General features: G+C 40.4%; 4 protein-coding genes and 2 long non-coding RNA genes across 8 annotated transcripts in view; 4 read left to right on the forward strand and 2 right to left on the reverse strand.

The window, feature by feature from the left end:
• The first annotated feature begins 4,423 nt into the window (after window positions 1–4,423).
• Window positions 4,424–33,680, forward strand: VAPA (VAMP associated protein A). Of its 2 annotated transcripts, XM_081873872.1 has the most exons (7): window positions 4,424–5,024; window positions 20,177–20,329; window positions 21,728–21,831; window positions 23,179–23,259; window positions 25,808–26,047; window positions 28,669–28,845; window positions 32,056–33,680. In XM_081873872.1, exons 1-7 carry the CDS (start codon window positions 4,949–4,951, stop codon window positions 32,209–32,211), a joined length of 987 nt encoding a protein of 328 aa, XP_081729998.1. In that variant the 5' UTR covers window positions 4,424–4,948; the 3' UTR covers window positions 32,212–33,680. The 2 variants fall into 2 exon arrangements, with proteins under 2 accessions (XP_081729998.1, XP_081729999.1); XM_081873873.1 differs by lacking the exon at window positions 25,808–26,047 and having other exon boundaries at window positions 4,451–5,024.
• A 6,095-nt stretch (window positions 33,681–39,775) lies between these two features.
• On the reverse strand, window positions 39,776–76,494 carry APCDD1 (APC down-regulated 1). Its single transcript, XM_081873869.1, has 5 exons — window positions 75,628–76,494; window positions 66,230–66,413; window positions 63,312–63,843; window positions 48,738–49,059; window positions 39,776–44,415 (listed from the first exon to the last, which is right to left on the reverse strand). Exons 1-5 carry the CDS (start codon window positions 75,683–75,685, stop codon window positions 43,964–43,966), a joined length of 1,548 nt encoding a protein of 515 aa, XP_081729995.1. The 5' UTR covers window positions 75,686–76,494; the 3' UTR covers window positions 39,776–43,963.
• Window positions 76,495–76,807: 313 nt separating this feature from the next.
• LOC309348275 lies at window positions 76,808–235,179 on the forward strand. Of its 2 annotated transcripts, XR_014159321.1 has the most exons (5): window positions 76,808–77,904; window positions 161,222–161,301; window positions 194,871–194,932; window positions 227,275–227,400; window positions 234,113–235,179. It is a non-coding gene; the product is annotated as an uncharacterized lncRNA (long non-coding RNA). The 2 variants fall into 2 exon arrangements; XR_014159322.1 differs by lacking the exon at window positions 227,275–227,400.
• On the reverse strand, window positions 98,547–99,817 carry LOC309349221 (chromosome-associated kinesin KIF4-like; the record flags this gene model as incomplete). The annotated part of the gene is given in 4 exon segments (XM_081874969.1): window positions 98,547–99,208; window positions 99,211–99,626; window positions 99,628–99,742; window positions 99,745–99,817. Coding segments are annotated over 4 exon segments (1,266 nt in total).
• Window positions 124,156–129,352, forward strand: LOC309348276. The gene is made up of 3 exons (XR_014159323.1): window positions 124,156–124,238; window positions 127,947–128,121; window positions 129,085–129,352. It is a non-coding gene; the product is annotated as an uncharacterized lncRNA (long non-coding RNA).
• Window positions 235,180–240,130: 4,951 nt separating the features above from the next.
• Window positions 240,131–245,188, forward strand: part of NAPG (NSF attachment protein gamma) — an 11,666-nt gene continuing 6,608 nt past the window's right edge. Inside the window, exons 1-6 of the mRNA XM_081873322.1 lie at window positions 240,131–240,289; window positions 241,183–241,250; window positions 242,148–242,232; window positions 242,728–242,745; window positions 243,943–243,973; window positions 245,013–245,122. Coding sequence (XP_081729448.1) covers window positions 240,234–240,289; window positions 241,183–241,250; window positions 242,148–242,232; window positions 242,728–242,745; window positions 243,943–243,973; window positions 245,013–245,122 — 368 coding nt within the window. The 5' untranslated portion in view covers window positions 240,131–240,233. The remainder of the gene's footprint in view (window positions 240,290–241,182; window positions 241,251–242,147; window positions 242,233–242,727; window positions 242,746–243,942; window positions 243,974–245,012; window positions 245,123–245,188) is intronic.

The raw sequence follows: 245,188 nt of genomic DNA on the forward strand, positions 1-245,188 counted from the left end.
TTAACTTTCCCATAAATGTAAGCAGGTGCCATATTTAAGATGCCTCTGGCTATTCACACATCCTCAAAACTATTTTTTTCTGGAGGCTTTAACTTATATTGAGCTCTGCTATTGGGTGGGAGTTATAAAATCACAAATACACCTGGAAAGACATTGCTGTAGTTTGTTTATTATATTTTTTAAGAACATTTCTATACTACCTGCCACCAAGGTCTTGAGGTGGTGAACACGAAAAAAAGAAAAACAAGTACATCGTAAAATGCAGCTGCAATCAGGCAGAAATTTAAAAGCCAGCTAAAACCAGAATTATGCATCAGCAAAAGCTTGGTCGAATAACTACATTTTAAGGAGGTGCAGGGATGCCATCATGGATGGTGCTTGCCTAAGTTTAGAAGATGTGGGTCTGCAAAAAAGGAGTGCCACTACAGAAAAGGCTTACCCTCAGTGGCTGCCAGTCAAATCTCCAGTAGTTGTAGCATCCCCAGGAGGTGCTTATCAGATGAATGTAAGGCTCACATCAGGCAGTAGGGAAGATGAGGCTCTTGTACGTGTCCTGGTCTCAAGTTGTTTATGGCATCATCATCACCACCACCACTTAACTGCCCTTCATCATACACTCCCTAGAAGGGTTACAACATCACAACACAGTATCAATACCAGTTTACAACAACTTAAGTCACAGAAATAAGGTGGGCCTCTCTCCCAGGTTGCCACCTCTAAACTTCTGAAGGTGCAGGAACTACCAAGAGTGCTCCCTCCACTGTTCTCGGTACCCAGTAACAGTTGAAAAATGCAGAATCTTCGAATCGGAATAATAACTCCCAACCCAGCTGCAAGGCAGGAATGGATCTGAGATACGTTGATTATTTATTAAAATGCCACAATAAGTAGAAATAATACAAGAAAGATAGAAGAAAGAAAGGTACTATGGTAGGTTCTGGTTGCGTATAGAAAGAAAACACAAAATTATTTACATGCATTAAATATCAAATGTTTAACAGTCCGTCTTACAACGAATTATTAATGCTAAAACTGAATGACCAACAATGGGAGTATTGTAGTGCTCAGGGCTTTTTGGTCTGGTAGGAAGTATAAGGGAAGCTTGATAGATGTAAAAGATAAGGACAGATAATTTTATATCATATTGAACCAGTGCTTTCATCTGTAAAAGCAATGTCCACTCTTCTGGGGCTGGTACACAGATCCGTTTTTCCTGAATGAGTTGGCTTGTGCTATTCTATAGTTTGTAACAGATATGTAATAACAGTAGTTTGATCTAAAGATCAGTTAGTAGACAGAAGCTTGTAAAAGAGACTAAATATGATTGCAAAATACTATGGTGACACATCATGTGTGGATCCATCTCCTATGGAGCGACAGAAACAGAACTGCCCATTAAAAAGTTAATCACTTTGCTATCAATGCAAGATCACTGCCAAATAAGGTAGTGCATAATAATTTATTTTTGTTTCTTTATATTAGAAGGTACAATTTTCTTTTTCAGTTCTAAAGGTCTTAGAGGGGTGTGTGTGTGTGTGTGTAAATAGATATTTCATACTTCAAAAAATAAATATCAAAGCGAAGTGGAACTTTATCAAGGAGTGTCACTTTAAATACACCTGTGATTTCTCAAAGACCTGTTGCGGCTTCTGGTAATATATCTGATAAAATACTGTATGTACTTTAAACCTCCACTTGCTCATTCAAGTCTGTTAAATAGATTCCCTGAAATTAAACAGCAAGCTCAGCTTCAAAAGCTTTTTCCTCCTTATTCACATATCAGCTCAGTCACTCTCTATGTACCGTAATTATGGGTAGGCTTGGGGTAGTTGCATGGTGCCCACTGCATGTAAATCTAGTCTGTTCCAAAGATAAACCACTTACCTGCCATTTATATTTTCAAGTTAGCTCTACATCTATTACTATGCATCAATGAATTATGACTTTGGGGTGTGTTGGGGGGAGGGAAGCAGCACAAATCATTGAGCACTTTCAGGAAAGAACACCAGTGCAGATTGCAGAAGATGAGAAAATGGATGTACTGAGTCAAGGCTCTGAGAGAGGTTCTGTAGCTTTAAGAATTCCATAATATGGCCTAATACTGCTGTCCTCATTACAATATTAGTACTGTAATGGAAAAGCGCTGCAATTGGCAGAAAATTTCATGTTATGCAGCTCTTAAAGGTACCAGTGTCTGGACATGGCAACCCAAACCATGGCAAGATGCATAAAGCAGCAGAAACAGCTACTCGCAAGCTTTGTCTACTATTAAAGCTTAATATTACTTTATCATGATTCTATGAATACAAGTCACACAAGATCTGGAGGAGTAGGAAAAGATTCTTCCCCTCTTTCTCCCTCTCACACACAAAATGCAGAGACACGTACATTATATCGGTTGCAAGCTCCAATCTAGCAAGTACTCATTAGTATCACCCATACCATGGCCTTATGAATAATTCAACAGGAGACTGTCAAAGATTCCGTCTATAAAACTATACAAGCTGACTGAAAAGAAATAAATGTTTTATAAATCACCTCAGATAAAAATGCAAGAATAGTACTTCATGATATGGAACTAGTTGCATGTAATTACGTAAGATATTTGCAATAAACTGAATGTGGACTAAAAGTAAGAACAGAAGTAGGTTAATTACATTAAAAATTCAGTATTATTTAAAAAAATTGTATCCTCCCAATTTTTGGATTATGAAAACAATGAAAGTCATACTGACATTTCAGAAAAAATAGCCCTAACAAAAGTCCTATTATTATTATTTTTTAACTCGGGTGAGCTATGTTGGAGATTTGGGCTGCAAGCCAATGCCTTACCTTCAAATGAATAAAATAAGAGCCCTGCTGGATTCCTGTCCCGTTCTTGATAAATATCCATCAGGGCAACCAAATCTCACTCAATCCCACTGCAAGGCCTTTTCTGCATCCCTTATTGCCTGTTTGCACTTTAAAGGCAAATTCGTGTTCCTTTTTGCTCTATTTTTTTCCTGAAGAAAACACCCTTGCCTCTGGTAGCTGCCTTGTGTCTGCACATAACCACACCAGCAGTCTCTATGATTTGGTGATATGTTTCCTGTTCTGCTGTATACATTCTAGTGGAGCTTTCCATTGAGCACTACAGCAAGACTTTATTTTAAGTAAACAAGCATAGGACTGTGGTTAACATGTCATGCATCCTGAGCAAGACTCATAATTCCTGTACCGAAACAAATATTGGCACAATTGTCTTTTGAGTTCAGTTGCTTGTAACTGAACAATTTCTGGTCAGTTGCTACATTTTAGTGGCTGCTCTAAGATCTGTTCTTTTCTCTCTTCTTTTCCGGGGTTCCCTGTACAATTGGGTACGTCAACATCTATATTTTGTTCTCATTGTGACAACATATATTCATTTTAAATGTGATACATTGATTGTAATTCTACTATGTCTGCAATGGGTGTGCCAATGCTTTTATTATTCCTTATACAGTATATTTTTATTACCACTGCAGTTTAATTCTGATGTGCTCCCCACCATATATTCCAAGTGATAGCTGCTTATCAAAAAAAATATGTGCAATTGCTTGGAATTTTATATATTTTCAGATAATTCTGTTATCAGTATTTCCACACCCACACCCCTGTGCAACCTCAGTTACAGGGTCAAGGTGCAAAAAACACACTTTGCCAAGGAAAACTGGGCAAAGAGAGCGAGTAGGCTTATTCTGCTAAACAGACTGTGCGATCTTTGCGAATTTATAACCAGCCCAGCATATTTACGGTGGTAAAAATAACAAAGCAAGCGTTATTGAAAGAACTCAAGTGAAAAATAAATCCAGTTTTCCTTCCTTTTTGATCCTCAGCGCAAAACATGTTATCTGTTTCGAATTTAACATTAAGCATTTAACCTGGCCACTCCTGCCACACGGGGGCAATTACGATAAGTGTCCCCAGCACTGAATGTTCAGAGGGAACAGAGACCCGGACGGGCTACCTTTCTAACCCAAGTCAACTCCGTTTCTCCTTTGCTTGGCGACTACAACTCCCAGCATGCAACGTCCAGCGAACTAGAAAGCGATGCATGCTGGGAACCAACTGTTCCCAGCCCGCCTCCTTTTCCGCTGTTGGGAGACTCTCGATGCTTTAACCCTTTGGTGTCATTTTCTCCTTCCGGTTTGCCCCGAGTACCACACAGCATCCCCCCACCCACCTCCTCCGGAGGGGAGAATTCCTTTCTGACTGCCAAAAACCCAAACCCGTGGCGCCTTCAGGGCGCGCGTGACAGCTTCCCCCCCTTTCCCGGCCCACGTGAGAGGAGGAGGAGGAGGCCCACGTCTAGCGACCAGACCTGTCAACCGACCAGGGGGCGGGGGATGGGGAGGAGGGACGAGCAGGCGGAGACTCGAAGCGGCGTTGGTGTTATGTGTCTTCGCGCGTGGCCGTGCGTGCGCGCGCGCGCACACGGGCCTGCCTGCCTGCCTTTCTCCCCATAGGCTGACGTGCGGGTGCCAGAGCTTGAGGCGGCCGCTGCCCTCGCGCCCGTGCCGTAGTCGGCGTCGAACGCAGTGCGCTGGGCAGCCGCGCGGGGGGTTCCTCACAGAGCGAGCCAAGTCCTTAACGGGAGAAGAAGGGGGAAAGGAAAGCGGGCAAGAAGAAAGCTGAGGCGGCGGAGAGAGAGAGAGAGAGAGAGAGAGAGAGGAGGAAGGAAGGAAGGAAGGCGGCGCGCGCGCCTGCCTCTCTGTCCGCGCGCGCCTCTAGAGGGAGCAAGGAGGAGGAGGCGGCGGCGGGCGCTGCTGCTGCTGCTGCTACGACTGCTACTCCTCGGTCGGCGTCCCTTCCCTTCTCTCCTTCCTCCCTCCCTCCCTCCCTCCCTCCCCGACCGGAGTGTCCTCCCTTTACCTACCCACCCACCCTCCCTCTCCTCCGCCTCCCGGACTGAGCGAGCGAGGGAGCAGCGATGGCGGCCGCCGGGGCTCTCTCCAAGCACGAACAGATCCTGGTCCTCGATCCGCCCACCGACCTCAAATTCAAAGGTACGAGAGAGCGAGAGCGGGCGGAGGAGCAGGAATCCTTCCCAGTGGGTGGGGGAGGGCGGCGGCGGCGGCGGCGGCGATGCCCAAAAGGGTGGACGGGCAAAGGCAACTCTTTCCTCCCCCGCCCGGCGCCGTGTTGAGCGGTGGGGCTGAGAGATGTGGGGCGGGCGGCAAGAAGGCCTGGCCCAGCCGCCCTCCTTCCGCGGAGATTCGGGTGGGAGGTTTGAATCGGGAGGGACGGGACGAGGCGTCGCCGTCGCCATCTTGCTCTCTCCTCCTGTCTTCTCCCGCCCCGGCTGGCCGTCGGTGTGCGGTGCTGAGGCGGGAGCCTCTCTTCCCTCCCCCGCTTCCCCGACCTCCCCGCGTCATCCAGGCCGGCCCCAGCTACGGCTCCATCCGCCGGCGGAGGGCGAGAGAGGGGAGCCGGCCTTAGGCGCTGCCAGCTCCTCCGCCCCTCCCCGGGCTCCTCTTCCGCAGCGCAGCCCGGGCCAGGCCCTGCTTGGGCCAAATCTCCTCTGGGCCGGCCCCCCGCTCGCCGCTGTCAGAGGAGTGCGGGGACGGCTTTCGCGCCGCCCGTGTTTCCAGGAGAGGCTCAAGATGCGGCTGGGCAGCCCTTGAATAAGATGGGGGAGGGGGAAACTCTGCACGTTTCCCACATTTCCAGGCGGCGCCTTCCCTTCCCCCGATTTCGTTGCCACCTCGATTCTTCCATTCTGATATACCTGTAGTCGAGTGGTGGTATCTTGCACCAACGCCCTCTGACGTGTCATGTAAGGAGCTCGGTAATGGGCGTTTTCCATAGCAACGACACTCTTGATATTGGACACCTCGGGTTTAGTGAACGACACGTTTTTGTCGTTGTTGTTGGCAGAAATAAAAGCTTCCCCTCCCCCAGCCCCGCAGGTGTGTTTCCTGAGACCGTGCATCGAATATAAGAATCATGTACAAAGTACAGGATAAGTTTCTGTGCTTTGAGTATTCGTTGCTTCGGTATTCGGTGTGTTCTTATTTGCAGAATGTTTCTAATGCAATATATACAGAATGTTAATTTTTTTTTTAGTTATCCGCCATTATAGCAGTGATATAGATGGTGATGAAATTGTAATGCCATTCGGAAAAGAGCCAAGATTCTTGGAGGGTAATTGCCAAAACACAGTAAACATACTCTGTTAGTCGTAAAATTGTACTCTGTCTCTGATTAGCACTAGGTTGAATGGATGGCTTTGGAAACATCACAATCTAGGTCTCAGTTGTCTGCTTATAAGAGGAATTAATATTACTTAAGTTACTGAGTTAGGTATAGGGAGGACTATAGTAATACTATAACCTACCTTGAGCTAGATTGTAACTCTAACTGAAAAATACATCATTTTGAGCAAATTTGTAATATTCAAAGGTTGATTAATGGGAGTTTAGGGGAGCAGGCAGTTAAAATGACATATTGGTGTTTTTTGGACACTTGGGGTGATAAAATCTTGTTGCTCAAAGAAGGAAGTTGTGAATTCAGGTATCATTTTATAATTTAATTTCTTTATTTTATTTTTTATCTTTTAAATAACATTTCAGAATCTCCAAGCTGCGTTGCAACTTGACAGTCATAAATCAGTTTTAGTTTAAAACCTCAAGCTAAACTCATTGCTTGGGAATCTCACTATTTTTTTGTGAAATTTACAGATAATGTGTTCAGGAGGAAGATATGAAAATGCAAAAATGTAGACTTAATTGATAAAAGTTACTCATTATGAGCTTTTTTGTGGTGGAGGTGGGATGAAGGGTAAGATAGAATGTTGTGGAAACATCTGTGGAATTCTTATAGACTCTGGCCATTGAAAGTTTGCCTGACATACAGCCTGAGCTGATGTGTGTTTACTCAGAAGTAATTCCCAGTAAGCTTTATTAGATTTACTCCCAGGTAAGTATACATGGGTCTGCAGCAGGCCTTCAGCTTTGCTTCTTGCATTACCTAGGGAAGTCATCTAGTTGAATCAGTTAAGGTTTACTTCAGAGGAATTTTTGAAGCATCTACCTGTTGGGAGGCATGCTACTTTTTAAATCAGTTTTTTAACATTCCTGATATCATGTTTGCATTTTTAGAATAATCTGTAGCATAAAACCAGATAGTAGTTTCATTATAGTACCTGAACACAACTCAAAAGTAACTTAAAAGAAGAACATTTGCTTTGTTTGTATAAAGCCCAGTCAATGGCATTTTCAGCTTAAAAAACAACAACAACTTGGATGGCAAAGCTGAAGGTGTACAGTCCTTAGCTAGATAGAATACATAGAGGCACCTTACCCTTGGTATGCTGGACTAGCCTGTCTGTTTATTCAAAAGTAAGTTGTCCTGAATTCAAGTTAGTGTGTTTAGTACTGTTGCCTCAGTTAAATTTAAATCTGAAATGAATATACTTGTAAGCCTGTTTACTCTGATAAAACTTCTAAGCAAGTTTGCTTAGAGTAGCAACCACAATGTGGTAATGTACAGTCCATGTAAACCAAGTGTAGGCCTATTGAGTCTTGCCCTTGAGTCTCACTGGCATATATAGACATTTGTATAAGTAAATATACAAATATTTACAAACACCAGCTCCCTTGGCCTGAAAGTGAAACCCATAGTCACGTTTGACTGGATTTAACCATCCAGGGATCCTTTACCTTTACCTTATAAGTAAAATGGTTGTCATTGCCAAATGTATTGAAACAATTAAGTAATGGTATTTCAGTTTGTTTCAGAATACAAAAGGATCTGGACACATTCTCATCCAGAGCTCTGATAAACTGGATTTCTGCCACAATCTTAAAACAGGTTTCCCTAGCAAATAAAGGCTTAGGACAGAATATATGGAGTGCTGTGCCAGTGCAATATCACAAGTGTGACCTTATACTGATATTGCAGGCAGACAATTCAGTGCAAATGTTTCAGATCAGGATGTAAGTGCTACAGGAATCCACATAATTTCAGTAGTTATGATAACCTGACTTTTAGACATACTGCAGCTTGTAAAAAATTGTTTAAAGTTACACCAAGAATTGTGATAATACAAAATAATTGAAAGTTTATGACACAGTTCCAATGATGTTTTGACATTGCTGACAATGTCATATTTAGAAGAAGGGTAGTAGTTACATTGGATTCATATTTAAACCCCAGAAAAGCTTATAATATAAACACTTTTAAAAAATTGTAATATTATGCTGAAACAGGCTAAAACTCTTTACATCATAATTCAGAATAAAAGATTTTGCTGCAGTTCACCGTTTGAGTAGTACAAACAAATGGGTCACTTTCATTGCCTTTGTATGTTGCTGATAATGCAAGTGTGCTTAAGTGGTAAACAAGACAAAAGTATTTCACGTTCTTAAAAGTTACAGTTGAGCAGTCAATGCCAGGCTGTCTTTCTCTGGTCAGGACACATTGATTTCGAGTTAATAGCTTATTGCATTGCCATAAAATTTATTTTAAAATGTTTCCTTTGTAAAAAAAAAAAAGTGTTTCTTAATAAAAAAGTCTCTTAAATCCAGTAATGATGAAACATTCTTAATAACAATGCATAACTGCATGTGGTTAAATTAAAGTTGAAATAGATGGGGTCAATCATGAATAGCAATGTTAAATCCCTCAGATATCCGATTTAAATTTTATCATATAGTAGGGCTGAAAGAGATGTCTGCCTTGGAAAGGAATTGCCAGCTGAAATACTTGGCTAGGTGGTCAATAGCTTGACCCAATAGAAGACACCTTATTGTAACTATGTGCTATATCCTTAAGGGTGAGATCCATTGTAGCTTGAATGGGTGTCCACTCGTGTAATGGGGCTTCCCCTTCCAGGGGACCCCTTGAAACAAATTTGGGGGGCAGATGGAGGTTAGAGAAGAGCAGTGTTAGAAATTAGTTGTGTTTTGCTACTGGCATGAGTCCAGTTGTGACCACATGCAGATCTCCATCTGGCTGGCTTCTCCAGCTTTCTTAAGCAGGTAAGCAGAAGAACTTGTTTACTGCATTTATATCCCACCTTTTTCTCCAAGGAGTACATGGTTCACTCCCTCCCTCCTCTCTCCCTACCTCAGCAACCCTGTGAGGTAGGTTAAGAGGCGGTGACAGGCCCAAGGTCACCCAGTGAGTTTCATGACTGAGTGGAGATTTGAACCCTGGCCTTCCAGGTCCTAGTCTAATACTCTAACCACTACACCACACTGCCTTTCTAGATTACTTCAGCTGTGGGGCAGCTATATAAATTAAGTAGGTAAATAAATAAACAGGGGAAAGCAAAATGTCACTTACGGAAGAATCTGAAATATTTTCCTTAAAGCTTGCATTTGTTTTACTCTGGATTGTTTTATTTGATGTTTTAATGTGTTGTAAACACATTATATCTTTAAAATATAAAGCAGTATAGAAATGAAATAAAAAATCATAATAATAAAAATAAATTTCATTGTTAAAAAATGGTGTCTAGACATTCTGTTGTGGTGACCACAACCTTGGTTTAAGGTGCCATTTGGCGATTAGCTTATATATCGTGAGTTTCTCACACTGGAAAAGAGAAACCAGAAGTTCCATTACACAAGCAGTTTAAATAATTGTATTTCACCCAGTGGATTTAAGGTGCCACACATAACTATTCTCTGTCGGTTACAAGTTTACACTAGCCATTGTTAACACTGCCCATATTAAAGAACAACATTTCATGCTTAGTTATTACATTTAAAGTACAGGTAGTTTAGTTACTGATGGAATTTCACCATGGTGAAGTCATGATGACATATTTTGTAATATTGTATTGGTGCATCAAAAGGTTTAAGCATTTTTGGAAATCTCTGCAAATAGAGCACAGAGGCTGTAGAATACTTTAGGCTTAACTAAAAACTGCAGAATGTTGGAGACTTGGTGGATAATTGTTAAAACTGATCTGATAACAGAAGTATAGTTCACCATTGCATAGCTGCTGGTATTGCAAAGGATATACACTTACTGCAAAATGAGACGCTTGCACTTAAGAGTAAAAATAGCTCACCATTAAACCCATCCCTCTGCCTTTAAGATCAGTTGCCAAAATTGGTCATTGGTATGTCTTTCATGTAGGCAGGGTTGGAACATTTTAAATATGTATCTGTCATATATCGGTATGTCTTTTTAAACTTAGTTTATGTTTTTCTCAAACTTAAGACACTGAAGGAAAATAATTGAGAATTTTCATGATCTGGCTAATGTAATAGCTGTTTCTTGCATCACAGTTTGATATACACACATCTTTCATTTAATTTTTAAGATACCTGTTAGGGGCAAATTGGTATTTGGCTTCTGCGTGTCTAATGTGGAGTATGAAAATAGATCTGCATACATGTAATATGAAACAGCCCTCATATTGATTAGACATTTGCATTGCTGTTTCAGAAGTCCATTAAGTGAGATAGTAAATTGGCTTCCTGGGTGCAAAAACTTCTGTGTTGATACATTTTAATTATTTGCAATATCAAATTGTGGGGAGTGCTGTGATGAATGGCACCTACCTTATTCTAAGGTGGAAATATACTGCAAAATATATTAGGTTAGAAATAGAATTATAGGACTGAAAACAGTGATGAGAGCCTTTTAGAAAAAAATCCAATGCAAGTTAGTTTGCATATGGAAATTTGCATGAGAAGTTTTTTTTTTATGTGCTAGAGAATGATCTAATTTAGCATCTTTATTTTACTTGTATTTAGTAAGCAATGCTAAAAACATTGAAACTGCCAAGTTCGCCTAATATATTTTACATTTATATCCATGCATTGTTGTTAATTAAGTTATGAAGTGGAAAAATAAAGCACTGGAAAATGTTCTGTCCCACATCACTGGCCAAAACAAACTTGGTTTCATTCATTCTAAGTACAAAACGCTTTTTAATTCTGCAATCTTAATGCATGTTTTCTTGGACATAAATTCTACTCAGTTCTTAAAGTTGCGGTTGGGCAGGTGGGTATTGATTTCACCTTTAATTTTTCAGGTTGCCTTCTTGCATAAACAAAGCTACTGATATTTAGGCTGTAATACTATGCACTCTTAATAGGAAAGAAGTCCCATTGAAATTGCTGAGACTTCTCAATAAAGATGCATGGCATTTCATTGTTGAATCTAATTTCTGTAATTACTGTTTTAGTAATCTAAGATGATTGTCTAATATTTCCAGAAATTATTGTTTAAATCTTACCAGTATTTCACATAAAATGCACTGGATTATATCAGACCGAATCATATTGCCCATGGAAGGACCCTTCTGCTCATGGAATGATCATAGCACTAAAACAATTTTGTAACAAATTTATGGCTTCCTGTATAGCCGTTGGAAGTCTTTATTTATATTTTATCTTTGCAAATCAATATAGAGCACAACAGTATAGACGATTTGGTTAATAACATTGCTAGGGAGTTCTAGGGAGGTTGTAGCATGAAGTATGGTTACAGAAGTATAAAACTGGGAATAAAAATTCTGCCTGTTATAGCTCTGTGGCCACCTGTGCAGCAGTGGTTGAATACAAAGCCAGTTAAAGCAGATTGTTTGGGCTACTTAAAGCTGGGGAGCAGAGGAGTTTGTCAGAAATGTCTTTAGTAGATTTGAGTCAGTTGAGCATGATATCACTCCAGTATTGTGTGTAACTTCTAACCAGAAAGTAGTAAATGTCTAGAATAGTTAAGGAATGGTAGGTGGGAATTAATGCTCTTCATTTTTGTATAATGGTTGCTCATATTTGTCCACCAGACTGCAGTTTAATAAATGCAATGTCATTAGGATTTCTACTGGATGAAATTCTTTTGGATGAACTATATAGGGTCATGTATGTCATGCATTGATAATTAAGGAGCTGTAATGAACAACGCTGTGGGTTAAACCACAGAGCCTAGGACTTGCCGATCAGAAGGTCGGTGGTTCGAATCCCCATGACGGGGTGAGCTCCCATTGCTTGGTCCCTGCTCCTGCCAACCTAGCAGTTCGAAAGCTCGTCAAAGTGCAAGTAGATAAATAGGTACCGCTCCGGCGGGAAGGTAAACGGCGTTTCCGTGCACTGCTCTGGTTCACCAGAAGTGGGTTAGTCATGCTGGCCACATGACCCAGAAGCTGTATAGTGAGATGAGCGCCGCAACCCCAGAGTCGGTCACGACTGGACCTAATGGTCAGGGGTACCTTTACCTTTACCTTTACCTTTACCTTTACCTTTACCTTTACCTTTACCTTTAATGAACAACTAGATCATATTGTGAGATGTTAGTCAATCTAGGCTAATAAAAGGATTCATGATGCTCTACTACCTTAGGTGGTACTTCATTCCAGAATAATTTGTCTAATGCGGCTCAGCACATCATACCATTATATTGTTGCACAAAAGCCTTGATAATATTAATGAATGCAACATAAAAATCTCCATAGGACACAGACAAGAGCCCAACCTCTCTCAGACCAAAGGTAGCCTTTCATGAGGAGAATTCTGTGTATCTAGAAGCACCATACCATATTTATATAATTTTGACTTAAAATGCATAGGGTTCTTTTTCTGTCAGTCAACTTATTGCAGTATCCATCTGCCGACTTTTTGTGCTGTGTTTGCTTTGGAACCTTCATTTTTGTTGGTCTGCTAAAATGATAAGCTGGTTGTTGAAGTAAGGCCTGACATATTTGTTGCAAACATTAGGTGTATAATGGGTTTGATCTTGGCTGGGTGTGTATTAACTGGGGCTTACATAATATTATTTGCTTAGTTCATCATATCCTAGAGTATCAGTATGTTGCATTTCCTGTAGTTGCTTATCTCATTTGGTATACTGCTCTAAATTATTAATGTGATTTTTAGTGTGCTGAAAATGAAGACAAGGTAAGTTGACTTTAAAGGAATGTTGTAGATTCCTTTGAAAAAAATCATTTTAATTTTAAAGAGTCTGTGAAAAGTGCAATTAAATAACTTCACGTAGGAGAAAACATTTTATTGTACCTGTTTATTATCTCTTCTTATCTTTTTCTTGCTTACAAAGTGATTTAAAGCTGGACAAGTAGTAGTATTATTATTTGAAAGTATGACTTTTAAATATATGAGTTACTGTTCTATGTAACATGCAAACTAACAACAAAAATAAATTTAGTTATCCAATTTCCATTTGTATGAGGTAATATGTTGGCAGATTATTATTATGTATAATGTGTGAGATTCTTTACTAAGTAATATAATCAAGATAAATCCTGAAGAACTTTAAATTTGGGTACTTACCGAGGGATGGGAGACAAACAAAAGGGTTAAGCCAGATGCTTCATGGAATAGGTGATCATTGATGAGGAACTTGAAGGGAAATGGTGCCACCACTTGGGTGTTCGGGGCTTAAATGGGAGAGGAAGTGGGATCATTCTTAGATGAGGTGGCCAACATGGGCCCTTCCACATGTTAAGATCAGCTTTTGAAACTACCATTGTTCTAGGCACATTTAGGAACAGGGAATTTCATTAAAGTGAGCAGTTTCTGAGCTCTGGGTACAGTACTGCTCCTAAGATTTCAGATTAAAACTGGCACTGCTGGCGCTGAGGGTGTGGGAGGAGAAATTCCTCCCCACTAGACTTCCAATAGATCTAGCGGTCATCTTATACATGGAAAAATAGCAAGTCTTAGGTTTGCGAACTGGACACTCAAGGTGGGTGTCTCTGCCATCAGTTGTATAGGCCAGTGTTTCCCAACCTTGGGCCTCCAGCTGTTTTTGGACTACAACTCCCATCATCCCTAGCTAGCAAGACCAGTGGTCAGGGATGATGGGAATTGTAGTTCAAAAACAGCTGGAGGCCCAAGGTTGGGAAACACTGGTATAGGCCTTTAACATGTGTCAGTTGTGGTGCCAAAAAAGATACATTTATCTGAAGGAAAGGGTGTGTAGGGCTTGTCTGCAGAGCGGAAGGAAACAAGGACCTTTTTCTGCTTCCCCGCTTCCAACCATTCTCTGAAGACTGGAGAAGAGATTCTCTTAAGAATACAGTGGTACCTCAGGTTACAGACTCTTCAGGTTACAGACGCTTCAGGTTACAGACTCCGCTAACCCAGAAATAGTACCTTGGGTTAAGAACTTTGCTTCAGAATGAGAACAGAAATTGTGCCGCCGCGGCAGCGGGAAGCCCCATTAGCTAAAGTGGTACCTCAGGTTAAGAACAGTTTCAGGTTAAGAACAGACCTCCAGAACAAATTAAGTTCTTATCCTGAGGTACCACTGTATTAGGGAGGTGGGCAGGGGAAGCATGGCTTTCTTTTTTGCAGTCTTCAGATGAGGTCTAGACTAGATTTTAGCAGCAGTTCATTCACCTACAGCTTTGTACAGTGGTGCCTCGCAAGACGAAATTAATCCGTTCCGTGAGACTCTTCGTATAGCGGTTTTTTCGTCTTGCGAAGCAAGCCCATTGACAGCTTAGCGGATTAGCGCTATTAGCGGTTTTTAGCGATCAGCTGTTAAGCGGCTTATCAGCGGAACAGCTGATAAGCAGCTTAGCGGCATAGGAAAGGGCGAAAAAAAGCAAAAAAACCCCGTGGGAACTCGCAAGATTTTTTCGTCTTGCGAAGTAACCCCATAGAGAAATTCGTTTAGCGAAGCGCCTCCAAAACAGAAAACCCTTTCGTCTAGCGGGTTTTCCGTCTTGCGAGGCGTTCGTCTTGCGGGGCACCACTGTATTCTTGTTATTAAAAAGTGTGCCTAGACATTCCGTTGTTGCGCCTATAACCTAGGTTTAAGGTGCCATTCAGCTCCTAGCTTTCATATTTCAGTTTCTAATATTGGTTAAGATTACAGCTCAACCATTCCCGCCCATTGGCAATGCTGGTTAAGGCTATTGGAAGCTGCAGTCAAACAGCATTTGGAGGGCACCATGTTGGATACCCCTGCTCTAAGAGTATAAGACTTTTGGACAGGCTGAGGATGATAGTCGTTGAATGACTAAAGGTCATGGACAATGGAGGTATTTATGGAGGAAATGATATAGCATGAAGGAAGGAAGAGCTGCATGATTTTGACAGGATAGTTCTGGACAGAGGTGAGAGGATCTAAGTGTTTAAAGGGAAAGGCCAGAGAAAAGGTTTTCTCGTCAAGAACAAATAACAGTGTTCCTCTGGATATTCTCACTGGGGTATAAGGACTCAGGTGGCCTTTAAGGTATCCAGGACCCTAGTTGTTCAGGGCTTTGTATGAACCTTGAACCTCCCCAGTAGCATTTGGGCAGCCAGTGCAGATGCTTTAGCAGAGATGTCACATACAGTCAGCCCTCCTCCCACAAGCAGTAGGCCCACTGTATTATACACTAGCTGGATCTTTTGGACCAGGCCGAAGGGCAGCCCCACATGGAGCTCCACACAGAAAATCTCTAGTTATAGGTAAGGCAAAAATTTCTTGGGTTGTTCTGAATGCCAAATCACTTTATTAGGATTTATCTAAAGAAGAAAATGTTTACATGCCATTCATTATACTCTTGTGCAAGTACTAGCGGAAGGTTACTTGCCGCACAGTACTAAGGTATATCAGGGTTTGCATTGCAGTTTGAGAAACATGTTGAATAAGTAGTGCATGAACTACTTTTTATGGGTCATAAAGTCTTTGAAAGAGCATGTGCCAAATCTTGGGCTGGAGCTTGCACAAGTAGAATAACTTTTTTGGATAGGGAATCACTTTTCTAATACAGTGCTCTCCCAGTAGGTCAGATACAACTAATTTCTGGTAGCAGAAAGGCATATTTGAGCCAACCCAATATCATAAAATTTAGAAGCCATTTAAAATGGTGTAATATGCAGCCCCTGTTGGTAATGGAATATATTCTGTGCTTTTTTGTTACATTTAATGGAGAAATATGTGTAACATTTATACTAGCATAGTGAACATCATTGGCACACCTCATAAACAGCTGCTGGCACTCCTGGTTTGGCACTGTAGTGTACAACCGGAAGCATAGACAGTATGATTGAAAAGTTCAGTTACCTAGAAGACATTTGTGCCAAGAACAGGAAACAGGCTGTACAGCTGACATAGTTTGCTATGCCATGGGTGGGTGAACTGGGGTGGTTTAAGGCAGTGTTTCCCAACCTTGGTTCTCTAGCTGTTTTTGGACTACAATTCCCATCATCACTGGTCTTGCTAGGTAGGGATGATGGGAGATGTAGTTCAAAAACAGCTGGAGACCCAAGGTTGGGAAACACTGGTTTAAGGAAGCCCTTGGAATCTTACGTGTTGTAAAGCACTGTGGCCATTAAATATGGGGTCGGGAGAATTGAGTTGCAACCCAATTTGTACATGCTTACTCAGAAGTAAGGTTCACTCAGACTTACTCTGATTGCAGTCTCAGGGTGGAATCCTGTACATATGTATCTGAGGTATTTACTTCTGAATAGACATGGTCAAAACAAAATAAAAAAATTCCTTCCAGTAGCACCTTAAAGACCAACTGAGTTAGTTCTAGGTATGAGCTTTCGTGTGCATGCACACTTCTTCAGATACAGTGTGCATCTGTGTGCATGCACACGAAAGCTCATACCTAGAACTAACTCAGTTGGTCTTTAAGGTGCTACTGGAAGGAATTTTTTTATTTTGTTTTGACCATGGCAGACCAACACGGCTACCTATCTGTAACTGAATAGACATGCATAGTCTTGTGCTGTTAGTCTCAAATAATCATGTAGTTTGGGAAGTCAATGAGGTGGTGTGTGTTTTGTTGTTGTTTTTTGTTTAAGAAAACATCAATCCCTCATTATTATTTTTATTGATTTAAGTTATATCCTGCCTTTCTTTTGGGATAGGATCCAAGGCGGCTCAGAGCTTGAATTTCAACAAACGCAACTAGAAACACAGTATCAGTATAAATACTAACAATTAAATAAGTAACCCTATTAAAAACAACACTAAAACCAATTAAAAGCACAGAAGAAAGAAAAGAATGTACAAAATCCATATACTGCTTCAATTTAAAGCTGATCAAGGAATGCTAGGTAATACATAAATGTAAAGTCGATAAGCAGAGATTAGGGCTGCATAAGAATACCTGATGCCTAGCTCTGCTTAAAAGGTAGCTAAAATTTCAGACCCCAGTCTCAATACTAAGTGCAATGTGACATATTCATTTCTTTATGAGAAAATGTTAAGAGGAAAATTGTAGTGCTGTACTTTCATCCTTAGCTTTGGCAATATGTAGCACAATACCAGGAGGACCCTTCTTTAATTTTAAAAGTGTAGCACACTGAATGCATTTTCTAGCCAGTCTGGTGAAGGCTAGTTTCTCTACAGTATAGTCAAACATAGCCCGACAAGCAGTGCTCTAAAAAGCATTCACACCAAGGCCCTTGGTGGTAATGAGATTTTGTTGAAGTAATTCAAAAAGATGTCTGTTGACCAGTTTCTGGCTATATTGAAGCTGAAGTCTTTTATTTTTAAAAGACTCCTAATTATTTAGCTGCATGCATAATTTTCTTCAGTTTCATAATGTTTATATTATTAACAATGGCCAGCTAACAATAATTCTTTGTACTTTACCCTGTGATAGAAATTTAGAAAATGACTTTGAAAATAACTGTGCATCAAGGAAAAGTCTGTCAGTTTTAGTTAAGTTCTTTTTTGTTCTACAGTTAATAACAGTCAAATTCTGTTTTTGGAGCAGAGCCTTTTCAGCATGTGATTTGCTTTTATTCACTTCTGGGGGATACCCCTGGAAGTTCAGTGCTAATTCTGTTAATTGCTTTGAATGGTTCCTAGATGAATAACATTAGAAAGGGATTGTATGTAAACCCATCTTGGCTAGTGGTGTTAACAATCATTTTTGGTTGTATAGTCAGATGTGGCTTCTTTTAGTCAGGTGGCACATGTAAGACCTGTGTTTTATTTATATACCGTATTGGCCCGAATATAAGCCGCACCTTTAAAATTCATGGGGGGGGGGAGACAATACCCAAATATAAGTTGCTCCCTTAAAATTCTGCAGGCACTCACACTGTTTAATTTCTTCATAGAAGTAATATCTCTCACTGTCATTTAAGAGCAAAACAGCTTTTAGAAAGCTTTCTGTGCTAAGAATTTCTCTTGTATAAGTTGACATATGTTCAGGAATACACTGATACTATTAATTTGATACCATGTTGACAGTCTAGCATGTATGTGTTATAAACATGAGCTGTTTTCTACTTTTCGTATTTTGTTTACAGAAGAATAATGGTTGCATGTAGCATAAGGGCTACTAAGATGCCACCTGATCTGACAGTTGTTCTCCATCATAATTGTTTTGCTACATCAGACTTGAATTCAGTGTAGTCCAGCGCTCTGTCACCAACAGCAGCCAGTAAAATGATCCTGGAAAACACACAGGTAGTGATAGAAGAGAGGGCCTATAGAATTTGGTAATCAGATAGATGTTGTCTCTGAGTATGGAGGATCCAGGTTTTTTTTATTTGTTTTAAGTTGAAGAGGATTTAGAGAGCTCTTGGGATAAGATGGTTAAAGTCAAATAATAATTTCTTTCCAAATGGGGGCTGCATAGGAGAAATTCCAACATGCTTGTGCAAGGGTAACATGATCTTCCATGTTGAAAGATCCATTTTTGGCTTTTATGGTTAAACCTATTGCCAGGTCATTCATTTTTTAAATTTCCTGGCCAGTGCATTTATATGTTGAATAAATATCTCATTTTATTGGTCCTGGACCAGTTGTTAATTTCACTGTACTACCCAAGAACTTAAGAGCTCAGAGAGAGGAAATACTTTTCTTCATTCCTTGCACATCCTGATTTTACAAGCTTTATTATGTTCCATCTTGGCTTCCATTTTCTGAACTAAAATATTCTAATTTCTTCCATCTTTCTCTTTATGCAAGATGCTTGGCTTATTTTGGTAATTAGCTACTCAGTGATCATCCAGCTGCAGGGAGTATTCAAATGCACGTGCACCATAGATCTATGTAATGACATAATGACACAAATGTATAGTTCTGTTTTCAGCTAATAGGATCTCCACCAAATGATGGGAATTTTTGTAGCAATATGGTCATAGCAGGGCACGTCTTTTTACAGCTGATTTTTCTCCACTGTTTCTTTTCTTGGCCACTGTTCCCTTCTTTTTGTCCTTTGAGACCTCTGCCTCTATCTGCTGCCTCATTGGCATGCTTGCCTCTGGCTGTTTACGTGCCTTCTCTTTTTCATTCTTTTTCAGCTGTGGCTTATCCTTGTGGCTGTTAGTGAGATGCCAGCCTCAATAAAATAAAATAATAATAATAAAAGCATTCAAATGGATTATCCTTGCTGGTTTTTATTGACAGTCATGAAAATAGGTTGGCGTAGTGCAGGGTGCTGAGCCATGGGCCAGATGAGGCCCACCAATCTCTGTAAATTGGTTTACAAGGCTTCTTCCTCCACATTGGAGTTCTGAGCTAGAAGTAGACGAACCTCCCAGCCCAGTCTTGCAATGGGGGGGAATTATGCTGTCTTTTCAGAGACCATTCTTGGCAGTTCAGAAGTAGGTCTCTGAAGAACAGAAACCGCTACCGTTCTGGTATGTCTGTGTGATGCATGTTCCTTTTCCAGTCTTTCTCTTCCATGAGGTTGTTTTCCAGAATAAATGTTGCAGATTCCCTAAACAATATTTTTCCTTCCCTATCAGCTTGGACATGATATTCCTGTGATAGCAGAGTAGTTTAGGCAAAGGCGGGAGAGGTTTTGGACCGTATTGCACAGAGGATCCTTTTTCTAATTATTTCCAATTTTTATTTTGGTGTTTTCACTGCCATAGCACCAATGGCTACGTGAATGGAAGGCTGCTCTTACAACTTATTTTCCACTCTGCCCTCTGAAAGGTATCTCCAGGGGGTTTGAATAGTATGGGCTGTGTCATGGGGACTATAGGAGGAAAAGGGAATTGTCAAAAACCAGCCAGAGAAACATTGCCTGAGCAGAGCAGAGCAGAGCACAAAAAGAGTATTAATTGAGGCAGGGACTTCCTAGTAGGCTTTTCTAAACTGCAAGATATTGGGAGAAAGGATGGAAGACAATAATAACTTGCTGGTCACCATTGACCACATTGTCTGTGGATATGTCTTGATTTGGACCATTGGTTTGCTTGTGATGCCTGTTTTTGGAGATCACATCTAACAAATAGACTAATTACTAAACATAAACCTTTAACAATTTCAGGTCCCTTCACAGATGTAGTCACTACAAATCTTAAATTACGAAATCCATCGGACAGAAAAGTATGTTTTAAAGTGAAGACTACAGCACCTCGTCGATACTGTGTGAGGCCAAACAGTGGAATTATTGACCCAGGTTCTTCTGTAACTGTATCAGGTAAAAATGTTTGGTTGTTTTTCTTTCTTTTATTAGCAGTGTGGAACCTTTTTCCTCTCTAATGGCCACATTCCTTTGATGGCCCATATAAGATCAGCGTACACTGTTGGGCCTGATGAGCATTTACTGTTCCCAACCCAAATCATGCAGAAAGCCATCTAATTCAGATTTTAATTTTATTCTGACTTCTTTTTAAGAGGTGACTTGATTACTGTTTGATTTTATATCAATGTTTATATTTGATGTTAGCCGCCCTGAGCCCAGTCTTGGCCGGGGAGGGCAGGATAGAAATAAAAGTATTATTATTATTATTATTATTAATGAAAGTTGTCTAGGTCCACATATGAGCAGTGAGCAGGGCAAATTCCAAAATGGACAGGGCCAAAGCACGCATACACTGACTCTAGTCACACATCCACACTAATACGTAAAGTTTTCTTGACTTCCATTTTGCATACTAAGAAAGGAGCTCCCTTTCTCATCATGCAGCATGGAAACACAGCAAAATGCCCATGCAGAGAACAATCTCTTACTCCACAAACAGCTTTGCAGCAGGGCTCCTTGACTGTATGTGTGCCTGCCTGTCTTCCATTAAGCACCTCTGTCTCTTGGTCAGCATCCCTCTGTCTCCTGTGAAAGTGACAGAGATACTGTCTGGGAGGCAGACAGACATATGAAAAAGAGCACTGAGCTAGATCATCTATTGATCATCTATAAATGATCAAAGTGCCATCTATGGTAGGCTTCCCAAGCTCCCATGCTTGACTTCCTCCAGTCTCTCTCCCATCCTTACCTTCAATCTGATGATGAGACTGGAAGAAGTCAACTCTCTCAACTCTCTTCTCTTTTAGAGCTTGGATCCAAGGAGTGTATCTTTGGATCCAAATTATATATGCAAAGTATTAGGGCAAGAAGAATTCTCTGCAAACTCTCTTTCTCTGGTGATCATATCATTCCTGTTTGAAGGAGTGTGGCAGATCTCTTCTGTCCTCCTTTGCTAACATTCAAGGTCTTGGGCATCTCTTACCCAATATTTGTATACATCACAGTGGTAATGGGTGGCCCTTTAATAAATTCTTCCCACCATTTTCAGATGTTTCAAACTTCTGCCTGCTTTAACTTAATTACATACTTACGTCAAATTTGGAAGCTCAGGTTGTTATGTGGAAATAAAAATCCTGATTTTGCAAGTGAACTTGTTTTCATAATATCGGGGCATAACAGATAACCATAAAAGGCAAATTTGCAATAAATGATAGAACTTGATTCTCGCAAGAGATCTTGTTTATTATCTGTTCCAAATGATTGCACAATTCTTTTATGCTGTTTAGAATTTTGAAATTGACAGGAAAAGTAGGTTGCATGCCTCTAGTAATTCATACTCTGTCTATTATACAGTGATGTTACAGCCTTTTGACTATGATCCAAATGAGAAGAGTAAACATAAGTTTATGGTACAGACAATCTTTGCCCCCTCAAACATTACAGATATGGAAGCAGTGGTAAGTAAATAGATGTAATTTCAGTATTGTAAGCTAACAAGATGAATTCTTACTTTTTGCCTTTTGCCATATTTTATCCATTAGGGTTCTTGTATTATGTTCAACATATATTTTGAGTCTGTCCAACTTCTCCTCCTCTGTTGCTTTGCTGGCACAAGCTGGAAGAATACTGTTGCGAGAGACCTCAAAATGTACATTCCACTTAGGAACTAAGCCTTGAGCTGCTTTCTTCATCTTCAGAGGAAAAAGTGTATTTGCCATCAGTCGTTGTTACACCAATACTTACTTGGAACTAGTTGCATAAACTAGCCATTTTAATGCATTAGACATTAATGTTGGTCACACTTTTTTTTAAAAGTGTGCTTAATGTTACCACTTCTATTTTGAAGAAAAAATGGCCTTGTTCTCTCAGTCAGGATCTCAAAGATGATACTGTTTTAAGAAACAAGGATGTTCTGTGTGCTTCTTTTCTGACAAAATTTCAGTAGAATATAAGATGGTTGTACAGTATTAAGAGCAGGAAGTAGTATCTACAAGGATTATCCTTGTTTTCTGCCTTTAAATTTCATAAATGCTGTTGCAAAGTGGTGCACATCTTTCCTTGTTACTGGTAATTTATTGGATTGCTGTTTCACTTCCCCTGATAAGATCTATAATCTGAAGAGTTTTGTGTTTATCAATTTTGTGGCAAATACAACTTCAGAGTTTCTAATTCTAGAAAGTAGGGGGAATCTCTTCTTTCAGGGAATATGCCATTCAAATTTCCTTCCTGATAGCCTGATCCAAACAAAAAATAAAATAAAATAATTCCCCCCCCTATCTTTGAACATGACATGTTTTAGTTTCCCCTCCTATTTGATATCTACCAAAGCACTGAAGATTAGGTTGAGAGATAGTATCATTTCTTTGTTTATTAAGCAGAGAGGTGCACAAGCCCCATACCTGTGTATGTTATATTTTCTGTTACATCTAAAATGGAAGCCTATGCTTGCCAGAAATGGAACAAACCATGGTTTCAGATCCTGGTAACCATAGCCTCCTAATTTGGGGAGTGTAGTGGAATATAGTGGGAGTGTAGTGGGATATAGTGGGAATGTATGGCTAATTAAACCAGGAAAACTTATAGTGGCATACCCCAGTGTGCTCAGACACAAGACTTGTACATATTTTTGCTTAATATCTTCCCAGACTTGGTTTGCCTAAGAGCTTCATGTCTAAGTAATTATTTGAAACATGATTTCCCACTTCTAAGCCTATTCAGTCTTAAAGTACTGTGTATTTGACAAAGTTTGCATATTATGACTTACTAAAAAGCAGCTAAAATTTAATTTATTTTCATTGTCCTAGTGGAAGGATGCAAAGTCTGATGACTTAATGGACTCCAAATTGAGATGTGTATTTGAAATGCCTAATGAAAATGATAAGCTGGTAAGTAAATAAACAAAAATGAAACAACTTCAAGTAGTGATTTTATAACAATGTATCCTAAGCTAAGAATGTGCTCCGTAGTTGCTTTGTGTCTGAACAGTTTATGTAATTGTATTTAATAAATTAAAATATGGGGCAGTGTAACCAGTGATTCAGTAGCACACAAAAAGCTTTGTATTTTTACATTTCTTTTTAGCATACAGTATAAGTGCACTATTTTCTGTAACCTCTCTTATCAGTCTATTTCTGCATCATTGTGTGCCATATGAAATTTTGCATGCATATCCCTAGCTCATTTTGTCAAAGTGAAAGCTGCCTTGGTTCCACCTCTTGAAAACTGTGTTGCTTACACAGTGAGTGCAATCTAGTCAGTTGGGAAGATGGGGTGTGTTTCAAAGAGGTGCAATGACCTTGTCACTGGGAACTGAGCAACAAAACTTCAAGACTCCCATGTATGATCACATAAAAATCTTTGAAGAAGGGTAGCAGTTCGAAAGATAAAGCAGTATGGTAATATATTCTAAGAGCTCTCTGTTTTTATGACACAATGAGCTACGGGCAATCCTACAATACTCTCCTGTTAAGGAGGATGAAACAAGTTGGAAGCATGAGTGAAAGGGGTTATTAGCATAGGAACTTCTATATTTTTTATTTCAGTGCTGTAGCTAAAAGCTACAAGTGTGAGATCTGAGAAAAGGAAGCTGACAGTATGCATCCAATTCCTTCTTTGCCAATTTAGGCTGCACCATCTTATCTGGTACCTGTTGTTAAGTTGCACATGCTGTATAGGCACGTAGGAAATTGTCCTGGGCAGCAGAACATGGTTGTCATACTATTTGCAAGGATGTGCTTTTTGTTGATTCCTGCATGAAGATGCACCATTGCTCAGTGTTGACCCAAGACATTTGCTGCCTAAAATAGAGCTCCAGTGCCCTCTTCCGTTCAGGGACAACAGTTTTCAAAACGCTTGCTGCAGCATTCAGACAACAATTCCTGCCCTTACCGCCTGCCATCTCATAGTGTTTCCTAAAGCAGGGCTAGCCTTGCCACTGGTGTAACTGTAGTTAGGGTATCTAGAAATTGATATGGCCAAGATCATGCTATGAAGCACAGAACTCTTAGATTTAATGAAAAAGCTGCTAAACCCTAAGGCCCTGAGATCTGTAATGTTCTTAAAACTGTCTTCTAATTTTCATTATTGAGAGATTTAAATGGGCAAATGTTTTGCAAAATATTTAAAAACTTCAGATAGCCACAGTAATGGCACGATGATAACCTTGGTACAACTTAAGAATTCCTGCCTGTGATTCTTAAATCCTTGTTCTTTTGCCTCTACAAATCTGTTGCCCTCCAATATCCTTTATGCTTTCCTCTTCTCCCCCTGCCCCGCATCAATGGCCCAAGCTACTGCCACTTAGTTATTGCGGTCATTGTCACAAAGGTAAATAAATGTATGGCCTCGAATTCCATTTGCAATATTTTGAGCAGTGTACCTAAGGAAGAGGTTGCTGTGGGAAAGTTGAGGGCCAGCTCTCACATGATTATACATGGTTGAGTTGTGGGGAAAAGTAAAACCTATATCCAGACAAGGATGTAGGAACTTTTAAATCTAGTAGGTTGGAGTAATTTACTAGTCCATAATTGATAGAGGCAGGGAAGACCATGCTTTAATCTCTAGGGTTGGGGTAGAAAGTTATATACTATATCATCCACCTTAAGAAGAAAGACAATTTTAAGCTTTTCAGAAGTATTATTCACTTTGTCCACCATGCACTGATGTTTGATATTTGCTAGCTTAGTTTTCCATTTATTAAACCAGAAGATTATTTGCAGATGTTTTTGTATTTCAAGCATGTTTCCTTGATACAACTAGTTATGTAGAGCTGCTATTTTTTATAGAAAGTGCTGCTTTACAGAAAATAGGAGAGAGGAAACAGTGAACTTAACTGAGCTGGAGGATATACTATAATCCAGCCAGAAATCTGTTTGCTATGGTTTTGCCGTTGAAGTTCTGCTGTCAAGCTGCTTTTAAAATTTCTTGTCAGAAGTTGGAAGTGCTGTGGAAACCCCAACAAAAGTAGCCTTAGCTTCTATATGTGGTTCTGTATATAGTTTACAGTATACAGTGGAACCTTGGTTCCCAAACAGCATAGCTTCCAAACAAATCGGCTCCCGAACGCCGCAAACCCAGAAGTAAGTGTTCTGGTTTGTGAACATTTTTCAGAAGCTGAACGTCTGGCGCAGGTTCCGCTTGACTGCAGGAAGCTCCTGCAGCCAATCGGAAGCTCTGCCTTGATTTTCGAATGGGCTCCCAGAATGGATTAAGTTCGAGAACCAAGGTACCACTGTATTGTGTTTAGCACAATCATATACATATTTAGCCAGAAGTAAGTCCTGCTGTTTTCAGTGAGGCTTACTCTCTTCTAAATGATTAGATTAGCACCCTTAGTCAACAAAATCAATAAAAGAAGCTAGCTTTTTTGCCTATTCCTGTCTTGTAAGCTGTTACTTGACTGCTTGTGCATAACATTTATGTTTTTCTAAGTAGCAGAGAGGGGTTGCAGAGCCTAATCCTTTAGCCGTTGGTTTAGTCACTCCCCTCAGTCTTGCAATGAGAGATCTGCTGAGTGCTGAGGGCATGTCTCAGCTTCCACCTCAGACTTTATCTTCATCAGGATCCGTACACATAACTTCATCCAACAGCAAGAATCTTCAGATACCTGCAAGTTATAGCCAGAAGATTGACATGATGGAGCAAGGCAGTGAGGTCAAACACAAGATGAATCAGGTTTGTTTTAGGGAGCTGAAAGCACTCAAACTCTTCTAGTGCCTCAGTGGTTAATTAAATTTATTGTAGTTAGCTAAGAAAATATCAATAGGCTTAAATTGGAAGAGAGCATTATTTCAGAAAGACCTCAACTATGAAAATGGGTAAAATAGCATTACTTTTGTAGTGTATCCTGCTCTCAAATTTTGCTTTATTAATTTTTGTTGCTAGGATTGAGATATATGGCAAGGGGAAGAAGTGAAAGGCCTCAGTTGGAAGGGACCAAAAAGGGTCAGTAAGGCAGTTGAAACAGTCTTAGGGCAGGAGCCCAAATTCTCCTTCGCAACTGGAAACAAATCTTTGGATTTGTTCTGATATTACACCAAGCCATGGTTTGGTTCTGAGAACTGCCTCAAAAGAGTCCATTCACTCCATCCTCCCCTTGTACATGTGGTTATTTTCTGGTTTTCACAAATCATAGTTTTTCACTATTTCTGAACCAGCAAACCATGGTTTGCTGTTTTCCTGCAAAAAAGGAATGTGCATAAGGTAGAATTATTTGCCATAGCTGAAAGCAATATGTGTCAATAATATTTAACGGAGATAACAGTTGATATTAAGGGGGTTATTAGTTTACAAAATACAGTGGTGCACCGCAAGACGAACGCCTCGCAAGATGGAAAACCCGCTAGACGAAAGGGTTTTCCGTTTTGGAGGCACTTCGCTAAATGAATTTCTCTATGGGGTTGCTTCGCAAGACGAAAAAATCTTGCGAGTTCCCGCGGGTTTTTTCGCGCTCCCCCCCCTTTCCTAAGCCACTAAGCCGCTTATCAGCTGTTCCGCTGATAAGCCGCTTAACAGCTGATCGCTAAAAGCCGCTAGACCGCTAATAGCGCTAATCCGCTAAGCTGTCAATGGGCTTGCTTCGCAAGACGAAAAAACCGCTAGACGAAGAGAATCGCGGAACGGATTCTTTTCGTCTTGCGAGGCACCACTGTATACTTATCTGAAATGTTACAGTTATTTTAATTCCAAACCTTGCACTGGCCTAGATACTATGCATAATAAATGTTTCTTATTAAAACTCTTTTAAAAAATGAAAAATTTAGGAAGCCAAATTTTGTGCTTGATTCAGCCTTGTATGTGTCAAATGCATACAGCATACAAAATGACGTCTTACTGTACTTTGCAAGTCTGTGACTATTGCCATATCATTTATTCAAGCCTATACTGTTTGTATTATAATCAAATACAGTAAAAATGTTTGCTAAATATTTGACGTTTCTTGAGTCGTATTGCAGATTGGCCACTGTGCTTAGTGACTGCCACATGAAATACATAGTTTTTCAGTTCTTTATGTCCTAACTTCTTTCTCTGCCATGCTCTAATTTATTCCTCAACATTATAACAACTAATCGTAAGGCAGCATTACCTTTTGCAGTGATGTTAATGCTAATCCTGGTTAGCTCAAAATCACAGTTGGCAAACACATTAAGAAAGGGGAGCATAAGGAGTGTGCAAGCCCAGGAACATTCCTAATCTCCCAACCATAATTGGGTCACCAGGAACATTGTGTGGACTTGATTACTGTCTGTCTTACACCCAGGGCTAAGATGTTTATTTCTGTTGAGTTTTTCTCATCTTAGAATCAGGTGGGTACGAATTGTTTCTCTAATTTTAATCCACTTGATTTTTTTAAAAAAAATTGATGTTGGAAAATCTAGGGTTTTCCCAAGATATGCCAGTGGACAACAGCTTTAAGTGAAAAATTAGGCCTCTATTAATACTTTGATCCTCTAGGCCTTATCTTTTATACACGTTCAGCTACACAGGCAATTACCACTTCAGACAATTACAGCAATTACAGAATCACACTTACAGCACACTGTCATTATTCTTAAACCACTTGGAGATCCTTTGGCTCTTCTTACTAGCCCACCCCAACTTTCTCATGTGCATACACATAGCCAAAGGGTGTGTGCATGTGTATTTTTTTTTTGTTTTTGGTTATTATGTTACGTATTATATGTTTTTATACTGTAAACTGTCCTGTGATCTTTGGATAAGGGGCAGTATATGAATTTTATAAATAATAACCATCTTTCTTCATTGTCTTCTGATTAATTGCTCATTGTATTAGAGGTCTGCCAATGTCTGCTTTCAGGTATCTATGCTGATATTTTTGTTCTCTTCTTTACCTAGGATTTAGTGTAATAACTATACTATACATCTCCTAGTGTTTTGTTCTCTATCGTCATACCTCATCTGTTTACATTTTGTTCCTTTCAGTTGTGCTAGGAACTGTAAGAGAACACAGGCTTGTGCATACTTCTATTTTAAAACAATTTGTTCTTTGGGAAAGATTTAGTAAAGCTCATATGCAGATTTCAGACTGCAAAGCTCTAAGTGAGCAAAATGAATTCAGAGATGACATAAAATGGGGAAATGGTCCTGCAACATATCTTTATCAATCATCTCTAACAATGGTTATTCTCTGGTTGTTTTTTCAGCTTTGTCATCTTTGTAACTAACTTGGTATTCCCTCCCCCCCCTCCCCCCCGTGGTACTAAAACTTAAAAAATGCTTAATGCTAGCTTTGATTAAAGAAAATCCCGTTCTGAAACCATTTTTAATATTTGCAGAATGACATAGATGCAAGCAAATCTGCTCCAATACTGAATACAGCTAAGCAGGATGGTCCAATGCCAAAACCACACAGTGTTTCGCTTAATGACACCGAAACAAGGAAGCTAGTGGAAGAATGCAAAAGACTTCAGGCGGATGTGGTGAAACTATCAGAGGAAAACAGACATCTGAGAGTAAGTTCATAAGAGCAGATTCATAAAAGTTGTTTTTAAAAAACCACCCTGTTTAAACGGAAGTATTTATCATAGTACCCTTATTATACATCCCATATCATTTTCTTCCAAGAACAAAGAATTGGTAGGCAATAGGCAACATCACAGTAGCAGACATGATGGGATTTCACAGGGCTCTCCTCCCCACCCACCTCACACTTGAGCAGATTTTGGGGGAGCGTAAGGAACTGCAGGGGGGAGGAAAGGATGTCACCCACAGGATTTAGCAAACCTACAGCAAATTTCCCGGCCAGATTATTTTTAATTCTTCAAATTTTTAATGTCAGAGATAAAGTTTAATTTTTTAATAACGCACAGTAAAATAATTTGACGCTGGTTTCAACTTAAGCAACTTTTCTTAACTGATAGTCATGTTAGCACCAAGCCTTCTCTGTTCAATGTTCATGTGCCTGTTGTTAAGCACTACCTCCAGACCAGAATATCAAACCAGAATCTGACTAATCAGATTTGTTGATGAAAATAAAATTATTCTTAAAACTTAGTTCACATTTTAAACTAGGATTTAGACTCTAAGATCCTTCCTGGGTCACCTAGATGCCTGTGGGAAACCGACAAGCAGGACTCAAGGACAAGAGCACTCTCCCCTCCTGTAGTTTCTAGCTTCTTATTCAAAAACATACTGCTTCCAACTGCTGAGGCAGTATATAGCTGTCTTAGCTAGCAGCCATTGACAGACCCATGAATTTGTTCAATCCTCTTTTAAAGTCACCCAAGTTGGTGACTATCACTGGCATTCCATCGTGTGGGAACAAGTTCCATAGTTTAACTGTGCTATTTGAAGAAGTACTTTCTTTTCTATGAAAGTATTTTCCTTTATATGTGAGTTTACTGTGAGGTTCTCTTGGTTTGAATCCAAGAGATGTCATCCTGTAATTGTCATCAAGAGTATGTCCTGTATTCTAGTGTCTGTGAAAACTACACACTTTGCAGAGAAGAGGTAGCTGGAGGGTATAAAATAGGAGTGAGGGATCACCCACTTTTAAATCATGAATATTTATGACTAGGGACGTGGGTGGCGCTGTGGGTTAAACCACAGAGCCTAGGACTTGCCGATCAGAAGGTCGGCGGTTCGAATCCCCGTGACGGGGTGAGCTCCCGTTGCTCGGTCCCTGTTCCTGCCAACCTAGCAGTTCGAAAGCACGTCAAAGTGCAAGTAGATAAATAGATAAATAGTAGATAAGTAGATAAATAGTAGATAAATCTGGCGGGAAGGGAAACAGTGTTTCCATGCGCTGCTCTGTTTCACCAGAAGCGGCTTAGTCATGCTGACCACATGACCCAGAAGCTGTACGCCGGCTCCCTCGGCCAATAAAGCGAGATGAGCACCGCAACCCCAGAGTCGGTCACGACTGGACCTAATGATCAGGGGTTCCTTTACCTATTTATGACTATAAACAAAAGAACATAACACTTTTTCTGCATCTTATGAACCAACACTGACTTGGATCCAATTTGCGTGTGTATGTAGACGATTTCTCACTCCCCCTTCTCAAAAGAGCCACTCCCACCCCAAGGTACTATAGAGGGTCCAAGTACCTGAAAGTGTATGATTTCCGTCCAAGAGTTGCAGTTCTGCAGCTGGAATTACCAACCTCATATACCATGTGCGAGTAGAAGTTCTTTCTGCTCATGCACAAAGCTCTGGGATTCCAAACAGTCTTCTTTGCCTAGTAACTATTAGCTTTGCTCCTAGAAAGTTTCAGTTTATTTACAGCCTGATATATGAAGTTTTAATCAGAAGTAAGTCCAAATTCAGTAGAGCTTAATTTCTAGATAAACATTTGTAGTAGTGCAGCTGTTAGCCTTCAAGTAAGTGATCTTGATTAGTATGCTTGCATTTCTACAGAGACCCAAACAGCCAAACAGAAACCTGTCCCTTATCTTTAGGCATATATAATTATGCACAGTGTAAAATGTATGTGGTATGCATGATTTAAAATTTTGGATTATGCTCCTAGCTCTTTGTCTGCAGCCTTGTCTCACTCTTTTAGTCCTTGTTTCTCATTACGTCCTTGCCCGTGACATCAGTTCTCTTGGCTTTTATCACAGTTGACTGAAGGTCCCTTCCTCTGTTACATGACTGACTATTTTCCCTTGCTGCTCCTTATGCATCACTTCCAACATGGCCTATAAAATATCTGCCCACGTTCTTTCTTCCCTACCCTTGGCATTCTCTGCCTGTCCCTGTAGCTTCCCCCACTCACTGCCCCATCTTAAATGGGAAGACCCTTGGGGTCAGGGACCTATCTGATTTATTCTGTTCTGCAAAGTACCATGGACTGATGGCATAACATAGGAATAATAATTAGTTGTGAACATGTCTTTTATTTGTTTTAAGATATTTGAGTGTATTTTTATTATTCCTAAAGGGGATCAGTTTTCAGTTACTTAAATTGATCCTTTTTTCTTGGTAATTTTAAAAATCTCCTTGATTTAAAACCAACCCACCCTTGAAATAATACTATAACAGCCTAATAATCATAGTCAGTCGCTTCCACTGACAGAAGGGGTTTGGCCTCTCCCGAGAATCAGGGGACTGTTCTAAATAAAGTCAGTTGTTGAACAGGGGGTTGAGAGATAGGATTTGCCCCAGTTTTCAGCTTTTACACTTCCTTGCATCCAAGGCAGTGTAAGCTTTCCCTTGGTGTTGTTTGTTTGTTTGTTTGTTTGTTTGTTTGTTTGTTTGTTTGTTTGTTTTTGCTGGTCTTTACGTTTCATTTCTGAGCATTACACAAAGCCATACAAATCTTGTGGTCACTGAAAATCTAGAAGGTGCAGTGTTATGCTGTTTGATTAATTTGCAATCCTGAGCTAATAGTGGTGTTCTGGGATAAATTACCATCATCAGTGGAACAGTTCAAATAGTTGGGTCTTTTGTTTCCCTGGTTTTCTAAACAGGCTATTATTGATAGTAAATAAGTAGAAGGATTAATATATTTTGCTCTTGTTACTAATTTATACACAACATGCTACGTTTTATTTTGTGCTACATTTTGACATCTTTTAAAGTCAGATAGTGTGCACACACACACAAATAAATTTGTATCTCATCTAAACCTGTCTTACGTTTTAAAATGTTTTGGTTAAATTCATATCTGAAACAATCTCTTTTATGATTTTTGATTGATTATTTTCCCCATGTGTTTTCAGGATGAAGGTTTGAGGCTGAGAAAGGTGGCACACTTGGATAAACCTGGAACATCAGGCTTGGCTCTCCGAGATAATGTCTCCAATCCTCTTCCCTCACTTCTTGTTGTAATTGCAGCCATTTTCATTGGATTCTTTTTAGGGAAATTCATCTTGTAGAGAGGGGAAAAAGAGAGAGAAGCATGCAGAATGCAGCTTCCTTTTTTTTCTTGGCCAGAAAAAAATGTATTTACCTACCACTTCATTGGTAGTATGGCCCCAAGTGACCATTATTGTGTACAGCATCATACAGGCTTTGCCTCTAATGATCTTGCACGGTTAGACAACACAATAAAAAGACAAACTGGTCGGCTGCTGGACAAATTGTATATTAATTCATCAATAGCAGGTGTCAGTTGCACATTCAGTCCTTTATGAAAAGTCATACATAAATAAAGAATTGTTCTTTCTTTCTGTGGTTTTAATAAGAGTTCAAAAATTGTTCAGAGTCTTGTAAATGTTATTTTAATAATCCTTTAAAAAAATTATCTGTTGCTCTTGCCTCTTGGAAAATGATTATTAGAATGTTAATCCCACTTGTTCAGGAATATGATGAGGCATTCTGCGGGGAAATGATTCCTCTTAGTGTGTAAATTTTATCCTTTACCTTACTTTGCTAATATCATGGCAGAATTTCTTACCCCTTGTGAGGCAGTTGTTAAAGTTTTCATCCTTACAGCCCTGTCCCATGGTATTTAACATACAAAAAAATAAAACTGTTAACATACTTTATGCTGGGTAGCTTGTTTCTGTGAATTCCACTCTGAGAAAAGTTTTCCTTCAAGTTTTACACATAACCTTGTCACAGATGAATGTTCAGTTCACTAGCTGTGGCTTGAACTGGTGCCAGCGAAGCTTTGGAAGAAACATAGCTGTTTCCATACTATTTAACAGCGGCAGAAAAGGTTTCTGGCTTTTTAAGCAAAATGAAGGGTTAGAATTAGTTCTGTTTTGGGACATGGGACTAATTATGAGAGGCAGGTATTTTAAACTTGTCTTTTAAAATAGTGATGGACTTTGCAGGTATCAAATAGGTATATTTCTGTTGATTTATTGATGCTCCCTTATCTGGAGTCCCCAGTAGTCCTTTAATGATCAATAATTTTACATTCAGGCTGACTAGTCCAGATGTTTTCTGGAAATACATTCTGTGTGACCTTTCCAAATAATTTTTCCTTAAGTACCTTAGGTTGATTCCAGCTGAGCAATCTTTTATCGTTTAGTTTTATGAAAGGAAAATAAAGTTTTGTCCAGCAAATATGTCTTGGCACACTTGCCCATTAGCTATGCATACCTCCTATGTTCTAGAAAGTTTATTTTGTTGGGTCTGAACTGCTTCTCCTCACTTAACCTCGTGGCTTGTTTCATTTCTGATCTCTATGTCATTAAGTAGATAATTTTGAAAGCACAATACTTAGCTATTTTTAACTGTTAGCCACCATAGGGAGTTATTTCAGAACTGACATTCTTGAAAGGCTTATTCCTGTAGGCAGAATTTTGTATATTCTTGGATATGGATGCAGCTAACTGTTCGATCTTATGTAGCTGAGAAATGTTCTAGCAAAAATATACATATTGGTTGCCTTTGATTTCTAGTGCTTTTTTATTGGAAAATATACATCATGTACTGTCACTGCTGTCTCTGGCAAACTTTTATAACACATGCAATTTGCAAAGAAGAAGATGATCAAACCATTGCATGATGTTTCACTTTAAAAGCATGCAAATACAGACGTTTCCTTTTTATGTGTTCTGGTATCTGCATTCAAGTCTTCTCTGACCATGGTGACTGGAAAAAGTATGCTCAAGTCTGATTCTCATTTCATCAGTTCTGAAACCATAAGACTCTCCATACTGTGGTGTATAAATGGTACGTCAGAAGAAATCATTTATTCCTTAAAGGAACTTGACCATGGGAAGATTACAGGGGGAGGGGGGGGCTAATGTACAGGCTGTAACTTCTGGATGCATTTGGATATTTCTATATGGAAGGAGAAAATTTAAAAGTTACATTTACTGTTAAAGGAGTGTATACAAAGGTTTGTAGTAATAGCTACACATTTTAGGGTTAGAGATTAGAGAATAATTCATCAAAGGCAAACTGAACTTAGAAGCTTAATATTGAGAAGTATCCTGATGTCAGAAAATAATGACGATCCAGAGACTACCATCTGATTATCATAAATATTGAATAAGTGATAAATTAAGTAGTGAGAGCCTGTTGGACCATGTAGTTGGATTATATGTTTTAAGGAGAACTATTATTGAACAAGTCGAGGTGCATTTGGGCATCATGTCCAGTATACGTAAAGTGCGGTGCTCCTTAAATGGATGCGCTTCTGGTTTCTAATAATCCTTTCATAATTGTATACAAAATGTAATGCTAAACTATTTTTTTGCTCTCAGGAGTGATTTTGGATGATATCAACTGTATTCAGTGAAATTATGTAACATGGATTAAATTGTCTGTTCCTGAAATGGTTAGAACTTTGCCTGCTTGCTTGTGTACATAAATGTGAGGAAAATCTGTCCCTGTTACTAATAAGCGTCAAAAAACTGTGTGTGTGAGAACCTTCTGTCCCCTTAACATTAGATTTCATGTATGTTGTGAATTACTTGATCCTGCAGCCTGGATAGTCATAAGCCTTTGTAACATGTCTTAGTGTACATTACAGCCGAATACAAATTATGATAGAAAACATTGTGTATTTCAAATTATATAGGCAGCCTAAAAGAAGCAGATGAATGAACAGATAATAAACTATGTATTCCTTCTTTTGCTCAGTAAGTATAAAGTGGCAGAGAAGCACTGTTGAAGCTCTGTTTAATCAGTTTAAAAAGGAAGCCTCTGATAACATAATATTAAATGAAGTTCTGAGGTGTACATCCCAATGCACATATCTTTGTTGTCTACATGTAGACTGATACACTACCGCAGCCCAATACTTTAAGTGGGTGCTATTAGTTTAATTGTAAAAAATGAATTATTTTGAAAATTTGTAAAGGTGTTGAAGTCTTTCCAACTAAGCCTTAAGATTGGTGGTATTGTGCACAATAGGATTATGATAAAACTTCATAGTTGCTGCTTTGGACTATTAATACATGGTCTGAAGAATCAGGCCAACTCTTTAAAATCTGTTAGCATGTTCAGCAAATACATCTAGTTTGGAGAAATGTTTTTATATTTGTGCATGGAGAAATCATTGCACATTTTCTTTTGGTGTTTTTTTTTTGTTTTGTTTTTTGTTTCTAAGCATGCTGGGAGAAGGCTGGAAGTTTCAAGTAATTTTGGAATGGGTGGTTGAGGATGTGCACGCATACTGTTCCTACAACGTTGCCTGTAGGATAAATTACTGACCTTTAAAGCCCTAAATGGCCTCAGCCCAATATACCTGAAGGAGTGTCTCCACCTCCATTGCTCAGCCTGGACACTGAGGTCCAGTGCCGAGGGCCTTCTGGCGGTTCCCTTGCTGCAAGAAGCCAAGTTACAGGGAACTAAGCAGAGGGCCTTCTTGGTAGTAGCACCCACCCTGTGGAACGCCCTCCCATCAGATGTCAAGGAAATAAACAACAATCTGACTTTTTGAAGACATCTGAAGGCAGCTCTGTTTAGGGAAGTTTTTAATGTTTGAAGTTTTATTCTGTTTAATATTCTGTTGGAAGCTGCCCAGAGTGGCTGAGGAAACCCAGCCAGATGAGCGGGCTATAAATAATAATAATAATAATAATAATAATAATAATAATAATAATAATAGAAGACCCTGGTTGTATTAGCAATTTCTCAGGTGGTTATCAAATGATACCTTGCTGCAAAAATTCTGGACTGGTACCTAATATTGTAAGTGTGTAAGATGAATAGGTGGTGTCTTTCAAGAATGTTTGTTTTCTAATAGTTTTATTTCTTACACAAGAAAGGCTTTGATGGAAGTTGCTGTCCATCATAGTGTATAGATTGCCCCCCCCCCAAAAGGAGAAAAACCTGATCACTATATTTTAGTTTATGGTTATCACAAAATGTTTTCAGACAATTGAGTTAATATCCCCAAATCAGTGAAATTGTTTCTAGAAGGGACATAATGATTTCAAATTCAACATGCTCACATAAAAGTATTTTTACTAGTAAACATTCTCATAAAATATTTTGCCTTTAAGGTTATGTTAGCATAAACTCTGAACTTCAGAAATCTTAGCCATGGAGAGAAAATTGACGTTAGTGGTTGATTTTTGTCTTAAGCGTCAAACTGGGATACTGAACAGTTTGCTTACCTGAGATATGGATGTCTACTTGTTCATAAACAATGGAAGCAATTTCTTTGTATTTGGTGGAATTCAGATGCATCAAGTATTACATATATCAGGTGTCTTGGGTACCGGTAATATGAAAAATCCATATTCATGGTGGATTTGGAACTACCAAATCCAGGTAGTTATTAATGAGAATATTAATATTTTGTCACAGCTGCTACAGTTGGGGGAACAAAGGAGGGGGAAAGGGAGAGGTTAGGATAACCAGGTTAATAGGCACAAATGCCTTGATAGATATTTTGGATTTTCTGTTTGGGATGAGACCTGAGTTGGGACTTTCTCTTTTGCACTTCTACCACCTTATTAGTCTGCTTTGCTGCCACCTGCTGTTTGTTGGGCTTGGAAATTGAAATCTTGACATAAGGACAAATAATGTAAACTGAAGAATGCTTACTTTCTGTTTATATTCATTTGCATATTTTTAAACTTTCAATTTGTAAACTAAAATATACTTTGGATCCCATCATGGCCCTATATATTCTTAGGCCCCTTGTTCATAATAGTTTTGATTTTTACTGTAGCGTATCTAAGTAGGTTGTTTGAAGTTGACCCATGAAATTGCTGAGGGAGGAAATTGTTATACTTCAAATAAAAGTGGTCTTCAATAGCCAGCGTAATGTGGTTATCCCAGATTCAGCTCCTTTTGCCTGCTGTTTGCTAGTTGCCGAGGAATGCTATCTGCTGGGTACTTCAGCACTGCAAATTGTGTGCATGCATTCCTTTGACCACACAATCTATCTGCTAGTCTCACTCTTGAGACTAAGCATTTTCTTAAAGTATAGGCTCGTACTCTTCTAAGTGTTGTAACGCACCTTGAACATAGGGAAAACAGCAGGAAAGGTATTGAAATTTAAGGCTTCGACTTAGAAAATTGTACAAGATAATGCAGAAGCTTAGTGGTAGAGCCACGAATATGCCGACACTACATTCCACTGAAAAGTGCTTTTTATATTTGATATTTGGTCTGACAGCTGCTGAAATTGGCTCTTCTTTCTACTGTACTCTCTTAGGATCACTGGATTAAATGAAGTGAACTAATATAGGCAGTTCTGCATGGTACTGAGGCCCTGTTGGAGGGATCCTTATCAACAATAGTTGTTTTCATAGTATAAGTTTTATTTGTGATACATAAAAAGCTTCATTAGTTGGATTATATGATAAATTTGGCTGTGTGAATCACCCGACCCGAAGCAGTGAAATTATCAATAAAATTATCAACTGCTTCTTGACTTGGCTTTCCATCACCGTAATTAAGTTCTGAATATAACAAACTGTTTCTACTCTGTAATGGAAAAAAGTACTTTATTTAAGCATTCTAGTGGTTTGCAGACCATTTGTCTGAAAGTTCAGGGCACCATCAACATGCTGTCCTTGATGTTAAGCTCCAAACCTTTCAAGTGTTGGTAGCAAAGTGGCTTATGAAAAGCATTTATGGGAGTCAACGGAGCAATTACGAAACTGTATTCTGGCTTTCAAGACTTGTTGATACACTGAAGAGCTGAATTACATTTTAATGCTAGGCAATTGAATTACTTTAACTTTTTATTGTGTGTTCTGTTTTGGTTTAAATCACTGAAAGTGTTGGCTTTGAAAGTAGTTTCAGTGCAGATGAGAAGACGTCAGAATGTCTGTGTTAGTCATCTACACTGCCAAGAACTGTTTTGGGTTCCCTTAATTGAAAGTTGGAAAGCAGAAAGTGCTGTTGATTAGCTATTCTTTCCGAGACCTGGAAATTTTCCTAATTGCTGAAGTTTGTATATATGTATGCCAGCTTGAAAGAGTTGATAGAAGTTGCTTTAATTCTCTTTTACACTGTACCAGAATGGCTAGTTTAAAAAGTTAATACTGCTTGACTAGGATGTAGATTACATGAAACGTTAAAGTATATCCCACATTTTCAGATGTAATTTAATTGTTCATAGCATTCTTATCTTAACCCACTTTGCGCTGCATTGCATTCCTGAATTAAAAGTTTTTATGAGAAAGAGAACATGTACAAAGGTAAACAGTAGATGTACTTTTATTATGAGGTTTTGAAAAGAACATGAGAATACCTAATTCACTTGATTTCTTCAAAATGTGATCCCCCCACAGCAGCAGAGTTTTCTATTTGCAGTCAGTTTTAAACAGAACATCTCAGAACTAGCTAGCTTATAACAATGTTTGAGAGACTTAATATTAAAATAGTAGTTCCTTAGTCTCATAAAACCTGCTTGACTTTTTCCATGGAGCAGGGTTTCATACCCCATCCCCCAAAAATAACAATTCTCCATTTGTGTTTGCGGGCAAAGAGCTCTTAACTTTTGAAGTCTTCTTCAGAGTTGAGACAAGATGTTACCACTAGGTGGCAATGTTTTATTATACATCATGTTTATTGCAGGCCTTTCAGCAACCTCCAATCTCAATTAATTTTTGTGAGCGGTTTTGGATTCTTAACAGGGACTTGTGCTTGTCTCCCACATCCCAACTATTTTAGGCAAATGCATACTATATTTGCATTTCTAAAATTTGCTTCTATTATCTGCCCTGATGACTTGAGAAGGGTTAACTTAAAAATGCAAATAAATGGGTAAGCATTAAGTAATGGCTAAGTATGTTCATTACAGTGGGCGCTCGGGTTGTGAACGTGATCCGTGCGGGATGCACGTTCGCAACCCACAGCGTTCGAAACCTGCAGTGGCGCGTCTGCGCATGCGCAGGTTGCAATTTGGCGCTTCTGCGCAAAGCATGATTTAGGTACTTCCCAAAAAAACTCAACCTGAAGCTTCTGTTACCCAAGGTATGTCTGTACTTGATTAAACCACTATGGACAGTTTAGGGGTTTGGGCAGTAGTTGCTGAATGGTGTAAATGTGGGAAAACTTTTTCTCTGTGTGCCTACAACTTGCTGCACTGTGTGACCCATAACTAATGTGGCTTCAGATTTTCAGAAGCCAAGTGGAATACTTGTGATTACTGATGTTGAAGGGAAGCTTTTTAAAAGTATTGGGCTCCATTTAGTTAGGGATGAAAGCTTACATGGCAGGATTGTGTTGTTGTCTTTGATTGTTGATGCCAAGGGAAATTAAAGATCAGTTTGGAAATTTTGGGAAAAAAATCTCTCAGAAAAAGAATGAATGCTTACCCCCCAGCTATATGTTTATAATATATAAGCTTAATGGTGTATGAACCATTTAACTCATATTAAATTGCTACTTGCTATCAAACAAGATTTATATTTAACTTTATATGGCCTGATATGCAGCTGTAGATAATAGTTACTCAATATAAAATATAAACTTTGTGCACATGGACACAGGAAGAGCTTATAGTTAAAATTCTTCAGCTTGGTGGATACAACTATTGAATACAGAAAAAACTACTGAGAAGACTTTCAAGAATTTTGGTTTCATTTACTCTTTATTTAATCAACATTTTCAACAAGTACTGAAACTTCCCTGGCACTTTAAACTAGAGAAGAAAACTGGGAAGGAAAAATAGTTTTTTAATGTTACAAAAATAAAATATCTTTTAAAAAAAACACACACCCTTGGTTTTATGCAAATATACAACCACCTTAAAATCTCAAACTTGCTCCCAGCTCTACTCTGTTCCAACTTCCCAATCAAACATGCCTTCAAACCTGAATGGTGCCTTCCTAGAGCACTTTACCAAACTATTGAAAAGAAGTGGTATACTCACAGGAGACATCCAGCTATTTCAGTATCTGTTGGAACTCAAACTCTGCCAATAATGTAACATCCAACAAATTCTTCACTTCCCTCACTTCCCAGAAAGTGGAAGCAGCAGCAAGGGGACCTGGTACTAACCAACAGGGAGGAACTGATCAACAAAGTGAAAGTACAGGGAACCTTGGGAGGAACTGATCATGTCCTCAGAGGCAAGAGAAAACCGAATGTAGTCCGACATGCATTCAGGACTTTAAGATGGCTGATTTCAAAAATCTTAAGGAACTACTGTAGTCAGAAATACTCAGAAGAGAATGGAGCCCAGTACGTGATTCTTAAAGGTGAAATATTGAAGGCACAAATGCAGGCAATTTGCAACAAGAAAAGTGGGAGGCACCTAAACGGGTGTGGCTGCATAAGGAGCTTACAGATGAGCTGAGGTGTAGGAAGGGAATGTATAAGAAATGGAAGGAAGGTGAAATCAGGAAGGAAGAGTATACAGTTGCAGGGAGAAGGTCAGGCAGCCCAAAGCTCAGAATGAACTCAGGCTTGCAAGAGAGGTTTAAAATAATAAGAAGTTTCTTTGGTTGTGTTTGAAGCAAGAGGAAGAACAAGCAAGTAGTAGATCTCTTGCGTGGAGAAGATAGAGAAATGCTATTGGGTGACAGAAGGCGGAACTGATCAACACCTATTTTCCTCTGCCTTCACCCAAAAGGAAAGCCAGTGCCTAACCTGATGAAAGCATAACAAACAATGCAAGGAGGGAGCTGCAGCTCAGCATAGTAAACCAGGTGTTAAGGAGTTCAGATCTCCAGGGCCTGATGAGCTGCACCCAAGAGTAGTAAAGGAGCTTGCACATTTGATATCAGAGCCTGTGTCTATAATCTTTGAGAATTCTTGGAGAACAGATGAAGTCTTTGCAGAAGGCAGAAATATTTCACCTGTTCTCCAGGCAGGCAAATGTCCCCATCTTCAAAAGGGTGGGGAGAAGACCCAGGTTACTATTGACCAATCAGCTTAACATTTTACCAGGAAATGCCCTAGAACAGATAATTAAAAGATGCTTTGATTACAAAGACCCAGCATGTGTATCTCAAAAGCAAGTCATGCCAGAAGAGTCATTAACAAGCATGGTAGATCAGGGGAATGCTGTGGACATAGTGTATCTTGGTTTCAGTAAGGCTTTTGACAAAGTCCCTCATATTCTTGCAGAGAAGCTGGCAAAATGTGGACTGGAAGAGGTAACTGTTAGGTGTATTTGCAGCTTGTTGACTGCCCAAACCAAAAGAGTACTCACTAATGGTTTCTTGTCATCCTGGAAAAGACGTGACAAATGGGATGCCACAGGGTTCTGTCCTGGGCCTGTTGTTGTTCAACATCTTTATAAATGACTTGGATGAAAGTATTCGGGGGCATCGGAATCGGGATTCAAGATGACCTTAACAAGATTGGAAAACGGCCAAAATGGATTTCAGTAAGGACAATTGTAAGGTTCTATACTTAGGCATGAACAACTGCACAATTATAAAATGGGGGACATCTGGTTTGTCAATAGTACATGTGGAAAGGACCCCCAAGCTTAACATGACTCATCAGTGCTATGCAGGAGCAAATTAAGGGAAGTAAGTACTGCTCTATTCTGCCTTGGTCAGGCCACACCTGGAGTATTGTGTCCAGTTCTGAGGACCACAATTTAAGGAGGATATTTTAAAGTAGATGTTGGGCAGCCATATGCCATGTATGATTTAGTTGATATTCCTGAACTAGATGACCCTTGGGGTCCCTTCGAATTCTACAATTCTGAGATTCTATTATTCTAGGTGGCAGGGAGGGCTGATGGACAGGTGAAGCTTTGTAGCAGATTCCCAATTCAGGAATCATAATCTACCCTGTGGCAGAACAGTCAAAGAATCTGCAGCCCAGAGCCAAATATATGCATAGGTTTCTCATATCTAGTTATGGCAGATGTGGAAATACAGGTGTTGCACATGGTGCTTTTCACTGTCATTGTCAAAAGTACAAGATCTCTCTCTCTGAATTGTATCTCTGCTTACTTCAGCATAAATGAGTTCCCCTTTCACTTCTGCAGATGATAAAAAATAAGTGGAGAAAGCAAGCCCATGGCAGCAGCTTCCAGTGAATGTTTATACATTAGAACTATAATTCTGCTGGTAAGAATGGTCCCTTTTCCGAGATTTTGTAGACTCAGTTGCATCCTTCACTTTCTGTTTGTTGTGCCTTACCACAGGTTGTATATACCTAGTTGTGTCCCTTTGTTGATAGAAGACTCTGATCTTATGCTTCTATGTACAGAAGGGAGAAAAGTTTCTTTATGCCACCTTCCCTCTGCAGCTTCTTATTGCTCCTTTCCTTCTTATCATGCGTCCCAATTTGTAAGTTTGTATTTTATCACAGAACACTTCCTATTATACTAAGGGACTCAACACCGTGGCTTGGTTTACCCATTGCTATTTTTCACCAGTGGATTTGAAACTTGTCCCCCTTGTACATGTCAATAAATTATATGTGAATACACATGCATGAAAGAGAAGATATAATTTGTTCTTCAAACTGCTGGTTTTAAATAAGATGGTATTTAGGGAGAGTATCTTTTGATTCTGTGTTTCCTGGCCTTGTCATTGTGGCATTATGCAAAGAGGCTACTGTGAATTTAAAGCAGGAGTGGGGAATCTGTTCCTACAGATGTAGCTGGACTAAACTCCCATCATCAATGACCAAGCTGGCTGGGGTTCTGTCCAATAATGTGAAAGCGATAGGTTTGCCTGTCCCTGATTTAAAGCAATGGAGTTTACATGATCCCCTGTCCCATTCCCAGTGAAAAAAGGAATCATTTAATATTCAGTTTGTCTACTTCACTAATAAAAGGAAACGGACTTGGCTAACATCCTGCTCCTCGTTAAACTCCATTTTTTGCCACAACCTATTATGAATTCTTTTTAAAAAAGTCTTGCAAAAATAAATATATCAAGATTAAGCCTTGCTTGCTTTATTGAATTGCCCAGTCTAATAAAATGAATGTCAAGTGCATTGCATTTGGCAAACTGTCCACTATCCTGAATTTCTTATAAGATATGGTGTAATTCACCTTGGTTTCCATATTTGAGAGATCTTGTTGCTTTCTTCCCTTTGTCTTTGCTTTTTCAAAGTTGGTGGAAATTGGTTGGTGGACCCCTGAAATTGCTTTGAACTGTGATAAGTTGGGCAACTTATTAAAGAACATTGGCGCCATATGTCACTCTAAATCTCCGATTATTCTTAAATTCACCACCTATATATACAATCATTTAAATTATGTGTGCAGGTTTAATTTGAGATTTTCCATTCAGCATTCTTGATCCTAAAGATCATGTAATATTTTATGTAAACTCTATAAAAGTGTATTTAAGATACATCTTTAGTTGGATTTTTTATATATACATATATACACTGTAACATAAGAACAATGCAGTTTATCAGTATTGACACAATACGATAAAAGCATAATTCTAGATAATCAAATTCAAAGATGAAACTGATTTGGGGAGTAGGAGCAACTGCAACAGCACAGTTGGTAGATGAAAAGTTGTGTAAGATAGTTCAGCCCAATAAGTTTTTCTTCCAAAGAACAAACTGAAGGCAGGGTTGAAGGGTGAAGAACTGCAGTTTTAAAGTGCAATTACTGTTGTGCAGTCATGTCAGGCCATGGATCAGATTGGATGAAGTTCAAAGCAGAAGCAAACTGGTGCTATTCATGATTCAAGGAGGATAAAAGGAACAACAGTTCTTCAGGCATCAAGAAAATGTCCTTTTTTTTGTCTGTTAAGATGCTTTATGACATCTTCTCCCCATGTAGCCTAAGTCCTACACTTGCCCTGATAGGAGTCATTTGAAAATGCAATTCTAGCTGTAAATGCCCAATGTTGGCACAGTACTAACAGCCAGCATCATAACCAAAACAAGAGCACAGGGATTTTTTGCTGGTGCTCCACTGCTGTACCATCCTAGTTTGTTTTCTTCTAAAGTTTCATCTACTCTTGGTGCGGATGAAGTACATTGAATTAAGGGCATTTGGTATGAGGTGGCTCTCTTTTCTGGTCTGTCGGGACTGGATCCATCACTAGGTCTCTGGCCATTATACAACAAGTATCTCCCTCTGGCATCCTGCTCCATTTTGAAGATCTCGTACTCTGTATGCGGCAGGCGAATTCCCAAAGCAATGCAGCCGTTGGTGTGAGTAACATCTTGCTGCACCCCAACTTGCCAGGATCCTTCTGCCCCACACTCATTTCCATTGAAGACATTCAGTAGAGAGGCAGTAGCTATGTCCATGGGTGTAACCTTCATATGATTCACTGCAAAAAAACAAAGAAGGGACTGTTAATTGTGCCTTGAGGTAATATGATTTTGTCAACAGCCAGATTTCTATTTCAGGAAGAGTTTGATTCTCTTCTGTAGAAGTTTCTAAACCCATTGACCTTGAAAGACACAGCATTTGCTTCTGAACTAAGCCTTTATAAATGTGAAGAGTAACTCAAGTGTATGGAAAGAAAGAAAAAAGGGGTTTAAAATCAAAACCAGTAAGATTTGCAAGTGAAGTAATAAGAAGAGCCCTGCTCATTAGTTCCTGGGCCCTTCTAGTTCAGCCTCCTGTTCTAGCGGTGCCTAGCCAGATACTTTAAGAAAAGTACAAGCGACAGCCATTCCCGTTGTTTGCCCACAGCAACTGCTTTTTCACAGGTAAGCTTCCTGTAAACCATTTAGCTATCATAACTGATCACTATTAACACATCTATCCTCTTCTGAATGTGTCTCAATCCCCTTTTAAATTTATCTAAGCTAGTGGCTCTTAGAACAATGTCCACAAGTTAGTGAGTTGAATAAATATGCTCTCAGATCTAGTATTTAGTAGTGGAACACTAGTAAGGTACATAGTTGGCTTATTGTGGGAATTTCTTGTAGCAGTGCTCTGTTTTGACTAGATGAAAATAATCATAAGTCATTTTAAGAGTGAGCAAAATGTAAATCAGATACAGTTGTACCTCAGAAGTTGAACGGAATCCGTTCCAGAAGTCTGTTTGACTTCCAAAATGTTCAGAAACTAAGGTGCAGCTTCTGATTGGCTGCAGAAACTCCTGCAGCCAATCGGAACCCACGGAACCCACATTTGATGTTTGGGTTCCAAAGAACTTCCGCAAACCTAAACACACACTTCCGGGTTTGTGACATTTGGGAGCCAAAATGTTAGACTCACAAGGCGTTTGACTTTCGAGGTACAACTGTACATAGATTTAATGACACTGCTGAATTCTCAGTGTGGTAACAATGCTCAATAATTTGAGCATTACCAGAAAACAAGCTCTCAAGGTAGCCATTTTGTTTTTGCAAATCACCCATTTTATCTTTATGGTCACTTTGTATGCCTGTACGTTGCCGTTCATTTCTCCTCTCTTCCTATTGAATCAGGGATAATGTATGAATGTGGTGACATCATGGAAAACAAAGCTGATCTGAGAGTGAGGACAGGGCTTCCTGAACTGCTGAGATAGGTGACCTCAGCCAAGAGAACCATTCTCCCTGCCCCACAATGAGCAAACACTTTTTTGCTCACTCCCTGAGTAACAAAATTGTCTAGTGTGGTGGTGGTTTGCTTTCTGTTCCTGTTGGGAGACTTGCAAAAAGTGTCATTTCTTGCAGCTCAGCCTCGACAGCGTTCAAAGGAATTAGTCCTTGGGCATGACCTAGATTTAATATGCTACTCTACCTTATGATATACAAAACAGGTTGCATCACCTCCTCTTCTATAGTAACCATTGCTGGTCTGTATGGTATATGTATTCCTCCTTGGCACGCTTCACTTCTCATTGTCACTGGACTATCACATGACTGCTTTACAGCTATTGGACAATGTTAAGAAAAGGTTTAAATTTCCTTAAAATATGAAATCATGCAACTGCTGTGTAACACGTATGTGCGTGGAAAGGCTACACCAAGGAAGACGGCAAACCGCCAATCTTGATTGATTTACTGACCCTTGGCCATGAACAAATATTTCAGCAAGGCATGAACATATCCTCATTTTTTCTTGTTTTAATGAGCATGACCAATGCAAGCATTTAATTTTGTTAGCGGTGTTTACATCTCTTTGACATTCATTTCAACGGAGGACTTGAATCAAAGCTTATGCACTCACATATTTATAAGCAAGAGAGTTCTGAGCTAAAATGGAGTTCCTGTACCCGTAAGCAGCCTCTGGATTGGAGGGTTGTCTATTATTGCCCTAACTTCCTTATGCACATGCTAGATAAAATAGCATCAAAGGTGAGGACATGTTGCAATCTTTGATTTAGGAACAATAACAATTACTTTATACCTTTACTCATTAGATTAGATCATGTGATTACTAGAGTGGTTCTGATCTCTCATCTAAATATAACATAAAACTACATTTAACATTCTTCTTTTTTTAAAAAAAAAAGCGCGCTTAATTCTGATAGTTATTTTACAGGGAAAACAGCCACAGGGTGCTGATCCAGTACTTTGCTCTCAATCCAAGCTTTAAACATACATTCATAGAAATTTGTTTCCATACACATATACCCCCAGCTATACAGTTGCTCAATAAAGCTTCATTAAAGTAAGCACAAAAATTAATACACTTTTTAAAATAAGGTGCAAATTTATTTGAAATTAATTATAAATCATTTTTCCAGTTTGATGCTCTTGATTTCTTTTTAAGCCTCTAAATGTCATCAAACATTTTAATACGCCTATTTTTCAAAGTGTAAAACTCAAATGTATTTATATAATGAGCTGGGGACAATAAATTGGGTCAGTTACTTGTTCAATTTTCACAAACATTTTTAGCTTCTGTGTTGTGGGCATACTAAGCAAATGAACTAACATTGGTTCACATAATTAAGTCTTCAAGGAGAGGGGAAAGCAAGTTCCACCAAAAAAGACAAGAAAAAAAAGACTGATGTCTAGATAGGAAAGGCAAGAGATTAAACAGTTTCTATTTCACAACCCTGCTGCCCCAGGCAAGCCTACAAATAAAACCAAGTTGGTTTTCATGAGAGAGGACGCTATAAAACTGCACTCAAATTTCATTTAAAAATTGTTCTGTAGCCAGGATATAAAGCTATGTCTTTTAACATATACTTGCTCAGAAAGCTAATGAAGTAACCAGTTCCAAATGGAAACCAAAAACCTCAGAAAATGTCAGCTCCATTACCATCATATATTATCCACACTTTTAAAGCTTCATGTGTGCAACATCTTGAGGAATGGATAATCTATAAACTTCAGAGCTTTAAAAAAACCAACCTTGATTTATATCAGCCAAGTTCTCCTAATCCTGAAAAGACTGACTAGATTAAATTTAAAAGTAATTTAAACAATTTTGTTTTGAGTTCCAGCTGAACTGAAAGGGCCTCAAGAAAGGGAATTCCAAACAAACTTAAGTTGGTCCTGTTTCAAGTTTGGGTGGCATATTTTAATAAATTTATATGAACAATTCAACAAATCCTAACAAAAATCCAGGCCCCCTTGCATGTCATTTTAACACAGAAGCAGCCCTGTTTAGATTTGTTATGTTTGACTTCATCCTTTGACTTCATAGGTTAGCTTTTATGGTCTATGCTTAAGACTGGAATGCCCACCAATTGATCACAAACCCAGGAATGCCTTTATAAAAGTGATGGGCAAGGTCTCCAAGTTTGTCATGGATGTTAGGAGTGAAGGCTTTTTGTTCCTCAACTCTGCAGGAGTTTGGTGTGTTCTCTTACCATTTCGGAAAAAGAACTCGCAGCCTTACTCTTTCAGCACAACCACCTTTCATTTTATAGTTGCCATGTGTCTTTTTCATTTGATTCTTTTAAGAACTGTTTGTAGCTCAGCTATCCCTGGGGTTCTATTTAAAAGCCAAGGAGAACTGCTTGCTCTCTTTAAGGTGACTGATACACGTTTTATATTTATTTAACACAGTTGGCTGTGATTACAACACTTTAGAATTTAATTCCATTGTTTCATAACAGGTATCTTAACTTGATTTTTTGGTAATTAGTTCATGTCTGTCTTACACTACTTCCAAGCTTTAAGTACTTGCCCTTTATTTGACACTATTTGACCTTGCTGCTTTGCAGCAAGTTTCTTTCTTTCTTTAGAAGGAAGGAAGATCTTTATTTTCGTTTGCAACAGAGCTTCCACCCCTGCAAGACGGTGAGGACCCAGAACAAAGATGTGTAACAGCTTTTAAAGGCTTTAGAAACTGCCCAACCCCTCTTCCAAAGACCACCCAAAAGCATCATACAAGCGTCACAGAAAGAGGTGGTCTATTACAGAAATCTGAGAGTCTGGCTCCTATCTGTCAAAATACCCGATAATGCTTACTGATTCCCCTTCCCTGGCCAGTCTGGGCCATTCAACTTAGTGCAGCAGCACAAGGCAGGAATCATGAGAACTACGGGAATATAGTCCTACTTGAAGGCAGCAGGAAACTTAAATAAAGCATTGCATGGCTACAAGAAACTGAGCTGGTCTACTGTGAGATGGATATCCAAGAACATGTGGGGCAATTTGGTATGATATTAATCCCTCCACATATGTGTTTTGCTACGTGCTATAAAAATTATGCTGTACTTTGGAAAGAGCTTTGGTTGAAAACTAATGATCTTACCTTTAAACACGAATTCTGTTCCGCCCATCACTCTGGATGAATGTACTCCCCGGCTGTAACGACCCTTGGCATAGATGGTGAAAGTGGGGTGCTTGCAGATTGGGTCAGAATAATGATAGTAATGACCTTCCCAGGTATTGTTGTTGTCATGGAAGATGAAGTGCCTGGTGAGAAAGAGCACTTCAGGACGCACTTCACAGCGTTGGCTCGCCCATTCCCCATGTAATCCAATAGTCAAATCAGCCTTCGGAGGTAAAATTGGTGGGTGGTGTTCATCTGACCGATAGATGATCCTGCATGCTATACATGAATGGTCATGGTTCTGAAACAAAACCAACAGAAACCTTGTAAAACTGATAGAAACTTTGTAAGACACATAGTCAGTTGCTAGCAAATCAAATTTCCTTATAGGTTCAGTACTTAGAGTGCCTAAGAGATGGGTGGGCCATCAGACGCATATTTTTGAAACTGGAAACTTTCAAAAGCAGGGGAAAGGGCAGGGTACAAATAAATAAAAATAATCATTTTGTAATATGAAATGGAAGGGGAAGCTCCCCCCCCCCCACTTAATTGTACTGGGCATATTCAAACACTTGAGCATATTTACATCACTTTGGGATGTTTTATGGGAAGCAATTTCTAAATAAATAAGTAAGTAATTTGGTGAATTCCAGTCTACAGATAGTACTTAAGAGTAGGTGAAAGTGAAACACTTTTTTCCTTATGTGTCAACAGCAAGAGTTACCACCTTCCCTTGACTGATCATGGCCACAGAATTTAAAGTTCCCCCTTTTTGTTATCTTGGGCTCTTTCATGCCATTTCATAAATTAACAAAAAAATTTAGCTTCTGCTTTTATGCATGCTAACATTTGTAGAATTCTAAAATTCGGATCCCGTTCGCATCCAGAGGTACCACTGTAGTGCTAAAAAGTCCCCAGTCTAGAAGCTCCTAGAGGCATGTTCTCTTACTGGTTCTATAGCATGCGGGGGGAAAATAATGGCATAATTTCTGTGTGTTCCACTTACACTGCATAAAAGTTTAACAAGTAGATTCTTTTACAGAACCAAAATTTGGCAAGCAACCTTAGCCATTGTAATAGCCCTTGGGATGCAAGTGTGACCTTATGCCACTGATGAGGAGTCTGTGATCCTCCAGAGGCTGTTGGATTCCAAATTTCATCAGCCCCCACTACAGGTTCTCATCTCTGACTTGTGCTGTAATATTTACCGTATTTTTCGCCCTATAGGACGCACTTTTTTCCCTCCAAAAATGAAGGGGAAATGCGTGTGCGTCCTATGGGGCGAATGCAGGCTTTCGCTGAAGCCTGGAGAGCGAGAGGGGTCGGTGCGCACCAACCCCTCTCGCTCTCCAGGCTTCAGGAGAGCCGCAGCGCCAGTCCCACAAGGTCGGGGGACAGCGGGGAGGCGGAACGCCGCCATCCCGCTGTCTCCCGATGTGGTTTGGAGGCTGACGGCGGGGAGACACGTGCTTCTCCCAGCCGCCAGTCCCGCAAGCTCCGGGGACAGCGGGGAGGCACAGCGCGTCTTCCCGCTGTCCCCGGACCTGGTCTGCAGGTGGGCGGCGGGGAGAAGAGCGCTTCTCCCCGCTGCCTGCCCCGCAAACTCCAGGGACAGCTGGGAGGCGCAGCGCGTCCTCCCGCTGTCCCCGGACCTGATCTGCAGGCGGGCGGCGGGGAGAAGAGCGCTTCTCCCCGCTGCCTGCCCCGCAAGCTCCGGGGACAGTTGGGAGGCGCAGCGCGTCCTCCCGCTGTCCCCGGACCTGGTCTGCAGACGGGCGGCGGGCAAAAGAGCGCTTCTCCCCGCTGCCGGCCCCACAAGTGCCTGGGGGGGGGGGAAATAAATTTTTTTTCTTTATTTCCCCCCCAAAAAGCTTGGTGCGTCCTATGGGCCGGTGCATCCTATGGGGCGAAAAATACGGTACTTCCAAGGTTTGCTAAGGCAAACAAGGCAGACTCTGGGGCTTCTGTGCTGTGCAAAATGGAAGTCTTTTCCTTCTCGTTGCAGCTTCTACACAGTTACAACCACATTTGATACATGGCCAGATTTGTAATGTATTTCCATACCTCTTTTCACCTTTTGCACTAATAATGCTTTTCAGTATAACCATATTCATTTATTCCAGTGAATGATTTACTATCCTACAGCGTTCTTGGAAAAACAAACCGTATAATATGTCGTGCCATTTCTATTTGAACACACACTTGTTCTTTTGTGACCCAAGCCTTGCTGTTCAGTCCCAGGCAAGCAGCTGCCTATTTCAGTATACCTTTGATATATATTTTTTAGTCTTTAGAAGAGCTCTGGGTATTTTAACAGGAAGCAGTTGCCATGTGTTGTCTCCACCTCCCAGATACTAAATGTTAATTGCGAAATGAACAAAAGAGGGAAATGCAAGACTGAGTAGTTGAGAATGTGGATCATTATGCACAGTATCTGCATAATATTTATATTTTTAGAAGAATAAGGAACTTTCTTAAAAGGGAATAGAAGAATTTGAAGTACTGAAGTGTGCCTAAAACTGTATCTTAGCACAAAGCATTTAAGCAACACTATTGATTAAAATCTTCAGCCCCTCGTGGGGATCTCCACTGTGGCTCTGCAACAATGAAAACATTGAAGACTAAACAAAAAAGCGATTACGAGAAGCCCCTGTGTAACTCCGGTCAGTTTTAGTTTTGCTGAAACTTCCCTTGCAAGTCTGGCTTTTCTTGTTCTTTCCTGAGTTAATGCAGGCTGCATCTTCTATCAAGTGCTGTAATCCAGACTGCAGGTTAATCCTGGAGAGTGATGGTAGATGGGAAAGCTTCCTTTTATTGGAGGGAGTTAAGACCATTCTAGTTCCAATCACTCTATGGGAATGGGCTTGCCTCCAGAATATGTGGTTTAAGAAGGCTTATAGAGGGTTGGAAATACAGCATAACCAAACCTAGCAGTTGCTTGAAGTGGCAAGTTTTGTGGAGTTTGGCTGAAGCACCACATGACCCAAGAGTTGTACCTCAGCATTATCTGTAGTGGAATTTCAGATTTTAAAGTGGAGTTGTTAAGAGTAGCAAAAAATCTTAGGCAAGCCATACATGGTGGCCATATATTAATAATGGTTCCTATGCCCAGAATGGACACTGTGCACATTTGTTGTATTGCATATGGATTTTCTATGGCAATTTCTGTGTAGAAAAAAACGTGAAACAGCCCTACCTCCAGAATAAACACAGGAAATAGACAACTGTATAAGACATGCATACTTCCACCAAGGGAAAATGACACCACTCCTCAAGAGATATTTGTACTAGATATAGTGCCCTTTTAAAGAACAACAGATGAATTGGCCCCCGGTACCGTTTTTTGCAAGATAATGTTAATTGTCCTTACTATGCAATGCTGCAATAAAATCTGATTGAGATAGAGCATGTAAAATTGAACTGTTTTTTTATTGGTTACCACGCTCCAATCTGCCTCAGTACAGCTGTAAGACAGGAGAAGACTTGCAAATTCATTGCATGCCCAAGGGAAAACCATCTCTAAAACAGTGGCAGAAGTTTGTGGCCCAGTCAATATAGCTTGTGGCAGTAAGAGCCTGTGCCAGTGTGTTCCAGACCCTGAGTTTTAAGGTGAACATAACTGGCTTGCTTCAGGCAAGGAGAGATGGAATCCAGGAATGCATGAGACAATTTGCTTTGCTATAAAGTCCTATTAAGCAAAATAGACATGCAATATATTTCCTTGGATGAAAGCCAACAAACCATCTTGAATGTCTTGGAATACTCTACATTACTTTCCAGTCACTGAACCTCATATTTATTAATCACTTTCATGTTCTCATCCCACAGATGAAAATAATAAAATTCTTCATGCTACACTCACTTCAGGTGACTGATCTTCTTTTCTTTGTGTTTAATCAACCCCAAAGCTCAAACATTCTTTTTCCTTCTATGCATTTTAATGAAATACCATGTTAACTCCCAGAATCTCCTGCCCAAATTCAATATAACTTAATATAAAAAATACAAAAAATGTATGAGGTGTACAGATTTTAAAGTGACATATTAATCCTTAGGTAAAACAAGCATTAAAAATCTGAATCTTAATGAGTGGAAATAGAGAACAGTTTGGAAAAACGTTCCTCTCTCTTCCTTATATGTTGCATGTACCTTTGATGCCTCCTTTATCTGGAGCTGCAACGTGCTAAATGTATCCTTTCCCAAATGATAAAAGCAGTAAGATGAAACAATTGAGCTTTTCATAATGGGAGCAAAAGGAAAGCAAATGATTGTTCTTATCCTGGCCTTGAAGCCTTCCTTATCCTACTCCTTCCTCTTTTTGTGATGCCACAGAGAAAAAGAAATCAACCCACAAATGGTATGCAGAACGATTGCATTTTTGGGCGATATCTCACTTGGCCTCTGGGAACCAATTACTTCTAGCTTTCATTTTAGCATGCTTTGGATGTATTATATAAACACCACACACATTTCTGTTCTCTTCCTTAACTTATCTGAGACCATTCTTTTTTCCCTGGTTAATGCACCATAATTTTTTAATACGAACTTTGTAATTTTAAAGTAAAAATTATTTCAGGATTTCTCTTCCTGTTGCCTCTTTTTTCTTTTCAGCCTGGCACAATTCAAACTAAAATGTCCAGATTCTCATCAGGTGTAAATAACCTTCGATCCAAAAACTTTAAAGGAACTGTGTTGATTTATACCAGATGATGTTTGTAGACCAAGAACTGTTTTAAAAGTTGAGAGTATTGGAAAGAGTTAAGAACAACCAGTTTTAGCCTATTAGACATGTCGACTAAGAGAACCGTTTCATTCAGCTGACTTTGGTTAGCCTTAAAAGATGTACTTAGCAGCAAGCCATTAAGCCCATAAAATTGTTGAGTTACAGGCACAGCCAACTAATGGCAGAGAAGGGCATGTTAGGTCAGGATTATTATACTCAGTATTTTAAAGGCTCTTGAATCGGTGTCTAGGTCTTCTGGGTAAGATTTCCCATGAAGAGCCCAAGGGAAAACTCTTGAGGTGTTTGATTCCAAAATGGATCTGAAAATAACTTAAAACAAATGGAAAAGTCTGGGATTTTTTGCCCTCTGTTGCCGTGGAGCTTATGCCATGTAAAAATACTTTCATAGATATTTAGCACAATTTCCCACTAGTGTTCCACAACTCTGCTATCTCAGTCCCAAGAGAACACATTACTGAATGGCTAGCATCTCTCCCCCACAAAGTGATAAGTAGCAGGCTTTCCATGACCTCATAGATGAGGCTAACATGGATAAGGCAACTCATGGGGGCAGGGGAGGACCTGAAAAATGCAATTATAACTCAAGCTTACAAATGGTCCACATTTATTAAGACTGCAAAATAATTATATGGGAATGATACTGGAAAGTCCTTTTTTTTTAAGGACTCAAGAGTTCAGGTATCTAGAACTAGGAAGAAATCAACTGCATCTCACTTTGTGACCCTTTGAAACCATTCTGTACCAATAAATGTAAAATGCTGAAGCCGTCTGGCTTGTCTGCTTCCATTCAATTTTATAACTCTTTGAAGGCAAAATATAGCTCATTTTCCTTTGAATTTAAACATTAGCATTTTTGTGAAATATGAGAAATGAGGCAAACAGTGTCTTTCTCAGATGCATGCTTGCATCTGTCACCTATTCTACCGAAGCAATACTAATTTGCAATGACAAATGTATATATTTTGGAAAAGAGTTTTGCAAATTCTTAGAAGATGCAGGGGATAGAATGTGAAGGAAAGGCCATCACAACAACCCCCCACCACATTTTAATATCAAAGTGATTGACTGATAAGCTCTCTTCAGACAATGCTTATCCAAGATGCTGAAGAGGCCTTAATTAGTTGAGGGGTATGTGGAACACAATACCAAAGTAAGTGTATCTTTGCCAAGCTAACAAATGTGAAGTCATACATACATACATACATACATACATACTGTTGAACAGCACTAGTCTATTTTGCCCCCAAAACACAAAATTCAAAAACTGTAAGAGCCAATTTTTGAAAGCTACCTCATTTAATTAATTCATTTACTAATTCAATATAACAACTGATATTTATTCTGCTATTCAGCTGTTTTAGAATATGCACTGCCAACATAATGTTCAGGCAAATTTTATGAGAATCCCATATGACTCTTGCTAAAACACTATAGACACTGCTCAGGCAAATGAAATGCCAGAAATACTGTACATTTCCAGTAAATTGAGAAAGGGAGCCCCACTAAAGAAACTGAAACTGTGCATGTGCTCCAGAAACATTCCAACAAGAAGCAGCTAACATATTCTCAAAGTAAAAAACGGACCATCATTTTGCTTAATTTTCAGACTATACTGGATTCAAACACTGAAACGTTGCACTTTTTGGCCACAAGCAAATGGGCAGGTTGAGAGGTTTATAGGGACATTCAGAAGTTCTATATATTGCTACCGCAGATGGAAGCAATATAAAACAAGAATTTGCACCAATGAGATACGGCATATATTGCAACGAAGCAGAGTAAGAGAGCTACAGAAACGCCATTCAAAGTGGGATGCCCTTTGTGTCCACACAATATACTCTCAATACAATCTCAAGCCATGCGATATACTCTCAATACAATCTCAAGCCATGTGATATACTCAGTGCTCTTCTATTCTGTGCCATATCAAATCACAGCACGTGGCACAATGGTCACGGCACAAGGGGTCCCCCAAAATTAACAAGAAATGTTTCTATCATTAACCTACTTCACAGCACCGCTCAGAACTCATAGGCATGATGGCAACTTCATAAAAAGCGTACTCCTGCTGTACCAAGTCCAGCAACTCCTTTCCGTGTGGTCAAAGGTACCCAGTGAGGGCCAACCATTGTGTTCCATTGTGAACCATACAGCAATTATTTGGTTTTGTTCTATGGCTTTAGCTGTATAATATTGTTATAGTTGTAGTTTTTGTAACACAGTTGTAGAAGTGTTTTCAAGTGTTCTGTGTTTTCAATTATATTTGTGGTTTGATAGTTAGGGGGAAAGGAGAGATGTAATGTTTATGACCAATTCATTCCTTTATCAAGACCAGGATTTCAGAATGCTCTGAGCTAAGCATGAGATAGTCCACCTTAGGAAATGGGGCAAAGGGAATTCTGGAAGGAAGAACACTGGTCTGCATAACTGTAAGCAAGGAACTATAAAATAAACATGCCCTATCTAATTAGCATTGTCTGAGTCCAGATTCTTATTTCTAAGAGCCCCAGGCCCCTGAACACACATTTGCATCCCTGAGTATTTTTTTTTTTGGGGGGGGGAGGCATAATAAGACAGACACAGAGTGAGAGAAACTGGGGAGGTGTTATGTGAAATTGTGTACTGTTCCTCTATTTCTCTCTGGTCACTGTATAGAAACTGAAAACGCCAGTTTCAGGAAACAGCATTAACATCAAAGATAGCTGCAATCCTCTCCGATTCTGATAAAGCCTGTCTCCTTCTCATGTTCTGAATGACTGCTTTGTGCAGTTGAAAGACTTTCATAAATGATCCAAACCTTGTACTTGGTCTTTAAATATTTTGTTTAAGGAGCAGATCTAAATGCTATAAAAGTGCTAATTGTCCCTGGATTGCCTGCCATTGCCTTCTAGGTCTTCTCTGAAATAGTTGTGTCAACTGGATTTGACTTTCTTAAATGCTTTGTTTCCTGCTCATCTGTACCTCAAGTCTACAATTTTTTGCACTCTATGATTTTTTTTTTTAATGTGGTGCATTCGCTATCATTTGATTGTAATTTATTTTCCAATGGCTGAAGTCCGCTGTAAAGTTACAGGAGCGAGACATTCATTTTCTGGATGTTCTGACATATTTTAAGAAAGCAACTTGACATCCCATAGAAAATACTGACATGAGGATTGAGCCTGGATGTGGCAAGTTGCAAAATTGGAGCATTATTTCAAAAATAAAAATAAAATCACACTAAAATAATCTGAGAACATCCACTGGCAGTGGCTGTGAATGTGTGTGTGGGATATAACGCACATTCCTGTGGATTGAGGATTCATCAACTGTTTCTGGTGCTCTCTGTGGCATCTTATTAATCTAGACTGAATGCTTCCTGTTTTATTCTCTGAAATCAGTTCTTAAGAGGCTGTTCTCCCTCACCTCTCTCTTAAGCCATTTATCTTGTCTTGAATAGTTCAAGCAGGTTCTCTCTAATCTTTTATTTTTAATCTTCTCTTTCCATATTTTACTTCATTTTTTGGATCAAATTACCATTCTGATTTGTCAAATTGTGTAGGACACAAATTATCTGAACATAAAGAATGAGCTGATGTTATAACCCAGAAATGATCTAGAATTCATGTTTCAACCTCAGTCTATTTCACACTTCCTGGTCTTCGCTAGCTTCCATATCAGCCCTGCTTGAAATTCCTGGCCCAGGCTGCAGACATTTCCAAGATCCTGGCACTGAATTTCTGTTAAGCACAAGTGCCAGGTACCAAAAAAGAAAGGGAAATATTTCTATGTAGTGTCTGCATATATGCATCAATATAGTACTTGCCATTTTTATTCATGAGTACATTTTACAAGTTTAAGGGAGTTGTTTTTTAAAAAAACAAATTCAGGCCAGTATTTAAAAAACATATTCTAATTCGCCTGTAAAAGGAATACATTCTCATAGTTTTAGCAAACATTTCCGAGAAAGGTTTATATTTATTTATTTATTTATTTATTACCCATCCACCCCAAACTTTCCCCCCGAAAAGGCTGCTTAGAGATATTAAAAAAACACATAAAAACCAGCTAAAAACGGAGAGGGGGATTAAAAACAATTAAAAATTTATAGAATTAAAACTATATACATAAATTATATTAAAACCATACAAATAATTACAATAAAAACAGCATGGCACCAGCCCTTTCATTTAAAGCAGCCGGTTCCCAAAAGCCTGCTGGAACAATAAAGTCTCCACCTGCTGGCAGGAGGACAACAACGAGGAAGCCAGCCTAACTTCTCTAGGGAGGCAATTCCAAAGTCTGGGAGCAACTACTGAGAAGAAGAACAACTGCATCCCACCTACTCCTATGCTTCTGAAAGGCCTTATTTAATTGATCACTTTTCCAAGTCAACCATTTAACTTGCTTTGAACTATTCTAAATGATCAGAAACAGAAGAAGCAATCAAGACTCCAGCCCCGCAGAACTTGGCTGGGTCATTGCTGCTTCTGCAGCTCCTGCCACACATGCAGGGTGCAAAGTGAGGCGCAGACAGGCTGCTACTGCAGCAACAGCCTGGATCTGGAATGACTGGGCCTGAAGCCATCATATTCCAGGGCTTTTCACTGACTGACAACAGTAAGGATCCATTTCTTTCCCTATCATTTGATGGGTGGAATTAGAGGGCTGATGTCACTGCAGGAGGTAGCTGGCCACAAGCTGCAACGTGTGTGTTACAGAAGGGGAGAATTCAACACAGCAGCTCCATCTGTCATAATGTGTAATTCTACTTTCTTTTGTCATTTCTATCTGGATAAATTGATTTTGAAAACACTATTTCAGTATGCAAAAGCAGAGTTCTCTCTCTCACACACACACACTGATCCAAAAATGGTAAGACATAGCTGTTTCTCATACATCTAGGAGTTTCCTGGTCAACACGGTCAAGTTTGTAATATCTACTCTGAATTATATTTGTCTAAATCAGTCTCCTTGATCCCTAAAAGTATGTGCCAGCTGTGAGTCACTGAATATTGTGCAGCATTCCCCAGTGTGTGTAAAATAATGCTTTGTAATTGTAGCCTTGGCTATTGGAAATCTAGAAAAAGACAGACCACACGCAGAACCTCTTCACAATTAAATTGTGTTAAGAGTGCATATTCTTAATAACTGTCCTGTTAATGAATCACAAATAACAAAGTGTCCTGTTATTGAATCACTCCAGGATCTATCTAATTTACCGTTATTTGTGTGAATTCCAACAAAGAATGCAAATTGAAGCAAGTAAGATATATGATTTGGTAAAGGCATAATTTGTTTGTTAATTGCTGTAGATTGTCATATTAAATAGCTTAACATATTCATAAATATTAATAAAATATATTGGTTCTGGTGGCACAAGAGCAGAACATGATGAATGTGTCCTCAAATCAATTGATTATATAAACATACCACTATTTTTTGGCTCATTTTGTTTTTGTGTTTCTTTAACAGCTAGAATTGGCCTGGATCTCCCTAGAGACTTCTGAAGGGGCCTGACTGCAACAACCAGAAGGCGCTGCCAACTGATCTGTTTGTGGGCCGTTTCCACCCACCCCTGGCATGCCCAAAGTAAATAAATTATCTAGGCTGCAACTGCACGTGGCCTATACTGCATACTCATTTACCCTACTGTACTCATATCTTTTCTTCACAAAACCACCTGATATTTGGAAATACAGTGGTACCTGTAAATGTTTTGCATGAGAGCGTGTGGCGCTGTGGGTTAAACCACAGAACCTAGGACTTGCCAATCATAAGGTCAGCGGTTTGAATCCCTGTGACGGGGTGAGCGCCTGTTGCTCGGTCCCTGCTCCTTCCAACATAGCAGTTCGAAAGCACTTCAAAGTGCAAGTAGATAAATAGGTACCACTCAGGCAGGAAGGTAAACGGCGTTTCCGTGCACTACTCTGGTTTGCCAGAAGCGGCTTAGTCATGCTGACCACATGACCCGGAAGCTGTACACCAGCTCCCTCGGCCAATAAAGCGAGATGAGCACTGCAACCCCAGAGTCGGCCACGACTGGACCTAATGGTCAGGGAAGGGTCCCTTTACCTTTACTCATTTCTTTTCTTCACAAAACCACCTGATACTTGGAAATAAATGTTTTGCATGAGAGCAATCAAAATGCTGCACTGAACAGCTGCTATTACCCCACTAGGAAGTGCTGCTTTAACTAATGCAGCTACACTATTTAATAACAGTAATAATAATAATTTATACCCCACCCATCTGGCTGGGATTCCCCTGCCACACATGCATTTGGGATCATATTGTTGAAGGGTATGAAGTTTATATGAATTTATGAATAAAGACAGTCTTTATATTTAATTGTGAATAAGTGCTATTTACTTAAGGACCACAAAGAAGGCATTTTAGCAGGGAAAGTCTGCTATATTCTGTGTGCTTGAACAAACTTTTGAGTCTTTGGAAATGTGCTCAAATTAGCAGCTTGGCTTAGATCTGTCTGGTTTTCACTTTGGGTCTTTGATTTATCATCCTGCCGCTAAACTGCTGTAAAGAATTTGGAATAAGATCAATTCTGTTCAGCTTTAGCATTCCTAACATATCCAGGAATCATTTGCTTTTAATTACCACTCAGTTCAACCATATTAGTAGTATAAATGTGGCTTCCACATCCAATTCTACAGCTTTATCAACTTAAAAATCTTCAAGGTTCTCTTATTTTTCATAGATGCCTTAATTATTTTAGCTGTGTTTTTATTTTTTAAAATAATAATAAAGAGGAAATGAAACAAGCCTTGCCAGACAGATTCTGTACAATACACCTGATTCACTTCAGAGGTGATTTCCTCACCCAGCACACTATGTGACCATAAAAGCCTTAAAAAAAACAAGTTGATTTAATGTTTCTGTTTATGCACGGTGTCCAGTTTCCAGAAGAGTTTGAGACTAGTGGTTTTGAACTCAATTAAGCATTTAAGCTCATTTTCAGCTGAGTCCCCGTGGACTGACAATTAGAAAAGGAAAGAAGTTCAAAGGAGAAAGGTTATAACCTCATAGCTCTATATTTTGTGTGGTCTCAAAATGCATCCTATGCTTTCATCCTTCATATATTTAGGAAAGCCATTACGACCTATAGCTAAGTTACACAAGGGGTCAAACTGCACATGATGTTCAGATGTGTAAATGTTTCTTTGAGAGTTGTTGATGCTTTACCCAACGCAGTTGTGAGAAGCTGTAAACTGATGTGGAAGTTTGCATTGGAGGACATCTCTTTCCATAGTAGATATTTTTCCTTTCCAAATTGTTCTGTGCAAGCTCTTTGACACCCAAGAGGGGAATATACAAATTTTTTTGGGCACCCCCGCCCCCCAAAAAAACCACTTGGGGCAAATTATTATTATTACAACAATTTAAAAATAAATTACAGTAACATGACTAGGGCGGGTAATAAAAAGATGTCTTCAGCATAAAAGAGAAACTATATAATGAAGGTGTCAGACACACTTCTGTAGGGAAGAAATTCTGTAATTTAGGATCTGCCACAGAGAATGCCCTCTGCTGGATCACACCCACCCCCCAAATTTCTGAGGGTGGCCCATGCCCACTGATCTACACATCCAAAATGTTCTGTAGGGAATGAAGTAGTCTTTCAAATATTTAGAACATACATTATTAAACACTCTAAATACTAATGTATTTAGGCCCCAAAACTAACTGGTGACTAATGAAGCTGCTTTAAACATGAGTTTAAACATGATATCGGTTCTAAACAGAACTCCAGCCAGTAATCTGGGTGCTACATAATGGACCAGCTGAAGCTTGAGAAGATTAGACTGCTGTGGAAGTGATATGCTCCCCACTTGGTTTTGGGTTAAATAAAGCTCCCCCCACAAAAAACCCACAGGGGAAACATGTAGTTTTGACCCAAAATATTATAGTCATGCATATTCATGTCTGCATTAAAATCAGTATCTGCATTGGGCCCCTACTGGAAACAGAATGCTTGTCAAGATGGACCTGGTCTGACCAGCCAGGAGCTTCTTCTGCTTGTTTCTCATGAAAACATAGCCATTGTGACTTTGAATAGAAGAATACAAAATGTAAAACATATTTAAAAGTATTCTGTTGAAAAATAGATTGCATTTCTCTTGCTGACATTCTTTCCTAACTGACAGAAGAAATCTATTTCACCACAGATACGTAAATATTTTGCATGTCCATTCAATGGTGCTTTATTAAGTAATTATGCAAAGCTGGTTACAAGCACGGTCACTTCTGCAAAAATAATGGAAAAATAAAGAAGAATTCTTAAGCTAGAATTAACCCAAAACTTTTCTTCTGGAACTAATTGATGACAGTTAAAGTCTTGAATGTGGTTCCAATTGCTATAGGCATTCCTTTGAGATGCCATCAGAAAAGATGTGCAGACAGCCCCACTGCAAAACTGCAGCACTCTGCTTCAATCCCTCTTTCTCTCTCTCAATTCCTCAGATTTACACATGCTTTGCTAATGACTTGTTTCTCTCCTAATGCTCTAAACTATAACCCCTGGTCTTCATCACTATGCAGATGATTCCCAGGTCTATTTCTCCTTACCATCTGAATCAGGTAAAACTGCGCAGGTGTTTAACAGATGCCTGAAAGTTGTAATGGGGTGAATGAATCCCAGCAAGATGGACATTCTGTTGGTGGGTGATTGTGTCCAGGAATTGTGTTCTAGATAGGGTTGCACTCTCTCTGAAGGAAAGGTATGTAGCATAGGGATACTGAGCATAGGCTCAGGTAGCATGGAGTGCCTTTTTCCAGTTCCCCCTTGTTTGCAAGCTAGAACCATTCCCAGATTGGAATAAACTGGCCACAATAATCCATGCCCTGGCAACCTCTTGATTAGATTATTGTAATGCATTCCAGGTGGGGCTATCTTTAAAGATGGTCCACAGGCTGCCAGAGTTCTGAATGAAGCAGTTTACTGGATTTTAAATGAACAGGTAAATAATACACTATGAATTTGGTAGCATAAAATATGAAGAATATTAATTAGTAAAAATCTTAGTGGATGTGCACTGAATCTGCAAGTGCTCAAAAGCAATGAATTAGGTAAAGTTTTATTTGCTTCTTTTTATCAGGATTTTAATGAGCGTCTGTAGACCACACAACTGTGTTGTGACCTTAAGCTACTTTTACCTGACCTGCAGATATACAAGATTTCTAGTAAAACATAAAAGCAAAGCAAAATAGCCTCTGAGATGGTTGGCTGGTCGGCTGGAATAGTTTCCAGACATTCAAGAAAAACTGAATATATTCTATTATTATCAGGAACATTTCAAAGTGCATGGAAGCTTGGAAGGGCCCAGGCTAAGGGAAAAGATGGGAACCTTATTACTTAAGAATCTGTTTGCCACAACAATACTTAGAAACATATCAAAGTGTTAACAACAAGAAACTATAGTTTGGTTAAAGGAGGAAGTACAGCTTAGAATGACAAAAGACGTAATACAGGGGTTGGGAAGCTCTGGCCCTTGAGCCCTAGGCAAGCTAATGTAGCCTGTTGGGCAGTTTTGCCATGCCCACCTGTCACTCACATGACATTGTATGATGTCAGGTGCAGGTCATGTAAAGCTGCAGCTCTCAAAAAAAATTGGGATGCAAGTCATAAAGAAGCAGCAGTAATAAGGGATGTGAGAGGGCACTGGGCAAAAGCTGTGGAGGAAATAAGACTCATGCTTGTGGCATATGAAGATCTTTGCATGAGAGTTTTTGGCTTAGGTATTTGGGGCATTTCCTGCAATAAAGGGATACTCTTTGCACGTGCCTTGGAACTGAAAACCGAAATGTTCACATACCTTAGCATTTTGAAGAGGGGGCTGGTAACTAGATGGACGATAATACATCCTCTGAGCAGGATCAGTGTGTATGTCTCCAAGAAATAGCTCCTCGACCAAGTGATCTAAATTATGGTGAAGGTACTGTTTCTCTACACGGATTAGTTGAAGCTCATGCATAGCAAAATTCAGTGCTCTGGTGCATTCGTAGCCATTCTCTTCTCTCCATAAATCGTAGCTCACATTCTGTTCCCAGGCTTTATCTTCTGGTACAAATCCAGGGCATGTGCGGTTCACCAACTGACTTAGTCTCTCAGCCACTGCCTCACTATGGCAGATTATCTGTATGTTGTGCAGCTGGTAATCTGCTTCAGTCCCTCCTCGAATGATCCAGGATGCTTGGCGAAGGCGAATTTTGCCACGGATAACTAAGGTATAGATTGGGTTTGTGCATCGGTTACCTCTGTAGTAAAACTGATAGGCCTTGAATGTATTATTGTGGTAGAATCTGTAGGATCTAGTGATGAATTCTGGGCCCGACCTTACTTCACAACTGAAACCAAATTGCAAATAAAAGCATAAGCTTAATGAGGTGTGAAATGAAGTATATCAAAGTAGTCAATAAGAAGATGACAGCACTAATAACACATTTAATTAACACCACAATATTCACAATAGTGAACCAAAATAGTAATTTTTCTCATCTTCCTTTACTTAACATTAAGTTTCTGGTTTCATTTTTTAAAAGACGTTTTAAAAGGTATATTAGTTCTATGCTGCATTTGATACTTTTATTTTCATTTTATTGCTGACTTCCTCTTTTCTCCACATTTAGTGCACCAAGTACTTAGAATTGCAAAGGTAAAGGGAGCCCTGACCATTAGGTCCAGTCACGGACGACTCTGGGGTTGTGGCGCTCATCTTGCTCTACTGGCCGAGGGAGCCGGCGTACAGCTTCCGGGTCATGTGGCCAGCATGACTAAGCCACTTCTGGCGAACCAGAACAGCGCATGGAAACGCTGCTTACCTTCCCACCGGAGCGGTACCTATTTATCTACTTGCACTTTGACGTGCTTTTGAACTGCTAGGTTGGCAGGAGCAGGGATCGAGCAACAGCTGTGGATTCAAACCGCCAACCTTCTGATTGGCAAGCCCTAGGCTCTGTGGTTTAGACCACAGCGCCACCTGCATCCCTACTTAGAATTGTGGCAACTCTATTCCAAGTGCTGTCAAGGAAGACAAAGATTTCCCCCTACAATACCATTATCTGTTCACTTTTGCCACCAGGCAGGCAGTGGTGGATCAAATGCTACTGCTGGCAGTGGCCAGAGTAAGGCCCTGAAATAGAGCATTATGGGTGTGAGGCAGTGAAGGGTTAGCCATGGAGCTGCTGAGCCCCAGGCTGTTCCAGGCCCCCCACATGCACCAGCCTGGAGCTGCCACAACAGAAAATAATGGCTGGCATGAGCTGGCAGTGCTTCAGATATGACAGCTGTTTTGATGCTCCTGGCCAGGGTTTAGAATTGCTTTGCCTATCATGCTTAGAGTAAACCCATTGAAATCAATGGAACTTCAGGTGACATCAGTGACTCTACCCTAAGCGTGAACATGTCTGGATCCAACTTAACATCTTTTTTTCCTTCTTCAGTTTTTCTTAAATATGTATATATAACATGAATAAGCTTCTGTCAAAGCCTCTAGACCTGAAGATAAATATTCTCATAAGCTCAATAGCTTTTCAATGAGCCCCTTCCTGTTTTATTTCTGTGTGACAATGTGGTTATGTTTCTTAAGAGATAGGCAACACTTTTAATATATTTCTACTTCCATGGTGATAAAATCAACAAGGAAAAGGAATGACCATACCTGCCTGGCTTCAGGCAAGCAAAGTAATAAACATGCTTTAATGTGTTTATAAAATAAACCCAAACTAGAACGTCTGAAATATTTGTGTAAGGCTTATAGTTGAAAAAAAAAAAAAGGTTTTTAAGCTGAGCTCTTCCTAATCAGCTTGCTTTCTGCAAGTACAACTGATCCCTCCTAAGTGATGGGAGCCCAACATCTTCTCCCTGACTTTCCAGTGGTATCTGTGGTGGATTTGAGTGAGGATTACTGCTTACTCAAACACTATTTTTATTAACTTCAGTGATGGGTTTGCCTGAATAAGGACTGCAGGACTGGGCTTGAAGGGAATCTTATATCCCAAGGAGCCTTCCTAAGAAAATAATTGCGAGTACACAGCTGTATATTTGCAAGCTGAGACTACAAAATAAATACCTCTGTCTAACTGAATGTTTGTGATCTCAGATAAGCACTTGTGCATGCTTGGGCTCGTCAGCTAAAGCTTCATAATTTCATTTTGTTAATGAACTTTGTTTTATACACATGTCACATGATACAGCAATAAAGGCAAGGATTTATTCACTCGCCCTTGCAAGCGGTCTGAATAAGCAGATGACATATGAACATCCTATGAATAGGCTGGCAATTTTCAACAACACTGTGGTTTCCAAAGTAAGGAAGACTGAAACGCCTTACTGTTTAATATACGGACAATAGCCACAAAATTCTGAAGGCTCACTTTTGTGGCCAGAAAAGCTTCTGTGTCCATAGGAGAAGTTTTCAGCTTTCCTCTCAATAGCAGACCCCCCCCCCCGCCCCGCCCCCACAATGTAAACTGCTTTAGAAGCATTTTTTTGTTTAGGGAGGCTGCTATATTGAAAGAGAAAGAAAAGACAAAAGCTCACTGTGTACATTAAACTAGCTGTGAGTTTAAGTGGATTATAGCCTACCAAAATATAGTTAGTAACAAATCTGTACAGTATGGTGTCCTACTTTTCTATGTCTCTAAAGTACTTGCCTCCTGACATTAATGTCTACCAAAGCATTGTAGCATGTTTTCTATATAGTATCATCATCATGTTTGTCGGCAGTCTTACCCGGTGGAGACCCAGTGTCCCTCGATAGTAGGAGGCATTTGCACAGTAATTCGGGCTCCATTATGAAGATGTTTCAACATGTGAGGGCACTGTGACTCCTTGAAAGTTCTCCATGCGCTCTTCTCTAATGATCGAGGGTGTGACCTGCTGTCTGGATGAAGAAGTGCAGAACCTTCTCCCAGCCCTGTGAGAAATCAGAGATGGCATATGAAATAAATTCTGGTGAATTTGGAGAACTAAAACTGTTTGCATATAATGACTATAATAAATAGCTTTGCTTGCTAGTAATCTTCAGATGTGAAAGACTCCTTTCATGAATGGGCTTTGTACATTTGATGTATTTAGCGTAGAGTCCCACATTATGTTCCTGTGCATAAGCACTCAAGTAGGAGGATCAGTGTATTTTATTATATAAAAATGGGCATGGAAATTGAAAGCATGTAGAATAGCTTCCTCCTCACAGTGGAATAGATACAACCATATATCTAAGAGACAACTTCATGCAAGGGAAAATGCTTTATTTGTTGCCACAGATACTTACTTTATTTTTTTAACAGTTGTATTTTTTAAAAAACAACAACAACAACACACCCACACTCTAGGATTATCAATAACAGCATTCTGTTTATCATTTCAGAAGGCGTCAAACTCCCCCTGCCCTTTCTCTTCAAACTTCTTTACTAAACAAAGTCCCCAACTGACCACAACTGACCAGAAATTTACTGAAACAGCCAGGCCATACATCTTTCTATACCATTTCTTTAGTTTCAGAATTTGTTCCATGTTCTAATAGTTAACATGGCCCCATAGATTTGCATGTCATGAGCTGCTATTCTGGTGCCCCACAGACCTGCTAAGTCTGTTAAATGAGGACTGAGGTAACATCAACCAGTCGTGCACATGTGTATGTGCGCATGTACACAATGCTCACTTTAGAAAATAGATAAATTTGGAAAATATACACATACATGTAGTGCATTTCTAAGTAAGTTTACTCAGAAGTATGTCCCACTAAGCTTAACGATGCTTACAACAAAATATATTTAGGATTCTACTCTTAATTGTGCAGTAGAAAAGCTATTTACCAGCATCATAACTTGTATATTTGGACAAACTGTACAATATGTTGACTGCTATGTGGAATGGAAAGATATGTTAAAAAGTGAAAATAATATTGAATCCATCAGTTCTTGAAACTTTCCTTAGATGCTGTATGCATATAGCAGTCATGCAGAAACATAATTCTTGGCATGCACCAGTTCCTTTATTCTGATGTTGCGTTGGACAACTAGTTTGCCACTGTGATTCAGTGAATAAAGATTAGGATTGAGACTTGGGTTCCAATTCCAGCTCAGTCACCAGTGTACTGTAATGATTAAAACAACTTCCAGATCTGAAATGTCATTTTTAAAGCTGCAGAACTGCCATCTTAAAATTGTTGGAAATCTAATTTATTATGCAAGATTTAATGTATACATATGTGTCAGGTCTGCCTCTAGGTCCCAGCTCACAGAGGACCAACGCCCGGTGGATATAATATACAAAGTCTTTATTGAAGTTTAGTTTCCATTTCAAAGCTCTGGGCGCGCAGACCCACGTCTCGACGCTAGACCGGCTAAGTCCCCTCTGACTCACTGCTCCTCCCACACCAGTTTAAGATCCTAGCCCGGCTCCACCTCCTACGCTGTTCTTTCCTTCGCTGGGTCCTTCTGCCCTCTGGGGTTTCCTCCTTCCTGGACTCCTCTGACGCTGACCCCCCTTGGTCTTCCCCTTCCTTCCGGCGGGCTTTAGGACCTGGCTCCCTACCCGGGCTCCCTGCTGTGCCGCTCGCCTGTACATTTGAACTTGGCGCGCGCGCCCAGCCGGTAACCTTCCTCCTGACCGTTTCCCCGCTTCCTGATGTGGGCGTGACCAAACCTGACTCCTCTCCTCCCGCTGGTGGTGAGAGCACTGGTCCCGATTCCTGGGACTCCCCCTCCCCACTGCGCTCTGGTGGGGAAGCTGGTCCTGATTTCCAACTGCTGCTCAGGGACTCCCCGCTGGCCCCTTCCTCCTGGGGCTTCCCTCCTGGAACCCCCCTCGCTCTGGCCATCGGCGCTCCCTTCTGCGAGTCCTCCGATTCGCTGGAGAGGCTTGTGGAATAACTCTTTCCACTGTCACTGCCTGCGCCCCCCTCGGACTCCTCCTCCTCACTCTCCATTTGCTCCCCCTCCTGTGTCTCTCCTTCTGAACCCCTGACAATATGGTTTTTAATACATGAAAGAATCAGAGAAAGACATGGTATTTGCATATAGGTGAATTTCTGCATTAAATATACTGAGGCTGCAATCCTGAATGCACCCACTAGTGAATAGGTCTCACTGAACACACTGGTCATGTTCAGACACTGCACTAAACCGTAGCTTAGCATAACATCAGTGAGCCATGGGTTCACGTGCTTCTTTCCTCTCCTGCACCACCAGGGAACCATATGCTGTTTTGTCCAAATTAGCATTAATAAACATTAACTACGATTTGTTCAAAACAATGTTAATGTTAACCAGCTTATCAGTTCAAAGCCAGAAGCAAATACTTCCTTACTTCTCCTTCCAACTGTGTCAGAGAAGGATAGCAGAGAGCACATGAGCACAATGATTGCTGTGGCTTGTTTACATCACACTAAACTATAACATCTGCACTGGGCTCTAGACCTTACTTCTGAGTAACCATGCATAGGATGCCTCTGTAAGGCTGTTAGTTAATATTTCCACGAGGGTGAATTAAGACTTGCTCCATTTGGTACAAAGGCTCAATAAACTGAGTTCTTGTGAAACCTGTAAACATTAACTCTGTTATTACAATATAAATACAATTCATTTTGTCTAGCAAATGTTTCAAGTGAAACTTATCAGCTTTTGAAAGTTTCCAGCAAATAAAACACAATTTATTTAAAGGAGAAGCCTTTGTTTATCTAATCAATTCCCCTAAACAAATATATAGATATATATTGATGTGGGAAACAGCTAGATAAGCTCACCACTACCAATCCTAATACACTGCAAAAAAAAAGAAAAAAAAGAAAAAAAGATTACATTGGAGATTATTATTTCTCACTGCCAAGCAGATGTTTCTGTTAGTAGCTCTGCTTTAGTCACTCTGGACATCAAAAGGATTAAAGTCTTGAAAAATCGCCAAATTCATTAAGCAGGAAAGTCTAGGCCTCAGCAGAATACTGGCAGCACTGTAAAAGGTAATGATTATATATGCTTGTACAACCAGTGTCTATAATCACATTGGGGTGCTGTAGCACACTGCTGCAAACTCAGTGTGACAGAGAAGATAATTAAGCTTGGGGCACAGTTTGCCATTTCCCCTAACAATGGGGTCTCCAGGAATCAGATGGCAGGATTTGTCCCTTTAACTGTGTCTCTGACTTTTCTGTGTCTTTCAGCAGGAGCCATTCACTTTTATGAAAGAAAGATGGCTCCCATTCAAGTCTGCACTTCTGGTTCTTGATGGTGGACTGGCAGCCAGGCACACAGCATGTACTTCATTGTTGGCAAAGATCAGGTACAAATGCACATCCAGATGTGTGCTTTTTGCATGTGATTCCCCAAAGGTGCTGTAAATCACTGGGTCTTTTAATACTGGTGAGAACATACCTATTATTTGAAGCACTGCAAGCAATTTTTATTATCCATGAATCCATTGCCAATGATATGCAGCATCGCGATGTGCTCAACTTTGGATTTGGCCCAAGCTGGTCAACAGCATTCAGTACTGCATACACACATGCAATATTAATGTGAGAATTATATTTAGATCTACCTAGGCTAGAAAAGTAATTGACTGAATTTATGGAGGGAAATCAATCAACTTTATTTATTGGATTTCTTACCTGTCCTTAACCAAAAGGCCCCAGGGCAAGTTATAATATAAAAATATAATATTAAAATCAGTTAAAACAATTTGCAATCAGAAGTAGATCCTTAAAATTCTTAGGCGTAAATGTTTAATTGGGTAAAAATATCGTCCCAAGATTTAAACAGTGTGTGTGGAAATATTTTAAATACATGTATGTATCAAAACTTTTTCAAGACCTACACTCCCAGCACTTAATTAATGAGAACATACATTCTGAAAGAGGGGGTTAAAATTGTTTAGTTAATAAGGAGGCAGGTTTATAATAACTAAAGTTATTAACTCATCAAAAGGAATATTTTTTGTGCCTGCAATTATGCCTTTTAATCTAATCTACCACAGATTTCCATTTTCAAAATTAACAGATGGAAAGAAAAAATATCAAACTACGGTTCAAGTGGGATCCCTAGTTTAATAAATGCATGTGATAAATGTAGAACAGTATTGGTCCAAGTCCTAATTCTTAATATTGGCTACATTTTTCACCTATTAGGGAAAGGAGTGGAGTCCTGTTGCTAATTAAATCACATAGAGAACTTTTTGTGATAGAGCAACCTATAAATGCTGTAAATTAAATATTAAGAAAATCATATAGTAAAACAGGAACACTATCACACAAACACATTCCAAGAAATTATAAGGTGTAATATATATTTTTATGTACAAATTTTGTACATTATGTATTTGAAATGTTCAATATGGCTGCAACAAGTACTACCTTGAAGAATTAAACCAAAGATAAGCAAATGTGAATTTACCGAACAACAACAAAAATATAAATACTGCAAGGCTGGTATGTCTCTTCAAATAATTTGTGATATTTTAAAACTGAATTAGCTAAACTGTTTTGAATCCACCTTTGCTGCCCATCTTGTTAATCAGAGTTGCTAGAGCAGAATGATTTTAGCATTTGACATCTGAAACATTTGTGGCTTTTTGTATAAGCAGAGCAAACCACGATAATGGACAAGTTCCAGCTGCAAACCTCTTTTGACATTCAACAGGTTTTATTTTGATTAATGAACACAAGGAGGATTTTTTAAAAAGGCTATTCCTGTGTTGTTGAGATACATTTATGAAGCAATATTAGCATGGATCTGAATCTTGAATTGCATTTTACTTTTATATTTCCATTTGATAAGCAACCAAACTTGACTTCAAAAAGGTGTGTTAGAATTTTATTGCCTATTTATGTAAACACATTTAATATACCTCTGGATTGCCAGATGCTGTCCAGCTGGCTGAGATACAGCTATGTGATATTTTGGCAGGATTTCTTTTCAGTTATTGTTTGGCTAGCTGCTGATGAATGTTAAGGGGTGGTTAAGGGGTTAGTGTGGTTAAACTGAGTAAGAGTCAATACACAACAGTGTGGCCCAAAAGGCCAATTCCATTTCAGCTTGTTTTAGCAGAAGCAATATATCAAATAGTGGAAAATAATATTAGCATTATACATCAGTGATATATTAAATCTGTCTGGGACATTCTATTCAGTTTTTGAGCACTGGTTTTCATGGATGCTGATGAATTGTAAAGGGGTGGGAAACCTGTGGCCTTCCAGATGTTACTGGACATCAAATCCCACAAGCTCCAGCCAGCATGGTCAACAAACAGGTATGGTGGGAGATGTGATCCAGGAACACCTAGAGGGCTTCAAGTTCCCTACCCTGCCATCAAGGATTCAGAAGAGAACAGAGGAAGAAATATACAAAAGAAGTCATAAAAGGAAAGGACAATGGGGTACATGCTTAGAACTGAGATAAGACTATCTAGATAGGTCTATCTAGGCCACTAACTTATTTTTAATAGCAGCCAGCTTAATGCTATCAAAAAATCCCACATGCAGAGTAGAAGAGCAATAACTCTTCCTGGTGTTTTTGCTGGCAAGCAGCTGTTATTCAAAGATGAATTGCCTTTGGGCACAAACGTTCCATGTAGCAAGGTGGCTAACACCCATTGATAGACCTACCTTCCTTGAATTCATCTATTCGTCTTGAAAACCATTTAAGCCAGTGGCCATCACTACATCCCATGACAGTGACTTCCAAAAGTTAATTTATACATCATGTGAAGTACTTTCTCTTCACTATCCTGAATAAATTTTACTGGGTAGCCACGAGTTCTAGAATTACACAGGAAAATTTAAAAAGTTGTGCTTGTGCTTGTTTAATTTATAGCCCATCTATCCAACAAAGTCTGTAGTAGTCGTAATATATATAAAAAAAACACCAACCCCAGTATAAAGTATTACACAAATCTGTACCACAATCATAATCGTTGCTGAATCCTACAGATTCTTATTCATGAACAAGTTCCTGATAGGAACAGAACATTTTCATTAAGCATGTTTAGGAGTTAAGATGCACTGAAAAAAGCTACAAGTCCAAGTATTGCATCCAACTGTCTATCCATATGGTTTTTCCACATCAGCTCTCCATCCCTGTGTTGTTAATCAGTGACTATGGCCTGAACAAGTTAATTTTCTCTCTTCTCCTTTTTCTTTTTAATCTTCCCATCTGATGACACTAGTGTGTGTGTGCATGCAGACAAGGCTCCCCATTTCAACTTCTCTTGGCAGCGGCTTGTTTGATCTGACTATTGGCCTTGATTTGTTTCATATTTCAGCCAAAGTTTAAAACAGCTGGGTAATTCCAAGCAGATGAGCCTGAGAGTCTAACCCTATAATTATACCTTCTCTCCTTACTTAGCCTCTAACTTCAAACCTTCCGTTTTGACTTCTAGACGCCCAGATCACAGAATTTTAAAGTGCACCTTGGCGTCCATGCAGGTCTGTCTCAACCAGACATATTTATACAGTCTATATATTTTGTAGTTTGAGTTGAAGGGGAGGAATAAAAAACCCTTTGATGAGAAAGTCTTCTGTCTATAAAAGCAAAAGATACACAGAATGCTCATGATCTTTATTATTTACTATGTGGCATTTATGTACTTTGCGTTGTCCGAATAAAGGGGAAGATGTGATTCCTGTGTTCCAAAAACTATAGCAATGACCATTTGGGATTTTAGATATCAATAGTGCATAAAATTAGGCATGTAACTTAGTAAGGTATCTAAATAATGCAGAGTTTGCTTTTCAGATATGCTTACTCTCCACAGCTGCCACTGATGATTGCTTAGCATGTTTGAAAATTCAGCAATGGAGTTCAGTGCTGGGGTCATATCTGCCTAAGTGTCACTTCATCTCCTACTGGATGGTTATCCAGCAGTGAAGAGTAAGTATCCCAATAAACATTTTTGAAGTGTTCAAAGACCACTTAGAAGGAAATGCTACATACTTTATAGTAGCTCTGGACTAGGTATTATTAAAACTTGAATATTGTGTCTATGGAAGAACACGTTTTTCTAGGAAAGAGCATGTTTCCTACAAAAGGAAGTCTTGCCTCATCAGTGTTTTATAATTCATTGGATGTGGGGGCTGTCAACAAACATGGGTCAGGGTAATCTGGAAGATATTATATAGTTGAGCTTTCAACAAAATCTTTACCAGAATCTCTTGAGTAAACTTAGAAGTCCTGGGATAAGGGGGGGCTATCCTCTTACAGATCAGTAGCTGGCTGAAGAACAGAAAGCAGAGGGTAGCAATAAATGAGCAATTTTCAAAATGGAGGGAACTAAGAAGTCCCCCTATGCCAAAGATCTATATTGGGGCTATTTCATTATGATCAGGGAGGAATATGCTTCAAGTTTTCTAAGTTTGCAAATGATGTCAAATTATTCAGATTGCGGAAATGCAAAGGCAGATTACTAAGGATTATTCAGAGAGCTCTCCACATATTGGATTAGGGCAGCAAAATGGCAAACAGGTTTCAACAGAGCAAGTAAAGAGTGGTGCACACTTAACCTCAACCCAACTATATATACCCTTATATGATTTGAAACATTGTGATTATGCAAGATATGATGTGGTTGTGGTAGATAGTTCAATGAAAGCATTAACAAATTCCGCATTAGAGGAAAAAAGGCAGAATTATTAGGAAAGGACAGAAAGCAAGACTGCCAGTGTCATAATAACTTTATATAATTGTATGATGTTGTTGCATTTAGAATCTATTATACAATTCTAGTCTTGTATATGATTAAAAATATACAGATTTATGCAGAAGTGGGCCAGGTGCATAAAAGGGTAAGCAAATGATCGAGGATGTTGAGAGACCTTCTGTATGAAGCGTTGGGACTTTTTAGTTTAGATAACAAGGCAACTAAAAATGAGCATAAAAGAGTTTTAAGATTATGGACACTGTGAGGAAAGCAGAAAAAGTTTTTTTCTTCTTCCTCTCACAATACTAGAACGCAGGGTCAGCTGATGAAATTAATTCACAGCAAATTCAGGACACACCAAGGAAAATACTTCCTCATAATCAACTTATGGAACTCATTGCCATAAGATGTGATGGTGACCAGTTGGCTTAGCCTGCTTTAAAAGAGAATGAAACAGATTAAGGGAGGGTATGTCTATAAATGACTAAGGGGACCTTACATGTTAAGAAATAACTCTTGAAAAGCGGTTGCTGGGCAGAGGTTATTGCTCTCTACCCATCTTGTGGACTTTCCAGCTGACTACTGTTGGAAGCAAGATGCTAGATGAGATGGTCCCTTGGTCTGAATCTGCTAGTGTCCTAGTAGTGTAACTGAAGTCAATGAAATAAAGAGTTTGGGCCTGTGGCCTGAAACTCTTTCCATGTGATCAAGCATGCAGAATCCAAGTTATGCTCTAAACATTTTGCCCATGGATACAATTAAGAAAACAGAGACAGAGGAAAAATCACGCCATATAGCCCCCAAATGGGACAAGCTAATAAAGATCAAATGTATCCTGTTCAAAGCTTTATAGGCAAAAACCTACTTTTTCATTACAGACGGCTTTTATATTGTGTCTTTCAGAACCATAAAAAATCACCCAGCCGACCACAAGTAATATACAAGACATTTCTGCATGTGGAAGGGGCACTTTCTGACTCTAGAAAACACACCACACAATTTTTGCCTATTCCAACTAGTTAGCTTTTCTGGAGAACCGAGAGCTCTTGCTTCCAAGCACTGATGTTTGTGGCAACATTTATATCTAAAACTAAAACAGGTAAAATACAGCTTTTCACTGCGGATAGCCCTTAGCCTAAAGTGACACGAGAAAGGGGAAACCATACATAAAGAATAATTATTATTATCCACAAGTGCAGCACTACCAACGTGTGAGGCTGCTCATTACTACGATAAAATATTCAGGTTGCCACTTCGAAGAAAGATCCGCCTAAATAACAATAATAACTAATAAATTTATTATTTATATCCCACCCATCTGACTGGGTTTCCCCCAGCCACTCTGGGCAGCTTCCAGCAAAATATAAAAACAAAATAAAACGTCAAAAACTTCCCAAGTTTTTAAAGTTGCCTAAGAGAGGAAAAGCAATAAACATTTCTCGCAGATATAACGACAGTATAAGAGAAACATTGCAAATGCGTTTATCTGCAGTACTCACCATGCAAGAGCAGGGCTAGGAACAGGTATCTCAGCAGGCTGCAGCAGAGACAGGACATTTCCAGCTCTCCAGCGGCTTCCCCCGTCCAAGCCTCTCACTTTTCCTTCCGCCTCTTTCTTCCTTTTATCCTCCGGCGCTTTCTTCCTCTCCCTCAACACTTTCTTCTCCGGGAAGCTTTGTGCCTCCCTTGCAATGCCAATAATCCCCCGACCCCCGCCACACACGCACACAAAACCCTTGTGCGGGAAGAAGATGAAGGGGCGGGCTGGAGAGCCTCTTCTGGGCACCCACCTGGCGGAATCAGGATCCCCGCTCTCTCTTCGGGGCCAGCGGCACGAGCAGAAGGAGGAGGCAGCCAAGTCCCAGCTCCTCGCGCGGCGGCGGGCGGCTTCTGCCCGAGGCTGAACTCCACGCGCTCCCCCTCCTGCGCGGAGGGCTTTCAATACAAGGCGGTGCGCCCCATGCCGGGCGCCCCGAAGCACTCTGGGCGCGCGCAGAGAGGCGTCTGGGGCTCCTCAGGCGCCTTCCCTGCCCTCTGCAACCTCTCTGGTCGTCCCTGTTTCCCTACCGGCTTCTCCTCCGCGGCTTATTCTCCTCCTCACTGAGCTGCTGCTGCCGCTGCAGAAACTCCCCTTCATATTTCCCCTTCCAGCGGGCAGAGGAGGAGGAGGGGTCGGGGAGGGGCGCTGCTCGCCTCCGGATCCCGAAATCGGACACCCTCGACTTGAAAGGAGACTACAAAGGGCTGGGAGATGATATGCGGAGGGGGAGGATTGCGCCGTTCCCGCCCAGGGCGCGGTCCCCGCCTCTGCCCTTCCCCTCAGTCATGGGTACCAAGCGAGTCAGATGGCCCGGGCTGAGGGGGGAAATGTCGGGACTCATCAAAGAGCTTCGTTTATCAGGCGCCTCAGCAGAGGCGGCCCGGGCAGATCAAAGAGCGGGAAATCCCAAAGAGCGGCGGTTGTGTCAGTCGCTGTTGTCGGCTTCTTTTGGCAGGGAAGGAGCTTCTCATAAGTGTGGAGAAGCCTGCCGTGCTCCACGCACATCAGTCCCTGGGTTCTAGAGATTTCCCACTCAGTCGGGTTGCACAGATGATTTGTGGTTTAAGGGGCTATTCATTAAAAGGGCGGGGCATCCTTATAAGGCCTCTTCACCTAAGGAAAACTCGTGCGTGTGTGCATGTGTGCTCCCCTCATAATGATGCATGCAGTACCTACCACAGGTAACCACAACCAATTAAGGATTTATTTGCTTTCATTTGTATAATACAAGCAGTGTTCATTCCAGCACAGGGTTGACTCTATAAGACACCAGCTATCCCCACCTGCTACGTTGGATATGCTTCAGAATACAAACTGTTGGTTATTTCTGAAAATCTGTTTCTGGTAGTTTCATTAGGCAAGGACAGGGCAGCCCATGGGTGAGTAGAGGTTTTATTTAAAAAGTGATGGACCCCTGGATGGTTAAGTTCAGTCAAAGGTGACTATGGGGTTGCTGCACTCATCTCACTTCAGGCTGAGGGAGCCAGTGTTTGTTCACAGGCAGCTTTCTGGGTCATGTGGCCAGCATGACTAAACCACTTCTGGCACAACTGAACACCGTGACGGAAGCCACAGCGCATGGAAACATTGTTTACCATCCAGCCGCAGTGGTAACTATTTATCTACTTGCACTGGCGTTGCTTTCAAACTGCTAGGTTGGCAGAAGCTGGGACAGATCAACGGGATCTCACCCCATCGAGGGGATTTGAACCGCCAACCTTCTGATCAGCAAGCCGAAGAGGGTCAGCAGTTTAGACCGCAGCGCCACCCTCTCCCCTCAGCGCATCTCCGCAAGGTGAGGAATTTCTTTCTAGAGCAGTGGGCTGTGCTGGAACAGTGATGGGGAAGGGTGGTGGAGCAAAAGGAATAAGGACAGTAGTTGTAAACTAAACCTCAAACTCTGATTTGGCAGTGGATGGTACAGTGTACAGAACAATTTCTGCCACTCCCCAGAGGAGGAAGAGACGTGTTTGTGGTAGGTGACTCTCTACTGAGCGGAACAGAGGCAGCAGTGTGTGGAGGTAACAATATGAAAAGGTTTCTTCAGCAATGTTTGAAGCAAGAAGAGGACAAGCAAGTAGTAAGCCCTCTGTGTGGAGAAGACAGAAATGCTACGGAGTGACAGAAGGAGGAACTGCTCAACACCTACTTTGCCTCTTGTCTTCACCCAAAAGGAAGCAGTGCCCAACCTGGTGATAGCAGAATAAGTGATGCAAGGTGGGAGCTACAACCCAAGGTAGGAAAAGAGATAGTAAGGGAACACCTAGCTACTTTGAATTAATTCTAAACTCCAAGGCCTGCGCCCAAGGGTAGTAAAGGAGCTTGCGGGTGTAATCTCAGAGTTTCTGACTATAATCTTAGAGAATTCATATACAGTGGTACCTCTGGTTACGTACTTAATTTGTTCTGGAGGTCCGTTCTTAACCTGAAGCACCACTTTAGCTAATGGGGCCTCCTGCTGCTGCTGTGCTGCTGCCACACGATTTCTGTTCTCATCCTGAAGCAAAGTTCTTAACTCAAGGTATTATTTCTGGGTTAGCGGAGTCTGTAACCTGAAGTGTATGTAACCTGAAATGTATGTAACCTGAGGTACCCCTGTATATTTTATATATATATGGAAGTTTTCAGTAGAAAAATAAACTGGAAAAGGTGGAGAGAATTCAAAACAAAATAAAGTGCTTGAAACTGGTACAGTACAATATGTGGGTATATAGGTAGCATGATTATTCTAATGAGTATAAAATTATCAACAGGTCATTATGCTTTATATAAATACACACTAAATATCATTATATTTGTCCATACACAACCTACAACTTAAAGCAATCCATTGGTATGTTGCAAGAGTAGTCATATCTTCTATCCATTGTTCAAAGGGGGCCAAGGTATTGATGTATCAATATCAGTCTTTTTGCAGGAGTAAGCGCACAAACTGTCCATTTATGTTGACCCGTTATCAAACCACATATAGTTGGTATGTGGTGTAGGATAATATTATCATCTGGCAATTTTAAATCCCCCCAAGTAATATTTATACATGTAAATGCTGCAGACATAATGTATCTTGATTTTAGTGAGGCTTTTGACAAACTGCACCATTATATTCTTACAGAGAAGCTGGTAAAATTGGGCTGGACAAGGTAACTCTTAGGTGGATTTGTAGCTGGTTGACTGACTGAACTCAAAGGGTGCTTCCTTCTCATGCTGGAAAAAAGTGACAAGTGGGGTGCTGGGCGCATTGTTGTTCAGTGTCTTTAAAAATGATTTGGATGAAGGAATTGATGGAGTGTCCATCAAATTTTCAGATGACACCAAACTGGGAGAGGTAGCTAATCTGCAGAAGACAAAATTAGAATTCAAGGTGCCCTTAACAGATGGGAGAATTGGGGCCAAACTAAACAAAATTGAATTTTAATAGGAACAAACATAAGGTTCTAAAGTTAAGCAAGAAGAATCAATTATAAGATGGGGGACACCTGGTTTGTCAATAGTACAGGTGAAAAGGATTGAGGGTATACATGAGTCAACAGTGTGATGCAGCAGCAGGAAAAAGCTAAGGGTACTGGGAGATTACATATGCTAAAGCTATTTTTGGTCATCTGCATACTATTCATTGCTTTTTCCTGTAGGAGTAATTGCAGTCGTTAACAGTCATCAACAGGTTTACCATACCCATTTAGTCAATCACCCATCTCTTACTACCCTTCTGAGAAAAACCCCACCCCACCCTCCCACTATATATAAGGGTCTGGTGACTTCTTTTTCAGTGTATCTGAAGAAGTGTGCATGCACATGAAAGCTTATAACCAGAACAAACTTAGTTGGTCTCTAAGGTGCTACTGGACTATTTATTATTATTATTATTATTTATTTCGACTGCATCAGATCAACACAGCTACCTACCTGAATCTATCTCCCCAGTACTTAGCCATGTAGAATAGGTAACAAACAGGTTCCACAGTCTAGAGAAAAATTCCTACAGAAATAGGAAGCAGTGGAACACAACGTGAGTGAAAGCCTCTGCCACCACCAGTCCAAACTGCTGACCACTTTGAAGTTCAGCACTGCATTCTTTGTTTCACCCAGCATAGAATTGTATCTTAGAGTTCAAGACGCATTCAGTCTGGAAACTTAATGTATAGACTTGGGAACAAATAACCATTAAATTTAATAAAAGTCTCACTAAGGAATCTTTTTAATTAAAACCAAATGACCAAATGACATAACTGTGCAAAACAAGACTGAGCAGATAAATCAACAGCCTAAATCTGTTTCATCCCACAAAGACACAAGCAGCCTGGTCCACAAGCAAGTTGGACTACTTGGATTTAGTTGAACTAAACTGGTGCTTGGCGATCAGAAGGTCGGCGGTTCAAATCCTTGCGACGGGGTGAGCTCCTGTTTGTTTGGTCCCTGCTCCTGCCAGCCTAGCAGTTTGAAAGCACATCAAAGTGCAAGTAGATAAATAGGTACCACTCCGGCGGGAAGGTAAATGGCGTTTCTGTGCGCTGCTTTGGTTTGCCAGAAGTGGCTTAGTCATGCTGGCCACATGACCCGGGAAGCTGTACGCCGGCTCCCTTGGCCAATAAAGCAAGATGAGCACCACAACCCCAGAGTTGGTCACGACTGGACCTAATGGTCAGGGGTCCCTTTACCTATAACTTTAATTTAAATCCAGATATTCTGAACTTCAATGTGACTCTTGTCTTAAATCTGAGTAGTTCACTTTACAGTACTGCTTCATGGATCCCTGTCACTCATTCTTGGGGGACTATGTCCCGCAAAATTGGAATTACCAATAGCTCACTGTATTGTCATGTGTAGAAAGGAAAACAATGACTTTATTACTGCTGTGGCCAGCTGTGTAAATGAGGCTCTCTTTGTGATTTCCTATCAGTGCCATTTCAAATGTGGTAATGCAATCACAACCCAATGAATGAGCTTAAACTTCATATAACATTCCAAAACCAACACAGACTATGCCTTGCCTTTTATATTCCCATATGGTTATTACGGTACTTTCTTATGAGAAATTGGGGAGGCAGGGAGTGCAACAAACCTCCCTAGATATTAGCTGTTAGCTTTTCCACCAATGGCCATAATGATTGGGAAGAGAAAATCACAGCTATAATTTCTAGTTTAAACTGGGGCAAAATATATCAAAACCTAGCTATAAAAGGGAGTTATAGAAAGTACAAAGTATCTGTGGTGTGTCATTAGTTAATAAGAATTCAGATAAGGAAATAAGGATGATAGCTATAGTAATAATAATAATTAATAATTATACCCTGCCTATCTGATTGGGTTGCCCCAGCCACTCTGGGTGGCTTTCAACAGAATATAAAAAATATAATGAAACATCAAACATTGAAAACTTCCTGATTGAGGGTTGCTGTATAAAATATTTATAAAGCAGTTAGCAAACTTTTGAGTTCCCAATAACTTTTCTTGTTGGAAGAATTTCTATACTTCATGTATTAAACAAAAAAGTAGAGGAAAGGGAACAAATCTGGGCATAATAGAATCATCTCAAAACTTTGTGATATTACTTGGCTTTCTCTGATAAACATACACAGTTATGTAGAGAGATGCAAAGGAAAAAATAGTTTATACTGACTTAATTTATTAATTAAATTAATTACATCTCTCACAGAGGAACCTAGACCCCATGTGACTCATACATCTTCTTGGCTGGGTTATTCAACTTGCTGCTATTATTTCCTCCACTATACGTGTCCTGATTGAATTTTGCTTTGTACCTGGTAACTGATACCCATTAGTGTTTCATGTTATTCTTGATAAAAATTATATTATAAAAAGTAATGATATTTTAGCGGGTCTTAATAAGCAAATTACCCTTCTGGGTTTGGGGGGATTTTTTTCTAGTGGGCTAATATGGCTACTTTTAGGAATACTTTGTTATTTCATCTGCCTATTCTTGATATACTGTTTTGTGGGCATCTGAACCCTAATGCATCAAATCTACACAAACATATAATAAATTTAAATATCTTTTGTGACTTTGTCTAAATGCATGTAAAATATGTTTTTTGTGATATATTATTCTCCTGGATATATTGATAAAAACACATTTAACTTTGTACAAGAGGTCAAAAGTATAAGAAATAGCTTCAGTTGTTGTAATGTATGGCAATACAGAATAATCAACTGGCCACAGTCAATCCTTAGAGGGCAAGTACAGTGCACTGCATTGTGTGGGTTTTCTTGTATGTGAGACACTTTATTCTGAAGTTGAAAAGAGTTCAAGAACAAACATCACATACAGGCTCTCAAAGGAATGTTAGCATATTTTCTCTGTCAGATAATTTTTTTCAAAAGGAGAGAAAATTATAGCGTTCTGTGTGTGTGGCTTACTATTAGCAGATAAATGAGTGATCAGAAAGCTATCATGTTACAAAAAGTGTCCACTGCAGCCCATTGTACTGTTATTGAACATTTCCCACAATTCAGTAGACATAGAACTATTCCACGTGAAACAAAAAGCAAAATTAACACGTTGTTTCTCTTATACTAAAGTGGACCAATGTGTCTCTCCATATTTTTAACTTGTTCTTTAAAGTGCTTTTGTTGTTGTTGTTGTTACTGTGACATTTCTAGGCCAGAAATCTCTGCTACAAGCAGCTCTCAAAGTGGCATGCAAAATAAAACATCTCTATAAACCAGTCCAAATAAAACAGCCATAATTAAAACATATGACATAACAGCAAAACACAGCCCAGCAGCAAAATGAAATTGCTAAATATGCTTGGAATATATCATTTTATGATTACATCAGCCTGCCAGGAACATCTTCTATGCTCTCACTAATGTTCTGTGAAACATAGCTGAGCCTTCCCAACAGACATAAGCCCATTAGGATATGGATGTAGAAGGAAGTGTTCTCTCAGGTATGTAGCACATCACATTGGGTCTGAAGCTAATAGGTAACCAGTGCAAATGAATCGGAATAAGAATATTAAGTTCTCTGCAAAGTGACCTCATTTTCAAAGGCAGCCCCCCCCCCAACATTCCAATAAGCTATAACCCTAAAACAATAAGTATTTGGAAATGGGAGAGTATATTTTAAGGTCAGCAAGCTTGCAGTAGTTTAAGGTCTTGGAGTGTGAAACACAACCTTGTTTCATTTAAAACCATGGAGAGACCTGATCTGAATAGAGACACTGGATTCTTATCTCATTATACATGATAAAGCTAGTTTTGGCCATCTCATCCCTTGCTTTTTCCTGTAAGACCAATTGCAGTCATTAACAGTCGTCAACAGGTTTACCACACCCATTCCCACCACCCTTCTGAGTAATACCCTTCCCCATCCTCTCACTATATACAATGGTCTGGTGACTTCTGTTTCAGTGTATCTGAAGAAGTGTGTATGCACACAAAAGCTCATACCAAGCACAAACTTGGTCTCTAAGTTTGGACAAATATATATATCAATATATCTATATATATATGGGGAGCCAAGACTCAGCAAACTCCAAGCACTACTGAGTTAGGAGATTATGACTTGGTTTGTATGACGTGGTAAGACAAAATGAGATTGCCCAAATGTACACACTTCAAGAGAACACCTTGCAGCTGCGCTAAGACAAACTTTATATTAGCATGACATGACAGTAAAAAGGCCCAGGGAGGAGCAAAGTGGCTTTAATCTTTCCAGGAGGCACCAGATTTGTGAGACCACAGTGAACTATAGTCTGGCTTACAGTGCCATGTGAACCAGCCCAGGGTATGACCCATTGGCCTTGCAATAACCCCCAATGTTACTGCAATTAATCAGAACAGTAGCAGCATCTCCTGGCCATAGCTGCACTAGGTCATGGGAGAAATGGGGGTGCAATGGGCTTGCATTTGATACAGAGCTACAGCAAATGCTCCAGTCAATTAAGCAATTCTGGCTATAACACAACTGTTGGGCAATACCCAAGCTTTGCCTAGTTTTGTCAGATATCAACTGCTTGCAACAGGCCAGAGCTCAGCTCAGTGCAGCAAGTTGGTGGATCATGTCCATCTATACAGTGGATCAAACCTGAGTTTTAAATGCAGCCTTTTGGATTGGGATACATAGTTGTCATGAAAATGACTGAAGTAGGTAAATAAAAATGAGATAAGATTTGCATGTTGGAGCCTGCATGGCATGCATGCCTCCAAATGTCCTGCCCCCTTTGAAGATAAGATCACTCTTGGCTGGACATCAGTGGTTAGCATGTACAGTACTGTATATAGTAAAGCTACAACTTACACACATTTAACTTGTGCACATTCAGCTTTATGTGCTTGGCGAAATAAAAAATAGAAAGGAGGTGGGCATCAGGGAAAGAAGACATTGGGAATCCCACCCACTATTGCACCCAAAGTGTTATGACTATTCGCGATTTTGGCTTTAAGTGTGCAATCCCCAGAACGTAACCCCTGTGTAAGTTGCATGCTTACTGTAGGATCAGTCTATGCTGTAGGTGAATTACATCTCTAGACTTTCTTTTTGAGCCACTCAGCAAAACTGATTCGCAGTAGCATAATAAAGATGAAGGGAAATATTTCTTTCAGGTTGGCGCCCAAGCCTTTTTGTTGCATGAGGCAATACGTGAGATGCCACTCCCTGAGACCAATTCCATGTACTGGCAGCTGACTGGGCTGGAAGTTGAACTTTGCTTCAACAAATTGCTACAGCATCGTGTCAATGGATCTTACTCCTCAGGGTACAATGCATAGGATTGCAGCCATGTTGATATTAAGAAGCTGGTACTATTGTGTACATTTGTGCTTTTAATGGATCAACACAGTTGTCTGCATTTTTTATTTCTCTTTGGGTGTGTGGCTATGAACTCTCCTTACGGGCACAGCTATAGGCAGCATCAGTAAGTGGGGCAGGGGCAGCAATTACCTGATCTTTTGTCACTGGCGTTGTGGCTTACTGGGAGGGAGGGGGGAGCAGCAAGAAGCAAATGCAGCAGTAGAGCCAATCTAGACCTCCTGTGAACAAGTTTGCACTGTGCTGACCTCACTGCTGCTTCACCTTCTCCCTCCCAGTAATCTGCAACAACACTAGTTGTTTGTAAATCACCCTTGGATCTTTGGATGAAGGGTTGTATACAAATTTAATAAAGAATAATAAACAACACTGCTGCCACACCTTGCAAATCCATACTGGCTCCTGGTGCTATTTACTGAATCCAGCAAAATATAGAAGACAGTTACTAAATACATAAAGCTAAATTGCTTCCCAGTCATGCATATACACTACTTTAATCTTATTATCCATTGCTGTCTATTCAAAACTGTAGCTTGCATTTTTAATGCTAATTGTTTGGTCCAGATGTTTAAAAGTCCCTTTCTTGCTTCCCAAACTCAACCATATATAAAAGGACAGTTTAAACAAAAGTTTGGTTTTTTTTAGTTTCAGTTCTTCACATTTCCCATAAGCCCCAGCCAACATGGCTAAAGTTCAGGGATGATGGGAGTTGTAGTTGAGTTACATCTGGAGGCCTATAGGATTCCATGTCCTGATCTATGAATACAGAATCTCTATGCTGTATGACATAAATTTTACTCTAGTCTCTCGTTCCTCCATCTTTTGCAACATTTTCTGGATTAAGTTGGAATACCACCCTGAATTTAATGGATCTTATTCTCCAATTAATCTGTATAAGACTGCAGCCTAAATTTAGCATTTTGAACTTGCTAGATAGAACAGACAAATGAAAAAGAAATAAACAGACAATTTAAAGTAAATAGAGTTAAGAAATGTTTCTTCTTGATACAGTAAAGGGACAGTTGTCAAAACATGTTAAGAATTAAAGGGTCCCGTCCCCCCGCAGGATTTATGCTAATAAGCATATATATATATATATATATATATATATATATATATATGCACAGAAAAATATTTATCTGCTGATGTGTGACAGATGGTAAATTGTTTCAGCTGGAGAAAAACAATAACAAACTGGGTGTAATTTACAGTGCCATCTAAATTATATTTTCCTTTGCATGTTTTAGGAGAAGAGACAGTTAAACTATATACCGTTTCTGTGTTTCCTTCCCTCCCTCACCCCATATGTGTAAGAGCCAAATCCCTTTTATGCATAAACCATAGATTGTGTCACAAGATTAGACAGCAGGCTTTTTATGAAACTAAAACAAACCATCTGTTTTGAAAGACCCGTTCAGAAAGTTTTCTGGATTTAATGAACATTAGTTGCAGTCTCTCAACATTATTTTAATTCAAAGATGGTCTTATAGGAATTAGTAAAATGGAGAATTAAAGAAATGCATGTGGCGTGAATGAGTGCTTGTCTTAACTTGCCAAAATGAAGGTTGCCTAACACTTTTCTATGTAAACCCATTTTCAGTCTATTTCTGAAGTGTTTGGAACTGAAATGTCCATGACTGTTCCATATATAAACCCTCACATGTATGATGACATATTTGCTATAATAGATATTGTCAAGATGGTTGGTACCCTGTGCATCAACCAGAGTGCATAGTTAATGTGAACACACCCTTGGCCATTCAGCAGTTGGATTTGAACCATAAACAGCTATGGGGCTGGCAAGAAAAGAGGCGAAAAACACCCCTGCCTATACCCACACCATGCAGTTAAAACTTGGTTATGTCACATTAACAGCCATGGAGAATCTTGGGAGTTGTAGTTTGTTAAGGGTGCTAGGAATTGTAGATATGTGAGGTCAGCAACCTTAACAAACTGCAATTCCCAGGATTCGGGGGGGGGGGGGACGACGACAGGGACCATGACTTGTAAAGTGATAAGGAATGCTTTAAATGTATGGTGTGCATGTGAGAAAATTAGGGTTTCTAGCATGCATCGGGGCACAGCTGGGACACCCATGAGGCAAAGTGAGGTAAACGCTTTGGGCAGCAGGATCCACAGGGGCAGCAGATCCAGTCTCCGAGGAATTCATCACCCACTGCTTGCTGCTGCTGTAGTTGGAGCGACAACTGTGGAACACTCCTCAGAGGCTGAATTTGCCACCTCCCCGATGCCCTAGAGGTGGGAGAAGACATTTAGTGCCTTCTATTTGCCAAGAGCCCCTTGTCGTGGCGAAGGGGCTTGAATAACTCAGAGAAGCTATGAGCTATGCTGTGGAGGGCCACCCAAGACAGGCAGGTCATAGCTGAGAGTTTAGACTAAATGTGATGCACCTGGAGAAGGAACTGGCAAACCACTCCAGTATTTTCCCAAGAAAACTTCATGGACATAAAAAAAGGAGAAGCTTTGAGAAGAAAGTGAGAGTTTCCAAGGCATGCTCTGGTTCATGGGGTCACGGAGAGTCGAAAACGACTAAGACAACTAAACAACAACATTTGCCAAGAGACCACTGTGCAATGTTGCCTCCATAGTGGTCTCTCGGTGAATAGGGGGCTCTGGTCTCCTACTTCAGGGGAGGAAATTGTGAGGAGTGCCCCCTGGGGTCTCCTGAGCTCTGCACTGGTCCAGCATGATTCAGAGTGGGCCCCACAACTGCCTTCGATTCACACTTCAGCCATTGGGTAAGGTTGATTTGATTCCCCCTCCTTGTTCCTGATGTAGATGTTTACTGACCCCCTTCTTCCCTGTTGGGGAGCACATGCCATTTTGTGGATTGCCTCAGATGCCAAAATGTCTTGGGCTTGTCCTGCATTGAGTGGCGAGGGATTCCTTCAACCTACCTTCTGGGTAGTATTCGACTAAACACATGCACAAGTCAAATAACTTCCAGTTGCTCAATGGGGCTTTCCATCCTTCTCATCCTCACCGTGTGCCTCCTGGTTATCCCAAATCTGATCCAGAGGCATGGAAAAACCACCAGAACAGATTTAGGCTGCACATGGGTGGGGGGGAGGGGAGAATGGGGGAAAGTCCAGTTATCCAAGGAGAAGTTGTTCTGCTCATGCAAAGCACCACTGAGTGTTTTGTCAAATATAACCCTCTGTCCTGTAGATACCATACTGGTAGGGACCTTTATGTAAAGTTTTCCCCAAGATGCAGGAAAGCCTTTTGCTTTTCCTCTGTTTTTCAGCAGAAAAGAAGGGGAGGACTCCTTCTTTTAGCTATGTATTCTGGAACAGAAGAGCAGGCATGGGGAAGTTTTGGCTCTCTAGATGTTGTTAAACTACAAGTCGCATCCATGTTCCATGTTTGTGAGCAACACAATGTGCATGGCATAAAAGATTGCTGGTTATCTGACCAATAGGTTGCAATTAGTATTATTAATCTTTTGGTGCTATTTAACTCCTGTCTGCCCAGCTTAAGATATTAAATTCCTGCAATAATGATGTGAAAGTGCTTACTTGAGCAGCCTTCCCTCCCTCCTGAAATAATACCAGTACTATTCCCTTAACACCTGTGGTATTTGATCCCGTAAATGAAACCTGGGGGTAAAGCTTGCAAAGTTGCAAATGTTGAGCAAAAAACCCCAAGCCATACAACCTTATCATAAAATAAATCCTTGTGCCCTTTTCTGCAAACAGCCCTACAACTGTTAGCTCAGGGTTGAAAATTTGCATTCCGAGACATAAATATCCTTCGGAGTGAAGCAGTGGTTTTCCACACTCCAGAATAACTTCATATGGCTCAGTAGAGGTATTCACATTTCACAATAAATACTATGCTCACCGACTTGTAGATTTAGCACTAGGTTTTTGACACTTCTGGGGAAATCAGTGGGCCTTTGTGTATATGTCAGGGACTCTAAGCATGCTCATGGGCACCCAGGGACATACATGTATGCGTGCTCATATGGACACACAAGGAAGCCTACTACATCCCTCCAAAAGGTAATTAGTTTTTATTGTCTCATTATCTTCTGAGCAATATGCTGGGCCCTGGGGGTGCCAGTGCTCATTTTATTCCACTTGAACCTCTGCACCTTAGTTTCCAAGAAACTCCTGCTTTCTGTTCTGCTGCAGTGCAGACAGGAGATGGAAAACATAAGGAGCGTAGTGGTACCCAGATGTCAGGTCACAACCTTCTTAGCCTTCATCTGGAAGGCAGGATGACTATGGCTTTACCATCACTCCAATGAAATGTTAGTTCTCTAGCTTCAAGGATTTTGCCCATCTCCCTGATTTTATTTATTTATTGCATTTATATCTTTTTCTCTAAGGAGCACAAATTGGCTTACATGGTTCTCCTTCTCCTCAGCTAATCCCCACAACAACTCTGTGAGGTAGTTTAGGCTGAGTGACTAGCCCAAGATCACTCAGTGAACTTCATGGCCAAGCAGGGATGTGACCCCTGGTCTCCCAGGTCCTAGTCTCTAACCATCACACGCCACTGGCTCTCAGATGATAGCAACACATTCAGACAAATTGTATAGTTCAGCTCTCTTGGAATTGTGCACCACTTCAACATCTAGATATGGGAATCATGTTGTATGCTGCCTTGCAAAAAACAAAACAAAAGCAAAATAATTCCTTGCTCATGTAAAACATCTCCTTGTCATACTAGTTTTTTTACGAGCATAGAAAGGTGTTTTGTTTTTAACATGAAATGGTTGCAGCCCTTTGCATTCTTACTTGAGTAAGTTCCATGAACTCAACAGAATTTAGAAATAAGTTCAATGGAAATCCTTCAGGTAGGCATGAATGCAACTGAATTCTATGTACATGTGCCCAGAACCGAGCTGCATTTATATCCACATGAAAAATGGCTTTGGACTTGCATTTACTATTTCAGCAGAATGGAGAGTTCTGGCAGCTCTTTCTGCTAGGCTTTGCCGCCTTCCCTAGCCAGGTGTCTTCCAGATGTTGTTGGGCTATGATTCTCATCACCTTCAGACAGCATGGCCAATGGCCAGAGATTATGGAAGTTGTATTCCGAAGTATCTGGAGGGCTCCCGATTGAGGAAGGCTGGCTCAGTCAGCTCCTTCAGACTCTGTCCTCCATTAAAAAAAAAAAAGTTCCCTTGGCTTTTGGGACAAAATGATAACACTATTTTTAGGGGCAAATCTACACATGCTGTGATTTGTTCTGAATTTTTTTTTAGATAGGGTAGAAGGAGATTTCAGGGGATTTAAAATAGGATATGGATAAAAAGCACAAATATTTTTCTAAACTTTCTACTGTAAAATCTCTCCATAAAGGAGAAGCCTAGTTGTCAAAAATTGTTGCCAGTATTATTCTTGAAGTGAATGAGACTTGCCCAGGCAGAGAACTTTGAGGACTGGAGTCTGAATCATCAAAGTGAATGCAAGCTAGGCTTATTTTTCATATGTTTTGTATTGTGGTTAAACAACTGTTTAAGACTTTAGAAGCAGCTTGTTAGTGTCCATGTGGATATAATTTAACTGTCTTTTTTCCTCACTCATATTTGCATTTTGACATTTTAAAAGACAGTGGTAAAGTATGAAAATAAACAAAAGAGAGGAATGAGACCATAAAACAAAGTGCTATTGTTTTCCGAAAAGCCAGATGTAATACTGGAGATTGCAGTGTGATACTTCAGTATATTTATTTTAAAAAAAGAGAACAATACAAAGAAGTAAGAAGACTGCATATGAACAATAACAGCAAGAAATGGTTAGAAATCAGGAGCACTGAAGCTCAATTATTCTGCAAATACACCAGCATAATTCTCTGCACAGAAATTAATTTAAAAAAAGAATAACTGAAATGAGAAGGGGCAAAAACATTTTCAGACTGCATTTGTCCAGAAGCTATTTGTTTTGTGGGAACTAAAAGTTGCTATCATTTCTATTATTTTATTATTAAAAGCCAATGTGGCCTATAAGGAATAGCATGTTTTTACCATGGAATCATTGTGCAGTCCTAGGCAAGATCCATATGTAATCCAGCCTGGCCCATAAGATTGGCTGGCCATGGCTTGCTGTGAGAGCAAATAAATTGACAAGACTGGATGCACAAACCTTAGTCCAAACCTAGCTAGATTGTCTGGGGCTGTTGTGAGGATAAAATGGATGGTTGTTAAAACCATTTCTAGTACCTTGAGCTCCTTGGATTGAAGGTTGTGATAAAAAAGTAATTTTTTAAGACTTCTAATTTCAGTGGTTTAAGTATACCTAGCAATGGATGTGTCTAGATGTAATGCTGAAGCATGGTTTAGTGTTACGAGAGCAAGCTGCAGTGAGCCTCAAGTCTTATGTTCCTCCTCCCCTATGCTCCTTTAGTATAGCTGTAAAGAGGAGATTTGAAGCTGCTTCTTCTCATTTAGCCGTTACCATGCCATCTGGACCTAAACTGTGTGGAACTAGGGGCTCTAGTCTATATGTGTCAATTACTACCCATCTGTACAGAAAGAATATGTGTTCAAGTCCAACCAAAAGTTGCAGTGCATTGCAGCAGTAATTTGGGCACCCTAGGAACTTGGATTATAAGGTTTATCACAGAAATAGAAAGGCTGATATAAACAGGGTTCAAATGAGATAGGCAATTGCCTGGTTGAATCCATAGAGAGGGTTTGGCGTGGACAAAACGTCCAAATGAGACGAAGCAATGTGCAAGTATTTTGGAGACACTGCGGAGGGCTGGTGATACTTAAGAGATGGTAAGGTGATAGGTGACTGATAGGCCTACTTGAGCTTCAGATAGAGACCAAAATGTAAATAGATTGGCCTGCAGAGACATGGGTAGCTGTTCCAAAATAAGAGAGGGGAGAAGGAAAGGTCAGAAATGGAGTGAGAGACAGAGAAGTGCAGATATTATCCATCATGCAGCAAAGGGCTAGAGAGGTGTTGCTGTGAGTTGCAATACTGTAGTATCAACAATGTCCTTCAATAAATCAGCTAGATCTTTTCTTCCACACATACCGTATCTTCTCCTGTAATGGAACCTGTTGAAGGACCTTCTTCCCTTCCTCTTATTAGGTCTTCCGAGCACAGGTTCCTGGCAAGAAAGGAGGAGGTCAGCAAACTTTCATCTCCCTTGGGCCCAAACTAGTGTGGCTTGCCATTTATTGAGACATCCTGCCCAGACTCCGAAGAACAAATATAACACCTAAAATGCTATAACTGGCTGGGTATGCCTCTTTGCACTACATGATATTCTTTTGGCAACCTTTGTTGGTATTTTGGAAACTTTGGGGTGACAATGGTGATACAATGTCATCAGATAATACGTAATGTTCAAGTTTATTGCTGCCCGGTTCAATGTTTGAGATGACTGCTTTTAGTTTAATTTTTATAATGTTTTTATTGTGTTTGTTTTTTGATATGCACTGTTGTGAAGTTACTGTAAGTGTTCTATGAGCAGGGTACAAATAATAAACTGATTGATTGACTGAATTGGAACAGGGCTGGGGACAGCTGCTGTAATGCGATGTAATAATAGTATCACAGCTGGCAAAAAACATAACAGGCTACACTTATCCAAAATAGCACCCTGAAGTAACTTAAGGGAGCCACTGCATGTTCTGTTGCATTGATACATATCCATCAGGATGAAGTGACTGGCTTTTTTTATGCATCAACTCCTCCTGACAATCACATGTTTCTTGCCTGTTCTGTTTGCCACAAATCTTATTCATCCATTCACTTAATATGTACGCCACTTTTCCACACACAAAAATCAATGGTCAAAGCAGCTCACAACAAAGAAACGGATTCATTTCAAGCAAATACTACAAAAACAAATTCATAATACAACTATATCTAATCTAATTATCTTCTATCTATCTATCTCTCTATAATACAAAAAACCACATTTCAATACTATAAATATATCAAGAAACATGCAGCATCCAATAGCAAAAATATCAAGGAAGCTTCACAGTTTCATCTTAGTCCTAGCAGCAGCCTGCCCATGATGTTATTCGTAGGCCCTCTCCCCTCAGCAACTTAGGTTTCCAAGGGCAAAGCGTGGGCTGGTTGGAAACACCCCTCCCCTGATGTTGCTTATCTCTTTGAATCTGACTTCTTTAAATATTTCCTGGCCTACTTGAACCACTCCTTACAATTGATTCTCCTCTGCTACTTCATTAATATTAAACAGAAATTCTGTGCAGTTGAAGAAAACATTTACAATACAAATATTCTACAAATGTCAGATGATTCACAAGTAAAAGCTATGACACCCACAAGTAAAATCCTTAAGATATGCTTAATGGATGCTGCTTTTGGTATATGATCCTTACAAATCTGTCACATGGATAAAACATGGTGCTGTTCTATTAACACAATCACTAGGGCCTTATACTGCCTTCTGAAAGCCCATTTTCTGACCATCTATAAGGGTTCATGAATGGTCTTGCACACTGCATTGGTTGTATGGAAAAGTCTGGTTTCCACCAGCTCTATGGATAAATTATTGATCTGGCAGTTCAATCAGTAACATATTGCAAGTTTTTTGTTCTTGACATATTTGTCCAGCTAACTCTAGAGATGCAGAGCATCTCCATGCTTTTATTTCAAGCTGAGATTCTATATTCCCTTACCTGAGAGTAACCTTAATTGAACTCAGTGGGATTTACTTCTGAGTTGACTCTAACCACTACATCACAATGGCTCTCTTTACATCAGGGGTAGACAACATGGTGCCCTCCAGAAGTTGTTGAACTAACTAACAGCCATCAGCCCCGGAGGGCATGGCCAGTGGTCAGAGATTATGGGAGTTGTAGTTCAGCAACAGCTAGATGACATTACATTGTCTATCCCTGCTTTACTTGGGAGAAGATTAATTACCTCAGAAAACAACTCTCCCCTTTAATTACTTCCTCTTCACAGGTTTGGAAACTGATGGCCAGGTTGCTTGAAGGCCTGTTCTAGGATAGCTTGAAGAATGTGGATGGCTCCTTGCTATCTTTAATATATCAAAACTTGTTTTAAGTACTGTTGCACGTCACTCCAATCTCCAAGCAATGTGAGATTTCAGGAGTACACAGGGCACTTTTCAGGGTTTGTGTTGCCTTGTGGACAATGAGGCACAGCGGAGAATAGTGTATGATATATGGTTATTTACACATATATACAACCTGAGTCTAGATGGGAGAAAGAATGCCTAGAATTACACTCCAAGAGGGCCTCTTGCTTCTCTCATAGGCACAGCAACACCTTTCCTGTTCTTCTCATGGCTTCCTGGTTGGATCCAAAACTGCCATCACATTCTGGTTTTCTCCCTTTCCTGCTTGCCAAACTGCTTGCAAAAACACAGCTATTTTTCCTTCTACCTACCTCATTGCCCACTGCAGTTTTGCCCCTCCCTCCTGAAACTATGGCCTTTTGTATTTGCTGTCTCTGGACCATAAAGAAGGCTGATCGCCGAATAATTGATACTTTTGAATTATGGTGCTGGAGGAGACTCTTGAGAGTCACATGGACTGCAAGAAGATCAAACTCATCCATTCTTAAGGAACTTACCCCTGAGTGCTCACTGGAAGGACAGATCGTGAAGCTGAGGCTCCAATACTTTGGCCACCTCATGAGAAGAGAAGACTCCCTGGAAAAGACCCTGATGCTGGGAAAGATGGAGGGCACAAGGAGAAGGGGACGACAGAGGACGAGATGGTTGGACAGTGTTCTCGAAGCTACAAACATGAGTCTGACCAAACTGCGGGAGGCAGTGGAAGACAGGAGTGCCTGATGTGCTCTGGTCCATGGGGTCACGAAGAGTCGGACACGACTAAACGACTAAACAACAACAATCAATCTGCTGTCTCTACCTCACTTAAGGGAGGGGTTTCCCCCATTTTCTGTGTGGCCTAAAGTGTCTGTTAATGGCCTTCTTAATGGGCCAATACCCATTTCTTTGTACTCTTTTTAGTGACCCATTTTTCTGATGGTAAGAGCTGTTTGACGGTGGAACAGACTTCCACAATTGGTGGTGGACTCTCCTTCCTTGTGGGCTTTTAAGCAGAGGTTAGATGGCCGCCTTTCATGGATGATCTACTTGAAATTCCTGCATTGCAGGCGGTTGGACTACATGACCACGGAATCCCTTCCAACTCTATAATTCTGTGATTCTCTCCAGGCGATTACTTCATCAGGAGGCCAGCCTAGCTTTTTTTTTAAAAAAAAAACATGGCGTACATTTTAACAATGTCTGGTAGCCCAGAATTAGAAGGAGGGATCAGAATTAGAAGGGGAATCCAGGTACCCTACAAACTTATGACAGTACTATACTGAGAATAATCTGATGACTGAATTTTGCTTAGTGTTCACTTCTATCAACACAACAAACCATCCTATTCTGAGCAATTATTTCAGTGCTTGGTTATGTTTTATCCCAGGGTGTAGGGCTTTTTCTTGGGGGGGGGGTGTTGCTAAGAAAAAGAAAGAAAGAATATTTGCCATATACAGAAGATAATCTTTTGATTTTCTATGCATTGCACATGATATAGGTAAGTCCTTGCTTCTACCCCCTTTGCAATTTAGTGACTGGCTACAGCTAGGGAAGACCTGCTTGTGGGATAGGTACTTTCCCCACTGCACACTATATGTGAAAAGGCAAGTTGCTAAACTCTAATAACCAAGATTCTGATTTATAGACTTCATTAGCAATGATTTTACACCTTCTTGCCAATCTCTTATTCTTTTTTTGAAATCCAGAACATCAAATGTTTTTGTTCTCAGGCTTTGAACTATATCTTGCCTTTTGAATTTTGACAGACTTTTTCTTTTGTGTCTTTTATTTCGCAGTTGCTCAGTTTCTTACTGACTCTGTGTAAGTTGTCACAGATGTAGACTTCAGCTTGCATGCTTGCAAAGTGAATCAGTGGCAACATCTGTTCCCCCAGAGGCATGGGTGCATCAATCCCAAACCACCCACATAGTTCTTCTACCTATGAGCGTTGGTATTTCCTGATCCAGCACTCTTTGAAGCGTATTCATTAAAAGATGCAGGGTGGGGTGGGGGAAGTTGCTGAGTTTCTGAAAGACTGTGTTTTAGATTCATGTTATTCACAAAAACTATCAAATTATATTACACTAGAGCTGCTTCATGCATAACTCTGTTCTTCACGTACATGTAGAAAACACGTGAAGATGCCCTTTTTTAGAAGCCAGCGTGTACTATGACTTTCTAACCCCTGTAACTGAGGCAACAAGGTCAAACTGCACATGATGCAGGAGTTCTGATGTTCTTTTCCTTTCACAAAATACCAACCATGCTTTCTTCCTCTGCCTCCCACTCCCTTTCAGGGCTACATTGCAGAGCAAGGGGTTCTAACCTTTTGCCTACGTGCTGATTCCCCTATTTAAATTCCCTCTGCCCCAAGCTGCTATTAGCTAGATGAGAGCCAACAGCTATGGGCCTGTACCCATAAGTATGTTTCTCTGACCCATTGCAACAAATAGCAGCTTTAAGGGGAGGGGAGGGATTTAGATTTGAAACACATTGCAAGGGATGAACGGTCGTTGTCCCCCCCCCCCCCCGGCTGAAGCCCCAGTTCAAACTGGGGCCTGCTTTTGCAAAATAAAAAATAAGTTGGAAGTTCCAGTCACAAAACTCCAGGGTCCTCTGTTGTTTGACCTCTTAAAACAGACATAGGCAAACTTGGCCCTCCAGATATTTTGAGACTACCATTCCCATCATCCCTGACCACTAGTCCTGTTAGCTAGGGGTGATGGGAGTTGTAGTCCCAACACATCTGGAGGGACGAGTTTGCCTATGCCTGTCTTAAAACATTTGCAATTTCTCACACAATAGTGTGGGTGCGGGTGTATACATTTTCGCCTAAAGAGAGAGTATCTCAACTCTCAACATGTTTTAAATGTGAAGAAACCCTCCTTGTAAGCACATAGCTGGAAGTTCATACGAATTTCGGTCCTTCACTCCTTTTTCGGTTAAAAAATAATTCATACCCATGAATTAAATATTTGCCATGCAGGCTCTCTCATTCTGGCGAAAGCATTTATTTTACTGGTCAAATTCCTTATTTTTATTTTACTTTGCTGCCTAGATCTTTGTATTTAATAAAAAACAAAACCCACCATAAACTGTAGTGCTGACCATGTTTATGTGTGCATTTTAAGCCTTCGCATTTAAAGCAGATATTTTGAGTTTTGCTACCAGCCTTTGGTGGCATCTGACATCTGGCAAATAAAACAAGGGGCTTGGGAGATGAAAGTGGAGGGGGGAGGAATCACACCATAAAAGGGGTGCTAGGAGGAAGCAGGGGGTAAGATGCTGGTGTGTAAGCAATGCTTGCAGTTGTATATTCGGGTGGGGGCAGAAAAGAAGCGCCATTAGTGCTTCAGATTGTCATTACTTTCAAAACTGGAGGTAGAGTAGACATTGTTTGTTTGCTTGTTTCATATAGTTTCGACACCACGTGAGTATTCAGGACCAGCTAGTTGGCTTGCATGCAACCCCTATAGAGGCTAAAAAAACTCTGAAGAGAAATGTGCTATTGTGATTAGAGTTTCGCATTGGATGTGGGAGGGCTAGTGTCAAGTAAAGTTCATTTGATATATTTATTTAGCAAGATGTATACATTACTTAGTAAAATTAATTATTTAATTAATACATCTCGAAGCAGTTTGCATAAAATGAACCTTATAGGGTCTTATGCAGATAAGTCCTCCTCAATGCTCATTAGATAAAGGGCAGGACAGAAAGATATCAAATGTTGTTGTTTAGTCGTTTAGTCGTGTCCGACTCTTCGTGACCCCATGGACCAGAGCACGCCAGGCACTCCTATCTTCCACTACCTCCCGCAGTTTGGTCAGACTCATGTTTGTAGCTTCGAGAACACTGTCCAACCATCTCGTCCTCTGTCGTCCCCTTCTCCTTGTGCCCTCCATCTTTCCCAGCATCAGGGTCTTTTCCAGGGAGTCTTCTCATGAGGTGGCCAAAATATTGGAGCCTCAGCTTCACGATCTGTCCTTCCAGTGAGCACTCAGGGCTGATTTCCTTAAGAATGGATACATTTGATCTTCTTGCAGTCCATGGGACTCTCAAGAGTCTCCTCCAGCACCATAATTCAAAAGCATCAAAAGATATCAAATACACAGTGCTTAAATAAGTTGAGCTCTTTGCATCTACAGTTAGGAATTTGCATATGGCAAGAATCATAGATTTAATAGTAGAGGTGACATGATACTTCACTATCAGTTTCCGCCATCAGTATCATAATGGCATAGAATTAGACGTGAGACAGGAGTGCTAGCTTGGCCCTTTCGACCATGGGTGCCCAGAGCCATGGGTGCCACGTAGCAAACATGGCCCTGGCATTGAAATTGCCTGGCCCCTTCATGGGGAATTTTGTTGGTGCTCAGGCACCCATGGCCCCAGGGAGTCAGCACCTGAAGTTATCTATACTTTCTGATACCACTGTTGTCCCATGTGGCAACTGAGCAAACCTTCTTAGTGCAATGGTAGATATTTTCCATCAGCTGGCATTCTTTCCACTTTATAAATGAGAAAATGAGTCCAGAGATGTTGACTCACTCAGGGGCGCCCCAAGACGTTAAGGTTCAGTATAATTTTTTGTAATAATGTTTTTTATTTCAACAAGGTATAAAAATAACAAAATATTTATAAAAATACATAAAATTTTATATAAAATAAGCAATCAATGATTAAAAGGCCAGGCTTCATTTTTGATGTCTACTTAGAAGATTTTTAACAGTCTTCTTTAGCCCATGTATAATTGAAGTGCTCTTGTGGGTACTGACCTCTTGCTCCAACGCCTGGGACTCTCTTGTAGGTGGTGTTCTGGAAGAAGTCTCTTCTCTGATTATTGAAGTAGGATCTTCAGGGTCCTTCAGATCTACTTGTTCTTCCCCAACTTCCCTTCGACTAGATTTTCTGAGGATTATCTCCCACACCAACTCAGATGATGAGTCTTCCTCATCTGTGATCTTAGATTGATTGGAGTCATAGGGGGACTCCAGGCTGTCTGGTACAGGGGCCTTCTGGCCACTGGCAGTCTGAACAGATGTTAATCTCTGTCTGAGGGTTTGGAGCTATTTGCAGAGCTCCTGGTTCTCCTTCAAAACCTCTCTTACGGTGTTCCTATCTTCTTCCACAATTATTTCTTGTATCTGGGTCATCTGGCCTGCTGTTTCAGTGACGTTACAGCTTGGTTTCTCCATCAGAGATTGTAAGTTTTCTGAGAGCTCACCACCAATAGACACTGGAAGGGTCTCTCCGCAAACCTGCAGCAGTGAGACCTGCAGCTGTTGGACCTGCTGCTTTAGCCTGGCAATCTCTGCTGCCCAAGGGTCCATATTCACTATCAACTTGTTCTTTATTTTTCTGACCCTATCAGCATAGCGAAGAGTATTCAAAGTGTATTTGAGGTTCAAATCTGTTGGGCTCACACATGCTTTTGCCTTCCAAGGAATTTGCAAAAGGCGTGTTAACTTGCAGTCTCTATAAGGGACAAAATTGCCCTTCCTCGTTTCCTCCCCAAGAGCGCAGATGACGTTCCGTAGGCAGAGGAGTGTTTTGTTGATGCTGATCCCTTCCCGCAGTCTAACACCTTCTGCTTTTGTATTGCTTTGCCTTTCTGAACCAGTAAGGTCTACGAAGTGCAGCTTGGAATGCAAAATGGTGTTCTTATCACTCTTGCTTTTCTGTCCAATGGTCATGGTGAAGATGGTGTGAGAGCATGATGACTGGGTTTCATGGCCATGGAAGCCACCGTTTGGCAGTTGTTTCCCCGCTCCAGGCATTGGATGATCTCTTCAGCAGACTTCACCATGTGCTCGGTTAGCCCCTCAACCTTGATGCCTCCCCTGGGATCTTCACAGATGCTGATTGAAGGTTTCTTCCTTTCCAATGGTGCCAAGAGATCTAAGATGTCGTCATTGTAGATCTCCAAATAAGAGACTTTCAGGGAAGACTGCCACTCTGACCACTCTTTCATTTCTTGGAAGAGAAGCTTTATTGCCCGAGAGATGATTCTGACAGTGGGATCGTTCTCTTTGTCAGCTGTGTAAGCCACTCCCATGGAGTATGTTTTCCCAGATCCTGCCTCACCATAAGCCAAAACCGTGGCATTATACCCTTCCAAGATGCCCATTATAAGGGGAGAAACACAGGTTCTCTTGCTCAGTAGATGGGTCAAAGACATAATCATATGTGAATGCTTTGTCAGTACCTAGAACCACCTGCTGTTCTCCAGGGACAAAAGTCAAACACATCTGGCAATTCTTAAAATGTTATTTAGAAATAAGGGGCGGCACTTCAGTGCTACCTGCACAGGGATGATCCTGGCCTCTTCCTTCAACATTTTATAATGTTATATTCCAGAGCTCACCCACACCCTCCCGTGCTGAAGAAAGTTCCAAGGTGAGCTCGCAGGATGGCGGAGGCCAGCTCTCCCCCTTGCAAAGTCCCCCATCCAGCCTGCTGGTGCGCCCTCTGGAACTCACACCCTGGTTCATCATAATTTATAAATAATTATTTTCTAGTGAAAATAAGATGATTCATCTTATTGTGTGACATCTTGAAAAATGATTATGTAACATACAACCATGCCTATTTGAATTTTTAAAAATTGTACTTTCACAGATACATAGCAGTAAAGGTGTTAGGCTATAGAAATATTCACCCAAATCCCATTTCCCAAGAACAGTCCAAACTTCTTGCTGCAGGTGATGAAAAACATGGAATGTTTTGAAGCATGAACTATTCATCTACCTAATGAAACAAACAGGAAAGAACTGAGCCTAGCAATAATGAATCTGTCATTATCCAGTTTCTAATTTTTCTAGTCTTAAGATCAGATCTCCCATTTCAGTTCGCTTTTTTTTAAAGTCCTCACAAAAATTGCTCAACATTTTAGTTACAGGTAGGTAGCCGTGTTGGTCTGCCATAATCGAAACAAAATAAAAAAAATTCCTTCCAGTAGCACCTTAGACACCAACTTAGAGATCAACATTTTAGTTCACATTTCTCTAAATTTTCTTGCATGCATTTTTGCCTAACACAAGGCATTTTTGTACATCATTTTCACAAATATGTTCCTTTTTGCATACATCTCTCCACTATACATATTTTTGCATTTTTGTTGTTGGAGAATTGCATCGGAAAATTGGGAAATTTGTGCAAATTTCAAAGGACAACTATTTCACTTGTCTATTGTTTTAGGAAGTGCAAAGTAGCTAGATTTATATTAAAATGTGAAGTAAATTTAATTTCTCCCTCATCCATAGTCTTGAGAGGGACATTTGAAATCAATGCAAGAAAGAGAACAGCTCGATTGCTACAAGTAGCCAAAGGTTGTTGTGTGTGTGTGTGTGTGTGTGTGTGAGAGAGAGAGAGAGAGAGAGAGAGAGAGCGCGCGCGCGCAATTTGATGACAGGCTGGTTATCATAATAATGAGGGTTAAAAAAGTTTTTGCCTGATTTTACTTATGTATTTAAAATATGTATATACGACTTTTGAGGGTATGCTCTTTCAAGGCAGCTTTTAAGTAAAATAGAGCAGTACAATTACACACACACACACTCATTGCTAAAAGACGAAAAGATCAGCAACTTGCAAAACAGGAAAGCATTCCAAAATTACTAAAATTTGATCAAAGCCATCAGCAAAAGCAGACCAGTAATAAGTTTGGGAAACCCTTCAGGGGAAAGTCCATCTTAAAAAAGGTGAGTCTTCAGATCTTTCCAAAAGATCTGCGATGTTATGCTCTGGCAGAGTCCAAGAGGAATGAATTCCAAAGCCACTTGGCAGATGCACAAAATTGTGAGCCGCTTTGAGCTCAATATTTGTAGTTGGAAAAGCAAAATAGAAATATTATATCAAATAAAAAATGCTCTCTGCTTTCAACTTGCCCGTTTGAATGGTCCTGAACGGAATGGAAGATGTGCACAGCAGAATTAGGCTCTTGTGCTGTGTTCCTCAAAATTTAGTGGCACTTGCACTGTATGGGAAAACCAACCGGAAGACTAATTGTATATCAAGGAGGCAGTGATTCTAACATAGTTACCCTTCTTGCCTCTGTTCCTTCCCCCTCCCTGGCAGCTGTTAAGTTTTTGAAGGTGTGAGAACCTTCTCTGATGTCCTACCTAATCAGTTGGGAGAAGGTGAAGCCCCCCACACAGCTGCCTTAATCAGTCTGGGAGATTAGTGCTGGGAACCTTCTTTAATGTTGGAAATTGTTGTTGGAGGGTGGGGCATTGAAAGGAGGTGGTTATCTATAAAATCAAATGGTTTGGAGAGGGCGATTTAGAAGCTCATGCACTGACTGATTGGCTGCAGGGCCCTGCAATCTAGGCTACTTGCAGGAGTCACTTTGCCACTTTTTCGGGCTCCCAAGTGCATGTCCTGGTATGTATATATATTGCTTGCTATTTAGGAATAAAACCTTCTCAGTCATGTTTCATATTGCTTCTGAATCCCTAACAAAAGAACCACCTTGCATTTGGTAAGACATGCCCATGTGAATCTTCCACTTTATTGTTTCCTATAAACATAATTTAACAAATTGGCCCCTAGACTATGTTTCATTTTTATTCATTCATTCATACAAAATATATTTGATAATATTTTTTTCTGAACAGGTAGTAGCAAATCTGTAAATATATGTCTGCCACCACTGATAAAAAATGCTTTTAAAATTCTTTCCAGAACATGAGGAAAGGCAAGTGCGAAGCAGGATATCCTTAGCACAACACTCATTCTAACGGATATGGAAAGAGCCTTTGTTTATAATGGTTAAAAACACCAGTTTATGTTAGCTGGGGAAACAATGGTATCACAGAAAGCTACTGATTGTGAAGTATTTCTTTTATTGACATAGTTACCGTAAGTTCAGTGCTCTTCACTTTGAATCACAGAAGTGATTTGTGGAACATACATACATAGGCTAACATACATAGGCAAAGTGAAACTAGCCCAGTTCAGACATAACTGGAAACCATGGCTTCCCCTATGTGAATGAGCTGCTGTGAGCTTTGGGCTTGCATCGTCATCCCTTCCCTCTCCTTTTTCGTGATCAGAAGTGTCTGCTTTTGATTTTTAAGTAACCACCATTCCCTCAGGTGTCTCATCTTAAGACTGGGCAATAAACTACTGTTTGTTTTTACTAATGCAGCCTTTGTACTTCCATCTACTTAAGAGCAAGCACCATTAAACACAATGTGATTTTTTTCTGAGTCAACATGCATAAAATCAAGCAGGCTAGCCTATTTTCCCATATCATACTGTACTGTTGTTCATGAGTCGAGTCGTTTGCAAAGTATTCCTCTGCCTTCATACATTGCTGACTTACATGCTCATTGTGGAACTTTACACTCTTCCTTGTTATACAAATGATACAGATATGTTCCCATCTGATTTCCTTACTTGTGTTTTTGGAGGCAGATAAAAAAGTGTGATCTTTGAGAAAGGAGGAGGAGGAGAAATGTTTGTAGCTGTCTATTTTCCTTGGCTTGGCAGTGACAGGGAGAAGCTGTTAACATTATTTTGACTACGTTGTGCTGAGAAACCATTTGGCAAAAAGCCTCAGAAATGGGAAAAGAGTTTTCCAGCACTTTCATGCACTCTGTTCTGCAGTGGAGCTTGCCTTGCTAGCTTTTTAAAAAAGAAGAGGAGGAGGAAGAGGAGAGATTATTGAGTACTTCAAAGTCAGGAAATGATAGCTTTACAGTTGCTCATGCAATCTTAATTTAGCTCGCTTTCTGGTCTCTCCTGCGCAGCAACCTGCTGGTTGTCGGCAGGAATGAAGTGCTCTGTAAGCAAGAGTTAATCTTCAAAATCAATCAGCATAAAGGAAAACTGAACCAGCTGGAAAGAGCAGCACAGTAACCAAGCGATACTGTCCTGCAATTTTCGCATTTGCTAGACATGGTAAATAGTTAAGAAGGCAGTAACATCTCCTTTCCTCATCCCTCTTTTCCCAGCACCCCTGTTATTGAAAGTCATCAAGGGAAGAGAGACAATCTTGGAACATTGGTCTAAAAGAATAGTATTTCTACTTCTGTGTAGAACTTGTTTGCATTTCAATCCCCCTTTCAGCTATAACCATTCAATTATATATGAAACAGCCAAAAAACAGCTACATTAATTTTGTTGCAAACAAGGTGCATGGTAGGGTTGCCATACGTCTGGAATTTCTCGGACATATCCAGAATACTGCAGTCAGTAGCAGTGTCCGGGTGGAAATTGGGGAAATCTCTGGGGAAATCCGAACATATGATGGCCCATGTCAGCAGTGTCATTTTTGCCAATGTTCCAGAAAAATATCACAAAAGTGACAAAGCTCAACAACTTTTCTGATCGGATTTTTGCTGTGTCAACCCTAATTTACTAGCACACAAATAACACACGTCATTAAATAAAATGAGTCAATCCAAACCCCTGTTAAATGTGCACTCAAAACCACTACGAGATTGTCATTAACAAATGTTAGCCCTTTATGAAAACATTTCTTTTTCCTCAAAGATGTTCCATTTTATGTGTACAATTGCCTAAACTGTGGAACTTAAGCATTTACAAGTCTTCATATTATTATTACATTTGAATCTGGGTGAAAGTAGTGAAGTGATCTGTTACAAGGTTTCAGTTCTCTTTATGTGTAAAGAGTGAAATGCAAACTTCCTTCCATTTTTTAATCGACCTTTTCACTATGCTGTGACCAAGACCTGCTGGTTGGCTGCAGGGTCCACTACACTGCACCACAATGCCAGTCATTCCTGGTTATCAGCAAACAACCAGAGAAAAGGCAGTAAGGCAAGGTTTAATACAGGCATAGGCCCTATAAATGTTTTGGGACTACAACTCTCATCATCTCTAGCTAACAGGACCAGTGGTCAGGGATGATGGGCGTAGTAGTCCCAAAACATCCGGAGGGCCGAGTTTGCCTATGCCTGGTTTAATAGGTTCCCTTGAGCTATGGTTACCAGATTTTTTTTCAGTGAATCCGGGGACACTTTTTTTATATAAAAAAAAAGCTGAATAGCAACAAGGAGCCAGTAGTAGTGAGGCCCAAGCACATTTTCTTTATTTCATTTGTATCCATGCTAGGGGGAAAAAATAATTTTGTCAAGTTAAGTGGTTAAGGCAAAAACAAAACAGAATGTTTTAAGAAAAATCAAGATGCCAGTTTCACAAAAAGTACTGCCTACCCCCTCCCACTCAGCCGCCCTACAGCTGGGGGGAGGCCGTGGGCGGACTGCTTGGAGCAGTGGAGGCTTGGGAGTCGCGGGTGGGCGGCCGTTGCCCAGGAGGGGAGCAAGGCACGTGCGTTCTCTGCCGGGCAAGGTGCAAAGCCCTTCTTTTGCACTCTTCGACACACCTCTGCCTCTTCCTGCGCAAAAGTTATCTTTCCACCCCTCGAGCTGCATATTACTCCAGGAGAGCAGGGTGTGTGGACCAGGTGAATCTGTACTGCCGGGCATCCCCGGTTCCCCTTCAGTAGTGGCAGCGGCAACGGCAGTCAGCAGCCCGGAGCCAGCCTAGTAGCACAGTTAGCTTTGGCTGGCTTCAGGAGCTGCTTGCTGCCGTGGCACCCGCAATTTTTTCTTGCAGGAAGTCCCCATATGGTATGTTGCACAACTGTGCCTTGAGTGGTGCAATTTCCACAGCAAGCAACTTGGGCTCACTTTGCATCTTTCCAGTTGGGTGAAAAATAGGTCCATGGCTGAAATGGCAAACTCAACTGGTTAGTGACCTAAGTAAATAAATAATGTTCGGGAAACGTAAGGCTATGTGTCGCCTTAAGAGTACTGGCTAAGACCCTGGGCCAATGATGGGGCAGAAGGGCAAATTCGCCCGCAGCCTCAAGCTCAAAGGGAGCCTCAAATACAGACAATTTCTTCCTTTAGTTTTGTTAAATCAGGTCTATTTACATACCGTCTCAACTTAGGGCTCCAAATTTAAGCAAATGAGACACTTGATTTGGAAAAGGCAATAATTAGTGCATGTGCACAAAAGAAGGCTAGAAAATTATTTTTAAAAAACCACACAAAAACCAGTATGTCTCATGTTCTTTGGGAGGCCTTTGGGAGTGCGTGTGTGCCAGTAGATACCACATTGATAACCTCTGTCACAGCCAATGACAGTAAGCATAATGCCAATAAAAAGAACTAGGATATGGGGAGGACAGCAGAAGGTCTCTATTGTATTTACATACAGCCTTGTTTTGCACAGTGTCCCACAGTGAAGCTATGAGAGTCAAAGTGCTCAGGGACATATTCAGAACGATGGCAATGCTAAGCGCCTTGGTAACAGACCCTGAAGTCTCCTGGCATTCATATATAGAAGCTACACATGAAGAAGAGGGAAGCAAGACTGTGCCAATAGCCATACACAATCTCTATAAGCATGATCCTACTGACCCCTTCTTCTCTTGTAGCTTTTATGTAAGAGAATGCCTTAATAACATTTTAATTGATGCTGAGAGTAACAACTTGACTTTACTTCAGGAAAAGCAGGCAGCAGGCAGTCAGGTAGGTAACATTCACCTTCCTACTGTGTTAAAAAGGTAAAGGTACCCCTGCCCGTACGGGCCAGTCTTGACAGACTCTGGGGTTGGTGCGCCCATCTCACTCAAGAGGCCGGGGGCCAGCGCTGTCCGGAGACACTTCCGGGTCACGTGGCCAAAGATCCTGTAATTTAGCCTTTTGGAGCAGGCCTGGTCCTGGAGCACATTTAGCCCTCTGGTGACAGCTTCCTTGTATGTCACTCCCTAATTCGGGCAGCCTATTCTGGTGAATTTCAAGAACCATATTCAGTTGACTGGAGAAGATGATTTTTTTAAAAAAAAATATTATTGTTTAAGAGACTTTTTTCACCTGAGAAAAGGGTTAAGAAAAATATGTTAGCTGCTCTTGAAATCTCAACCACAACATCTCATCGCACCATGAAAGCACTCTTGTTTCTTCCCTCTACTCCTCCTGAACTTCAAACACTCCAGTAATCCCTTTGACCTCCAAAGGTCAGTGACATATAAAAGTATCTTTCTTTTGGTGTAAGATGACATTAATTATCCTTCCATAGCCTCTATATTCTACACATACCCTTTAAATCCTCCCGTGAAATATAAATATGAATATTTTTCCTAGAATTATCTGGAAAGCCCTTTCAGTGTAATAAATGTTGCATGGGTAAAACTGAGCCATTAATTTCCAATGTACGTATTTCAAAGCTATAATACCACAACAGTTGAATTCGATATTAATACTACACAAATCATGAAAGTACATCAGCCACGAGTTTTTACACCAACTGATGTCAAAGCTAATATATACATTTCTAGATACACTACAAAATATACAAAATGTATTTGAGATTCTGGCTTTATTTTCAGGGACACTAGTGTTTGCAGAACTTGCTTCTAAATAAGGATCAAGAACAGTTTCATTTATATATGAATGACCAATAGAGATGGCCAATAACTTTTCTTTAAGACTAGAAAATGTCATGGCAGAGGTCAGAAATGTCAAGGGCTCCTTTATATGCAAGCTGAAGTAGGAATTTTGACAGGTGCAGCTTGACTGAAATTTGATTTATATACTGGTAGATCATCTTGTGATTTCTTCTCTTGCTCTCCTTAATTTAACTGTGGGATACTTTACTTGGGGGAAAGTATCATATCACATAAAGGCAGTGAAGAAAATAAAAGTATTCAGTTGATTCAATACATGATTTAAGGAATAACTGAAGTAAAATTATATGTCCATAGTATAATATTTTGGAGTTATACATCAGGTTTAAAAGACAGAAAGTTGGAAGTTAGGATGAGTGGTATTATTACTTTTTATGAGATGTTCCTTCAGCAAGATGGTCTAGCTATGGTAATTTAAATAAAATGCTACCCGGTGTTTTTAGTTAAGCATGTGATTCTACTAACCAACTTACATTCTACAAGTACTGTATCACAGAACCTGTAATGATAGTAAGCATGAGACTAGGCAGAAAGCATTTTTTCTTCCTTGGCAGGCAAAAAAAACGTGAGCAGCCAGATCAAAGCACAGCTCTGTGCAAAACATCAACACCTTTGCAAATGAATATGAAAGGACTTTTGCTAAAATACAAATCCAAGATTATGCAAGCAACCTCCCATTCATTTGCAAGCAAGATAAGGAGGAGATGCCTAGATTAAAATGTACAAAGGGGTTTTTATGTTCACCTATTTGTAATCTGAAGTCCATAGAGATTTGGAGTTTTCAGTTACCAATACTGAGAAATAAAATGCTTATTAAGATTTTTCCATTAAGAGGGATATTCAACCTTCTCTTCAATTTTCTGCATCACATTTAATGTCCTAAAGTTAGGCCTGTCCTTTATTGGATCTCCTGAACCATCATATATTTTTTTTAAAGAAAAAGTGGCATTAAAACCATTTTTGAAAAAATGTGAAACTAATACAAATTATTTTCTATCCAGTCAACTACTAACATGACAAAGCTAGGGCTGTCATATAGCTTCTTAAATTCTTGTTACTGACCTTGGCTGCAATTCTCAAACCTTGCTTTGAATTAACCTACTTTGGAAACTATTGTGTGAGAATTGTGCCCTCAAAATACCATGTTGCATTCCAAGCCCCATTCTTTTCACTAACAAAATATAGGGTGGTTGTTTGTGCATTTTGTAAAAAGACATTATAGAATTTCTCTAATAGGATTTACACGTTTTGTATGACTTCAGAGAAAATGTTGCCATTTCCTTTAGAGAAAATGATGCTTGAAAGGATGCTGGAGGAAGCTTAAAATGAAAATTAGGGGTTCAGTCTGAATGTGATCTCTTCTTTTTTCCTTCAAAAAAGAAACCTCATTCTTAGTGTCTTGCAACAGTGGTACAACAGGATCACTGGATGCATAGTTTTAATTTTCAGATTAAAAGAACACAATACTAGCTCAATGGGCCCACCCCATTTCCTGTTAATCCCTTGCCACACAGATCTATTGTCCCACTTGAACACACTACAAATGAGGAATAAGCCCTCTCCCTTGAGCTACTTTATTTAAACAGGCTGAGGTGGGGGGGGGGGAGAGAGATTCCATAGCAACCCTACAATAGTTTTTCACTTAGCCTGGACTTGTAGTGCTAGTGACTGCAACAGATCTGTATAGTTCAAATATTACAATGCATATGAAGAAAAGAGCAGTTGAAACATTGGATGTAGACTATAACATGATTAGCAGCACACAACTAATCAACATCACACCTGTCCTGTATCCCTTCCAGTAAGACCTAAGGTTGTACATACCTTTGAAAGCTGATAATGGCACTTGATATTTGCCGGATAGCACAGAAATAAGATTGATATGCACCAGTACTTGAAGTGCACAGACCATGGAAATTATTTATTTTACTTCTAACAGTTAGGTCCCACAACACGAAATAGTGTTCTCACGGTAAAGCCAAGTATCATAATTGGGCTATGACAGCACAACAAAAATTGAACCTGGAGAATATTAAATGAACAGCCCTCCAGTTGTTGTTCAGAGATTCCCCAACAGCAATTTTTAACACAAGGTGGTGATTTAGATCTAATGTAGCTGTAGTGGCTAAATGACAGAGCTGCAAACTAGGAGGCTGTTGGTTCAAAGCTTGTTCACCAACACAAATTCACTATTTGGTCCTAGAGGAGCCACTCTTCACCAGTCTCAGTTTCCATTATGGGTGATGCTACTCAAGCCTCATCAAAGGGTTGTTGTAAGGTTACTGTGGTTGTATGCATATAGATTCTTTCACACTTCAAGCACGGTGGACCAGTGGCCACAAGGCAACACAAGCCTGCTGTCCACTGTATAAACATTCAGTGGAATGTAGGACATAGTAAGTTGCCTCAGACCATTCGTCCAATTAGTGCAGGGGTGTATGCACTGAATAGCAGCAAGTCCCCAGGGTTTCAGAATGGCATCTCTCCTAGCCCCTTCTCAGAGGTGCTAGAAAATGAACCTGACTCTTCCTGCCTCCAAAGCGGATACTGTGCTACTTAGCTACAGCACACCCCTGAACTTTGTGAAGGGGGCTGATATACACCATAATAACAGAGTATACAACAATATTTTTAGTGCAAAAGGAAGAATTATTCAAGAAGATTTAGCTGAACTTAGATCCCCTTCAGATCAACAGCTGACTTTTCACATTGATTCCAATAGTACCTAAGTTCTACTAAGTTTTTTGGGATGTGAATATGTGAAACAATATTATGAATATATTGTAACAGTGCAGTTTTGTTTTTTGAATTCTGTATTAAATTCTTGTGCCTTGGGAAATGACTGGAGATTGGTTTTAAAAAAGAGTACTGATTCTTTCTTGGATGAATCAGCAGATTGCCTTGAGGAGAGTTCATGCATCTATGACTTATTATTACAATGTAATTCCAAAACAGCTGAAATGTCCTAGTCTGGTGTCGAGTGAAGAGGAAATGTGAGGACCACACATGGGATTTTGGTGTTTAAATAATTGCCCAATAATATTGTCATTTATTATCTAGCTTATTTGGAATATATTTACACACACACACACACACATATATATATACCATGTCCTAATAGAATTACTGCCTCTACAAAAACATATTCAGATATCTTTAATCTAGATTTCCTTCTTATGAACTAGCAAGCCTTTGTTTAAACCAAATCTATACCATTAAGGACCTCAGAGGTAGCCTGCCATTCAGTAGCCATTCTTGCAAACCTCTGGCATATGAAAGAAGGAGTTGTTGAGAAATTGTGGTTCCATGTAGACATCAAAGACTTCAGTTTTTTGCCATTGTCAGTTTGGCTTTGAAGCAGCCCTCAAGTCCATTGTTCTCAAGAGGAAACTCCAAACCCAAAGTTTAAACATTAAGTGGAAGGAAATACAACTGACATAGCCTTCAAACTTCAAGAAACCTGAGAGACTAATGACATGTTACACTTGAACACAGTACCCTGATGCCCCCTTTTAAAAGCAGAAGTGCTTCAGGGAGGGAAATGAAACTGGCAAGGGAGGAAGGTGGTATTTTACCCTTTTCTCACCTCATGTTTTCCCCATACCAAATTGTCCCCAAGTGACTTTTCAAATTTATCTTTTCCCTAGCTGAAGATGTATTTAGATGTTTTCAATCAAATAATTTATTTATTTATTTATTTTATTACATATTTTAATATGGAACTATTCAATGGGGACTCAAACTATGCAAGTGAAGTAAACCTTTGAGCTTTTACTGTATGTGAGGAAAAAGCTAGTACAATGGGACCTCGGTTTAAGAACAGTCCTGTTTATGAACGATTTGGTTTACAAGCTCCGCAAAACTGGAAGTAGTGTCCCGGTTTGCAAACTTTACCTCGGTCTAAGAATGGAATCCGAAAGGGTAGAATGGTACCGGCGGTGAGAGGCCTCATTAGGGAAAGCGTGCCTTGGTTTAAGAATGGTTTCGGTTTAAGAACGGACTTCCAGAACGGATTAAGTTCATAAACCGAGGTAACACTGTAGACTGGCTGTTTGCTTTGACCAGTAATTAGCCAGGATGGGCTGCTGGTGGGCCTTACAAGTGGATGCCTGAATAGCTAATAAACCTCAGAGGGAGGCATGGTAAGGTGGCAGAAGAGAGAAGGCAGAGGTTGTCTTGGGTGGGTGAGCAGGAGAGGAGGGCAGAAAAGAGAAAATAGTTGGTGGAGAGTGTTAGGCGCCTACCAACAACACCTCATGATGGTGGTCTGGTGGGAAGATAGACTAGGGAGTGTAGCCTGCTCCTGAATGGAGCAAGGAACAATGGGGATAGTTCTAATCTAGGCTACTGTAGCTCAGTGTACTTGGTTTGACTTGGAGCAAGGGTTTTATTTCCCCACTACACACACTTCCCAATTGGTGGGCTCTAGAAGAAGTGGGATGTGGCATGTAGGAAAGAGGGACCCTGGGCCACTAGGATCCCATGGGGATCTCTAACTGTATCAGAATTGTGGGAAACACTTGGAAATCCTGTGATGGGGACATAGGAAGCTTCCTCAAATCAGGGCATTGGGAAAACTGATGCGTTGGTTTTTTTACCTTACAGCATCAGAGCTTTCACACAGCAGTGTACTGATCTGGCTGTGATCTAACTCTGCTGTACCATTTAGTCCTGAATTAAATCAGTTTGGTTTGGTTGATTATTTATTTGGATCCTGGTTCTACTTTGAGCTGCTCGGACATGTCTTTCTTGCCCCAAATAATATGGTTATGCCTTCCCATTCTGGAGCAGCGGGGGGACGGGGACCAAACAATCCTGAATTAAGGGCCTTCCTCGGCTGCTGTGCACATTTTGCACCCACCTTCTCAAAAGATTCTAGTTTGCTGCTATATTGTTTGCATTATCACATGGGATTAAATTACTTTTCATCCTTGCCTCCCCTTTGTCACCATGCTGAGAAGAAAAGTAGCTGCTTTCCCTTTTGAAATGGGCATTCTGTTGTGATGAACAGAAATCAGTGGTTTTATTTTTAGTATGGCTGGCACAACCTGAAGACCAATTGTGAGAAGTGGCAAATGAGTGGGGGGAAATAGGAAATGCTCTGAAAACATGCTGCAAAGTACACTGGCATAATTTTATTTTAATGTGATAAAGTGTTCGTGTGTGTGTGTGTGTGTGTGTGTGTGTGTGTAAAACCAACATAAAGTTGGTTAGTCCTGATTCGTATCTTATACACAAGACCAGTAAAAGCAGATGAGTCTTACCAGTACTTTGGAAAGGGAGTGCCTAGAAGGCTATTGATGGGGATTTGGGGATTTCCTTAAAAAAGGCTCAACAATTTTCGAGGTGTCCTGGTTTTTACTTCTTGAAATATGGCAAGCCTAGACTAGATGGGCCATTGGCCTGACTCAGCTGGCTCCTTCAATTCTGTTTTTGCACAACAGTTCTCTTTACTCTGTTTGGCACCTTAGCAAACAAGTTGGATAAGGGAGTGATCCTGAATAAGCCAGACATACCTGCACCTGTTGTGTAGTCTGCAAAGGCAGCACCCTGTCTTCATTGGTCCTAAAGACCACCTGTCAGCTATGTGGACTTGTGGACCCATTTGCCCTGTGGGCATCAAGTAAACGCCATTAGTTAATCTAAGAGGCTTTGAATAAGAGGTGATGAGAGCAGCTCACATGGTTTTCCAGAATGCCCACAATCATATTCTAGTAATCAATGCCTGGTAATGAATGTGGGTGAAATATTTAGGTACACGCCCTATTTGTTCCTCCCACTTTCATCACCAGACAGAGTCCTCTGTCTTCATTCTGCAGAACCAAATGCTGATGAATAAACTTGTGGGATTCAGTGAAACTTCAAAAATAAAATAAAATAGGGTGTTGTTGTTTTCTACCTGCATGTACAAACGTCTACAAAATCCAAATCTTTGTGGTGAACAAATTCACTTTGGTCTTAACTATTCCCTAATTCACCTGCTTTCTTTATGCTCCCTTTTTAGTAATAAATTACAGTTTATGTTCTGAGAGAGATTAGTTTTGCATTCCCAGCTCAGTACACTTTTATTGACTCAAGGCTACATGTTTAAAAGGAACACGTGTTCCTTCTGCTTTGTTTTTTGGTACATATCAGCTCAGATGGAGCATCTGGTATTCAATGAAGCCCTTCTTCATACACAGTTTTCCAGCTGTGTGGACTAAGGCCCAAGAACGTCAAGTATGTAGCCTAAAACCATACAATGAACCGGTAGTTCATTTTGGGATTAGAATCCTGACCTGCTTGGCTTCGAATAGTTTCTGTCTGCTTAAATATTGGAATCACATTTAGAACGATAGGTTTATGTTTTATTTGTATTATGGCTTATAGCAGGTGGGCATTCCAAGCCAGCTTTTTTCTTTCTTTGTTTTAGGCTTCGTTGAGATTCATACTTGCACAGCCAAACCTCATAGTTCTTCAGTAAGCATAGCTAGTTACTTTGAGAGAGTTTCCCTGATGATAAATCAGTTTTACAGATCCTGTTTTTACATTCTGTAATAGATTGCTCTCACTACATTTCCACGGTCCCTGGGGAGACAGAAAGGGTGAGTGGCAGCAGAAAGGGTGAGTGGCAGCAGCAGTTGTGTGATTGTCTCTTTTGGTGGCAGGGAACAACTTTTTTAGTCTTCTCCTAAAACCTGCTCTGTCAGTGCTTAGAAACAAGCATATTAATAGTTGCAGTCACTGAGTGATAAATATGGCCATGTGTGCACATTATTACTCTGAGGGCAGGATGCTGAAAGAAAAGACTCCTTATAAAGAATAATTGGGACACCATGAGTAACACTGAAAAGGGCTACCTATGTGGATCATTGTCATCAGACTGAGAGTCCCCATGCCTCCACCAGTGGTCCCACACAGTATCACACATGCTATAGAGCCTCTGAGTATGATGGTTTTAAGCTTTATGGTTGAGTTAGAGATTTATTTATTTATTGTTACTTATAACAGTTACAGTATTTTAAACCTATCTTCACCTCTATAACAAGGTGGCTAACAATTATCATAACCCCCCCTCCCAACAATAGACTGAAGATTGAAAAGTACAGTAAATCTTAAGTTACAGTATAATTTGAAACAGAAGAAAAGGTATGGGCCAGATTCAGCTGACCCAGGGCACCAGCGGAAGTCAGAGCAAGGACTCCCACTAGCACACAGTGACTTCCCCCTCTGCTTCCTTGCATACCCCTCACACCCAAAATCTACTGGAGGGTCAGGAGAACCACCTAGAACAGTATATGGAGGAGGATATGGGAGATGGTTCCATCAGCACAAGTATTTTTGTTTGTTGCTAGGCAGAACAATTGTATTAGCCCAAAGTTGAATTACATGCAGTGGCTCTCCTTCCAAAGGCAGCATCTAAAAATACCTGCTGGAAAAACATTCCTGTGGTATTTGAATAAAATGCTTACTGGCCTCCTGTCTGTCATCCTAAGCACACTTAGGCCCACTTCTCATGAAGCAGCCACCATGTAAAGGCCCATTGAAATTGCATCCACAGATCTGTAGGCAGCAACTTGCTGTGTAGACTGCACAGTTGTCATGTGCCCTGCTTTAAGGAAGGCAGACCTCTAATCTAAAACAGAAAATGTGTCATCTTGAAGAGCTGCCTGGTCTAAGTCTGCTTTAAAGACAGAAAGCCAAAACAAAGAAGTACAGCAGCCTTAAAGAAAGGAGAGCATGGCTGGACTTTTCTGTAGGTGCAGGAAGTTAAGGAAGTTGTCTGCTGTGTCCATAGCAACTGTTCCATTGCAAAAAAAACTTTTTTTGGAACTTAACTCCTTTTACTTTTAAATGAACCAGTACAAGGTATGATTTTTCAAAATGGAAGGACTTCTGCAAAACCCAAAATTGCTGTGTGCACCAGTCTTAGGTGCTCGGTAGTCATGATCCCCTTTCCCATGTGTCAATTAAAACCCCAATGGGGGGGGGGGCGTCATGAAGTAACACTCCCCACCGGGCTCTTTCAGATCAGGAAACACAGGCAGCTGGTTAGGCTGCAGAGTGTTGAACAAAGGTTTAATGGGAAGAAATACATTTGTTATTCATGGCTGCCACACAACAATAAAATAAGCCACATGCAATAAAACTGTGAAGAAATGCTTAAGTGTTCTGTAAATGAGACAGAAAAAATGGAAGCTTTTTTTTGCAGGTGAATAAATTGGAGGACAGATTTCAGCACAGCACTAGCTGAAACAGTTAACCCCAGTTGTTTTGTTCAACCTGGTCTATGTTCAGTCTGCTCATCTAGGATTAAATCCCAGATATACTTGTTTTTCTTTTTCCAGATCTGGCGTAACCAACTATGTATTTGGGAGCTTCATTATCTGTATTTAGCCCAGAAAGTGCTTGCTAGGAAAGTTGCTTTAATGTCTTTAGCGCCTGACTGCCTGTGATTCACACTTAAACAGCTTAAGCTGCACCAGTCTTTTATTATTTTCTCACCTGAATTTCTTTAAAAACAAAATTTGTTTTCATGTTGGGCACTGGGCAATGCTAAACTTGTAGAAATGTAAGCCTGTTGATTCAGGCAAATGAGCTATATCCATTTGTGTTTTAAGGCTCAGCCTTCCTAGAACAAATTGCACTCTGAACAAGGTGCTTTTTGGCAGCACCCTCCATTTGTTCTTCTTTTGAATACCCTATTTTTCCTTGCGTTTGTAGCCCATTGCATGACATGTGCATGATTTACCCCTCTCGTGTAAGATGATACATTTGCATGCTATGACCTGTAAATCTGCATTTATTAATGGCATGTGAACTGTTTGTGCTATTTGTTTCAGCTGTTAAGTGGTTAGTTGAATAGATAGCCCTCCATGAGCCTGGTACCCCACAGGCCTGATACGCCAGACACTTGCCTGCTCCTAAACACAGTCCTGGATTGTGCTAAGCCTAAGCAAAACAGTATTCAAAGTCATCATGCAACCATAATAGAAACAGACCCTACCACCCCAAAACATCCCCAGCACAAGTGGCTATTTTTTTTATCATTTTCTTTGTTCTAGTTTTCTAGGTTCTTAGTTTTCTTATCAGATTCAGACTATGTCTATATGTGCCAGAACTGTAGAGAGGCTATAAGCTGCTGCTGCTGCTCTTCATATGACAAGTTTTATGGGAGTTGCTTCTTCAGGGCTGTGCTGAAAGTGTACGCAACATTTTAAAAAATGGTTCAAAATAACAGCAAAGCAATCACCTTACTCTGCCAGAAGGGTATCCCCATCCATGCCTTAGGGATGGGTGTGGGTATACCTCTTTAAGAGGCTTGTTATGTTTTGGAGATAAACCCTCTCAGAGTTTTATGTAGGAGGGTGGAACTAGAGGCACCCTGCAGATGTGTGTATGGAAGCTAGCACAGAAGAGGGTACATCACAGTGGGGACTGGATATTGCACTGCTGGTACTAGATAGGGACTTGCAGGAATATTGTGGGGGGAGGGAATCATGTGATAGGGATGTAATTTCTATCATGTGGGAAGCCCTAAACATTACATACATGGGATGAGCATCTGATAAGTAGCCAGGTTTCTTTCATAGTACTGGTAATAATTTGGGCTGAGGGCCTGGTTTCTCTTATTGTGTCACGTGAATTAGTTAATTTAATTAACTAAATTGAAAATGAAAGGGTAATCTGATACAGAAAACTTGGTCAAAGAGAAACTTGGGGAGGCTTACTATGACTTTGGTATTTTTTTGTAAAGCAAAGTATGGAAAACTTAGAAAACAACCTTTTGATTTCCTTCCTTTTAAAAACAAAAAAAATATCATTTGCATGTGGGGGGGGAGTCTGTAAGACAAAGGATTTTAATTCTTTTTGATCAGAACTTGAAGAAATAGCAGTGTTCCTTTCCGCTTCTGAAGGAGTTTAAGTATATTGGTAATTTTTTTATTTAAAATATGCAATTATTTGTATAAATGGTAACATTTTGCATTCAGTAAAAACCTGTGGGTTTTCAGACATATGTATCTACTTAGGCCAAGATGACACAAAGTATTGTTCTAGGATGAAAAAAATTAAAAAGGCATCCTTTAGATCTTTTGTCCTTTTATTTCTGAGACTAAATCCCATGGCAGCCATGAAAGCCCAATGTGCTCTTACAATAACAATTTTACCAACCAGAACTATGTAACACATTCAACTTCAAAATGGTCACTCAGTGTGTGTTGACTCTTCTCCCTACCTCACCACAAGAGCGACAATGGGGATGACAGTAACACACACAGCACACAGGAAGGGATGGGTGAGAATTTGTGTTAGAGGATGCTCAGTCATTGTGGGAAGCAGTGTTTCAACCTCCCCCAAGTCTGAGAGCAAGTTTGTTTACTGGGGGTGGATGGTGAGATAAACATAGAAACCTGGGGCAATTTTAAAAAGAAAGAGAAATCTATGCTTCTTTATGACAGAGAAGTTTTTTGCAAGTTGGTGCAATCTCTCTACTGTCCCTATGGTCACAGTTCCAAGTTCTATCTGAATCACGAAAGGTGCTTGATGTGCTGGACCAATACTTGGAAGCACAAGGGGCTGATAGTGGGCAAATAATTTGAAATGGAATCCTAAAAGAGCAGAGGTGTTACATGTTTCAAGTTATCAAGTATGGGAGTTGGGGAAACAGCCTGTTCTGGACAGGGTTGTATTCCTCTTAAAGGAGCAGGTCTATAGCCTGGGAATACTATTGGATCCAACATTGTCACTGGTAGCTTTGGAGGCCAAGAGTACCTATTTCCACCTATGGCTCATTTGTCAGCTACAGCTCTTTCTGGATAGAAATCATTACAGGTGTTGAGAAACTGGGAAAAGAGATTTTCTTCCCCTGCCCCCATGCTCATAAAGCTAAAACTTGGGAGTAGAACATGGGAATTAGAACTTGGCAGCAGACCAACAAAAAGAAGTACCGTACTTTTCAGTGTATAAGACTCGTCCCCCCCCCTTTAAAATAATGTCAAAATTAGGGGGCATCTTATACTCTGGGCCATCTCCCCGCCATTTTCTTAAATTTGAGTCCCTCAAATAGTTTTCACATATTTGGTTAAGTGGTAAGGCTGCAACACATCACTTTTCAGCCTAAAAAGGACACAATTGCTTACTGATATTTCACCTGGTTCCTGAACAAAACTGCATTCTGTGATGGTATGAAAAATTCTCATAGGAGTTTTGACACTTGCAGAGTTTAGTTGTGAGCCAACCAATAATAACATATTCAACATTTCAACTTCAGTCTTTTTTCTGGATGGAAATGTTAGGTACAGCATGAAAGTTTGCATCAGAATATTTCTTTCTTTGAACTCATTCTCAGCTTTACTGTTGCCCCTTGCTATCAGTACCAAAAACAACAGCTGAGATGAGACAAGTTGCAACACAGGCAGAAGGGTAGCTAATTTGAAATTAATGGCACTTAGTAATGAAGGATGTTTCTCAAAGGCACTAAAGTGAGCTAACTCAGTCTTGATACAACTATAGAGCCTTAACTCTACTGAAGAATTATATTCTATCTGGTACGCAGGCTGAAACCCTACCTGCCTGTGGACTGTCTCGCCAGTGTGGTGCATGCTCTAGTTATCTCCTGCATGGATTACTGCAATGCACTCTATGTGCAGCCTTTGAAGGTAACCTGGAAACTACAATTAATCCAGAATGTGGCAGCCAGACTAGTGACTGGGAGCGGCAGCTGAGACCACATAACACTGGTCTTGAAAGACCTACATTGTCTCCCAGTACGTTTCCGAGCACAATTCAAAGTGTTGGTGCTGAACTTTAAAGCCCTAAACGGCCTCGGTCCAGTATACCTGAAGGAGTGTCTCCATCCCCATCGTTCTGCCCGGACACTGAGATCCAGCACCAAGGACCTTCTGCCGGTTCCCTCACTGCGAGAATCCAAGTTACAGGGAAGCAGGCAGAGGGCCTTCTCGGTAGGGGTGCCCGCCCTGTGGATTGCCCTCCCATCAGATGTCAAAGAAATAAACAACTATCTGACGTTTAGAAGACATCTGAAGGCCCTGTTTAGGGATGTTTTTAATGAATGATGTTTTAATTTATTTTTAATCTTTGTTGGAAGCTGCTCAGATTGGCTGGGGAAACCCAGCCAGATGGGTGGGGTATAAATAATAAATTTATTATTATTATTTATTACCACACATCATAAATCTTACTATCTCTATATTTATTAACTAAGATTTGTAACTCTAAATGGGTAACAGTCCTTGCCACAAGAATATGAGAGATCTTAATTCCCATGGAGAAATGACTTGACATCATGGGAGGCACCTGCTCCCCATCAAGTAAAACAATAGAAATACAGTGGTGCCCCACAAGACGAACGCCTCGCAAGACGGAAAACCCACTAGACGAAAGGGTTTTCCGTTTTGGAGGCGCTTCGCAAAACGAATTTCCCCATGGGCTTGCTTCGCAAGACGAAAATGTCTTGCGAGTTCCTGCGGGGTTTTTCCCCCTTTCCCCCCCTTTTCCTAAGCCCTAAGCCACTTATCAGCTGACCCACTGATAAGCCGCTTATCAGCTGATCCGCTAAAAGCCGCTAAACCGCTAATAGCGCTAATCCGCTAAGCTGTCAATGGGCTTGCTTCGCAAGACGAAAAAACCGCTATACGAAGAGCCTCACGGAATGGATTAATTTCGTCTTGCGAGGCACCACTGTACTTAACTAACTGACCAATCTCATCAGTTCTTCCCTCCACCTAACAAAAGTCCTGCCCCCCAACAAAAATCCTGGCTATGACCATGCTTGACATTATCAAAAGCCACCAATATGTCCTTGGTTGAGCTGGGATTCATATTAATAATAATTTATGCCCCGCCCATCTGCCACTTTTCCAGCAGTTGATGGATTTTTGGCTCTATTGGACTGAATCTGAAACTATATTTGGGATTTGTATTGATGGTAAAACTTTACTAATCATTTCGTTTTCTCCAACTATTTGACATGAAATATGCAAGATGGCGGGGACGCGGGTGGCGCTGTGGGTTAAACCACAGAGCCTAAGACTTGTTGATCAGAAGGTCGGCGGTTTGAATCCCCGCGAATGGGTGAGCTCCTGTTGCTCGGTCCCTGCTCCTGCCAACCTAGCAGTTCGAAAGCATGTCAAAGTGCAAGTAGATAAATAGGTACCGCTCCGGTGGGAAGGTAAACAGCATTTCTGTGCGTTGTTCTGGTTCTCCAGAAGCAGCTTAGTCATGCTGGCCATTTCGTTTTCTCCAACTATTTAACATGAAATATGCAAGATGGCGGGGACGCGGGTGGCGCTGTGGGTAAAACCTCAGTGCCTAGGGCTTGCTGATCGCATGGTCGGCAGTTCAAATCCCCACGGTGGGGTGAGCTCCCGTCGTTCGGTCCCAGCTCCTGCTCACCTAGCAGTTCGAAAACACCCCTAAGTGCAAGTAGATAAATAGGTACCGCTTTATAGCGGGAAGGTAAACGGCGTTTCCGTGTGCTGCGCTGGTGCTGGCTCGCCAGAGCAGCTTCGTCACGCTGTCCACATGACCCGGAAGTGTCTCCGGACAGCGCTGGCCCCCGGCCTCTTAAGTGAGATGGGCGCACAACCCTAGAGTCGGACACGACTGGCCCATACGGGCAGGGGTACCTTTACCTTTACATGCTGGCCACATGATCCAGAAGCTGTAGGCCGACTCCCTTGGCCAATAAAGTGAGATGAGCACCGCAACCCCAGAGTCGTTCATGACTAGACCTAATGGTCAGGGGTCCCTTTACCTTTACCTTTATGCAAGATGGCTATACAACCATTAATGTTTTTACCTTCAAATTATGGATTATTGTGTTGATCTTATGAGTTCACCTATGATTATGGATTTCCAAAAGCTAGGGTCATAGCATGCCTAAAGTTTAGCATGACATTATCCATAACAAAACAAAGAAGACTTTTGAAGTTAAGGATAGTATTAAAAGGCTACAGTGGCTAGGAATTGTTACCACAGGAACCTTACAAAAATTGTGAAACATAAAGTGGAAGAGAAATGGTATAAAACTACAGACAAAAGACATTCTTAGTTTAATACTGTGAATGAAACTGCATTCCATTCTAGTATGGGGAAAAATGCAATACATCATTCCCAGGTCTGAGATCAACAAATTGAGTGGAATCCAAAAGATCATTACAAACACATTTAAAAAGCCCTCTCATTTCCAGGATTCAGCTAAAATAACTACTTTTGATTATTTCACTTGCACTAACATGTCACAAGTAACTGATTATGGCAGTTAAGACATACGAAGGAATGCCTTGAATTGAGTCATTTAATAACGATAGTTTTCTCTCTGTGAAATAAATTTCCATTTCCCCCCACAGTGCTTTCATACTTGATGCACTCGTCTCACATACCACGATGTTGCGTAAATACTGAATGTGAGCTAGTTTTCTTCTTCTTCTTCTTCTTCTTCTTCTTCTTCCAGAAATGGAATGTGAAAATACTTAGGACCTGATAAGTATAGGGTACAATACAGTACGTGTAAGCCCTGGTCACACATTGCATGGGCAGCAGAACCTCATTGCTGGCTCTGCCACTGACATCACGTGCACATTGATAGTTATGCAGAGCTGCTGATGGCTGAAGGACCTTAAAGAAGATTGGGCTCTGGTAGATGGCTAGCTGCTCTAGTGCAGCAGGATGACACATATGTTATAGAAGCATTTTGTGATTGTGATAATGTGGATTGAATAAATGAGCACAACTTGCCATCATACCCATATTTGGTTTTTCCTCACACCCACATTTGTCAGGCCACCACAAAGCTACTGTACAGAAAGTGAGTGGTGATTAATGTGGTAAATGTGAGCTGGATTGTGTTGATCGGCCATTAATGAAATGCAAAGCCACTGAATTTAGCTGGTGTAAACTTTTTGCAGGTGGCCCTTCACCTGGTTCTTTCCTTTAACTTTGGAGAAGCAGGGCTCCTGTCTTTAAAGCAACTGGCTAAACCATTCACTCAGATCCCAAAATATTAAGACATTCCTTTCTCCTATTTGGCTCTAATACAGTTTGCTCAACTAAACATGCCATTGCTTCTGTGGTTTGGGATTTATTATAGAAGTAAATTTCATAAGTGAAAGGTTTGTGCATGTGAAAAAGAGTGGCTTCAGGCCAAACTGGTTAATCAGTGCAACGGGGGGTTAAGAGGTAATGACAACAGCAGCACTGAAGACAGGAGAGGTACTGTGCTGCCATGGCTTTAGGTAAGCGTCAATAAATATGATGACAAGATTTTAAAAACAATAATGCAGAGGCAGAAAATCAGGGCCCAAGAGTACCAGAAGACTAAGGAAATGATTTGTGGTTGTGGTTACTACATGTAGAGAAGTTGCCAAAATAAGCAAAAAATACACTTTTGGTAAAATGTTTTAAGGTAATCCTGCTAAATGTTTCATACAATGGTATGATCAAACGCTGCACACTGCCACACAATCATAAGTGTTGAAACACCTATTCTTGAAACTGCCTTTCACTAGTGATGCCTATTCTGCACTTTGACTATGCTTTGTGAAAAAGAAAAGGCACTTTCTGGAAAATCTGTCAGTTTCTAAACTTAGAATCAGATTAAGAAAGGGGAAAACTGATTTACAATGATGGAAGCTTTTGTGGACATCTTTCTAGTTCACCAGAACTAGGATCAATGAAGTGAGGCATATATTTATAAACACAAACTTGCAGACCTGGGAAACTTGAAGATCTATAACAGGCATAGGCAACCTCTGCCCTCCAGATGTTTTGGGAATACAATTCCCACCATCCCTGACTACTGGTCCTGTTAGCTAGGGATCATGGGAGTTGTAGTCCCAAAACATCTGGAGGGCCAAGGTTGCCTATGCCTGATCTATTATGTTTACTGTCCAGGTCATCCTTTAGCATATTCAACATAAAGTATTTGAATGGGCTCTATGCCAGTGTTACATGCTGCATGCAGAAGGTATAGTCACTCCCTTCCATTTTTTAATTCAGTTTACACAGAAGTAATATATACAGTTCTTTGTGGGATTAACAATGTATTTACGAAAAGTCATATTGCTATCATGTATGACTAGTGCTTGTAATGTACTGATAGATTCGCCAGATACATAGGCATTATAGTTAGTAAAACATAGTACAAAGAGAAATTTGGGAGGAATGTGTGAATCAGCAGCAGAGATAACACATTTCCAGCGATATCTTTGGAGTTTCTTCATACTTCCCACACATATAGTTCTAAACTTAGTCTAACCTGGACTCAGACATTTTTTTAAAAAAAAACTTTAACAAAATTAATTGCAAGATGCTAATATTAATACACCCTCACACAGTTCCCTTCAAGTTCAGGACATTATTTAGCCATATCTTTCCCTTTCATTGGACGTAACCAGCAACACCATCTCTGCCTCCTCTGCTTCAAATTCTTTTCGCCACATTAGGGCTATCAGCCAACTTCTCTTCTAAGCTTCTCTTGTATGAAGCTCTATCCAGATGCATCCGGGGAGAGAGAGGGAGAGAGAGAGAGAATCAAAGCAGACAGTGCAGTGATTGAGCCTTTTCACAGTTAGCTGTGAAGTGGTACTCTGTTCACAAGAAAATCCTGCAATTCTCTCTCTACATCCGGCTTCTTTGATGAATCCAGCCAAGAATGTCCAGAGAAACCTCCTGTGGCTGTCTCTACCATTTAGTATAGTAAAAAGTACAGATATACAAGTGCCAGGCAGTGGTGGGCAAAAGAAATATAGACAAACATCTAGTTGGCAATTTATGTAGTCTGGAGAAGAATTTATTTTTTGCTGTGGTAGACCTAAGTTTGAGCCACTGCCTCTCTTCACCCCTTATTTTATTTTATTTTATTTTATTTTATTTTATTTTATTGCCTTACAGACTTTTTAATGATTGAGAGGAAACTTTAATAACTTACTCAGTATGTATCTAGAACAAGCATGTAATGTGCTGATGACTTACTTTGTGATTATATCTCTTTACAATAAAAGCCTGGATCCAAAGAAATGCAAGATTCAGGGAGCAAGTGTGTGTGTGTGTGTGTGGCTTTAATTTGCCTTAAATGCTCTCCCAGTCTTGCTTCACAAATTGCTTATGAAACACACGCACTCTCTCTCTCTCTCTCTCTCTCTCTCTCTGTGTGTGTGTGTGTGTGTGTGAGAGAGAGAGAGAGAGAGAGAGAGAGAGAGACCAAGATCCAGAGACAGTGACAGAGAAAGAGAGTTAAAATGCAGTTTGTGATGCAGAGTTGGGTATGCTGTCTGGGGGAGAACAAAGACAAAAGCCCGACCTGCTCCAGAGTACTGTATGGATTTTGCAAATTTTCAATTCAATTGTAAATGAATGTTTCTGGGAGAACTCTATGTTCAGGAGAATCAAATGGTACAGTCCTCTTGGGATTTAGAATTACAGGTGAGAGATTCCAAGATCGAAAGCTCCCTTATAACAAACATTTTGCATTAGTGTATGTGTGGTGGGGGGCAGTCTGGAATTGTGAGACTGGTGTACTATGCCATGTAGTTCTTTTAAACAAAGTTTGGCTCTATGTTTGACTCCATGTTTTGTTTGAATCGGTCTAGGTAAGAGGTTTAGTTAGGTTTTGGTGCTCAAGCTTTTTGCCACTGCAAGCCAGGATATAAAAAAGGGGATTTCAGGACTTTGAAAGGCTGGTCGTGTAGAACTTTATCAAATTTACATGGTCCTGTTGATCTATTCCCTTAGACTCACTTTTGATAAAGATAACAAACACATTTGATGTTCTTCCAGCATGTACTTAGACTTACCAAGTGAATTTTCATCTGTAAATTAGTAACAATACAGCAAACAATGGGATATGTTTGGATCTAGTTTGGACTAGAAGTTAAATATTCAAGTGCTTCTTTGTATATCATCCAGGGTAGCTGGAAAACTATGCATGTACTAAGCTGAATCTCAAACTGTGTGTGAAAATAAATGTTTTATAAGATAACCAGTAATGGAAAAGAGACGAGTTACTGTTGCCTAAGCTCAGGCTTCCTCAACCTTGGCCCTCCGGATTTTTTGAGACTACAGTTCCCATCATTCCTGACCACTGGTCCTGCTAGCTAGGGATCATGGGAGTTGTAGGCCAAAAACATCTGGAGGACCGAGGTTGAGGAAGCCTGCCTAAGCTCATACTTTTTGAGATTCTCTTTAATAAGAATGTAATGAGAATAGGCAGTCTTCCTTTACAAGACAAGGCCTATTTCAATGAGCAGAACCTTTTGCATAGCTCTCCTTCATTCAGTAAGGCTACTTCCAGGGGATAGTGCCCATGTTAATTAAGTAATACCTGAAATGTTATTTTCCAGAAAAGCAGAAAAAAGCTTAAATATTTTATCATAAAGTCATTTGATATTTGTTTGCAGCCATTGTTTCCTTTGTGATTTTTAAAAACGCTCATTCAACATTTCAGAATCCATCCAATTTCCTAGAGAAAGGCTGAGGACCTGTGGTCTTCTATATGTTGTTGGATTCCAACTTTCAGCAGACTGATGTGATCTGAAGAGCCACAGCTTCCTCACTCCTGTCATAGAGCCAGGGTGGGATTATATCTGATACTAAAAGGAACACAAATTAATGAGGAAGGTACCATACACAGATGCTGACACGCACGCACACACACACACACACACACACACTGAATAATACAAAGGGGAAAGTTATTAATTAATTAATTAATTAATAAACCTACTGTCTTTAATGTTTTGTGTGGAAAGAGATTTGGAGTAAATAGCCCTATGATCTCCCATCAGCAACACTTGTGTTCCTATTATTCTATTTGTCAGCACTGAAACATCTGTAGTCAAAATGTAAAAGATAATGGTGTATGGGGGTACACTGGTACCCATGCAGACCTTAGGGGGAGGGGGCAATTACCCATTAGAAATATTTGCTGCTTCACACAACACAGACTTCAGGCAAACAGGTGGCCTGGGAAGCCAGAAATGAAAGTTTTAGTGTTTCTCATGTCACGCTGAGTTCCCATCAGTCTTGCTATCTTTGCAGGTCAGAACAACCCTTAAAGTCCTATCTAGTGATGCCCACAAGAGGAGTACACAATATCATTAATAAGGATCATATTGAAGGATCATCTTGCATGAGTCAATCCAGAACAAGCAACATAATGCTTTTCTCTTGGGAATCTATTATTCTAAGCTCCTGTAGAGGCTGTTTGATTTGTTAAGTGTGTTCAGTCGACTCACTAATCTTTTTTTAGGAGTCTCCTCCTTCATATTAGCAATAATTTAAAACAATAAGAAACAATAGGTTACTCAGTTTTCATAAAATTTTCCCCCTTTTAATCTCCCATTCATTAAAGACTTTAACAAAATATTTTAGACTGGGAATAAAAAGAGTTGTAATGTTGACACTGCATAGTATTATTAACATCACATGGTAGAGAAAGGGTGGGGGAACAAGAGTTCTGGGGTTGAATGTGTTCCTCCAGTATTCTTCCTGGCTCCCAGGACTCTTCCCAGGCTAAACCTCTCACTAGCCCTGCTCTGCACTCTCTGCAAGTAGTTTTGCATGGCCTTGAAATGCTATATTGGCTCTTTCTTGTCTGGATAGAGAGTTGTGTGTATGTGTGGGTGTATGTATCTCTGATTCTTGCATAGCTGGAATGAAATGTGAATGTAATTGAAGAGCCAACATGAGAGTGAAGCTATGTACAAACTGCTATTTACTCTGCATCCAGTGCCTAAACTGCATCCAGTTCCCAAACTGTTTTGGGACCTGGTGTGCACACGTTAGTCACAATCCATATCTATCCTGGAATTTCTTCTGAAATACTGATTTAGTTTCAATCTGAATTGAGAAAAAGAACAACCTGGCTGGTAATGTGGACACAGTCCAAGAGAGCAGCAATATGCCATTTAGTGGGTTTGGGATAGTTTGAGTAGGATCTAATGACAATATAGAAACACTTGAAAGCTTTTCTAAAACTCCCAAGTCAATGCAGGATTTGCAGGGTCTGTTTATAGGAAACAACAGTAGTGACCCAACTGACGATTGAGAAGATGAAAGGAAGCCTTTTGGATTAAACAAGATTTATGAAATAAAAGGATTAGAGCTTCACAAAAGGCAGAATTAGGGGTTTATTTAACCATTGCAGCATGACGTGATGGGATGGGGTACAACAGAATAGAGATAAAAGGGTGAAAATAAAAAGATGAGGGAGGGAGGCAATAGCGAGGCAAAGAATCCTTACAATGTCTCCAAAACCACCTCACAAGCTACAAATCTTCTTATAATTGAAAACAGCACAATGAAACAAAACAGGTTTCATTAGCAATTCTGGCTTCTTAGCAAAGAGTGCTTGAAAGGCAAGGCATTTTCTGTAATGAGATTTAGCCTAAGATCACCCCTAAAGAAAGGGGAAAATCTGTTTTGTGGTTTGATGACCAGAATTCTGCTGCACCTTGAAAATATTCTATACGGGAGGTGCTTGTCACCTAATCAATGGGCATTAAAAAACTGGCCTAAGTTTAACCAAGTGAGCACACAAACACGCAGCAAATAGCCTTACCTGAAAAGCTAATGGACAGGTGAAAGGACATAAAAGGCAAACAGTACAATTTTGATACACATTGGTATGATTTCATCATGTACACCAATAGATTGGGTCACCTACTAAGATCATCACTGTCACACACAGATTTACGGAGGCAAACCATGATGAATGATCGGTACACAGGTTGCCTAGAGGAGCCCATAGTTTGTTTCTGTGGAAAGAACTAGTAGCAAGCAGGATGAGAAGAAACTATGGAATGCATTAAAAAAGGCACACGGGGCAGGGGGCAGGGGGGAGAACACACATGCTGGTTACAATCCAACAACATAGAATTAAACATGCCTAATTCTGTGTTGGATTCAATCCCTGTTTCTGGAGTGAGCAATACGCATGAATGCATACACTCGAACAGGTAATGGGAACATCACATCTGGAATCCTTCAGGATGATTCACACACTTTCCCCCTCCTGACTCTGCAGGGAATTGGCACCCCCTGTGATGAAATCCAAACACTGGCTGAAGTTATATGGCCAAACACACAGAAAAGCAGATTCTGTACATACATCTGTAAAATGGACAGTCTCAAGTGCTTCTGCCAAGATGACAAAGGTCCAAAGGAATTTTTGAGAGTGATCCAGAAGATGTCACACTTGTGTATGTATATTTTCCTTGACATAATCATAGTAAATACACACCTGAATTTTACTTAGCCAACCATGAGGAAGAAAATAAACAAGAGATGAGCCTAAATATATAGAACTTACATAAAAGCTAGTACAGTACCATGGACGTTTGTAATGAGAAATGAATTTAAAAATAACACATTTTGTGGGGAAATGCTTGAATAACTATTTTTCCAGGCTCAGTGCTTAATGTGCCATTCTAAAACAAAGATGGATGATGTCAGGGACTGGCAGGATGCTGACAAGTGTGCACTGGAGAAAGGGAGGATGGAGTATGACTGGGGGGGGGGGTGTCATTGATTTGTGGGAAACTGCACTGGCCAGGAGGCAAGAGACAGAGGCAGGGGAAGCTTCAGAGCTGGAGGTGGAGCACAGGATGGGTCAGAAGAAGAGGACGAAGAAGCAGGTCAGACAAGTGAAGAGCCAGGATTGAAAAGGGATGAGCAGAGGAAGTTGCCATGCCAGTGCAGTCTTTGGGTGCGTGCCTGCAGACTGTTGGGGGGATGGCAGGTACATAAACAGGTGGAAGGGTGGTTGCTACAACTGCTCGATAGAGTGCAGACCTGGGAATAGCTGCCTAGATGCTAGATTGGTGTGGGTAGGTATCCAGAGTTGTTATCTTTGACAATAAAGAGTTAACTATCTGCCGTGTGCATTCCTTTGGCTGGGAAGCACCATTGACAGGTAACATGTAGTCCTCCAGGTGTTGGATTCCAATTCTCATCAGTCCTAGCATGGCCAAAGATGAGGGAAGATGGGAGGTGTAGTCCAACAACATCTGAAGGACACAACAGATTCCCTAGTCATGCCCTACCCTAGGAAAACCTCCATTTGTGTGTATGGATAACATGTCACAAAACCTTCCTCTACTACTGAAAAAAATAAGGTCATTTGCATCTTGCACAAGTCTTTGTGTGCACATCACTTGTTTCAGCTCACACACGCTTTGGAACTGCTGAATCAGCATTAATTTCTGTCATTTTGAAAGGACTGTAAGAAGTTTGGAACAAGACGTGATGAGGATAGTATGGCTGGTGTCAAAGGCAGCTCCTCCATCTCTGTTCCCCTTCCACCTCTCTGTCATAAACTGTCTGATAAACTGTGATCATGTGATATATCAAAAGTAAAATTGGAAGGTGCATTCACAGCAGAAATTGCAGGTACTGCAAGGCAAAGATGAAAACAAGCCATGAGAGTGATACATCGGCTCTGGATCTTGTAAATCTAATTCCAGCCTAAGAATTCTTAGAGATATGTGTTCTGTAGTGATTTTATGGTTCATATTGTGTTGTCATTTTATTGCTTGTAACCTGTCCTGAGAACAGTTGATATAGGGTGGGTTAGAAATAAAATGATAACAATTAAAACCAATGTAATTTGTCAGGGTTTGTCTTGTCAGTATAACCTTAAAATATATCTAGCAGTGGTTTTTCTATCTACTTAATTGGGAAAACTTTCTACACAATTGCAGTTCTCTGAAACTTTTTTAGTGGAAACAACAACAACTCTTTGCTCTTTAACCCATGGCTAAGTTGACTATGGTGACCCCCTACAAGAGGTTCTGTTTTGGTTGTGATTTATTGAAACTTCTTCAGTAGTGGTATATGAATCAACAAAGTGATGCTGTCAATAGCTTTCAGCTAAAGTGAAAGTATGCATTGAATTTAATGCATGGCAATGATTATATAGGTGTTCAGAATTAATGAACTGCCTATAATGAAACCGATCTTGCCTCTCTGTAACACAGACTCTTTTAAGAGTAAAACTATTGCCTTGGTTAGAAAATTGACTGGAATTGCTTTTTTATTTTTTATTTTAAAAAGGAAGCACACACTGAATGACAATTTAATTCGGAAATTATTCAGCACTTTAAATTTATTTACATAGAAATCATCTACCATTCTGCAGCATAAGGGGCTAAAAGGTAAATCTACCTAAAGCAGGCATGGCCAGACTCGGCCCTCCAGATGTTTTGGAACAACAGTTCCCATCATTCCTGTTAGCTAGGGATCATGGGAAGCGTATTCCCAAAACATCTGGAGGGCCCAGTTTGGCCATGCCTGACCTAAAGGAACAGAAATTGAATAAAAACCACTTTCTTGATATAAATGATAGTGGTTCTTCAGAAAATAAGTAGTGAAAAAAGATGACCAGAAGAAAAATGCTTTAAAAACTCTTTCAAAATGTATGGTATACAATCACTATCCCAGCTCATACACTTATGTTTGCAATTTGAACTATATTCATATGCATCAGTATATCATAAAAATTTAGAAAACCATTTTCTGAACTCTTGCTTGAAAATAAAATCCCATTGAACTCAGTGGGATTTACTTCTCAACTGACAATATGCAGATACAGTGGTACCTCAGTTTTTGAACGTAATCCATTCCGGTAGCCTGTTTGGTTTCTGAAACATTTGAAAACCAAGGTGCAAAGGGCCGTCTGCAATTTCCATTGATAAAATTGAAAAACATGCAGCGGAAGCTGTTCGACTTCTGAGGCGCGTTTGAAAATGGAAGCAATTACTTCCAGGTCTTTGGCATTCAAAACCCGAAACGTTCGGCTTCCAAGATGCTCGAAAACCGAGGTACCACTGTAATTGGGACTGATTTTTAATCTCACCCCTGAGCTCATCACAATACTTTCTCCCTTTGTAATTATGATCAGATAAATAGTTTTCAACTTTTTAAAATCTTTATTGGTATCTATCAGAAACCAGAGATCTGATTTTCATGCAATCAAGCCTACTCAGGCCTTCAAAGAGTTAGCTCATTGCCAGATGTTTTGCAAAATGCCTGCAGATGCCTTGATATGGAATCACGAATGCTTTGCTCTTGAAAAGATTCTCACGCACCAGGGTTTTCTGTCAACAAATTGGTGGCCTAAACACATGCAAAAACTTGCAGCTGAAGAGTTTAGAGATGGGGAAAACAGGGACATTCTGGGATCAAATAAGAAGCCAGGATAGTTTTTGTAATTCCGGGACTGTCCCAGGAAAATCAGGACACTTGGAGGATATGGCATGCGTGTTTTAATGATGTTTCATTTCAGATTTTTCTCTGTAAGCTGCTTTGAACTAAACTGAGACCTGCCTGTCCCAAATCGCTGCTTTCTGCAAGGCATTCTTCCAGTGGAAGGAGAGGAATGTGCAAGTGAAACAATTTGTATTGTGAAATTTATAAGCCTTCTCTTGACATAGACTAGGCTTGGCGTAATGCAGCAGTACATTAAAAGGATAAAAAAATGGCCACTCTACCCTCTAAAACAGTAAAAACATCACAAATGCTAAAATTCCAGTCCACTCAATCAAGTTCTCAGTCCAAGGACAACTTATAAAATTAGTTCAAATGCATATCCCATTGGTAAGTCTCCAGGAGGGAAGAAGTTCTTGCTGGAACCAAAATGCCTTTTTAGGTGTGCTTGTTTTATCTCCATGTATCTCTTGTGTAAGGGAGGAAAAAGGCAGAAGTTTAGCTAATAAAAATTGTTAAAATGGGGAGGTCCCCCCCAAGTTAATATTTGTCTTATTTGTTCTTCATAAGCCATAGCTTGTTGGAACAACCAATATTTCTTGCTTCTATGCTTGGATTTCACAAGACAAATGTAGAGAACTTTAATCACATTAAAAATATTGAGGTTAGATAACAGTATGTTTTGGAATTCCTACAGCACAGGGTGGGTCTGTTAGCCCCATAGCAACATGAATATATTTTATGCCCTGTTACTCAGCAGGAGAAAGAGAAGACCCATTCCTTAGCCAGGAAACACATTTGTTTACCACATACTGGCCCCGATCCAGGACTTCTTGCATGCAGCAGCATTTAAATTGCTATGCATGATTATCTTTTCTCTGAAAGTACTGGTTGCTTGTTAGGGAAAAATGAATAGAAAGAGCCTATATCCATTTCCACAACAGAGTTTGTGGGGCTGATAATATTTGGAAGTATATTCACCTGTCTGACAGTGTAGGAAAGGTCCATAGATTGGATTTTGGTTTGGGTACAGAAACTGCCTTTGTTGTTTTGGTGGATGATTGACACTAGGAGAGGAAGAGAAACAAACCTTTTTCCAGACAAAATATCCTGATGCCAGGGAACTCAGTGGAATGACAAGCTGAAGGAAAAGTAAACCTTCTTCTTGGATTCATATTCCCCCTAAATGTGCCAGATTAGCTCTAGGAGCAAGGCTTTCTTTGTGGTGGCCCTGGATCTGTGGGAATTAATGCTATCTCCTGGGAAGTCTGCTTGTCTACCTCACTTGTTTCTTTTCAGAAACAGATAAATGCTTTTTATTAAGTCATATCTTTGAAAGCTAGGGCATTAGACTGCTGATTGTTGGCGGTCTTGTTCCTTATTTGTTCTTGGATACTATCTGTTTTTACCTTTTATTTTTCTGTGTCCTAACGTTTCCTCGGCATACAGCATTGAGAATACTTGTGTGGAAAAGTAACATATAAATAAAAGTTGTATCCATATAGGGAAATCTGTTTCATCCCACCTTGATATGTTTGAAGACTTCAAGGGTTCTATTTAACTCATCAACACCCTGATACTTAGAAGGCTTGCAATACCTTCTGAGTCATGGAAAAGGCCAAATGGTGGGATTAGAAATCCAGAAGTTACAAAGGACTAAAAATTATTAATGGTGCAACAAAAATCAGTCTATGATCTCATTGAAACGAGACAGATGCACTTTCTTTCATTATGACATGCAGTGACTCCAACAAATGTTAAAATCACAGATTTTGAAAGCAGGTCTTGTACTATCTATTATTTCTTGGGACATTTGCAGGGAAACAAAACCAAAACGTGTACTAGAAGAAGCAAAAATCACCAGTGTCAAAGCAATGATTCTTCGTTGGACTGGTCATGTTCTCTGGATGCCTGAGTATCGACTTTCAAAGCAACTACTCTATTCCAAACTTAAAAGTGGAAAGTGTAATGCTGATGGTCAACAAAAGAGGTTTAAAGACTTTCTCAAGGCGAATCTATAAAATGTAGTATAAACACCGACAGCTGAGAAACATTGACCTGTGAGCGCTCCAGCTAGAGGACAGCCCTTACCAAAGGTGTCATGGACTTTGAAGACACTTAAACTCAGGACAAAGGTAAGGCATGTTTGGCAAACCTTCACCATGATCAACCCTGTCCCAGAAACCTACGTCCCCACTGTGGAAGGACGTGTGGATCCAGAATGGGCCTCCACAGTCACTTATGGACTCACTGTTAGGACTATGTTCATGGAAGACAATTTTACTCCGGTGCAAGTGATCGCCAGAGAAGAAGAAGAATTTCTTGGGATAGTCATCTTAAAGAAAAATGTATAAGTATGTTTTGTAAAATTTGACACAGTGGCTGTTATTTGTCTTTTGACTTACATGAAGAAATGGCTCATCTCTGGCTCAATGTGTAATTTTTTATAGTGATATAAACCAGATTACCCAGAATATGGCCTTTCATTTTACAAGCCTCATCTCACCTGTATGCTTCTTAAAGTTAAGCAATGGGACCATTTTTGTACCAACAGTTTATTTGCATTACAAGCTATGAATAGTGAATGTGCTGATTGATTACCCAAATGCAAATCCCTACTCATAACTTTTTTTACATAGTCTACATGATTCAGAGGTGTGTGCCACTGTATGTGCTCTATAAAGATTGACCAAAGAAAGTTGGGTATGGAAAATGATGCCTACAGTTTGGGAAGATGACCTTAAAATTTGATTTGGGAATGACTCACTTAAATCTTTGAGTTTCTCCAAACGCAGTTTACTAGGTTTAGGTTGAATGATATTTTATTTATTGTTTATTTTAAAATTTGCCAACACTGTGATCAAGTGGGCATTTAACAGCTTTACCGTGAACCTAGACTGCACCTCTTCAAGTGCAGGTTGTTTGTATGGTTAGTGATCCGTTTATCCCCAGCATACTGTTTAAGTGACTGCCCACTTGGAAACTGAAGGATAAAATACATTGGTAGAATATAAATCAGGCCTTTGGATATGATCTAATATGTATCAGTTTCACTAAAAAGGCACCAAGCAATCAGAAGCATTTACTGTTTGCATGTTGTGAGTTAATTATAATTAAATACGATTTCATTTTGCTTTTCCTATATATGGTGTCCAAATTTTGACAGGCTAAGTATATCTTGTGAATATTTCTCAGCCAGTGACAGACAAGCAATGTACAACACAGTGATCTGGAGGGGTGTTTGTGTCAAAGTTTTTTGCCCCTCATGAATGTGACCCAGAACAGGAATAAACTGTTACATTCTAAGAGTACCAGCAGGGAGTCACAGTAAGTGTTGTTCATTCTCTTGCCAAATTTTCTACCACAAAGAATCCATACTTAACATATCAGTTCAGCTGAGACACAGCCCCGTGCCACACAAATTACTACAGCTGGTGCTGTTTTGCTTCTAATTTCAAAGCATCCAGTTCTCCTGAAAATACATTAAATATTTCAACAAACCATACCATTCTTCAGGAGCTTCTGGGGCAAAAATTCCATGTAGATGCTTCTAGAAGTGCATCTAGTTCATTCACCTCCACCTTGAAATTATGGAGGCTGCTAAATGATTCAACAATTAAGAAATATTTTTGGCTTTCCATAGAAAGATTTGTATCCAATGGTGGACAGAAGGCTCTTCAGTTCAGAGGAGGTTTCCATTAGTAGAAATGAGGGGAAGCAAATTTTGCTTCAGAGGGTTGGGAGGTGGCGTGAAGAGAGAGGAAATGGGCAAAAATGGCCTTCCTCCCTGTTCTGCTGACAGAAGCTTCCACTGGATCAAAGCCCTTCCATCTGTGCAAGGGACACCACTGAATACAATCCTAAACGTGGTGTGTGTGTATATATTTATTTACTAGAAAATTCCATAGTATTTGGGTGAAAGCAAACGGCCATTTTGTAATGATCTCAGGCAGGCAAGCAAGCTCCAATAAGAAATTAATGAGTCTCTGGCAGTTTTATGTATGTTTATTTACAATTTAAATCCAGAGAGCAGCTCTGAGCCTGCCACCATTAGCTACAAGTTGGTCACTCAGAGTCTCCGCCCCTGTCACAGCACGAAGGGCACCAAAGCCCAGTTCTTCCTTTCTTACACTTTTGTTGCATTTTAACCCTTTCAGCTCTTCTAGTTCGGGGAGAAGGTGGTTGAACCCCCCCCCCGCTATCAAAAGAAGAAGCCTCTAAATGCTGCCTTTCTCCTAGTTGCATAGCAACCCCCTCAAGGCCGTCTATCTCCTCCCTTCCCTCTGTCTGCGAGCTTTCCGTGTCTGGGAACTCCTGATGAAGGTGGGCCAGGGTAACCCACTCCTGCTAGTCTCCAGAGTCAGACTCTGTCTTCCTCTGTACTGGCTCTGTACTTCATCTCCAGAGTCTGGCTCTTCGCAGGTGTTCAATACAGCCACATCCCTGATACATTTTAAGTAGTGCAGAAAATAAAAAGGCAAGAACCTGAATAGTTCTTGCATCAGTTGAGTGATTGTTTTACACTGTTGTACATTAATCTTATGTGAACCACATTTCACAGTAGTAATGCAGTAGTTAAGTACAAATGCAAATCATTATTGGTTCCATTTAAATCATTTTTATATAATTGCTTCTAATAGCAAACTCAAGTGATTGAGTGCTCATTAGTTTATAAACAAAATGGGGCCATCCAAAAACAAATTAGCACTTTCTACATACATGGAGGACTAATCAGACATGCACAAGTCCTCTAGCACAATATAATACAGTGGAGGAAAAGCATTGGGAGTCTTTCTTCTTCTTTCCTTCTCCTGACCTCTCCCTCCTCCAGAGAGTTCTGGGAAGTTCTACGAAGCTCCTGCTCAAAATTGGCCAGAGCTCTGAACAGGACCACATCTGGAGATAATGTTCCACTGCAGTGTTTAATTACAGGTTCGATTTGTTGCCTTATACTACTTTCCTTAAAACACTGTATAAAATAGAACTTAATTTGCAGGCAAACTCTTCCAGAATATTCATTAAAAATCTGTTGGATAGTGGCCATAGTAGCTAAGATTTCAAAATGGTAGAGATGTAGGTTTGTAAATCCCATTATCAACATTTTAAAAATTGCTAATTGTTTTGCTGTGGGCAGTTTATCTATGCTTGGGTTTCATTACTTCAGCTTCCCTGGGTGACACACATGTAAAAACACCCTGCTCACATCAAATCTTTCAGCATCCCAGTTTCTGTATGAAATAGGTCCAGCTAATGATAATGCACTCTCTATTTCTCCTGAGCACAGCCCACTAACCCCTAGTAAATATACCAACTGATTATCATTTCATTAATTGTTTTTTTGTGAGATCGATCTAAGATAATAAATGTCAAATTACTGCAAAAATTCAAACATGACATATTACTTTCTGAGACAATTAAGGTAAATATTTCCTTTTCAAAAGACACTGTTATTTTCAATACATTGTACTGGTAAGGGCACTTTAATCTGTGGGAATGTTCTGGGGTGCAGGAGAGGATATATTGACTAATTATATCCTTATCCAACTTGTACTAACAAGTTCCCAAAATATCAGCAGAGTTTATAGACATTCCCCTTTAAGTTCGCAACGGTAACGCTTGCACAGGTTCGCTAGAACCTCTATAATAATTACTCTGGTAATTTCCCCTTTGTTCCCTCTTAAAATACAAGACACGACACAGTCTTTATAAAAGTATAAAAGAGTTTACTCACGTTCTGTTCACAATATGATCCCAGAAGGTAGGCAGGCTTAAAAAGGTTACATGCACTTAGAAACATGCACTTATAGGAAGATAGTACTGTCCTCTCTTGGCTGAGAGCCAAGAGGGCATCCTTAGATGTTTCCTCATCGAAGGAAGATGGCAGAGAGACAAGAGGCAAGAGGCAAGAGGCAAGAGAGAGAGTGGCTGCCTGCCCTGTGCTTTTATCATTACCTGCACAGGTGAGGCCACACCCACCTCTGGTCACATGCGGAGGAAGTCCGTCCCCAGGAAGTTTACCTGCTTGCTGGACAGACATCCCTCCCCATGTTCTAACATGTACACTCTAGGAATGTTGTCATTGACTGCTCCTGTGTTTACATCCCACATACCCCTTCTCAGGCAATACAACATTATACAAAACATAAACAACTTTATTCAACCACCCAGAGTCCCAGCTTGACACGTAGATTCTGGAAACTCTCTCTTGGTAGGGGTTTCGTCAGGATGTCAGCAGTCATCTCTTGGGTGCTGCAGTAGGATAGTTCCACAAGTCCATCCTGGATCATCTGGTGTATGTAGTGGTATTTAACCCCAATGTGTTTTGTTCTGGCCAGGAACTTCTCACTCTGCGTCAGCTTCAGGCAACTTTGATTGTCCTCTAGCAAGCTGACAGGCCCTTTTCTCACCAACCCAAAGTCCTTTATGAGTTGATCAAGCCAGGCGATCTCTCTGCAGGCTTCTGTTGCTGCAACGTATTCTGATTCTGTGGAAGATAATGCTACACAGCTCTGTTTATAACTGCCCCATGAAACAGGTCCATCACCAAACATGAAAACATGACCACTTGTTGATTTATAATCAGCATTATCCCCAGCCCAATCCGCATCAGTATACCCAACCAACTTAGGGTCTCTGACGGCTGGTAACCTTAATTTACAATTCATGGTACCCTTCAAATATCGCACCACCCTCTTTACACCTGCCCAATCATGCTCAGTGGGAGAATTCACTTTTCTGCTAAGAATCCCCACAGCATTTGCTAAGTCAGGTCTACATGTGGTAACTAAATACAAAAGTTTACCAATCGCCGACCTGTAGTCATTGTTGTCTGGCAACTGCTTCGAATCCTGCTGATTCTTCAGGAAGTCAGTAGCCATCGGTGTAGCAACTGGATGTGCGTCTTGCATCTGCATGTGCTCAATCAGCTCGTGGATCTTCTGTCTTTGGCTGAGAAGAAATGAGCCGTCCTCTTCTCTTTCCACCTGGATCCCGAGGTAGTACTGGACATCTCCTAGCTCCTTGACCTCCACCTCTTTGCTAAGGTGTTTTACTATCTGTGTATAGTCTTTCTCACTTGCTGTGGCAATAATCAGGTCATCAACAAATGCTAAGATATATGAGAATTGTCCATTATTTGACTTACTGTACAAGCACTTGTCAGCGTCGCCTTGCTTGTACCCAAGTTGCGTCAGCATTTTATGCAACTTCTGGTTCCAGGCTCTAGCAGCCTGTTTAAGTCCATAAAGTCCTTTCTGCAGTTTGCACACTAAATGTGCCTCATGTGGTTTCACAAAACCTTTGGGCTGTTTCATATAGATTTCTTCAGAAATCTGCCCGTGTAGAAAAGCGGTAGCAATGTCTATGTGTTTCACTCTCATTTTCTTGGAGGCTGCAATGCTTAGAAGCATTCTTACGCTGCTGTACCTCACGGTTGGTGCAAAAACTTCATCATAATCTTCACCAAAACGCTGTGAAAATCCCTGTGCTACAAGTCTAGCTTTGTAGCGCTGCACTTCTCCTTCTGACCCCTTCTTAACCTTGAAAACCCATTTACTCCCAATGGCCTTCTTACCGGGAGGCAGCTCAGTGAGTGTCCAGGTCTTGTTCTGATGCAGTGCATCCATCTCCTCCTGCGCGGCCTTCCTCCAGAGACTGGCTTCTGCAGCTGGCATCTCCTGTATCTCTTCCCAAGTGGAAGGTTCTTGTGGAAACGCCGACCCTGCAAAGTAGGACAACCGTAATGGTGGGACACCTTTGTTGGTTCTGGACGAGCGCCTGACCTCTGGTTCTGCGACCGCATCAGCTTCCTCATCCTCCTCCAACGCAGGCATGTCCCCATCTGAGTCCTCATCTTCGTCTCTGGTGCCGCCAGGGTTCTGGTCCTCTGCGTCTTCTGGTGCGTCGCCTGTAGGGGGCGCTGTAACACTCGAAGGCAGATTAGTACTTTGTGGGGTCTCAAAAGGGAAATATACAAATTCTTGAGTCCTTTCTGACTCATCTGAAGAATCCACAACAGTGTTCTTAGTGTCTACCTTTCCATATTCATCAACATAAACCGCATGGTATGCATTTGTCTTACCAGTTTGTAAGTCCATAATTCTATATCCTTTGCCTCCAGAGGCGTATCCCACCAGGATACCTGCTTTTGCCCTGGAGTCAAGCTTGTGTCTGTGTTCCTTGGGCACGTGGAAGTAACACGGACTTCCAAACACACGTATGTGCGACAGATTGGGAGCTTTCCCATGCCAAAGTTCAAATGGTGTGCGCTCTGCACCTTTAGTTGGCAGTCTATTCTGCAAATAGACCGATGTGTACACTCCTTCGGCCCACAGCTTCTGTGGCAAACATGCATCCTTTAGCATGCACCTTGTCATGTCCATAATGGACCTAAACTTTCTCTCAGCTATGGCATTCTGCTGTGGTGTGTAAGGAATTGTGGTTACATGTGCAATTCCTTCCTTGGCCAGGAGAGCCTGCATTTCATTTGAGCAGTACTCACCTCCATTGTCGCTCATTAGCACAGCTGGAGCTCTTTGGAATTTATTCTTGACCATGGCAATGTATTCCTGGAGCTTGTCCACTGTCTCACTCTTCTCTTTGAGGAAATATACAACACAAAATCTTGAAAAGTCATCCAGAAATATTAAAATATATCTATTCTTTCCCAGTGAGGGAACATTCATGGGTCCACATATGTCAGTGTGCACTATGTCAAGCACTTTGTTGCTTCTTTGTTCTGCACAACGTGGAAATGAAGGTTTTACAGCCTTCTCAGTAATACAGCTTATGCACTTTGCTGGAGCTTTGTTGCTCTGCTTTACCTGCAAACCTCTTACAAGATCTCTTTTCTGTAGATCCAGAATGACGTTGGTGTCTCTATGTCCAAGCCTTCTGTGCCACAGGTCCAGATCTGCTTCATCCTTCTGGCTGGAATGTGCCACCTTTGCAGACTGATTCTCTGAAAAATCAAGCTCATATACACCATTGATTAGCTCTGCTTGAGCAAACACTTTGCCATTTCTAGTCACCTTGCATACTCCATTTCCAAATGTGATCTGGAAACCTTTCTTGTCCAGTGTGGACACGCTGATTAAATTGCAGCTCAGCTCTGGTACATACAAAACTCTAGAGATTGTGTTCTCAATGCATTCATTGTTTATATTGCATTTCAGACTCATGGAACCTGCACCTTTTGCTTTAACAATGTTCCCATCTGCAATTTCAATTTCAGATCCTTCTTCATCATTTATCTCATTAAAATAGTCCTTTTTATATGAAAAATGCGAGCTGGCACCTGAATCAATTATCCATTTATTACGTCTATTCTCACGATTCTGGACAGTTAAATTCCTTTGTTGCAGTAGCCATGTGCATTCACATTTCCCCTTCTTTTCTCCTTTTGGCTGAAAGGGGTGGGGTTTCTTGGCTTTAGGAGCCCTGCAATTCTTTGCAATGTGTCCTTCTTTGTTACAATTGAAACAAATCACTTTCTTAGGCATCTCTTTGGACTTTGTAAATTGCCTAGATGCATAACTGCTGTCCTTGCTTCTAGCATTTCTCACTGGAGATTCAGCTCTATCTCTGCATTCTTCTTTTAAATAACCAATCAAGTCTTTAAAAGTCAGACCTTGTCTATGATCCATCAAACTTACAAATGCGCTAAAGCGTGGTCCAAGTGATGACAACAAAAATGCTATCTTTGTATCTTCATCAAAAGCTTTGGGAGTCAAATCAATTCTTTGAATAATCTCAGTAAACTTGTTGATGTGCTCTGTGAATTCCTGTTTTGAATTCATCCTCACTCTGGTTAATTTACACACCAAGTTTCTGAAGCAGTTTATGCTAGATTCTCCATACACGCGCTCAATATCTCTTAAGATTTGAGATGCATCATCTGTACTATTTATTAATGATAGCTGCTCATCACGAAGTCCACTCAAAATTATGTGTCTAGCTTCGCTGTTCATGCGTTTCCAAGCACTTATCTTGGCTAAAGCTTCCTCAGACGATCCCGTAGGTTGAGGGTTTAAAGCTTCCAAAATGTGCTTATAATCTAAACATGCTATCAAGCGCTGCTTCCAGTGCATGAAATTGTGTTCATTCAGCACAGGCATTCCTAGCTTTGCATCACTATCAAAAGCTGCTCTAGCCATCTTAAAATCCAAAAATTTGAAAATTCTTCAAAATTTCAAAATTTCTCAAAATTTTAAAATCAAAATCTCAAAAATCTCAAAATTCAAAACAATTCTTCACTGCCTTGGGTCACTGTGAACTCTGAGGGAAGGGGGGGGTGCTTAATCCCCACTGCACAATGGAACAAAGGACCATGTGCTTACCAGGAAGTTAACTCAGAAAAATACTACTCAACTCAAAATCACAATCCAACGCAATCCTTCAAAAATACGCAGAAATATGCAATACTGGGGCCAATAACCCTTTGTGGGAATGTTCTGGGGTGCAGGAGAGGATATATTGACTAATTATATCCTTATCCAACTTGTACTAACAAGTTCCCAAAATATCAGCAGAGTTTATAGACATTCCCCTTTAAGTTCGCAACGGTAACGCTTGCACAGGTTCGCTAGAACCTCTATAATAATTACTCTGGTAATTTCCCCTTTGTTCCCTCTTAAAATACAAGACACGACACAGTCTTTATAAAAGTATAAAAGAGTTTACTCACGTTCTGTTCACAATATGATCCCAGAAGGTAGGCAGGCTTAAAAAGGTTACATGCACTTAGAAACATGCACTTATAGGAAGATAGTACTGTCCTCTCTTGGCTGAGAGCCAAGAGGGCATCCTTAGATGTTTCCTCATCGAAGGAAGATGGCAGAGAGACAAGAGGCAAGAGGCAAGAGGCAAGAGAGAGAGTGGCTGCCTGCCCTGTGCTTTTATCATTACCTGCACAGGTGAGGCCACACCCACCTCTGGTCACATGCGGAGGAAGTCCGTCCCCAGGAAGTTTACCTGCTTGCTGGACAGACATCCCTCCCCATGTTCTAACATGTACACTCTAGGAATGTTGTCATTGACTGCTCCTGTGTTTACATCCCACATAATCAAGGGTTATAATTTACCAAAAAAACAAAAACAAAAAAAAAAACACTGAATGGTTTTGGAAATGTATCACAGATGTTCAACTGAGTTAGCTTTGCAGCACTATGTTGAAGGTCACAAGGTTAAGACCTTTGGCATCATCTAATATAGCTGGTGCCCCAGTATTGAAATGAAGTCATCTGCTTCTAATGATTTTGGTTTAGTTTTGTCAAGACAGAAACCAGCATGCCTTCCTATATTGTGAGCATAATTTACTGAAAAGGACAACGGTAACATTCACTTCTCACTCAACTATATTGGATGGAAATGAAATCTTAGAGAATGACACTGAAGCTCCCACACACATTGAACTGAACTGAAAATATGGGGGAAATAAGAGTAGTAGATGAAGCAGATAAACCTGAAAGCACACAGTGCTGCTTGTCTTAAGCTTTTTGCTGGTAGATATTCCCCCCAAACAGAAAAGACATTTAAATGTTCTAACACACTACCATTGTATCAAGCTGCATGCTTGATATCCTTGCCGTATGACTAATGTAGAGAAGTGTTGCACCCTTGCTGGTTATTTTTTAAAAAACGGCTCTTAGCTGTTGCTCAGATGCTAGGTAGGCAGGCATATTTCAAAAGGCCAAGCTTTGAGGGGGGAGGGATCTAATTTAGTGGAGAGAATTTTGCTTTCAATCTCAATTCAAAGTGCTGGTTATGATCTTTAAAGCCCTGTGTAGTTTGAGTCCAGGATATTTTAAGGACTGTGCTTTCCAATACTAACCTGCCTCTGTGTTGAAATTGTCAGCTGTTTTGGTGCCTGCTGTCATCAGAGGTGCAATTAGCAGTGACTCAAGACAACTACTCTTAGACTGTGGAACTCCCTTCCCCTAGAGGCTCATATGTCTTCCGCATTGCAGACTTTGCACTCCACTGTGCGGATAGTATTTTGCTGAGCCCTTACCCTGAGTGATTTTTTCTGCTTAGCTCTTTATTATTGGTTTTGCCACTGTATTATGGTCTGCCTCAACTTGATGCCCCTCAGAACTCACACGACAACTCCCATGTGCCCCAGCCAGCATGGCAGTCTGGAGGACACCAAGTTGAGAAAGACTGCTGCATTAGAGTTATTGACAACTTGCCCTTCATATGTTTTAAAACATTTTTTGTGATGTTTTATTGTGGTTTCTTTTTTTTAAAAAAATAATATTTATTGCTTTTAAACCTTACAAACAAGAAGAAAAAGAAAAGGAGAAAAAGAAAGAAAAAACAAAAGAAAGAAAAAACAATACAATACAATATATAAACAATGCACCACACAACATTAACGCATTAAACTAAACAAAACAGAACAAAAACAATTTAAAAACATACATCATACCATTTCAATGCCTTATCTTTCATTCCCTTGTTTCATCGACTTCCTCTCACCTCCCTTTTTGTATTCCACTTCTATTAATTGTTTCAGCAATTCCTTTCCATCTTTCACTATTTTCTGTCATATAAATATCTTAACTTATTTTAACCTTATTTTCCATTAATACTATAATACTTATTTATGCTTAACTCCTTATAACACTTCTACTAAAGCCATATAATTTCATTCCAACATTTTTCTAACACTCATTAATTTTACCGTATTTCTATAAATAAACTTTAAACTTTTTCCAATCTTCTTCCACCGTCTCTTCTCCCTGTTCTCGGATTCTGCCAGTCATTTCCGTCAAATCCATATAGTCCATCAACCTGGTGATCTTCTATCCGAGGCTCTTAACTCTTTTCCAGGTCCCTTCTGCAAGTCTTCTTCATATACTTTGTCTTCTGCTAATCTTGTTGTTAATTTCCTTCCTTTGATGCTGAAGAGTAGGTCTCGGGGGAGCTCCAACCTAGCAATGTTTTTATTCCTTCTCGACATGTCATCCACATCTCCGTGATTAAAACTAAAATCTAAAAGATATTTCAGGACGTGTTTCAAAATCCCTCCAAATCTGAAGGTCCCCACAACTCCAATTTCCTCCTGACCCAAGTCCAGATCCCAAAGGTCAATAAATCCCTGCATGAGATGATCTATCCAACTTTCCTTCTCCAGTTCAAGCAGGGTTCCAATCTGACTTTCTCTGAATTCAATCATAGAGGGCAACAACTTGTAGTCATCAAATTGCCTCTGTAAGACTGGGGCTCTCTCCCTCTCCATTTGTATTACTTTAGGTTCAACAACCACAACTTTCTCCCTCGCTTTCTCCACCATTTGGCATGTCAAAGTAGATTCCTGTATCAGTTCCTGAATAGTTTCTGTGTAGATGTTCACTTTTTGTCCCAAATTAGTCGCTTTTTGTCCCAAAATATCAATTTTAATATTCATCACATCCGTCTTCTTGTGGAGCTGTTCCAATGACTCACTTATCTTGCCTAGTGCAATCACTAAGGCTTCTTCTGTCGACATTCTCAAGTGATCCAAGGTCAATCTCACAGTTTTTTCTTGCAGCTGGAGATTCCACCAGCCCAACTCTTATAACAATTTCAAAGGCTCCCTCTAGAGGAAACAATTTCTGTTTGTATCAGTCCTTTTAAGCACAGTTCAAGCAGTAAGATTAGTTTCAATTTTCAACTACTTTTACTCCTTTTTAAGCGCAGAAGGAGACAATGGAAACAATGTATTTCTCTTATTTAACTAACTGTCACAGTCAATGAACTTTCCCAAAAACGTCAGTCTTACTAGCAGTCCGTTTCCAGGTTCAGAGCGGTGGTGATCCAACTTTCTTCACTCTCTCCTGCAGGCTTACACGATCCAAAAATTCCCCCCTCTTCTCCTGCCTCCAAGGGGGGCGGTTAATGATTTTAGCCAATGGAAGTTTAATCCTTTACATAGGACTTTCCAGGACTTTAGCTTGCAAATTCTTTGCTTCAATCTATTTACAAAAGGGGAAGTCGGACTTCCTGTTTGAAACCTCCCCGTTTCAGTGCCAAATTAAGACGTTTAAAAATCCAATTTTCCATTCTACTCACGGGTAGTTGTTTAGAATCAAATTGTCCACAGGAAAAAGTCAGCGCTCTCCGGCAACAGCAATGCGGCTTCACTCCGTGAAAGAAGCAGTCAATTCGAAGCACCGCGCCGCTCACCCCACATCGCTCTGGATCCCCAAAACTGGGTCTCCCCACGAGTAGGGGAGGCACAAAAGGTGCCGGCCGAATCACATGTTCACAGGCTTCTCCCGCCTGCGATTTTTAATGGGTCTCCGCCTTCGCCGTGGCGGCCAGACCCTAAATTCCACGGAGCAAATTCCTCCCGATCAGAGGAATTCCGCCATTGCCGGAGGTGCTAACCCGGAAGTCTGTTTTATTGTGGTTTCATGTCTGTAAGCTACTTTGAAGGCCTCCTTCTGGCAGAAAAGTAAAATAAATAAAAATGCTAAACGAATAAATAAGTTGAATTGTAGGAGCCTGCATTTCCCTTTTGTTTTTCAGACTGGATGATGATGTTTTACTATTAAATTAATTTCTCTCAGTGGCACAGTTCAGTTTAGACCATTAGAATTATATGTATTTGAACTAATTCAGAAGGTAAACACCCACATTTCATTTATTAGACATGGCATATATATTAGGGCTGTGCACCAGATTCAGAGAGGGATGCAGTGTTTACTCGAATTGATTTGACGGTGTATCCAAGTTGGGTATTGTCCAGGCCAGCCTGGATTAGGTGTGGGAGCATAATATAGACCCTAATATAGGCAATTTAATCAATAGTTATTTTGTTGTGTAAGCTAAAGATGCATGGATATGGTATGTATGCTTCCGTTTCATTCTCTGCTTCATGAATTTTTAAGAAGGAAGAGCCATATACAAATTTTACCATGAATAGACGAATCTAAAGATGCACATGGCTGTTTTTCAGAGGAAGATTTGATATAAAATTATAAGCAATTGGCAGCATTATTCCAACAAGCTTCCTCACAAAGGACATAATCCCAAATGAATGCTTTTAAAAGGGCTCCTTTATCATTTTATTTGCGCAGAATAATACAGTTATGTGTGTGTTTGCTGAGAGGTCTTCCCAGATTACTTAAGTATCTTTCTAAATTCTGGTTATTCATGTACTACAAACACTGGGGTTATCATAATATATTATCCTTAATATACAGGGGTACCTCGGGTTACATACGCTTCAGGTTACAGATTCCGCTAACCCAGAAATAGTACCTTGGGTTAAGAACTTTGCTTCAGGATGAGAACAGAAATCGCACCATGGCGGCAGCTGGAGGCCCCATTAGCTAAAGTGGTGCTTCAGGTTAAGAACAGTTTCAGGTTAAGAACGGACCTCTGGAACGAATTAAGTACGTAACCAGAGGTACCACTGTAGTATCTTTTTTCTTTCTTTCTTAAAAAAAAATTTAATTACATATTTAAGTAGGAACAAAACCAAGGAGAGCAACAGCAAAAACAATGAAAGGGAAATGTAGAAGGCATGAACAAGCAAACATTGTCTTAGGTATGTATGGTATAGGACGATAGGAATAAACAGAATAATTCAGTTACATAAGGAAGACATCAGGGTTAACGTTAGAAAAATAATAGGCATCAAAATTATATATGACAGTCAAATAAATGCCAAATTTGTCAAGCTTGTGATAATGGTTGTCTGGATGTTATCATTATTCAATTTGCAAGTGATAAGATAATGGCTTGGATCCAAAGAACCATGTGGGAAAGGAGAACTGTATTAGTGCTGCTTTTTTGTGAACTCTTGCACAAGTGCCAGTAGAATATCTGCAGGTGGGTTGGGAGATCCGGCGAAAAGGGACGAGAGAGGAGACTGCCATGGCCACGCCCCTTGCTGGCAATGATTGGCCAGCAGAGCCATTCTTGGCATGGCTCTGCCCTGTGCTGGTGACGCAGCTGGGGTTGGCACAAGTGGGCGTCATGCCCCTGCCCCTAAGCCAGATCACAGCAGGGACCCGGATGCCTAGCTGCAACACTGCCCACTGAGAAAGGCGAGCAGACTTGTGTGCCAAGGCCCCATGACTCGCAGTTCCCTAGAGATTAATAAACACACGGACACGAGTATTTAGGTTTATGGGATCAAATAGGCTACAACTTTATGGGTTACAGATGTGAGCGATTTGGCTTAGGCATTGGGTGAAGCCAGGCTATTATCTCGACTCCTGCCATCTGCAGGGAGTCCAACTAAGGGTAAACCACCACTAGGGGAGCCCTATAACTTACGTCAAATAGGGACACCCCGAGGAGTCCCCACTGGGGTCATGGCATGGCCCAATCCCACGTCTGGGCATTGGACAGGATCCACACCCAATTGCTTTACCCAGTGCCTAACCGCCACTTGAGCCCAAACAGCTCATCACCAACACCCTCACACCTGCAACCAATCCCTGATGCCCTCTGTAATACCATTCAACCAGATATCATTGCCAGCATTGGAAAGGTGTACCCTGTTGCTACAGAACAAGACCTCCTGGTCAAAGCTGATGGCAGGGTGCCGTATCACTACCTGTTAATAGCTACCAGGTCAGGACAAGCATGCCAGCAACGCCTTTCCAACAGCTGAGACCAAATTATGGCTAAGTCTGGGTATGGAGCAGCAAGCTTATCAAAGTCCTTTTTAATGTTCTAGACACATTCTATCAAAATCCACTGACATATTTGCCAAACAGTGGTATCACAATGAATATCCATGATTGGGAATGAGCAGAAGTTAATGTGTCAAGCACACAGACCAGTCGGACGTGAATGACCCCATTGTGATAAAAGTCTTGCCCAAGGATAGATGAGAGGGGCACCAACCATATCTCCCTGGGGAGAACATTTCACAAACAGAGGGAGGGGCATGATTGAAAAAGCCTGTTTTCATGTTGTCACCCTCCAAACCTCCTGTGGAGGAAACACACACAAAAGGGCTTCAGATGATGACTGTAGAGTCCAAGTTGATTTATGTGGGGAGAGGTGGTTCCTGAGGTGCTGGGGTTCTGAGCTGTATAAGGCTTTATGGGTCAAAAACAGTACTTTGAATTGAGCCTGGGAACTAACTGATAGCCAGACTCAGCATTACATGCACAGGAATATGGCTAATATAATGCATTTTGAAGCAAAGAAGAACATACAGCTGCTCACCTGTTTGCTTTTTAACTAGGATCATTAAAACAAATTGCTGATGTATCCCATTCTCATTATTGTTGTATTTTTGGCTGCAAGCAGGAAGTCCATGAAATCTTGCTTGAAAGCCTCATGAGATTTCATGCCCAATTTACCAGTCTTAAGGGCTTTGGAAAGTTTGGATATGGTTCAGATAAGCATCTGCAATTCTATGTGCTTGTTAACTCTGCAAGAACCTGTGTGGTTAGTCTTATGTTGTTGCACAGACTGAGCCCTGTGTGTCTTCCTATTCACTGTGGAATTCTGTCTAACAATTTAGAGCACAGTTGGGAAAGAAGACCTATTGACAAATGTATTCACTAACGTTGGGTGTTTTTCTTCATAAAAGTTAAATAACAAAGTCAGTTTTTCAGCAGATGTTTAACCTACAATAGAGTAGCTTTGATATTCTACATTTGAATGTTTCCTGGCCATTTCTTCTTTCCAAAAGGCTCTGAAAGTCAAGGACTCATGTAGAGATGTCAGCAAGGATTCTTCTACATTTAAATGTCTGTGAAGCTATCCCACTATTGACTTAACAGGAACCAACTGTGTTTTTTGTAAATGAACTCTGGAATAAATTGTAAATAATGCCAGACATCATACTGATTTCTGAGAAGAGGTCCTCTAAGATCTTTGTTCTCCTGCAGCTCTAGGTTGATGGGAGACCATGAGTATTATGGTCATGCTAGGAACAATGTCTCTATTCTCACTTACAGAAATTTTATTGTTCTTTCTTTCCATTGTTCCATAATGCCCAACAGATCATGCAACTGCTGCTTTGCACAGCACACACACAAGCAACCTTGTACATGGCATTGCTTGAGAATTCTAATAAATAAAAATATCAGTGCAGTTTTGAAATCAGTGGTTAAAATCTTTGAAAGGTTAAGTCTACCATCTTGATTCACAATGGCATCCAGTTGTATCCAAACATAGACAAAAACCAGCTCCTTTACATCGGGAACCATAGGGCCAAATTTGGTTGGAACTTTGTTTACAATAGACAATTTCTCTCTCCTCTCTCTCTCTCTCTGTGTGTGTGTATTGTTAGGAGGGGTTTTGGGAGAGTGGGGGAGGAAGTTGGCTGAATGTGAGATTCTTCTAACCCCTGGATCCAGCAAGTACTCGACTATAAGCCAAGCTAGTTTACGGTGTTGAGGTGTTGAGGCCTGGGTGATGGGTCATTAAGAAAAACAAAGGAAATGGGCTCTGTGAGATGGCAAATGGGTATGGCCCCTGCCCTAGCACACCATTAGTTAGAAGAATGAAGCCAGAGTTTATAGTCGAGTTGCAGTGATGTGACCTAGAAGTAAAGCAACAAGCTGGAGAGAGTCAGAGTAACATCTGAGATGCTTTAATCTAAGTTTGATTTCTGCTTTAATCTAAGTCTGTGGCTATGGAAGAAACAAGACCCCTTTGGGGTGTTAATGCTGTGAACCCCTCCATCATAGGCTCAGGCTGTATATTTGGGTATATAAACCATTATTATCATAAAGACACCACAGTCTCGGCTGTGTCTCATTTCCAGAAGGAAACCTGAACCCTGAGTAAATGCCTGGAACCCCTGGAATTTTGCACCTCTTAGATAGTGGGCTGACATGCAACACTATCAAAGGTTGCTCCTCTATTGCATTAAGCTTGCAAACTCTTGGGATAGCCCTTAGCTGGGACTGTGGCTGGTGCAAGATATTGTTCTACCCGAGATAGACAAGATGATGCCTGCCTCACCACTCCACTGACATAATGGCAGTTGAATCTTACTTCAGTGCTGCTGACAGGGCAGCCCCCTTCACTGCCTTTCGGGGCACCAGGCTAGCATAGGAGTTGCAGGACAGGGTGTGTGGGATGTACAGCTCTGCCCTCCCCCCACAACAACTTACCATCACTCCCTGAGATCCTTTTTTCCTACTTAATGGTAATACTGGCCCTTGTTGGGACAGAGATTGCTTTATGAGTTTCAAATATTTCGTAGCCATCCTTTATCCCTTACTCCAGAGTGGAGTAAACAAAAAGCAGGCTAGATTAAAAAGGACCTAAATGGCTGGACAAATAAGAACAGAAAGCGGAAAGAGTGTAATAGTAGCACCCTATCTCCTTGGGAAGGGTGTTCCAAAATTGGGGTTCCACCACATAAAAGGTTATTGTAGCCAGCCTATTGCCAAGTGCTGGTGTGGTTTGTTGATGGCTTAGTGCCCAAGGGGACTGCTGGGGAAGAAGGCGGGGAGACCCAAAGCAGGTGGAGCCAGAGCCAATGACAGAGAAAGCAATCCAATTTTAGCATTTTCTCCTTCTCCCTGCTGAGTTCTACAAGGACAACACTGAGACTAAGAAGGAGGAAACTCCCAGCCACCACACTCCATAGACTGGCTGTAAGAAGGCAGGCAGGCAGGGGAAGGCTGAGGCTTGTGGGCCAATGCCGCATTCATCCTAATGGATACTGGGAAACCCAGTGGTTTCTAGCAGTGAAGCTCTCGCAGGAGGGTGCATTGCTATTACCCATAGCTACTACATATATGGTTCATGTACCCAATGCTTAGGTGCAGCTCAATGAGTGTATGAGTCCCCTGGCATGAACACTGCAGCTAGTAAATCAGGTTTACTTTCCTGCAGGGGAGAGAAGCAGCGGAATAAGAAGCAGCAGCATGATCAGTGCAGTCTTGAGGAGTCTACTTGTTCCCCATACTCTGGGCTTAATTAGGAGACTCCATTCCCAATGGCATGACCTAATGGCGGCAAACAGAGTATAGTTAACACATGGGGCAAGTCTGTGATGTGGCCTTCTGGAATGAAAGATTGCAATCTGCTAGTGGTGGCGGAGGAGATGAGGGGCACAGCAGAAAGGAGGCCTGTCCATGGAGACTAAAGTGGCAGACACAGGAAAGAGCTTTGTTTCCTTCACAGAAGTTTAGGAAGAGCTGGGGTGAATTTGATTTCAAAGCCCAACAGTGCGGCTGTGGCATTTGTTTCCAATTCAGCAGGAATGAGTGTATGGTTTGAACAATTCTTTCGAGGTTCCTGGTGGGGGGAAGCATAACTCATCTCAGCTGGCTGTGTTAGGAGATCAAATGACAGAAAAAATTTCACTCAAAGCCCAGGGTATCCTTCTGGCAACCAGAGCTCTTGTACATCTTCATAGATCCGTTATCCTGTGCTGCGTGGACCCAGGTCTCCATGCTGGATGGAAACTGCTCGCCTCCAAAACAATTTTACTGTTGCCAGATGTTGGCTCCCTGCCTGCTTTTACATAATTCAGCACTTTTCTTTACTCAAGATGTTACAATTTAAAGAGGCTCTAGAAGTTTTATTTTAAATGGCTTGGCAATGCATATTTCTTATTCATTTCTTCCCAGCTCAGACAGGATCTTCCTCCACCCCATGTTGTGGATTTTCTGCTCATAGTGTAGGTTACTTCTAATAAGCAGGAAGAACAAAACCCTCTCAACACAGTCATATTTTTGTTTTAAAGGAAAAACTCATGGCAAGGTGGTGCATTCTCCTTCTTGTTGATTCCTCACACCCAAACGTAATATGATTTTCATGCTTCTCACAATACCTGCAGCAGAGGATTTATTTTTCTATACGTTTTTGTTTCTCGCTCCTACTTGCTTACACTATGTTCATACTGCACATGTAATAGCCTAAATTACCGTGGATTTGTGATACTTCTCTCTGGGATTGGTATAACAAACAGCTGAAAATTGGTGCAAAGCTCTGAAACGGGTGGCAGGATGCATCTCATTTAAACAGTAACTTGCTGTGCCGCAAGGGGCAGTGGGCATATACAACTGAGATCAGTTTGTGCAGCAAGGAGTACTTTGTAATATGTGTAGTGCAGACCTACTTCTATTTACTAAATGATTAATAACTGTTAGCTATTTAAAAAATCCATCTTGGCCAAATTTAAAATATGTAAATGGAAGGACAGATCATGAAGCTGAGGCTCCAATACTTTGGCCACCTCATGAGAAGAGAAGACTCCCTGGAAAAGACCCTGATATTGGGAAAGATTGAGGGCACAAGGAGAAGGGGACGGCAGAGGACGAGATGGTTGGACAGTGTTCTCGAAGCTACCAGCATGAGTTTGACCAAACTGTGGGAAGCAGTGGAAGACAGGAGTGCCTGGCGTGCTCTGGTCCATGGGGTCATGAAGAGTCGGACACGACTAAACGACTAAACAACAACACAATTCACTCTTTCTGTCCCTTCAGTTTTTCTGCAAGCAGCATTGCAATATTTATGAAGAAGGGTTATAGACCTGAGTTACAGCACTTGTTTTACTCTTCAAAGGCAGATTCCATGCTCAGTCCATGGTATCTCCAGGTTGACTCAGGAAAGACTCCTTCCTGAAACCTTGGAGAACTACTGCCAGTCTGTGTCAACAGTAGAGATGAGATGTGTTAAATTGTGGGTGAACATATCAGACGACACAGCAATTCTTCCAAAGCAGCTCTTTATTTGTAAGCTGGAACAGCACTGAACAGCAAATAGCTCAGCCGGCCTGCTTTTATAGGCAGCCGGCTATCAAAATTGTAGCAACAACCCAGGGTTTCCCGCCTAAAGTAACTGACATGGACCTGAGTGAAAACTATATACACAATACCCCTGGTGGCCAATACATAACACCCCTCCCCACCAAGATAAGGCATTAGTTACAATCATAGTGGTTCCATTACATACAGCAATACCCTTATTGGTTTCAGTAAGGCACATAAGCATATTAACTGACCCTATTCACCATACAGCTTTACACGTGCAGTTTGTCCAGTGAACATAGTCTTTTAAATATGGGCTACTGGCCTTGTGGATTTCCCGGGCGGAGAGTTCAGCAGCTTCTGAGGCCACAGCCTCCTCAGTGGCTTTCTGCAGTGTGAGGTCTGGCTTGGCGAGGAGATGCCGTTGCAGACGGATTTCCCAGACTCCGCAGACGATTTGATCCATCAGGGCATCGTCTAAGTCTTGGAACTCGCAGTGCATTGCAGCTTGTCAGAGGGCGGCGGTGTAGTTGTTAATTGACTCCCCCTCTGCCTGGTTCCGGTGGTAGAACACATGGCGGGCAGCAATCTTGGACGGCTTTGGCGCGTAGTGGTTGCGGAGCTTCTCTTGAATCGTGTCCCATGGTGTTGCCTGGACTGCTAAAGGTGCAACCAATGCTCGGGCCATTGTGAACACCTCAGGGACACAAGGCTGAGGAAGAGGCCCTGCTTCTGCTCTACAGACCCTCTTGTCAGCTCATTTGCTTGGAGGTAGCAGTTGAACCGAGCAAGGTAGGAGTCCCATGATTCAGAGGCTGTGGCAAACGGTGGTAGAGGCACAAGTGAAGCCATGGTTCCGATGGCGACATGGAGGCGATGGATGGAACACAGTGCTCTAGCCAGAACGGTCAGCTCTGAATTGGTTCTGCTTCATGATTTCGCTCAGTGTTTCAGCTCCGTGATTCAGCTCATCTCAGAGGGTGGCCGCATCAGCTGTGCTCTGATGTCCATCGATCCCATCCTCATCGCCAGTGTTAAGTTGTAGGTGAACATATCAGACGACACAGCGATTCTTCCAAAGCAGCTCTTTATTTGTAAGCTGGGACAGCACTGAACAGCAAATAGCTCAGCCGGCCTGCTTTTATAGGCAGCCGGCTATCAACATTGTAGCAACAACAACCCAGGGTTTCCCGCCTAAAGTAACTGACGTGGACCTGAGTGAAAATATATACACAATACCCCTTGTGGCCAGGCTGAGAACTTCAATACATAACAAGATGGATCCCTGGTCTGAATCAGTGTAGAGCAGCTTGTTATGTTACTGTGATCCCAAGAGCTGTAGCAATGCAGATTTTGCTGTTAGCATTCTGGATGACAGCCTAAATCCACACCCTGCATTTAAAGCACATCCAGTGCACATTTAAAGCACATGACTTTCCCCAAAGAATCCTGGGAGCTGTTGTTTGTTAAGGAGGCTGGGAATTGTAGCTCTGTGAGGGGGGGGACTGCCAGGCCAGACCCTATAAATATCTAATCAAGTAATGTTGACAGTGAGCAGGTAAATAAACTTCATTTTAGGCATTGATATTCTGCCTCAGGATTATTCTGAAAATACTGGCCTCTTCACATTGTGTTGCTGCCTGGCCTATAACATCAAAAATAGTAACTGACGAGTGCCTTGAGAGAAGAAAGATTCTGTTCAAGGGTTGGTGGTTGTGCACAAAGAATTGAAATCTGAAATAAACTCTACGTAATACTCTAAATTAGTTCAGTCTGGCTTAGGCTTCAATGCTAACCACACTTACCTGGGAATTCAATCTGACTTCTGAATAGATTTGGTTTGGATTGTGCAGTTAGTTGGAGTACACTTTGGCCCATAGGATGAAATGTAATTATATTACTTTGCAGAGCATGTTGGCAGGGATTGTGACAAGTCAAAAGCTTAATATGGTCCATACAGAAGTTCTCTGAGCTGTTTTGACGGATTCATGTGTCTCTATTGCTGGTAGGTTGACAGACTGAATGAAGGCCAAGAAGGCTCCAAATGTGTGTGTGTGTGGAGGAACCCAACATGTTTTGACAGCAGTTGGTTTGGGTAATTAATGGGACTCATACACTGCAACAGCAATTCTATTTTCACCCACATTTTCCCTTGTTTTCTTAAATTGAAGAAAAATGCTTTGCTTGGTGTGCAATTTGTATTTAGTACTGATGGGCGATATCATCATTGTAAGCATGCAGGGCTTGAGCAAACTGCATCCTACATATCTAAGATTCAGAACAATACATTTTCTATCCTTGTTTCAGGGTATTTATCACAATGTAGTTCCTGATGACTTAGATGGCAAAGACCGACAGCATTCAGCATATTAACATTCTTTTGTTCTGACTAGTTATGCCACAATTTCAAACCAGAGTCCCATATTCACCAGTTATACAGGAGTTGCTGGAGCTCATTTATGTTCCTGTGTAATAGATTCTGGTTCTGGCCTGTTGTTCATCAGCATCTGCTGCTATCAAGTGCTCACAGTGGTGTCTCGGGTTAAGTACTTAATTCGTTCCAGAGGTCCGTTCTTAACCTGAAACTGTTCTTAACCTGAAGCACCACTTTAGCTAATGGGGCCTCCTGCTGCTGCTGCGCCACCGGAGCATGATTTCTGTTCTCATCCTGAAGCAAAGTTCTTAACCCAAGGTACTATTTCTGGGTTAGCAGAGTCTCTAACCTGAAGCGTATGTAACCCAAGGTACCACTGTAATCTGAAGTGAATTCTAGCAGTTTCTTTTCCCTTTCATTTTAAAAAGTTATGGCAGTAAAATATGTATACTTTGAATTGAACATCTGATTTTGAAGTCCAATTGAATCATTCAGAAGTGATCCTTTTAATTTGCAGTTGTTTCCCAGATCAAACATTCTGCACCCTCTGGGAATAAATGCAAGATCTTAAAGTGCAAAAGTATGTAATAAAATCATTGCAGATTAATGTTATCTTTTCCACACTGACGTAAGTGGCAAGAGCCCACAAGAAGAGCAAGTATTTTTTCTCAGAACAATTCCTATTCGCAGTTTGTACTAATCACCATAAATTATCTCCCACTCAGTAGCAGCCATGTAAATGTGTGGGATGCACTTAGCTTTCCATCTGTGTCTGAATTCCTATGTGATAGCTACTGCTTAAGATGAAATGGGTTAGGGTACCCTTCACCAACCCAGTGCCCTTCTGCAACATCTGGAAGGCATGGGACTAGCAAATACTGAGTTAGGGCACATATCTTAGGACATAACCTTGGCCCTGAATACTGCTAGAAGCTCATCTGACTTTCACTGTCTTTTTCTCACCATGTCTCCCTCAGTTGGATTCTGTCCCTCCTCCAAATAATCTTTCTGAGACTGCAGCTAGAACTATTGTGTTGTTGCAGAACTAGGTACTTGAACTAGATAATTGTGGGAGGCAGCCCAGGACATCCATTGGGCTCACGTTAGTAAAAGTAGGATGAGTTGGTGGCTTTTTTTTTTCACCCACAAAAATGTATGGAGATATCTATGCCACAAGGCATTACATATGTTAGAGGAGTGATATGTGCAGTCTCCACAGGAAAAAATAACAGACTACTAGGCCAGTGCTATGAACTCCATCCCTCACATTAAGTGAGCACATGTGTGTGTGTAATATATGCAAACACATCTGCCAATCAAGAATCAGGCTTATATAAGAAATAGAAACCCTAAGGACTTCAGGGGACAATGGCTATGTGTCTTTCTATCAGAGCCATGATTAAGACAAGAATAAAAAGTTTTGTGGGTAGAGGTTTGTAGAGGCTGTCAAAAAGCACCAGTCCATGTTGGCTCTATGTAGTGGGCATAAAACTTTGAAAAGCTCTCATGTCATATGATTGTTTATAGTATGCAGTGTCCTTGCACCAATACTGTATGTTTCCAGTGATGTCAGCAACCACACTGGCATGCTGACAATGCACGCACATGGGTGGCACATGTCTTAAGAAGCTTTTAGGTTTTAACCCATCACATGAAATGTTGACATGAGTGAGTGCCTTTTGGCAGCCTTCATATTGGGAACTGGTGGTGGTGGTGAAATAATGTTAAAATCGTCCCCAAACTCCATCTATTATGTTATATCATGGTGTGCATTTTCTGGAGCTAAACTGAACACTGTATTTAAGATGTTTTTATTCATTGCCTGAGAATTGTTTGGGTCTCTAGGTTTGTCTGGAAGCAGAATATATGTATTAGTGATCAGCCGGCCTATTATGGAGGAAAATGAGTGGGAAAATCAGTGCAGCAGAGGGCAATATATTGAGAAACATAGAATGATTTGAAGAACAAAAATTGAGTTAGCAGATTCATTTTCTGGCAGCCTAAATGATGTCCCTGTCCATGGACTACTGGATCAGCCAAAAATCTCTGTCTGTCTGTCTGCCTCACATTTGCTGCAGAAGTAATTTTTCTACAACTAGTGCACAATTTAAAATCCCCCGGTGGTCCTTATTTTATGTAAAGAACAAACATTGACACATTGTGTGGTCTACACATGCTGAGATGAAATTTTAACATGAATTACAAGCTTTTTTATTTTTAAAAAACCACGTGTTGGGGGTCTTATATTAGTCATTATATTGAATTAATGCTTTTCTTTGTAATTTATTGCTAAGAAGGCAATATTGTCATAATGTAACATCTGAAAAACAAACGCCATCATTTCAAGAAGGATTAAAGACAATAGCAACATAGCAACTGTTTCTGTTTGTTTGATGCTTAATCCTTGAATCTGGGTAATGCTAGGGATTTTTTCAGGAACTGTTGGTTCACATCATTAAAGATGCTTTTAGCTTTATTAAGACATTTGTTAAAGATGTTTTTGCTTAAGGACTTTAGCTGAGCGGCTGGGAATCAATAGGATAATTGTATACTGAATTTTGTGACTGTTGCCACAAGTAAAGAGAAATTGGACAGAGATCCAGGAGTTGAGGACACACCAGGCAGGCAATGGGCCATTCTAGGTCCCCACAGGATCTGCTCTATCTTGGCAGCTTTCATTTTCTTTGTTTCAATGATGTTGTGTTGAGATGCCAAGTCTTCTTATGCCAACAATAAAATAATAGCTCTCTAGAGAAATGTAGTTTGAAAAGTTTATGTTTTTCACAACTAGATACCAGAGATGCTGCTGAATGCCACAAAAAGGCATTTTTCTGAGTTGTATTTATTTATTTTTATAATTTATATCTCACCCTTTCTTCATTGACCTCAGGTAAAGGTTACAAGAATAAATACAAACAAGAATAAATTTAAATCAGTTAAAAACCATCCATTAACTACATTTTAAGGTCCAGAAATATTATTCATCAAAAGCCTGATGATAAAAGACATGTTTTCAGTTTGCTAAAAGTAAGCAAAAGGTAGTGCCAAGTGGATTTCTGAGGAGAATGCAGCCCATAACTGAGAAGGCCCACTGTTGAATTAGTTCTCCTCAGGCTTTCCCCAGTGATAGCAACATTCAGGCTGTAAACTCATAGTAAAATAAAGACTCATACAATAATAATTCACAAGTGGCAGTACAGTACACATACATTCCCCCTCCCTGCCTTTATGGTGCCATCTCTGTGAAGGAAAAACATTCAGTATCTATTGACCCTCAGAAACGAATCACAAGAAACCTTCAAAACCTTGTCCACTTCTATTTAATTATCACAGATGGTTTCCATCACTGAGTTACAGAAACTGAAAGGAAGATCTTCAGTAGTGTTTTATGGCTTCCTGGCTGTTATTTGCTAGCTGTGGCTAAGGATTGTATAAAACAGGATATAGCACCAGCAGCAGAAGAAGAAAAAACCCCCTCTCCCGAAAGAGACAGCATCATGAATAAGCAAACAAGCCATGTCAGCCATTATCCAGAGACTAAAGGAGTCAAAAGACTTCAAAGATTGCAGGAACCACATTGTGAGAAAAATAATGACCACACTATAAAAACAAATACAATATTCCGCTGCTTGCTTACAAGATCCTGGCAGCCTTTCTTCAGCTGCAGAATCAAAACATTTCTACCACCCCTGAACTTCCCGGAGAAACCTCTGCTCCTTAACACCTACTGTGATCTGAGGTCATTGGGAGCCAATGTCAGCTCAGCATAAAGAAAGGTTCACATACTCAACTGAGACCCACGTTCAAGAGAGGAAAAAATAGTTTTGAAGGCATTTTGCTGATTCCTTTCAACATCCTCCCTTATAATTCGGGTGACTTTAAAGCTATCCAATTTCAGTGTTAATTTCAACTGGCTGGAGAAGAGCACTTCGGATACACCTTCCTTCCCTTTAAGATGTCCAGATGGATTATTTGTCTTAGATTGAAAATTCAGACATTGGGAGGGCAGAGGTTGGCATCTGGCCACCCCTCCTGTGATTCAAACTGCATGTGACACACTCATCTCTGCCCTATGCATTAGTTCTATACATGAAGCTGTTGAAATCTAAAACTAAAATATAAAATGTCAATTTCTGAGGGATGCCAAATTTGCAACATGGCTAGCTTCTAATATTTATTGTTCTGATAAACTCCCCTAAACCATGGAGTTTTGCAAAGTAATGATTCTTCCTCAGCCTCATCACTATTCTTAGGGAACAATAACGGTAGAATTAGTAGCAAATTACTGCCCATCTCAAAATGCATAAATTATGATTGTGTGAAGAGGAAACATGACAGATGAATGGTAGCTAATCTGGAGAAATTCTGTTCATCTGTTTAATACATTTTAATCCCACCCTCTCTCTGAGAAGCTCAGAGCAGCCTACATGGTTCCCTTCTCTTCCTCTTCCTTAGCATCCCAAGACAAGTAAATGTGTTCTGTGGCTTGAATCTGAGGACTTCAACATAAGTATCCCTTTTCCTAATTCAACATGGCATGATATTGGCTCACTACGGACAGGGGAGAGGAGAAGAGAAAAGCTAACTTATGCCTACCATGTGCAAATTCCTGATAGGTTTATAAGTTACAAAAAACATTGAAAAGTAGATGTTCGAAGAACCTTGCACATGTTCCTTTTCAGGCATAATGTTCAAATGGGGAACTTAGAATCTTAGAATTATGGAATCATAGAGTTGGAAGAGACCACAAGAGTCATCTAGTTCAACCCTCAACAATGCAGGAATCTCAGCTACAACATCCATGACAGATGGCCATCTAACCTGCGCTTAAAAACATCTAAGGAAGGAAAGTCCACCAACTACTTAAGGAGGCTGTTCTACTGTTGTACAACTGTTACCATCAGAAAGTTCTTCCTAATGTTTAGTCAGAATCTCCTTTCTTGTAACTTTTATTCCGGTCCTACCCTCTGGAAGTTAGGATTATTACCTGGGATAGAAATGCTAGTTAGCAGTGTGATAGCTGCATGTCTAAACCATAGACTAAAATAGTAAAACACCACCATTGGATCTTATGACTTTTGATGTAATCAGATCCTATTGACAAGGTAAAAAGCTGTTTTTTAGGGCTGAAACAGGCGTTAATTATATGAACAGATAAATAAATAAAATTAAGGAAAACCCAACTGCATTTAAGCCCTGGGTTCATAATTAACTGTGCTGCATCTGCCAAACATGCGCTATGTGGCAACATGTGAGAAACATATGTAATAACCTGCAAGGTTCAACAAGTGCTGGCATTGATGGGTTACTGGCACTATTTATTCATCCAGGCCTTTAGTTAACTGTCTATTTGTGGCATTAAACACCCTTGCCCTTGCCACACCTGTTTGTTGTTATTGTTTTAAGGTGATACTGGTTTTATATAAATTTGATTTTATTGTGTATTATGTTATTATCCCAGGATTGAGTCCGCTAGAATTTTCCTAAATAAATAAATGGCATATGTCTAGTTCTTTCTAGCAGTTTTATTTGTGGAAGGGGGTTATTTGTTTGTTTGTTTTATTGTGCATTTTGTATTCAGATTTTCTGTTATGAACCACCCTGGGATCGTCAGACGAAGGATGGTATACAAATTAAATCAATCAAGATCATTGTCATCACATACATTAGATTGATTATAAAGCTATTGGGTACTTTATAACTGAGAAGCAGGGAGTGATGAGAATAGAAATGGAATAGGTCAAGGTTTAAATTGGCCAATTGATTCTTTGCTTGGGGTTGGGGGAAATAGGACTTATTAAGGCAATTCATTCTATGAGTCTAGCACAACTCTGAGGAATGCCAAAGAAAGCAAGATGTCAAAATCGAAGTCACCATATGTGCATCATATTTTTCCATGGGTGATCCTGAATATAAATATACATTTTTTTAAAAATGTCAACTACTGCTTTATGTGTTTATTTCTCTTTGGAATGGAATTCACTGGGTTAATTTTTATTAGCTGCTATAACTGATAGCAGTTAGGTGCTTACCTCTCATTCTCATTTATTTCAGGTTGCAGACACTATATTTCCATAGTCTGATGACTTCATGCTGGAGCTGTTTCATCAGACAAGCCTGAGCTTGAACTAAAGGTACGTAGTATTTCCTTAAAACATAGATGTTAGTGTTATTTTTTACAGGTTGCTTAGCAAATTGCACATTTTTATGGTCACTCAACAGTCTGGGGGGGCAGCAGGGGTAAGCAAGAGTGGGGGATTTCAGACAATACTTTAAATACTTTTTTATTTCAGGCTGTTTTTATTTTGTGTGTGTGGTGCTTTGCATTGGTTTCACTGCTACTGTTTTAATGCTTTAATGCTGGATGTATTCATGAGGTTCTGATTGAGAGAGTGTGTGTTTGGGAATATTGTAGTATTGATTTAATTTTCTTTTTTGATGTAAGCTTCCTTGGGAAGTTTTACCCTAAATAATAGCAAATTAATAAATATTCATTAAAAGTTGTTGGTTCTAGTGGCGCAAGATTTGTGTGTGCCCTATTTTCTTTCTGTTACTGTCATCATTTTTAATTTTTATTATGGCTAGGGGTCTCAAAAACTGAAAGGAGCCCATGATTGTACATAAGAAATTGGGCACATAACCCCAAATATCAAATGTTAGCATTGTGGACTGATTAATATTACGCTACTGCCATGAGAAGCCTCCATAAAATGGAATGAAGCAGTGATTCAGCTGCCTAATACACTTGATTTAATCTTAAAAGTCACATTTATATAGCAATATGGCCTTACAAGACAGAAGCATTTTAGGGGAAGCAGCCCCCAAAATATTTTTATCCCACAGAATATTGTGTTGTTTGGAAAGCTTCCCCACCAGCCTATTTGATTTTAGTGGTGGCTTTCACAATGGCATAATGGCATGGTGGCTAAGCTAACAAAAGGTATTCTGTGCTCTTTTCAACTGTTTAATAATGTATGGTGTTTAGGGATATATTAATAATATTCTATAGTTCCATTTCTCTGTATACAATCAATGCACAGCCTTTGTCACTGGTGAACTCAATTATGAGAGCCTACCCCAACCCGATCTGTAGTAATAGGAGTAAAATTGAACTGGGAAAAAACCAAGTCAGCACATCTTTAACCAGGTGTTCAAGACTGTATTCTTTGAGACTGAGAATTAGATTATCTTTTGTGGGAAGAGCTGTTTATTGTACCCCACATAGAATTAGTGAAACATTTCTGTCTTCCATCTTTTTTGGGGGGGAATCCCCTGAATATCCTGTTTGAAAAGGCATAGTAAGAAACAGTGGACATAAATAAACAATAAATACAGCATATCTCCCTATGCAAACAAATGAGATTTGTAATAACATAGCCATGGCAATAAAGAATGTTTACCTCAATTTTATATAGCATAAGCTTATAACGTTTGGGACTTAGAGAATCCCAGATTCATTTCCTCTTACAGTTCCTTGCACCACAATAAAATTGTTCTCTTACAGCTGCCAACGCATCTTCTGCCAATAGCCTTGGGACTTTCTGAGAATCTCCTTGTTTATCCAAGAACAATTATTTTCATCACAGAGAGGCTACTTTGTATGTCATGTGCAAGGTTCTTAACAGAAATGGGGGCCACTATACAATCTTTATACAGAAAAGTGCTTTGCTCCCCAGTCAGCGTGAGAAAGAATCTACACGGGGTTGCCACCTAATCCATAAAAGGGAGAACAAAAATTCAAGGGTTTAACAAGGATGCTGAGCTTAAATGAACAAGCAAGCAAATAAAACTTGGGTGTGATCCATAACCATTAAAAGTAGTGGGAAATCTGCCATTTATTTCAACGAGACGTTGATTCCATTCCATTCTGAGAAGCAAAACCACCATTGTTGTGGCCAGTATTAAATAGGAATTGGGAGAAATTCACGTGTTTTTCATTTTAATACAAACAAACCTAATTCACACCCAATATGCGAACCAAAATGCAATCTGAGTTTTATGTTGCAGTTCCCCAACAAAAAAATGCATACAACAATTTGTGCGTTCAGGAAAAATGCATGAGCAGAATACATTATATTAGTGAATATTGTTTGGAAAAAATGGATTATGCTGCAAAACTGCATATAAGATACCTAGGAGAAGTATGCATGAAAATGCATACAAATGTTAATGTAGATTATTTTAAAAAAGCATAAACCATCATAAACCAATGTGGAAAGGCAATGAATGAAACCAAAATGGGCAGTGTTATGTACTGAAGTTCTCACCCTGGGCCAGCAGGGGGATACTGTAGATAGTTTTCACTCAGGTCCACGTCAGTTATTTTAGGCGGGAAACCCTGGGTTGTTGTTGCTACAATGTTGACAGCCGGCTGCCTATAAAAGCAGGCCGGCTGAGCTGTTTGCTGTTCAGTTCTGTCCAGCTTACAAATAAAGAGCTGCTCTGGAGAAATCGATAGGTATATCTCTAATATTAAACAGTTGACAAGGTAGGAACCATAGAGCGCTCCAACTCTGAGAGCAGAACAAACTGCTATCATGGTCTGTTCATTCATCTAGAGCAGACATGTTCAACCGGTCAACTGCGATCGACAGGTAGTGATCGTGGTCGATCACCCCTGGTGATCGTGGTCGATCACGGAATTTAAAGAACTGGGGAATTAATGTCTCCACCCTACTGCTCCCCTCTCTCTGTCCCTCTGTTGCGTCAAGTGGGCAGTGTTTGGCATTTTCTGTTGGTGATTGGGAATACGATGATTGGCTTTAGCGCTGCGTGCGTTTTTTAGCAGTGGAGTTTTAGGTGAGCGAATCATGTCATTCCCCCTTCAAAGAAGCTCAGTCAACTCTGGTCAATCCTCAATAACAATTGGTAGATCACTGCCAGTTGTTTTTTTTAATACTGGGAGTAGATCACAGTCTCTTGGGACCTGATCTAGATAATGGGCAACCCAACCTACAGTTAATTATAATGATAATTGTATTGTTAAAGGTGCAGTGGTTTTTCTTACATCCAGAACACAATGAACACCCAAATGGGGTGAAGGTTAAAAGCTAAAGGTTTTATTAAATTGCCCAAAGAAAGCTACAAAGCATTGTCATGATCTTACACCCCTTCAGTCTTTCATTGCCGAGAACCCAATCAGCCATGGGCATGACTCCTGAAGATAGAGATGCAGCCCTTTCTGCAGTCTAGACTCTGCAGAGCTTCTCCCTAACAGAGGTATTCTCTGGGCTTGTATGCCCACACATAAATTCCCACCAAAGGGAAAGATTGGAATTGTTGTTGTTGTTGTTGTTGTTGTTATTTAGTCGTTTAGTCGTGTCCGACTCTTTGTGACCCCATGGACCAGAGCACATCAGGCACTCCTGTCTTCCACTGCCTCCTGCAGTTTGGTCAAGCTCATGCTGGTAGCTTCAAGAACACTGTCCAACCATCTCATCCTCTGTTGTCCCCTTCTCCTTGTGCCCTCCATCTTTCCCAACATCAGGGTCTTTTCCAGGGAGACTTCTCTTCTCATGAGGTGGCCAAAGTATTGGAGCCTCAGCGTCACAATCTGTCCTTCCAGTGAGCACTCAGGGCTGATTTCCTTAAGAATGGATAGGTTTGATCTTCTTGCAGTGGGACTCCTCCAGCACCATAATTCAAAAGCATCAATTCTTTGGCGATGAGCCTTCTTTATGGTCCAGCTCTCACTTCCATACATCACTACTGGGAAAACCATAGCTTTAACTATATGGACTTTTGTTGGCAAGGTGATGTCTCTGCTTTTTAGGATGCTGTCTAGGTTAAGATTGGGATTACATAAACCAAACCTGGTGCTTGAGTGACACAATGGCTGCTACTCATCATTAGTATTGTCAGCATACTGTCCCCTTGATTTTATTCTTTCATATTAAATGAAAAAAATAATTGTCTCCTTTGTCTTTAGTATCTTTGTCACTTTCTTCTGAATCATTATGTATTTGTCAACATGTTTCTTGAATTGAATGGGCTACGGTGTTCTTTATGAGACCTCGCCACACTGTTATCTCCTGAGTCTCCTCCTTAATCTACCATGGGTTTGATCTCTTATGTATCAAAAGTTTTCCAGGCAGTTGCTCCAGTCTAGTTATAGCCTATGTGTAGATAATAGAGGATAGGAATATGCTTGGGGTGGCAAATGAAGGCAGCTTAGCTCTGGTTGCCACTACTTTTTAAGGGAGAGGCATGCTCCACTGTCAGATGCAATATCTCATTGAAACCAGTGATTAAAAGCAGTATAAAAATGTTGCAAATAAATGAATAAGTATCATTTTATTTTGATGTTCAGCCGTGCCACCAACATTCCCCACTCCTTAAGGAAATAAAGTTTATGTTCAAAATCCATCAGAAATGAAAAGCAAAAAAGGATTGTAGGATTTAATTTGGACTGACTTTGCCAGCACTTCTTTCTTTTGATAGACAATTCAGTTTCATGTGCTATCCTTCAGGTGTCTCACTATATGCCACAGGAAACCAGTCTTGCTCAGGATTTCCCCACCCATCTCTTTAAACTAAAAACAACTGCAATTCACTTTAATCTCTGAAGGCTATCCAAACATTGTGCTGGAAAATGGTCTAAACCAAAATAGCTGGCACAATGTGTGTTGACAAGCTTTAAAGGAATTCTGTCAGATTCTATGGAAAAAAATATTGTTTCATCTAACTAGAAATCTGTTAGATATAAATAGCTAAGCCATCAACATTCTCATGTGTTAATTAAAAAAAATGTTTTGGGAAGAAAATACAACACTGAATTTATGTGGAGAGTGTCCCAGAGAATGTTAGGAAGGCAGTAATGCCATTGTCATCAATGCAATTCTTGGGTTCCATTGACTTCAGTGAGATTTAGGGCTTATCCACACTTATCTTTCCACTGCTCTTTCCAGGCATGGTCCACAGTTTAAAGCTCCATGTCCAAGTGCCCCCCCCCCCTTTGCTCCAGAGCTTTCCATCTGAAAACCCACTCTTTAGAGTTCAATCAGAGTTCAATCAATATGCAGAAAACCCGAATTGATGTTTGCTCCAATTCAGCTTTAAAGAGCGAGTGTTCACAGAGCAAGCTTGAGGCAAAAAACCCAATGAAACAAAACACAGGCATGAAGTGTTAAAGTGCAGACCCCTGCCTGCAAAGAGCGGGACAAAAGTTAAGTGTGGTTAAGCCCTTAGTTGTGCTTAACGTTCTCTGGATTGTGACTTAAACCCACTCCTATTGCCTCTGCTTGAAATAAGCAACTGGCAAGCGAACTATACAGAAGCAACTTTAACACAGCAACATTACTGGAAGGATTAAAGAAAGCCTGGTTGATTGCTGTTTGTAAGTCAAGACAGAAAGAAAAATTGTGGCCGACATATGGGCTGCATTTTCATAAGCAACAGGTGTGTTTCATTCTGTTGAAGGCAATTGCTGTATCTTTTCTGTTTTCTGGCAGTAACTTATGAAGGATAAGACAATCCCATTTTCTAGCTTTGAACTTCATTTTTGCTTGGCAGTCAAAGCTTCTATTCATTTCAGAGATAGTCTGCATTTGCATTACAACCTCTGCTTTTCTTGGAATGTGAGATCACTTCCTGGCAAAATGACTACATCTTTACTATCTGTGATTGCCTTGTGAATTCTTTTCTAGTGTCATTCACACCAATATATATTTTGCCCTGAGCTTGTTACATAGGTGAGCTGCAGAGCATTATTAGATAAAACTAACATTTTTAAGCCCTTAAGATTTAGCCACATGTCATACTACTGGATTAAGTGGTTTCTTAATGATGGCAGAAACCATTAAGGTTCTTATATTTACACTCACAGGAGGGGTTACCCAACAGCTTGCTTCAGGTGGAACTCAGTACATGTCTCAGGACTGCACATGTGAATTTGCTCTGAGCAATGGTTGCATCATTGTGGTAAGCAGAGAAGGAGCCCCTTTTGTTGCAACCAACTTTGATCCCAGTATGTGACAACGAAACAGCAATTGGTTGCATCTGCTTAATTACATTCCTTGGAACTCAACACCACAGTCAATGCAAGCAACACCTATAACTTAGGAAGACAGGAAGCTGCCTTATAGTGAATCAGACCATTGGCCCATCTACACTGTCTGCACTGATTGGCTCTCCAGGACTTCAGACAAGTTTCTCTCCAAGCCTGGAGATTCCAGAGATTTGTCATGGACCTTCTGCATACAAAGTAGATGTTCTGCCACTGAACTACAGCCTTTCCTCATTTGGCCATCAACCATCCCTTGTAGGTGACCCACTTATTAAAATAATATTGGAATGGTGGAAACATCATTGTTCTTTTGCTTTAGCCCCATGTCATGAAACTTAGTGGATATGACTCAAGATGCCGCATGAAAACTCATCACCTGGGTTTCTTTGTATGCAATGATATTTAAGTTTAGCTTGGACTTTTCTGAAAGTGTTCTTAAACTCATCTCAAGGTTTACTATATATATAAAAATCCCTATAACTGGGTGCAGGTCAGTTGTCCCCATCAAATAGATTCCACCCTTTTTTGCCAGTTTTTGGGGACCCCCCCTCCGAAGCTGATCCACACTGCTCTTTTGCAGATGCTCCACACAAACTGTGTAGCTGGAAGTGCAAGACAAAGAGGATAAGAAATGTGACTGACTCGTGATATATCCACATATGTCCCTGTTCAGTATTCCTGATGTTTTTCTGAATAATAAGTGGCATACCAACAAACAGACACTTACCTATCAAAGAAGACATGAAGCCCTGAAAAACTTCATCACATGAAATTGTAACAGGTTTTTGGCAAGGAAACCAGCAAATCTCTGTGCTTGTCTTTCCTGTGTGCCCATCTGATAAACTATTCCCTACCAGGATTATTACACTGGGTTTTTTGCACTGCACACAAGAATTTAGAATAAGGATTGAGTGGAAAAGAATATACATTTTAATGATTTGGTATTCATTGCTCAGTCTATATTGATGCAGAATATAATTAATCTTTTAGCCTAAAGAGTGGCTTAAAAGTATAATGGATGTGGTAAATGTTATAATCTGAAAAAATATAAATACAAAATTGGAGGATATCTGTCATTGATGTGATTTACACTGTGCCTGCAGCTTTGGAAACAAGCATCTATCTAAACAGCCAAAGCCAGAAACTTGCAACTTGCCTAATAATCTACCAGACCGTCCCAGTTATAATTAAATACAGTATGATGCACTGAATCATGCTTGACATAAAGATGTTACTTGTTTTTATTCCCTGAAAATTCAGATTGCTTCCATATGAAGCTCTTTCTTTCTTTGCACTCTTTTTGTCTCTTCACATTAACCAACAAGTAAAATAAATAATGTAATTATTATCATTAAGTATTCTAAAAGTTTGGTTTCTATGCCCTCACTCCTAATTTTTCTTCTGCTTTCTTTAGTTTCTGCCTGCCTCTCATCCATACAGATCTCTCTTATATCATAGAACACCCGTGAGCCTATTTTCTTAAACCTCAGCTGAATGACAGTATGTTGAGAAATAGAATTTCAGTTTTCCACTAAGAGGAGAATGCAGTGATGTTCACAACCAAATCCATGGAGTTTCTGCTTGACACAGTTCTTCAATGGATCGCTCAGTTGGTTGGAGCATGGTGCTGATAACGCCAGGGCTGCAGGTTTGATCCCCTTGAGGGACAGTTGTATATTCCTGCATGGGGCTGGACTAGATGATCCTCAGGGTCCTTTCCAAGTCTACAATTCTGTGACTCTGTTATTCTTATATCCTGCCCCTCGTATAAGGAGAAAAAAGAAATCTCAATGACCAAATATAAGTTTCCTCACTCCTTCAAACAGCAGCACTTGTAATTTGATAGACAGCAAATTTGCATTTTATACAGGAGCCAACTGCAGAATCATAAACTGTTATATTAGAAAGGCTGTAATAGACTCATTGTGCTTCCTTTAAACATTTATTTCACATATTGATAAAAGAGGAAACTAGTCAAACAGGGTCTCTGAATAAATTTTTTTTTAAAGCAAAATACTAAACTGATCAATGTTTGGCTTTCTAGTATAGCTTTCCACATTCAGTTGTTTCTGCTTTTTTGACCCAATTTCCTCTGGACAGAAGAGACCATGAAAGTTTTGCTCTAAACATATAGTTCATTTCCCCAATTTGCCCTCTCTTATTATTATTGTACCTTGGCAACAAAGATGCATTTAACTCAAAAGCACACCATATTTTAATTACCATTTTAAATCCTTCCCCTGGGTGAGAGTATTACCCAGATGGGAAGTTTCTGAAATCTTTAATAAAGATTCTTACAGCACCTTAAATACTAACAAACGTATTATGGCACAAGCTTTTGTGTATCTGATGAAGTAGATTGTAGCCCACAAACATTTATGCCATAATAAATTTGTTAAGTCTTTAAGGTTCCACAATTAACAGCTTTTTGAAAATCATTCCAAATGTTTACAAACTGGGGTAAGCAGCAGCAAAAATGGCAAGTCTACAGCTTATACTGAATTGGAATGTTTATTTTTAGTAAAATCATAAGAATCTCAGAGTGTATTGAGGAAAAATCATGTTCTTTTTTTCTCCAAAAAGAAAAAAATGTTGGGATGTTTGCTCTGAATAGATATTTCTTAAAAGGATATCATTGTTCTGAAAAATAATAAAACTACTTGTAAGATAGCTTTAATGAATCAAATATGGGACAGAATTTTTATTAGTTCAAATCCATCATGGAAAATAACCTAAATTAGTCCAATCTGAAATTAGTCCAATTTGAAATTAGTCCAATCTGAAACAGATTTTTACTGTTTCTGCAATAAATGTGAGTGTTGCATTTGCATTTGCAAATTATTAAGTGACAACAAAGTAACCCTTAAAGAAATGTACCTTCCCGGTTAGTTATTTTAACCCGTGAGGCCTCCACCGTTCATCCATCTCTTCTTTGAACACTTTTGCTTCTGAACTGAAGCATTTCAAAGGTCAATACAGACATTCATTCCTACATATGTCTAATCTTGGACATTAGAGCTTTACTTTTACCTCTATCAGAGACGCCTTGGTCAATATCTAGTTAATCTTTACCCTATATAACCTGGTCCTTGCTTTATGTGAAAAGCAAATGCCAGCAGAACTAATTATAGAATTGAGAGAGTTAAGTGAGCCTCACCCCCACCCCCCATTTTCTTTTAAAAGAGCTGCAGGGGCTGTTTGCACAGGCTGGAGTCAACCATCAAGGTGACTTTACCTAAGATTTATTTGAAATGCTTTTTTCCAGAGAATAAAGCAATGACAAATTATATGTTTATATACTGAACGGATCTTAAGCTAGCAAGACAGTATCAATCATCCACTATAGTTGTGATGCATTGGTGTCCAGAAACCCAGCTTTTTTTTTATTTAGGCAGTAATTAGTGCAAAATATCTTTTGATGTCAATTTGAAATTTGCTCTTGCCTATCAAAGTGTGATAGGTTGTTTCAATACACTCCAAGATATGGACAGTGCTGTATATGCTGATGGAAAAGTTCAGGCATAGGCCTAATAGCTTTTAATATGAGAAAAAGAGAGCCAATATACTACTGAACATAGCTTGTTAGTGAGTAACTGAGATGCACAGGTGGAAGGATGACTTCCAGGGTACCTTGAACTTTGGGAAATGCTCTGCGTGTGCAGTAGAAATGCACATAAAAAATATTTCAAAACAACGATGGCCTAACCACAGCCTTAAGCAGCAGCCAGGGCTCAAATGCAGATGGTGAAGAGCTTCTGTGATCCAACACTTTAGTATTGCCTGCATAGGTACAGACAACTCCCAAGAACATATGGCAGCCAGGATTCCCTGCTTCATCAATTCTGATTCTAACTTACCGCTTGCTAAGTGAACATCATAGGAACATAGAAAGCTGATTTAAGCTGAGTCAGACCATTAGGTTCATGTAGCTCAGCATTGTCTACACTGACTGGCAGTACCCCCCCCTCCGCTGGTCTTTCCCAGCCAGGGATTGAACCTGGGAATATCTAAATCCAAAGCAGATACTGTTCCACTGAACCACGGCCCTTCCTGCCTCCCTGACCGTTGGTTCTGCCTTCTCCAAGGTAAGACAATTGAAGAAAGTTGCTCTCATCCACTTAGGTCATGGTGGCGGGGGAATTTTGAGGTGCTTGTGATATACTCCTACCCACATAGACTGTTATTCACTTCAGCTGAGAGAAAAGCTCCATGCATACATCACCTTTGCGTGTATAAAGGTAAAGGGACTCCTGATCATTACGTCCGGTCGCATGTATAGCTGCTCCTTTATTAAAACAAATGAGGCAAGCTGCATGTGCAGCAATTCAGTCCTTGCTAGGTTAAACAACTGCCATCCTCAGAAGCCTTGGCACTAAGAAACCCCATGGAAATAAATGGGATGTAAACACATAGTTAAATAACTTGGTCAGCAGACTTTTGGTGTCACTGTTATCCTGGTGTGGTTTGAAAGGATTTGTCAAAACACTTTTGTGAGCTTTTTCTTTTTTCCTTCTTTTCAACCTCCTGCCCCAGAAGTTGAAGTGGAAGAATGATTTAATAAGGAAAGGATGCTGCGTTGGTAGAACATTAGGCTTAGAGCACTTTCTTCCTGCTAGTGTTGTGGACATCTGGAAACATTCCACTGCTTCATTTTATTAGAACATTTAAGTCACCCCATTAAAAAAAAAAAGGGGGGGGGGGAGAAACAGACAGAGAAACAGACTGAGTGAGTACTATAGATTATTGTTGATAGATCAGTCGCAGATTGCACTGCCCACACTATTGCCACACTTAATATGGCTGTTGACTGTCCTGCTTGGAGGGTTTGTGCATCATCTCACAAGAGCAATGAATGACTCATGCCAATATTTTCCTAGTCTTTGTTGTAGAGAGAGAGCAAACTGATAAGAAACAAAGTACATGTGCCAAGTGGCTCTTTTAATAGCAACAGTTTATTTTTGAGTAAAATGTCCACAGGCCTTGCAAATAGAATCTCAGCTGCTTACTCATACTGGCATCATGGGCCCTGTTCACACAAGGACCCCATGTCTATATTCTGCTCATGGCAGGGCACAAAAGCAACCGCCAACCTGGTTCAGCATTCCTCACAATGTGTAGAACACGTTGTTTGATGTGAATGGGGCCTGTATTTGCAATGGCTGTGCACAAGTACAGTGGTACCTTGGGTTAAGACCTTAATTATAATAATAATAATAATAATAATTTATTATTTGTACCCCGCCCATCTGGCTGGGTCCCCCCAGCCACTCTGGGCGGCTTCCATAAAAACCAGAAATACACTAAAATATCACAGATTAAAAACTTCCCTGAACAGGGAAGTCCGTTCTTAACCTGAAACTGTTCTTAACCTGAGGTACCACTTTAGCTAATGGAGCCTCCTGCCGCTCTGCCACCGCACAATTTCTGTTCTCATCCTGAAGCAAAGTTCTTAACCCGAGGTACTATTTCTGGGTTAGCAGAGTCTGTAACCTGAAGCGTCTGTAACCTGAAGCGCCTGTAACCCGAGGTACCACTGTATTTCAACTTTTGCACTACACAAATCGTAGCAGCTGCCCTTGCTAATGTATGAATAACTGTAACGGTAGCTGTTAAATTGCTGTGCTGTAACTTCAACAATATCAATTAAGAGAAAGCTATTTTGTTCAAAGTAACTATCACTGTTCCTTTCTCAAGGCTACCACTGCTATTACTAGACAGGCTGCCAGCACTTTAAATAAATAAATAACATCTGTTACTTGGGCAGTTCAAGTGAGAGGCCTATGTAAAGGTCCTAGAGCATATAAAGTTTATGCTATACAGACTGTCAAATGAATTTATTTAAGCCAAGTTAGTAATGGCAGTAGTAGTAGTAGTAGTAGTACTGAAAAGACAGAACATTGAGGCCGTGTACACACTCCTATTTACTCTGCATCCAATGTGTTTCCACTGCTGGTTTGGTTAATATTGTATACATGTTATTAGCCACAATCCATATCTGTCCTGTATCTGTCCTGTAATTTCTTATGAAATATTGCATTTTGATGCGTTCCCCCCCCCCAAACTAGCTTTGATCCAAATGGGAGGAAAAAACAACCTAGCTGTGTTTTGAGCCAGAAGTGTGTACATAACCTGAGACATTCACTATCCTGTTATACAGGACTTCATTTTTGTTACCAAATCACAACTTCATTTTCACAGGCTTTTTCTAGCTCAGCACAAGCAGTGTTTTTTGGTAGATGACTCCCAGACGTAGCTACCGGTACTTTCTTGGGATGAAAAGGCCTGCTTAAAATGTACCGGCTCACCCCACTTCAGAAAAGCACCTTTGTTTCAGCCGTGGGTCATACAGTAGAGACTATCAGACAGCAGGTGCATCTTATAGTGTATGTCATGGAGCAATAAATCACATAATTACAGGTCATGAGGTGCAGCTCCCCTTTGATGTGACTTTTTTGTTGCTCTTGCAGCGGATACAATTTGGCTGAGATATCAAATGCAGATAGCAGTAAAAATTTAATTTAAAAAATCAAAGCATTTATTTGGATTTATTAGAACTCAAGCCAACAGGTTTCTTAAATCTTAAAGCACTTGCAGAGGTGGAGAGCAAAAGACAGCATCTTTGCAGCGTCTGAAGCCCGTGACTTTGAAAAATAATTGCTTCCAAAGATAAAGATTCTAGTAAAGTGCTTTTCATTTATTAAAGATGTGTAGATCTTCCCAGCAAGAGGGCATGTTCAATGTTCTCATTCTGGTCTCCACTCCTGTCTTTCCCTTTTACCTCTTAATAAAATCGTGGCAATAACTTTATTAAAAGGCTCTGTCCTAAATCTTTTTATGAAGCCATTTTCTTTGCTTCTGGAACTTCTGAGAAGTTTGTGCTGGTGTGGATTTTTGACCGCTAAAATCTCTGTGTTACCATGGAAGAAATTCCATGAAATAAAAGCAGTGAAATTACTGCACACTCGTAGCATAGTCTTATGCAGTAGCAGCTAGTGTGGTGGGCTAGCCCAATGGAGTTGCCCTTCTGACGCTTTTGCTCCTTTATCTTATTTGGACAACACTAGGGCAGGGCAGGGCTGCAGTGAGGTCAGAGAGAGGTTTCCCTGTGGGGTGTCAATTGTGTAGGTGGCTGTAAAGTGTAGTCAAATTCAGACATGATATTGTATCCAATAAAGTCATGCCCACTCACTCAGACCCAATGAAATCAATGAATTTGAGCTAATCCATTCTCAATCCACTGATTTCAACAGACCTATTCTGTGATTTACTTGGATATTACCCATAAACAAAGTAAGGGATATAGTTGGAACTAAGTTCATATGCCAAGTTAAAAGAGCAACAGCAGAGTAACCCTGTGGGGAAAATGGAGCAGGGATGGAATTTCAGCTCAAAGCATTCAGATAATCTGGGTCATAGCAAAGGGCACAAAGGGGAAAAGGAAGTGTATGGGGGCAAGAGTGGTCCAAAAGGAAAGTACTGATTGGAAACAGGAAACCCAGAATGAGCCCTAACTCAGGTGTGAATTTAAGAATATACAAATTATTTTCTTCACTTTCTTTTGTATTTTTTTAAAAGGAGCTGAAGTAGTTTCCATCTTATCAAATTAACTTTAACCTTCCAAAATAGTTTCCATCTTTTCAAATTATCATGAAGATGTGCTTGAGAGTTGCAACTTTTAACCTCCGGCTACATTCCTGTTTCCAATGCACACCAGCTGAATTTGTACTTGTTATTTACTCATGTAGATAAAAAGGACAGTTAGAATTGGGTATCATCACTATAGCAATGGCTTCTTACCTCACATAACTTCGCACAGCAGCTTAATATAAAAATATCATGCAGATTGTAGAAGGTGATCCACAGTGGACTAGGAGTGCTGTCTTTGAGTGGCATTCAATCACATTCTAGCAGTTTCAGGTTTCACAGTTGAAGTGGATTTGAAGCTCTTGCACAAGATGTTTTCCCCCACCCCAAAACTGGGATTTTTGCAATAAGGGAAGTGACTGGAAGATGCCCTGGAAAGTGTGGCATATGGAGTGTTGTCTAACTTTCACACAGCTGTTAAAAGAACAGGGTCTCTGCCAGGAAAATGCACAGACACACCTCAGGCAATTCAATAATGGGTCTGTCATTTGGCCAAGCTCCCGAGAAACAGCTCTATATGCACTTAAGAGTAGTGTGACAAGAGATTGGAAAATGTGAGGGATTAAAATTTAGTAATGAAAGCATGTAAGATAATTTAAGCTAGTTTACACTTATACTGTTTGTACATTGATTTTATATATTCAGAGCCAAATGACTCTCAGCCAAATGAGTACGGTAAATCATTTTCTTTTTCTTTTTTTAAAAAATGTTATATTTATATCCCACCTTGGGATATAACATAGATATATAATAAGGACCTTGGGCAATGTAAATGACCCTTATTCCCAATTTTCACCCCCAAACAATTATGTGAGCTAGTTAGGCTGACAGAGTAAGGAGCTTTGAGGCTGAGGATGGAATTAAAGCTTGGTCTCCCTAACGGCCACTGCTATACCACACTGGCGCTATTTTGTTTGAGTTGACATTGGATGTGAGAAAAAGCTTTATCTGTAGTCATAATTACATAATGGCTCATTGATACATGGCAACCCTTTCATGCTATAGACTATCAGGAATGACTCTCCTTCAGTGGAAGTCTTCAAGCAGAGCCAAGACAACCACCTGGATTTCCGGCAGTAAGCAGACTTGATAGTCACCAAGACTTCCTTCAACTCTATGATACTTAGTGAACTGGTCTGTAGTGAGAAGCAATTGTTTCTGACTAGTGATTTCAGAATCCTGTTTCAAGCCACATTGTTATTAACATCAGAGTGTGGATGGGGATGTCTTCACCCAATGTGCATAATCTTTTCGGTTTCCTGCATCTGCAACCTGTCCTCCCAGGAACTTCTATTCGCTAAGTTGTCATCTGTGCTCATCTGTGCATGCCTGATGAATGTTAGGGTATGTTCACATTCACATTACTACTTATTCCACATTCAGTTTTCTCACTAGATTGAAACTGGTTTGAGGAAAGACTGCAGTATTTGTCGAGAAAATATAGGATCCGTATGGATTGTGACTAATGTTGTGCGATGAGGCTTCAACAATTAGCAGTGGGAGCACCCTGGATGTGGAGCAAGCTGTACTGTGAACATGCCCTAGGTTTACATGCCCAAGCAGTTCCTTATACCACATGGCAAACTTCTGCAACGGATGGGATTTGCAAAAACAGTTTTTGGTATTTATTAGCCATTTCTCTACTGAAGTCTTCAAAGCAGCAGAGAAATCGTGCAGCATAAAAAACACATACAATAGATACAACCAAAGCTAATTAAAAAACAACTTCAAAGTAAGCCCCAGGAAACAGCAGCAAATGGAATTGTGCTTATTGTTCAAAGTGGGTGGGTGGAAAGTCCGACTGTACATGCCCAGGCCATTGAACCCACCTAAAGTAGATCACTGGATTCATGCCAGTGCATTTTATGGCGGATTTAGTGGTGAAGCTTGATGAGTTGTTCTGGTTAACTACTCAGGTCTAGAAGTTATGGGGTATGCCACAGTAACAAATCAACTGTTTTCAAAGGAAACCCAGTTCTGAGAAAAAAAAATCACACACACACACACACATATAGGAATACTGTTTTTGTCCCTGAAAATATGGATCATGTTGAGGATATTTAACATTTTCATAAATTTTATATTGAGCTAAAGAGAGAAAAAATGTCTCTCACTTTTGGAGGAAATTATCTTGTTCATCCTAATGCACTGAAGAGATTCCTCCCCCCCCCCACACACACTGCAAAAACAATCAGTTCTACACCATTTACTTACATAAACCTGAAAAGAAATGTACGGTAATTTGGAGAGTTTTATTATGTATTTATAGTAGTTTCAGTTACTTGTTTCATAACAACACAATCCTATGCATGATTACTCATAAATTAGTCCAATGAGTTCAATACAGCTTACTCCAAAGGGAAGAATGTATAGGGTTTTAACTTTAGATTTGCTTTATTAAACATATACTTTAAGTTATATGACATTAGTTATTTAAAGTACTGTATTGTACTATTTCTGCTTGTGATTAATATAATTAATTTTAATGAAATCTGATATATCTGTAACAGAGTTAAAATAAAATCCAACTTTTAAAAACCAAATATGTTTTGTTCTTCTATGATTGAACCATCACTTAAAAAAAGAAAAGAAAAAGATTATGGTAGAACCAGTACTACAAATAGCTCATGAGATAAAAAGGGACATCATGGTCTGAGCGTTGGAATAAAAAGGTGGGAACTGATCAAAGACAATATAATTGATGGTTCCATGAAGTAAAAAACTTGGGATGAGTGCCATAAGGTATTGCTGAATTTCAACACATGCATCTTGAGTAAGAAAGTGGGGGGGGGGGACACCCACACTGTCACTACAAACAACATCAGAAACTTTAAAAGGCTGCAGTGGAAATCAAAAGGAAGAAAAAGGTTTTGCCATCTTTTGTGTTTAAGGGAAGCAAATTAACTTCTTGACATTTGCGTTATTAATTTTTATGCTTTGATGGAAATAATCTGTTGCAGTGCTTTAAAGTCCTGGGTTTCACCTCGAGGAGGGAGGAGGAGGGAGAAGGAGCAAAAGACTTCAAAGTGAATGATTACCTGTTGATGATGTATTGTATTTAAACACTCTGGCTGGGGATTAAAGCCAATCCTTAGGGCTGTTAACAACCTGCCGTAAACAACTAATGAATCAGAGGACTAGGGCATAACTAACCAAAGCTGAAGGATTTTCCCATTATGACTACAAGCTGTGGCCAGACTATGGCACTATTCTGATATAGTAAAAGGGATTTAGGTCACTGCATACCCTGATATATAGGGACCACTTATTATTCCTGACAACAACACAGCTCCAGCCAGGCTTTGCCTAGATATCTCCCAAAAAGTTTTTGATGTAATAGAGTAACACAGTATTTCTCATTACTGTATATCCATAGTCATCCTCAGAAGTATTGATAGTGCTATAGAGAGGGGCTGCCACGTTACAGGAATTTCAGTATTAATTTGTCTTAATTTAACAGCATTTGTATACTGGTTACTCAACAGAAAACTTCTAAACAGTTTACAAAGCACCATCTAAAATACTGATACGTATTGATAAAATGCAAACATTAGAGAAAAGGTTGACATAATCAAAATATAAATAAGACCATCAAGACATCCTACATGTGTTGTATGTCTGCAGAGGGCTCCATTCATAGAGGGAGCTGCATGTTGTATGCCTGCAGAGGGAGCCATTCATATCTCCCTGTTCCCACTCCCTGATGCCCACAGGCTGAATGTGGAATTCAGAGAAGGAAAGCTGTCATGCATATAACCTTTTATGTACTCAGGAACCCCAGTCACTCAGGTATTCCAGATCACAGCCTATGCATGTAGAGCGCTGAGCATGTGTAGGCTTTCCTTCCTCAGCCATCCACACTCAATACATGGTCCTGGATTCAACTAACCTGGTGCACAAGGGTTCCAATTAGTGCAGCAGGGCTCCCCCCCCCCATATACTTTTACCAGAATTTATGGAAAGGTTGGGGGGGAGGTTTGCCCCTCCAGCAGACATCATACACCCCCCGACTATCAAAATCAGCACAATCACTCCTGCAAATGTTCCCACAAAACACTTCATCACACAGTTTTTTCCTATCTCTATTCAAAGGGCCATTGCTGCACATTACCAAATGTAACAATTCACTGATAAATGAATCTATGTGCTGGCTCAATGGGAAAACTTTGTTGTTGTTTAGTTGTTTAGTCGTTTAGTCGTGTCTGACTCTTCATGATCCCATGGACCAGAGCACGACAGGCATTTCTGTCTTCCACTGCCTCCCGCAGTTTGGTCAAACTCATGTTAGTAGCTTCAAGAACACTGTCTAACCATCTCACCCTCTGTCGTCCCCTTCTTCTTGTGCCCTCAGTCTTTCCCAAGATCAGGGAAAACTTTAGAAAGTCATATAAAATCGCTCCAGTATCGGATTTGTGCCATTCCAACTTTGATCTGTTCAGGAAAGGAATGGCTACCAAGAGAGGAGCCTGGGACGTGGGCAGGGGCAGCCACCATCCCCCAAGCCTGAGACCACATACTCAGCAGCCTTCTTGCCTAGATGATAATTGCTGGCATCCTGGCCCCTGAGTGCCAGACAGGTAGCCATTCCAGAAACAATAGTAAACCCAACCACAGTTTATTAGTATCTTGGTCAAGACAAAGGGGTGTGCTTAACTTGACAGTGAGAACAGGAACATGTACATACTTGCCTTTGTTCTACTTAATGTGTGTGAGGTGGAGATCAAGGGAGGGATGGGGGCAAACTTGATACTCAGGTTTCTGCCAGAAGACCCCTCCCATATTATGACATAGCTATGATGTATATATGATGTATGTATGATGTTTCACTAAGGGTATTGTGGGTAAAAAGGGAAACTTATATAAAAAAGGAGCCATCCTTTGTTCAGGGCTTCTTCCTGCTTCTTCCATATGGTAGTTGGAAGTCCTATTGCAACAGTTCCTACAGGCTGCTGTTTTGCTCCAATACTCTTGGCGGGTGTCTTTGTTTGGCAAATCCAAGTGAGCTTGAATTTTCCTATAACAATACCTTCCCCAAGTCTACTCTGTAGGGCAGACCCCTATAATAGTGCATGAGGGTGAGGAGATGGAGGATCATTCTGTCTGGCCAACAGAAATACACAACACTGAATTTCATCCCAGGACAGCAACAGGGGCCACAATATGGGCCCATGTCCATTTCTTAAGTGTGGAGTCCACTTCACATATATATTATGATCACATTTTAAAACATAGAACTACAGCTAAGATGGGCTTACTAAAGGACTTTAGCCTGTGTTCCCTTGAGTTTAGTTTTAACATTTTGTCCACCGGACTGTTTGAAAAAGTGATAGCTATTACTGCACTCCTTACCCTCAGCCACTCCTACTTTGTGTGTAATGTAAGTTCAGAAATATGTGCTCAGATTATAAATGTATTGCCTGGATTCAGCATACTTTGCAAAGTTTTACCCTCCCTGCAAGAATGTGATGAGTTGTAATCTGAGACATGCATTAAATGAGCCTGGTTTCATCTATTGAAAAGTGTTGACTTTATGACTATGTGAATGGGTCCAATGTGATGGGCTAGGAGAGGAGCACAAGCAGCTGTTCTGGACCGGATATATATGGGGAACTGTCCCAAGAGGGCCAATTTTTCAATTATAGAGTGTATATGTGAACCACACACACACACACACACACACACACACACTTTGTGTGTGAGCACACAAATACATTTCTAATATAGACAACCACACCTGGCATGATGACATTCTTCTTGAAATGCAAAGAACTCGTTGACCTTTACAGTCTTTCTTTTTTTGGGGGGGGGGATCTTTTTCACTAAAAGGAATGTAAACAAGAACACAAACAAGAATGAAGACTTCAGATTTAGCATACACCGGCTGCTCTTTTGAGGAATAGAAATCAGCAGTATTTGCCTTTTATCAGGGGTGTGTGTGCAGTGTGGGATTGTCAGTGCTCTCAGCTAAGATTCAGAAAAGAGAACTGAAAATATGGGAAAGTAAATACAGACACAGTGAATGGAATGTAAACAGTCTCTGAGCAGCCAAAAGGCATCTTAGAGGAGGCAGGCAGACTTTTACCCCCTGGATTACTTGCTTTGAAGATTTATGGTTTGTGGAACTCTAATGCATTACTTGTGTGTATTATATAGCTTTATTACAAACTATCAGCCCAAAGCAAGAGCAGTCATGCCAAAAGACTGATGTGCATGTACAAGCTGCAGTGACCACAATACATCTCTCCCTGTGAGACTCCCTCCCTCCTTATGGGAGTCACCTGCCTTTTAACAGGTGCAAGGTAGAAAACGCTCCAACAAGTGAAGCTTCTCCCTTCACGGCATTGCTACTAAACCTGCAAAGGTAAAGGTAAAGGACCCCTGACAGTTAAGTCCACTTGCAAACAACTCTGGGGTTGTGGCGCTCATCTTGTTTTACTGGTCGAGGGAGCCGACATTTGTCTGCAGACAGTTTTTCTGGGTCATGTGGCCAGCATGACTAAGCTGCTTCTGGTGAAATCAGAGCAGTGCACGGAAATGCCGTTTATCTTCCCGCCGGAGCAGTACCTAAGCTGTTAATGGCTGTCACGTTGAAATGACTCTTGTACCCTAAAGAACTGCATAGAACAGAAAACACAGAGCAAAAGAGGCTTGGGGTACCGTAAAAGCCAACAGATTCATTGTGCCATAAGAGACTGGAGACTGCTTTGCCAGGTCTACTTTATCAAGGCTCCAGCCTCCAAAAGCTCATTGCACAATAAATCTGTTAATATTAAGGCACCCCAGTCTCTTTTGCTGTGTTTACTGTGACAAACTAGCACTGCTACCTCTCTGAAATAGAACAGGGTTTAAAAACCAAATCACAGAGGTCTAGCCCTGGCTCTTGAGCTATTCCCTGCTATATGTTAGGTACAGGAACTCCCACATAATCTTCACTAGACAGTTCTAAGTCTAAATGTCTGTGATCAACATTAATTTGTCCTAATTCAGTTTTTGGCAACTTAGACAAAGCATTTCTTAATGCATACTTAGATTGTTTCTAGATCTCAAAAAATTATTGGGCATTGTTTTCTGAACTGACATGCATTAATTAGTACACTCCTAAGGCAGTACTGCGTTGGAAAGAAAACCTTGTTGTGTAAGGCACTTTCTATGCATGCATTTGAAAGCCTTGATCTGTTTGGTCCAAAAATTGTTCTCACGCTAGCTGCCCTGTCTTTTGGTTCCACAATGTTCCTTGCTGTTATTGAGCCTAATAGGTTCCATTTGCCACTTCTATGAGAAAATTGGCTTCTTCTGCTTAGGAAATATATTAGCATAAAACAGAAGATGCAGCAATCCTTTCATTAGTGACAGTGTTCATTACTCAACAAATGTCATCCCCATATTTCTTTTTGCTTGGTCTGTCCCAGGACATGTGTTTGTAATTGGTGTTGTTTGTCAATTGTTGTTTCAGGACACAATTTAGAATCTTAGAATCATAGAATTTGAAGGAGCATGGGAAAGGTCTGAAGTTCCAGCCTCTTTTAATTATTCTGAGGCCCAGCACACGTGACTATCTTGTGTTCTTCACATTATCATGCCTCTGATTCCAGTGTACAGTGTGACTTTCCTTTATTTCTCCACATACAGCAGCTCCAAGGGTACTGTAGTGGACAAGTGTTCAGCTGAGTGGGGTGAACGTAGCCAATGAACACAGTGAGGAGGAAAGCTCAAACAGTTTATTCAACTATAGCAGATGCCACAGAGTAGGTTGACACCCAGAGAATCTGTTCAGCTCCTTGAAGTGCACAGAAAATATTTATATGGTTCTAATACATCGTTACATGTGAAAAATGTGTGATCACAACTACTATTGGTCACACACAAGCATGTACTGCTCCATTACTAATTAACATTAAGCATAGACATGGGCCTCAAAGTGGGGAAAAACCCTTGAGGTCAGTCTTCAGTTAGACTCGAGGGTTTAGTTTCTCAGAAAGCAGGTTTTAACAGGTTCTATGGTCAGCCTCTGTCTCTACCCTCTTCCTCCTGGACATGGCCTTTTTAGGGATGCCAGGAACTCTCCAACCACAAGAACTGTGAAAATGGACAATTGCTGCCAGTCATTGTGGACAATATTCAGTTAGGTGGACTAATGGTCTGATAAGGCAGCTTCCTATGCACCTAACCCAGCTCACAGGGTTGTTGTGAGAATGAATGGGAAGACTACATAAGCTACCCTGAACTCCCTAGAGAAAGGTTGAAAATAAATAAATGTAATTAATATTTTTAATTATTATTTTTTAAAAATCCACAATAATTGTTAGATTCACTGAGACAGCTCCATCCCATGTTGTTGTTCACCAAAAGGTGAGCACAAAAAACCACCTCAATGATTTACAGATCTTATTTTCCAGGAAAATTTTTTCCTGATTACAGTTTTGGGAACTGATCTTTCTTCTTTCTTAACATGCTGAGAATGCACACTCAGCCATCATCAAAGGCACATCCTTTATGTACTGTAAACCCTGTAAACTCTATTGACTGACTTATGCTGATTTCTTGATAACAGTAGGGAAGAGAATCCTGTTGCCTTCCCCCTCATATCTAAAAAGCAATCAGGCTTGCGGTGTCTAAATTGTTTGTGATCAACTGTCTGCTTTTAAGTAAGAGGACTCATTAGAATGGATGTTGAAAGCAATCCATGTTTAGTTTGGAACTTGTGTGTTCAGTTCTTATTCCTTACTTGAGAAGAGCTTACAGGCAAACTGTAACATGCCATGTCTCTCAGTACAATAATGTTTCCCCAAAGCCAACAGCAACAAAAAGAAAAAGGTGCTAAAATAATTCCTCCTTGTGGCATTTGGCTACATCAGATTTCGTTTTGCAGAATCTGCTTTGAACCTTCAAAACTGTGTTTTGCTCATAGCTATGTCAACATCATCTCTGAGTTCCAAAAGACAGAGAACCTGACACTATTACCCTTCTGGAAATTGACATTAAATTGTCATTGATATCTGCTGGAAAGAGGGAAAGAAAGCAAATCATAGTAGAAGGACTTTAAACAACAACAGATAGGAATCTATGTAAAATCTCTGCCGCCATTTGTATTGTGTAACAACAGAAGGGCAGGCTTTCCACCCAAACAACTAACTAACTAACTAACTAACTAACTACCGTATTTTTCGCTCTATAAGATGCACCAGACCACAAGACGCACCTAGTTTTTGGAGGAGGAAAACAAGGGGGGAAAAAATTCTGAATCTCAGAAGCCAGAACAGCAAGAGGGATCGCTGCGCAGTGAAAGCAGCAATCCTTCTTGCTGTTCTGGCTTCTAGGATAGCTGCACAGCCTGCATTTGCTCCATAAGACGCACACACATTTCCCCTTACTTTTTAGGAGGGGAAAAAGTGAGTCTTATAGAGCAAAAAATACAGTAACTAAAAATCTGCAGCCTTGTGAGCAGCTAAGGGCGCAGCTCCATGTGACATACAAATAAGGGTAAAAAACACAAAAAGAGCTGTTTTCTTTTATTTGCATTTTTGTTATAGAGATTTAGAATGTGGTCTCCCTCAGTTCAGAAATTGATGCTCCTTTATTAGATGAGCCCCAATACACACCCACACACCTCAGATCTGGCTGATAAATGGATTCTCTGCTGCTAGACAACCTTTCCTGTTGGTTCCTAAATGACTTTACTCTTGTGAGGTGTGGCGAGACTGGTGGCAGGGAGGACTTTGTGGAGACAGGAGATGTTTTCTTGACCTCATCCTTAGGGTCTGGGCACTGAGAAGCATAGCATGAGAAAGGATGTTTATGAAGTTTATAACATTATGCACGGAGTGAAGAAAGTGGACAGAGAAGTTTTTCTGTCTGTCATCCTACTAGAACTCAGATTCTTCCAGTGAAATTCCTTGGCCATAGATTCAGAACAATCTTTACATAACAGATGGTTAGCTTAAAGGAATTTGCTGCCACAAAATGTGACGATGACTAGTAGCTCAGATAGCTTTAAAACTGGATTAGATAAATCAATAACAGGATAAAGTCTATCACTGACTCCTAGTCATGATGGCTGTATGGAAATGTTCCAGTCAGGATGCCCCTCTGTCCCAGTTTCTGGAAAGCAGCAGTGGGAGCAGGCTATTGCCCTCATGTGCTGCTTGTGAGTTTCCAGAGACATCTAGCTGGCCGCTATAGGAAAGAGCATGGACTTTGGTTTGATCCAGCAGGGCTCTTCTTCTGTTGTTACAATGAAGTCATTTTCAACAGCTGCCCTTACAGTTGAAGTGATGATGTGATAAGTAGAACTTCTATATCTTCTATATTTGTCATGGTGAGCAGCTGAGTCCCAAGATGGACCCTATACAGTATCTCATCAATCTTGCCAGAGATATGCTTTACAAGCTAGGTTGGCTCTACCATACCAGAAGACTATGTAGCTAGTTAAACCAGGACAGTTAAAGAGACATCCCTTATCTAGAATAAATATGTGTAGATGTTTGGGCTCTTATGCTGCTTCCAGCATGGCCCACTTGCCATGCAAACTGAGCATTGCTACAACTTTTCAGGGAGTTCTAAAGTAGACTCTCCACTCCTGCAGTGTTTCTGTCATCCTGCACATGGTATAAAAATTGTTTTACCAACAGATGTCATTACTGAATATGTGGACTTATAACATGATTGCCTATCACTCTAAATAACTTTTTTACATGAAGGCTAGCTGCAACCAGGATTTCAACCACCCAACAATGGAAAACCTTGAAAAATCTACATTTGTCTTTGTGTTATAACAATTTACGGATTTTTGCTATTACAGAAAAAAATGACACATAAATTGTGTCTCCAAGAGGATGGAAAACCCAGAGTACTTTTACGTTATCTGGTGGCATTTTATTTATTATGCTTCAGACTTAGCTGTTCAACATTCACCGTCTACACCAACTCGAGAAATATGGGTGTTTTGATTTATATTTGTGTGTTACCACATGTTCCTCTTATTATTTTTTGCTTCTTTCTTACCTTACTTTGTATGTGGTACCCTGCTACTGCACCTTTGAGTTAGCAATGGCCATTATGTTACACACACACACACCACAGAGAGAGAGAGGGGGGGGCAACCCCTGATTTGCATGGGGGTCGCGTTCCTGGCGGAACGTGCATAAACTGCCCTACCTTGTTCTGCCCCACCCCTGTTTTGCCCAGTTCCGCCCCCATTATGCCCAACTGGTGTTTCTTGAGTACAAACAAGGCACACAGATTACTTCTCTTTACATAGCCTTCCCCTACCAAACCCCACCTCCTTTTGGGGGGTGTGGGGTGTTTTTTGTTTTGAACATCTATTACATGAGAGTTTGAAAACTCTCCAGGCACATTTGGATACATTAGTGCAGTCCTGGAGTAGCTGAAGTCTTTTTTGGCTGTGTGCCTCACAAATCACCCTAGGCAAAGAAGCAAATTTCCAGAAAGGCATGGCTTGTCATGTTACATTGCTCCACTGATGAAACTCAGATCCTCTAGGGATAGAAATATTTGTCTTGGCTAAAATGAGATAAAACTTTACCTCAGCTTACCACAGAATTAGATAAAAGGTGTTTGGATTTGTTCGCCTGGCCTCTGTACCCACTCAGTATGTGTCAGTGTCACACATTTTGAACTGAACCAATTTCTTATCTATTTTGAAAGGGATTACCTAAGCATACCGGAAGACTTATAAGCAGAAGCAACAAAACTTAGCAGGCCATCAATAAGTATCACAGTTGCTGTAAATTAGGGGGGGGGGTGTTTTGAGGTAGTTTAATGGGGTAATCAGTGTTTACAAATGGCATTAGTTTCCGCAGTTCTCACCAAGAGTTTGGATAACTGTTTATATTTGCATAGCTCAGTTGATTAGAGCGTGGTGCTGATAATGCCAAGGTCATGGGTTTGATCCCCTAGGGGTGCATATTCCTGCATTGCCGGGGGTTGGACTACATGATCCATGGGATCCCTTCCAACTCTATGATCCTATGATATTGGTGTGTGTTTCCCTGCTTAAGAACAGTGAGGATTTCTAATGGGGAATGACTGGCTTTTGTCATTACCATTTACTCTGCATCCAGTGCATTCCTAACACTGGTTTTTGAAGCCATGTACAGTGGAACCTCTATATGCGAACGGGATCCGTTCCAGAGCCCTGTTCGCATCTAGAAGCAAACGTAACCAGCGACGGCACGTCTGTGCACATGCGCGCCACTTTTCGCCACTTCTGCGCATGTGTGTGATGTCATTTTGAGCGTCTGCGCATGCTCAAGCGGCGGAACCCAAAAGTAACGCGCTCCGTTACTTCCGGGTTGCCGCGGAGCGCAACTCAAATGCGCTCATCCTGAAGCACGTTCAACCCGAGGTATGACTGTATAGCCACAATCTATATCTATCCTGTTGTTTCTGGAGAAATATTGCCGTTTGATGCATTATCCCTCAAACCAGCTTTAATCTGAACTGAAAGCTGAAGGCACAGTGCTTGCACATGCACAAATGACAACTTAATGAATAGGAGTTCCAGGGAGTGTTGCATCCCTGCCTGCTCTCCACCCATTGGCATGGACAGACAGTGGGTGACTTAGAAACACATCAGACTTTACCAATGTTTATAACAATATGCAAATATGACTTTAAATGCACCCCTCCCCCAAGATCTTACTGTGCTTTAAGCTGGTAATGTGTATATAGTCATGGTTTTCTTGGGGTGGGAAAGTGCACTGGAAGGCACCTCCAGATGACCTGTTTATTGAGGATTCATCCTGATACGTTTCCAGGGTTGGCTATTTAATAGGTGTTCATTCTCATTTGTTTGCAGGGACGTTAGATGATGTTGTGTCAAAGCAAGTGTTACCCCACACTTCCCTCATAACTTTTTTTTTAAATTGCAAAATGCCTAATCTTTTGGGGAAGCAGATTTCTTTTGCTGGAGCACCAAATGAACTACAATTGCACAAACTTAATTTGTCAATGTGTGATTGAACCTTGCGTGAAAATAGTGGCTGTCTGGAAGTACCTATAATATCTTCATAACATTTAGTTACAAATATACAGCAGCAGCACATCTGCTGGTTTTGCATCATATTCCCAGAACCGCCCTTCCACTCACCCTGCTTTTTAAGGAACTAACAGGAAAATCACAGCTCTCTGTTCTCCAAATGGAAACTGAAATCTGGCTCTGTATTATTTCTTTGCCTTCTTCTTAGCTAGAGGGATGTCATGTTCTTCAAACTCTGATGTTAATCATATACCAGCAGCTAGACAGAGATGCCTAGTTATCAGGAGGAAGCTGCCATTGGTTACTTATAATTAAGGAAGCATTAAGTGATCACCCTGGACTTTGAGTGAGCCATCAGGCTAGGAAAGCTTGTTCTCCCAGTATCTGCAAGGATATATCTAGTGGCTTCTTTGAAGTGTTTTCTGCTTTGATCCTGAGTTTTAAAGTGCACAAATATCCTGTATTAATGTGCACACTATTTTCAAGGACATCTGCTTAGAAACACGATGATCAGCCATTTTCCGCCACCAGGGGATCATTTAAGTATTACTATCTTTGTGGTGAAATTGAGGACAAGAATTGTTTATGTCTTTGTCCTGCGACAGATTTATATTGGGGCAGGGAACCTATTTCAGCCTGAAAGCCACATTCCACCATAGGCAACCTTCCGTGAGCCATATACTGTGGACTATATCCTCTATTCAGCCTAGCAAGAGGTATTGTCACAGTTCAATAATACATTACAGCAAGGTAAAGTCAGTAGAAGACGACACAGAGCAGGGTAGGGAGAGGTAGTCCAGGCAGAGTCCTGAGGGCCAAACAGAGGCAAAAAACATACCTTAAGGCATAAATAAAATTTGAACCTAAAACGTAAATTAAACTCTGTTGCAGAAACTGACAGGCATGGCAAGAATCACACAATAATTACTCTCTTCAAAGTACAGCAGAAATGTCACGACACCAAAAAAATAAACAGCTATGAGTTCTACAGAGCAGTATAATTAGATGGAGGCATTACAACATTCATTTTCTTACTAACATGCAGTACAAAATCAAACCATTCTGATCCAATCTATCCCTCTTTTTAGTCCTCCAAGCCAATTTTATTTGTCAATTTTTCAACCAAGACTATATCTCAAACCTTTTGATTCAAATATTCTTTTATAGCTCCTTCCAAAAAAAGGGTAATCACATTTCTGTAGCATTTAGAACATGCCTGCACAATGTCTGACCCACTAAGCCATATGGAGCCCAGCAGTCTTGTGTGGCTTGCCTGGTGCTGACAATTTCACTGTTCCACCATTACTAGAAGGCAAGTGAAACATTTACTAGGCCATCATATGTATCCTGGTGATAATTTTGGGTTTGCTGGGTCACACATTGTGGATGATTGCTTTAGAAGCCAATAAAATGTACCACCAACTCACAGGGCACAAAATTTGCTTCCCTTGAATTCAGGAAAGTTTTGTGAACCTGGAACAGTCGAAGCTCCCTCATGTATTTATATAGGTCATATGAAACTGATTTTGAAGTAGGTGACTGATGACTGATAGATACAGATTACTGGCTTGCATTATATAGTCCAGAAAGCATACATGACCATTCCCAGCTGTGGCTCCAACATTGGGTAAAAGCATCTGCCACATTAAATTACATTACTAAGGAAAGAATAAAGGAGTCCCTTCCATGCTCTTTTACCCAGAAAAAACAACAACCAAGAAACTTTAAAAGCCTGAGGATTTTTTTGTCTTGTTTTTATAAATATTGATTCATCTGATTGCTCTCTACCTTCCAGGAAACAGGGGGTAAACATAGTGCAAACTCATTCTGGTATGCTCAGTGACTTCCAATTCCTGCTTTTTAGAAGAATCCATTATGAACTTCACTGGCGCAGTAATTGGATTTCTTTAAATATTCCCCAGAATCCCATATCTAGAGATTTATTTATTTTTACAGATAGATGCACTAGAACCACACTAATTACTGAACAAGATTCCTTGATACAGACGGCTTACTGTTTTTTCCAGTGGCAGCGATTGTAGCTTGGCATGGCTGTGGGGGAAGTGGGGAGGGCAAGGGTCCTCACCTACATGACTGCCAGTGGCACTAACAGCATTGGCCACTTGGGGGTCTTCTGCGTCAAATCACCAAAAAATGAACTTCAGATTGGCCAGTTGTGGCTGGTTCAGTGGACGTGGTTTAGGGAGACAGAACTGGGGGAGCTAGTCTTCTCTCAGATACATCTCTATAGTATAAATTCCAGCTGCGCTGTGAGTGAGCGGCACAGTTGGAAATGGATGCCACCCCCCCACCCCCCATATCTCTTGGCTGTGCCTGAAAGTAGGCAGACAGTTCTGTAGCACAACCTTGCTGTGGAATTAATTGGTCACCATATTCAGGGCCAGGGAGGACTTTGCTTGCAGGCAAATGGGGCATGTCTGGAGGTTTTGCCTATCTCATATTAAGAGTCACAGCTTTTGACAGGAAATGCATTCAGTTGGATCCTTAGTCAAAACTAGAACCAATTTTTTACTTCGCTAAAGAGGTCCATGGGAAAAGTTTTGTCTGATTAGTTGTAGTTTCTGGGTCACCTTCAAAGGTAGTCCCACATAGAGCGCATTTCAGAAGTCCAAGCAAGAGATAATTAGAGCATGCACCACTCTGGCAAGACAGTCTGCGGGCAGGTAGGGTCTCAGCCTGTGTACCAGATGCATACCAGCTGCCCTGGACACAGAATTGACCTGTGCCTCCATGGACAGCTGTGAGTCCAAAATGACTCCCAGGCTGCACACCTGGTCCTTCAGGGGCACTGTTACCCCATTCAGGACCAGGGAGTCCTCCACACCTGCCCGCCTCCTGTCCCCCCAAAACAGTACTTCTTTCTTGTCAGGATTCAACCTCAATCTGTTAGCTGCCATATATTTCAAATATGATAAATATATAATTTCTTACTGTGCAAGAAGGTAAAATGAAGCCAAGACATTCCAATCACCTTTTTACTTTCTATGCCTATGCAACATGCACTGGACCTGATTTTAATTAGCTACTGAATGTCTTCTTAAAAGATATTCATCTCTCTCTCATGTAATCTTTTCAATTACTTAAAAGTTTAAGGTAGAAATTTTCCGTAGGTATATTTTACTACACAAGCCTACCATGGAAATTTACTCATGTTAGTCAAAATCTTGAATTCTCATTCTTTTCTAGGATTAGCAAATATGGCGAACTTGCTTCATAAATATCCTAGAAAATTTTTTTTGTCTTGAAAAGGGTTTTTAATAGTCACACCCAGTTCTTGGGGTCAGATTAGGATAAGGACCAGCTGGTTAAGCCTACACTTTAGGCATGTGTAATATTTGTTAAATCTGTATGCCAAGAAATCTGATAACAATGGATGCCATGCATATCTCAGCTTGTTTTTAAAGGAGATTGTGCTATAGAGTGTTTTCTGCGCATATTGCTTTAAAGTTCTAATATTCTCTTACATAACATATGGGAATAATATATATAATGGTGTTTAATAGTAGTTATATACAAGACTGCAGTATAGTATCTTTAACTTTTGTATTAATATAATTCTTACCCATAAATAAACATCATTATTGAAAGACCTAATGTGATCTGCCCATCAACATCAGTCATGCAAACTGTTGAGGGTCCTGCACAGCAATAAATTGTAGAAACCAATCTTCACATATGTATATCAACATCTTACATAAGGGAGTGCACTGAAAAAATAATAAATCAGTGTCATGCCTAATTCTTTCCCCTAGATTTCACATTTACACGGGTTTCCTTGAATGAGATGACAAATGGCCCATGAGGAAACCATGGAGTTCCAAAGGAGTCCTAAGCTCTTGATTAGATAATTGTGCCTTTAAGGTATATTGAAGCACTTGGTTCAGAGATAGCAGGGCTTACTCCAGCACCTAGGAGCTCAGTTTGGCTCTGGCTGTTGTAAGAGCAAGTTGGCTGCCTTGATGATGTCTATACCCATCAGACTGTGTCTGACCAATGGGTCTTCCCAACTGATCAGCTTCCTCATCTTTCCCTTCAGATTTCTGCTATATTTTTTCAAGTACAAACCCCTAACAAACCCCAGTCTAGGATCTGAATGTTGCCAATATACGTTAGTGGTTAAGGTGTCAAACTAGGGCTGAGGAGACCCAGATTCTAATGAATCTCACTGAGTGATCTTTGGCCAGTGACTCTTTCTCAGACAAACCCCCACCACAGGGTTGTTGTGAGTATTAAACCAGGGGCGGGGTAAAAACCTTGTATGCCTCCTTGAGCTCCTTGATCGATGGAAGGAAGGAGATACCGGTAAGTGGAGTAAATAAATAAACCATTGTTTCGCAAAGTGGGTGATACTGCCCGCTAGGGGTGCTGGAACGATCCAGGGGGGTGGTAGTAGCCTCGGGTGCAATTGGGGGCATTGAATAAAAATAAGGGGACAGTGGAAGCATAAAGAAATACGGTAAGTGAAGAGAAGAAAATTTTGAAAAACCATTCATACATGTTTCATCTGTTGTGTGATGACGCTTATCGCCAGGTTGAGTGCCATTGCAGGACGGCGACAACGCCTCCCTTGGCTCTGGAGGCGAGGGGTTTTCCTGGGCTTGGGTGAACCCCTTTCAGCTTCATCGGGAAGTGGAACACAGCTTAAAGAAGGTAGATTACCAGGGGGTGCTGAGTACCTTTTTTATGAAAAGAGGCAGAAGGCCAAATAAGTTTGGGAACCCCTGAGACAAAACATCTGATGGATCTTCTTTTTTCTCTCAATCAGACTGGGACCCAGTATTTTTGGAGAAGTAGTGTTTGGAGGATTTTTGCTCTATAACCTATTAAGATTGGAAGCTTGTCATCATACTTGCCATGAGAGGCTGCACACAGAAGAAGCATAGGCATGGTGTTTCTAGGTGAGTTTCTAGGCATGAGTTCCTAGGTGGGTTTCTAGGCATGGTGCAACTATACACAGCGGAAAACAAAACAAATGATATTAGCAATAACCTTTGAAGCAGTTTGAATAGCAGTTCCAAGAGATGATAAGAATTCTAGGAAACCCAGGGACAATATACAAAGGACATCTAGTGGTCTATCTATTCTGGCCCAGACAGGTGGCTTATATGGAATGCTGCAAGATATTAAGATATAATAGGAACCAAATACTAATGTAATGCTCCATGTAAGATTTAAATTATGGGTGAACTATTGCTCTATTTCAGGCTAATAGTTTGATCCAATGCACATACATTCACACATATGATTTATCTTAAGGAACCTTATGTTAGAGCAGGGATGGGGACCCTCAAGGATGGGGAATCTCAGACTCATAGTGCAAATGTGACTTTCTAGGCCTCTCTATTTGGCCCCTGAGATTATGCCTGCCACTGTGTTAGATTATAGCTATGACTCCTGATCTGTGCTGTAATCCCATGCATGCCCCACCATGGGCCCATCATGGTGCCTTTTTGCTTGTTTATCTTCCTTTAGCCATGCAGTAGTAGACCTACATGTGTGAGGATGTAACATTTGGCTGAATTTATGGAAGATGAGGAACCATGGGCATAATCCAATCCAGGCTGAAGGGCTATGAGGGGCAAAGAAATTACTCTAGGGGATTTTACCTGGAAGGGAACAAGGCCTAGACACTGCTTTACCTGCAGCACATTTGCAAAGCTAAGTAGGGAACGTCTGGTATGGTTTCAAATTGGATGGAGAAACCACATTTTAAGATTACTGCATTGCAGACGGTTGAAGAGTTGACACTCGGGGTCCCTTCCAACTCTACAATTCTGTGATTCTAAGCCTCCTGTCTGGAAGCATCCATTGTAGGGGCTCATCCACATTTTAGCTTGTGCTGCACAGGTCAGAGTGGCTTTCTCCTTGCCACTCCCTTCCAAGGGAAAATCCGTTCTTTAGCGATAGAGCAGAACAAATGGCAATCTGGGGAAAACTCAAATTGCTGTTTGCTCCAACTGAGAGCTAAAATGTGCTTTTCCCTGGAGAGAAACATCAGGACACTAGGAAATATGAATAAGCCCTGAGTTGGTTTACAGAACCAGCACAACCAAATATTAAAGCTTTGTCCTGAACTGTGCTACCTAGATTGGATTGCTTCCCCATAACAAACTCCATGCAGGTGGAAACAATTGTGCCAAAGGACGACTACTATTTCTTCTTCTTCTTCTTCTTCTTCTTCTTCTTCTTCTTCTTCTTCTTCTTCTTCTTCTTTGTGAGTCAACATTCAAACACACAATGTTTTCCTTGAGGACACAGTCCAGGAAAAATTAACATATTGATCCTGCTGTAAAAATGGATTGCACTGAGAAGTGATCCAGGAATGACACTGTATTATTGGACCCAGACCCTTTTCAATGACTATATTTAGAAGCTTGAAGAGTTTGATCTTGAACATTCAATTGTCCAGAGTTCCATGAGGATTGACTGATAAATTTAATAACAGGAGCAGCACCTTGCCAGCTGGCAAGTATATGGGCAAGACTTTTATGCAACTTTTTGGATATCCAACACATATGTACAGTCACTTTTCAGAAACTTTACTGAAAGTTTGCATCCTGAGTAGACTTTGCTGTTTATATTATCTGACATCCACATATTCCAAAAGCTTTTCAATATGGAGCAACCTGAGGATATTTTAAAGAGAACTAAGATAATAGGATATCTGATCCAAAACATTTAACATGTGGGAAAGCTCTCTCTCCCCACCCCCCTTCCTTTTTAAAGAGAAAATGCAGTTCAGTCACATAAACCCATGATACCTATAAAAACTTCCACATAAGTGCAGATTTAGCAGTATAAATGGTCAACTTTAAAGTGCAGTTAGGACTAACATTTTCTCCCTTGGCTTCGTTTCAGAGCCTCCACATGAAGGTTTATGAACACAAAACACAGAAGGAAGATTGTGTTTGATTACACTGACTGTTAAATGTGGCCTCTTAAAAAAGCTGAACTTCTCAACTTGATTATTTTTTAAAAGATACTTCAATAGACTTGAACATTCTGTTTGTACTCCCCCCCCCCCTTCCCTTGTGCAGGATTTTGCATCAAACAGATTCTGGAGACTGAAAAAAGAAACTTGGTTCAGCTGTTCAGAACTGTAAGTGAAGAGTTATATACTGTATATATAAAATGTCTGTTGAACAGTGAAGTATTTGTGATATGTCTTCAGGAAGATGTCCATATTTTACAGTAGAGCCAGAATTGTTTTAAAAATAGCAGTTGAGCTTAGTTACCTTTAGTCACATTACCCAGCATCAATTTTTGTATGTAAGATTTTCCTATTGTTCCTAAATAGTAAAGGTAAAGGAACCCCTGACCATTAGGTCCAGTCATGACCGACTCTGGGGTTGCAGCGCTCATCTCGCTTTATTGGCCAAGGGAGCCAGCGTATCGCTTTTGGGTCATGTGGCCAGCATGACTAAGCCGCTTTTGGCAAACCAGAGCAGCGCACGGAAACACCGTTTACCTTCCCGCCGGAGCGGTACCTATTTATCTACTTGCACTTTGAGGTGATTTCGAACTGCTAGGTTGGCAGGAGCAGGGACTGAGCAACAGGAGCTCACCCCGTTGCGGGGATTCGAACCACCAACCTTCTGATCGGCAAGTCCTAGGATCTGTGGTTTAACCCACAGCACCGCCCGCATCCCAGCGGGTGTCCCTAAATGCAACAAATATAATCACCGCCAAGTTCAATGGCTTTAAAGAGGATTGGATGAATGAATGGATGATAAAGTTATCAATGGCTACTAGCCACAATGTTGCTGGAAATTCCAAGTGAGGAGAGGGTTGTTGCGTTCATGTCCTGGTTGGATTAGATGGGCCTTTGGCCTGATCCAGCAGTGCCATTTTTAAGGTTTAAGGATTTATTTTCTATAGCTCTGCAGCTTTCCCAGTTCAATAGTTATTTTAATAGTAAAATACAGGTATCGGCAGATGTTTTTCCATTGCTTTGTTAAGATGGCTATTTTGAAGGTAAAACTAGGGGTGAGAAGCAATAGCACACTATGGAAGGCTCATCCTTCTGAGCTATTCCTGATTTGGGGGGAGAGAGGGGAAATACTTGGATCATGCCTGTTTTAATCTAAGATGAGCAGGAGGAGAGCTATCTCATATCTTCAATAGCTCCTCTGTCTCTTACCTCAGCACAATACTGAATTCCAGTGGGAAAATGACATTCCTTGCTCTTGCCTTTCATTAGTTAGTTTGAGGCAGGAAATATTTTTTTAAACAGGTTTGTCTCACATGTGAATCATGTTTTTGGGGCAGACCTTTGAGTGACCTTGGGTACTAATGACGGCTACTTTAGGCAGTACTCAATTACGGTGGTTGTGGGTAGCCAACAGGATGCTAAACCTAAGAAATGGTCTTGTAGGGTTTGTTATGCATATACCTACCCATGCATATACTTACATTCTGCTTTCTTTTTATTTTTCATTCCCATTAAAGAGAAAGTACCAATTTCCCAGAAGAAATGGAACATTAGCTTCTTATTTAATAACAGCTGAAAGATATCTTTTTTTTCTTAATGTTGGGACATTTTCTCTGGAAGACATGTTTGCAGTACAAAATGATTCCACTCTACCTCTTACGGCACCATTAACAATTTACTGTCATTTCTTTAACATACTGTTAATGTTGAACTCGGTATAATCTCTAGTACTCTTTTATATGCTGTCTGCTGGCGACTGTAGCAGACCTTATGGCTCCAACACCTATTTTCCCTAAGAAAAACTCACAGCTACTTTAACCAAGCCAAAGTAAAACACAGTTATGAAATATGACTTTTGTCAAATAAAGTACCGTATACTAACTAGTATCCATATGGATCCCAGAGTGAACAAGAGAGAGAGAAGTGTTTTATTTGTCATAGTGTTAATCAACATTAATTTGCTATACTTTGGCCGTTATTCCAATTAAGCTTCTGTAATGCTAAAACATTACTGCTACTATTATGTTCTAGATTAGAATCTCAAGTAATTATTATGTTTTACTTTAAGCCTACCCTTAAAGACAATAGATAATTAAATTTAACAGCACATGAGAATTGAAAAGCACGAGTTTGGTTTCATTTTCATTCAACTTCTTGTTTCTAATATTTCAGGTATTTTTGTAATCATATTGTCTTCAAATGCATTTCTGCTCATGCAGAAGCTTGTATTATTTTGAAATGACAGACCCGGCAGCCTGTAGAGAAAGTACCTCTCTGGCTGCATTTGGCTCATTTGTTGTCCATTCCTGGTGCTTGTTTAAAGGTGTTTGAGAGCTGATTTAAAAGCTGTTAAGCATCAGCCTAGTGATGGGTGAACTCTCCTCCGCTTGATTAGGTATTGATTTGGTCTTTATAAGTTTTTTTGGTTAGCATTCAGAAATGGATTGTAGTTCTTTCTCAGTTTGTAACGTTGGCTCATACATACGGAATTGCACACAGGCACATTATTGTATTGTTCCCTTGGTTTCATTTGCCTTGCACTCATCCCACTCATTTGCCATAGCAGGGAGCTACCTGGAAGCTCAGCCACCCTACCTCCAGACAAATACACTTCCAAAATAAAGAGTGCTTTAGAGATGGCTGGGTACCAACACACACACACACACTGCAAGAAACAAACAAAAGAAATGACCCCAATCTTATTTAAAGCATTTGTATCCTGCTCTTCAGTTTTAAAAAAGTTCCCAGAGGAGCTTACAAAGATTAATAATAAGACAGCAGAGAAAATAGTCATCAAATAAAAGACTGCTTGGTTAATTGGTCTGGGTCATGAGTTTTATTGAAAGTTATGTGTTAGCTAATGTTACAAATGTCAATACACACTACCCAAAAAGCATGTGGCTTTGAGGGTCCTAGCCTATAGAATGCTGACTGTTCATGCATTCTGAGTTAGAGAAGAGCTTCTTGGAGAAATGGCACTTGACTATACAGTATAGGTAAGCATTACAAGCTCAATGATTTTTCTTGTAGCATATTTTGTAATTTGTTATTTCACCTTTGTTTTGGAATGCTCTGAAAGCAGACCATCATATTCATCTGCATGCTATTAAAGTGATTTCCACAACATTTTACTTTTGTTTTAGACTTTCCACTGTGTATCATGAATGTGCCAGTCACTTCGTAATAGGTTTAACAGCTTGTATGCATGGTTTGTAATGAACATTGTTTCCCGCCACCACTCAAAAAATGATTGCCTGAACTGCAGCTACTACTACTGCTAAACTACTTTTTTCATAGTTAGCAACTATGTATGATGTGACTATACTGGCAATTTGAATAATTGGCTCTGTGTATGTGGGGACATCCATCACTTTCACCGATCCTTCAACAGTTAAATCCCTATGAATTCATTCGTGAACTGTGGTTTCCTGCCACGTAGTGTGTCCTTCTCCACCAGAGGCATAATCCATAAATTGGCTGAAAGCACTGAAAGTCTTGGTTGGTGCTGAGCAAAGCCTCCATCCTAATAGAGTTACTAGTAGTTGGTTATAAATGTGAACATGACAAGCAACTTATGATCTGATGAATGAGCTGACCTTAGATCACTGATGGTCTGGTTTTCTGGGAATGGAAGTTGAATAAAATAGGCTTCTTGGATACAGTTGGTGGTGCCATCAATCAACCACTTTCCCTAAACAACTCTTGATAGTGAGAACAGTGTTAGATCATATTCGTGGGGGAAGAGACATAGCTTAGTGATAGCATACATGCTTTGCATACAATCTCTGGTATCTTTAGGTAGAGCTCAGGAAGATTCATGTGTGGACAGCTGCTACCAGGCTGTATAGACCAGGGTTAGAGATGAAAAAAAATCCCCTAAGCTAGATGGACCAGTGGTCTGACTCTTATTTAAGATACTAAACTGCAAGAAATGGGGGATAGTGGTAGAATTGTATTATCACGCGGCTGAAAATATCCTTATTATTATTATTTATTAAATACTACCCTGGTGCAGATGGCTTTTAAGCATCACTGGCAGACCGGAGTGGAGTCATCCGGCTCACAGTCTGTCAGGGATGCTTCCACACACTAGTGGGCCTCTGTTTGGCCCATTTAAATTTTGCAGTCTGGGCGGAAGTCCTGCCCGTTGAAATCCTGTCTGCCAGAGATGGTGGCTGACCAGTGAGGGACCATAACTGCCTACCAACCAGAAATGGGTAAAAGGAAAAGGGACTCCTGACCGTTAGGTCCTGTCGCGGACAACTCTGGAGTTCCGCACTCATCTTGCTTTACTGGCCGAGGGAGCCGGCGTTTGTCTGCAGACAGTTTTTCTGGGTCATGTGGCCAGCATGACTAAGCCGCTTCTGGCGAAACGAGAGCAGCGCTCGGAAATGCCATTTACCTTCTGCTGGAGCGGTACCTATTTATTTACTTGCACTTTGACGTGCTTTCGAACTGCTAGGTTGGTAGGAGCAGGGACCAAACAACGGGAGCTCACCCCGTTGCGGGGATTCGAACTGCCAACCTTCTGATCGGCAAGCCCTAAGCTCTGTGGTTTAGACCACAGCACCACCCGCGTCCCTTAGAAATGGGTAAGCGATCATTAAATTAATATACCGCCTTTCATCCATAGATCTCAGGTCAGTTTACAACATAAAAATACATTATCTAATATTATCTGATAATAGTTTGTTTTATCTGTTGTATCCTGGTGGATAGCTCTCCTGCCTCTCCATGTGGAGTTGGGCTGCATGGCCTTTTGGATCCCATCCAGCTTTGTGGTCTTGCTTGGACGTGCATGGGTCTGACTTAGCCAGATGCCACTCATAGGTGAAAATCATCAAGTAAACAAAGCAAACTACGGTATTTTCTATCTATGCTGCCTCTGATGAGCTTAATTGTTTGGAAAATACTGAGCTGAAAATAATACAAATGTGTTTTAAAATGTTATTTATAAAAGAAGAGGGTGAGTTGATATTAACATGATTAAAATCAGCTGTTGTTTAAAGTAATCTTCTGCATTAATCGAAAGCAAGAGGTGCTAAAATGCCTTTATGGCATGCCAGCAAGTGATAAAAACAAGAAATAGCAATCTTTATGGAAAACATTAAAGGCACAGCCTTTTAGTCTCAAAGGAAAGAGTTCATTCATGTTAAAATCAAGTTGTTCAGATACATATATCACAAAACTATTCCCTTTTCTAAAAAAGTACTTTTTACTTTAAACAGTAATAATTTCCTAATATATTGTAACTTTTTTCTAGTAGCCCTAGAATTTTGATCTGATTGGATCAGCCGGGTATGTTGTGACTGGACATCAAACTAATGAATTTCTCAATTATTTCCTCTCAACATCTCACTTATCCTTGAAAGCTGTTGTGCCGAGCTTGTTTATTTACTTGGATGTTACTATCCCACTGTTCTATGATGAAATCAAGCTCAAGGCAGTTCATAATATATATATATATATATATATATATATATATACATATAACTCACAACAAAATGGAAAAACAGATCTAACCACAAAATAAGCAACAGAAAAACATCATAATACAACATCTTCATAAAAACATATGAGGTAAAACATATCAGAGGCTCATCTAAAAAGAAGAAGAAGAAAGGTCTTCTGCTGATGCGCTAACGGTGGCATATTAAGCATGCAAGTAGGGAAGCAGCAGCATCCTGCACGGCTCAACTCTGGCAATGCCATCATAAACAGCAACTGACAGGTATTTGGTTTAGAGACGTCCATCAGCCAAAATGCTGTTAGGGCAAGCTTCACCCAACAACATAAATAAGATGCAAAAGCTCTTTAAAAACAAAAAAGGCTATAATAAAATGGAATAAATAGCAATGTCACAGTACAACTTACAAAATATGAATCAGCTCAATCTAGAGATATGCACACCTGGACGATCTCTTGAAATAAGTGGGATTTAAGCAAAAAGCTAAAGTCCCAATAACATCATGGTGGAATTGTATCATCTTAAAATTTTGAATTGTATCTTCTGGTCCAATTGCCCACCTCAATTTTACATTTGAGCATTCAATTTTTATTTATTTTTTTAAAAGATCTCATGTAAGAATACTCAGAGAATGGTAGTGTTTATATGTCACTAGATGCCACTGAGTGGAGAGCCTCCAACAGCTATAAATTTCCCAAAGTGCACATGCGATATACTATGCACAAACACCATGTGTGACAATCCATGTCTCAGTTGCCTGTTGCTTTGAGCACAGCAATTTAATTTTTTTGCCTCGACAATTTGTCATAACTGAAGCATTTCTCATTCTGCTTTATCACCTGTCTTCCCTAGAGGGAAGGCTGGAGAGAGAGAAGAGATCAAAGCAAGGGCTTCCTTCAGGAAGAGGCTAGAGGCAGAGAGACAGCCGTTCTTATTCTCAACTCAGATCTAAGGTGGTTTAGCAAAAAAGATGCACCAAAATACAGTATTTCATATTTGAAAAACCCAGGATAGATACAGGATAAGTATGGATTATGGCTAACATCATGTGTTCACTGCTTCCCAAACCAGTGGTAGGACCACACTGGATACAGAGTAAGCAAAAGTGTTTTCGCTTCTAGAGACAGTGTATGTGAAATTGTCAGTGAATTGCCAGTGACAGATAAAGCAAAGATAGACATTAGAGATAGGTATTAAGAAAGAATTTAAAACAGAAACCAAAGGGATAGATACAGTGGTACCTTGGGTTAAGTATTTAATTCGTTCTGGAGGTGCATTCTTAATCTGAAACTGTTCTTAACCTGAAGCACCACTTTAGTTAATGGGGCCTCCCGCTGCTGCTGTGCCGCTGCTGCACGATTTCTGTTCTTATCGTGAAGCGAAGTTCTTAACCCGAGGTAATATTTCTGGGTTAGCGGAGTCTGTAACCTGAATCGTATGTAACCTGTAGCGTATGTAACCCGAGGTACCACTGTACTGGAAAATATTCTTGCTATATTGAATGGCTATTAACAAATGCAAAAGGACATATCCAGTTTTAAGGAATGGGAAGCATGCAAAGATTGGGAGTAAAAAGGTACATGAGGAGAAAGGGGACAGAGAGAGGGAGGGAGAGAAAGGAGAGAGAGAGAGAGAGAGAGAGAGAGAGAGAGATGCAAAGCTGTGAGGATATGAGTTATATAGGTAACTGAAAAGTGTCAAGGTTTAATCAAAATTAATAGTAAATCATGACAGCAGAATTGTAAACCAGGACACGGATGACAACAAGGAAAGCCAATGGATGTATCTCAGTAGCTATCTGATACTTTGAGTAAGGACGGGAAGGTGTAGAGGAAAAGCTAAGATAACACACATACCTCTCCCCACACTGGTTAACCTTGGTAAGGAAACATGAGTCACTGAACTAAATAAAGTTGGGAGAAGATGCACTGAAAATAACACACAACACCCTGTAATTCATCTGAGTATCCTTTCCCCTCCCCCCAAAACAAAACAAAAAACCTAACAACAACATAAAAGTCTCTTCTTTTTAAGTTGCTGCTTGCCAAAGTTTTGCTTTTCTTGCTGTAGAAAAAGAACCCTCTGTCTAGGGGGTGAAATTCCTCCCTTTCATTTGGTAAGGATGGTGCCACAGACTTCAAGGACTAATCTGCACGCAACAGCTCTGATGAGAAATGCCAAGAAACAGCCCACTTGGAACAGATGGCAATAAAGAGTTTTAAATTAAACAAAATTAGGAACTCACAATATACACATGAAAAATTAATTTCCAGACATAAAGTTCCACAGATGAATCAGTTTAAATCTGGAAAATATTAATATTCCCAGTGCATTACAAGGCCAGCACCCCTTGAGCTGCAGCTCATCCTTCTTGTAAAGGCAATGACATGTAAAAAATAATAAGGCTTAGGAACCAAATTATGCTTGCAAAACATCACTGCTTGCAGTGCAAGAGGGTTGCTAAATAAGGTTGTAAAGTCGGGATAGATCTGGATAGATGGCCCTTTAAGAATCACACTCTTTCTGTGCAGAATACCCACATTAAACACAGATCCAGGATATTTGGAGGATCAGCCAGGGAGAACAAGCACATAGATAGGAGAGCCAACAATGTCTTCTGAGGTAGTTAGGCCCATTCAGTATCTCACAAGCTTTTTCTTTTTCTTGGACACCACTTCCCATTGTTCCATTCAGCTGCAAAAGTTCTGAGAATAGTCCCCAGATTCTAAATATTTTCTTGAACTCACTTTGCACAGTGCAATATAGCAAAGAAGGCATTTCCACAAACCATCTTGGCTGTGAGTCCTGGAACTGCTCCCTGCCTTGCAGGCCTTTCCCCACCTGGCCTGCGTATCCTCAAACCCGTTGAGGTAAAAAACCTGGGGATGCATCTTCCATGTCATATGACCCATGTGAGATCATGTCTCTGGGGGGAAAAAATCAGGGCAAGATTGCAGCTCAAGATCAATGTCAAATGGGCACTGTACTCACACAAAAAATAATAGGATGTCCCAGGTTTTCAGGACACTTGAGGGATGTGGGCCTAGGAGGGTGGAGCCCTGAGTGACTCTAGCTACAAAAAGCTGAGGCTGCTGAACAGACCTTTGGGCTTGGGGCATTGCTTATGGGGTTTTGTTGGGGGTGGGGTTGTTATTGATATTAATTTTTTGTATCTTTATTTTATATTTTATGATTTATGTGGCAGTGGTTCTGTTTGGTTGTGTACTTTTTTGATGTTTTATTTATTGTTTATGACTACTTTTATCATGTTTGTAATTATGTATTTTTCATGTTGTATGGCACCTTGAGCATGGTTTTAACTTTGGAAAGGTGGCACACAAATAAGATGATTGATTGATATGCAGGATGAAACCCATATGTAGTTTAGCATGTCTGCCAGTCCCATGTCTGGAGTTGTGGTGATATTTCCAGTCACTGTACGTATGCCGAGAAAGCTGTGGCCGGTGATCACTTCTCAGAGGATGTATCCCCCAAAGAAAAAGCCCATGTATGCAGTCGTCATTATAAGATTCTGAACATGTGTGATGCACATTTTTGGCTATATGCAAGTGCCCTCTCTGTAGGGATTTTAAAAAAACATGTTTAAGCAGCACCTGAGGATTATATTTTTTTTAAGTGAGGATAAGCAACTGCTCTCATTTTGCATCTTTCTTGTTGGAGTTAAATGGATTGAGAAGATTTAACTATTTTATAGGCTGACCCACAAAATGCTTAAATTATACTCAGTTCAAATAAGTGATTTCTTCTGGATATAGGAATCTCTGAATTTCCCACAGTAGACTGGCTGCTCAGTTCCTTTGTTGTTTACCCATAACTTTTCCCCCAGTATCCCAAATCACAATATTCTTCTCCATTTTTAATGTACTATTAAATGTCAATATTAAGAGCTGGAATAACTTGCACAACATACTCTGTTGTTTCCTACAACACACGAATTTCCTCCATTTGTCATAAATTAATACCCTTTTGAAAAATATAATCTCCTCTAAGCATTTTCTTATGAGCTTTTACAGAAATAAATTTCCCGCTCACTATGGTTTGCAATATTTCCCAGTTCCCAGTGCATATTGTGACTCACATTCTCAGTTATGTTAGATCTCAATAACATAACTTCATAATCGCTCTCAGCCACAACATGCCTGTCTCCCAATAATATAAGTTCCTCTCTCCAGATACTAGATTTATATTTATTCCCTAATGCAGGAACCACTCCCACAGAGGCATGATCAGAAGGAAATCATTAGCCATGCACAAGTCTCTTTCTCTATTGCAGCAAAAAGTAATCTATTCTAGCCTAGTAATTTTGTAAATATAAATAAAATATGCAAAACTTCTCCATAGGTTGCAACATTCACCAAATTTCTATTAATCCCTCCACCTCTAAATTCATCTGAAGGAATGTTTGTTTCTAACTTGACTTTGGACCTACCAAAGGTTTATTTATTTCTATAACAGCATTGAAATTATAGCTGCTAACTGAGGTAGCTTAGAAGGGAATTACTGAAATTCATAGAAGATAGGTATATCAGTAGCTATTAAACATGATGACTAATAGTGCAATTCTAAGGCTTAGTAGTAGCCTGCAAGAAAGCCATGAAATGGGGTGTTTGAGGCTAGCGACCTGCTGGATCCAAAGTGTGGATTCTCTTAAGAGACCCAATCCTTGGAGCTGTTGGAACAAAAAAAGCTCCCCCCCGCCCCCATTTCCTCCCTTGGCAACACAAGCCCTGGGGCTTGGGAGGCAGTTCTGGTTCTGTAGTTCTATTCTGCCCCATGGTTCCCCAGCTGGTATTTAGGATTATTATGCCTGTGAAATTTCCATGCCCTATAGCATGCAGAATATTAGTTGTCAGTGGACAGGCGCGCCAACTCTAGGGGGCCGAGGTGTCTTTGGGCCCCTCAATATTTGTTCGAAAGGGGTCTGGCCCCCTCAGTGTTGAGGGGGCCTGGCATGTGCTGTTACGTGCATTGCACGTTGCACATCGCAGCTTCAGCGGCTGGCTCCTCCAGACAATGTGTCCCGCGTGCAATGTGCGCTGAGCCCTCTCAATCTTGGGCGCAACCTGGCGCCTCGGCCAGTGGTTGTGGGAGAAACAGCAGGTGGGGGTTGGTTCTTATTATATTCTCCATCTAGTGCCATCACTTATGTCCGATAATGTCAAACTAAATATTGCCCTTCTTTGAAATGGCCTAGTGTCTTACATAAAGGACAAATATCTTTTGGAGGATTAACATTAGGAAAAAGTCCAAAGAAAAATCAATAAGGTTATACAACTGAAGCTCTGTAGCAACACTTCAAAGGCTAAGGCCAATAAGCTCCTGGCCACCAACTAATTCATGTTATTTTCTGACAAGAAGGTACAATTCTTAATAATTATGAAAACACATGAAGAGAGAGGAAGGCAGGGAGAGAGGTCGGGGGGGGGGGAGAGAGAAATTCTGTGAGTATTTTATGACAACCTCCCAAAACCTCAGACGCAACACAGACGCCTATTAATTTATTCCTTTGCGTGGCCTGAGAGTGCTGACCTCCTATCTAATCCTGCCCTTCAGGGTTCTTCATTTCCAGCACTGCTCAACCCAGTCAGGCCTGTTTAACAATTCCTTTTCTGAATTAGGCTCTTTGAAGAGGCCCACTTTCTGTTCAGTGACATGAAAGAGATACTGATGCTGATTATCAAAGGCATGTGCTCTAAACCACCAAGCGTCTAATGCCCTGGGGAGGTAATATTATCTCTGCCTTTGGATTTTACATCCTCCCATTGCAAAGAAATTGGTTGTTAACTTGTAGCTCTTCTCTGTAACCCCTTTCTCTCCCCTCCTTCTTCAAACCTCTTTCCTTGCTAATTTTTCATGAGATATTAATCTGAAAGTAGATGAATTAATCGTTTAAGCAGGTAGGTCACACTAAGGCAGCATGTTATTTTTAATTCAATGCGCTAGGACTTTGAGATGAGTTGTACCAGAGTGCTTATGAGTGTTAAATCATAGAAACACAGAATTGTAGAGTTGGAAGGGACCCTGAGGGTCATCTAGTCAAACCTCTTTCCATGCAGGAATCTCAACTAAAGCTTATATAACAGATGGCCATCCAAACTCTGCTTAAAAACCTCCAAGGAAGGAGATTCTACCACCTCCTCAAGGAGACTGTTCCACTTTTGTACATCTCTTACTGTCAAAAGTTGTTCCAGATGTTTGGTTGGAATCTCTTTTCTTGGAACTTGAAGCCATTGGTTCGAGTCCTAGTCTCTGGAGCAGGAGAAAACAAGCTGGCTCCATCTTCCATGTGACAGCCCTTGAGATATTTGGAGATGACTACCATGTCTCCTCTCCATTTCCTCTTTTCCAGGCTAAACATACCCAGCTCCCTCAACTGTTCTTCATAAGGCTTGGTTTCCGGACCCTTGATCATCATGGTCAACCTCCTCTGCATACATTCCAACTTGTCAATTTCCTTCTTAAATTGTGGTGCCCATAAATGGGCACTGTACTCCAGGCATAATCTGACCAAGACAGAATAGAGTGGTACTATGACGTCCCTTGATCGATACTTCTCTTGGTCCATCCTAGAATAACATTGTTTTGCTTTTTTAAGTTATTGACTGCTGAATCACATTGTTGACTCATGTTAAACTTGTGATCTAATAAGGCCATTAATCCTTTTAACATGTACAGCTAGCAAGCTGGGTGCCCCCTATCTTATATTTGTGAAGCTGGTTCCTCCTGCCTAAGTGTAGAACATTACATTTGTCTTTGTTGAAATTCATATTGTTAGTTTTTGCCCAGTTCTTCAATCTATTATGGTGATCTTGAATCCCAATTCTGTATTCTGTGGCATTGGCTACCCCTCCCAGTTTGCTGCCGTTTGCAAATTTGATGAGCATCCCTTTAATCCATTCATCCAAGTCATTTATAAAGATGTTAAACAACAGCAGGCCCAGGACCGACCCCACTTGTCACTTTTTCTAGGATAATGAGGAGCCATCAGTGAGCATTCCTTGGGTTTGGTCATAGTTACCACATCCAGCCCACATTTTACTAGTTTCTCCAACAAGAATATCATGGGGGACTTTGTCAAAAGCTTTACTGAAATCAAGATACACTATATAGACCGCCATTAAACCAGCAGATTCCACACCTATATAAACAACTGGAATGATAGTAGGCATTATGAGCTTGTCTTGTGAGAAGAGGATGAAATATCTGAGCCACTATTACTTATGAGCAAGGGTGCAAAAGGGGATGTACTTTTGGAAAAGCAAATTCTGTAAGTAGGTATGAAGAAGAGTAAGTAACTTGGGCCATGGGGAGTGGGAGGCAATAAAGTATAAAAGGTACATTGAAGCAGTGAGATGAGGGCAGTAGTATATTGAGGTACATTGAGGGAGTGTGGTAAGGGAGGCAATAAGGTATAAAAGGGACACTGAGTCATGAAGAAGTTTAGATTTTCACCAGTGTTTAGATAATTAAGTTATTCTACTTAAGCCAATCAGATTGTTCCAAATAAGCTATTCTGATAAAACTGCTCAGGCGTGAGGTGGTTTTATAATATTTTATTGATTGATTTTACTGTATTGTTTTGTATTGTTTTTATTTCAATATGACCCCTGCTCCTCGAGATCACTTGTAATAAAGGGCAGGATAGAAACCAAATAAATAAATACCGATTACAAGGCTAGTTGGTAGGATCTATGGGGATCAAATGCAGATCTCCAAGTTCAAAAACAATTGTCATACCAAGTTAGCAAACCTTTATGGTTAAGTACCACATGACACACTCATGGGGAGGCAGTTGCCACGGAGTGGGTTGGGGGAGATGAACTATATTGTTCAGATTCTGAGATTCAGTTTCTTTCATCCCCAAATTGTGACAATCACCTGAGATTGGAATCTGTACTTACAGAAGTATGTAGGTAGGCAATACATGTTTCACAAACCTCTTGTAGCCTCCAAAACAATATGGTATGATTATCTGTAGCCTCTTTTCAGAGTCCAGTTATTCATCATTTTTTGGGTGTGGGTGTGTTAAGATTCTGTTTCACATGGTTGTAAAAAATAGCTATGTAAAATGCAATTTGATAAGATGTCTGCCTTAATGTCTGCCCTGAGAAGTTCCCTCAGAAGGTTAAGATACTGAGGTATGTTGCATGAGTAGTTTCCTTCTTATTTGCTTACAACATGTTTTATTACTTACCCACTATTTTCTAATATTACTTAACCAAAAATACATTTTCTTTTTCTTCAGCAAAATGTGCATTCTTCCCTTATCAGGGCCATATGGGAGCCCAGATTAATGTTGGATTGTTTAACACAAAGTTATTTTGAAGAATTGGCATACAGAATATTCATCTGAAATATGTCAAAAATCTCTTTTAGCAAATGTATAGTTCAAAATTGGGCCACATGGAACTTTACCAAAAGAAGTGTACTGTATCTGGGCACTAGTTAAGCAACTAGACAGAAAACTGAGATTTAGCCAGAAAGTCTGACAAGAAAGCTTAAAGTAGGAATAGAAAACTTTCAGATGCTAATATATTTTATTTATTTTACTAATTGCACATTTGGGTATCCAGTGCTAGTACACTGCATATATAGTTTTTGTGTGCAGTGCCTCTGGTTGTGGACACAGAGAAACACCCTATTCCTGCCTCTCCCCATATGAACTGACCTGGAACCTGCAATCATAATCTGAGGCTCTTCTTTGTGTGCCTCCTCTACAAGAGGTCTGGAGGGCGGCAACACGAGAATGGGCCTTTTCTGTGGTGGCTCCCCATTTGTAGAATGCTCTTCCCAAGGATGCTTGTCTAGCACCTTCATTACATATATTTAGGTGCCAGGTGAAAATGTTTCTCTTCAACCAGGCACTCAGCTGATTAACTTTCTATGGCTTTTTAAATGTGTTTGTGGGAGGAGGGTTATTGGCTTGTTTTTGTTTTATTATGTATTTTGTACTCTTCTTTTGTATTTTTCTGTTGTGAAGCGCCATGGGATCTTCGGATGAAGGATGGTACACAAATCATCATAATTATGGATTTGGAGTACAGTGTGAATTCCTTTTGAAATCTGTGGAAGTTCAGTACTGTCTTTTAGTTCAATAAGCTATGGTCTGGTGCAGGGCAGCCAAAACCTGTGGTCCTCCTAATGTTGTTGGACCAGAATGTAATATGGACCACTGATATATAGGAAGCATATGACTGATATATAGGAAGCATACTGTTCACATTAAACAACAGCACTGTATGGATGAACCCTTCCTTACCAACAGCCACTCTCTCTGTCACTTCTCATGGTCATTTGTCTAGCTACATCGGGCATCAGTTTCCTACCAATTACTACTTCCTTTCTTTGGTTGCTGGCCTAACCTGACCACCAGCTTATATATTCCTGTGTCATATACATCCATTTGGATTCCTGCCCCAGGCTGGTTGTTGACCTACAGCGCATATATATAGAGAGAGAGAGTGGTACCTCGGGTTAAGTACTTAATTCTGTCCGGAGGTCTGTTCTTAACCTGAAACTGTTCTTAACCTGAAGCACCACTTTAGCTAATGGGGCCTCCCACTGCCGATGTGCCGCCAGAGCACGATTTCTGTTCTCATCTTGAAGCAAAGTTCTTAACGTGAGGTACTATTTCTGGGTTAGCGAAGTCTGTAACCGGAAGTGTATGTAACCTGAAGCGTCTGTAACCCGAGGTACCACTCTCTCTCTCTCTCTCTGTGTGTGTGTGTTTGTTTGTGTGTCATGAACATGTAGATTCTACAGGTACACATTTATGAAAATTCCAGCTATAATCACACAGCTACTGCTGTATGCACAATCATTAAGATAACATCTGATCCATCTGTTTTGCTGTGGTGGCTTTGAAGCTGCATAGCCCATTGGCCTTCTGGAGGCAATAAAACATCATTTATTTGTGATTAGCTGCATCCTGCCTGAAGTCATACATTTCTTGTAGCAGCAATATAGTAGCGAGAGGTTACACACAATAACAGTGTGTCTGTCTATTGTGCCCAAGATGCCCCAAGTATACAGATGAAACACATTGGTGGCCTAAACCGTGTGTCCAGTAAGTACCCTTGAAAGACTCTAATTATGGCATAGACAGAAAGCAAAGCTTCAGCTTTTACCAAAGCATAGTAACATGCTAGAATTAGCATCCTTTCCAGACCAATGAGTGTGTGAAAAGGGGAGATCAGAATTAAGCCTTCTGCCATATTTCTCGACTACCACACTTTTAAGCTCAGTGTCCAACGAAACTGAATCACCTCAAGGTTAGTATATCTCTTATTTAGCTATAGCAGTCATTACTATTACTTCCTACCCCACAAAACAAAACTGAGTGTGGGGAGTTGTTGGATCAGGATGGTTTGATAATAATGATCACCATAATCTGCTTTTGGGGTCATAGGTTACACTTGCAAGTACCAGTAAACATATTAAGTGAGTTAAAAGTGATTACAAGATCCATATATTCATGCATGGGTAATGAAATGATGAAAGGAGCTTGTTTCCAGTCAAGCAACCAAAAAAAAGGTCACCTCTCACCTTTACTTCTGATGTCTCATGATTGCTTGTGCTGGAAGAGTTCATGATTTATTTATTTTTAGTCTTTGTTAAAATTCACTAGCATTTTAGTGTGTATTTCTCCTAATACCCACCATTTTTTACATGCAATTTTGCCTAGTATGCACATTTTTGCAAGCAATTTCCAATAACAGAATGCATTTTTGGTTGCCGTTTTCACTATCACGTGTATTTTAATGCACCCTTTTATCTAATATATGCGTTTTTGTACACATTATTTTGGACTGGAGAACTGCATTGCGAAAGTGTGAATTTCAAAGATAGCTTTAATTCAAGGATCATTTCAAGAAGTGCAAATTAGGTAGGTTTGCATTAAAATATGAACTGAACCAATTTCACCCACATCTCTATACCTTTTCATGTCTGTGTGATGGCTTCATGTATTTAGTTGTACATACAAAGGCTTTATCGGTACAAGTAGCACCTTGCTTGAAGGCTATGGGGCAGGATCACTCAACACATCCTTGTACCCATGTTCCATAAGACTGGAGTGATATTGTCTGATTAAAAATCATATACTTCATAAAACAACATTTTCAAAAAAATTCACTAGCTGCAAAATGTGTACATTTTTTTTAGTTGTTTTAGAACCTGTCCTTTGAGCATAATTAGATGAATGGTGAAATGGCAATGTATTGTGAGTGCTTATCTACTTTTAAAATTTTTTCATATATGATCTGTTTTTTTACTTTTTTATTCTCTTTTTGTTCCCTTTTTCTTTATTCTGATATCTTACATTTCATTTCACTGTGTTATCATGAATAGCATTTTATAGAGGTATAAATAACTGTAAATATGAAAAGAGACAAAATATTCTCTAATTCCTTTTCCTTGGATAGATGTATTTGTTTTTCTCTTTTGTATTTTCTTTTGTTGTGATTATGTATGTATTTTAACTTGTATTGAATAAAAATTTATTTAAAAAAAATAGATGAATGGTGGTGATGATGATGATAATGAAGATGAAGATGAAGATGATAATGATGATGATGATAATAATAATAATAATAATAATAATAATAATAATAATAATAATAATATCAAATCAGTGTTTTCCTCATACAAACACTCTTGGCTAGTTTCTTTGCCAGCTGTTTTTGAAAGCCTGTATTTTTGAAGACTATGTATTAACATGGCCAATTGGATCTCTGCAAGAAATAGTTTCTGAACCCATTTCCCCATTCTCAATCTTTTGCACATTAAAGTACAGAATCGTCTTTGTTTTATTTAAACATGGAGTTAAAAGAAGGCTCTTTCCCCTCTAGCTACAGCATTCGACCATAGTTTAGCAATGATCAAAGAGATGCTGGTGGTCTAAAGCCTGGATTGTTCTATTTTCCCAGTTGTCAACACTTGCCTAGCATATCCTATCGCCCAATTCTGGGTTGTTGTTTTTCTCAGTAGAAATTTTGCATACAAAGCAAGAAATGTAGCTTGTGGTTAGGGAATAATACCATTCTTTTTAACCATCCTCAGTCAGCTATTTCAGTCTTAAGCAACCACATTTCAACATTGTTTGCATGGGCATGTTATGACATATATACATGGATAACTTAAAACTGATTTTAATATATTAAATTGGTTTATTCCCCCCCCCACACACTTCTTTTCCACAAAGCACATAGTTAAAACTAGAAATAATATAAATAGTTAAAACTGCTGAATTTGTTCTCACAAGATGTACTTGTGGCCACCAATCTCAATGGTTTTAAATATGAATTCGACCATGAGGATACAACTGCCAATGGTTGCTAGTTATGATGACTGTGCTCTAATTCCACTATCAAAGACTGTATGCTTCTGTATACTAGTTTCTGAGAATCACAGGTATGGACACTCCTGTTGTATTCAGGTCCTCCCTGCAGGGTTCCCATAAGTTTCTGGTTGGCGACTGTGAGAACAGGATGTAGGACTAGATGGTCTGATCCAGCAGCTGCTCTTGCGTTATTATCAATGGTTGATGTTTGAGACTTTTTATTGGGGATAATGGATGGGTTTTGAGTTACAGCTTTATTTTATACGCACTTAGCTGATGCAAGGAGTAGCACTCAACTAAATCTTTACTCAGAATAGACACACTGAAATTAATGAGCATAATTAAGTTAGATCCATTAATTTCAGTTGGTCTGCTCTGAGTACAACTTAGTTGAAGACCACCCGTGGTGTTTTAACCTTTCAACTAATGATGTCCGGTTGGTGTTCCCCTCCCCTCCTGATTTCTGCACCCACTTTTTTCATTGTGACATGCAGCTGTAGCAACACAATTATGCTGGCATTGTACATTACAAAATATATTATGTTCATACAATGTTGCATTGGGGTTTCTTCCAGTTGTTACCTGGGAAGCTCAGTGGGGTGTGTGGGAAGGATTGGCCTGTAAATCTACATTTGTTTTTTTTCTTTTAAGAACTGCAGTGGTTGTTTTTTGTTGGGGGGGGCTTGGACAATATAAAATTGGAAGGGGCAAAATACATGTAGCACAATCATTCACTTGTTGAACTGCAGGTAATTCTAAATGTTTGTAAATAGAAACAACCATTGTTGACCCATCATTAGCAACATTCACTCATTTCTCCATTCATCATTCCAACATGTCTGAAAGTGGAAGGTCAACTGACTTCTGCCTCTCTATTACAGTGGTACCTCGGGTTAAGTACTTAATTCGTTCCGGAGGTCCGTTCTTAACCTGAAACTGTTCTTAACCTGAAGCACCATTTTAGCTAATGGGTCCTCCTGCTGCTGCTGCTGCCGCGCCGCCGGAGCACGATTTCTGTTCTCATCCTGAAGCAAAGTTCTTAACCCAAGGTACTATTTCTGGGTTAGCGGAGTCTGTAACCTGAAGCGTAGGTAACCCAAGGTACCACTGTAATGAAACTTCCACTATTTAAGGAAGAGTTAGTTTTAATATATGCCTTGAAGAGTAGGTAAATATGTGCATTTGGGGACTAAGTTTGGAGCAGATGCCTCTTTGGGTACTTTAAACTATCCAAGCCTGGATAGCTCAGGTGGTTAGAGCATGGTGCTGATAATGCCAAGGTTGCAGGTTTGATCCCTGGATGGGACAGTTGCATATTCCTGCATTGCAGGGGTTTGGACTAGGCAATCCACAGGTTCCCTTCCGACTCTACAGTTCTATGATTTCTACAATCCTTTTTTTCAAGATAGGCTCTCCATCTGCAGTGTACTTGTTTTTTGTTTTGGTTTTGGTTTTAATCCACATACTGGGTGATTGTCAGAAGAAAAACTCTGTCAAGCAGTGGCTTATTTAAAGGGAAACACAGCTTCTTCCAACATGTATTGTAGTTGTCCAGTTAAGAAACCATAGCCCTTTTATAACCAGAGTGATTCTAGAACTGAGCAAGCCAGACAGTTTGAAGGTGGAGCCAAACCATAGCAAAGCAAGCCAACAATTTGAGTCAGGTCGGTGAAGCTGACTAAGTGCATATGAGTGCTCAAAAGAAAATACATCATTGATATATGAGGTCACTGCGACCGCCAGATGAGAATGCCAGAACAGGCTCCCTGCCTTGGCTCTGCTGTGCTCAAGCATATGCAAAGCAGAGTCTTGGGCCAGATTTTCAGCATTGAACGTGATCTGGGCTTTCTTCAATGTGAGAACCTTGCATGGATGTGTGGGGTAAACAGCTTGCATTTCATAGACCCTAATGTACGAAACAGCAGCCAAGTAATGAGACTCCACAGCTTACAAGTTTGATTCCACTAAATTTATGTATCCCTTGGGTATCATGAGAACAACTGACTTGCCAAAATAGCTGGCATATTCAAACCCAAGCCCTATGGTTTTCTTAGTACATTCTAAAGGCCTGATCCTATTACCTGCTATACTAGCTAAGTAAATGTTAAGGATCTGGTGTACAGCAGCTGCTATAAGACTAGAACGATGTCATGCTCTATGTATATCATTGCAGTGCCATACTAACTTGACCCACTGTCGTGATCGCTTAATGGCAATCCCTTAAAGGGAGGAAGAATCTCAAATTGTTTCAGTAGAGTGTATCATCAAATATTCAGATATACCAAGAACCTTAAAAATTGCAACTCTGAATACTTTTGTCTTTTCAAATATGGGAATGCTATGAGCTTTGCCAACAGTAGGTTGTGTGTAATATTAAAATTAGATCATGAACCTTAGACATTACAGTTATGGAGACTTATTTGTCCTCTCAAACGCAGGATTGTTATCAACATTGCTAATATATATTCATCAGTGTGATCTTAATGTCAGCTTAGGATAGATTCCCATGCTTCATTGCTGAGATGGTATGGACCTCCCACACAATTGAAGCCACTTTTGTTTTCATTTGGGAAGCCACTGGTTTCAAAGCAGTCCTATGTCGGTGGGGGGGGGGCAGAATTCTATGTTTGCCTATAATAAACCGGCATTTTACTTAGTAGAGCTAAGAAACCCAACTGAGTAACAAAAATACTGGTTATGGTGGTTTACAATTAGCACTGAGGCAACCCTAAAGTCTCTTACCATCTAACACATTTCGGAATAAGACTGATGTTTTCATTGACTTCAAGATAAATGAAACTAACAAGTCCAATTTGGCAAAGTATTGTCAGATTTTTAAAAGCCTCAAGCATAAGAGCTGTTGGGATCTGGGCTTGTGACTTGCAAGTTATTGCTAACATTAGCTATGTTAATCATTTCACTCTTGAGAAAATGACAGGAGGGAGAACTTTGGCTGATCTTTTGAGTTTTTATAAATCCCTGTTGGTTTTGCAGTCCCCTCTCTAGATGTATAATTACCCGCCTGGCTCCTATTTCGGTATTGTTTTATTGTTTACTCTTCTTTAGTTCAAGTCACCAAATCTGAGCAAAACATTGCCTCCTGTTGTGTTGCAAGCTTTAAAAAAGGTCAGATTTGCAGGAGCAGGGAAGCTTTGAATTACTTGCTGGTGTTTAAAGATGATATAGGAGAAAAGATCATTTCAAAGCCTCTTGCTGTGCGTTTCTTAATTAAAATTCTTTCTAAAATATAAATGTGGGGAGAAGGGAGGAGTAGGACAGACTGACTTCTCTTATTTGTTGAGTTTGATTTTTTAAATCATAATGCAGTTTTGATCATTTATGCTGCAAATATTGGTGCAAAGGAATGGCAAGTACAATAATCAACAACTAACTTAGCACCAGATGTGATCCTGCACTCAAAGGCAGCTTTGCAGACAAAGAGGAAACTGAAGTTCTATATTCAACCCAGCTTATAGTTCCATGGATTTCAACAGGAAAGAGTTAAGCATATGTTTAGCAGCTCACTGAGCATATTAGGACTTAAATGTGCTTAAATCATACAAATTCCTGTGTATTCCAATGTGGTCTTCCAATCCTGCAATTCCTCATTTACATAGTATGTATTTGCAATGATTTAGTTAAGAGGAGTAAATTTATTCAATAAATAGAGCCTAATGTCAGGAACAAATGACCTCTACCATGGTGATTTTTTTCCAGCTACATATCCCTTGCATCTGCTGACCTGCTAGAACAAAGCTTTCCAAGCTAGGGCTTAGGGACCTATTTCCATATATGCTCTATCTTTTTTCCATATGGTTTACAAAGTGCCTCTGAGCAATTTGAACACAATGCATAATGTTGCAGGGGGTAGCCGAGTCTGGGTTCTCGACCATTGACTTTTGGTCTCCAATAAGTGTTAAGCGAAGACAATGAAGTATGGTGATCATTGGCCAGGGAGTGGGGGAAGAATACAGCTTTGTAATCCTCCCAGAGCATAGCATATCTGTGTCAAATCTATGTGTGTAGTATGGCAGAGTGAGAGCACATAGAGGATGGTAGCTGACTAAACTATACTCCAAGTAGACCCATTCAAACAAATGGACTTAAGGTAATCATTACTAACTTAAGTCCACTGGTTTCAATGGATCTAAGTATGCCTTAATTGGATGCCAGCCATAAAATCCATTATAGTAATACAGAGAACAGATAAAATCCAAACATATTCAGAGGAGATTTTATCAGCTGTGTTAAGCAAATACATTTCTTGCCTGGTTCTAGGAAAAAGCAAATTTAAAGGCAAAACCCTAAGCAGCCTAACAATGGCTTTCACTCATGTGTAAAATTTGCAAAGGCCACCTGTCAAATCTCTGGTGGAAAACAGTATTTTTTAAAAAACATGGTAGCTGGCTGGTTGCCATATTGAAATATTGAAGTGTCTGAGAATTTGTGAGTCTTTCTTCAAAGAGTATCCTTCACCTCTTCAGTAACTAACAAATGTGCTGGCTAATAGGTATGAAGACAGCAGGCAATCACAGGTTCTTATTGACAATAGTTAATTTTACCTTCAAAAAAAAGTTCACTTTTTCACCTTAAATAGTCATCACTGATTGTCTGTGATATACACATACACCATGTACATATGATTAATATAAATGTATTGTATGAATTCCTTCCCTCACTCAAGCCTACAATTTGCTAAGCAGATCAGTAACATTTATTTGATTATATCCACTTTGAATTTTGTGCACAAAAGTGTATAGGCAAAAGTAACAATAATAATTCCTCCACATTACTGTACTCTTTCTCTGAGCTCTTCTGATGCCTACAAAAAAAAGTTCTTGTTTAGGCATGGCTAACCAGATTTGTAAACCTGACATGTTTTTTAATCTGTAATTTTAGCTTGTAGTGTCATTTTAACTGTTGATTTTATTGACAAATTTAATGTTCATTTTATATTATTTATAAACTGCTTAGAGGTTGGGTTTACAATTAAGAGGTATACACATTTGCTTACATGAAATAAAATAAATAAATTACATTTGCCTGCTAGAGGCAACTTAACTTCATTTAATTTAATGCATTTATAAATGTAGATCATTGCTGTATGTTGTTTGAGGATAAAAGGGAATTAATATTTACTATGGCAAACCTGTTGTCAGGGGTTCAGGGAGAGAGACGCAGAGTGAGGGGGAAGGATTCCAGACTGACGAGGAAGAGGATGACAATGACCCAAGATTGTCCATGAGTCCGTCCAGTGAATCGGAGGACTCCCAAAAGGGAGCCCCTCTGGTCAAGCCAAGGGGAGCTAGAGGGGGAAGCAGTCAGGAGCAGGGAAAGGAAGGGGGAACCCCCAGTGGGAGTTGGAGAGCGAGACCGGCTGCTCCGCTGGAACGGAGTGAGGGGGGAGGAGTGACCAGTGTGTCAGAAGGAGCAGAACAGGAAGCAGAGAGGGGAAGGAGATCAGGGCAAAACGTGCTGCCGGAAGGGGAGGAAAGTAGTATTGAGGGCAATGTAACTGTCGAAAGGAAGGTCAAGAGCAACGTAAGCGCGCCAAGTTCAAAATGGGAGGCGCGCGGAAATGAAGAGAGTCCTGGGGAGGAGCCTGGTCCCAAAGCCCGAAGGAGGGGGGAGGAGGTGGCAGAGGATTCAGCCTCGGGAGAGTCCCGAAGGGAGAGAACACAGGGGGGCAGAAAGACCCTGCGGAAAAGGAAAGAGAGAAAGAGGTGGACCAGTACAAGCCTCTTAAACTGGTGTCGAGGGGGGAGCGAGTCAGAGGGGACTTCAGCGGTCTAAGGGTAACAGACGTAGGGTCACGGACCTCGGATCTAAAGCTACTGATGTTCTTGAATAAAAGCTTTTGTACATAAGCTGGAGTGGACTTTGGTCTCTTGTGAGCTGGGGCCACGGGTGACTCTGACACCTGTCATTATTTAAAGTAATAAGTCATATTTAAAACACAATCTTATAGCCAGCTGTAGAGCCATAGGTTTCAGCAAAAGCCCTGCGGTGCCAGGAGAAAGCCAGATATGCTGCCACCATGACAGATACACCAGCAGAACTGCTCAGATACACTGGGAAGAGTCATATGGGAAGAGATACATATGGGAAGAGTCATGGTTGTGTCATGGGCAACACATGGTGTGTCTGTTTGTGAGAGGAAGCAGACCATATTCTATACTCCTTCAGTTCACTGCCATATATGGTGCAACTTCGCAGCAATCATTTCTCCATCCACAGTGTAACTTTCCATCAGAATGGACACAAAGCACTTCCTCTCATGTTTGTTCACCATGCTTCTCATGCCGTGAGTGTTCCCACACTTGGGCAAGCTTGAGAAGCCCCAGCCTACTTCCCAACAGCAGGAGGGAGCAAGCTTTCTCCATCTTTACCTGGCAGTCTTTGCCTTCTCTACAGCTCCAAGTACCTCAGCAGGACCAAACTCAAAAGCCCTTCCCACCCTTTCCAGCTCCAGACTTGGAACTGGGGAAGGAAACAGGACATTGCCCCTGGCCGCATGTTTTGTCTTGGTTGCTGGGCCATCAAAAGCACTGCTGTTATCATCGGCACATGTTGATGCCTATGGATTTCTGCCAAGCTACAGCCTACATAGCTTGGACTGCTCACTTAGCACACACACTCTCTCACCATTTTGGTGTGCTCAGTCACATGGAGGACAGTAGGTGTTCCGCAACACTCCCAAACATCCACGCGGTCCCATAGTATCATAAGAACTTTTGTTCCTAGACTGACATGACTCTGAATGCTTCCAGGACCTTTGCTAACCCCATGAACATTCTGACATTTTAATAAATAAATAGAGAGCAGAGACAGCAGTGGGTTTCCCTGGCTCTCCATTTATTTATTCCACACCGACCAACATAAGGTTTACTCGCAAGTAAAGCGAGCGCAAGTTGTGGGCTTACTGTACTTACTGAACTATGGAAACTACTAATTGTTCATGAACTTAGTATGTATAAAGTACACTGCTACAATATATCATTTTTATGGGGTGCAAACCACTTTGGGTAGAGTAATTAGGAAGGTTATTTATAAAATGAAATTAAGTAAATAGGACCCACCAGAGGTACGTGGCAATTCGTCTCCAGTTTTGGGTAAACAGATTTATCTGCTGAATTCATCAGCTTGATTTTGCCTATTTCTAGCATTTTCATCTCTATTTATACTTCCTGTGCAATTTCTTATATTTGAAATATTGACTTGGTGAAACAAACTTCCAGATGGGTGTGAAATTCTGGACAGGCCAAGGCCTGGCAGTGAAACTCTGCCCTCAAGTGGAACCATTAAAAAAGACTTGGCTAAATGAACAGTCCATATGACAATTTTCTTTTCTTAATGTCCCTTACCCATCCAGAGACAGCAGACTTTGAGAAGTTTAAGCAATACGTGGGAAAGTGACAACTTTGTAATATAGTACATCTCTACCAAGGTCATTGAGGATGTCCGATAACAAACAAACAATAATCACCAAGGTTTCTGAACCAAAAATAAAGAAATCCCCCCCTGCTCACATTTGCTCTTCTTTCTGCTTTTATACTATGAATTTATGTCTCCTACAACAGAAAAAAACCTATTGTTCAAACTGTTGGTGTTCTCTGTGCAGTGTATATGAACTACAGATTAAGACTTTAGTATTGTGGAAAGTAATTTTATCTGTAATACTTTCAATTTATTTATATATGTTCTATAATCCAGTTTTCAGTTTGGCAAACAGTATTATTTTTTACTGCCTTTTCCCTTTAAAAATGCCATTCACTATGTATTCTGCTATCAAGAGCATCGTTCCAGTGCTGCTACTATTTTTTGTGCTTGCATTCATACTATAAAGCATATTTAAAGCACATTTCTCTCTCCCCCAAATATCCTGGGAACTGTAGTTTGTTAAAGCTGGGAACTGTAGCTCTATGATAGATAAACTACAGTTCCTAGGATTCTTTGGGGGAAGTCGGGTGCTTTAAATGTATGGTGCTATGTACAACTGCCAGTATATCAGAAGCTGCTGTCATCTCTGTGTCGCTGCCCCCTGTGGTGAACAACTGGAAATTTCTTGACAGAAAGGAGTATACAGTAAAAGACTTCCTTTTTCAGCAGATCCTTGTTTGATTGAGAAGACCTACCTGAGCTTTAAGTGTGTTTCTGGCCCTGCTTTTTTTAAAGGGAGTTACTCCTGGCTTGTTCTACAGGTCTTGCATTCAGGTTTGCTTTCTGGTGCTGATTACTCATCAGTTCTGACCACTGTCTTGTTTCATGGCTGCTCCTAACTCATCTATAGCCTGGCCCTAACATGGATCAACCCTATACATGCCTGAAGTAACTCCCATTGAGCTCAGATTTTCAGAGTTCAGGTTTGATATTTATCCTCATATTATTTTAAAAGATGCTCTGAATACACTTTAGTCATAGCTGTCAACTTTTCCCTTTCCTTGCTAGGAATCCTATTCGGAATAAGGGAATTTCTCTTAAAAAAAGGGAAAAGTTGACAGATATGACTTATGTGCTGTATAAATACTTAGTATGGTTATCCTTTTAGGTTCCATGATTGCACACACCAAACAAATCCTTTGAGTTCTACTAATCCCCACCACCTTTTAGACTGTGATGTCACAGTGCTGGGAATCTCAGCCAATGAGATTCCATGTACCTCCACCCTCCCACCTTTCTCCCTGTCACTTAACCAGCTTTCCTCTTCCTAGTTTTTCCCTGTCTGTCCCACCTGCAGGAACATATCACTCCTGACTAGTATTTGCCAACTTGAATTTACTGCTGCACCACTAATCGCCGTAAACATTTGTACAGTATACCAAAATGGGATGCTGGTCTTCTGGAATGTGTCCAAAAGCTTGGCATCATCTGATAGATGTTTCAACCCAACCCCATAATGCACCTGACAGTTGGGTATTATTTTATCAGTGTAAGAGGAAATTATTTCCTAAACCCAGCAATAAGGATTGTTGCCTCTTTGTTTTTCTCTCTAGCCTGGTGTACTTGCAGATACTATTCTTGTACCCTCCTACATATCTAATCCTATTTTTAATCTTACAAAGCTGTTTGCCTTTCTAATATCCTGTAGCAGGATATTAACTAGACTTTATTGTCTGCTGGTGTAGTTTTGAATGCTCAGAAGCTTGTCAAGTAACCTGAAATAACTCAGAATGAGCAGCAGAAAGCAAAGAGCCACCCCTCCACCGCTCTCTAAATGCCATCACCACCCTTTTCACTATAGTCATAAAGAAACAGGATGTTGATTTTATTAGCACTGGATTTTTTCATAGATATAATCTGTTTTAGCAGCTAAATGTCTACACAGTTGCTTTGGAGCAAAGCTGGAAAACAAGAAAATGTAGTGAAGCTCAGAGAGGGAAAAGCAAAAGGAGGGAAAATACATAGCAGTGGGTGAGGAAAGCTACATCAAATTCTTGCAGTTTTATTCACCCTACATGTTCTTTTTAAAATATATTTATTTATTTGCAAATTTAACAAAGAAAAAAGAAGAAAAGGGGAGAATAATGCTGTAGAAACAACAAAAGAAAGAAAAAGCAGTATGTGAATAATACCTATAATAAAAACAAAACAACAAGCATAATCTATCTTCAACCTGTTTTATCTTCAAATCTGGATTACATTAATTTAGTGTGAGCATATGGGTCAAATTGAAAGTGATGAGCACCAGTCTATGCAATATCTCTCTAGCTGCAAAAACTGAAGGTGTTATAAATCCTTTCGTTTTATTATTCACAGACCCTGTCATCCAAATAAAGGTGTTAAATAAACCATCTCTAAAATTACCCAAGCTGGCTAATTCACAAGAGAAACTTGCCAACCTTACATGCTAACAAATATGCCTTTTGATAGAAATTAAGACCTAGAAAACTAAAGCAGCCTTCTGATACTGGCAGCAGCATTCTCTTAAGTGAAAAACAAGGCAGAGAAATACCCCAAATAAATTTCCTAAATGTCCCATTAACCTTTTGAAAACATATATAATTAATATATAATGAAATACCATTTAGTATATATTATTCATGGCAGAATATTATTCTTAAGTGTATTAACCTTACCCTAGTACTAAATTTAAGTGATACCCATTTTCCAGATTACTGGAAACCCCCTGAATCAACACACTCAACTCCCCGGCTCAGAAGCTGTATCAGAAATTATAGGGAAGGCAGTACAAAGTCAATTCACTTGTCTCCTACCTCATGCATGAACCAAAAAGGGAAGATGCCATAACACATTCATTGTGATACCCAAGTGGGAGATCCCACTGAACCCCAAAACACCTACAGTCAGGGAGAAGTGTGATTGGTTATCAGCACCATCAATGGAGACAGCAGACTGTGATCTATGGATTGGTCTTTAGAAGGGCAGGTTTGTCCAGAAATTCATTTGGGCCCCGTGCTGCAAACTTTTCAGCAGGCTTTAAAAGCTCATTTATTTTGGATCACCCTCTCTTAAATAAAGCCTTCATTATTACAGAGCTTTATTAAGATGGATGGCTTTTCTATGCCTGCAGGAATGTTTATGTTGTTTTATTTGTTTTAGCTGGCCTCTGTTTTAAAGGATTGTTAATATCACAGCTATTGTAAGTTTCTTTTTCTATGTGGTTTTTTTAATACTGTGTGAGCTGCCTTGAGGCGACCTATAAATAATTCTATAAATAAAAATATAAACACTCTGCATCAGAGCCCATACAAATTAAACACACAAAACTAGGCAACACACACACACACACACAAGTCTGGTATACCTCCTCTAGCAATGGTTGTGCCTTCCTAAGAAGGCTTGTCTCATGCTCTGAGAGCCCAGGCCCATATCTATATTAGAACACCAGGCAACGGCAGCATGGTGGAAAACTAGGCATAGCTGGAGTGAATGGGTTTGGGACATAGGTCACCTTTACTCTAGAAATACAGTTTGAGTAGACTGGATCAGTAGCGGAAGAAAATATGCCTGGTTTGGCACCATTACAGGACTGTATTCAGGGCTCGAAGTCTATATAGGTGGATCTACACTCATGGTTTATAACGTTAAGAAAAGGGTTAAGGAACAATGTAATGGACACATTATGTTTTGCTGGTAATGTTAATAATGTGTTATTAAAATACAGTCGTACCTCGGAAGTCGAACAGAATCTGTTCCAGAAGTCCGTTTGACTTCCAAAACATTCAACTTCCCAAACACGGCTTCTGATTGGCTGCAGGAAGCTCCTACAGCCAACCAGAAACCGCAGAAGCCCCGTTGGACATTTGGCTTCCAAAAGAACGTTTGAAAACCGGAACACTCACGTCCGGTTTTCGATCGTTTGGGAGCTAAAACATTCGACTCCCAAGGCGTTTGGGAGCAAAGATACAACTATAATGCGTTATTAAAATGTAACACCAGAGGGCACTGCAGAGCAACCACGAACCAGGCAGTAAAGGAAACTGATGTTTTGAAGGAACATTTAAGATAAGGCACATTTTTTTGGCAGTATTCCTGTGATGTTTTAGAACGATATAGCTAATATAGTTCTAATAACATTAAAAGGGTCATTGTAGATACAGCCTAGGTTACCAGCCAGGGGCAGTAATGTAGGGTGTATAGGGTGTGTGGTGCATGAAGGGCCTACAGGTTCTTAAGTGGTCCCCCAAATACAGAAATCTTAAATTATCATATAAAATAATTTCATTGAATATGACAGTTATATGATAAAGTTTGTTTATATTTTTATTCTCTGAAATTAAAAAATCCAAAACATTCTCTTGCTAAGCTTCTATGATATCTGCATAGTTTTAATGCTCTTTAAAAAAACCCTATACCTATTCCTGTTGCCATAGTAAGTTTCCAAACTTAACATTGATTTGAGACATGCTTTAGGTACATAACCATTCAAGAAGGCTTTCAGGAATAGCTGTGAACATGTTTGGTTGTGAATTTTCTTTGAAAAAGTCAAAAGTTGTCAATGTTTAAAAAAATGAAAATAGATCTTTAACACATCAATTAATATTATCTATAAAGATTCATATATGAGCACTTTGATGATACATGCTTCATATTTCATTTCATTTCTTCTTCTCATAATTAATGTTTCATCTCCAGTCAGAAGTTATGTAATTGGATGCTGGTGTACAATCAAACTAAATTGGGAGAATACCTCTAGGAATGGATGCTATGTGACAATATACTGTTTTTACAGAGGGGGGGGGGGAACATGGCTGTCCCTAAATCTTGTCTGTCAGGGATGGACATGAGCAAGAGCTACATTCCTACAAGTGCTCCCAGGCTATAGAAGGCAAAGTGTCACTTGGGGAACATCTTCTCACCAATTGACTCCCTGCCAATTGACTGGTAGTACGACACAAGAATCACTATGGATGGAGGATGACTGTCAGTTGACAATGCCAGAAAGCTGTTGCTTCCTGGGGTCTGCCCTGGTTCCCACCTCAAGTGTGATGATTGTGGCTCTTAGCTGGTAGTAAGAAAGAGATCTTTATTCTGGAAACATGATACAGGCTCAGCACCAAGCATTAAGTTATAACAACTTCAAACTTCTGACTAGGCAACAAAAGGGCTTGATTGGGCAGAATAGAAACAGAGCTTAAAATTCAAGAGTCGAAGGAGTTCAGGACTACACAGGAGCTATGGAGCTATCCCAATAGATTTCAACACCCACCCGCCAAGCTTTCAAAGGCGAAGTATGGCAAGGTTATTTGTGAAATCCCTGTGCTAGGGTGGAAGCTTGCAGGCATGCGCTGCACTTGGGAAGGGGAACCTGTCCCCACCTGAGGAGGTGTTGCCGGGTCCAAGGCAACAAGGCTGAGTCCTTTCTTTTCAACTCCTGTTCATCCATCCTGAGAAAGCTGGTTGTTGTCCTCCTTAGCCCCCAATGAGGCTTTCTACTTTCCAGGAGGGAAGGGGAGAGCTGGGCTCTGAGTACTAGATTTGGAGAATGGTGAGGACTTCTCTCTTCTGTTCCAGTACTTTCTATCTTGAAATTCGAAAGTAAGTTGAGAGCAAGTGCTTCCACCCAGACTGGATAAGAGCAATAATTCCCTGCATTGGACTCTGCCCTCAGTCACTGTCACACCCATTTCATTATCCATCATTTGGGTCCTTGCCTTCTATTGCCAAACTGTTTGGGGATTTAATGAAGCTGTGGCCTATTTCCATTCCAGTGCTGGGTGTTGTCTCTCTTTATTCTTTTCCAAGCCCGTTGCGAGCACCAACTCTTTTTACAAACCACTGTCAACCAATCCCTAAGTTGAGAGAGAAAGAGAGACGTATATGCCATTTCCCAATCTCCACCCTAGAACCACACAATGTAATTGATTTTAGAAAGCAGAAAACCATATTTTAGAGCAAGTGAAGATCCAAATAGCAAGAAAGAGTTGTCAGAGGATAAAATTCTGTAAAACTCTTTGCCAAGTGTATCTGGTTGTTGCTTACCTCCCACTCTCTGTATGTTGATTATCTGATCCAAGCATGCTTTAGACTCCTTCATCTCTGGCATCCTTCCAGCACAAGAAACTCCTCCGTTTACAGATAATCTGACATTCCCAGCCTTAATTTTTCTCATGAAACAGTCACAAAAATGCAGATAATCTTAGGTAAAATAATAACCGCTCAGAGAAAAACAAATGCATGTAAGGCTACTTAATAAGGTTTGAAGACATACGCACATGCAGTATCTAGAATACTTTTAATCTAGCATTATTCATACAATTTCTTCTGGAGTAATTGTATCTACTGGTCTTATGTCCAATGAAGCCACCAATTTTGCCACACATGACACCAGATGGGCAGAGGCTAACATGGCGTTCTACATTAGACAAGTGAGGCAGAGCCACATGCATGCTTAGTACCACTGCACCACCTAAAACGATATTATACTTCCACTTACAACAGTTTTCTGTCTGGAGCACTTACTGATATAAAAAGCTGCTATGAAATGCTATGTTAGATATTGGGTTGTATCAAATGAAATTCTACACAGGGTTGACCATTGAAAATAATCGATGAAAACTAGGCATGCCTATTAATTTCAGTGGGTCTACTCTGTGTCCTTAGCTACCTCTTATATGTCACTAATAGTGTACCTTGGAGTATATAACTGGGCCATGAGTTCATAGTGTTAAAGATAATGTTTGGGAAACTATTGTCCCATCTTGTTAGTTGTTGCTTATAGGACCAATGGAATAACAGGACTCACTTCTCACAGACTCACTAATAGCTTGGCTACTGATGGCTGTTTTGAAAATAAGTGTGCTAAGATGTGGGGAGGGGAGAGCAAGAGGAAGAAAGGAGATGCATTTCTGAGACCATACTGCTTTTCTTAAAATGTAATGGAAGGAAGGAGCCCTCATCTTCCTGGATCTGAAGCACTATGGTCCTTAATGAGAAGCATAAATAGAAGCATTTTTGCTAACCACCAAATTAGAAACAAATGTGTAGCCCCGAAGGAGGGTTTTTCTTTGAGGGGGGGTTACCATGTGGTCTGATCTTTATGTACCAATCATTGCCTGCAGCATATAATAAAGTATATTTAACTCTTTAGAAACTTGTATTAATGCCAGAAGGAAATAAAATGCCAGGGCGGCCCACTTTCATTGATGACATACATTACTTTCATGTGCTGCTTTCATGCTAGTCATTCAGAAAGGCTGAGCCTCTCTCTCTCTCTTCCAGTGGTAAATTGTCAAGTGGAACTGGAGTTTATCAACACAAATTATTTGGAGAAAAACAGAGAGCCAGACCTGGGTGGTGAAGTTACTAGCATTATTACAAGCTAAAGGAACGGCAGAGCCTGAGAAGGTGAGGGAGAAAAGACTATAAAACACATATTCGTTAACACACACACAGAGAGAGAGAGACACACACACACAACATTCAGTAACATTTCCCAGACCTTCAGTTATAGAGAATTGGTTTAACTCACAGGTGGCAAAACTAAAATATATTATTCTGCCCCACTTGATGGAAGATCCAATCTACTGAAACCTGTGGGTCTTTTTATTTCCAAACATAGCAACCCATGCATAAACACACTTTTGTTAAGCATGAGAGATTGTGCTGTTCTATAACTTCTTCTATTTCAGAAAAAAAAAGTGTGAGGGGAGGCAGGATAGGACAAACAGTATTTTTCTTTATTGGGTGGTTAGCAACCATGCCTGGCTTCATTGGGAGCTTTTAAAAATGGCTATTACTTTCAGCGTGTGTGTGATTGAAATTACAGGTTAGGAGTGAAAGATTCAGCCTCCCTCCCCACTCTGTGCACTGTGGCCCTGATAAAAACTGTCCTCTTAGCTAAAGCATCCAGGCCTGGGAGCTAATGAGGCAGTTAAAGTAGTGTCTGATTTTGCCCTTACTGTGAGCAGCCCACCTGGTTTTTCCTGTCTTTCCTGCATTTTCCTTTAAGCAACATTAAGTTTTCACGAGTGTCCAGAGCCACAACCTTGCAGATTCCCTCATAGTAGTAGAAGCTGAATGTTGGAAATTTAGGAAGTACTTCTTCACATAGCACGTAGTTGACTTATGGAACTGACTTCCACAAGATGTGGAACTTTGCTGGCTTTAAAGGGAGTTTAGCAAATTTGTAACAGATACGGCTGTCAGTGACTAATAGCCATGATAGATATGTTCTAGTACTTATGCCAGAGGCAGTATGATAAAGCTCACAAGTGGGGCAAGTGATGTTGCCCTCAGGACCTCCTTAGGGCTTCCCATATGCATCTCATTGGCCACTGTGAAAGCAGGATACTGCACTAGATGGGCCTTTGGTCTGATCTAACAGGGTTAATATTTATCAAAATACAGAAATGTATGAAGTGATTATTCTCATAGGTGTCTCTGGTGATGAGACAAGACTAGCCGAAATAAATTTAATGAATCTGAAATACCGTAATTATGGAAGCTATCTCTTCTGGGTAAATGAAGGGAGATGGATCCATGCATAATATTAATAAATCCAGCAGCTCAACTGATCTGACCTATCTAATAGCAACCGACAATGTGATTTTTTAAAAAATGTATGTGATGTTGGGCCAATCTATTATCATCAGCCTCTTTATCTCCTGTAACTCCAAGGAGCATTCCAATTAATAGCTGATAACACGTTACAGGTTTCTAGTGGATAAAACTCATTTTAGAGACAGAGGTATCCAGCCAAACAATGTGTGTGGAGGGCAGAGCAATTTTGAACAGAATTAATGAGCTTTGTCCTGTTCTTTTGGCTCAAACAACAAAGAGTTGTTTTCAGCAAAAACACGACATTCAGTTGCATTGGCTACTATGTAGGATGCCATGAAACTAACCCAGTTGCTGATTTTCTATTGTTAGTATCTTCTAAGGATGTGGCTGCATCAGCTGTTTGTCCTGGGATATACCAATAATAGCTGGTGCCATGTACAACTTAGTGTGAATGGTCTCCTTCTGCTTCTGAATTTACCTACAGGGTGAGTGAGAATTTTATTAAGAGGTGTCATCTTTTCCATAACAACTCCAGGAGTTTTCCTCACGATGTTCAGATATTGTGGGGATAATTGTCCCCTATCAGCTTGCTGCTTGAAGGAGCAAGACAGGATGTTCAGGGCCAGATTTAGGAATAGATGAACCATGCAGATGCCTGAGGCACCAAACTCAAAGGGGCACCTGTCATAGACTATCTACTTGGCTAACCATTCAACAGCTGAAACAAATAGTACAAACAGTACATCTTCACTTGTAAAGCTGGCAATACTGACCTTCATGACCAAATTTGAGTTGTTATTTCCTTTTTAATTCATGGGGAAATGTACAACATTAATGCCCATTCATCAAACAGATAATCAGATAAGTTCATACAAATAATAATAATAATTTATTATTTATACCTCGCCCATCTGAGGAGTAAAGACCACGTTTCTAGTGTACGCACATTGTGTCAAAAGTAAGCATATAATTTTTTCAGCGCCTTGTATCTCCCATTGTAGGTCATGGGTCCTTCTTCCTGTCATTGGGTAGGGTATAGAACTACAGACTTCTTAATAGTCAAACCAAATGATTACTTTTTCCATAAATCTGTTTTACCCACTAAAGCTTCAGTCCTATGAACACTTGAGAGTAATCACTATTAAGGTAGAGTCTGACCAATGTCTTCCTCACTAAGCATGCATAGGATCAAGTGGTAGGCCTGCTTACTACAATATAACCTGATGGAAGTTAATCACATTTAATTTCCCTTTAATGTGATTTAGCTCTTCTCTTTGTAAAATGTAAGTCAAAGGATAGGAAAAAGTGGATTTCAGTTATCATTTGAACACCTGTTTACACATATAGTGAAAATTCTAATCCACTTTAATATGTGAGAACAGAAGAAGGACTAGAACTAGTGACTGGAAGTTGTTCCATATTCAATATGCAGATTGCAAAATGGTAATTCTATAAATTATCATCCTTCACTGCTAAGGATGCAAATGCGAGATGACTCACTGTTGTGGGTTTCTTTTTGGCTCCTTAAGAAAATGAGGACAGCTGCTAAGAATGATGAGCAACAGTATCTTTCTCATTTTTGTGTGTGGTTTTGCATCTTTTTACAGCTGCTTTTGACATTCCACTTTGACTTGTCACTTCTTGACCACCCTGTCATATTTACAGAAATGTAGCTAAAGGTGAGAAGGGGGCAGATTCCACCCCCCTTCAATATAGGATTAGGCGTGAAACATCGTTAGGAGCTGTCAACAGCAAGGCAAAGCCCAGCATTGCACTGACACCTTCTTTCCTCCCCACCCATACCAGACAACAGGCTCCAGGAGTGTTCTTTCATTTTAATTCCACAAAATGCCCTAAAACAGATTTAGCCAACATGGTGCCTTTGGTATAATAAGTACTGCTAATATTCTGGAACCTGCTGGCCCCATTGTTGCTGATTTTGGTTTTGGTCTCCAAGGTGGGCCTTGGTTTAGCAACTTTGGTCATGACTACAGGGTACATCTGGAAGACATTTTAGTCCTAGTGTTTTATCTTTCCTGTGTTGTTTAGTAATAAGTGATATTAAAGGAAGGAGGATCCAACAATAAAATATTTCTTAACATTAGGAGTCAAATAACGAAATGTCAAACGTCTAGGATAGCGGTTCCAAAACTTTCTCCTCAAGGACCACTTCAAAATTGCAGAGGATCTTGGCAGACCACTTCATGTTTTTCCCCCCTGTTATAGCAACTGTAGCCTACTGTGCTAGATGCTGTATGATTTTTTTTGTATTTTAATTGCTTCTTTTATTTCTTATATTGTATGTTATTGTATTGCAATTTGAATTCTTTAAAATTTTCAATTTTCAGTTTGAATTCCGTAAAATTCTGGCGAGCATTTCAGGTTGCCAGATAGAACACTCTTCTTCTCCTCTCTTCATGTGCTGTTCGGAGAGTTCTCACAACACCCGCCCCCCCCCCCGCCAAGCCAAAAGGAGGGGGGCATGCAGAGGGAGGAGAGGAGGAAAGCTCCATTGCACAAGCAGAAGTCCACGTACAGGGATTATGCTGACAGGGCTCATTAGGTGAATCTCACCATATGCCTTCAGAAGAGGTGGAGTAAATTTAAAAGCTCCTTTAGACATAAGTGTCAATAGACATAAAAATGACTCCCCCACCTTCTTTATAGCCACACCTACAATGCAGGATGGAATTCTGAGTAACTGCAGCTAATCACACCATACAACTAGATGTAAAATAGACCCAGCCAGGTGTACGCTCTGTAGCTACATTGGTCCCTCCTCAGGTTTAGTGCATTTAGAGCACACAAATGGGAACTTTGGTATAAGAGTGCATGGCATGAACAAGTGGCCAGGGCTAAAATATATACAGTCATACCTTGGGTTGAGAACGTGATCTGTGCAGGAGGCACATTCGCAACCCGCAGCGTTTGCAGCCTGAAGTGCTGCGTCTGTGCACGCGTGTGATGCGATTTGGCACTCCTGCGCATGCGTGTGATATTATCTTGTGTTTTTGCGCATGCACGAACGCCGAAACCCAGAAGTAACCTGTTCCAGTACTTCCAGATTTGGCGCGGTCCACAACCTGAAAACGCGCAACCCACAGTGTTCATAACTCGAGGTACGACTCTATGCTCAAGTGCTCCTTAAGTTGAGCAAGTTGATTGCAATCACTCAAACATTCTTCTAGACTTCATGCTTCAGTTACAGCCCTCTCCATTGATAGTGTCCCTACTGGCATCTGGCAATAAGACAAGTGTGGAATGACCTGTTTTGAGGCATTGGGCAAAATACCAAAGGCTTCTTGACCTCAAGGTCAAGTCAGGCCTACAGGTTGAAAGTCTTCAGGGAAGGTATGTCAGTAAGGTCTTCTGCCAACAGCGACACAAAAATTTGTCATAAACAATTGAATAAAAAAGAATGTCATATTCTATCAATAGCTCATTGAATTAAGCAATAACCAAACTAGGAGGCACCATTCATTCTGTACAACAATAGCAGAATCCAGTAGTATTTTACTGAGGCATCACATGCCTTCAAGACTTAGCTTTTCTAAACTGCTCGGATTAATTAGTTTGCATAGACTATTCCAAGGTCGGTTAAAGATGAAATATAGGCAGGATTAACTACTTTGCACTCACTTCAGAGACATTATTTATAGCATGCAATTTTATCCTTTTCCTCCCAGGCACATGTCAGAGAAAAACACATCTTGTCATGCTTTGGCATTATCTCTCATTTTCCATTACAGTAACCAGGTGGAGATGCTTTTTATTCTGTGCCAGCAACATTGCATATCCAGAACAATTTTTCTTCCCCCCACCCAAACTTTTAAAAATGATTTCTCTGCTCAAAGGCATTTTTCTTGTAGCAATATAGTCCTCCTAACATATGCTACCCTTCTATTGAATATTCTACTCATCTGTGCTTGACAATGAAATGCAATGTGTTGTAGAAAAACTTGTTTTCCAAGTCTTGCCAGCAAAGGCAACTCAGCAGAGTGACAGCAGTTATTCAGTCATAGATTCCTCATTTATGCACTGGTCTATTTATTCATCTACTTGAGAAGCTGTTAGCCCACTTTTCTTCATAAAGACTGAAAAGTGGCTTCCAATAAAAAGTACCGTATTTTTCTGTGTATAAGATTAGGTCCCCCCCTAAAAATAATGTCAAAAACTAGGGGGTGTCTTATGCATGGATACATCTCCCCCATTTTCTTAAATCTGGGTCCCCCCAAATAGGAGGCGTCTTATAGATGGAAAAATACGGTAAGAATGGGGTCTTCAAGTGTTCCATGTGGATTCTTGAAAAACCCTTGAGAAAATCAAGCCCCCAAGAATTTGAATTATCAAGTTTACCTGCATCAGAAATAGGCCATAACAGTTTGTAGTACTTTGTTTGAACCAGGACCAAGGAAAGGTCAGCTTATAAGGATGACATCAATTAAGCGTCATGGTTTTTTGCGCTAGAAAAAAGTGCAGTGTACAAAGTTTCAGAAGCTTAGTAATTGTTAGCAAAACAGTCATTCTGAAATTCCCTGATACAAAGCAAGATGAAAATATCCATTCCTATTTATCTGAAGATTTATAATTTGCCTTTTGTTTCAAATGAGTTCTCAGGCATCCCTCAAAAGACAAAGAATAACATTGCAATGAAAGAAAGAGAAGACAACCTTTATTAAATCAAAGAACCCGAACATAATAGGTAAAAGGTAAAGGTAAAGGGACCCCTGACCATTAGGTCCAGTCGTAACCAACTCTGGGGTTGCGGCACTCATCTCGCTTTATTGGCCAAGGGAGCCGGCGTACAGCTTCCGGGTCATGTGGCCAGCATGGCTAAGCCGCTTCTGGCGAACCAGAGCAGCGCACAGAAACACTGTTTACTTTCCCACCTATTTATCTACTTGCACTTTGACGTGCTTTCGAACTGCTAGGTTGGCAGGAGCAGGGACCGAGCAATGGGAGCTCACCTTGTCGCGGGTATTCAAATTGCTGACCTTCTGATCGGTAAGTCCTAGGCTCTGTGGTTTAACCCACAGTGCCACCCACATCTCAACATAATAGGTACCTGAGAGTAAAGATAGAGATTTTAGGCACATTTAGGATAGGGGTGTGTCCAATACTGTTGCTTGTCTCGTGGTAAGGCTTCTGTCAACAGAACATGATGGTAAACAATTTTTGGCAATTAATTCTCCCGGCTGCAGCCCCTGTACCACCCTAAATCTGCTCTGGGTGGGTAGGTGAGGAAATAGCTGGAAATGACTTTCTTCCCCATTTTGCTAATGGAAGCTACACCATCAGCTGAGCAACACCTGTTGATACAACCAGTATGATTTAAGTGCACAATTAACTGCTGAGGTCTCAGGTATTTACTTACTTACTTACTTACTTACTTACTTACTTACATTGGTGTGTGGCATTCTCTGGATTGCATGGACCATATTTTATTGTCCAATTGCAATATTTTATTGTCCAGTTGCAGTTTTGCCATCTGTGTGAATTTTTTTATATATTGGGAAGAAGGGAGTCAGCTAATACACTGCTATTTGCCTCATTACAGCTAAAGAGCGAGAGGACTGAGCTGCCAATTCCTGTGATTACTGGATTTTTGAAGAATGAAGACTGCTAAGCTCTGGTTCATGACAGGTAAGCTCTGATTTATGATACGTTCACAGGTATACACCAGATATGAAAGAGCAAAGTAGAAGAAAACATTAATCATTGCAGCAAATTAGGTTCTAGCAGTGCTTGCCAAGTTCTGATCCATTCAGCTGACATGCTGCAAAAGGTTGAGTGTCAAAACACTCCCTATGTTGTTAAAATGGATTAACTTTGGGCAGCTGTATTGTCATCAGTTGTACACTTCTTTTAATTAGCAGATCTACAGCAGTGTTGAAATGATGTGCCCATTTTCTCTTCACTGTTGCCAGACACTTTTGAGTTGAAAGCAATGCCAGCTTTGTGCATGTGCCTGGCCTACAGCACAAAGTTAGGGGTCTCCCAAGCTTTTCTGTTTTCTTCCTTCCTTCCTTTCACAAAACTGTTTCTAGCCCTCATTTGAGTGTATAAATGGGTGTTTGGCAATGTATCCTTGGAGATTTATGTCATGGTTCCAAACACTGGTGCCTATGTACCAGACTGCAGAATCATACATGGATCTGCCTCACATTACAGTAACCCTCTGAAGAAGGGTGAGAAATATTAAGTTCCCCATTGACAATCTCAGCGCTACATCACAAGCTGTACTGATAAATTAGTAAGTCTATCACAAGTACAGACACAGCCTTTAACAATTTGTTCCAGTTTGTGCTCCTCACAAGAATAATATCCAGAAATAAATCATTTGAAGGGGCATATCATCTGAACTAGTTATTTCGCCCAGCCTTTCCCAGAACTGCAGCCATTTCAAAAGCATACTGCTGTGCAAATGGCTACGTACTTAGAGCTAAACTAGATCTGATATTAAATGCATCCTTGCATTTAACCTACTGTTTAATTTAAAAATATTATTTGTTAAATTTATTAGTTGCTTTATCTTGTCCAAGGCAACCCAGAGTGTCATACCAACCAACCAACCAACCAACCAACCAAGATCCACACAGATACATTAAAACCAAGTGAGGGAAAATGCACCTCGATATATAATAATGGTGCCAAGTGAGCCTCCCCTGGGGAGAGTGTTCCACAAACAGGGAGCCACTGCAGAAAAAGCCCATTCTCATGTTGCCACCCTCTGGACCTCATGTGGAGAAGGCACACGAAGATGGGCCTCAGGTGATGGTTGTAGGGTCTGGGGTTGGTTCATGTGGGGAGAAGGCAATCCTTGAGGTACTGGCATCCTGAGCCATTTAAGGCTTTATAGGTCAAAACCAGCACTTTGAACTGGGCTCAGAAACTAATTGGCAGCCAGTGCAGTCGGCCAGGATTGGTGTTATATGCTCAAATCATCTTGTCCCAGTGAACAACCTGGCTACTGAATTATGCACCAACTGAAGTTTCCGAACCTTCTTCAGTGGCAGCCCCATGTATAACACACTGCAGTAATCTAATATTTAAATTATATTAACTAGGTGGGGGGTGCCAGCAGGGGATTTCCTCCCAAGGCAAATACCAGCATCATTGGAGGGATTTTTGGCAGGACTGCAACAGGGAAGAAATTATTACATTCCCTCTCCATACACACCTATTTGCATTAAAAAACAAAACAAAATCCTTCACATTAAATTCAAAGATATATTTTATTTCACATCTACTTTGGCTCTTACTTCTGGTGTTTCCTATGGTGCTTTCTTCACACAGTTGTAGGTTCACATGTGCCTAAGACAATCACATGGAGGGAAAGAGGCAATAGAATTGACCAAATGAAGAAGATCTTAGACAGTTGAGACACATACACAGCACTGTTGGTAGGCAAGGCAATTTAAGGATACAAAAGCAGGATTTCAAGCATACCTTCTAATCCTTAGTAGTCCTGCCCAACAGCTTTGTTTGAGTCATCTAGCTTGAAGCCCTAGGGACGCGGGTGGCGCTGTGGATTAAACCACAGAGCCTAGGACTTGCTGATCAGAAGGTCGGCGGTTCGAATCCCCATGATGGGGTGAGCTCCTGTTGCTCGGTCCCTGCTCCTGCCAGTTCGAAAGCATGTCAAAGTGCAAGTAGATAAATAGGTATCGCTCCGGTGGGAAGGTAAACAGGGTTTCTGTGCGCTGCTCTGGTTCGCCAGAAGCGGCTTAGTCATGCTGGCCACATGACCCGGAAGCTGTACACCGGCTCCCTCTGCCAATAAAGCAAGATGAGTGCTGCAACCCCAGAGTGAGTCGGCCACAATTGGACCTAATGGTCAGGGGTCCCTTTACCTTTAGCTTTAGCTTGAAGCCCGCCCTGAGAAGCAGACAGTGCCAACCAAATTGTACAGCATAGCTGTTGGGCAGGACTTCTGTGGATTAGAGGGTATGTTTGAAATCCTGCATCCATATCCTAGAGGCTTTGTCTACCAATTGTACCCTCTCCCTGTGGTTTATCCAGTCCTCCTTCCAGTCCTTGACATACTATTCAGAATTCTGCAGAACACCGAATACCACATTCAGAATAACCTGCGCAAATTGATTAAACAGATGCCCTCTGTTATCTTGTTATAATGCAGTCTACATGAATGATTTGAGGTACATTAGTCTGGAAAGCTAAAAAGAAAAAGCTTAGCATGCACCATTCCTAAAGATCTTTAAATTATTGTAATCCAATATCTGTCCCTCTTCCTCCTTTCTACCACTATCACTGTGGAAATTAGAAAAGAATCCAGATCATAGTATTTATGATTAAAGAACTGCAGCCTTGTTATTATCTTTCTATGCATTTACATGTGACATGTGTTTTTTTAACAAGGCAAATGGTTATAAATTAATCGTAACCCTCCAGACAAGCATCATTTGTAAGATGGCGTAACACATTAATTTCTCTTGCTCTTTTGCTGCATCTTGCAGCTTTGACCTGAATGAGAACTTCTTTATCTCCTTCCAGCAGCATTCTGATGCCTTCTTCTCAGTTCATGAAGTTATAGGGAAGAGATGCAGAAAGAGCTTGAGTGGAGTAATTGACTGCAGTTCCTTTTAAAGAATGATGAAACTATAGTCTGCAATAGCGACAAAGACATTTCCTTGTTATTTTTTCTTCCCCAAAGGCCTTGAGATGAAAATGTTGCTTTCTATTTCTCTGTAGCTTTATGATCTTGAGTTTCTAGTAATGAATATATTATCTTCAATTTCAACTGTGTATGCCTCTTAACAAAAGTAAATTCCCACAAGTGTTCCAAAAGCAATTTATAACCCATTGGCCAAGTGAATGTTACATATCAAAGCTGGTCATTAAATAAATGTCAAACAAAATTATCTCGCATATCTTGGGGACTTAAGAAACCAGTGAAGGTCAAATGAAGTTCCCCTGGCATTTTCATGCAGCGGTTTTTATAATGAGATAACTCTCTTCTAATATATTGCATTGGTTTTATATCATGTATCTAATATAAACAACTCATTTATTTCAGTTTGCTGTAAAAATGAATGCCTTTGGTTCAGGTAGTTGTTCCCCAGTGATAGATCCTATAATTCTTTGCAAAACAATGACTATATTTTTTATCTTCTCCTCTACATCAAAGACACTGTTCTTCCCTGCACTGCTGACTACCCAATATTGTGAGACTTCAGACAGATCACTAGGGAACAATTTTTTTTCCATTTTCTGTTGCATGAGATTTTTCAGCTGTTCTTATATGTTCTTTCAATGCTGATTTCAAATCCGAAATCGATTTCTGTGTACATGCTATAGTTATCTTTCAATTTCTGACTTTTGCCAATATGTCATATTTACACTGGGGATAAGTGGACACTGACATGTTGATCTACCCTAACCACATGGTAATTATTGTTTTACAGACTTAATTTTTCTTTACAGTGGTACCTCGGGATGCAAACGGGATCTGTTCCGGAGCCCCGTTCGCATCCTGAACGGAACACAAGACACGACAGCGCGTCTGCGCATGCGCGGGTCGCGTTTCGTCGCTACCGCGCATGCACGTGATGTCATTTTGCGCATCTGCGCATGCGCAAGCAGCGAAACCCGGAAGTAACGCACTCCGTTACTTCCGGGTTGCCACGGAGCGTAACTCGAACGCGCTCAACCCGAAGCGCATTCAACTCGAGGTATGACTGTATTTTTATAGTTTTGTAACCTAAATATTTGTATTTTTCAGATTCCCTTCCCATTAACTCCAGTGGGAGGGAACAAGATAAACTATTGATCACTTTCCCCAGCCCTCACTTCTCACTGCACTTTTCTTGAGTTGTCCCATTCCTTTCCCAAGCAGAGAAGGGTCAGGATGTGATGTGGAGCTACTGCCAGGTGACCCAGGGCAGACTTTTTGAATTGGAGGATTCCTAGACATAAATTGTGCATCCTGACTGCACAGCCCTAGTAAACTAGCATATATTTACACTGCAATAGCACACACAAAAGCAAAATTTTGCACCTTTTGTAGGACACTCTTTGATTCTATAGATTGTGTAGTATAAAAGCAATAAATATCAAGAGAAAGAAACAGGATGCAGTGAATTCCTCTGTAAATAAATTCAGTTTTGAGAGCCATCTTGTTTAATGACACCAGGGAACTGCTCAATGTATGTTCATATACAGCCCTCTGCTGGACAGCATTTGTTACAATGTAAGTTAAACCAGAATTCTATTTTAAAAACCTTTACAATAGAACCCTTGTTGTCCCAGGATCTGTAATTTGTCCCAAATATCTGGGTATGTGTGTACAAGTATAAAGTAGTAGAGCATTGAGCAAAAGTATTCTGATACTTGATCTCTACATAAGAGAAGTTTTAGTGCAGTGCTAATGCAGAAATCACAGGATATATATTATTATTTAACATTGTTGGGCTTGAAAACGGTCTCCATATATTTTTGCATCTGTTTCTGTTTTAGATAATTTTTGTTGTTTCATCCTAAATGTTCCAGGCCACAGTCTCTCTCATCATTTGTAATACAGTCAAATTCTTAAAGGTTTTCGCTGTCAATGTATATACATCTCAATCACAAACTTGTGCAAGAGTTTATATCTCACTTTCAGTAAGCAAAACCCTTGATGATTCTTACAATACTAATTTCCTAGTATTTGTGCAAGATTGTACTATACCCATTTGTAGGCAGAAATCTAAGCTAACATGAAGCCTGCCCTGCAACATAAATCCTGGCGACACCCATGCTCAAAACACTCAATGATTATCAGCTAAGGTGGGAACTGAACCATGACCAATGTAGCTCTCCACAACCCATGTTACCAAATAAGTCTATTTGCCAATTCTTCTAGCATGACCTTTTGTGATTCTGTTTCAAGTATTTAAGTACAGTAGTGCATATTAAGTACTGGTTTGTTCCTACAGTTTGCTTGTCACTAGGAAAATATAAAGTGCTTGCAAGATAACCTGCTATGATACCTTCCTAAAATGAAATACAGTACAGTATGAAGTAAAAGAATGGAATGCTCCACCTCATTTGACCAGTTCAGTCATATAAGCACAAATCAAATTATATTTCCATTCCGTTAGCAATAGATGACAAGAGCAGACACCCCCCCCCCCAAAATGTAGGTCACCTATTTGAGATGGTAGATGAAGATCTGTTATAATCTTTTGCAATGTTAAAGATTAATGTATTATAAGAAGACAGAAAAATGGCTATACATCTATAACAGCAGTAAGCAAGGCAATCTAATATAACTGGGGAAACTAATGTGCTATCACTGGAGGATTGGATATCAAAGGTTTGGGAAGCAGATCAAATGATAAGATTAACTAGCATTGTCAGGGTATGGGAAGAAAGGCAACGTCATGACCATTTTATTGAAAAATTGAGTGCTTTTTCATGTATTGAAACAAGGCGCATTTTTAATTTTTTTAATTGAAGCTGTCGTTCAAGAGACCCATTTGTGGAACGCTGGCAGAATCCGCATTGACTTCGCAGGAGCGCGATGCTACGGAGTCAGACCCGCCCCTGGGCAGAACACCCTCTCTTCGCGCAAGCGCCCTTCGCGGAGACTCCGCCCTTCGCAGTTGTTTGGGTGCAGCGGCGTTCCTTACCCCCGCTAACGTCACGGCCTTGAATCCCTGCAGGTTCTGCGGGGCGACATGGCTGCCCAGAAGATCAACGAAGGCTTGGAGCACATCGCTAAAGCGGAGAAATAGTGAGCGAGGGGAGAGGGCGAAGGAAGCCGGCGAGGGACAAGGGAAGCCGGCTTGCCAGCCCTTGGGGAAGAGGCGGGCGAGTGGGGAGGCTCTACCCCGGGGCTGTGGCCGACTGCGCACCTCCAGCTCCCCATGGAGCAGTGCCGGGAGACGGGGCGGTTTCCCCCGGGGAGGAGCTGTGGGCGGAGGGAGCCCCTCTCGGACCCGCGCTCGTCTCTTGAGAGCAACTCCAGGCGGCTCTGCCTTGAGCTCCCCCGCCAGAAAAGAGGGGGGCGGTTTCTTGTTTGGGGTTTTGCGCTTATGCGCAGACAACACTTTGCATCCCTCAGGCATACCCTCGTCATCAGTGCGTCGTCCCCTTAATGGGGCTTGCTTGACCCAGGATGTTCAAGCCCTGAAGTATTGCGCACTTCCTTTCTCGCCCCCACCCCAACCTCTGTGGACTCTACCTTAATACTGTACAAAGTCGCGTCACTGGGCCACCCGACCTGTACTGGTTGCAGTACTTAGGTAGAGGCCATCACCACTCTTCCTAGATCCTGTTATGCTACGTCAGAGATTGAAACTAGAGGCCTGTGCACCAGTAAGCTGCAAAGATCATACATGTCCCCCCCAACCCAGCTATGTTTGAACCAGATAAATCTCTTTTTCTTTGTAGAATTAAAAAGGTTTGACTGTAAGACCTGATAGCTGGTCACCATTTTGACACATCTAGTGAAATTACTAGCCAGTAGGCAATCGCTGGTATGACAGTTGCAGCATCAAGTTCCTTAATGATGTAGCATATCGTTGTTATTACTATTTGTAAGAAAAGTAAGCAGTTTACAATAAAGAGGGGTTTTTTTTAATAAAACGAATTGTTATTAATTTCTTGGCTTATTCTACATTTCAGTTTGAAAACTGGATTATTAAAATGGAAGCCAGACTATGATAGTGCAGCAACTGAATATTCAAAAGCAGGTATGTTCTGCAAAATGTTGGCAGTTCTTTTTTGCAACCTTAAATATGTTTCATATGTTCCCTGGCAAAGCTAACTTCTATTGGCAGTTAAAGCAGTTTGTGGATTAACTTGTTGAAATTCCACTAACCCACAGTGCTGTTTTCTTGCAGCAGTAGCTAACTGACCATTGTTCTGCATTTCTGAATAAATACATAGGGTAAAAATAGACAGGCGATATATTCGGGGGTTTGTTTGAAATGCTAGATTGGTTTAATTTATAAAGGCTTTTCAGGAGCAAAACACTTCAAAATATCTAGGAAAAAGTATATTTCTACATTCATGGGAGCCATCATTTCTGGGGGACCCAGGCAAGGGAAAAAACCCCAGCAGTCATTATATTAAGAAAACCAGAGGTTACCTTAGACTATTGATGGATGTCAGGTTGCACAGTATTTCCTAGTGGCTAGAGGTTGGAGTGTTGTCTAATCTTCTTAGGCCAAAGTATGTCTCTTGCAGCCTAATGCTATGCCTATTTACTTGGAAGTATGCCCTGCAGTGTGAAATGAAGCTTAATTTCAAGTATGCGTGCATAAAGATTGTAGCCATAACATTGTGAAAGCCTTTGATGCTAAAATGTGATTTTCTTTAAGATTCATATCATTATTCAGGATTACTACAAATAATAAAAAGTAATTCACATTTCATTAAAATTGCAAGAAATGTATGGCATTAATTGATTTATGAATGTGATAATAAACTTGACAGGATCTGGGCAGAAATCACTTTGCTGAAGTAAAAATCCAAATTGTCTCTTAAAAGTTCCCTTCTAAATATGATTTCTGAGGTGTAGTAAATGGATATTACTATGTACATGCAAACACAGAATATAATATATTTTAATTTCTATTTCTTTTCAGCTGTTGCTTTTAAAAATGCCAAACAATATGATCAGGCAAAAGAAGCCTATTATAAAGAAGCACTCTGCCAGGAAAACAATAAAGCGTATCCTTTCATTAATTCTTGCTTTGCTTAAGGGTTTGAAAACATGACTATTGGACTGTTACTCCTTTTTTTTATTCCAAACGTTTAGTGAAATACTGATGTAATGTTTTCTATCATATTTAGGGGAGGAAATTCAAGAAGTTTCTCTGTTTACCACATGACTCATGACCACAGCTCTTGACGAGTGCTTCTTGAGACACTAGCTTTTGCATCTCCATTGGATCTTTTGCCTTTTTCAATCAAAAGTTTGAGCTAGAAAAGCTGCTTGTCACGATGCAGAAGGGTCTGTTGCTCCACAACCAAAAGTAGTAGTTTTGAAATGATCTGGATTGTTTTGTCCTTGTGGAATTATTTGGTCCATATATGAATGTTAACTTGTACCAATAGCATTCAAGTATCTACCCTCTTTAAAAACAGTTCAAGATTGAATATAGTATTTATTTCAGGAAGACATGGTATAATTTGTATCCTTGACTCAAAATGATTTACTTCCAGTCTCTTCCATGCTGCAAAGTAAGTATGAATGCAGTTTTAATTTGTTGAGAGCTCTTCAGTATATGGAAAATCTAATTGAGGTTGACACTCATCAAAATATAATTCAGCAATTCAGTGCACAGGAAGCTGGGACAAAGGAAGCTGAAATAAGTTAAGCCAGTGTAAAGTTGCACCAGAGCCAAAGCCCATTCAGCAGTGAGGCAGTTGCTCTGCCTAAGCCTGGGCAAACAAAATTAAGATTCAAGGCAAAACCTGTTTCTGGAGCAGTTACAAAGCAAATAATCAAAAAGCGCAGGTTTTTTTTTAATACTCCCCCCCCCCAAATCCTAATTGCCATATATACTCGAGTATAAGCCGACTTTTTCAGTACATTTTTTATGCTGAAAAGGCCCCCCTCGGCTTATACTCAAGTGAGGTGGGCAGCGGCAACAGAGGGACGAGCGACCTGAAAGGAGCCCTTTCTTGCCGCTGGTCCCACCGCTGCTGCCCGCCTCTCGCAACGGCAGGCACAGGAGCCGCAGTTGGGAGAGGCGCTGCGCTGCCCTGTGCCTCTCCCATCCGTGGGTCCCATGCCTACTCTTGCAAGCGGCAGAGGCAGCAGTGGAGGGATGAGCGGCCCGAAAGGAGCCCTTTCGGGCTGCTCCTTCCTCCTCCTCCACCTTTGCCGCTGTCGGCAGTGGCAGAGGAGGAATCTTTCGGAGTGCTTGTTCTTCGTCCGCTGCTACCGCCATCACCAGGTTTGTGGTGTGGTGAACCGGCTTATACTCGAGTCAATAAGTTTTCCCAGTTTTTTGTACTAAAATTACGTGCCTTGGCTTATATTTGGGTCGGCTTATACTCGAGTATATATGGTACCTTGTGAGTTTTCTCGCATATTACAAAATTAGGTAGCAATAAGAGATGTACGGTTATGCATCTACTTTATATTTTACTCTTTTAAAAAAAGGGACTTACTTTTTCCCCCGTGGACAGCCAGTGAGCTCCCCACACATCATCTCATGGGAGAGAGCTATAAATTCCCATTTCAAACCAAATCATGGAGAAAAAATCAAAGCACATGTAATTTAGATGTCTGGTTCTGTGCTGCATATTGCAGCGGAGTGAATAAGCTCCAAGATGCCTGCATCTTAGGATTGTCTGTCCTATATTCTTTGGTATGATACACTTTAAATTCATTCACTTTCAGCACTGATTTAATTTTGCTTTGCTTTTCAGAGCTTATGAACAAGTTGGCATGATGTTAAAGGTATGGCCATTTCCAGTCAAACTCTATATTTGATTTGGTTACAACTAATTATTGGGTGTTTGTCCTGTGCAATGCTAATCCTGTAGTTTGATAAACTCGTTGGGTTTTTTTGTGGGTTTTTTTTTGTTTTTGTTTGTTTGTTTGTTTTTTGAGATTTTGAGTAGATTTTGCCAGGTTGCTAGGTCACATGACTGAAATGGGTTTGGAATAAGTTTAGATAGTTTCTTTCCCTGCACCTGGCTCTCCTTTTTCGGTACTTATACCAGTGCAACTGAGCCAGGGTAGCAAGCCCAAGGTCTTCCAAATCCAAACTATTTCATTCTGGTGGCTCTTGGGTTTCAATTGTGCTGCTTGTATGATCCATTTATCAGCGAAGCCAGTACTTGGGATCTCAATCAGTACTACTTAATTGTCTTAAATTCAAGGACTCCTAACATCTTAATTGCCCTGTTTACTTCAAAGTAATTTTAATAGTAATATTAATAGGAAGGTGGTTCCTGGTAAGGAATTTCAACCTTTGTTGACTTGAAAGTCAGCTAATCTGTATTTAAAAGCTGTATCTTTTCAGCATGAAGAAATTTACACTTTTTGGTTAGGATAAAAGTGAGGGAAGGATATTTAGCTAACCCATTAAATAAACCTTTTCCAGGTGATTCTCACACGCATAGCCAATGCTTGAACCATCACAGATCAACAACATAGGAAGTTTTCATATTGCCTCAAATGCAGTGCATCTTCGTGAAATACATACATTTAGATTTAAATCATAAAGTGTTGAAATAAAATTGTATAAATGGGTGTTTGCAGTTGCCCCTAGGCATTCACTCTTTGCAAACTGTACGATTCTTGCAGGAATTTCTTTGCCTTTTTAATGTTTCCATCTACTAAAGATTGTTGTACTGATTTTTATCAAAGGGTTTAACAAAACTTTTAATAGTTTCAAATATGCAATGATGTGATAAAACTAAATGAAAGTATTAGATAGACCTTGATTTGCCGTTTTTCCTGACAAACGTGAATCTCTTTCTTTCTCCTTTAGGAGATGAAACAACATCATGATGCAGTGGAAATGATTCAGAGAGCCAGCATGATGTACCTGGAGAATGGAACACCTGACACAGCAGCTATAGCCCTGGATCGGGCTGGGAAGTAAGTCTGCAAACTCAAAGCATTGGTTTCTTTTCTGGAAAAGACGTTTGATTTATCTAGTTTGCT

This window comes from Podarcis erhardii, assembly GCF_964252035.2.
Source record: "Podarcis erhardii genome assembly, chromosome: 8".
NCBI classification, from domain to species: Eukaryota; Metazoa; Chordata; class Lepidosauria; order Squamata; family Lacertidae; genus Podarcis; species Podarcis erhardii.

Excerpts from the sequence above, each read along its gene's own strand:
- VAPA (XM_081873872.1), top strand. The coding sequence starts at position 4,949 with ATGGCGGCCGCCGGGGCTCTCTCCAAGCACGAACAGATCCTGGTCCTC. Across the intron at positions 23,260-25,807 it reads CTAATGAAAATGATAAGCTG|CAGAGAGGGGTTGCAGAGCC; the intron begins GTAAGTAAATAA and ends TTTTCTAAGTAG. Across the intron at positions 26,048-28,668 it reads TCAAACACAAGATGAATCAG|AATGACATAGATGCAAGCAA; the intron begins GTTTGTTTTAGG and ends TAATATTTGCAG.
- APCDD1 (XM_081873869.1), bottom strand. The coding sequence starts at position 75,685 with ATGTCCTGTCTCTGCTGCAGCCTGCTGAGATACCTGTTCCTAGCCCTG. Across the intron at positions 63,844-66,229 it reads GGACACTGGGTCTCCACCGG|TTGTGAAGTAAGGTCGGGCC; the intron begins GTAAGACTGCCG and ends ATTTGGTTTCAG. Across the intron at positions 49,060-63,311 it reads CCCCTCTTCAAAATGCTAAG|AACCATGACCATTCATGTAT; the intron begins GTATGTGAACAT and ends GTTTTGTTTCAG.